The sequence below is a fragment of the Pezoporus wallicus genome, unplaced genomic scaffold, assembly GCF_028554395.1.
Source record: "Pezoporus wallicus isolate ANWC-B61680 ecotype Strahan unplaced genomic scaffold, APGP_CSIRO_Pwel_v1 contig_447, whole genome shotgun sequence".
NCBI lineage: Eukaryota > Metazoa > Chordata > Aves > Psittaciformes > Psittacidae > Pezoporus > Pezoporus wallicus.
The window spans coordinates 1,242,782-1,487,014 of NW_026636385.1; the positions used below are offsets into that span (position 1 = coordinate 1,242,782).

Sequence of the window (244,233 nt, forward strand, 5' to 3'; positions counted from 1 at the left end):
AGTTTTTGCTTCGTAAAACTCATATTCCTCGAAAGCTCTATCATGTCCCCCAGTACTATTGCACAGGCCTCCCAAGTACTGCAGTGTAATTCTCAGATAATCAATTAAATACGCACCTGAACCCCAATGCAGTCTTGCTTATGCCCCTAGCAATTAAAACAAAGGCAAAACTGCCTGTGAATTTTTGGATGAGTTAATATGAACAAGGATAAAAGTTGCACTTGCAATTGAAAAGAGCCAAAGACTGTGAAAACGGAAAATGAGCACTGTCCTGTTGAGGGAAATTGGTATGGCTGTCTGTTCAGTGCTTTGCTTGGCCTATTTTATTCCATTTTAACAAATCTGCAATAGTAACTTTGAAGTGGGTTGTAGTTTGAGTACAGCGTGTGCTGTGCTGTGTTTGTGATTTGTTATTAGTAAACAGTCCTGAATGCACTGTTTGCAGAGTCCAAGCCAAGTGTTCGCTTTCCATGCAGTTCAGTGTGGTGTGTACCCCACCTTCACTATTTGAGCTCTGATGAAGAGCACATAGACCCAAGTCCTCCTGGAGATAAAGTCTGTGTCCGTCTGCTTTAAAAATGAAAAAGGGAAACTTTAATGCAAGTAAAGGACCCCCATGTCCTGAGACACTGAATTGTTGGAGAACTCCCATTATTTAAATCTTTCCAAGCAGATTCATGTCTTGAGGGTGGATCTGAGACCCTTCTTCTGCTCTGACCAAGCCAGTTCCTGGGAGTTTGCCTGGGCTGGGACTCATGTGCTTCCAGGCCAGCGTCACCTCTTGCTGTACGTGACACCCGGGGGCACCCCTGACTTCCCCAATCCAAACAGGGGTGATGGGAGTCTCACAGAGCAGCTCTGGGCAGTGCCCAGGCACCATGTGGCTCTCTTCCCCTTTGCAGCCAGAGCAGGGGTGCCAGGCTGAGACACTGAGTGGGCAGCCAGGGTGGCTGGCACAGCCAGCACAAGTTGCTCCGTCACAGAGGGGGGAAAGAACAGGAAACAAGTGGTGACTCACAGTCCATGCTCTCCACACTCGGCTTTCGAGGCAGCAGAGCCCTGCACAGCCCCTTATTTGGGGCAGGCTGTTCAGGCACAGGCTAGTCCTTGGTGAAATTCTTTGCATCTGGTGTTGTTCATTTCCTTTCAGTTTTTATCTAGTCTTTCTGAGCTTCCTGTTAGCACCTAATGCCAGTCGGGACAGCAGAGTGCCTATTGCGTGCTCTGAGTTTGCTGTGCAGAAACCCAAAGGAGCTAAGGAGTGGTTACAGCAAGGGGCTGTGATTCAGCTAGCATGGGATTTGGTGCATCCTCCCTGCCTTTTCCATATTCTTGCTTTCCCAGGAGGTACAGTGCTGGAGATGAAGAAGAGCTGGGGCACTGAGGGACCTCAGTGAAGCCTATGTAATGGATCCTGTGTTTCTGACACAAAGGGGCATAGGAAGCAAGGAGCAAAAGCAAGAAAGACATGTAAAACACGGATTCTGGTTTTTCTTCTCACTTGCCTGCTCCTTTTATTATATCATACTGATATAACCATTCACTTGAATAATTTCAGCTTTTCTCAGGCTTGTGAACTTTTGTTTTTATAGGGTGAGTTTGTTTGCCAGGCAGGTTTTCCTCAAACTCTCCTGGTGCCAGTAATTAAGGGATTATCATAATTACCTCACTGGTGCAGATATTGAGCATTAGCACTTAGGCTCAGTGTGCCCACTTTGATTTCTCTACAGTGACGCTAGGTAGGCTGTGGCTGAACTCTGCTCTAAATGAGTACAGTGTCATTAATGACAGCACTCTTACAATGTGCACTTTTGTGCTTAAGAAGCTTTCTATACCTTAATCCAACCTGATGCAAGCTACACATGCAAATGTATCACAGGTACAATTTACTGCGTGGAATTAACAAAACATAAAAAGAGATTCGGACTGCACTGTGAAGTGTTTAATGAGCTGTGGGTCAGATCCTTGGAGCTGGCTCAACTCCACCGACTGCAAGTCAGGGCGTAATGCCTTCTTTTCCCTGTCCTGTGCCTGGCACTAGCCTGAACGCCCTGCTCCTCCCAGGCTTGAGATTTCTTCTCATTTACACTGGCCTTGAGGGGTCACAAGGAGTTGAAATGTATTGCAGACTCGTTGTGAGTCCCTTTTCTCCATGCAGCTGCAACAGGGATGGCATGGCATGCTGCATTTCGCCACGGTGCAGGTGCAGGGGAGGCCATAGCCAAAAGCACAAGCATCTGCCACCCTGAGTGGACACAGCACACCAGCAGATGTGCTCCTGTGTATCCTGAGCAGAGGCTTCACCTCAAACAGAGAGCTAGGAGGGAGCGAAGCGGCTCTGCTGACACTGCTGTGCTGTGGTTCAGCATATTCAGCACTCCCGCCTTTCCAGGCCTGTTCTCAGGAACTTCTGTGCCTTCCCACATCTGGCTCTTTCATGTTTGGCCTGAAATGGCCTTTCTGCTAATGGCAGCTTTTCCATGGCATGCAGGCTCCTGAGGTGAAGGTAACTTTATGTTTCCCTGAAAGGTGTGTGTGAGAAGCCATATCTTGGTTTGCATTTCATCTGCTGTACTTAAATGGGTGATAAAACGATTCAGGACCTGAATACTCTTCCACTGTGGTCAATACAAAGCTCTGACATTCTTGGGGACAAAGTCTGATCCTTAAGTTCTCTTGCAGATCATTTTTCATTCTGCACTTTGCCCTGCTCCCTTTCTAAACCAGCTATAAAAGCATTTATGCTGTGAGGCAAACTGTGCCTCATCTGCAATGGGAGAGATCCCATGCTCTATGTGTTTGCTCCTCACTCAAATGACCAGCTCAAAGAAACAACAATGCCTATAGAGAAATAATCTCTACCAGTTGTTTCTACAGCCTTTAATTTTTGTGTTCTTTCTGCCATAGAAGCTGTATGTTATGTATGCCATCTCCACTCGCTTCCTGTTCCTGGCCAGCTGTGGATTGATGATAGCATCTTCAAGTTGTTGGACTTCCTCTTCTTGTCTTTGATCTCTTTTGGTTTCAAAATGGCCCCCCACATTTACAGTTACCAACCAGAGCAGGCAGATAGCAGCAGCTGGTAGCAGGGCAGACAACGCTGAGTACGTTTCAAAAACAAGAAGAGATCTGCTCTTTAGGTTATACAAGATGATTTAGTGCTAAGATTTAGTGCAACTCAGTAATTTCTGAAATGTTTGGCAGTTAATATCTTAAATGTACTAATTCTTGTGATTTTCAAATTCACATTGCTTACAGTTTCACTTGGCTGTACATACAGAAAAAATGATAGCCAGTAGCACATATATGCATTCCAAAGGTAGCAACTTAAAGAGAATTTTATACTGCATGACCTTACTTTTCCTGCTTGCAACAGACTCCCTCCTATCAGACCATGAATTCCTTGCTCTGAATCAGTAGGCTGCAGAACAGAAAAGCAACACATTTTCTGTAGTTAACACCTGTGTTCAAAGCCAGGCAAAACCAAACCTAATGCAACCATCCAGTTCTTCAGAAGCAAAGCCACAGGTGATTTTGCTTCCTCTTCCTTTCCTTCTTCATTAAAATCTGGTTTCACAGGGCACAAAGCCTGACTGAGCTGCAGAGCAGAAGTTTTGAAGAACATCCTGGCTGGAGGCCACTTTATGTCTGTTTCAGGTTGATTTTGTTTTATGATAGAGAGGAAAATGTACCTCATTATATATTGGTGTTTCTTCCAATATGTATGAAAATTAAGAACAAGTCAAGAAATGCAGAATTTCTTCAGTCAGGTGCTACAGACTTCCCCAGCTGGGAGTACAGCCAGGGTTCAACATAGCTGGAGCATCCCTGTGTCAAGGTCATGAAGATAAGAGGCATTGATCAATTTGCTGTTAGTATGTACTATTATAAGGTGTTTCTGGAGCTGATTTTTATGTTAGTCATGCAATTCTGCTACTGCAGTTGTAATTCTACCTTGTAAGCATCAGAGTCTAAACCTGGGATGGTGGAAGCAATTTTTGCTTCTGAGATTTGTTCAGCCATTACCTTTTGCTGTGCGTTGCAAGTTCTCACCTTCCTCACTTCAGTCACAATCCCGGATTGCAAGCTGGTGTGCTTAAGTGTTTTATTGTAATAGTTTTATTTAAGGCTGTTACTATCTTCTCAGTGTTTCGTTGAGAAGGAAATTGTGTTTATCATTCAGGAACTGTGGCCATAACCAGGAGATCTGCATTCATTTCATGGTGTTTCTCCAGATTCTTTACCTTGGGCCTCAACCACGCAGGGTCTGAGTGTCTTGGGTTAAAGCCAGTTGGAGGTTGGTATGATCAGTATCATGGACTGTGGAGGACAGTATGGGGTTTATCTTCTCTAATCTATTATCTCTTCTTATCTCTTGCTTCATTTATAAAATATGGACTGTGTTGTAAAAGTTCCTTTCAGTGCAGCTTTAGGGTTGTTTGAGCAGCTTTGGTCCCCACCATCTTCTGTTGAAACCTTCATACATTCTGGGCTTGATCCAAAATCTGATCAGGACAAGTAAGGCCAAACTCAGGCTTTAGGGAGAGTTTATGCTATGCAAGAAGATGGCAAAAATATCCTCAGATTGCCTCAGAGCTAACCAGCAGCTGTAGTTGGACATCATGCCCCACTGTGCTTGCAGCATAACCAGGCTCCCAGGCTGAGGGTATGACATTTATCCTGTGCAACTCTCACCATCTTTTCTTTTTCGGCTCCAAGGGCCAGGAATGCAGATTTTAATCCCACACCACATTTTGTATCAGTAGGTTCCTCTTGTCTGATGCTGCCTTCTGACAAAAATAGCTCCTGCATCCATTTCAGCTGTTTCTGCAGAGCAGCCTACCCAGCAGGGAGGACTCTCAGACAGGCTGGTGTGTGTGGAGAGCCCACAGCACTCATCTGAAGCAAGATTGTCCACTTCAGTGCAGTGTACTACAATGGCACCCACTTCCCTGCCAAGCTGCCAAATGGTCTTTACCATGGTGGCCTCCATCCCTAGACCTTTGGTAGAGTCTGCACATCAGGACAGTATTCCAGGAGGCAAGAGGCAGCCTGAGTTGCTGTGCCCTGTAATGGCAGCGAGAAGATCAATGCGTATTGTTAGTGTGTGTGTTACAGCCATTATCTCATCTGTCTAGCCTTTAGTAAATACCCTGTGTGTTACACAGTCACTTGGCCTCCTGGCTTTACAGAATCCCCCAGCTGCCCAGCAAACCCCACAGCTGCCAGCTGGGAGTGGCCGGCAGCTGTCCATGAGTACATCTGGATTTTGTTTTTCAAAGGTTAATTCCACCCCACACCCCCAAACTCAGGACAGGGAGACGCCAAGCAAAGGGGAAGGAGGCAGTGGACAGAGAGCTCAGCCTTGTCTCATTGGGCTGATACATGCACTCCCTCTGCCCCACCTGATCTGCTGATGCAGAAATCAAATTGTCATTGGCAACAGCCCATGTTGGCCTGAAAACCACAGATTAGTTTCTGAGAAAGCCTGACGTAACTTTTCATTCGCATTACCAAGTCTAGAGGGAAGACACCCCCCATAACGCCTCTTCCCTCCCCTTGGTTCAAGGATTTCAGTTTCCATGTAGTAGGTGGTAATGGTGGATGTGATACACGTGCTTGAATGGACATGTTCATATGTGAGCCAGGGAAGAGCTGGTCTCCTCTCCAGGATGCTTCATCCTCATTTCTCTGTTAGATTGTGCATATGCATAGCACTGACTTTTCTGAGACACTGAAACAATGGGAGATGTAAAACCTCCCTCAGCTTGCATTTCAGCCCATGTGTACATTGGTTGCCACTGAATATTGCATCAGAAAAGTATTCAATGATAGGGAAATAAAGAATACCCTTTCTCTGATATGAGCAATGTATTCTCAAGAGATCCAATGTGCTACCTTTGCTTAAGCTAAACAGTGTCGTGTTATCAAAGGCTGAATACTGATTTTTGCCAAACTGGTTTCAGTCCAGCCTTTCTCTATTGGCTTCAGGGAATGCAATCTGGATTTGTCCCATTGACTGAGAGTTTCAAAGCAGCGATGGCTTCACACTTCCAAAGCTGTTACATTTAATCTCATCAATATCAGCTGAACACACAAGCGACGTAGGAACATGAAGAAACAGGGAAAGCCTGCCCTGAAAGCCCAGCAAGACCTACCCTTATCAGACCAGGACATATAAATCACTTTCTTTTCCAGCTCATTTAACCTTGGCTAGTGGCTTTATGCCTCAGTTTGCTCCATTTCCAAAAATGTGTCCAGTTCCTCTCTTGATGCATGGCTCTTTTCTATTGCTGACTCTGTCAACTGGGTAATATCTCAGCCCCTCCTAATTGTGTAATTCTGCCTCACTTAAAATATACTATTCCCCTTTTGCTTTCAAATTAGTTATCTCAGAACTGCCACTGGCACTGTGAGGTCCCTTTAGCTTTCTGGTCTCTGTGTGTCTTTCCTAGCAGAACTCTGACTTTTTACTAATTTATATCTCTTTCACACTCCCCAGCATCACATATGCAGCTGCTGTTAAAGTCCACAAGAAACAAATGCAAGAGAGAAGGAGAGACCCAGCTGCTCTTTTATGTGAAAAACTCAGAGCTCAGTTCAGTGAGTGGTGCCAGCACCAAAGGAAGCTGCAGAGATGACTATGGCTCAGCCGCACAGGTTGGTGCATGCTGTGGGTGTGAGCCACCCATGGGCTCCTGCAGCTCATACACCTGCTGTGGTGGAGGTTTGGGACTGAAATGTGGCAGAAGCTTTTACACTGCTGTCACATTCTTCCCAGCTCTGAGCTGGAGCTCAAAAGTGTCCAAACTACATTTTATGGAAGCAGCAGGAGGGTGAGTCAACGGAGAAAAGGGACTTCTGAGGCAGGCTGATGGCATTGACACTAACAACAGCTCCTTCGAGCTAGGCTGGTCTAGGGGTATGAATGTTTCACTATAAACTCTTAAAGAGAATAATTACCATTAAACCAGCCAGATTGTTGAAAATTAAATCCATGTGCTATGTATAGTGATGGTACCTCCAGAAGGAGATAACCTACGTCATGCTGAGCCTCAGGTCTGTTGAGAGTGGGACATGATGCTGCTGTATAGTCTCTGCATGTGCATGGGGGAGGGCAGAGCAATGCATTCCTCCTGGTGTTTTTCCTTGCATAGGAAGTGTGAGAAGATGCAATGATTAGTGCTAATGTGTTTTAAATGGAGCCCAATGTACCTTAGGTGATCAGTGCACATATTCCAGCACAGTGGGCTGTGTGGAGTAGATGGCATCATGTAGAGTGCAGTTATGCAGATCTGTAGTGTTTCCATAATGTATTGCTGTTCTAGAAGACATTGTATAAATCTCTGGGTTTGCTGAAAGAATGTCCATTTTTGCTGTCACTGCCAGCTTGCCAGGCTGTTCTCTTGTCTGCTCAAAGCTTGTTAGGGCTCTGGAGTGCTGTGCATGGAAATCTCTTGGTGAGATGTGTGTTGTGAATTACCGCCCTGACAACTATCAGAGGGGCCATGCTGAGGTATAGCATTAATATTTATATGGGAACAGATGTCTTGGCTATTAGCAAACCTTGTTGTATTAGATGTTGGGGGAAAAAGCTGGTTCTTGCCCCTAGGAACTCACAGTCTCTATAATGACTACTAAAAATATTTAATATAATTTTAAAACCATGAATGATTTAAAGGAATAGGTAGAATGAAAGTGTGGGTGGAGGGGAATGCTGTAATAACATTTTTCACAGAATCACAGAATGGTTGAGGCTGGAGGAAACCACTGGAGTTCATCTAGTCCAACCTCCCTGCTTAGGCAATGTCACCTACAGCACATTGATCAGGGCTGCGTCCAGCTGGCTCTTGCATATCTCTGGGGAAGGAGACTCCAATACTCAAGTCACCCTCACAGTAAAGAAGTTCTTCTTCGTGTTCAGGTTGAGCTTCCCGCGTTTTAGTTTGTGCCTGTTGCCTCTCATCCTATCTCCTGGCACCACCAGGAAGGGTCTGACCTCAACCTCTCGACACCCTCCTTTCAGATACATATTGTTCAGATCCCCCCAAGCCTTCTCTTCTTCAAGCTGAATAGGCCCAGCTCCCTCAGCCTTTACTCACAAGTGAGATGCTGCAGACCCTTAATCATTGTAGAAGCCCTTCAATGGACTTACTCCGGGAACTCCATGTCTCTCTTGTGCTGGGGTGCCAGAACTGCGTGAAACATTTCCAGCCAGTGGCTGATTTACATATTTGCATTAGCTGGGTTTTAAGTATTCTTTTTTATTCCAACATTTTACGCAGATAAATTTTAGCTGTGAAATAATCTTTTTTTGTTTATATGGTGATACAGAGGTTAAGTAAGAATCCTTAAAACATTTTCCTGCTCTGCAGAGGCACAGGGATGTAGCAACACCATATTTAAAAATATTCATTCCCCTTCCTGGCAATATTTCTAATTCCAGTGGAGCGTGACAACATCTTCTGCTTTGATAATGTCATGCACGAGTGTGCCTGCTGTTAGTTGCAGGACAATGACTTCACACCAGACACAAATGGGCAAGAACTGGCAAAGCCAAAATAAAACTCTGTTTATGTTGATAATAGCTTTCCTCTATGCTTTGCGTGCTCCTTCTAGTGGAAGAGCTCACTCCAGCCCCGGACCAGTTTGCAGCTGATCATCTGCTTGGGATGGTTTTGAAGTCATGATATACTGCAGGGTTAGAATACAAATGGATTCTCCCAGTGCCATTTGCAGAGGTGAGCAATTCCTGGCTTGGCAGAAGTTTTATGCTCCAGAAGTGCTGTGATGGCTCCTGTGCTGAGTCCTTGTGATGAGTATCCAAGGGTTAAGCTACGCATTTTTCTACATGCTCTCTTTTCTTTGTGTGTGCAGCAAGATGAAGCTTGCCTCACTATTTGCTTTTCTAAATTAAGGTATCTTATGGCAGGACACCACTCAGGAGCTCACAAGAACACCACTTGAAATGATACGCACCTACTGGCTGTGAGAAGCCACAGAGTGATGGGCGTTAAACATGCTCCCTGCAGATATGTGGAAGTGGTCTTTACACCTCAGTAGCAGCACAGGGGAATATGGAGGTGCTTACAAGAATTCTGCCCAGAGTTTATCAGTCTATGAGCAATAGACTTCAACTTCAGAGGCCAGACAAAAAATTAACTTTTTATAATGAGTATCCCTGGAGCATGTGGATGGGGAAAAAATTGCCCAGAGCTCATGAGACTCAATCCTTCACTCTGATTACTGGTGAAGAAAGTAAGAAAAATCATATCACCTTCCCTGACCTCCTCCCTTTCCACTGGGAATGAGGGGTGAGAGAAATAACAGCCTCCCTTTGATTCACCGGATTAGTCCATCTTCACCAGGAGATGGAAAGTGCTGTTCCAAAGCTTGTAGCCCTAGTAAGGAAACTTGGTATTTTTTCCCCAGGCAGAGCAGCAGTGGGCTCTGCATGTCAAAGTTGATGACAATCCAACAGAAAGCATAGAGAGCAGAGGCTTGACATTGCCATGGGTGCAAGAGCTGTTCTTTGAACCTGCTGCGCTGATGGGAACAGCTTTCTTGGAGAGGTGATTCATCACTGGGGAACTCCAGGATGAAGTATGGACACCGCCTTCCCAAAAGGGACAGCTGTGATCTCTTATACAGGCTCCTCCCCAACTGTCCTAGCTCTGAGAATGACTTGCTTCTTCTGGGAATGAGCCACGTGGGGCAGACCTCGGGAACTCATCTTCTCACTGTCAGTTCTGAATTAGTAAGACTGGGCCACTACATGTCGTGTACCCTCAGAACAGGGTCTTTGCCAATAAGGGCTTGCAGACAGTTTAATGGGTCTTTCTCAGGAGCCAAAAAGAAGGATTGCATGGGGATTTCTGGAAAAAGACTGCAGCTTTTGTCTTTTTCGCGCTTTGCAGAGATCAATGTACATTTAATCCACCTTACTCAGGAGTGTTACACACTTTGCAGCCTAACCTTGGTTACATAAGGTGACAGCATCAGAAAATTGCTCCACCACTTTTCATCAACAGTTCAGCTACAAATAAGCCAAAATTAATACTACTACTACTAATAATAATGTTGGGGAAATTCAAATAATCCACAGAGGTTTTTGGGGAGTATGGATGAACCTCAGAGAGGGGTACCAGCCCTGAACAGAGAACTGCAAAAATGAGGGTCAAAAAGAACTGGTGATGGTGAGGAAACTTGAGACACTACGTGTATCCTGGAACCAAAAAGTTTTGAGAGTCTGTAGCATGGAAGAGTTAACTTTCAAGTGATGGACCGTCCCAGTAGGTGACCTTGAGCTTTTGGCATCTTCTTCATCAGCTGTGGTGAAATTTGAAGAAAGGAGGAAAATTCAGGGTGGAAAATTCAGATGAATGCCTTGGAGAGTCATAGATCCAGCATGAAGAGGGTGAAGAGTATCTGGAGGGCATATAAATAAGAGATCAGAAAGAATAAGTCTTGAGAGAGCACAAGCATTAGGGGAAGCACAAGGACTGTTGAAGGATACAACCCAGGGCTTCTTACAGGGCTCTAAGTACATAAAAACATACTTGGCTCCAGAAATTTCTAATCTGGAGATGGCTGGCGGCTGGAAGAGCACTCAGGGGAAATATTGTATGTGCTCACCCTGCGCTCATACTTTTCCCCAGGCATTTTGCTTTTGCCCACTGTTGGAGACAGGAGCTAGAAAGACCTTTGGCCTGGCCCAGTGTCACTGCTCCTCTGTTCTTGTGCTCGTGTTGTGAAAGACTTTGAGCCCTTGCGGTCTTGCGCTCTTTAGCACAAGCTGCGGGACAAACCGCGCTTATCATCGGTCATTGCTGAGTCAGGCACAGAAGTGATCTTGCTGACATTCCTCACCGCTTTGAGCACGACATGCTGAACATATTGGGAGGGATGACTCTGTGTTTCCCAAAAACAGCTGGGCTCTTCCCCAGGACGACTCTTATGTAGGTACAGCAAACTGCTGCAAATTCCGGCGGCAGGGCTGCTCCAGCTCCAGGCTATGTAAGGGTGGCAGCAGCAGCTTTCCTACAACAGCTTCCTGTCGCTGTTTTGGTTTAGCGGCCAGGCTGTTGAGTTGCTGGGGCTGCCTGAGGAGCCTCTCCTGGGGCATTCCTCTCACCTCCGGCCTACTGTGGCCCACCAGCTTCCATGCTTGGGGCTGTTGCTCACAATGTGCTTGGGAAGCTGCATTTGTCCCCTGAGGGGGTGTAGGGGTTGGTGGCTCTGTCTCATCAGTGGGTGACAGGACAGCTGCCTTAGCCTCCTTTCTGGACCTTTTGGCTGCCTCACTACTCCCTCACTTCTTCGTCTTGATATTCCCAACTCTCTTGAGGTTGTCATCATCTCCCATGAGTAGTGCTGTCCTTTTTTGTCTATCAGAGCTGTCACTACCAGGAGGGGTATCCATTTTTCCAAGAATACTGTGGCACTTTAAAAAATGAGTATCTCCCAAGGAGGTGAAGATATTGTTATAATATCCTGATAGATGCACTCACCTTCTTTTTCCTTTCTCTGCTTTTCTTTGTTTATTCATTCACATGGTAAGAACGACAATATTTCTCTTTACTAACAGGTAGGAAGAAAGGGAATCTGCTTCTGCAATAAATTGGAGGACAATGAGGATCAGAGCAATGTTTATACACATACACAGTCATTTCTTGCTCAGTGTATGTATACATATGCACTTCAGCTATGTGTGTCAACAGTACATTTTTTCTAAGGTAAATGTTTTTCTCCACAAAGCCCAAATCCCACTTGGAGAGAAACAGCCTTGCCAATAACTGGATTCAATTTAGAAGAAACTAGGTGGAAATAATGATGAGGAAATGAGAAAAATAAGCTTTTGATGAAATAATTAATGACTAGTTGTGACACAATCTCACAGCAACAATCCAAGGCTCAGGGAGATCAGAGGAGACCATCTACTGCCAAACAATGCTTGCCATGCAAAGCCAAGTAGCCTCCTGTTTGCAATTTAAAATCATAACCATACACATGAACTGCAGTTAGGGGCGGTTTGTTTGTTTTAAGTTCTCTCCTAACAAAGTTACAGCACCCTCTTCACGTTGCATCTGAAAGGGGAATGGACCAGCGGGTTCCAAGCAGTTATGTAGCGTGTAAGACAGGTCCAGCTTTACAGCAGCTAAAGCCAGGAAATGAATGCTTCAACATGTGTGAATTATTCTACTGCCACCAAACTGAGCAGAGCTCTGCTTCTCACAGATCTGGTCCAAAAAACTGAATGCAGTGACTCTTAGCTGGGAATAGCTGGCAAATCTGAAGAGTCTACAAAAGGTGCAATGGAAAAGCAAAGCTTTTGTCAGCAGGCTTGTGTTTGCTGTCACCAAGTCCTCACCCCCATCAGCCATGTTTTTATGAACCCAAAAGTGGACAATGTTGAAAGACTCAAATTGAGCCTTCTGCTAAAATATTCTGGCCTTGGAGCTGACATTCCTGATGTTCACCAAGCAGAGGTGTGGATGGACCTGTGACAGTGGGTTGGTTCAGCTCAGGAGTCCCATTTGAAGGCAAATTCACCATCATGTCCACTCCCTCATTTCTGCTTGCACTGCAGCCTGGTGGCAGTTGTGCAAACTGGATCACTCTGCCTGAAAGCAAATGGGCAGAGATGCTCCAGAACTGCAACAGATGGGCTCTGACTGCCAGTGGGATTGTTCAGTCCATACAGCCAGGATACAGCTAGTCTGAAACCCTTGAAATCACTGCTAGACAGGCATAAGGATGGCCCCACCGTGTTTTTGCAAGGCATTAACTGTAAATGCTAGCAGAGCCACTGTGCTGCACTCTGCTCCTGAGTCAAAAACAGGCTGATTGCAGAGGTGCAGAGCCGCTGTCTCTCTGCTCAGCTCTGAGGCTAGCTCTTTCCACTGGCCTGCTCTGTGCATCCACCATCCCAAGCAGATTAGTGAGGGAAGGCATGATGGGACACAGTCCACTCCTAATCGCTTCCAGAAGTCCTGTTTCTAGCTTGGTCAAGGCACTGCTGAGTCATTTTCATGCAGAATGAGTTATGGCTGTGTTTAAAACCTCTTTATTACCCTTCAGTAATCCAGAGCTCAATCTTGCACTTTTAATGTTCCTCTTCTAAAGGGCAGATTTATATGTGAAACACTTTACACTTTGGTTTCCTCCTAAATAATAACTAACGTTGCTCTTCTGAGTGCTTTATGACATTAGCTAACTAGTCCTGACAACACCCTGGGTTTCCATATGCACAGCAGAAAGCTTGGATGAGATCCTTAAGTCTGGTGTTTTTAATTCTCCTGATTTTATTGTGAGTCTAGGGTGGGCTTTTTCTTCAAGCCTCTGCTCCTGGAGGCACACAATCACATGACTCTCTCACTTTTCTTTTTATTTTAACAGTAAATTTCTAATTCTTCAGTTTGCAGGAGAAAGCCTGACAATGTCATCCAAATGCACTGCAAGGCTCAGAAAACAGATGCCAAGCAACAGAAGCCAAACTGTGCAGCCATTTTTAAATCTCAGAAGTTTTAAGGCAATCTAAATATTCTCAGGGCCTTCACCCATGTTTTCTGAGTGTGGAGGGGCTTGGCAGTAAATAAAGCTTCACATTACAAAGAGGCTAAAGTAAATAAAGTCTTCAGGGATGCTAATATTCTCCATCTCCCCTTTCTTGCTTGTTTCTGATTCTCGTCCTGCACATGCTTTGCTTTCCACATTGTGAGTAGTCACGTTCCTCACAGTGGTAAAGAAAGCACACAAACAAATCTTTGTTGGAAGACAGCAAATTTTAAATCAAATCAAAATTTTACAAGTAAGATCAAGGTTTTAAACTCTTCTATCTGTTACTGTGTGCCTGTAGAGTGCGACGTGCAGCAGGCCAGGGCATACAATTTGTGACTGGCAAGGCTGTTGTAACACCAACCATTGCTGCTGCTGCTGCTACTACTAGTAATAAAACAGAACCGTTAATTGCAAAGTAGAATTTGTAATTGTGATCATCTGTTTAGAAAGGTGCAAGAAAGCATGCAGTAAGCTTTTCTTGCATTATGGCACTGCACACCAGCTATTTCCACATTGTAAAAGGAGCTGGACAACTAAAAGTGATCAACATATTGATTTTGTGTCAAAGATTCTGTGTTTCCTCAACCTCCTTATTGGTTTTGTACTGACTTATTTAATTTCTCCCATTACTTCTTTCTGACGCAGTCACTGATAAGAGACTGTAGGTGGCTGACCATGGGACAGGTTTGTCTCAATAGGTTTTCAGTGCTGTATAATACTTGCTGCTCTAAAAGTGCTATTCCTGTTTCATTTATACATTCTGCCTGGGAATCTAATACTATTTTAATTACTCTATGCATGTGTTTATTCTTTAGCTATTAGAAAATCTCTGTTAGACTTTAAAGTCCAGATCTTCCCTGAAGAAAATATTTCCCAGCCTGCTAGATCTTAGTGATAAAAGATCCTCTTGATATTTATTATAAAGCATACTTTTCTTTATTTTCTCTTATGGCTTCCAGACAAATATTTCTTTGGCTCCCTGCGCAAATCCCTTGTCCCTCTGAGTTGCCTCCCTCTCACTTCTGCCTAGCTGCACAGCAGCTTCCCCTCCTTTAAGCATTTTAATCATGCTTGCTGCTTTTTAAACCATTCTCCCTGTTTGCTCACATGTTTACATGCTGAGTAGAAAAAAAACAGCATTCCAGGTAGAATCAAAAGAAACAGTGGTTTCCATATTGCTGTGCAAAGTTAATGTATTACCGCACCTTCACACGTCATGCTGCCAGCAGAAGCCACAGAGGAGCTCTCCGTGCCAGCCACATGGAGCTCTGCCATAATCGGGCTGTTGTAAGAGCTGATGGGAGGGCCAATTGCTTGTTTCAAGTGTTGACCACAAACTCATTTAGACAGGTTTTGTCTAGGAATCCAGGGATTCCTGTATTGCAATCTTCCTGGGACCAATTCTTTGCCCATTTCCCTTAGAATAAATCTGCGTGAGCAGGGGTGTTTTAACTTTGCAAATCTTTATTTTTGTTTCATTTTGGAGTGTTCAAAGCCAGACAACCCTGGTTTGCTCTTTGACAAGAGCATATGTAAAACCTGTTTTACAAAACCAACACAGAGTGCTTCTGACAGTCTTCTTCAGAAATACTAACAGAGAGCAAAAATGTAAGAGAGCAACCACAGCAAAAGGGTACTTTTCCAAACACAGGAACAGAGGCATCCTGGAAAGAAAAGAGCCTTAGTATGTGAGTAAAAAAATTCTGAATGACTATAAAGTATCTGTACTGAAATTTTATACTGAGGAAAATAACCAACACTCCAGCTGATGTACTTGCTGCTATCAAACAAGTTAATTACTGTCAAGCACAATGAGAAGTACCAAGGGACCCTTCCCAGCAGGGAGGTGATTCCCTGATAGACCCTTTCCTCTCCACTTCCAACAGTAACAGCCCCCCTTTCAAGAGGGAAGGAGCTGCCATTGAGCTGACCTGTGGTGGTGGTGTGGCTATGTGGCACTGGTGTGACTTGGCAGTGCCTTTGCAAAGTCAGCTTCTGAGCAGGATGCAGTCTAACATGTTTCTTGGACAGCAAGAGGCAAGGAGGGAGTAAATTTATATAGGGATTTTTTCACATTAAATTAGGTAACTATAATCAGATGAGCGTATTTTTCCCATGCATTCTAACATAGAAGGAAAAATGGGATATTAAATCAAAAGGCTGTGGTTACATCATATGAGCTGATAAATTTATGAGCTGATAGGTACATGTTGGTAGGCCTCAGACGACTAATTGCTCATTTTCATATTTGTATGTTCAGTAAGGCATATGCAGACTGAAAGACTCGTGGATGGAAATACTCTTCTCCAGACCCAGACAAGGATTCAGTCTTTCAAGAAGAGAATACAAAGGGGAAGGCACAGCTGGACATGGAGCTGGTGTTTTGCTGCCTCTGTTTTAGCAGCTTCCTAAATTTAGGCCTCGGTTGCCTGTATAAAATGGGGGACAACGGCACGTCTGTAGCTTTTACAGGGTTTGTATAACTACATTAAGGACTATGAGATGCATAGGCAGTCTAGTAGTGGTTGGTATATACAAGGTAAACAGCCAACTCAATGGGGTAATCATTCCAGAAAATAACCTGCTGAATGGGAAATGGATACATGCAGTACTGATTCAACTGGCCGAGCTCCTCTGTGTCATTCCTTGATGGATTTACCATGCAATTGTGGTTTGTTTTCCCTTCTCCAGTCTTTCAGAAAGTTATTCCTGTTATGATGATTGAGCACACACCTTACAATACAGCAACTCAAGACAGTGGATTGAAAGATTTATGTCGCTGATTCTGCAACAAATGCGTCAAGTGCCAAATATGCTTCCAATAACTTCCTGTGTTATGCTGACATAGTTGGTCAAGGGTATCTTAATGAAAGACAAGGACATCTCAGAGTCATACCTGGGCATGAGTTTGATCCACTGTGTTTCAAGTACTCGTATTTACTGCAGGGGCAGTTTGTTTCACTTGCAGCCTTACTCCTCCAACAACTGTTGAAGCTGCTTAAACAAGCAGCACGCCAGTATTTGGACATTGACCGGCTTTTTACTTGTTTGTTTAGTGAAACTGCTGCATAACTGACCCAGCAGAGTCAGGAGTTATAAACAAACTTTGGCTGCAGAGTGTGTGTTTAGTTCAGCTTTCACCTTGACACAAAGCCTTTGCTTTCTGGAGGAGAGGAGACATTCTCCATAGTACATCAGCAGAGTGCATACCAACTCCCCTCCAGTAAAACACCATTAGAAAAAGCCAGAAAAAAAGCCCACCCAAAACCATGGTATGCAGGGCTGTTTTTTTTAATAGTGTGTGATTAACTTACAATCTATTTTTATGTTAATTCATCTCAGCATTAGGCTTCTTCATACCCCTGTGATGTATAAAGCTACTGTGAACAGATTGGCCTATGATCTCATTTATGTCACTGTAAATCCAAAGTAACTCACTTGAAAACTGCACTTACAGCAGGTCTTCATCAGTGTCCCTAATAATTAATTTGTCCTTTACACCTGAAAGTGAAAGTCATCTTATTTGTAAGGTGTTTTTGAGGTGGAATTATTTGCTAAGGCTGTAAATATTTAAATCCACCTAAATATTCTAGAATATAAACTCAGTTCTATTAATATTTTAATCTGAACACACAACACCTACCTTTGAAAATGTAATATACATTTTATAATCTCCAGTTTAAACTATTAAAAGCAAGCCAGCTGAAGTTGGACAAGAAAATAGTTATGCTACCAATTCTGTGGCAAATAAGTGACAACTATAACTGAAAGCCCCATCAACTGTACAAAGTTAGCAGTGCCCTTCAGAAATAAGTCTTTTGGGAACTTCTAGAGGCTTCTTGTGACTTAGAGGCGCTTTCAGAAGTGAGGTGTCTGCTTGGGCAAATAGACCTTTAAAATCTTCAAAACTATATGTTTGCACTAATAAATTCATTCAGAGGCATTTTTCCTAAAGGGCTTCCCTGCAGGGGAGCTGTTACACATGTTCTAGCCTGAAACTGAAGCTGGCCAGGGAATGGAAATTGTGTTTCACAGACGATTTTGAGATTTTGAAATTTGTTTTCCTTCCAATTCAGAACAAAACCTCAAAATGTTGAAATTCTCCACAAAGGAAAATTCCACAAAAAAATAAATAGTTTTGGCTTATTTAGATCATTACAACTATTAAAAATACATATACTATACAAAATCAAAAATCTGACTGTTTTGTTCCAAAAAATTGCTCGCATTTTTTCCTCATAAAAATCCAAACCTTAGTACCTTGGTAAAAATAATAGTTTCACAAAGCTTTTTGATTGTGACAGAATGACATTTTTGAAGGAAAGCTACTCCATTAAATAATATTCCATCTGAAGTTTATTAGAGTTTCTACTGCTGTGTTATCCAGACGTTTTGCTGTCATGCAAAAACTCTACAAATAGTCTAGCACCAGAACCATGCTCTATAATGCTGAAGCTCATGGGCTTCCTATTGCATGTTTGTGCCATGGCAAAACCTAGAGGTCCACACAGATGTCTCTTTTTCTCTGGTAAGGTGTGAGCAGGAAGAAAAGACCATTCTTTCTGATGAAACCTCTCAAGGTGTGAGAGAACTGGCGTCAAGTTGCTCTTGCTGCCACCAACCCCCCCTACACAAGAAATCATCTCCCTGGCAGGGGAGTAAGCAATTAAACCAGCCATCAGCATCGACACTGGCTACTTCTATTAAAAAGAAATGACCCACACAAGGAAATGTGCTCCTTCTCTGTCACTAATATGGCAAAGCCCATGGTGAGCAGACTCCGGGACACTTTAACAAATAACAATGTCAACAGCCTGTATCCCAGAGCTCAAAGGGACAGTGGTGATGTGCTTTCAATGCCTCTGCTGAATTCTGGAAGACTTGTACTGTTTCAAGGTTATCTTGCCTTACTTTTCATCCATGTCGACGTATGAGCTATTTGACACCATGAACAGATGGAGGATGTATTTATAACTGAAGACAACATGAACACGAGCTTTAGATAATAAGATAAACATCGGCCATACTGCATCAGTATGATGAATGCTTCAGTACAGCAGCAAGAAAGAGAGAAGCAATGAGGATTTCACTATATTCAGTGCAAAGGAAAATACCCATCTCTACTGGCTGCCCTCCCACCCTTAGGGGCCTGGAAAAAATGGATGGAACTAGAGGACTTTATGGGTGCTGCTGCCTTTTTGTGTCTGATAAGCAAAACATATTTGGTGTGTGTCACTGGCAATGACAGTGGCATCTGATGAGGTTATTGGATGACAAACCTTGTCACACAGGTCTAGTGAGATTCTTGCCCTGTGTGCTGTGCCCAGCGAGGAGGAGCAGTGAGGAGGAGCAGCAGCATTTGGGTCCCTATTGTATGTACTAGAAGCCAGCATGTTGTCTGCAAGTGGGACATTTGGGCTTGGAGTGTAACTCTGGAATATGTTTTCTTCCTTGGGATATTTCTGAACTGCAGTCAGCGTGCTCCCCACTAGAAAGTGCCATGAAGGAGCCACCCTTTCTTGTTGAAAACTTGGTAGAATGTCTGAACAATATTATGGTCACCAAACTATGTTCAAACTTGAGTGGTTTCATGTGGGATTGATTGCTTGAATATAAAGAACTGAATGCACTGAAGACCTCCCAGAGGTTGTGGAAAAGATCAAAGAAGGTCAGATAGAAGGCCAAGAGTAGCTTTAGTGAGAGCAATTGTAATTGCAGTATTTCAGTGGAAGGGCTCCTGCCAACTCTGAGCTGCGGCTGTGATCTTTCAATGGGTCCATGGAGATAGGCCTCGACAGGGCACGCGTTTGACAGCCACGTCTATCCACTCATGGAAACACTACAGTCCAGGCAGCTGCATGGCTTCATCTTCAGACAGAGCCAATAATCTAGTGTAAAAAGCTCAAAATGTTTCAGTCATCTGGGAAGGAAAAACTTCTCTTGAGAAATTTATAGATGAAATGTCTTCAGCAATTGTCAGAAACTCCACAAAAGCATCAGGAAAGAGGCACCAGTCCTCGTGGTAACACTGCTACTTTCCCATTCCCACAAAGACTGCATGTAACCACTGCAGAGCTGTTATCATCATGTTGGTCCCCCACACTATAGCCAGGAATTCACTCTATCACAAAGGGAAACCATTGCAGTTCAAAGCAAGCCCCCAGAAAGCAGAGCCTGCACAGGACCTCTCTTACCTTCGGAGCCTGCTAGAACCTAGCTGCGTGCTGCAGCTCTACAGCGCTGCTCAGCAGGTGTAGGTCCATTTGGGGAGCAGGCTCAGTGGAATTCTGGTAAAACATTTGCATTAATATGAGACAGGTTGCTAGAAAATAAAAGATAACATGAACTTATTTTCCATCAGCTAATTGTGTCCGCTGTTCTTTGCTGGTTTGCTGCCATCTTAAAGCATGTAGAACAGCCCTGCTCAGTGCTCAAGCAGTAAGTGTTGCTGTGTCTGGAACAAGGGTGGTTTCAGTGTTTCAGTGCAGAACTTCAGCATATGTCATGAAAGAAGAGCAAAACCTCAGCCCCTGCTGGGGGCACAGCCAGGACAAGCTTCCCTCTCTGCAGGGCTGCACAGTACCTGGCCAAGGGCTTAGACAAGATCCAGTAAGCTTTTACGAGGCTCTATCTGTGCAATGAGAGATGCGAGATAGAGCTTATTAGACAACAGAAGACGTTGCCATTAGGCACACAGAAGGCAAAGGATCAACTCCCACACTTTGGGCTTGGCCTCCATTTAAATGTTTGCATCCATCGCTACAATGGTCAGGAAGGAGAAAGGCAGCACACCTCTAAGCAGTGCAGCTAAGCTGGCAAGGGGCCCTGTGTAAACAGCCAAGCCTCCTTCGTGTTGTGCACCCCATTAGCAGACTGGGGACAGTAGCACAGGAATCCTCTCCAGCATGGCTTGCTGAGCCTGTCCTTTCCAGTTTGGCACCTTCAAGCTTGCCAGAGTGTCCCTAGCCAGAGCAAGGCAAGGAAGAGGGGCCATGCTGACAACTGGAGTGGCACTGGGCATCCTCATGAGAGACCTTCCCAGCATCTCTACTGCCTTTTCAGCAGCAACCTGTGAGGCTGCAAAGAGGAAAGGGCAAGGTGCAAAAGCAGAATCTTGCCAAACATCAGTTTTGATCAGCACCAGGTTCCCAAAGGTTTTTGGTGTCTTCCCATCTGTACGAAGGGTTCTGTGCCTGGGTCTGGATAGTTTAGGGCTGGTCTTCCCTGATGGGCTCTGGATGAATTATCATCTTCTATTACACGTATGAGGAACTCTCGAGATATGCCTAAACACAAGCCCTGTAATTATGGTGCGTGTGTTAGTAAATTAGAACAAACTGAGCCAAAGGGCCTTACCAGGGTATTAGATGACGCTGTGTTGCATGGTTGCTTTCTGCAGCTGCCTGGTTGGAGAGGACACTGCCACAAAGTGAACAGCTTGGGAGCATGCAGGGAAGGCAGCTGGCTGGTTGCTGTGCCTGCATCCCTGCCCAGAGTCCCTCAAGGTCCAGGGAGATAAAGGCTGGACGGGCTAAGGTTGTTTAAACATGCACACCCCTGACTGAATTCATGAACACATTTTAAAGCCTTTTATTTCCTCAAATAACAGTGTGTAGACACCTGTAAAAGGGCTGTACCTACTTGGCACTCACCAGCCTGCCGCGGCTCATTAAGGGCCTGCCTGGATCCTGGCAGAGGCCAGGGCTGGTGCTGAGCACTCCAGAAATTCCTCTTTAGTTCCAATTCTGTTTGTTCTATCATCTGTGCAGAGCAATCCATCTAAAAGCCGCCTTCTGAAGGGCCCCATATTAAAAAACACCAAACACTCCATGGTGCTAAGTGGTGACTCAAACCAGTGTTATTTTTCCCCCATGAGACTCTTAGGGAGGCTGGGGCAGTGTGGCTGGAGAGTCCCTGGGACCTGTGCTTGTGACTTTGAATAGCTTCGACCTTCTCAGCACAGGGCAGAGATGCCAGTACCTCCAAAGTGCTGAGGGAAAGTCCATTGTCAACAGAAGCCTTGAATTTGTCAGGGTTTTTTCTAATTATAATTTCATTCATTATTACTAATTTAGCAAATGAGTGCCATGATGAGCTTGATTAGGACTAGAATGGAAGGAAAGGTGTAAGATATTGAGGGGTCTGCTCCAGTTCAAGTGGGGCTGTGGAGCTGCTTTCCTGCAGGGAAAGAAGATGCAGTTCAGTGGCCCTCCTTGGGGCTGTCCAGGACGGGTGGACAGGATGCTTCTCCTGCTGCCTCTGCAGCAATCTCTGCAAATCCCCAAAGGCAGTGTAGTGCAGGCTGCCAGACCTTTGCTGCAAGCAGGGAGGTCATGGTGGATCAGTGTTTGTGTAGAGCATGTTGAAGAGGGCTAGCAGAGCCTGAGCCACAATCATGAAGCTTTTGGCCATGGTAAGACAAACCCTTTCAGAGACTCTCATGGCAGTTGTAGAGTCCCAGTGACATCTGTCATTCCCAGCTTCTATCTGCTGCCACTAAATCCCTGCACCCAGCTTTGTCTGTGCTCTGGACACAATGACTGGGATGTCCCCTAACTCCCAGGGTAGAAATTTAAGTACAATAAGCAACTTTGCATTGCCCTCTTCCCACTGTGGTGCTGCCTGATTTGAAGAGGGTGAAATCTCTGTGCAGGAGCTTGGACTCATCCTCTTCATAATTTGGCCATGGAAGCACTGTCCCTGCAGCTGTGGTGCTCTGGGCACCAAACAAAGGAGCTGAGCACAGAGTTGGCACCCTGGTCCTGCTGCCTGCAGGGTGACCATGGCCCGTCCAGAAGATACAGCTCCTCCAGTGCCACTGAACCAAGTGAACTCCCCTTGAGCAAAATATTCCTGTTTCCATCACAAAGTGTTATTGCAGCTCAGAGCTGTTCAGTCGATGCTGCATGTATCTCATGTACTGTTGCAAACTCCAGATAAACTAAGAAATTGCTAGCTGAAGTAGTGGTCCAGAGGAAGCAGCAATTATATATCTATTGTCTGATTGCTGCTTCTTTGCAACAGGGATGACCCCTTGACATTAGGCCTATGGAGTCTGCCTGTTAACAGTAGTTTTAAATGGTCAAGAGGTTACAGCAGTAAGGAATGTCAGTAAAAAAAAGTCTCTGTGGAGTTTAAACAACCAGTATTTTAGGCAGGGCTTGGTGGGTTACTGTCCCTGCACAAACAACTAGAATGTGAGAGTCTGGGCTGGGAAATACTTAAACTGTTTGGAAAAACTTGTTTTGTGCAGCTTGAGAGTGTCCCTGGAGGCTGTGGCCCAATGCCATGACTCCTGGTAAAGGCTGGGCTGCAGTAACAATGAAGCTTTTATGGGGAAGCTGGAGTACAATCAGAAACTTTTCAGTCCCGAGGGATTATGGGGAGGGGAGTTCCTGGGTTCAAGATGTCTGGCACATCATGCACATTTCCACCAGGATTTGGGGGTGTTCTATGGCATGCAAGGTATGCAAATTGCTAAATGTGTTTTCAATTCTGCTGTGTTGTGCTGTCTTTGTTGGGTGATCATTTTCTCTTCGATGTAGCCAGGAGACAAGATGGGTTCATAACATGAGAGGAAAGGGTACTTGTCTCACAAGCAGCACTGGCCTATGAAGTTCTTGTACTTTTGATTATCCAGCATGCTCCTGAGTGGCTGCAGATTATTCACTGATTGAACTTCCTCTAGTAAGAAGTGTCCTGAACTGAAAGGTATCTTTGATGGACCACTCCCTACCAAAGTGACCAGAAATATGCGGGTAGAAACTATCTCGTTCCTTGTTGCTATTATTTAACCTTAATCATTTGCATGCTGTCTATAGCAGATGTCAGCAAGAGGTCTAGCAAGTTATCAGTGTATCCACTCAGTCAGCATTATAGCATCAAATTCAGATCTTCTTCAAAGGCATCACACTGCTGCTAATTAATATGAGAACTTTATTGCAGGAGAGAAGGCATTTCGTTTAGACATAGACTGCCATTGCTAATGGTGTTAAGTTCTAGAAAAAAACAAGGCAGGATGGGCCCTACAAACAGATGGAGAAGATAAAGGGCGATTCCTGAGGATTGAACACACATTGCCACCATACATCTGTTCTGCCATCAGGTTTGGGAGCATTAAATCTCATCCAGTGCCCATTGATATCAGCAGAAAGATTTCTGCAGATTTCAGTAGGCTGTGGAAGGGACCATCCAGAGACTGAGGAGCAGCAACCCAATTATCTCCTTGCCAGACTGCAGCACAGGGTAATGACCATACCTTGCACCTCACACACAGGCCACACATGGCAGGGTAGCGTAGGGCTGGCCAAACGCTTGCTCACCAGGCAAGGGAAGCAGGCTTCAGAGCCCGGGAGTGGAGAGGCTGGAAGTAAATCTTTTCTCTTTAGATTACAGTAGTTATCGAGCTGAGGCTGCCCAACAATTGTAGGATTTGATGGGTTTTATCCCTGCTGCCGTTCCTTTCTCCGGGCTCTGAAGGAAGCAAACCACTGACAAGGGGTCTGCCTTGCTGATGGGATTCCACTGCCAGAACCCCATGTCCCCTGTTTTGTGCATCTTCCCAATTCATTTGCTGAGGTTTAACGTCAGGCCTGCCTCCAGTTTGGAAGCACTGAATGGCTCTTAATGACAGCAGCACAAACAAAAACCTATAAAGGCAGGATTTGTGATTTACAAGGGGTTAATTACCCCAACAAGCATGTTTATTAACTCCTCTAATAAATCTTTAAGGTGGAACAAGTACTAGCTTGACGAGATTCATCCTGTGCATATATATTTCTTGTAGCCATAGTTGCAAACCTCTGTGTGCAGGATAGAAAGACACAAAATATCTCCCATCACTTAGGCAATAACTCATGAGTTTTGTGCTTTTCGGCCTGCAATGGCATCAGCATTTACTTCAGTTCTAGTACAAAATAGATTTTATCATTACTTTTGTCAGCTTGGATTTTTTTTTTTTTTTTAAGGGAAATGCGTAGACCACAAATGCGTATTAACTACAGAAGTGTAATCTATTGCTCTGACACCTACTTGCCACAGGAGGAATATGAATATGAGGCCTATGTTTGTTTCTGCTAAACTAATAAGACCTGATTATTATATCCATGAGGTTCAAAACCTGCAGTGACAGATGCTGGTGCATGTCTAGGCCCTGCAGTGTGGAGCTGTGCTTCTGTGAGGGTCCTGCAAAGTCCATCATTTCCTTAAATACTACTAATGATGGCAAGCTGAAGACTGACACTACCAAATAAAGGGAATAGCTTGGATTCATCAACCCGATTTACAGAAGAGGAAACTGATGTAGAGAGGGGTTTCGTGGCTTTGGGAGACACTGTTTTAGGGGATGGACCACTTGAATGACTTTATGGGGACCAATATCGTTGAACACTTACCCAATTCAATTGCATTCTGATATACACAAGTTGCAAAACAGTTTTCTTCAGCTGTTGATTCTGCCTAGCTTTAGTCTTTTTTAACTAGCTTTTGTTTTCTAGGTTTCCAGTGGCCACATGTGTGGAGGGTTGTCTGCATTGCCCCTGATTTGCTGGAGAAGTATTTGCAATGGCTCAGCACTGTGCCATTCCTTAGCAATTTGTGTCCAACAGAACATTTTGTTACAATGCAGAAGATTTTGTCGCCTTCATTCGAAGGAAGTTATTTGTGTTAATGCTTAAAGTTAATGTGAGACAAGGCAAGCTCTTTACTTCAGAACACATGTTGTGCCATTGATGTACACAGTACAGTAAATATAACAGACAAAGAGTCCACTGTGGTATTTACACTCACCACAAATGCGCTTTCAAAATGGGATTATTTGCAATCTAATAAAATAATTTTTAATTTTATTGCTTTTAGGCAGAAACCCTGTGTGTTCAGTGAAATGTGCTCCTCAGCTTTTCTTACCATTTATCAATCCAACACATTCCTCCCCATTTTTTTTAATGCCTTCCATTAATAGTTAAGAAAAACCTAGGGAAAACAAACACTCTATTCCTGATTGTTTATTCACCAGTCTCTTAGGAACCATAATTACGTCTCCCAGGAATTGTGTGTTTTATCATACTGTATATCTTAAAGAGCCACTTTAGGTAAAATAACAAGGAGTGCCTTATGAAGGAAAATTGGATTCATTTTAAGACTTTTTTAACCCTCCAAAGAATGGCTCTTTGTTTACTTCTTTGGTGCATGTGGCAACTTGCCCAAGTAAATACTATGCTGCATAAATACCAGAGATTGGTATTTATGATATTACATAAACATACTCTAGATAATGACTCATTGTTGCAGTGAAGAACGCAAGCAATATACATTGCAGTCAGTGCATTATTTCTCATCACAGTATGAAGTGGCAATAAGGCGTTGTATTACAGAATGATACTGAGATTGGAGAAGGAAAGTCCTGCAGCGTTGTTTAGCACATCTGAGTTTACTAAACAAAACAGAAAATATCCAAAACAGGAATGTGATGAGGATAAGAAACACAGAAGGTTAGCCATCAGTACACAAGGCTGAGGAATCAGTGGCTGGGTGTATTCTGGGGTCGATTGGCAAAAGGTTTATCATTCTTTAAAGAAAACTCATCCAGTGCATTCCTCCTGCTGTTACAGCAAGGAGCTGAGCCCTCAGGGCTCATACTCCTGGCCTGCAGTGATACTCAGGTCCACTTATAGCAACAGGATATTGATACCAGTTTTTCACCCATGGAGCCATGCTTTCACGTGACTTTATTTCTCAGAGTCTTAATTTATCCAGTTTCATCAAACATTTACCTGCATTTCAGCAAAATCCAGTGTGTGCAAAGATTTCTGCGAACAGAAATGTCACCTTGCCATGCTTTGCATTACTGCCAAATGATGGCTCCCTTGCTGCATAGGGTTCATATCTGAGAAATCAGAATCCCAAAGGGCAGATATGTATGCCAGACCTTCTCTTTCAAAGCCAGAGGGGTATTAACAAACTTCATTTTTAAAATCAATGGTTGTAGTCTGTCTTATCCAAACAGCAAAAAATAAAATACACTCAAATTCTTAAAGGGCCACTGAACCATGACTTCAAAAAGGATTATGAAAATTGTCACACATAATAATGCACTAGCAGCCACAGCCCTTCAAGAGCAAGAGAGAAATCCCAAAGGCAATGCATGTCCAGAGAGTGGGTGGCTGATGTTCCTAAAGTGCAGAAGTTTGGGAGTGCTCTTTGCTGGGAGCACCCTCCTTCATGAGTGCAGGTTTGCATGTTGTGACAGAGGGGTGATTTCTTGTGTTTGCTGTGGTTTACCATCACCAGAAAGCATTTCCTGCCTAGGTGCGAAGAAAGGAATGATTGAGGAATACCCCTTCTTTGCTTCAGCTCTCTCACCTGAGAAGATAGCACTGAATGTTTCCAGCAGCCTTGCAGACTTAATGGGTTTATGGAAACCTCTGCACTGTGGCATGGTTAGTCGCTGTTTATTGTGGTTATAAACGGTACCCTATTCCTCGAAATTTACTAGTTCCTGAATTTACTTCTTCAGTCAAAACCCACCTTATGTAAGTAGAGCTGTGTTTTGATGTTATCCTGGGTGCCATGTGCTATTCCATCTTGTGTGCAAGGTCTTACTGGATGAATGGAACAATCACTGATTGTGCCATTCTGGATGACAGATTTATGCCTTGGCCACTTGCAAACAGCTGCCTCAAGTGCTGCAGGTCCAGGTAGAAAGCTACACCATCAAGGTTTGTCCATTTTTCCCATTTTCCCAGGAAAAACAGTGGGGGAGTAATGTGTAACAGCAGAGATGAGAGAACAAGAAATAAGGTCAAATTAAAAAATTAAATCAGAGTTCTACTTTTCATTTTTTTATTATTTAATCAGTGACAGTGCCCAAAGCTTCTGGTTCTATGATATTTGGTGTTCTTCAAACACATGCTGGAAATATCACTCCTTTATACAGATTTTGAAGCCAAGCCTCACTACCAGTTGTCTCAAAACACATACTGAAACCTGTCCCAGGCAGCTTAAACCTGATTTCTTCCCTCACATTATTTAAGGCCTGCTATTCTCTTTTCATAGAATCATAGAATAGTCAGGGTTGGAAAGGACCTTAAGATCATCCAGTTCCAACCCCCCTGCCACGGGCAGGGACACCTCACACTAAACCAGGTCACCCAAGGCTCTGTCCAACCTGGCCTTGAGCACCACCAGGGATGGAGCATTCACAACTTCTCTAGGCAACCCATTCCAGTGCCTCACCACCCTAACAGGAAAGAATTCCCTCCTTATATCCAATCTAAACTTCTCCTCTTTAAGTCTGAACCCATTACCCCTTGTCCTATCACTACAGTCCCTAATGAAGAGTCCCTCCCCAGCATCCTTATAGCCCCCCTTCAGATACTGGAAGGCTGCTATGAGGTCTCCACGCAGCCTTCTCTTCTCCAGGCTGAACAGCCCCAACTTTCTCAGCCTGTCTTCATACAGGAGGCGCTCCAGTCCCCTGATCATCCTCATGGCGTCCTCTGGACTTGTTCCAACAGTTCCATGTCCTTTTTATGTTGAGGACACCAGAACTGCACACAATACTCCAGGTGAGGTCTCACGAGAGCAGAGTAGAGGGGCAGGATCACCTCCTTTGACCTGCTGGTCACGCTCCTTTTGATGCAGCCCAGGATACAGTTGGCTTTATGGGCTGCGAGTGCAAACTGATCATCGACCAACACCCCAAGGTCCTTCTCCTCAGGGCTGCTCTGAATCTCTTCTCTGCCCAACCTGCAGCTGTGCCTGGGATTGCTCCAACCCAGGTGTAGGACCTTGCACTTGTCATGGTTAAACTTCATGAGATTGGCATCAGCCCAGCTCACAAGGGTGTCAAGGTCCCTCTGGATGGCATTCCTTCCCTCCAGCGTATCAACCGAACCACACAGCTTGGTGTCATCGGCAAACTTGCTGAGGGTGCACTCAGTCCCACTGTCCATGTTGCCGGGGAGCCTAGGGACGAGATGGCAGACTAAGGTCAGCACCAAAGCTTGATAGCAAGCACGTCTCATCCAAGCCCCACAGAACTCAGTGGGAAGACTTGGGTGGACAGCTGTGGTTTGACTCAAGCCCAGAGACACTAGAAAATAACAAAAGGGACAGAAGGAAATAGCTTGGTCAGCTTTGGGGGTTATTCCTCCTGTCTTTTAAAAGGAATAAATATATGGTTTTTGTTTTGAATTTCTCTGAGAAGTTGGTTGTGCTCCCAGTTAGCTGTGTCATAGCAAAGTGCCTGTGCAATGGGGGCAGAGAAATTCTGAGCTTACAGGTTTAAATATCCTTTATTCATTGCAAGGAACTGTGAGTCACCGATCTCTCTGACATGCTGGTGTACTCTGCATGAAAGCATTCAAACACTGCATAAGCATGAGGATCACACCGACAAAGAGTGACAGCACTGCTTAAGGAGTTAAGTTGGTTATTTATTCAATTCAATGTATGCGAATCAGTGCATTTTCCTGTGATCCAAAGTGGCTGCCAAAACTCTGATTAGTTTGTAGCTCTTACCCTGTCCTGTCTCATTCTTTTGTTTGACTGATAATTGCTTTGAAAATGGCAGCCCTCTGTAGCACCTCCCAAAGAAGAAAAAGGACAAAAGATTTCATTTCATTATTTCCACATGAGCAAACTGCACACCTGTCCATTTTGTACCTGTACTCATTATACCTGCAGAAATGCACAAGAAAAGTACTATTCTAGGCAACAGATACATATGCCGGCCTTGTCCACAGGCAGCACCTACAGATCAGGTTAGGGGATACACTTCTCAGAAGTTCACCTATCTAAACAAGGCAATTATGTTTTGGCTCCTTCCCCTAACTATTGCTGCACAAGTGAGTAGCCACGTGATTGCAGATGGTAGAGAAAGATGAGGCAAACTCAATGTATAAAATTTGTTGAAACAGCTTAGAAAAGGATCTTACAATTCAAAGATGGTATCACAGCCATTCCACTGGTGCTGCTTTCTTCTGCCACTCCCCACATATGCAAACAAAGCAAATTCTATTTCACTATTTCATCCACGGTTGTTTGTACAATGATTGGCATTTTTCAGATATCTTTTCTGTTATTATTTTTCAAAGACCTTTTTGTTGATCAGAAAGCAAAAAAGACAAATAAACCTGCAAACCAGACAATGTCAAGTGCTACTTAAAGTTGTCTGACAGGCAGGAAGTTGACATCCCGTTACCAAAGCAAGAGACTCATCTCTTTTTTTGGCCAGGTCAGTGTCTGAGTTTTTGGGGTCCTGAAAAACATAACCACTGGGCAAAAGGTATGTCTCCCCTGCATCCCAGCTATACTGAGGGGTAAGAATGGTTCAGAGCAAGGGTTTTCTATTCCATGGGTAAAGTTTATTTGTAAAATGTTTTAAGATTCTCAAATCAAAGGGATTAATGGACCATATCCACAAATATATTACATTAAGACACACAGCTATAGATGTATGTAGATAGGAAAAAAATGCAGAATTATTTAATTGAACTCTGTAGTTCTGCAATGTGTTAAACCCTATTAAAATTTGACATTATATTTTAATCCTACAGTGCAGTAAAGCACTGGTGAGGCATATTTTACCAGCACTGTAGTGTCGCCAGAGGAGCTGAGAATTAGACATAAAGTGATGGCTGCAAAGAAGTGCTGGTAAGTCAGGTGGCACTGAGATTGAACAGTGTGCACATACGGAAATGGGCCCAAACAGGATCCTTACCCAAACATATGGTAACTGAGTCCTTCTTACCTTCTGCCTCAAGAGTCAGAGGGCAGGAGCATCACCATTCCTGCCACCTACTGCCTGAGAGCAAGGAGGGGCAGGGATGGCATGGGTTGCCATTCAGGTTTTGTACTGGCATCACCCACTTGTCACCTCACCTATTTCAGCTGGGACAGGAGGCATTGAACCACAAGCACTTTCATGCCCAATGTACCCCTGCTCTAGTTGATCCCTCCATCCAGCAGTCCAGAGTGCCTCATCCCACTCAGCTCAGTGAGAACACTTGGTCTTGGCTTTGCACCTCTATGGTCTCTTGGCTCCTTTTCTTTCAGCCAGATGTCTTCTTGTATGTTGGGATCAAGGTGTGTTAAACTGACTGTAGGTGAAACAAAAGCGTGCAGGAGAAGCCACCTGAGAAAAGGCAGACTGATGAATATGTTGTCTGTTGTATGTGTATATGTATATATATATATATACCTTTTCCTGGCATTCCTTCTAACTGCTTGATTGTTGTAGGATTGTACTATTGAATTTCTAAACAGAAATATGTTGAACAAATGCTTTGTGCTTTTTCACCCAATGCTGCACAGCCTGTCCTTTCTGATGCAGATGCCCATGAAATGATTTATGTATGTTTTAGCATAAGACCACATAAAGGTGTAGGAGTGTATACTTTCCCACTCCACAGAAGCTTCTGTCACTTTGCACTGTTCAGGATTTGCCTCATCTCTACGATGCAGCACATCTGCCCAACTTCAACCTATGGTAAGAAATTTACTGGAGAGTATCTGAAGAAAAGCTTAGCACCAGTGCAAAAGGTACTCATTAGCTCTGTAAGAGATGTAGTGTCAAAGATGTCTGAGAGCTGTCACAGCTGAACAATAAACTACAACAATGGCTGAGATTGCCCCATAGTTGATACAATTCATATTACTGAAAATACCAGAACCTACAGCCTCTGAACAGCGGTACTCAGCAGTTAGATGCAATGCCACAAGTATTAGTGGGGTTAAGGATCACACATTTAGTGTAATTAGGTGTGTTATCCACAGAATATTTTCTTTTAAATCAATAGTATAGCAGAGTTTATCTTAGAAAAAAATGAAATAAATCTCAGTGTTCTTGTCAGATACCTCCAAGTGAATCGCTCATGATTCCTGCTCAGTGAGAACTCAACTGATTTTTTCCCATCTGCAAATGCTCTAAACTCAACCTGCGATCTGAAGAAAACAGGCAGTGTACTTTCTTCCATTTGCATCAGTGTGCTAATAAAGATTCTGCAATCGGATTTTATCTGACAAGATGATTAATTGCATTGCATTCAGGTCCATCTCCCATCCTTGCATTTGGCTCTCCATGTAGTAAAGGGGGTTTGTTCTCATTTGCAAAATAAAAAGCTTGGCTTTTGTCAAGCACACAGCTTTGACTTGAAGATGGGTCTGTTGATCAAGCTCCATTTTTACCACTTCACTCCTGTAACCCAAACTACCTTTTTTTTTTAAGAAAATTGAGATCAGGCTCATCAATCATGTGAGTCAGAAATATGTCAGAGACCAGAAGTGTGATAGCTGTTCTCCTGCAACCACAGGCATCCAGCGAGTATTATTTATGTACCATTGACAACGGGGCATGCTCAGACTTGAAGGGCTAGTGCTGACCTTCCCTTGCTAATCATTTATATACTCGTTTTGAGTGCTCCACCTTAAGGTTTCTCATGACTCACTTTCTCTCTGGAGTGAATAAATAAATCCTGAAGGACTCTGTACACTTCCAAGTGTGTAACCTGCCCCGGGAACTCACCTTGTTCTCAGAAACAGAAGTTCTCCAAGTAGTAGTGCTGTTTATTATGGTGTGACCTCAGAACCATAGCACTTAGATTGCTGAGAGGATAGTGGTGTTCAGGTTGTTTTGGGCCTCTCCTGCTGAATGTCAACCCAGCGCTCTCACAGGTACTATGAGGAAGGTATAAAGCTCCTCTGCTCTCCAGAAACAGAGAAGTTGAACATTTATAGTTCATCCTACAAACAGGAAAGCTCAAATGTTCAGATACATACCTTGACCATAGTCAAAAGCTTACTGAAGCAAAATGAAACCTGATCATATCTCATGTGAATGAGTATGTAATATACAACATATATAATACATGTAATATATACAGTATAATTATTTTACTGTATATTTTCAGTTCTACCTTAGACATAAATTATACGTTGCATGTGTATATATGTATATATACCAATATATAGGCATAGGTATGTATACTTATATATAATATATATACGTAATATATATAGGCATGTATATATACATGCATGTGTGTATACACACGTGTATAAACACACATGCACTTTTTAGACCATTTTTACTCCTTGTACATACCTCTGAAGGTGACCCACTGGATGAGCACTTGCAGACTTTTTATCTGAAAGGAACAGTAAATTGAGAAGACCTATTTCTGGGTTGTTCTGACCAAAAGACTTCAGGCTGGGTGCTCAGACACTGAGGTTGCTGCTGCTGCTAACTCTGATCCTCTCTGTACTGATCAGTTGATCTGCTAAGCAGGGGCTGCTAGTGCTGACATCCCCACTTTGCTTGCACTGCTTTTATGAAACATAAGCCGTAAATAGTTGCAAATGCTTTGAACATAGAGAGTGTGCAAAGGTTAATATTATGGGTAGTACAAATATTACGGAATATATCAATAATGGTAAAGCACCAGTATGGTCATTAATGAGACACACGACAGTTCACAAACAAGATGATAAGTCTGAGAAACTTAATGGAAGGAGAGGTGAGAGAAGACATACGTACAAGGAAATAGGTGCAAGGGTGCAAGGAAATACCATCTTGCCTTTGTCCTTTCCTTGTGTAGCTCTACCCCAAGAGACATTGCAGGGAAGCAGGGTGGGTGGGAAGGACCTCCCCACTGAAGGTTTGTGGGGAGCTCTGGAGACAGCTAGTCTGCCTGGGGGAGGGTTGGTTTGGCTGTGGGGTCAGAGGTGGAGGGAAGGGAAGAACATCTTTGGCTTAGTTCAGCAGAGGCTGGGGGGCTGGAGCTTAATTTTAGGGGCTTAGGATAGGCCAGAAAGGGTGGAGGGACACATCAAAATGTCGTTGGAAAGAAGGAGTGAGGCTTGATCTAACACGCTAAGAGCATTGCTGCCCTAATGGTCCCGGGTCAAGACACATCTAATGGGATGGAGCTTCACCACAGCAGTCACAGGGGAGCAATATTAGAAGTAGGGCACTATGGGTTTGTCCAGCATGAGGGAGTAACTTAAACTGCAGGGCTATGATGCAGAGAAGGATGTGGTTCTTTTAATTCCTTCCCCTTGTCCCATTGTTTCCTTCCCAAGCGCACACAGAATCTTCCTCTGCCCCTCCCTCCCGAGCTCAGCTTTTCTTCTCTCTGGCTTTTTGTCCTTTCCCCGCTGTGGAGCCAGGCTCACCATTATACGCCCAAGCCTAGTGCAATGAGGACTTGACCACAGTGGGTTAAATTTGCCTTCTTTTGGCTACTTCTCCCTATCTGGGACCCATATGTTGAGCAAAACAATTGTAAATGGCGTTAGTTATTACTTTGGCATGGGGCTACAGGAGGCAGGGCCAGGAACGGGTTCTTCAGAAAAGGTTGTATCTCGCAGCTGTGCCCATTAGCTATGCTGGGGGGACTCATTTTGTGAATTTACAGAGCCCAGTCCCAGCACAAAGCTCTACATGGGAGCCCAGGTTATGATTCTCCTCCCAATAAGACAGGAACATGCTAGGACGGTCTGGGAGTTGCAGGCACGTAGGCAGAACTGGCATGCACAGGACATAAGGGACATGACCTGTCCGGCCATTAGCTTTTAGAGCTAATGAGAATAAGGAGTCCCTGACTTCAGAGGACGCTTTATGTGTGTGTAAGAAACCCCAGCAAGGTCAGGGCTAGATTGCTTCACATCACCAAAACACAGATTCATACATTCCTCTTAGAGCAAGGCTTGTGCAACAAGAAGAAATGGAATAACTTAAAAGCTAGGAGCCAGAGCACGCTGCAATGTCACTGGAGAACATACCCCAGCAGCCCCACAGGAAGGTGAAGCTGAATCTGCTGTCAAATTAGTGAGGGATTTCTCTTTTTACACTGACATGACCTTGAAGCTTTCCTTTGCATGCTAAAGATGACACCTTTGACACCAAGTGCTGCAGTGCAGTAGAACTACGTCTTTTAATGGAAGTTCCCAGGCGACATGCCAGTACTCTGCAAACAGCTGAATTTATGGTCTTTCAGGTACAAACAGGCATGATTTGTGATCCAGAAGATATGGTTCTTTCCATTCATTCTCCCTGTCCCCTTCTAAGACTTCCAAAACACAACTGAATGTAATCTTCCCGGGCGGGTAAACAATATTCCTATTCTAAATTACTGGAATAACTTCACCAAAAATAAGCAAAATCTTCGCAAACTCAGGTTATTAATCACTCTGTGAAATACTAGACTAACTTCTTTGGTATAACTCAAGAAGCCCAGCAACTGTAAGGCTTATTCATATCTCTGCTGCCGAACCCTTGCTTTTTTGATACTGACTCCAACTTAAAACTTTGTAAACATTGAAGAGTTTGTAAACTTGGAAAAATCCCTTTCTATAGATTTTAAATACATTTTTTCATGCTGATCTTGCACCAAAACCAGGTCGTTTTCACACTGGAAAAGGACCTGATTCTAAGATCTTGCGAGGTGCAGAAAGAACACATCTCCCCAGACAGGTGCAGACAGCCCTGAACTTGCTTTGCTCACGCTCTGTGCTGTTTGGATGGGTGCCCTGTTACACAGCACAGCTCCTAAGCCTCCCCGTGCTCACTCAGTAAGACCAGGCAACTGGAGAACAAGGTTTCTCAGAAACCTCCTTTGGTCTGGGAGCGAAGAGCACGACTGCTCTGTGGCCCTGTGGTACAGGTGACAATACGTCTGTGCTCACACGTGCGAAGCCAGCTGCCATTTGGGTTACCATGCTAAAACCCAAAAGAATTAAAGGCATATCATATCCAGCAACAGCCCTGAGGTGTGCTGGGGCAGGTGTGCCAAATGCAGTGATTTATAATGAAGCAGCGATTTATAGCCCTGCTCTTTTCACTGTTTTCTGTTAGCTGGCTCAGAGAGAAGTATTTGTGGCATTCTCGTTGGGCCCAGAGTTTATGGCACTGTTTCCCAGGGACTGTAAACAGGAGAGCGCTTTTCATATGAGTTTGGAGACACTATTTAGGGTTTTCTCCTATAGTAATATATAAAACCTCGATGTACCAGGGAGGAAGATGCAGAAACTGCTGTATGCACAATAATACTTATGAAGCCTTGTGCTTAGCTATTTCTCTACCTGCCTGTTAATACACTGTAGAGTTTTGTTCACTTCCTCCACTCAAGGATCTTAAAAAACCTTGTAGACCAAGTAATGTTTTGATCAGATCTATCGATAAACCAACAAACTGAAAGACAAATAAGCAAACATGTTTTGGGGCACAAAGGTCTGTTTCCATCCTAAAGTAAGCTCCAACAGAAGAAGCAATTTTCAGTGGTAAATGGTTCCATTCAGTGGTTCTCCCAGGCTGCAGCCGGGCAGGCTGAAGCACAGAGAGGTGGGTTGGCTTTCTGAAGCTAGGTCCCAGTCTGGGAGATTAAGAAAGTCCTGATCCAGGGCTCCTTGTTTTTACTAAGCCCATGAAACCACATTTTCTCCTGCTGTGGCCAGTAGTGCCTCAGCAATATTTTTGGTTGCTCTCACATAAAGCCTTTTTCCCCTGGGATGTTAATGTTGGCATACAGGTGTTTTCTATCAACCTTGTCCAGAAAATTTAGGTTGTTCTGAGAAAGGAATTAAGGAAGGAAGATTTACTACAGTTTAAAAAAGCCAGCACTTCAACACACATCCCCAGAGGACTGCTTTGTGGTGTAGAGTATTGTTGCCTATCATTGCATTGGCAGTTCTTCCTTAGACAAAGCCTTTCCATGTTTCTTCCTAGGATATTAACATGTATTTAATCATCAGTTCAAACACGGAGCAAGATAAAACTTGCTTCTAAAAATGGGTTATGTGGAAGGGACCTTAAATTATTTATCTTGCACATTCACTGGGGTTTTGTGGAGCATTGGTAATTACATATGTTGTTAGGTTTGCTTCCTTCCCAGTAATAGGAATATAACTTGGAAATGTTTCACACTGGTCTTAGGAGAACAAGAACAGGATGTCTTGTTCCCTGTACAGGATTCATTCTCAATTTATGGCCATTTCCAGGTAACCTCTTCATCTGGCTGTTTGTCCTGCTGGCTCCCTGGCTGAAGATCATTAGAGACAGTCCTAAAGGTGAGTTACTGGAAGCAGACAACCCTTTTCCCAACTTGCTTAACTGGAGTACTGCCTGTGTCCTTGAAACACAAACCAAAATATCTCCAGTTTGCCATCCTTCTCCAAGGTCTCCAGAGCCACACCTGCGGTGGCCAGGGCTCTTGCTTGGTTGTACCAAGCTCATGAAAAGCCACCATGATTATCCTGCTGCACAGAGGCACCAGAAGTTGGCCATGAACATGAGCGACTGTCTCCATGAGCCCAGTAAGAAACGCAGGTGCATGCCTTGGTGACAGGCACACATCAGAGGTCTGCAGCCCCCTCCTAGCAGGGCATGGGCTGCCCTCTAAATCCATAGGACTCTTGCAATCCCAGCCAAGATGAGGCTTTAGAAGGGCAGATGTATTTTAGAAGTATGGGTTTTAAGTGATTGGTTATCCCAATCTTATTGACGGCTATGGACAGCCACACATGGCACTGCCACTGTCAAAAGCTCTCCCAGGCAGCTGAGCAGGGCTCCTCTGCCCAAGCTGGCACTGAAGCTGTGGAGTTGGTTGAGACCAACCTGTCATTTCAAGGGACATTTTCATTTCTAAGTGTCTTGCTGCGGCAGCGGTTGTTACTTGCCAAACAAGCTTTTTTTACGGCTTTCCTTTCGTTGCAGTTTAGTTGAAGTAATTGCGGAGCTAAGTGTCCAGCCGACTGCTGTGCAACAAAACCACAGACAGTGCTGCAAGGAGGCTGCCCTGTCCGCGCGGCTTCTCAACGCAGCCGGGCTGGCTCGCCCGCAGTCGGGGCTGGCTCGCCCGCAGCCCGGCTCGTCCCCATCCGCAGCCCCGCAGCTGCGGAGGCATCTGGGGTGCTTTGTGCCAACAGCGGCTGCCAAAGCCCTCGCAGCCCAGCGCTGTCCCGGTACAGAGGCGAGAGCGCTCGGGGCCGTGGTCTCGCAGCTCCGTGAGCACCCCGGCCTGGGCAGGCATCCCCTGGCCGCACGCCTGGGCTGCTGGCGGAGGTGACTCAGGGCAGAGAGCCCTGCGAGGGCCCTGGCACATGCCTGCACTGAACCACTGCCTACAGCCTCCTGCCTCTGCCCAGCTCGCCCTTCCTGCCGCCTTCCCCCCCGGGTCCTAACTCCCGACTTTGTTGCTCTATAAACATAATAATAATAATTATTCTCTCATTGGACACATAGCCATCTTCTTTGTTTGCAGGCTTAGATAACTATCATCCAAATCACGGAGTCTGATTCATGAGTCAGGATGATGGCAGCCCTCCAAAACTTACTTGCCCATGGAGAGTGTGTTTGTGTGAGAGACAGTTTCACTGTATGAAGAGTAAGAAACTGGAAGCCAAGTGAATTAAATACAAAGGAGATAATTACGTGTAATTCATTTACTGACTAATGATTGCACCTGGTACGGAGGTTTATGAATTCATTGGACTCTGCATAGGTTCTCAAAAAACAATCTCCCTGCTGCAAGATAAAACCAGGCTGACATTTCTTAACAGACCAGTGTTTACATTAGTGTTATTGTAAGATTCTGCCTTTTTGGCTCATTTCTTATTTTATCTCATGACCTTTCATTTTTCCTGGGTTCATTTGGTGTCTCTGACTACGACAGTTGCTCAGAGGTGGCTGAGGCTGGGTGTCACTGCAGCATGAAGCCATTGCTCTGCTCCCCAAAACCACACAGTACAATTAGACAGGCTACTTATCTCTCCTCTGCTGCAGCCAAACCTTGCCACAGAGACCATGCCTTTGGCAGAGGAGCAGCAGGTCAGGGCCCTCCTTCTCCTGGGATCACCAGCAAATCGGAGCTGTTTCATTGGTGTCACCCCATTGTCACCACAGTCTGATGCCATCAGCTCCTTCCAGGTGAACACCAGCAGACAGTACAAACCCCCACCTAATACCTGGGTTGATTTTGGGTTGAAGTCCCAAAGACAAAGCCCTTCAATGGGGTGAAGAAGCTTTTGCTAACCCAGTGAAGCCCAGCAGTGATGTCTCAGTGTCTCGGTCTCAGCCTCAAGATGGCAGCCGGGGGGACACTGCTCACACCTGGTGACCCAGGTGAGTTCCAGAGCAGAGGCCTGAGCCAGGGCAGGCCAAGCAACATGCCCGAGGCCTCGCTCAGTGCTGGCAGCTGCAGAGGTGCTACCCAAGGTGATGTTCTTACCCAGTGGTGGAAACACAAGAGCTCTTCCAGTTGTGCTCACTATGCGGTCACTGGGTGTAAGCTGCAGCCCCTCTGCCAGCCTGTTAATATGCTAAAGGGAGCCCCAGCTCGCCCTCCCCACCCACCCAAAACTACACTCAGTATAGTATGGCTCAGGTCCGTCGTGATGGTGGTTCATCACATCAGCAGACACTTGGCTATGTTCCCTGCTGAGGCTGTCTGGACCATGATACAACTGGGACCCATTTTTTTGCTAGTCAGTTTAAGCCCATGGTGCATCATTTTCTGTGAGATGCCCTTTAAGACTGACTTTTGGAAGGGCACAGGACAGGAATCACAGGGTAAAGGGAAGTTATTCAGCAATTTACATAAAGACTATTTAATAAATCATGAGATGATTACAATGAAGGAACAAGCTGATCACACTTTGATACATTTTCTAGCGTTATTTGCCACACCGAGTGTTCACCAAAGCGTAACATGGTGAAGCTGAGCTTACGGCTGCCAACAAACAAGCTATAGGGTCTGATGTAAGTCTCATTACTACAGGAGCACACACTTAGAGGTTGTGTCTCCTTGGTGCTGACCAGCTTCAGTGTGTGGTCCTGGGAGGGAGCGACCTGAACTTCCCTCAATCCCTGTGCATGGTGCCGGCCCTGTGGTGATTCTGCTTCCCCCCAGCCGGCAGCAGGGTCAGGAAAAAATCACAACAAAAGAAAGTAACCCTATGTTCTGCCATTTCTGATTGGAGCCATTTGTAATGAGAAAAGCCCAAACCAGCTCATCTTGTTCACGATGCTCCCATTGACTAAAGTGCAGTCAGCAGGCACTTTAATTCTCAACCTGTGCAATCCTTTTCTGATGAAGATCTGGCAAGCCAGAACAGATTGCAGTTCATGAGATACTTGCAGCCTGATAGTATTTTACCTGTAGGTGGATCCTCATTTTAGATAGTGGGAAGCAGCGCCACTGAGCCTGATTCACTGCTGTGCTACTCCAGCTTTTCAGCAGAAAAACACCACTGAATCATCAGCAGTTGAAATAATAAATGGTAAACTGGGAGAATTGTGTCAGTTTGGGGTGTCCACAAGGACATAACCAGCTCCTTCTGGCAGAACCATTGGCCTGTATGGATTCTTTTTAGTTCAAAATGTGTGAAAATTATGACAGTGTGTCCAGCTAAAATTTTACATGTCAAAACCCCCATTAGGATCTAATACAACAGCCAGAATGGGACTCCCTCGATATGTCAATGTGTTGACTTTTTAATTCAGAAAAGAGGATTTTGAGAAAAACTTCTTAAACAGATTCTGAAAGGATGCAATTTTTTGGTGCAGGTCATTTGTATGCACTGGATGGGCACCGTGTAGAGCTTAGAAATAGGCTAAGTTAAAACCCTAGTCCTGGTTTCATTCCAAATTATGAAAATACTCACTGAGCAATTGAACTGAGTAATTGTGATCTTTCTGCAAGTAGTACCCTGGGAAAGCCAACTAAAGGCAGTAAGCAAGGTTGCAATTAGTAGTTCTAATTATAAAGTGTATACATAAAACAATGTAACATCATAAATAAAGGCCAAATTCAAATGATGCAATAGGAACAGCAGAACATCATATGAAGATGGACAAATGATCCTGCAGGAGAAATACTTCTAAATTACCCACATTGTTCCAATAACAGAAACAAAAAACAGGTAAAATAATAGCAGTGCTTTGTTTTTATTGTCCGTAACTTTTACAGGAACCCTGCCACAGTGCCACCTGATGCTCATGCTGTTGTCAACCAGCATCTCTCCAGTGTCAGTGTCACGCTTAGGTAATGATATGGTCTAAACCCAAACTGGTGTGGGAGCCTGTGGATCCAATAGTGGGCTCTGATCATCTCTGTTATCCATCTTTATCAGGGGACCACTTCATGACTCACTTCCATGTCCATCACTGAAAGTAGCTACCAAATGTCACGGCTGGGTTTGGGTTTTTGAGCTCAGCCTGTATGCTTTCTAGGTAAGCCAGATTTGTGTCAAAGGCAGGCTACAGAGCTTGAACAAAGGACTAATTTAAGTACAAGGCAGGGGACAGTGCTCAATAGTCTGTGGCATATTTAGGTATGTGCACACCCCAAGCTCCGCCAAACTAAGACAATGCTTTCTGTACTACTTACATGGGATTTGAAACTCCAACCTTACAGAGCAGTATCACTGCAGTTCTGCTCCGACTGATGCATGTGCAGGATTGCACGCTGTGCTCCTTACAGAGCTGCTCAAAATAAAGTCCTGGATGCAACTAACGAAGGTGAAGAGACATAATACCTCAGGGAAATGTTTTTATTTATTCTCCTTGGGTGCATATATGGCAATCACCCATGCAGCGTGTTCCAGGATGTTGAAAACCATTTCATTATGTTCTATAAATAAAGGACTGATGTGGTTCAATTGTATCAATTATGCAACTCTTCTAAGTGGTGTAGTCAAGGGTAAGTGCAGGCAAAGGGCACTCCCTTTGTACCCACTGCTACTCTGGGCACTTCTAGTATTTACCTGCTCCTTCTATACCACAGACAGATGAATCTGCCCACTTTTATTTACCACTGTACCACTGACTCCTCTTTGGTCAAGAGCTTTTCCTATGCCCAGATGACACAACAAAATAGAAAATGGAAGTCAAGACACTGCTATATGTTAGTTTGTTGTGCAAGATATAAGTGTGGCTGTACAGTAATTTCGAGCAAAGCATTGGTTTTAAACAATGCTTAAACTGACACCATTATTATGCAATATAGTTAATTATGGCTAGAAGGGCATTTGAGGTTAGTTGGCGCTACCTTTGTCCATTTTATAATTATACCAAGAAAAGGATGACTAAGTTGTGCCTAAGCTAATTGTATCCATTTGGTTTTATCCCTCCTCTTCACCATTGTAAGTCATTTGCATTCTGAACTCTTAAGTTTTTTTTGAGGGGTTTGGCTGCATTTGTGCTGAATACAATGGAGCTCAGCGCTGACTGGGCAGCCTCAGGTAATATTGCAATAGTAGCATTAACAATAGTAATAACAATTACAGCTGGTCAAAGTGATAAGTGCAAAAAACAAGTCACTTTTTTACTGCGACAGTTACCTGCAAGAGATTTATCCTGATTTGCTCCTGCTTGCTGTGTTCTAGGATGTGTTTGTGCAGCTGGAAGATAAAGCTTCACAGTGTGATGTGCCATCCTCTTGATGTGCTGTGAGCACCTCCAGAGAGGTGCTGAGGACCAGCTACAGACTTATGCTGCACCAGCTCCTGCCGAAGTGCTGGTGGGTCTCAGTATTTGTGGGATGCACAACCCAGCTCAACTACCCAGCCCAATGGAGCTGGGCACCCCAAACAGCACCAGCAGTGGCACTTGGCAGGGCCAGGATAAAAAAATGAACCAACCAAATGAACAAAAAGCACCATCAAAACCTCCACCAAAATCCCAAAGGTAATGGATTTACCCTGGAAAAGAATTTGGTAACGTGGTCTTTTTTGGCTACGACAAAAGGCTACAGCCTTTGGTTGATGGCTAGAAAGTGGATTGAACTTATGTAAAACAGAACTGCCTGCAAGGGCTGAGTGCTGTAATTAACAGGCAGTTTTAGAAATTATTAGCTAATGCCATTTAATAGAAATACTGCCAACTACTGTTGTAAAAACTTGGTTTGTTCCTTTGGTGTTAATATAAAATGACTCAACACGGCTTCACTGGGAAGAGGTACCTGTGTCTCTACCTATTCTACTGCATATCACTACCTACATCTTTAGAGTGGTTTAATATAACAGTAGAGGTCTTGAAATTAAAATGTATTTCCCAAAATTAACCAGAGAGCCAACTGCTTCCTGAGCAGTCACAATATTGTTGATACAACCCAGCCTGTTTCTCGTCAAATGGCATTGCTGGCCCGGTCCCGCCCCCACCGCAGCTTTTGCCACTGCTGGTAGTTAAGGAGTAGGAAGTTTAAAGGTTTCTGTAACAGGCAAATACGTTTATGTGAGTCTGAACATTTCCCTTGCAGAGGTACAGTGTCATTCAGTGAATTAATCCACATTTTTGGTAACAAACTCTCTGAACCATACAGGAGCATACAGTTAGCTTAGAGCTAATGTGACCATGCTTTGGTCACTATGCTGCAATAGTGACCAAAAGGTTATTTCTCAAACCTTGTTCCCCAGAAGGTACTGGCTGAAAAGTTTCTGTTTGATTGCTAAAGAGTAGAAAGCAATAAATGACTATTGGCAAATCTTGGCTGAGGCATGATGTGGATGTTGTACACCTCATCCTAACACCCACCTTCACTTCAGGGAAAGGAGAAACCGGACCTGCAGACATGCTGATCATCACCTGGTTTGAGCATTCCCACTCACTTGTTTGGAAATGAACTCCAGAACCTCACTGCTTTCTATTTACTGCACCCAGACCACGTAGTGCTTCCGAAGAGTCATTAATTGCACCCCGATTACAGCATTTTATGATGTTTTTAATGTACAGATTAAAATGAAAAGGCAGTCCGTGTAGCAATTGCCTTTCCTGGTTCAAGAAGGGGAGATGGATCCTCTCTCTCTGTTCAGCTGGAAGTAGCACAAAGGTGAGGCACTGCTTGCATCTCAGACGGCTCACCAGCCACCCCAGTCACCTCAGCCCTGCTCCAGGGCTTGAGGTGACCTCAAGCACTCAGACAGTGCCAGGCACTTCAGAGAACTCGTAGGCAACACCTTCCAGACATGCCTGAAGTGAGAGAGACAGGGATGCTGACAGCACCCCATCCCAGTGGCTTTCTGCAGCACTGACCATGACAAGCTCTTGGAGAACCCTGTGAAACCCAGCACACTGTCTGATGCAGTTTACAGCCTCTCCTAAGCTGAAATGCTGGTAAGCATGTACGTAACCTGCCCCACAAAGACAATTATTTCCCTACCCAGACCCATGTACCCTTGTATCTGGAGAATTCTTGTCCACTGGCTAGAAACTGTGAAGGTGTGAATGCACCTTCTCTTTTGAAATGTTACTGCATCCTCCCACACCTCTGTCACCTTTGCTAACTCCAGTCAACCATCCCCTGGACCTACAACACCCACTCTGAACCCAACTCACTGATGAACATACATGAAACCAGACCTTGCTAAATAGACCAGAGTGCCTGTGACATTGCTGTTTTCATAAGGTCATTTGGATACTACATGCAACCCACAAATGAGAGCCCACTGGTTGGGTAAGGACTGTAGGGTTTAGCAATCACTCCATAGAACAGATTGCCCATCCCAGCACTCAGCATCTGAGATGCTCCAGAACCTCAGGATCAAGCCAAGTGGAGGCTACAGCTGGTTCTGATGATAAGATTTTTGTGAACATCCCCCTGTGGGGATGGGCTCTGCACAATATAAACAGGGAGCTGGCCCCAGAAGGGCTCTCATGGGCCTTTTTGCAGACTGTTACGGCTGGAGCTAGAGCCCCTCACCGTGCTCCTGCTGCGTGCCCTCCCCAGGAAAGCCCTACACCTTTGGCCTTACTTCCGTTAAATATCTTCCACTTCATACCAGCAACCTCCTGCAAACAGAAAGCTCAGTGTGGGACACTGGTGCAAGAGAGGTTTCAAAAGGTAAAGGGAGGAAAAGTTCCCTAGCACTAGTACCATAATGGCTCAGCACTGATGCCATAAATAAAAGGAATTGTGTTGGATGTTTTATTTTGCCTGTGTGGTAAACAGTACAGTTAGTCTGACAAACTCGTTTGTCAATTTTATTAGCTTTCTGATATAAAAATAAATAACCTTAAACAAAGAAGGTGTGGAGACCTGCCAAGCCAGCCTGGTTCAATAAGCACTGCACTGACAGGGCAATAATTTAATCCTACAGCTGAGGGAATAAAATGATAAGCTTTTCAGGAGGGAAAAGCCCCTCCAGAAGGAGCTGTGCTTTACACAGGAGGATTTAGAATCTAAGAATTAAAAGCAGACTCTTCCAAAATGAAACAAAAACCAAAAAATGCCATAAAATTTTTGCTACCAGAACTGCTTTTTAGTTTGACATGATGGCTGCATGCAAATAGCTGCTGAGAAATAGGAGTCTGGCAGCGTAATAGCAAGTAGGAGCATTTCTATAGTCATTAAAAAAAAACCTTTTACTAGGCTGAATATAAATCAGACATCAAGAAATCATGCTTTTACTTTGCAATTAGCCTCGTCAGTGAGTTCTAAGCTTACCGCTGAGATGCCACCATGGGAACTTCCAGTAAGGAGCAACTGATAATTACTACCAGGATGAGCTTAATCAAATACTTTCTGTCATGAAGCCAAGGAGAGACCCTCAGACCATCTACCAGAGGTGGGTGAGTGAGTAAGAGTGTTACTTTCTTGCTAGACTCCAATCAGGACACCACACCTTGTGATAGTATCTCTGTAATAAGCAAACAGCTTTAAATGATCTTGTGTCACTGCAGAAGAGCGACCCAGAAAGTCAGGTTTCATCAGTGCACAAGGGACTGCAGCATGCAGGTACTCACCCTTCCTGTGGAACCCTGGAAGCCTCAGCCTGCCATGAAGACGAATCTAAACTCTGAGACAGTGTCTTCATTACAGATGCATGTGGCTCCACAGCAGCGGGGTCACTACATTAATGGCCTATTTACTTTTATGTGCATCACTGTTAGAGATCTTTGAATGTGCTAGTGAGAACATTACAAATATACGTCCATTATAGAAATAAAATCATGTTAGTATGGGTACAATAGAAGATGATAGGATTATGGATGGTTCTTCTAATTAGCAAGACATGCCCAATGCTGCATACCCAAGTGTTCCTACAGAGTCATTATCTCCCACTGCTGCGCCTGCCTCTCTCTACAATCACAATTACACAGTTGGGTCCAGTCACAGGGATGTGTCCGCATGGCCAAGCCTCTCTGCTGTGAAGGCCGTGGTGACTCCCACAAGGCCCTGGGCAAGGCTGGCCCATGGCTGCATTGACCACCATTTACAGGAATGCTGTTTTCCACAGAAATGGAGTGGTTCAGGGATGGCACTGTTGCCTCCCCGGCAGGGAGCAAGTGCTGCAGCAGGAGGGAGCCCCAAACCAGACAGAGGCATGCCACCTCAGCAAGGCAGCATTTGTCCTGCTCTGGCTCCACAGAGAGACTTGGTGGCTTTCCAGCCATTTTGTTTCTTACTTTCTATGGCAGTACTTTGCACTGTACTGCAGACCCTACCAAACCAAAGTTACACCTCGTGAAACTCAACCATCTCCTGTGAATTCAACCTCCTCTAGGCCATTGTGTAAATGTGTATTTTGGCAAGTGCCTGGCCCTTCCTGTTGGCTGAACTACTCATGCTCTCTAGAAACGATCATACCTGTCCCTAGCAGGTGGCCATTACCCCTTCTTCTTGGTGGCGAGGCTGGGAAGACAGTGATTCCCAATAGAGGAGAAATAGGTGCGTCCTGGCTAGATTGTTTCTGAGTTTGACCAATCAGCTACTCTGTACCAAAAATTCCCTCAACCAACACTGCAGGCTTATGCTGAAGGTCTCACAAACTCAACACATGTAATCAACAGGCTTCTTCTGAAAGGCATTAGCCAAAGCATTAGCAAAGATGAAGATATCTCATGTAAGATACATTTTTCTGGGCACGTTACAGAGCAAGTCCACCCAGAAGCCATGCCCAGATACAAGGTTCCTCACAGCTGCCAGCATGGATCTACTACAGACAAATTGTACCTCATCATCATGCCTGTCATCTTCACTGGAATAACAGGCTGGCTGAATAAGGTAGGGGTAGTAGAAGTGGATGTCACTTACTTTGGTTTTAGCATGGCCTTTGACATTCTGTGCCATATGGACCAAACTGTGATGGTATTGCCTGACTGGATGGGCTACAGCCTGCAGAAGAAAGCTCACAGCTGGGCCATGAAGCTCAAAGGATAATAATGGTCAACAACTAGACATTTAATAGGCATGTCAATTAACAAATGGCATTCCTCAAGTGACAACGCGAGGGCCAGTCTTCACCAGCAACCTGGATGACAAAGCAGAATGGTTCCTCAGCAAGTCTGTGCATTAGATTGAACAGGATGCAGGTCATTATGCTGGATGACAAGGCAGCCATTCAGGTGGTCCTCAACAACGGGAAGACAAGCCTGAATTCAATCTTCTGAAATTCAGCAAGAACAAATGTGAAGTCTGCACCTGACAATGGAACATACCTGTGTGACAGCACAGGCTGGGAACCAAGGGGTTAGAAAGCAGCTTTGCTAAAAGAAGGACCTGGGGTCCTGGTGGGCAAAAACCTGATGACAAGTCAACAGCGTGCCTTTGCGGCAATGAGCTAATCACACTGGGGCTGTCTGGGCAAGAACAGACAAGGCTCTCCGCAGAGGTGCACAGCACAAGAGCAATGACCACAAGTTGTGTCAAGAGAAATTCCACTGGACATCACAGAAGAAATTTTTCAAGATAAGAGCAGGTAAACTGGAGCAGGAGTCCAGAGAGGTCTGTGAAATCCCCAGCCTTGGAGACTTCAAAAAGTTAATGGACAAAGCCCTGAGCAACCTAAGCTAATGCTGATGTTAGCCCCACTTTGAGGAGGCTGGACCGTAGCCCTCCAGATGTCGCTTCCGAATGATATTGTTTTGTGGGTTGTTGTGGTGGTGGAGTTTGTTTTCATAGCTGTTGACGAGGGAGACCTGGCTGGAGTTAATGATTCCTTGAAAAGAGTGGAAGCTGTTATTTCTGTAGCATCACCTGCCAATTATTTATTTATAGTATGAATGAATTCTGAGTACATCACAAGTCTAGACCATCAAGAGACTTCACGGGTTTTATGTTTAAGGACCGAAGAACTGAAATTACTCAGATCTTCAAATTAAGCAGAAAAAAAGGTCCTGCTCTTAACAGACAGGAGTCAAACTGGTAAAAAACCTCCTCATTCAGGGTTAGCATGAGAAAGACTATTTCCCAGCTTTGCGCAGTTCTCACATTCTAGTAATGGCGACTTCACATTTTGAGAGGCTTTCCAATGAGACCACTGTTTTGGTCTGAAATGTAAAAGCAACACCTGAGATTGACCCCAAACCCCAACCCCTGCTTCAGTATTTGCCTTCCACTATAATCTCTGGTTCATACAGAAAACCATGGTCCATTGCTATTCCCAGATCTACCCTGGCATAGGGGTATGAAGCAGCCTGTGTGTACTCAGCTATGCAGGAGACAGCCTCCCGGATCTGACACAGTGCTGGGGAGCACTCTACAGACCAGGACTGATGAAGAGTGTTTATGTGCGCAGGGCAACCCTACAGCACACATGGGTTCCTACAGTACATGTGCCCAAGTCCTGTCCAACACATTGTGCTGTGCAATATTTATGTGCAGCCATTTGTCCAGCAGCCCAGGCTGCCAAAAGTTCAGAGAAATAGCTAACTGCCATGAAAGAAAAAGAAGTTGCATTTGAATGCTGAGTCCCAGCAGGACCACACTGCAGGTGTGGGGCACAGGTCCATGAGACCATGCCTCCAAAGAGCACTGGCTCCAATGGCAGCTGCGTCAGCACAGCAGGAGAAGCAAAGGAGACATCACTCCCTGAGACAGGCTGGGCTATTATTACCTGCTCACCAGAGACCTGAGTCTCTGGAGAGTCACAGGTCATGGCCCCAAATGCACCCCTACCACCCCCAAAGCCCCAGACAACCCAGCCCTTCTGCAAGCTTCTTGTTGTCAGAACAAAAGAGAACACTCAGAAAAGGCACTAGGTTTGTCCCCTATCTCTACATCAGTTAGGTCCTGTGGTATCAACACAAAACCTGGGCCAAGAAGATGAAAATAAATAAATAAAAGTAAAAACCCAAACGTATTTGAAAGTGTGTTCAGAAACAAACAAGGAAAACCTCTAATCCAAACAAATCATAGTTGGATCTTGAGTGAGACTGTGTTTATGAAGGTTTAGCCAAAAAGCTTCCTTGGAGATAATTCTCCAGTCTTAACATAACACTACCAGCCTGGACAAGTGCAACTAGAAAACACCTCATTAAAATGCTGTTGTGGTATTTATTTATGGATAGTAATTTATATCACACCCACCACACACACCAATCTGGCAGCTATAAAGGGCAAATTGGACTCTTTTCCCACAGCACTCCCTGCACCAGTCCTACTCCCTGGTGCCCCCTGCTTCCCTACCAACACAACCGCTTCCCACTTAGGACAGCATGTGCTCAGCATGGCAGCTGCATTACTTTAGTAAGCCTCTCTTTGCCCACATTTATCCAGCCCTGCAGCACTCTCCAAACATGCAGGTGGGGTACCAAAGATGCAACAGCCCTATCGAGAGCCAGACCCACATCTGTGGTGCTCTGCAGTTAAATGTTGTTAGGTACAACCATCAGCCACTGCAGAGCTAATCCCTGGAGTGGACAGGCAGTTGGAGTCTGCATTTGCTGTAAAGTCCAAAACTCCAAGTGGCTTTGGAATCCACCAAGGATAACAGGAAAGAAGCTCATGTATGGGACACAGACACAGCGCAACAGCCAGAGTGATAAACACCTTATACGAAAGCATTGGCTGTGCCTTCAATGGGGGAAAAAAAAGATTTAAAAAAAAAAAGAGAGAGAAAATAAAAAGAAAAACAGACTGAAAAAAAAACCCAGAGAAGAGGTTAGATGAGGTAGCTGGCACTGCCGGGGGCAATCTGAAATCAGTTTACATTAGAGCAGGTTGCTCTCGATTTTGCTACAGCAGTTGTCACGCTTGGAAAGAATAACAAGCTATTCATGCAGCAGCCACCACTGTGCAGATCAGCACATGCAGCCTGTGGAAACAAACCCAAGGAAATGCAGTTCCTGGGATGGGACTTCTTTTTTAAAAAAGCACATAAAATGGTTATGTAAATAAGTTTCCAGTTCAGGAACCTGTGAGAACAATCGTTTCCCTGTAAGAGGCCTCTGTTAGTGGAGCACCTGATGTTTTACCCGAACTCTGCACTTTAGATTGAAATGCTGGCATTCCACTGCAGCTCCTAGGTCCTTCCCACTATCTGGCCCCTTCAATCTCCAACTTTTTTTAATACTTTCAAGCTCATCACCTATGTAGAGTTCCAGCTTCATGCATGCCCAGAACTGCCCAGCCCTGGCAGGGCCAAGAAGCTCAGCCCAATTCACACCTAAGTCTGATCAGGATCAAGAAACTGGGCGTTGCTTTGCCTAAATACCCTGAGGGCTTTGATCGGGGATTATATGTTACCTGGTGACTGTTTCATGTAAAATGCATAAACAGCCCTGGGAGCAGAGTCCAGAATCTCAAAATCCCATGTGAATTCTCAGACCAAGAGGTAGGACAGCCATGTTCCCCCACATGCACTTGCTTTCCAGCCCAATGACTCAACAGCACATTGCTGTAGAGCAGCAGATCTTCAGCAGAGAGCAGGCTAGGAGTGTCCAGCTCCCTGCCTTGGGGTTTGGATGCTCTGCTAGAGATGGCAGATGGGAACAAACAGCCTGAGAACAGTGACCTTGCTTGTCACTTCTTGGCTGCTGGTAAACTATGTTTCAGATTAGACATCTCTGCTGTGACAGAAAGGCTGGCTGTACTCACCTTCCAGAGGAGCTGCTGGGCTGTGTCACTGCAGCAGTAGCATTGAAGACCAAAAATTTCCCTATTACTCTCTCTGGCCACCATTCTCAATGTTTTTATCCTTGTGTGGAAGTGTCAGGCTTGCCTCAGGCACACTGCAGGGATTGTTGGCTTTAAAGTCAGAAGCGGGGCACTAGAAATCAAGAAACACAGTGTTTAACACTGAGACATCAAAGTATTCTTGGGTATAACATCAAAAGTTTGTAATTGCATTTGCAAATGCCACACCACCTAGTCGCTCAGGCTGGGCACTCAGATCTCGGTGCGTAACACGAGGAGTCTCATGAATTAGCATGTGCTAAGGGAAAATGTGTACTGCTGCTATAGCTACAGAGAACCAAAGTCTTTCCCTACCCAGCAGCATACCAACTCCCTCCCTGAGAATGCTCTCTCCCAGCACACATTGGTGCATTTGTCTCACCCATGACCATCTGCTCTTTCTTTCTTTCTTTGTTTCTTCTCAAAAAGAAGGAAAATCATACTTACCTCATTAAATAGCAAAATATTTTCTTGTATATGTTTGCATTATTATAGATATTAGAAAAATCTTTTCATGAGCAGAAGAATTATTTTACCATAAAAAACACACAAATGATGACATCTGTCTGAGAAAACATCCAACTGGACAAGCTTCCATTTGAACCAAACTTGTGACAGCTTGGTTTGGCTGTTTTGCATTTTTACTACACAAATTATATTTGCAATGGTATAAATCGATAATTCTGCCCTGGACCAAATACACAAAATGCTTTGGAAAATACCATACTTTGCTCATAAATGGAAAACAACAATGTTTTCCAAGTTTCACTTGCAGTAGCAATATTGCTATTGTGTCGCACATGTGTAGGCATTGGTCAAATTCTAAGGGCTGAAGGGGACAACAGACAAGGAACACTCCTAGCACCTGACCCCTAAAATAGCAAAGCCTTTGCATGGTGATCTTAGGCTACTCCTGAAGCATAGCTAGACACCCGGCATTTCTAAATGTCTGCAAATATGGCAGTTTATTAGCAAGACCTCTCTTTACAAGAAGGACTATGGGCTATACAAACTATACAGAAAGCAGTCAGAAGGTAAACAAGAGGGGCTCACCTCTGCCAGAGGCCAAGGTGAGCCAAATACAGTGTTTGGGAAAACATTAGAACTTTCTCTGAGGCTGATGAGCATCAGGTGCATTAAGCTCCAAGGTACAAGCTGAGGAAGTAAGTTACCATGCTATTTGCCATCAGTGAAGCTTGCTTCGTCCAGCAACAGCAGTGCAGAGCTCTGATTCACAGCAAGGCGTTAGTATCCCACCCTGTGCAAATCAATAACGGCTTCAAGGGAAAATTAACAGATGGTCAGGGGGAAAGCTCCAGAGGGGTTTTTCCCTCATCTCCTCTGTGATAATAGGCTACTTAGGATTTCTGAAACCATCTGCATATTTTCCCAGGCATCCTGGCTTCCACTTAGAACAGAGTATATGTCTCTACAGTGGTGTCTGCAGCACTGGGCTTGCTTTTCAGTAATTGTCTCTCATTTGTGTGCAAAAGACTGCACAATTCACTGTCATGGTGCAACTGAGAGGTGACATGGTGGTGAAGACTACTGCTCAGGCTTGGATTCAGGGAACACTTAATATCTTTCTACCTTACCCCAGTGCTTCAGGAGAGCCACCTGACATCCTGGTACTCCAGTTTTCACACTGCTGTAAGGGGAAGATGTAAATCCTCACCGGTCTTTAGAGTGCAGTGTATCAGTGCTGATGAAGACTCTTGCGATTCACTAGGTAGCTCGAACAACAGATATTACCCAGAACAAAGCACAAGACAAAATAGCATAACATCCAGGGAGAGAAGCAGAAAGCTCCACCACCCTGGGTGTATACTACTGTATACCCCACAGAAAGGCGGGGATGGGCAGGAAATGTGTATCTCATGAGTAACGAACACATGCATTTTCATGTGGCATCACCATTCTGCAAAGGCTGCCAGCTAGTAACGCTTGCTGCTCTCCCCACCACGACGTGTGAGGTATGGTGTGGCCATGTGCTCCTTCAGAGCAGCATGGAGGCATGGGATCTAGAGCTTTATGCTACCACTTTCTTAACTTTGTTTAAGCTACAAGACACTTGTCCAGATCCCCAGCTCAGACAGACTTGATAAAAGTGAGCATCAATTCCACTGTACTCCCTGCTGCCCACACCAGGTATTCCGGAATTAACATCCTGCACACACCAGAGCAGTTCAACAAGCAATGGGAACCTTTCTGCTTGCCAGCCACCCAGCTGCAGCCCGTCATGCAGGTACAGACACATAGGGTAGCACCAGCCATGCCTGCTCTTCCAGGACACTGTATGTCCTCCACTCCCCTCCTCCTCTTGCATCAGTAACAGAACAGTAAGGCAAACATGAGGGCTCTGGGGCATCCAAAATACCCCTCTCTGACAGCCACTGGTGCTGCCTTTCTGATGTGTGTGAGCACTCAGTTACATGTACAAAGACCCTACAACAGCTCCCACATGTATTCTTCCTTCTCTATTGTTTCCACACACCAGCATCTGCTGCTCAGCCTCACTGTCTTCTGCTTGATGCTAGAGGAGCAGCTCTGTAGAAAGCAATTCCTCCCCTTCCCTGCTTGTGTGGCCCTGCCTTGGATGGAGGCAGGACCTGGTGCCCTCTAGGACTACAGAGCTCAAGAATACTCTTTCCTAAGGTTATAGCACTTGAAAGATACTCTGAGCTCACAATAAATGTGACCTGCTCTACTGGGAAAATCTTTCCTCACCAACCTCTTTCCCTCCCCCTGGGTTAACAGGCAGTTGGGACTGCCAGAGCAGGGGCTGTTGATTTCTTAAAGGATCACTGCCTTTCAAAACTGTATTTCAGGAAGCTAGGAACTGTAGTTTGCAATCTGTTTGGGTTTTATTTCCAAAGGTGACCTCGTGCATAATGTGTGTGTATGTGCGCCCCTGCTACCTTCCTTCAAGCAATAAGTATACATAAGGCAAAACACTTCCACAAACCAACGTTGCAGATGCATGCCAACGGTGCCATGCTGTCTGTGCTTTGGCCATGCCTGATCCAGCACCATGTACATCACATTCCCTATTTTGAGGACTAGATGTGTGCCTCAGGCCAGTACAGTTGAAGGACATGAACACCAAGGGTTACAAATGAGAAGCTGTGGCTAGCTGGCAGCTGGCACAAGTATTGCTTTTTTGATAAGCACTTTAAGTGGCTCATTAATGGCAAAACCTTTTCTAGCGAATCCTACCCACAGCCAGTAGGTGAATCTCAATGGACAGACTCCAGCCCTTTTCCAGAACACTGCTTGGCAGCTGAAGACAAGTGCTGCTAGAAATTACTTTCTTTGTTTTCAAAAACAAAGACAGTGCAGGGGTCGCAATGCACATCTGCTCAGTCACTTGGAAGAAGGATGTTCTCCAGTACCCATGTTTGAATTTTAACTGTTGACTATGAGCCAGATTTGGAGATGACGTAGGTGGTTTTGTGAGTTACATCAGTAACTTAGTGGGGTGACTGTAAGCGGGCCAGCTACACCACAGCTGCTTAACTGGCACAATTCCACAGGGAAGATGCACAGGTCTGAGCTTAAAGGAGAATTTCCCAGGAGATAAATAATGTCCTATCTGACATTTCAACCTTGGTTACCTACAGTGTCCCAAGACAAACACTGACAGAAATATGGAATGTTTTTTTTTTGTTGTTGTTGCTGTTCCCCTGATACAAATCCTCTCCATAGGTTTGGAAATGTTGAAAATATTCTATGAGAATGTGGGTTATTTTTGAATTGGCATTTTAGTCCAGAACTGGACTGGAAATAATGGTGATGAAAGGAAAAACTAAGCCAGGCTGATCTGCTACAGTAAAGCAGTGTTATGCTTTAGATTACTTATTAACAAACAGCAAATGGGCCCCTGCCTTGACCTTTTTTCATTTGAGCAAATATACTCTTCCTGCCCCTTGTAAACAGCAGTTACTGGTAACTGAGTCACGTAACCCCTCACATCACTGGAGTTAAGTTTTTTTCATCTGTGGCAAGGATTTTAGTCAAATTGAATTTTGCCAGGCTCACTAAGGTTATTAGCAGTATTATTAGTCTTAATAATACCAACAGTAATAATACTACTTTGGATCACCATAAACCTGAAAACATCTAAGTACTTCACAAATATTAATTAACAAAACTCAATAGGAGGTCTGAGAAACCATTAGAAATTGTCAGCCTCACTTCAGAGCTGAAGAGCTGAAAACAGAGCCACAGCAAGCAGAAGTGGCTGTTTGCCTGATGAGTTTAAATTAATGGCTGTTCCTCTGGTGTCATGAAATGCCAGGTGCCCAGTGCCCCTGGCAACAATGCCAGGTTAAAAGCAGCAGCCCACAGCACATATCTGGAGCAGGTCAGTAGTAGGTTTGGAAACTGCAGTCAAAAGGATAAGTTATTCCACTGAAAAAGGGGCTTCCAGTAGCTATGCTGACTAGAATGGGACTACTGGATGTGCCCCATATGTCCTGTGCCTTGGGATCCAGGATCAATGGCTCCTTGGGGACTCTGGGAAACCCCACTGTTGCTGATCTTCAACGAAGCTGAAGAACAAGAACATGCCTAGAGCCTTCATATGTCCCAACAAACTATGGATACCAGCTCCTTTGTCAGCCTTTGTATTAAAACTTTATGAGTGGAGGAGGCAATCTCTGGAGAAGGCAAACACAAGGAACCCTCTGTAACAGCTGATGACTACTTTTCCTGCCTATATATTTCCCCGATTTCTCTTTACTGGTATTAAAAGCTCCAGCAATGGCCAAAACATGACAATAGCACCAAGCAGTTTGCAGTATTCATCTTGGTTGTAAGTTGATTTATCCTGCAAGTATCACCCAAGTCCATCAAGCACTCAATAAACAAGGTAAAAGTTTCATCTAGGTTCCCAGCCAGTGATGTCTAAGAGTCTTTGCAGCAATGGATAATTACTTGTATTAATTGCAGACTCTTCTAAGGTCCATTATGCCACAGCACAAAAATGATTGGACATATAAATTGCAGGGCTGACTTTATTTTTTTTCTTTGATTTGTTCAAAATACTTATCATTTGTAGGCACAGGAAGGACACAGAGAAAGTCAATCTGGATGTGCGGTTTGCAGTCAAGACGATGCAGTGCCAAAAGAAACAGCCTCACAATTGAGAGATCCAGGTGCAGTTTCTCACTCTGACAAGGCAGCTCATGTGATCTTGAGCATGTCATGAAACCTGTCTGTCTGTCCCCATTTGTAAAATAAGGATAATAGTAATTAGCTCATGTTAAAGCCTGAAAGATGTCAAAACAGGAAGAAAAAGGGAGTCTGTCTACACTGACTTTTCATCCATCAGTGTCTTCTAAGAGTTACAGAAAGCACTGTGACCAGAAGGAATCCATTTCCCTGTCTATGATACACTCATTGATTGGTCTTTGCTTGGTGGGCAACTTTTCACTGTGACTGTGCTCTGTGCCTAATGATGACATTCTCTTAGAATGTCTTCTCTTCTCTGGAAAGGTGGATGACAACCAGATGGTCCAAATTCACAGCTGGATTCACCCAATTTACTCCACTTAACTCCCTCAAGTTCTTTACAGAGCTTGATTAGACATTCTCCAATTTTGCAATGAATTTGAAGCACCTCATTTGTTGACAATAAATCCCAGTGTCTCACATGCTCCTTTACATCTCCTGTGATACACACTATAATTGCTCTTTACAAAAAGGACAAAAGCCCTATTGCTGAACTGTTGTGAGGTGTTGCTTTTGTGGGCACGGTAGAGTTCATTTTCCTCTGCTTCCCTTTGTCTCAGCAGCACAAGCAGCAGCTACTCCTCTGCAGAAACACATTAGTGTCATACAAGTTTTCAGTCATGTGATGCCTACTAACTTTAATGGAAGTCCCATAGCTGCCATCCCACACAGTGCTTTGAAGATTCGGGCTCTGTGTTTTATCCCAGATAGACAGCCTATAAAAGTCTCACAAACAATTCAGGCACAGTCTCTGACTCGGCCAGCTTTCACCACTGAAATTTTATCCTACAGCAGAACCAGCCCCAGGCTTACATTCGGGCAGGAATGGAAGTGATGCCACGTCTCTTTGGGAACCCTCTTAGCCAGCACACCCTAGAATATATACAACACAAGCGAAACAAGGCAGGGGTCCTCTGCACAGACCTCTGGTGTTGCACTCTCCAGGCGTAACATTTGGCCAACATCAAAGAGTGGTAGGAAGAATAAGAAACCCCCACATCAGCTTGGAGGGAGTTTTGGGGGTTTCTGTGGGGTAGGGCACATTCTGTCAAGGCACACACCCCTGGCCTGCATTTGTTCAGAGCACCATGGAATTATACAGTGCTTTCTGAAGAGCTTTAGTGGCTGTGATAGAAAAAACTAAAAACCAAACAAACATCAAGGGCAGGCTGAAGGGAAGGCTGCAGGAGTCTGCTGAGAGCCTAAGAGGACAGCTGTGCACAGGAGAACTTCCCATTCACAGGCTGGGGACAGCTGTGTGTAACCTCTGCCTGGCACGGGCACAGCCACCTCGGTCTGTGCAGATCCCCTTTCTCCTATCTCTGTCTCACCCAGCTATAAGCTCTGTGCTCTGCAGATACAGCAGCCTCTGCTGCTGGTCCTACTTCACTCACACAGCAGGGAGAGACAGACAATCCTACAAGCAGGGAATAGGACCACAGTGTGTGACTACACTGAGGAATTCAGTATCCTGATGTGCTGCTGAGGTCCCAGACTCATAGGCACATGGATCCAGAGCAGGTATCAAACAGCAGAATCATGTTACCACAGCTTGCTGCATCCCTCTTCCTCAGCACCATGCACCCATCAGCTGCCAAGAGCAGCTGACTGGTGGGGCAGGCCCACTCCCTGCAACCCAAATGTATAGGAGCTGTTCTGCACCTGCAGTGGTGCAATGGTGCAACAGCATATGTCCTTGCCTAACCCTTCTTTCCTTACCTTTATCTCAGACACCAGGCTTGTCAGTAGCTGTCTCCTTTATTGAAGAGCACACCCAGGTGTGCTGTCAGGTGAACAGGGACACAGGGAACTATGTCTCACCATCACCCTGTTCCCTGGCATTTGCACAGCTGCAGCAGAGAGCACACAATGGCCATCTGCGGGACTAACTCAGTGCCCAGTACCTCAGCCCTCTCCTTCTTTGTGCCTTCTCTGTGGAGGTCCCCCCCTAGTAGTGCGGAAAGAATCTGGAAAGCTCTGTGGCTCTTTGCTGTTTTCATGTCTGTTTACATGTATTACTCTCTGAATGGCCAGAGGTCTGTGGAACTGCTGATTCATAAACATCTTTGCCATCTGTGGCCTCTTCAAATGAGAGTTCACCCTGACCCAAGGATGATTTAGTTTTCTTGGCTGTTCATCTCAAACTGATTCTGTCTCCAGTCCTTCAGACTTCAAGGGATTTGGGCAAAAAAAAAAATAAATTATTGAATCTCTCATGAAGCTGTTAACTCTGAGCAGTGAAGCATTCAAGTCTGACAGAGAAGGGAAAGATGTCGAGAGTTAGTGCTGGGGGAGGACTTCAGACACAGCCATCTTCTTCAAACCTGCAAGTATCAGAATATTTGCAGAATCACAGTTTGGAGACCACTGAAGAACAAGCGAGAGCCTCTGACCCCTGAGCTGGGTCTGAACATGAACTGGAACCAGAGTTTCCAAATACTGCACACATCCATCTCAAACAGCCTACAGCCACCTTCTGTCCCATCTCCAGAAAAGCTTCATTTCCTCCTTCCTCACCCAGCCATCATCAGCACCTGTTTTTTGTAGATGTTATCAACTTAACTCTACTGTCTTTCCCTCCTTTCTTTTCTCACCATGCTCTAACAATCTGTTGCTGCCGATCTACTTTCCCATGAATGGTCATAGCCTCACCAAGCAGGGCAAAGCTGTGGTCAGTAAGATCTCCTGCCAGGGCATGTTATATGACATTATAGCGGCCAAGCAGCTGCCCCCACTCTCCCCCCAGCAGCTACATCTTCCTACTTGTGAAACCATCGCCTCAGAACCAGAAGAACTCGCTCCAGGGTAAGATGCCTGAATAGGGTGTCGTGGTTTAAACCCAGTCAGGTAACTCGTTCACTCACTCCCCTTCTTCTTTCCCTCCCCTTACTCCCGGAGGGACGGAGAGGAGAATCGAAAAGAATGCAACTCCCAGTGGTTGAGATAAAAACAGTTTAGTAACTAAGGTATAACACAAATCACCACTGCTACCACCAATGATAATAATGATAAAGGAAATAACAAGGGAAGAGAATACATCACCTCAGCACCAGCCAACCGATAACTTGCCCCCCTCAGCCTGACCAAGCTCTGACCGATACCTCCTCCAACCCTGCAGTCCTAGCCCTTCCGGGTAACTCTGTTACATCCTGGGCATGACGTGCTGTGGTATGGAATACCCCTTTGGCTAGCTTGGGTCAGGTGTCCTGTCTCTGCTTCCTCCCGGCTTCCCCTCCTCCCTGGCAGAGCATGAGGCTCACAAAGTCCTTGGCCAAACCAAAACATCATTGTTATCAGCTCTGTTCCCGAGCTGAAAGTCAAAATACTGCACTGCACCAGCTACCAAGGAGGAGAAAAATGACTGCTACTGCTGAATCCAGGACATAGGGATAGTTGGAATTGGCCCTAAAACTTACGAGAGCTGACACCAGAATCTGAAGAGGTGCTGCTGTGCTGCACCTCCCACTAATGTCACCAGCATGGAAGGTGCTTTGAATGCCTCAATATTAGGCCCAGTGTTATCACAGGACAAATGCTAACCATCATAATAAAATTTTGCAATAACCTCAGTTTAATTAATAGTAAGAAGAAAAAAGTCTCACCAGGCCAGATGGCAAACTCTTAGTTTCTCACACGACAAATGTCAAATTACAGTCTCCACAGAAGAACATCACTGAGCACTTTCAAGAAACCCTCAAATGTTTATTAAAGCAGCAGTAAAGATCCTGGCTGATCCACTAGGATTCATCCACATAAAGGAGATAAATGGAGAGTTGGGTTATAAGGAGTTACCGCCAATAAAGGACTTAAGAGAATAATACTGCACTCTAACTGAACTCAGGCACTGAAATCCAGAGTCACAGAGATCAATGTCCCTCAGCCACCTGCACCCTGCGGTCTGTCCTTGGTTTTACATCAGTTTTCTGCTTCTGTGCCTGCCCAGAACAGCATCTCCAAGGAGATGCACTTCACGCTGTCATCCACAGGCATCCAGAGACAAGGTGCCTTTTGTCTGAACACCCTAAGGCATGGGGTCTTGCAGCTCTGAGAACACCAAATGCAGCGTGAGGCTCCTCACACCATGAAGCTCTGATCACTCTAAAACAGAAGCTGCCCACCAACAGCAGGACAGGGAGAGCAAATTAGTGGAGGGTATAGTTTCCCTCTGAAGAGCTTCACCCGGAATAGCTGATGGTCGGCAGTTGGACAGTCTCATGGGAAGTGAGAGAGGAGCACTCTCAGATTGAGGAACGCATTGAACCCAGGTCTCCCACTTCCTCAGTGAATGCTCTAAAATAAAAGACAGTGACACAGAAGACAGACACCAGAAGGAAGGAGCAGTAGTCTCTTATTTCCAAGGCATGCTTCTCCCCAAGGTGGCACTGTCCTTGGGGAGAAGCATGCCATCAGAGCCCTTAAAGGACTTAAGCATGAAGTCCTGAGAGCAGTTTCTGTGCTCTAATGGGATGACATGGATGTGAGAGAGGAAGATGATTTCAGAAACACCTGTATTTTCACTCTGTCCTTTAGATATCAAACATGCTCTCTGGCAGAGAGATGTCTCAAATGTTGGGGTTAAGTCTGAATGTAGCCCTCGTGAATAGGGAGAATGAGGGGAAAGGAAGGGCAGTGCCACTGTACAGGATTGCTTCTCTGCTCCCTGGGAACACACACATCTGGGCTACAATCCCCCCAGCCTGTCCCAGCACCCTAGCTTACTGCCTCTTTCCTGTCCACAGGCTAGGAAAAGCCTTGGCACAACAGCACGGCTTTTGCTTCTAGGGTCTGACTCTTGAGGCTATAGACAGAGACACCTCCTGTCGGGATAGCTGTGCCCTCTGTTGAACCTCACACACCCCAAACCACAGTCAGTCAGCTAGGGGACTGAAGTGCCTGGCGGTCTAAGTTTTATAGGTCTTTTATAGACAAGCTAGTGGACATGTTCTATGGGGATTTGTTTCAACTCTCCTGTGTTTTTATCTTCTGATGGGACAACACACTTTGCTTTCCCCCCTTTTGCAGAAAATAGGAGAAAAGATGACTTGACATTTCATGGCCTTATGTGTTATCTTGCAATAATAGTAACAACAACAAAACCAACCAAGAAAAGTGCACAAGTTTCAAGCATTGGCTGGTAATTCCACACACAGTCTTGTTAGGCCTGTCATAAAAAAAGGCAACATGACACAATTTTTGCAAGCTGTTTCTCTTGGCAGATGGCATTTCCATTTTCAGTGTAACTCAAAAGGCTGAAGTGACTGACACCACTCTTAACTTTAGTTAAACCCTACCATAGCTGCTGCAGCCACTTCAGAGTTCTGCTTTCATGTTGGTGCTAGCACAGGGAGTTTCAGAAGAATTTTGGATTGGCTTGGATACAAGTCTAGCAGTGTGCTACAAATAGAAATAGCAGAAGAAGGTAGTAGAGTAAAAATATTTAGTGTTAGATCACGGGTAGAGAAGTAGCACAGACAGGAAGTCAATGAAAGGGATAGGCATGCTGTTGCCCTCTGCCACTTGCTACGATTCTGAATGCACCCCATTTCCAAACTCCTGATAAAACTCCCATTCACATTAACCTTGCCTTCCTCCCTCACACCAACACTTGTAGCCATTTGGATAAAAAGGCAGCCACACCAGGAAGGAAAATGGCTTCTTTTAAATCTGTCCTTCAAAGCTGCCCCATGCATTGCGTAATAGTTCACATGGTCACCACATCATAAAGTTTCATCTCATAACAGGTACAGTGTGACTGAACCCTGCACTTGAACCTTTCTGACCTTTGGGGACACATGTTTGTAGGCTGGGCTCAAACCATTCATATGGTGGCCCATACCTGAAAATCTGGGTGCCTGCAGCCAGGCTTTGGTGATGCACCTAATGGCCCAGCTTGTTTTCCAAGGTGCAGACCATGTCCAGTTCCTAGTCCTGTGGGATTTGTCAGTCACATTAAGGAATATGAATATGAATTTAGGAGCCTAACTTTTGGCACTTGGGGTGGAAAACTTTAGCCAATAAGACTGCACAATCCTATTACCATGACAGCTTGGGAATGTGAGAACTCAGCAGTTTGGAATAAGGCACCACATTAAAAATAGATTAAACTGAAAACAGCCCTTATGGCCTACGGCACCTAGGACAAGCGTCTGCCAGCTGAAATGCCTCGTAGGTAACTGTTTGCTAGTGAATCAGGTGCTGGCTGAAGGTGCCCACAGTTGCCTCCAGACACAGACACATTTTTTTTCCAGAGACACTGTATTATTTTTTTTTTTTTTGTACCATATAGAAACTCGGCTGCTCCAGCCCTAAGGGGATCCATGCAAACCTCCTGCTTACTCTGGTTCCCATGGCACTCATATCCACTAGTTTCACTTTGAATTTCAGCCTCACAGATCTCCAAACTCAGCCTGGAGTGATAAACTATGCCAAGCCTGAGCTCTAGCTATGGAGCAGGACTGATCCCCTTTCTTTTAACACTACTGTGTAAAACAGTGGAGGAACCAAGTTGCCCTACTGTGACACAGGAAAATATGATCTGCATCCAGTGCAAGGTGTTGGGAGGACTTACTTCCTGGTCCATTTGCAGCCTGAGGGCAAAACAAAGGCTGAGCTTGTTTCCCTAGTTGGCGTCTTCCTGCTAGCCAGGGACAAAAGTCACTTGTCCCTTTGGTTCTCTTAGATCTGTCCAGCAATGACCACAGAGATTTGCTGACCTGCTGGTGGGCACTTCTGACAGTTGATGGGGTTGCATTTCAGTGGCTCTGCATTTTCTTCTCTGATAGCTCCCAGAGGACAGCAATGTTTTTATGCTTATCATATGCTGTCATTTTGTATTACATCTTTTCTTTGGACGTAACTTCATAAATGACCAAAACAAAACATAATCCTAAACCCCAAAATCCAAACACCAAAGAAAGCTGAGGGGTGCTGCAGACATCACAAATGAGTTACTGCTCCTTCAGCTGCTGACACGGAGTCAAAAGAAGCCATAGCCCCCCCTGCTTTGTAAGAGTGATCTGCCATAGGGTGGTGGTTACTGGTCACTAACATTACTTCCCTGGATTTCTGCTCTTTTTCTTCTCCTGTTCCATGATGTGGTGAGGCCCATGATAGAGGCTTTTGCTGCTGTATCAGCATTTGTGGCATTAGAAAAACTTGTGACAATAGAGCAAAACTTTCGATTCCACAACTTGCTTGGATTGCTTAAAGACGAAAATGACCAAGAACAACCCCAGTGCATAACTGTCCTCTTCCTCCTCAATCAGTCCTCCCATGCCTGATTCATGCAGCAGTCACAGAGTGACAGCAAGTGTTAGTCTTGCATAAAGAACTGACAAATGATTTGCTCAATGCAGACTGGATGCATTCACACGTAATGGCTCAATGTGCTGGAATAATATTACAAGCACATTCTGTCCCATTTCATCTTCAGCTGAGTATAGTAACTCATTGAATATTGCAATACACTTGTCAGATTCAGAAACCTTTTTATTTTATTAGGTTTAATTCCCTGAATAACTCTGTTTTCCCCGCAGGATTGTTTGGGAATGTCTTACGCTAACAGAATCAAGAAAAAAATAGTATACACCAGGTATGTGAATGATTAATTATGCCCTGTGATAAAAACAATGCCAAGGCTTTGGGGGATTTCAGAGTAATTCTACTTCTGTTAATACAGGTTGTTTGAAGACGTCATTGACTAGATTCTGGTGGAATAAGCAAAACCAGGTAAATTATAGATAGGGATACACCTCTCCCAAGCCCTGGGTTTTTCAAAGACATCTGCTCCCCACACACAGTCGATATATTTTGAGATGCAGAAGGCACCTTTTTTCACACATGACTTTTAACATTTACACTGGGTTTATGATCCTGCAGTACCTCTGTGGCACAAGGCCACGGGTGCAAACGTGGGTGGAAAAGCTGTCAGCATAGCGGAAAAAATATTCTGCTGAAACTCAAAACTTGCAGAAACAGCTGAGTCACTCTTTCGCAGTTAAGGTAGTCTGGGCTTGTTACCCTTGTCTGTGCCTCTGGATGGTGCCTGGCACACACCCCCATCCTCTGACTGCCAGTGACTCCAGCACACCTCTAAGTAAGAACTGCCTGGGAAGTATCCGGCTGACTTTCCTCACACAGGTGCATTTTGTCACCCATGCACAGGAGTTGAATGGATGCTGACTGTCTGGGACATTCAAAGCCCCTGGGTACATACAGCAATGCAGGTAGATTCGCAGTGGCCAGTTCATGCACATCAGCTCTACTCTGGTGTGCAAGACAACACTCATCAATACTGCCAACTTGGAATCATAGAATCATAGAATAGTTAGAGTTGGAAAGGACCTTAAGATCAGCTAGTTCCAACCCAGGGACACATCACACTAGACCATGTCACCCAAGGCTCTCTCCCATCAGGCCTTGAACACTGCCAGGGATGGAAAATTTAACACATCTTTGGACAACCTGTTCTAATTTGATCACGGCTCTCAAGGCAAACCTCCTGAGGATTAATGTTTTTTTTTTAGAATTTCATTATGTTAATGCTTTTTAATAAAACATCTCAGCTCAAGTGTGCTAAAGGAGATAAAAAAACTGAAAAAACATCTCGTTGTTTATTGTTTTATTTTTTCCTTTTTGTCATCTTCCCCCCCCCCTTTTTTTTTTTCTTTTCCTTTTAAGTCTCCTGATTCTCCAGCCAGCATTACTGTTTTGGCTAGGAAGAGGGAGCTGCCTAGGAGCCATTTATTAGCACATAAAATTACTGAAATTGCAAAGGTCCAGAAGTCATAACTACCAACAGATTATAGACTCTGCTGGTGCAGTAACATATGAAATCTGTAAAGCTCATTTTTAAAGGAACTCTAGTACAGCCTATACATTTTGATCCCCAGAAAATATAATCTGGCTTGAAAATCTTTTGATCCTGTGACCTGCATTTTAACCAGAATGCAAGATTTCCCTGAAAACTTGTATTTGTGTTTCCAAGTCAAAAAAGTCTACACATAAACAGCCACTTAATTTGCATGTACAACAATGTGCCAGATTTCCAGCATGTAAGAATAATTTTCATAAGAACTGCAGCAACCATATATATTAATTAGCTGCACCATACATACACAACAAAGCAAGTGCTGTCAGTGGGATTTGCCTGTGAGGCAAATTTGCCACTGTAAAATGGCAATATCAGAAGGTAACTTTTGCATTTTAAGCCCCTTAACAACAAGCACACTCTGACAAATCTTCCATAAAAGCTTATTTCCCAGTTTTATATTACATGCTAGTGTGACAGTCGCTTGCTTGCACCCCTGTATTTCCTCCTCCAGTGGGAAGATATATTCCACAATGCACATCATAAAGCATGCCCAAGATGTACACATCCCCCAAGCTTGACTTGTTCCCTTACCCTCCTCTCCCATCACACTGGAATTATGGGTGGGACACTTGTGATGGAAGAAATGCAGGGAAGAATTCCCCTTTGTTTCAGAATTTTCCTGAAAATTTTCTTGTTCTCATATTTCACAAAGCCCAGCAGTCCTCCAGCAAGAGCACTTTGCTTTTCATGTGAAATTACTCTGACTGGGGCAAAATACACTTTTCTAAATAGTTTATGTTATATAGCATGAAGGCTAAAAAAAAATAAAGTAGCCTCAGCTACTTTCACTTTACGCAGTTACTTTACTCAGGCCTACATCCTGCCTGTCATTGCCAAGCGCACACACATACCCAAGTTTTGCCTGGATACCATCTCAAGTGCTTGGCCCTCTAAGGGCAAAAGTCAGACAATTTGTTCTCTCTTGGCCACTCTTTTCCTGGATTCCTCTCCTTGAACACTTGCTCTCAATCCAGTTAAATTTGATGAAAATTTTGCTACTAACAGAATCAAACTCTGAATATCCTCACTTCTACATCCTAACTGCAGCCTTTTTTATTCTCCCTTCTCTAACTTTCCCTCAGTATCACAGTTTCTTCCAAATGCATTCCTCCTAGTCTCCAACAGCCTTATTAATGCTTCTGCTCACTGATGGCTGCCCATAGCTGGCCTGCAATGACCTGTACTGTAGCACCATGCGGACAAAGGGAAACCTGCTTTCTTCACGTGTTTTACATGCACCATAGAACTGGAAATGGCATTGCCAAACTCATGGTAGAGCCTTGCTGTGCTCATTTACTCAGCCCTGTTTCCCCAGTTAGCAGAGTGCCTGAACAGTGAACAAGAAGAGCTCAGACACCAACTCAGCTTCTATCACCATTAACTGCATGATTTGCACAGGGAAGAGCTGCCACATCAGTGCCTGAACTTTCTCTCTACTAGCAGCATACCCAAGAAAGAACACAACTAGGTGTCCTTCCAGTCAACCAGTCCCCTCCAAGTCAACCAGTAATACTCAGTGAAACCAAAGAAGAGACACCTACAACCTGTACTGGGCATGGAGCAGCCATCTTGACAGTAGTACGTAAGCCTTCAAAAAACATTGCTCAGTTATAAGCACAAAATACAAGTACCAAAATTTGTACTATTCAGCTGAGCACTAAAATGTTTTCATTACTTGAAATCTCCTCTACTGAAAGGGGAAGCACAAATTTCACTTGATCAAATGAATACATTAGAACTCTCCCTCTCTCTGCCAGATGCTCATAAGCTCTTGCAGGGATAATCCAGGTCACTTTAACACTGAGGAATATATCCAGCTACTGAACAACAAGCACCAGTCAAGCTGAGAAACATCTGTCACTGTTTAAAATTCTAAGGAAATCTTCCATGTACACATTAGCAAATTACAGTTATATTACTGATAGTTAAAAAAAATCAGATTTCCTACACTACTTGGTAAGCAAATCACTAAATTACATGAACTAAATGAAAAATGTGAATTACATTCTTCACGTATTACCTAATGACATATATAGTGTTATGGGTCTTATGAAATTTCCACTTGGAATTTGCCTTAGTAAAGGCTGCCCTTTAAATTGGTTTTATCAACTCAGAATTCTTGATGTGATATTTGCAAATGTTATTGCTCACAATGCAAACATAAAGTGGCATACCTAGAGCTTTATTTATTTACATTACCAACATGTTCACTTGATGCTTTCATGTGGTAATCATATACTGACTTTTTCAAATAAATGTTGCCAATAGAGTTATTATATACATTCCTCACTTAGCAAGCCAAATAATAAAGTGCTATTCTTAAAACTACAGACTAGGGAATTGAATCCTAGTTTTATTGCAGTCAATAGCAACCCCCCTAGCCTCCAGAAACAACTGGAATAAGCTAATTCTGCAACCAATAATAAGATAGGTCAGGAAATTTTTGGTATGAAAACTCTGGCAATCCCATTCTTTTGGTATTTAACATGAGTTCCAGTAAACACAGGAGGGTTGCTGACTGGAATGAAGCAAGCAGCACTGGCACATAGCCTTCCAAATTTTATATTATTTTATGAGAAGTCTAAATGCTAATTTGCACAATTATGAATCAACAGCAGACACTCATTTCAGCCTGACTCCGTCATCAGGATTTTAACTGAACTGGTATGTCAATAAAAAGGTGAAAATAATTTAAAAAGTCAGTTAATATACATTCCCAGTCCACCGAACTGAACTTGGTTCCACCAGAGCAAATTAAATCCCAATGTATAAATGACAACAAAATGAAAGTAAAGCGTATATGTTACAGAGGTGACTATAAGCTTGTATATAATAGCTAGAATATGTGATACTTACTGACCAGCAGCAGGTCTGGCGTTCAGCCCTGATCTCACAGTTGCTGGTTCGGGTGTACTTAATGGTATTTGTTCACAGCATCTCCTCTCCCCAAAGGACTTCAATACAAATCACATGGTGGATCCAATACATATCAGCAGCCCCAGATTTATTTGGTTCTTGAGGCAAGTCTACAGCCAGATGCATTAGAAGCTGTGGAGAGAATACCCAGAGTGGGAAAACTGAGGTACAAAAGTTCCCTAGGATTCGAGAAAGTTCTGAAACCTTTTGAAATGTTACTCAGCCATGGCTTTGCTGACTCCAATGGGATCTTGCCATACAAAGTGGTGCAAATGCCTGCAGTGGGTTTAATTCCTAAATGTGGCTCTTTATTTTAAATGTAAAAAATTAGAAATCATAAAACCCTGCTCAGAAAAGGTGCTGTGCTAACCCCTCTCTACAGTCACATGCTACTGACTCTCAGTGAAGCTGCACTCAGAAAAGCGCCCATTGCTGCCTGCTACCAAGCATCCTCACATTTCAAAGGAAAAGTTCTCAATCTAATAAAGGAAGGACTAATGCCTAAAACGGGGGGAGGTCTTGATTCTGTCAACTAGGAACAGTTGCTGAAATACAAGCTGCCCTGAGCTGCACAGTAAATACAGCCAGTGCAGGCCAGAGCCAGCTTCCTCTGCATGGGCCCAATCCTGTTCCCACTAAAGTCAGTGGCAGAACTCCAAGCTGTTTAATGGGAACTGCAACAAGCTTTCTATCTACTTAATATAAATGAAGATACGCATCTCCTCTTTGACATATTTTGGGCTCAAAGCCATTGGCTGACACTTGTTTGGTTCTCTGCATGTATGTGACTCATGGGATAATATAATGCCTGATTCCCATTCTGCCAGACCTGTCTTTCTCCATGGTTAACTATTAATTTCAGAGGCAAGATGCAATACTGAAGTAAAATAGGATGCTGTTAAACTAAGAAAATTGCACTCTAATATTCAGAGTAAATGAATTGGATCCCCTTTTGTGAGGATTCCCTTCCAATTAAAAAGCTATACTCACAGAGTCCTTAAGACACCAGCCCATCGCTCCTCCATACAGACGGAGTTTGTGGAAGTCTCTAGCAAAGTACCTGGCAGGCAAGGTAACGTAAACATGCTGGCTTTACCCTGCCAGGATGGCTTGAGGAGAAACGTGATAATGGAAATGACATAAAACAGTCTGTGTTCCAAACACTTGATTGTTTCAGACTACCAACACAGAACTGGGTAACTGGATATACAGGTGTTCAATAAAGAATAAGTATACACTGATTTTCCAGCAAAGCTGTATTCAGGATAAGGGAAAACTTTCCCTATTTGAGTGCACAGCCTAAGTTTGAGATACTAAGTAGTACCATTAAAACAAATAAACAAAGCCAAACAAAACATAACCCGAAACACTAATAATATAATATGGGCTGAAAGGAATTATCGGAGCAGACTAATTCTTCTGAAGTTTCTTGTGATATGCTTATTATTACTAAGTGCTGTCTCGGCTTTAAAATGCAGTTACCTCAGAGGTAATACAACATTTTCAGATCAGTTTCATACCACCCTTTCAATCACATATTACATTTTCAATCAGTTTCATATCACACTGAAACATGGATATTTCCATGCAAGGTGTGTGTTTGTATGTGATTTCACTTTTAGAAACACAGATTTCATTACAGGGAAACAAAGAGATACCCAGAATCAGAGATGTCAAAGTATAAAACATTATATTTTACTTAATCTGTTATACCAAGAGAGGGCAGTGGGCCTGCCTTTACCCAGTTAGACATCTGCCATTCTTTTTACCATTGACTTGGGTCTGACCCAATTCAATCAGAAAATTCCAACCAGTAAGCACAAAGCACTGTGAAGCACCTGCTTTCTCCTAAAAAGAAAAATATCTTCCACTGCTCCCTTTCAGTGTGGAAATTCATGTGAAGCACTCCGAGACCTGTGCTGATCCTCCAAACCCCTGCAGCAGGTGGATGAGGCACAAAAGCTCCTTAGAGGCAAATAGCCTGTTGCAGTGGAAAAAAGAAAATTAAATCACAGAGAAATCTTGACATTCCTCCACCACCCCCAACCTGCTGCAGGACTGTGCTACGGTTGTGAGCAATCCCTCAACTCTGTACACAGTGCTGGCAGACAACTACTCCCTTCCTCCCCAACATGTGATTACTCGCTTGGCCTCTCAGTCACTGCCCACCTGCATGTCTCACCCCTCTGTGTCCCCAGCCTCATGTCTGGGGCTGGTGAGGGGTGGAGAAGGAAAGACTGCAGAGGCACACTTGTGCGGCAGGGCAGGCAGTGGCGGGCAGCATCGCAGCACTGCTGCGTGTAAAAGGAACAGGCTCGGTGGGAAACTCAAAAAGCCACCCCGCAGTCGTGCAGACAAATGCTGCTGAGTGTACACACACCCACAGCACCCCGCCCAGCTCTGGAGCTGCTCAAGCCTTTGCCTAAGCCAGAACAGCCTTGGTGCAGGCTGTGTGCGGGTGGAGAGATGAGTGGCAATGCCACGTGCAAGGCCAGCCCCCGCCCACAGTGCTGCCGCACTTACCTGCTGCATCCAGTATGCTGGAGCAGTGCAGACTGCCTGCCATCCACTTCTGCAGCAGTGTGGACTGGCAGCTGTTTTCACATGAACATGCTGGACAAGATGATTGATTCCCAGAGGTCCCTTCCAGCTCCATCTGTCCTGCAGTATTTGGAGTAGACAGTACATAAAAATCCTTTCCATTTAATGCATGCCTGAAAAAGGCATAGCATGGGGTAGCACATGAGACTGGAGTGCTGCAGTACTGCTCACACTGACCCTGGTGTTAAAGCAAACATCCCTGAACATGCTGCAGTAAGAACTGAGCAATGGGACTTGTTGAATGCTCAGCCATGTGCTGGGGTGAGGATTCAGACTGAGAGGAAGAAACAGTGCAAAGCTGCAGCTGTGGAAGGGTGGGAGGTGGGTGCCAAATCAAAACACAGGCTGCAAAGAGCACAAAGAGGCTGCAAAGAGCACTGTGCTATCAGAACTGTTCTGTCTAGGCCTTGGCTGTGGGCCTTGACAAAGGCTCAGCCTACAGTTAGGGTTAGGATTAGGGAATGCTGCTCATTTTGGCATTGGGTTTAAGGCAAGTGTTTCTAAGCACTCTTCTGCTATCAATAATTTACCCTTTGTAGTATTCCGGGGCATGCTGTGTTTATACCACTATTGAAACACCTTTGTGGCAGATAGGTGATCTTAATTTTGAATCACAGAATCCTTGATTCTTCTGCCACCAAAGACCTGTTTAATCCACGTTCATTTAAATTAATGGAAAAATCTGCTTTGTCCAAGGCCATAAATGATTTGCTGAAACCACACATACACGGTGAGTCATAGTTCAGAACATAACTCAAAACGACCAGGACTGTATTCCCATGCTCTAACCACTAGATTACAGTCCCTCCCACATATACCCTGCAATAATCTTTGCTCAAATGATAACAGCATTTCCCCACTTTACACGTTGGACAGCATTACTCAGTAAGGCACATCATACCCAAAGGGAGTAGAGCTCTGCAGGGCCAGGGGAGGAAGGAAGCAGAAGTAAAAGTCATTATTTTTGCCCAATACCACTGGAACTTAACTATTCCTGTGGAAAACTGCCAGAAATTTACACCTAAATGAAAAATAAAAGATTTTCATCCTGCTCCGCACATATCTTTTGACACCCGGACCAGCGAGTGCTCGCAGACCATCATGGTGGACTGCGGAAGGGCAGCCTTACCTTTCCTGCGCTCGGCACACCGGCATGAGCCCTTCGTCCAGAGGAGGCAGAGCCCCTCGGCACCCTCAGAGCCTCCCCCCATCGATGCAGTGCCTGTGCGGCTGCAAGCGCAGCGCACGCCCGGCTGCACCCGAGGCGCTTCAGGAGTCCCTGTGAGGACACGGCCCCATGGCCCGGCATCACCGGGCGGGCGGCGGCGAAGGCCAGGGCTGCCCCTTCGGAGTGCTCACGCGCCATGGCGGCCGCGGGGCTGTGCTCAGCTCTCCCGGGAGCAGTAAGAACACAGCCGCGGCTGCAGCTGAGGGGCCCGAGCGGCTTGTCTTCACACACCTGGGGCGCAGCCGCACAGGTAGCGCCCAGACCCGCAGAGCGGAGGCCGAGAGGTGACCGCGGTGTCCCCCGTCACCTCAGGGACCCTCGCCCGCCGCCGGGCCCGCGCAGGACGGGGCCGGAACCCGCAGAGCCCCCGGGTCCCATACAGCTCCGGGCGGTGTCTCAGGGCCCGACCCGGCCGCGGCGAAACTCCCCAGGAGAGGGGACGGCCCGGGCCCCGTCTCCCCGGGAAGGATCGGGAAGCGGCAGCGCTGCCGGGCGAGTGGAGCGGGGTCTCCCCGCGCCGTGCTCCGCGGCACTGCGTGACCCCCGCGGCCAGGACCCGGGCCGCCGGGAGCGTTTCTCCGGAGCCGCAGGATGGAGGAGCCCCCGGCCCAGCGAGGGGCGGTGTGAGGACGAGCGGAGGTGGATCTGTCCGGCTGTGCATCTGTCACCGCAAGCACCAGGGAAGCTGCCGTTCCCTTAAAGACAACCGTGTGTTTATTGCTGGGGGGGGGACGAAGAGAGAGAGATGCGCTCCAAAAAAGTCACTGCTGCTGGGCACGGAGAAGGGGATCTGGAGGAAGAGGGGGGCATCATGCTCCTGCTGCAGAGGAAGAACTGGAAACACACTGAGAGGCAGGTGGTTATGGTAGAATATATGCTGTTTATTTATGAACATAACCAGGACTTCTGACACACTTTATATGCAGCTCCCCCCCCCCCCCCCCAAATTAAAAACAACAAAACACCAATGTGTGTGCATATACATACATACCCATACACACACCACACACACCCCCCCAGCACTGCGCTTCTGCTGTCACACTTAGGAACAGCTTCACATCCCCATCGTGGTCTCTTCTCCCATCACAACTATTTCAACCGGACAAACTCCTGTGCAGCAATGACAGGAAGAATAATTCTGCATTGCTGCCAGCACTCCCACGAAAGGGGCCTGTTGGTTTGTTTGTCTTTCTCTCGCACTGGGAGAAACTCCAGAGTCCAAAGGTGCTGCAGCACCAGCGACAAGCCTCCTGGCCCCATTGTAGCCTCACGGCCTGCATCCCCCTAGGCACCCTGCCTTGGGGCCAGGAGGCAGCCGCCAGCCCAGGAAGGCGGCACACACTCACACTCACCCTCCCACACAAATAATAAAATAACATTGCAGCACAAGGGCATAGTCTCTGTCACCAGATAAGAAAGTCGTGTGATGGCAAAGATCTAAGTAATGCAATAAAAATAAAGTGTAGCTAGTATACACAGAAAGGCTTTCACATTACATGAGGCACAGCTTGGACAGACAGAGACTCAGAAAGGAGCTAAATGTCATGGAATAAAGCAAAATACACTTAAAAGTCCATAGTAAATACCCGCATCAATAGGTATTTATTCTTTGTGCTTCGCCACGTCGTGACATACAGTACAAGACACTCCTGCTCTTCCTTTCGATGGCAGGAGCCCAGCAGGCTGCTGCTGCATCAGTCCCAGGCCATCCATCAGTCCTGCAGCGGTGGTGGCCCCTGTCCCACTTCCAGCCAAGGCAGGGGACAGGGCTCAGTTGAAGCAGCCCGGCCAGGCTGGGGCAGTCCTGACAGTGCTCCTGCAGCTGCCCCACACCTCAGTGCTCCAAACGGGCATGCAGCGCTGAAGGTCTCTCAGCCCTCTTCTCGCTGGCCTCCCCACAGCCACCCCTGCCTGCTGCACTGCAGGCTAGCTCAGGGCACCCCACAAGCATCCCCAGGTGCCCTGTTCCTCAAGCCTGCATGTCCCTCACCCTTTTTCCTCGCACGCCGCCAGGCCGGTGGGGAATAGAAAGCCCCAAAGCTCCTGCAGCTAGCTTTTAAGGCACATCTGGATTCCTATGCGTGCTTTATTACTACTATTATGATTTACCCTGTAGACACGTGGGCTTCTTAATTCTTTCCTTCCCCTCCTCATTCTCCTTAGAAAACCCACCATGTTTTCAGCTTATTCATGTGTCATCCTTTAAGGCACAAACCTTTTAATACTACAGCTGCCTGGCTTCTCGTATTAGCTGTTAATTGTTAAAAAAAAACCCAAACACCAAACAAAACAAACCCAAAACAAAACAAAATCAGCCCTCCCCCCCCTCCCCTCAAGAAAATAATCTGAGATCGCTGCGCTCTGCTATGTATAGTATCTATAGGTGACTGAGGGCAGCGAGGGTCCCGGCGCTAGGCGCAGCTGCCCATGGCCTTCACCAGCGAGCTCTCGGGCAGCTGCCTGAAGATGCCCCGCAGAGTCTCCAGCTCCCGGGTGAGCTGCTCCACCCGCTTGCGCAGCCGCTCGTTGTCGGTGGTGAGCTCCAGCACCTTCTGCTGCGTCTCCACGTTGCGCTGCTTGGCCTTGTCGCGGCTCTTGCGCACCGCGATGTTGTTGCGCTCCCGGCGCACCCGGTACTCGTTGCTGTTCTTGTCCACTGTCTTTTTCGATTTGCTCCGGTGGTCCGCGGGCATCATCTTGAGGGCGCCGGCGGCAGGCAGGCCGCCGGGGGGGTGCGGGTGGTGCGGGTGGTGCGGGCTCGGCACGGGCGTGGGGGGCGGCGTGGGGTGCCCGGGCTGGAGGTGCATGGTGGTCTGAGCGCAGTGAGCTATCTGGTACTGCAGGTGGGACGGGTGCTGCTGCGGAGCGTGGTGGGGGTACAGGGCCGACAGGGCCGACGACTTGACCTCCTCCTCCTCGCGGGGCTCCTGCTTAATCACCAGCGGCCGCAAGCCGGGCGCGGCGATGCGCTCGTACAGGGGGTCGAGCTTGCCGTCCATGTAGCCGGCCACGCAGCCGAAGAGAGGCTGCTGGTGGTGCTGCTGCTGGTGCCCCGGCGCCGAGGAGGCGGCGCCGGCCCCATGCATGCTGTGGAAGTCGAAATCCCCGGCCAGGATGGCCTTGGCTTTCTCCTGCTGCTTGCTGTGCTGGAAGAGGTCGGCAAGGAACTCGTCGTTGAAGGCGGCGGGGTCGATGTAGGCGCTGATGTCGATGGAGTTCTCGTTCTCGCAGATGTCTCCGAGCTCCGCTCCGCCCGCAGCAGGTGCCGCCGCCGAGGGAGCCTCTCTGTAGCTGTAGGCGCTGCCGGGCAGGGGAGTCTGGAGCTGGTGGTGCTGGCCGCTGCTCATCGGGGGCCGGGAATCGACCTCGTAGAAGTTGGCTTGCTCCATGAAGCACCTACAATCTGCTGGGCATGGTGAAGGGCTCCTGCAATCCAGGTTTCGGACGGGGCGGCGGCAGCGGCGGCAACGGCGGCGGTTCTACCAACCCCGCGGCACCCCAGCGGCGAAAGGCACCGCGCTGCACGGTGCGTTCGTGCGGCGAACGGCACCGCTCTTGCCCAGCCCGGCGCTGCTCGGTACGGCGTGCCTGGAGCCCGTTTCCCGCCCCAGCCCGCCAGAGCCTTGCTGGCTTGCCTGCCCGCCTGCCCTGTTGCTAGTGGGTTGTCGCGGTCCTGCGTGCCGTATATATACACGCCCGGAGCAGGACCAGGGATCGCCCTCTAGTGTCCTGCTGGGAACCTCCTGCTGGGAACCTTTGACCACCGCGCTGCCGGGTCTTAGCGCCGCGGTCGGGCAGAGCCGCCCTCTGAGGAGAGCGGAGAGAGCCGCCCGCACCCCCGCTCCCTCCCCCGCTCTCCGCCGCCCCGAGCTTGGCGGTCGCTGCGCGCTGGGCTCCGCCTGCCGAGGAGGCTCCGCGCTGATAAGAGGCCCCGGGAAGCGTCGCGGGGACTTTGCGCCCTCCCTGCCCGGGTCCTCTCGGCGGGGCAGAGGGGCCGACGCCGCCGGGTACATTTCCACCGCCCGCCCCAGCGGCTCCCCCCCGCGCCGCGGAGGAAGTCTCGAAGTTCACCATCACCCGGCGGTCTTGCAAATACTTGGCCAGGCGGGAATTCTCTCCCCGCCGTGCTCCCCTGCGGGACCCCAGGCACCGTTCACCGGCGGCCGGCACCGCCGGCCCGGCTTCACCGGCGGGACCAGCGGGACTCGCCCGGTGACGACCCCGGCGGCGCTAGGACTCGTCCGGGGATAGCGCCCAGCGGGCCGGGGCGGAGGCCTCGGGGGGCAGCGGGGGCTCCCCAGCGCCGCTCCGCCCGGGGGAATCGTCCTCTCTGCGCCCGTTGTCGGGCGGCCGAGCCCGCAGGAGCTGCCATCCCCGGCCACCTGCAGGCCAGCGGCACCGGTGCCTCCGGCAGCCCCGTGTCTCTGGCCGCACGCAGGAGGGGTCGGGTGAAGGCGCGGAGCTCCCGCTCCTCCCGCCGCACGAACCCCGCAGGTAACCCTAACTACAGCTGTCCCCAAAGGCACGGGCAGCCGAGTCCCGTGGTGCGCTGCGCCCACCGACCCCCGCCAGCGTTTACCCGAGATAAAGCTGGCCCGGCAGCTGCGACACCCCCAGAGCGACAGCAGCCGCCACCGAGATGCGGCTCACCTTCCCAGGCTCCTTTTCCTGGCGGCTTCGGAGGAGGCGATCGGTTCACTCCTCTCCCGGGGCACCCCGGTGTAAAGCCGCGGCCTTGCTTGGAGCCCCCGTGTCAGCTTCAGCTCGGAGGGGTGAGGATGCACCTGATGTCCCCCCGCTGTGGTCCCTCGCAGTGTGCAGAGCAGATGTAGCTGTCCCCCTTCACTCATCCCCTCCGCGGGCATTCAGCTCTGCTACTCCAGAAGGTCCCTTTGAAAAGGGTGTAGAAAAAGGACAAGTCGAGGCCGTTGGAGCAGGTGCAGGTATTAGATTGCTACAGGAAGATTTGCAGAGAAAGCGATTCAAACATAGTGGTGGCTGGAGAAAAAGATAGTGAAAATTGCTGCAATTCTCATTTATAGATGTAGTAAAACAGAATCTTGGAACAGTAAATTCCTTGCTCAGAAAAGGTTTGACAGATTCCTTGCAATTAAAAATAATTGACAAACTCTAAAATAGGAAACAAAATTACAACATACCAGGAGCCCCGTTTTTGTATCACATAATGCACACAGGAACCTGTTTCATGAGCAAAAGCGAGACCGGGGGGGGGGGGGGGGGGGGGGTGTCAGTTCAGTTGGCTTTTGCACTCTTAGTGTTCTCTCAGGAGACTGGATTCTGTGATTACAGCAGGAAAAAATTGACAGGGTACAGAATATACTTTTCACCTTTTGATACCAACAGAAAAATAAAAATCAATCCTAAATTCTTTCTATACACAGTATCTACAAAAAAAATATGTGTTGGCTTCACTGCAGCAACAGTGCTGCACAAGGTGCCATCCCAGGAGCTGCAGCACTGTCTGGGCAACCCAAACACTAGGAAGAAGAACTCTGAGCAAAGTCATGATATGGAGGAAAAAGCCTCAAGTCTGTGACAGGAGTGAGTTCGGGGTGTTTCAGAGTGGAGAGTAAAGTGTCACTGACTACACCTGACTGTCCAAATTCTGATTGCTCTACTCAAGTGAACCCAGAAAAGGGGCAAACCCAGAGCTGGACTTTTTGCCTACTGGGAGGAATATCACCTGGAGTAGGAGCTGGTAAGCAGTTTATACTGGGAGCTTTCAGAAGGCCTTATCCAGCTCTCAAGTCAGCAGAACCAGGAACAGACTGCGGACATTTAAAATAAAAGGTCAGTGCTCCATGAAGCAGCAGAAGCGTATAACTAAGTTTGTCATTTAATAACGATACCTACACCTCTGTAGTCTTAAAACGCTCTCCCATTTTACAATCATTCTGAAATTAAGGCCTAACCACATATTAAAAGAAATTCAAAGTAAATCAGAAAGTTTAGGATCAGATTCCATTCCTAATTACTGTAATTAAAGAACAAGTCCCCACAATTTAAGGACTGGTTTGCTTGGTATCTTTTTCTTTTTACATAGACCCCTTTAATCTAAGTTAAGAACTTTTAAATAATCTCTTTTTACATGAAAACATAAATTCCTGTTCAAATTGTGTAAAATGAGGCTCCCAGACTTGGACAAATAAGACAATTCTTCATCTTTTTATTGTCCCTCCTTCTTTAAAGGCAAGTAAAATGTTTAGAACCTGATCATACCCCAGACAAGCTCAGATGAATATTTCACATTCAGTAACTGGTCCCAAATATTTCAACTTTAATGAAAAGAGAAAACTTCTGTTCTAATTGCTTCAGTTCCTTGTGTCAGGGAGTTAATATAACTAAAAGAGGAAGGATGTGTGTTGCATACTATGGATCCCTGAAGCAACAATGTCAACTCTTGAGGGTGCTATTCTTCCATCTCAAAGCAGATCTCGCTGCCTGGGTGCTAGGGAAGGGCAAAAGAAGTGCTCCACAATTCAAAACAGCACCAGAAGTCATTTATACAAAGTCGGCAGCCGTGGTTTCTGCTAGTAGGGAAGGAAACTGAACAGAAAAACGTAATAATGGAGGAATGTGAATATCCATCTGCTTTATGTAAGTGAATTTTGTGACTGCTGAGAGTTTCTAATTGCACCGAAGTCTCTTCATTTCAGCTGAACTTGGCTCCTGTGCTGTTCTCAGGCTTCTGACTCCCCTGGGCTGCAAAACAGGTTACCTGGCTACAGGATCCAGGCTGGTTTTATAGGCTGCGTGGGCAGTACAGCCCTCTGCTTTCTGATCCAACAGCTCGGAAGTATCGGCAGAACATGGCATGTGGCAGCCCCGTTAAGAATCAGAGTGCTATTACACATTTATTTTACTACCTTGTTAAATGAGAATATTTCATTGCTACTGACAAAACTCCAGAATGCCCCATCTGCATGCAAAACTTCTTGGGGTGAATGCCAGCATGGCCCAACCTCTCCTCTCTCCCACCTGTGGAACGGGTGTGGAGGAAAGGAGGCAGGGCAGGGATGGGCACTGTGAAGAAGGATAGTGCTGCTGTCCTGGCAGTGATAAAGGGATGTTATCCTCAGCTGGGTGTAGTGCTGTGCCACGAGTGCACCTGAGGAGTAGGCAGGGATGGAGCAGCTGTAGTTTTCTACGTGCATAAAGAGCTGGCAATCTACCATCTTCCTTGTTGTGGTGTAATGAAACGCAAACTTCTCCCCTCTCCTCTGTTTTCTGCCCCAGGGAGGGGAAATGTGATACTGCACATAAAAGCTGCCACACATTACAGTTTTCAAAGGAAAAAGCTTTATGTGCAAAGCCTTGGAGGCCAGTAGATCAGTATGCAGCATGGTGTGGCAAGCCAGCCAGGACCTTCCCTTCAGCTGGGAAAGGCAGCTCTCAACTGATTACCATTTTTTTATGTGTAGTTTGGTCCAACAATAGATGATTTAATTACTTATCATTACAGCTTTTTCTGTTGGAGAACCACTGTTACATCTCCAACGTGAACTAACTCAGATCCATGGTATCTTCCTCTTCCCTCTTAACATCATTCTTCTTGTCTTCAGGGTCTCTATAACCATGTCCTCAAACCTGGCTGTCCTTGTGTTCTATTGGCTCTTCTCCTGAGAGCACAGTCCTTTGCCATTGCCAAACTAGCTGACTGGGACAATCTTTTCACTTCCATATGCCTGCTTACTGCTCACCTCCATTCGAATGGTGCACATAACCCAATCTGTTTCCAGCTTGTCACCTATAATCATGTGCAATCAGTCTGTGAAATTGTAGGTGGTTTATCTGCTCACAATTTTTGCATGGTTAATGAGCCATTACATACATAGTACCTGTATTATAGTTAGCACCATATTTCACTGCTCATGTTCATGGTGCCCAGAATTTTCTAAATGCTTTTCAGATACAGGATTAAGTTCTGTTCCAAAGAACATACAGTTGAAATACCACAAAAAAAAACCAAAAGAATGTGATAGTATTGCACCTATATCACCTCCCACCATACACTGTTTTCTTCTCCAGTATTAGGCCATCATCTTTGTCTCAAGACTTCCCCAAATAATGTTTACAGTCCTCCTACTGGTATGCAACAGTTATCCCTTTGCTCACTATTTGGACTATCCATAAATCATCCATTCACTCTCTTGTATTTTACTTCAGACTGAACAATAACCTCCTTTTACACTTAAATTTCCTTTCTAATCTTCTGTCTACCTTACAAACTTCAGTGGTTTCTGTCATCATGAATAGCTCACAATCTTTAATTCATTCATGGTTACATCTCCCTGGGAAGTGGAACAATGTTGTTACTCTCTGTTTCACAGCAAGAGGGCTAGCAGATGGAATAACTTGCCAAGGCCACATAAGAAATAAGCAGCAAAGCTGAGAATTTAATCTCTCCTATGTCTTGAGCTAATATCACAACCAATGAGCATGCAAAAGTTTGACTACTGCTTCCCTACAAATGAAACACTTAATTTTTCATACACTTCCTTATTTTTTTTTATGGAAAAGTTATTTTTTATCTTGAAATAAATTTATTTCTGAAATGAACTGACACAAAATTGTCATTATTTTGTTTTTTATTTTTGCCATTATATCTTTGAGGGAATATATAGGAAATAAACCTTATTTTTTAAAAGGCCCTAGCCCTAGTCTATTGAATTGAAGACTCGCATTGATCTGAGGAGGAACTGATACAGACCCTTAGTTGGCATACAAATTATGCAGCAGAATAGCAATAGGGTAGCTATCATACTCCAAACTCAGTTCCCAACCATGTTTTTAGGGTCAGTGTTCTCAAAATGCTCTCCAAAGACTTTAACTCTTAGAATGTGGCTGGCTACTTTTCATGGCATCATCCAAGATGTAATAAAAAAAAAAAAAGAGATGAAGTCTCCTTGTAAATCCAGAAGACTGGAACAAAGCTGGCACCTGTGTTTGCACACAGGTGACACCAGCTGCAGGCCTTTAATTTAGATGCTGTCAAAATGCCTACATGAGCTATCCAGGGAACTTAGGCTCAATCCCAATGTCCTAAACTGCACTTAAGCCTAGATACTAACTAAAGGAGCAGCTATGACTGAACGCATATACTGCTAACTGTTCCAGAGCACAGCTATTGTGAACACTGCAGTGGAACACTGAATCACACAAGAGTACCCTTGTTTGTCTTTTATACAGGTGTTCTGATTTTGCATTAATCCTTTGAAAATAATCACATAGTCATCCTGAAAGATTATTCACACCTGTTTTTTCGATGCAAAAGGTAGTTTATTGGGCATAACTTTGGTGGTGTTTAAGAAGACCATGTATAGTCAATCCCCAATCATCCATTTTCAGTAGTTACATTTATACAGATGGGCTCATACATTTTGAGATGGCTACTTAAGTAATGGGGAGCCTTGTCACTGATTTAGATGTTATTCTTTGCTGACCTCACGAGAGTTTCAAAAAGAAGATGGTACTGCACGGCTCAGGCTTCATCACTCTAAGTAGTTCTTGTTTGCACTGTGGACATTATTCTGGGAGCATCTGCAAAAATAAAATGAAAAGATTTATATTATGGAAATACCAAATATGTTAGGCACTTCCCTGAGGTACAGAAAAAGACCCTTTGCTACACAAAGAATTTACTATCAGAACAAGATATGAAAAGTGAGAGTGATGGGAATAGAAAGGAAGAGGAAGACCAGCTTATAAAACAGTCATGACATTTCTTAATTATGTATTTTAGGACATGACACATCCTGTCACAAAATTTAGTCCATGGCATGGACTGAGTTCTATGTTCCCATACTCTCTAACTTTACTCTCCCTTAGGAGAGATTGTTACAAGGATCAAAATTAACTAAAGAGTAAAAATGTGGTAAAAAGACTAGATTCTGTAGTATGGATACTAAAGCCTCGTGCTGTCATTCTGCAGATGAACACATTGCTGAATCCATGGCAGACTTCACTGGGATGAGAACTGCATGAGGCCTCTCAGAGAACTCAAGGATCTGGTGGGCTTTTCACACTTCTCTTACATTGAAGCTATTGTGTGATTCACAAGACTGGCAATGGAATGGCCTCACTACCCAGTGGTTCTTAGTTTTTGATTCCCAGCCTGCAAATATTCGGTGCTCAAAGCATCTACGGAATTAAGAACTAAGACCTGGAAATATGAAGATAATACACCTTTGGTGCAAACCTTCTTTATTAATGTCATAAATCGTTTGACTTCAGTAGCAGAAAGGTTTGGGGCCACACTTGACTCATATTGTAAAATGTCAGGTTTTATAAGTATTGACTCTATACTAACAGAAAGCACTTTTACTGCTCAGTGTGGATGCTGTCTTGTATCTGAAAATCTGACCTCCCTGTTGAGCTAAACTCAGCTTTCTCTAATTATTCCACTGCCAGCCCAGGGATTACCGGTGTGAGTAATCTAAGCAGGAGTTGGCCTACTAAACGAAAAATGTCAAAGGCAGCAAGAGGGAAGGGAGTCACAAGGAAGCTCTGCAAAGTTCTTAGAGTCACTCAATGACATCACCAATGAATCCAAACTGTGATCAAAGCAACCACCAGCACTGGGTAACAACAGACACACAGAGGAAGGAAGCAAGTCAGAGGCAATCTCAGCTTGAGATGATCGCAGTTTCGTTATCAATTTCAAGCTAACAGTGATACTTCTGGCACCAGAATTTCTCTGACTCCCCTAAGAATAACCACTGCACAAAGATAAGAGGCAGTTTACACTTACAAGTTGGTGTACGGTGCTCAAGTTACCATCTACAGCATGTTGACCCTGGCACAGAGTGGTTTCACCTCAAGACTGACCATGCAGCAGGCTGATGGGGCAGCACCAGCTTTCCTGCAGCTACTGGCAGGTGATGTGAGATACAGCCCTCCATTCCCTGAAGAGATTCTGAAGGCCGCTTGAAAACATGCAGGGAAAAGGACCTGGCACACAGGTATTCTGCATTCTAAGCCTTCGTAGAAAGAGAAGTTGCACACAGACATTCAGCATGCTAATTGTGTTCATAAAAATAAGGAGACACTACTTAAATGTAAAATAAAACATAAAGAGACATAAAAATGGGACATTACAGCACTGAAGGAGTCCCACAAGACTTTCATACTTATTTAAACTGGAATATTATGCTCTAGGTAAAACAAGTCTTAAGTGCAGTAAGAGTTGATCACAAACTAGGTGAGTTTAACAATCAATAGGTTTTTCCTGAAGGAGTCACAATCCCATAAAGAAATCTAGAAACTAAGGCTGCGAGATTACAAGGACATTTCAAAGTTTTAGAGGAAAACAGCACTGGCTACCTACAAACCATTCCTTCTGCTTAGTTTTTAAAGGCAGTTGACAGCTGAGCTACAGAGTGCTTTAAATAAAAATGATAGGATTCATATGAATAAAACCAGGACACTTCTTTTAATGGAAGCCATCATCTTCTTCATTCATTTTATGGAAGCATAAAAATAATATTTCATTTGCAATAGTATTTCAGAAAGTAAAAAGCCAGTGAGTACTGGCTGTTTGCAGTATGTTTCGGTACCTAAATCCTCATAAAGCAATGCTGAAAAGGCACTGCCCTTCAGCTAAGAGGTGGCAACAACATCATGTGACTTACATGGCCATACAGTTAATACTGGAGTTAAGTATAAGCAAAGCTAATCATTCAGCAAGAGCCCAGGGCTCGGAGGTTTCCAATTCCAAACAAAAAGTCCTTGTAAACTATTTGTATTTCTAAGTAAAAAATGAACCAGTTATGAATTGGGCTCCCACACTGCAAAAATGTCTACTTTCTTTTCCCTTCTACTGCTGTAATTAAAGATAGGAAATGGGAATAAGTTTTTGGATTCTTAATTATTCACTTTGACGCACTCTTTCAGGCCCAAACAATTAAACTAGATGCTAAATGCATGCAAATTATATGTAATATATTAATATGAGCATAAATCCCACATTCCTTAACAAACCCCAACATTCTACTAATAGGGAATAGGAACAGTACAAACTTCTCACATTTATGACATAAATGTGGTAAGCGTATCATAAAATGAAATTTAACGTGACAAAGTAAAATTTAATTTTGAAAAAACAAACCCAAACCAACCACTCCTGTATTCTTTAAAAGCTGGCAAAAATTCTGGATTTTTGATTACATGAGTTACACCGTTCTAAAAAGAATTCATGCGACATGTTTTAGTGTGGGCTGCTACAGTGCTGGGGTTCACTTTACTAGAATATATTATTTTAAAAGGAAGATAATGATCTATATCCTGTATGCCACAGAACCCATAGCATGGGGAGGATGAATCCGTGCTGGTTGTCTGCAGTCTAGCACTCAGCTGCCAAAAGAGAAAGACAGAAAAGGGTAACCCAACACAGAACCCTGCTGCTCCCTATCAGAGAAGCAATTGCTGACAGTAACAGCAGCCAACACAGTTGGTATCCAGGTCTGGTTAGACAGTACTGTTGACAGTAGGTCAGTATCTTCCATTTAAAAAGGGGCTATTCCATGAATGTTCAGGGGCCTTTTAGAAAGGCTTAGTAGATGTAGTATTTCTACAACTAAGCGCAGAGCTTATGGATTCTTTACACTTAAGCCATCAAGAAATAATTTGCATCAATGGTAGGCGTTTATACCACATGGAAATTACTTTTCTCCTTTATTAATAAACTGAAATAAACATCATTTACCCAGCTCAGGATATCACTGATAAAGCTTGAGGCTCCAATTTCCTTCTCTGTTACAGAAATGCAAGACACTGTGAGTGTCCAAACTATAGCTGTCCTTTGTACATAGCTGTGCAAGCTCTGCAGCCAGTTCCACTGGATGTGCAAGAGTTGGTGCCTGTATGTTATGGAAGACAATCATAGAATCATAGAATAGTTAGAGTTGGAAAGGACCTTAAGATCATCTAGTTCCAACCCCCCAGCCATGGGCAGGGACACCTCACACTAAACCATATCACTCAAGGCCTCGTCCAACCTGGTCTTGAACACTGCCAGGGATGGAGCATTCACAGCCTCCCTGGGCAACTTATTCCAGTACCCTAAATGTCTGTGTCCCTATTATGATAAAAAGCTAAATGTTCAAACTGTGTGCAGGTAGAGCTCAGATCTTCTGACACATCAACTGCAAACTCTGCTTTCAGGAAGCCAGACTGCCCCAGTGACAATGCCCATTTATTTGAGTGGACTCCGAGCTATTCAGTCAAATCTCCCTTTGCAGCACTGAAATACTTTTGAGTCATTGGATCTACATGTTTTGGCCAGGGCTAAAAATGTCCATCTGGTGGTAAAGTATCAGAACATGTGACATGCATCAACTTTTAAGACCACTGAAAACCCAGAAGTCTATTTAAAAACACTCAGAAAGTTAAAGCACACACACTCTTTAGTTTTCCCATAGCTCAGCTACCAGTGCTGCTATAGCATCAAATATCTGAGAGCTGTCTGTGAACTCTCACCAAACCTATGGCCACAGATAGTGTGCCTTTGCAGGATGAAAACCAAAGACACGCAGACCGCTTCAGAATAATGCTGCAGAATGAATAAATGCCCCTACATTAAGACAGTGTTCACACAAATGAAATATTTCGTTATAAACTCCTTTGTGTTTAAGGTATCTGTGCCCAAGGTTTTCTAGCACATGCATTACACCCCTCAGTTTTGTCCCACCTGCTCAGTCCCTGAATGTCAAAGGGCTTTACACAAGAGGAAAAAGAGAACCCAAGGTGAAAGTACACACAATGTACCTCGAAGAAATTCATTTCCTGGTAAGCAAAGTCCTTTTCTCTAACTGCCAAACCGCATTTCCACCAGGACTGTGGGTGACTTCAAAGCAATGCCTGCACTCCCTGGAGGAGGGCCTCAAAAACCTGGACAAATGACTGTGACTTTCACCACATCCACTGTGTGTTTTGAAGGTTCCTACGATTGTGTACACCTTGGTAAAGTCCTGTTTGGAATGTGTAAGTTCAGCAAACACTGGGTATGCAGAGAAAGAGTCTTCTGGAAAGCTACCATGTCTCAGTCTCTGTCAAGTGGCTGCGGCACTACGTTCATTGCCAGTGCACATGCAGCACTGGAAGTATATGAGAGCATGTTCAATGTCTTTTGAAGTGTTCTGTGCTCCCATTGCCTTTTCCTTTGCATGTTACTCTTTTTCTGTCCCATATTTTGGCAGACAGGCTGTTCCCTTCTATCTTACCAGCATCCACTTTATTGTAACATTGCTGGATTCTCTCCTCAGGCAGAATTCCTGATAATTTCAGTTGGTGTCTTAATTGTGCAAGAACTTCTGACCAAGTAAGACATGCCTGATGCAGGAAACCCCCTCACGATGGTTAAGCAACTCAGAATGAGAAGTTTCCTCTCCATAGACATCTGCTGTGCTGGTTTTTAAGGCCAGTGAGGTGCAGAAACATGACCTCAAAGAACATGCTAGCAGTGGAGGAAGCATAAGACTTCTGACTATCAGAGGGAAACTGATCTAGTTACTTCTGAGAGAAAAGAAAATCAGATGAGCTCTTCTCCAGTGACACTCGTCCCAGAGACATGCTATGAAAGTGGCTTTTACTACAAATTTGTCTCTAGTGTTTATATTCAACAGAAACCTAACACCAGATTGTGTCTGGTAAGTTCACTATGACAGAAATATTCAAGTGCCTGCAACTGTAAAAGCTTATTTCTTCTCTGAGTCTGTAGGATATTGGAAGGTATGCAGAGCCAAAGAGCAGAGAGCTGTGCCCCACTGTGTCTTTGGAATTTGCTTCCATTTCAGGAGGCAGAAAAAGTAACAAGTTAACTCACCAAATCCTGAGGATCAGCTTTTTGGAAGGAGGATGGCTCTGTTGAGGTAAGTATTTCTTTTCTTCTGGGGACAAGAGAGAGATTCTATTTGCCTTATGAAAGTATCACTGTCACTGACTACTGAGCTGTAATTGCCAATGCACTTTCTCAAATTGTCCTCCCATTTATTTTGTGACATCCAGGCATAAATAACTCGTTTTCATTCTGTGAATAGAAATGAGGCAGAGGAAATAATCAGGTGGACTATGCCCTGCCAGGTGACAAGCTGTTTCTTTTTTCAAGTAGCTGTTCACTGAGCTTTTTATGGTATTTCACAGGCCATTTGGTTGCAAGGAATAATCAAGCCATGGATAAGGAAGAAATTTGTGTTCCCGTTCTCCCAGCACTATGAAACTGAAGAAGAAACAGGGCTATGCCTCTCTAATTTCACTGCTTTTCTGGAAGGGTATTTATTTTAGGCTTCTGTTCTGAAGAAGCAGTTTAAAGTCGGATAAAATTCATGCCTGAAACTATTTACTCTTCTTGATATCATATGAGTAAGGTACAGCTCTTCACTAGAGTATACCCCGTGACAAATAATGCCCTAGTAATTATGGGTGGGGATTTTCATGCGGTGACTGATGATGCCTTGGAAACGAGCCATGGCACTGTGCATTCAGAAGCTAAGCTATCTAAATCCCTGCAGACCTCATTTACGCTTTTGGGAATATAGGACAGGTGTGGCAGTTACTAAACCTGGATACTTGAGAATTCACCTCTTATTCCCAGGTGTGGGCCATTAATTCTCGCTCAGACTTGTTCATTTCTAACAAGTCTCTTTTGAACCAGATTTTATATGTGCACATACACACACGATACATAGCACTTTCCTTTCAATCCATTTATCTACATTGTTTTTACTCATCTGTAGCTGCGCAGCCTCACCTTACCTAACATTTCACATACACATGGCAGCAAACCCCAGTATTGATCAGTGGCAGCCTACAAAACCCTGTCACATTCTGTAGATACCAGAAGACCTGCAGTTTGCATTGTTTAGTACAATTACTGAAGAACTGCAGGTAAAACTCAAGCCAAGTCCCATTGAAATTCACAGCAATGGCTATACCAGTTTTCACTGGATCTCTATACGTCAGAGCAAAGCCCGAGAACACTCAAACACAGGCATAGGTTGAGAAAAAAACCTGTAAAATCCTGTTAAAAACCTGCAAAGGAACGTGGCACTCCTTCATTTTGTTGGATGCTCTTCCAGAAATCTGAACACTTTGGGGCAAAGTGACACACCTACAGCCTCCTCCCAGACCAGGCATTCTTCAGGGACACGCTTGATACTTTCAAACTCAAATACTTACAAGAAAGCTTCTAATTCCATATTCTGGTATTTCTATAGAAGGTCACATACAGTAACCCCAGCTGCTCTGTTCACTTTGAAAGGACTTGTGGCTACTGAATACTAATGTATACCCAGCCATCACTGTTTACTTAAAATACTTTGGGCATCTTCTAAGCAGGTCTCTGGAATACATGAAGTGAGGGAATGACACATGTTAAACCTTGAAAAAACACACATTGGTGTGACAGTAATTTTGTGTGCAGAGAATTGTCACAAGACAACTAAGGATTACCCAGGGTAATGAGATGGCCTTCTACCTTCAGATCCTTCAGAGGCTACTGCTGTAGTGGTACACTTTTAAGAGTAAATTACCATCTCTGAAATAAAACAGCAGCATTGGAGAACGTGAGCTGGTTTGGCATGAAGCACAAATACCTGACAGCATGAGGGATAAGCATAAGCTGGGTAAAGGTTTCACGAAAAAAGAGAATTTATCATTAACAAGTACTTTGTAACTATGAAAGAGAAGCCTCTGATATGTGACTGTTGAGGGACCCAGCCTACTAACCAGAATAACACGCGAAAATTGAGGCTTGCAAAAATGGGCACATCTTTTCTTATGCAGCTGGCTAGTTCCAAAAGTGCTAGCTAAAAGTTCCTGATTAAAAACTTCAGGTTCCTGACAATGGCATGAAACGAAAGTATGGAAATTAAGGGATTAAATCTCAGGAAAAAACTAATGCAGATTCTATTTATATGAAAGCATGACGTACCAATCCCCCACTTAAAACTGCAGAGGAGATGGGAACAGCTCTAGGTGGAGAGAAGTGTGGCATGGAACACCTAGAAAGATACAGCTTGAGTTTCTAGCAAAAGTGATCACTGATACATTAGTTTTCTCAGACACTGTAAGGTTCCTGTGTTAGCCTGATTCATTTTGCTACCACCTAATAACCCAGCGAAGATGTGTGGGAGGGAACTGCTGTCTTTTTTTGTGTCCTCCTCCATTCCCTTTATTCTGCTCATGTAATTGAGTTAATCTCTTTCCAGAAACCAGTATGAGTAACTAGATATCTGGATAACTCTAACTGATAGCTAAAAATAAGGTAAGTAGCTCCAGAAGATACAGAACTAGAAACTGGAAATACTTAGTTGTGAGACTTAATAGCTGCATAGAGAGAAAGAACAGACATTGGATTTTTCCTGTAAATGAACTCCAGGCAGTGCTACAATGAAATGGATGTTTGCTATTAGAGCAGAATGGGTTCTTTCTTTACTTTGGATTTTCTAGAACAAAAGCACTGTAACTTTCCAGGGCTATAGTGAGTCAGTGCTAGAAGTACGATCCTGAAATAGTAGTCACCAGTAAGCAATGTTTCCTCTCCTTTCTCTCCACCTATTCAAAAAGGCTACCTCTGACAAATCACCTATTATTAGACAAGTTTCTGTCATTTAAATTATTAAATTGGATTGAAAAAAAAACCTCAGAAATTTTGTGCTTAACAAGCGTAAGCTTTTTCAAACAGGCAGAGGGACGTATTCATAATGCTGCTTCTGATTTTTTTTTAAATATTGCCAGATTCCTGATAAATCAGCAATCCTGCTTTCTGAAGCTCTTATAACCTCAGCTCTGCAAAATTTAGATTTCTAACAATAGGATTTTGTCTTGGTGCAGGTCAGTCCTGCGAAAAGTAATTCTTGCAATACCAAAATGCAAGGGCTACTTAAAAAAGGGAGGTTTGCAGTAATAAGATTAGGGAAAACCTCTGTTACAGATTTTGTACTTCTGGGATATTCCTGAATGAATGTCACCTCTTTGGTAATCATAAGGAATGCAATCATACCCAGTGAGTTTTTTCTATCCAGTTTTGAACAAATATGGGTTGAAAGAAGAGTGGTAGCAGTTACCAAGAAAAGCATTTATTTTGTTATAATTCAATGCACTTGCCCTCAAATATATTACATACTACACCCTGGAATGGTACGTTTTTACCTAAGGGGCCTATTTATTTCCACTTGTAAAATATATATACATTTATTTTCTTCTCTGCTAAATCACTGGAAATGACCAACTTCTCATCTAGCAGAATTCAAAGGCATGGATGGAGACCAGAGGGAAAAAACTGCACAGTAGCATCATATGTGAAAAGTAAACTTCTAAGAGGAATGTGCAATTCTGAAGTAAAAAGATCCAGTGAAGGGTTATCTGTGAGGGAAATAGAGGAAAATAGCTGAATACTTAGAGAAAGTGCATTTTTTTTTAAAGTATAGGTTGTAGTCCAGGGTGTTTGTATGTTTTTTATTCTAGGACAAATAAATAATAGCCTATGAAGACAGAGCTAAGATGCATGAACAGACACAACAGAAGATTCAAAGAGCAACAAAATAATTCTCACACTAAGTGGAAGGCTGCAGAGAACTTAAATGTTTTTGTGTTAAGGGAACCTACTGAGTGTGCAATAAACAGGGGCATTTACCCTATAGGCTCCTCTCCCCTTTACACCTTCTGCCTCCAGTTCCCACAGTTTCTACATCTTCAATAGCATTTGTGCCTCTAACAATGATTTGCTGTAGATTACTTGAAGATGCTGAATACCCATGCAAGCTTTTTCAAGGGCTAAAGACTTTGAAGAATCATGAGACTGTATTATGTGCATAAAAATATGATACGGTATTATCTACAGTATTATCTACAGTCATAGAGGTAGACTGCTGCTCTAGCAATACATCCAGAATCACAGCAAAAAGGACTCCATCCCAACCTGTGACACCTGGCTCCAGAGCTCCTGCACAGCTCAGTAACTCACAAACAAGCAGGTAAAGGGTGTGTTTCAATGACACCTCTTGAGCAGCTCCCATACATTCATGTGGCTACTTCTTAGATTGCTTCCATCATATCCTGATTTTTTTTTTAGAGCACTTCATTCATTCATTAATCCTCATGAAAGAAAGCTGAAGAAAATAAAATGTAGACCAACTTATTCTCAGAGTCTGATCATATCCTGTTTTTACTGTAATGCTGTGGGAAAAAAAAAAAATCCTGCAAACACTAAAACACACTGTGTGATGGTTTTCCTGTAACAGGATACAATGCCAACTAAGCGCGGGAGCTCCTTACCTGTGCTGAATTATGTGTGAGCATTAACGTTTAGAATAATCAGACTCTGAGAATAAGTTGGTCTACATTTTATTTTCTTCAGCTTTCTTTCATGAGGATTAATGAATGAATGGTCATAAAGTGCTCTAAAATCCTAGGAAAGCACTCTAAGAGCACACACTTACTTAACTATTGTGAGCAAAGGATAATGGTTAATGCTTACCTGGAATTTTTCTCTACCTATAGATGGATGAGTCATTGTCACAGAAAATGTAACAGTTTCAACTGAGAAACAGAAAAATATTAGACTCTAAAGCAAATACTTGATGACTGACAAGGAAAAGTATCTTCATGGTAATGAGCTGAGCAAAACTCTTTGCCCAGGCTAATCCTCAGAAACACTTCTGCAAACCTGGTTTGTTTTCCACAAGGCTTTACAGGAACAATCCCCACCCCCTCTGCCCCAACATCACCCAGACATAAAAAAGGCAAATACAAGTAACTGTATCTGCATCACTGAGCTCTACAACGGCGTTTACAAATCTGAGTTTTCCCACTTTTGCAGACATGAAGTATTTCCCAGGCAGGTCTATGCGCTAAACTGGTGTAAGGGACAGATTGCAACTTTGTCTCTCTGCTTTTAAACAAAGACTGCTTTTTTTTTTCCCCTTCACACTACTGTTTTCACTGACTGCATGCCTGACCTTGTTCAAAACTGACCTTATAAACTGGCGATGCTGCAGATGCACACGCCTGTGTACAGAACTGCCTGTTTCCCATCTGAAGAGCTGTAAGCACATCCTGGACATACAGAGCTTGAGATATTAACATATGTATACGTGTACACACTGTGATTTTTTTTTTAGGCGGAATGAAAGTGTTGTAAACCAGAGCGTCTGAAAACATTAAGGGCCAAAACCCAATTCTTCTCTATAAAAAGTGAAGTATTTTACAATAACAAACACATACCAGCGAATCGGTGCATAATTTAATGACATTTAGCTCCATGATTTAGATGTTCCCCAGTCTGCCAGGGTTTAGCCTTTTCTTAATGTCTGAAAAGGAAAACTGAATGATAGTTTATGAAATCTAGGAATTTGCCACAATTTCTGCAGTGAACAGTTAGAAGTCTCATTTGGAGTCCTTAGAATTCCTTCCACCGTATCTCTCATCCACCCGCAGAGACAAACCACACAGCAGCTACACTGAGATGGAAATACTCAGCCAGGTGTTAATTAACAGCACAGGCCCAATTAACAGGTGCCAACGAGTACAGAAACACAACTCTGTTCTGGCCAATTCCGTGCCAGCTGCCGCCACGCATCACCCAGCTGGGGCCCGGCCTGGGGCACCCGCACGTGGGACGAGTCCCCCCAGTGCTGCCCTCGAGGGTAAGGGATCGGGAAACACAGGCTGCAGGCGCAGGGCAGCGGGGGGCCGTGGGGAGGTACCACCAGCCTCCTCCGCCAAGCCCCTCAACACCTCCTCCAGCGCCCTCCCCATGTCGGAGAGGGGAAGATGGCGCCCGCAGCGCCGCGGACGCCCGTGGCCCCTCAGCGCCTTTCCCTCCAGCGGGCGGCAGCGGGACGCGACTCCCGACGGGGCGGCGAGGGTGAGCCCTCTCCGTGCAGGGGTGCTGGGCCTGACTGGCAGCGCCGGCTGCCTATCGGTGCGGCTATTGCATCATCCCGGCGGCCGGCGCCGTGGCGATTGGCGAGGGGGCGGGCGGAGCGGGAGGTGTCGCCTGCGCCCCGTGCGGCGGGGGAGGAGGAGCAGGAGCAGCGCGGCCGGGGACGGGCGGCCCCCGGGGAGGGCGGCGGCGCCGCCGCCACGGGCCCGCGGGAGAGGGGAGGAGCGGGCCCGGTGCCTGCGGTGAGTCCGGCCCGGGGGAGCGGGGCCGGCCCGACGCGGCCCCAGGTGCGTTTGACAGCGGGGCCGCGCCGTCGTCGCAGCTGTTGCCGAGTGCGCCCGGCCTGGGGGAAGGTCAGCGAGTGGCCGCCGGTGCCGACAGAACGCCGCGTTGTAAGGACTGGGACGCTGTAAGGGCGCTCAGTGGAGTTCTGAATGCCTTGACAAATCGCTGTGGTTCCCAACAGATTTTTACAGGTCGAGGCACAACTTTCAAAGCAGATCTAGCACAACGCCTGGTGTCGGTCTTAGCTCTGACATCTGGTGGGAAATAGCAGTCATTAAAACAAGGCGGTACAACCCTCAGCGATAGTGGTTGTAATGCCTCTTCAGAAAGCATGCAAATCTGTAATTTTAAAAACTCCTGGATTTAAGACATTAGTTCATCTTTAGGAATAGCTGCCCTCATTACAACTCAGGATCACATCTATACCTCCTTGCCTCCTGGTACCTGGAATTGTTTGTGGTTCTGTCATCGATGCTGCCAACCTGCAATTAAAATGCATAGTTCAGATGTTCTGAGCACATTTTTTTAAGGATGTTGGAGTGTATTTTTCTTTTAAGCTGTATGGAGAAAAACTCCAAGAAAAATACGGGAAGGCGGCTTTGTCAGTTACGGCAGCAGATGGTAGATTTCAACTACCCAGTCTCAAAGTTGTGTAGCCTTCAGTATGCGAGAGTTACCATCAGCTCTTACTAACTTGCCCGTGAGAGTGGGCAGAAAACCACACAGGAGTGGGTCCATCCAGTGTTGAGCCAGTATGGCTGGAGCTTTGTGCTGTTCTTTGTACAGGGTTATCTGGATTTAAAGTTAGATCCTGCTGGAGTATTCCTGCTGGAGTGGGAGACAAAGGAGGCCATCTATTGCTGTGCAGATTGGGACTGATTTTGCATTAGACAAGGCATCTAAGTGACTGTGCAATAAATAAATCTGACTCAAGATCAGAATCAACACAGTCACATCTCAGAAAAGAAGCAGAGAGAAGCATTTTGTGTTTTCCTTTTCCTGCCAAGTAAAAAAAACCCAACCTGATCTAAGTTAACAGGTTTTGTTACTTAGATCTTTTGCTTTTAACCAAAATAAACAGAAGTTTTCTGTTTTTTTTTTTTTTTGTTGTTTGTTTTGTTTTGTTTTTTTTTTTTTGTGAAAGCAAAATAAAGGCCTTGATTTGCTTGGGAGATTCTGTGGTCACTGAGGAGTGCTGTCAGACAGTAAGAAACACTTACCTGCCTGAGAAAACACTTCTGAGTTACCAGCTATTATGTAGGCTGCAGTGGGTGGCCAGTTGGTGGCCCAAGGAGAAAACAAGGCAGTTCTAACTGGCCACTGGAAACACTACCATGTGCTGGGTGGAACCAGCCTGGGGCTGTTGCTGAGCTTTAGCTGATGAGCAGCTTTATGGGAACAAGATGCTGGGAGACTCAGTGGCTTTCCAAGCAGCTGCCTCCTGCTGTGCTGGGGCTGTTGTCCATTTACAGGAAACCAACCTGTGTGTGGGAGAGGAGCAGAGCAGCTGTGATAGTGTGATGGTGTCTGAGAAATGGAACTCTTGAGACCCATCTGCCTCCCTGCCCTCATGACACCTGTGTCCTTTACCCAACCCTTTGTGAGAACCCCCTTCATATGTCTTATACCTGCTGTTTTTAAATCTCCTTGAAGTATTCCTTGAAGGATGCCACATAGCACCTGCTGCTATCCAGGATATTCTTCCTTCTTGTCATTTTGTTGAAGAACTGACAGTTGATAATAGGGATCCAGCCTCCAAATAAGCAGGGGGAAAAAAACAGTTCCAGGCCTCAGCTGTTACCACTCCTGGGTTATCTGTGATACAGTGCAGTTAGTGCTGCTTGCTTTGCATAAATGTTAGTTGGAACAGGACAGGTATCCATGTGTCATCTCTCCCAGGTAAGAGTTCCGATTGTCAAGCTAGATAAGAGTGTGTCTCACTTATTAAATGGTTACTTGATACAATATGGATCAGGTCCAGTGGGAAAGAATCAAGGGACATCTGTTCTAGCGGGGCTGGAATGCTTGCTTGAGAGATGTGACACTGGTTCATCTTCTCTGCTCGTACCTGTGTACTGCCCAACTGAAATACTCCATTAAAATTTGATTTAATGGAACAAACAATTTCCCCTTTGAATTACAGGGGAATATGATAGAGATCTGAAGGGACCATTAAAGCAATATTAAAGATTTCAGTAGTGTAGAGAGAAACAGCACATGGAACCTAGCGATGTGAAGAAACTTCCGTTGTAGTATCTCATGAAGCACATGAAACAGATCATGAAAATGGTATGGGTTCCTTAGCTGGGCTGTCCAGATGAAGTTACCAAGCACTGTAATCTGTTGAAATGGAGAGGACAGGAGAGTATACTGTCACTTTGAGAATCAGATGCTAAAAATCAGTGGAAAAATTCAGCTGTCATAGGCAGTCTAACAGAGCTATCTATATACTCTCTGAGGACTACAGAAATCCTGTATTTAAAGCTGAGATAAAGCCAGTATATGCTTCAAGAAGAACATACACTTGCATTTTGACTAACAATATCTATGCAATCACCCATGCACAGCTACTACAACTGGCCTTGCCAGTCTGGTATATGCGCAGTGACATCTTGTTAGCTGTATATTCAGTTTAATTGCTGAATCAAATTGTTAATTTGATCAGAATCTAAGACTTTATGTAGTTTTCAAAAGTTGCTTTAAGAGTTGAAATCAGGAAAATACTAAATACAAAGGTTAGACAGGTATTTATATTTAGCTATGCAGATATCAAAAAGAGTTGATGGTCACTTTCTACTCTGAAATCCAAAAATGAAAAGATTTCCTGGTAGAAGCGATGTGGGCGTACTCATACATCACTTGTTCTAAGCGAGAAGACTTTGCAGTGAGAGAATGTTAGTTTTGAATAATATTCAAGCCAAACTTGCTAGGCTTTTCTGTGAATTTTACTGAATTACACAGCAGCTGCCTCTTGTTCTGGCTCCCTTAGTACAAACAAATTTGAAATTTATCTAGACAGAATTTTAACCTTTTTAATGCTACCGTAGGAGAAGGTAAACCAGCAGCTCGGACTGCTGAGAGAAACAAACAAGACCAGTAAACAGATGATGAACTTGAACCCGTGAGTTTAGAAAGACCAGTGACACACAGCAGTTTTCTTTACAAACACCTCACCACTTCAATTCATTAGGTAGACACAGGAGTGCAGTCATCTGTCTCTTGTGCTGTTACTGATGAAAGGCATAATCCCCGGATTGGATGCAGCTGTTAACATTGCTCACCACTAACTTCAACTGCCTGCTGTCCCAGCAGGTCCTCTTGAGGATGGGCAAGGAGGATGTTGAACACTAGTCATGTGATACTGCATGTGTGTGACAGAGCAGAGAGCTGCACTGCTGCAGTGGAATCCGATCTTGGAGTAGGATTGTTTCATACCAGTTAGATACTTTTCTTTAACATGATAAGAAATCAGCACTTGTTTGACTCATCACTGGAGCCATAGGTAGATAGATGTTTCAGGAATTTAGAAGAACCTTGTTGCCCTTCCCCTTTTCTCTCCCAGACTTCTCTCCTAGGCATTTAGGAGGTCATCCTGTGAGATGGGAAGTGAAGGGGAGCAGCTGTTGGCCTTGCCAGGGCCATGTCCTGGCAACAGCTGTGCTGGAGTCCTCCTTGTGCCACCAGTAGGGTCAGGAGCAGGCTGACTGCGGTAGCAGGAGAATGTGAGACAGGTGAGAGGGTGTCCCGCTTGTCAGGCCTGTTTGCTGGAAAGAAGAGTGAGCAAAAACTGGTGCAGGAGCTACAGCAGGGGAATATATTTTGTGGACAAGTCAGCTGCAGCTGCTGTCTTCCTATGGGTGGCAACAGTCCTCTGGCTTTGCAGTGTAGTGATTCTCACATTGCCATCACCCTATATTTCAGTGCCACTGGCTCGTTACAGTACTGTTAACAAGTTTAGCTTGTCTTACCTTGCTTGTGGTAAAGGGGATCCTTTAATGTCACTCAGTCACAGCCTTCACAGCACACTACCTTTTTGCATAGAGTGTTTTTTTCTACTTGGTTAAGATCTTAAAACAGTCATCGATGTGGACATCATCTTCAGGAGCAAGTGCTGTTAAGATGCTCGAGGGAAGGTGGACAGTCTGAGCACCCTCACTCCAGAGAAAAGAGACCAGGGAGGAATCTGTCTGTGTATACACCCAGAGGGATGGTCTGAAGAGGACAAAGATCAAGTAGTCCTGTTGGTCAAGAGTCAGGCTGTTAATAGGTTTAAACTGCAGAAGGAAAACTCCAGTCTGAAAATTAAGAAAATTATATAACTGGAGGAAAAGTTAGACAGTGGAACCTGTTGCCAAGACAGAGGTTGTGAAACTGGAGATATTCAAGGCTAGGCTAGACACCCATCCGTCAGGGATGGCTTTGGAATAACTGAGTAAAGCCAGTGAACAATACAAACAGCTTGACTAGATGACCCAGTAACAGTCCTTTCCAATCCAAATACATTCGAGAGGTTTCTGAAATGCAGTTGGCAGCTTGTCCACTTCCAGCACAGTTGTGATGTGTTATTCCCAGATGTACCATCAGTCCCTTATGCTAAAAGCTAGTGATGTATAAGGTTGTAGCTGAAGCCAGCACCTTTAAGAGCTTTTTTTTTGTTGTTGTTGTTCCTACTAGGTTCATCTTGCCCATAATCCATGTGAAGACCTGTTGGAAACACCTTCTAGAAACATAATCATATTCAGTCTCCTAATAATTCTGTTGTGTCCAAGAAGAGCCTGTCCAAATGAGCAAGACATCCCAACACAACACCAGTACAGATGCGAATGGAGTAAGCGTGATTCACACCCAAGCACACACCAGTGGTTTGCAGCAGGTTCCCCAGCTGGTGCCTGTTAGTCCTGGTGGTGGAGGTAAAGCTGTGCCTCCAAGCAAACAGGGAAAGAAAAATTCCTTTGTGGACAGGAACAGTGATGAGTATCGTAAGCGCAGAGAGCGAAACAACATGGCAGTGAAAAAGAGCCGGTTAAAAAGCAAGCAGAAAGCACAAGACACGCTGCAAAGGGTCAACCAGCTCAAAGAAGAAAATGAACGTTTAGAGGCAAAAATTAAGCTCCTGACCAAGGAGCTGAGCGTACTGAAAGACTTGTTCCTCGAGCACGCACACAGCCTTGCAGACAATGTGCAACCTGTTGGCACTGAAACCACCACAACAAATCCTGAAAACGATGGGCAGTAAACACTGTTGCAACATTATGAAATGAACTCTCGAGGTGCAGCTTGTCTGCAATGCCCATGCAGTAACCAGGCAAAAACTCCATTCTTTTACCTATCATTTTGTGGCGATTTTCTTCTTTTTAGGTTTAACACTGAAGGTTTGACACAATTAAACCAGAAACTGCTTATGGTATTCATTTTGAAGTAATTTTCTCCTCTAAAAGATGTATCTGATAAATGCAGATCTAAATTCATAGCCAACAAGGAGCTTAGTATTAGGGAAACAGCATTTTCACAGAAATGTTCACTTACCTTCTTATAGTTTGCATAATGGGAGGAATCCAGCAGGATGGTTCACTGTAGTATCAGGAACTCATAATTGGATAAAATGTCTTTTAAATACCTTTAAGTAAGTGTATTTAGGACCTTTGTTTTCCCCATTACATATTACAGAACTGCAAAGGCCGTGGAGGGTGTTTGGTTTCCTATGTGGTGGACAACTTTAAATCTGTAAAGCAAGTCCTATAAAGCACCACTTGGTCTTTCCTGCCCTCTTATAGTTAATGGGGAGGGTGTGTAGTAATAGTGAGCTGAGACGCTGATGTTTTCTAGAAAAATAGCACTATATTATGATGATATATACAGGCAGTTGGCTTCTAAATGGCAAGTGGGTCTGAAGCATCATGTATAAGAGGTAAAGCAGCAGTGTAACAAAGCCTAATTCTAAGCCTGTGTTCACATTGCTCACACACTGACTGGGGCCTTATGAGAACAAGATTCTGGTTTTCACAAAACGTCAAAATGCTACCAGAAAACTCTGCTCTGCAAAATTGCATTCTTGCTGGGGTGCAGGTATTGGGAAGAACAAAATGTGTGGCTTGGATAAGAAATGAAAGGGGTAAGATAGCATCTTTTCAGCCGGAATGGATCACTGCTTGTTGACATTCATCTCCACTTTCATAGCTGCTCAGATTTACAACTAAAATCTTGTATTTGGAGTGGTTTTAAAACTAAATGGCCCTAGTTTGAAGAACTGATTCAGTGGAATTCCTATAGCCATCATACAGTTGTGTGAAGGAGTATCTTCAGTCTTGTTTGATTTTCATAAAAGTTTTTCTATAGCAACTTTTTTAATGCTAGTGCTAGGTCTTTGCCATGATCCATAATGCAGTGGTATGTTCCATATTGAGGATCTGAAGAATACAGGTAAAGCAGGAACTTTGATGTAACCTTAATTTATTTTCATTTTAAAGTATTTCATTGATGGTATGGTTGTGTTACATTTAACCTGTGTGTCTGGCTAGTGGATTATTACACTGTCTTAATTTCCCTCCTACACTACCTTTTTCTAGAGATTATTTTGTAGGATGCTTGTTTGCCTTGTATCTGTACTTAGGAAGAGAATTTGGATATTATCTCCATAAAGATGCTGTTAGAAAACAAAACCTTGACAATTTTATTTTGAATTTAAACTTTTAATACATGTGGAAAACTTTTATGGATTGTTTGGTAGTCTTTTTACAAAGATACGTTTGTTTGTTTGTTTGTTTGTTGTTTCTAGCTGCAGCTTAAGTAGGTAGGGCTGAAATATCAGAAGCTAATAAAACCCTTTTGCTTCAAGTGCTAGCCTCATTTTTCCTGTCCCTTTTGTATTTTCCTCAAATGCAGAGGTGCCTACCTCAAGCAGCTATCATTGAGAAATCAGTGCAACAGACTCCCTTTCTGTCTTCCACACAGGTTTTTACTGAATGGAAAGAATCAAAACCTTACTACACTTTTGGCTGAATTCCTGATTTAAAAACAATGCTAACAACACACCAAAAAAACAAAACCAAAAGAAATTTAAGACTGAAAATGTACTGCAATTAAAAGGGGGAGGAACAGAACACCAAAAACTACAAGGAAAAAGATGATGTGAAAGCACCTTATTTTAACTGTCTGCCTACTCTGATGTAAAGGCCAGGAGCTTGTCAGTTGTCAGTTGTCAGCTCTGTGAATTGGGATTACATGGCCTTGTTGACTGGCTGGTGTTGGATCTTCCCCTAATAACCACAACAGGGACTCCAAATGATTTCTTAAATATATTTGAGTAGGAGTAATAATCTTTCTGATGCTCTGGTGGGTGCCTTCTCCACCTGTTACTCCTGACAGCTCTGATTCCACTTCCTTCTTGTCTAAAATAAAACCACTGAGTTAGTTGAAAAGTCATTTGTTTGCACAGTGGCATTTCTGGCTTGGCAGTCTCCACGCTTGCTTTGATTGCCTAGGGAAGCGTGTAGGCTGTGTGCCGCATATCACTTTAATATGTGAAGTCAGGAACCCAAGATTATAACAAATTATTACATTAAATCTATACTCAGAGTTTGGTTGGAAGGAAAATGTCAGTCTACTATTCTAAGCTCTGCCTGCCAAAAAGGAGAGATTTAGATTAGCTATTAGGAAGAAATTCCTTGCTATGAAGGTGGTAAAACACTGGCAGAAGTTGGCCAAAGAAGCTGTGGCTGCCCCATCCCTGGCAGTGTTCAAGGCCAGGTTGGGCACAGGCGCTTGGAGTAACCTGGTCTAGTGGAAGGTGTCACTGACTGTGGCAGGGGGTTGGAACTGCATGAGCTATAAGGTCCTTTCCAACCCAAACCAGTCTATGAGACCAGTCTGTCTCAGACCTCTGAGAGGCAAAGGCAGAGGTGAGGCTTTCCAGCTCTGCCCCAGGGTGGAGCAGCCCAGGCTGTGTGACAGCAAAATGCCACTGCAAAACACAGAACACCCATGGCAGGTGACTTGGATGACTCCTTCCTAAAAACAAGAAAATTGCATCTACACAAGAAAATTTCATAGTAGGCCTATAACAGGTTTTCCTTTTTGACACTTTGTCACATTTGTCTTAACAGCTATAGTCTGTGACAGAATACAGTGCTTGTCACTAGAAGAAGGAGCACAATACATTTTACCAGGCAACATTCCCATTTTTTTGCTACTCTAGACTCCACCAGCACTAGGAGGATCTACCACTTTAATTATACCCTGCAGATAAATCCCAAGTGCATCCAACCCCAGGGAGCTGACACAGTTTAAACAGACGGGTTCAGGAGCACTCAGCCCTTTCTAAACACAGCAACTTGCTCAACATAACACACTGTTATTCTGGTGCCACTTTGAGTCTGTTTGCACCAAGGGGAAAAGCATTTGGGAAAACATAGCTAACAAACAGCCTAAAATATCCTAATGTAGTCAAAAAGAAAGTTTGCCACAACCTGTATTTCTCCCCCCCCCCCCCCCCCCCCCCCATACAGTTAAAGTGTATTAAATACCACTTTGTCATTATTAAAAGGTTTAATTCCCTGCATCACAATCACACACACAATTTAGAAAAAAGTTCTAATTCACTTTTTTCTTAAGTGGATAAAAATTATCATAATTACAGAACAGACTTCTGGAAGGAAGGATGAAATTCATATTCACCAAGTTCACGGGCCTGATAATGAAGGAAAATGGGAGACAGTGCACCGTCCCAGCCCAAAACGCACCCATGTTTCAGGCAAGCAAACAACAGAGCAGCTGGTTGCGTGAGCAAGTGCTCTCCCCACAACTCACTCATGGCAGGGTTTGTTCACTGGTACATGTTGAAGCAGAACCAGTTCTGCCTCCTGCAGCATCCCAGATTGCTCGACCTGTTCTGCAACAGCAGAGGCCAATATTTGCCAAGATTAATCACAGGCAGGGAAAGGCCTATTAACTAGACTGGGGTTACAGCTTAGTTGAAACAATTCCAAAACTCCTTTTTTTTTTTTTTCTTTTAAATCTCTGAGGTGTTACTTGGAAATTGAACCCAAGCAACAGCAGGTTTCAGAGTGCCCAAAGCAGTGAGTGATCCCATGGGTGTGTTCAGAGCAGGAAAACACTTGGAAGAGGGCTGAGGCCACGAGCACTGTCTTGCACTGGAAAACGCTCCCCAGTTTTAGGGGCAGACAACTCTGAAGCAGTGCTAGTGTAGTTTCTACGTTTGTGAATCTGCAAAGCTATCAAAGCAAAGCCTGATGTCCTCTGCACAAGTACTACATTTCAGAGGCATGACACCTCATCACAGAAGGAAGCATTAGTGCAGTTGCAAATATGAGCTACAGATCCCACACCCTCCCCTTCTTGCCCCTTCTCCTTCACAATCAAGACCTCCTGCACTTACCTCTTACAAACCAGTGCCCAGCAACCTTTAAAAAAAATGTAAATGGACTCATTTGTTAATAAAGTGACATGTGAGCAACAGAACTGCAACACCGAGGTAATCAAGTCAACCTTCACAATGGGAAAACTCTCATCGGGCAAGTGGTATGACCCTGAAAGCCCCCGACATCCTGTTGTGATTTCAGTCCCCCCTTGCATGGCAGACAGACGTTCTGAAGCAGCTTTGCACTCAAACTGGGCAACAGAGCCTGAAGACCGGAGTCTGATGTGTTCATAAAGTGACCAAGATTATTTTTATGTAGTTACAGCAACTAGTGCTATTTTATGATGCAAGAAATGTATTTATTCTCCTGCAGGCTGATGAACACCTACAGTAAAGAAAGGTCCCTTTGGGTAATTTAAACCTTGCATGAATGGAAATTCAAGTTATGATCTTTATTACTATATTTGTGGTGTATCCAAATAAAGCTGACGTGATTTCATTGTGAGCCGGCTAACACTGGATAGTTAAAAATACCATTCTGCACAGCATATGCTGATGAATGACCATGAGCCCTGCAGCAAAGATTCTCCCTTCTTGTTATTTCTAAGGCTTGTCAATACCACAGCAATCAACATTTTTAAGGAACAAACAGATGGACAAATCTAATAAGCACTGGGCTGCGTGTTAAGGATCAGTACGCCCACTACCCAGAGCAGACAGATCTAGCTAACGACGGGTCAAAGTTTCCAGAGCACAAATTGGTAGAAAGGTCAGATAAAGAAGCAGGAACTGGAGCAGAAGAGCTTAATGATCACGAAGTTGTGAGCATAGATGATGCCAAGGGTAATTTTAATAAAAATTTGATTCTGTGTACTCCATTGACACTGAAACAAGATCTGTAAGAAAAATGTGTCATGTTCACTGAGAACAGCTGTTTTTTCTTCTATGATTTTCACAGTACCTGGGATGAAGTTCAAAAAAGGACTTAGATTGTTACAACTGCTGACAGCATTCAGATAATTAGAGTCCAAATCACCGAAATTCAGATTTAATCACAAGATATGGCTGAGCTGGGATCTGACAGAAATATAAGTCCCACTGTTAATGCAGTAGGGTTATTCAGGTGGTACTTGGCAATGTAAACTGCTGATGGGAAGCAGCAGTATTTTGAGTTACTTGGATATCAAGTGCTGAAGCCTTCTACCTTCATTTTTAATGAATGGATCATTCCAGCTAATAGCCTGCCTACCTCTCTTGCTATTAAGAATTTGGTGTGTTTTACTGTATATGCTGCAGCATTAAATCAGAATGATGAGTGATTAGCTTAGACAGTAACTATCATCCTCAAGTTTACTGCTTTTGGTTGGAGAGGCACTCAAATGACTTGGCACTGCTTTGGCCTTCTGCCATGAAAGCCTCTATTTCTTCAATAGTACGTGGGACACAGGTTAGCAGCTCCATTCCACTGGCTGTCACTGCAATGTCATCCTCGATCCGGACCTGTTACAGAGAACACACAGTTACCAAGGTGTTCCAGCTGGGGAAAAGAAGCAGATCAGGCACCAGTGAGAGCACAAGGCAAGTTTCAGCCAGTGGACGCAACAGCAGGCAGAGCAATACTGGAATTGTCCATCACCACCAGCACCTCTGGCACAGAGCATCCAATCCCCCTTGGGCCATCGGCTCCTGCCATCCTCCTGGAATCACACAAGCCCCATGGTGACCCCCAGCAGAGCACCCGCACCAGAGATGACAGCCCTGCAGGTGACTCAGGTGGTGCCTCTGCTATGTTGGGTGCACCAGGAACAGGCTGAGTGAGATGCTGCACCAGTGAGCTCATGGTGCCTAATTACACAGGGCCAGTAATTCCAACCCCCTGACACTGGGAGCAGCAAAAGGAACATTCTCCCCTAAACTTGCCTCCAACCTTGCTAGTGCATGGCTTGCAAGGGACAGGCTCAACAGCAGCACCTCCTGATGCCAAAGTGCCTGTTCTCGAAGCAGTCCTGCTGCTGAGCTGCGGTATGCGTTCTTTGCACTTTAACATCACATTCTCTTGTCTCTAAACACAATAAACTTTCAAAGAAGGAACTGCAACATGAAGTATCTTGCAGCTGATATTCGAAACACTGAATTCTGAGCTGACATAAAAGTCCTAAGCATGTCAGACATTCCTTTTAAAATACAATCACTACATTTGAACTCATGCAAGGAAAAAGCAGATCCTCTCAGCTTTCCAGCTCTTGTTCTGTTAAAATGAAAAGTATGCTCCATTTCTGTTTGACTCTAATCTCTTCTTACCAGTAAATATGCCTACACAGTCATTTCCCATTATCTTATCAGAAAAATGTTAGTAAGTCACTAAGCTGCAATAAAAGCAATTTTAGTAAGGTGTAAATCCAAGAGAACACAAACTCTGGGTACTCCCACCTTACAGTTGCTTTAATTGTTTCTGACCTCTTGACATTTTCAACTAAAAATAAAGCTGGTTAACATTTGTACTTCTGATTGCAAAATAATCCATTTGTTCAAACAAAATGAGTCATCCAGTCCTTATTAATCTGTTTAATGATGTCTTTGCCAGATTGTTTCTTTTACTTGGTATCAAGTTAAGGGTATTATAAAGCAGAATTAAATAAACAAACTCCACTGAGTTTGCATATTTGATTTGGACAGCTGTAAATTTGAAAGCTGCAAGGCTCTTTACACTTCGTGTGCCTGAAAGGCTGGTGCCTTGCTGCAGAAGAGGAAATCAGCAACACATTGTATGATTTTATGCACTTGAACAGATTTTACCAGGGTGCGTTTTTTCAGTCATTGCTTAATATTTGGCCAACTTAGGAAAAAATAACCTAAGGATTCAGCAAGATGGTCACATCGCATCTAAAAGTGAACTATGCTCTCTGCCTCACAACAGCCCCAGCATCTGGCCTGCCAGGTCTTGAGCCTAGGCACAGCCTGCCAAAAACCAGATGGTACGAGGCGAGCCCTGCAAAGTACCAGAATCCAGGGGACAGATCTGGTATCACGGTAAAAGCCAAAGCATTATGTTGGGAAGCATACCAGTGTAAACGGAGCTGGGCACCATGTTGATGTGGAAAGTAATAATGTTAGTGCAAATGTAAGTCTGAAAGCAGAGGGAAGGCCAGCCAGACCTAGAGCTGACTGCCTAAGGAGAGAGCCTCTTCCAAAGAACTGGCTTCACAAACCTTCACCTGCTTGAGCTCTACCTCTTTAGTGTATTTGCTAGAGAATTGCACAGTTCTATGAAAATAGAATTGCACAGTTTATCTGCTTACCAGGTAAGATTAGCAAAAGAATTAAAAAAATGTTGGTGTTTTCTAGTTCAGTGTTTCATGCCTTCACCGATACCTCAGCACTCTTTGAAAAGACTTGAAAGCACAGCAGATGAAAGCCAGACTAAAGGGGAGGAGGAAAAACAAGTGGGATGAGGTCTCTGTCACTGCTGCATGCTATTCAAATCACAAGAGAAAATCAGTAAGGAAAAGGTGGTGAAAAAATGGAGCTAGAATGATGAAAGAAGCCAGAGGAATGAAGATACAGTGAGGTGAGACAAGACTGACAAATAAAGGATAAAGAGACATGGGGCTGGCTGGAGAGTCCAGGAAGGGAGATCCTGGTGGAGGTGAGAAGCCAGACACCCTAATGAGGAAAGTGCAGGGGTGCTTGCGCCACCTAAGGCAGGGAACTGAGAATTATCAAATGGGAGATGATGGGGAAACCCATCAGTCTGGAGTGCCACACACAGCAACCCACTGTTTAGGAGAAATACTTTTACTAGGTTTTATAATCACAGTCATAGAATTATAGAATGGTTTGGGTTGGAAAGGACCTTAAAATCATATAGTTCCAACCCCCCTGCCATGGGCAGGGATGCTTCATCCTAGACTATGTTGCCCAAGGCTCTGTCCAACCTGGCCTTGAACACTGCCAGGGATGGAGCATTTATCACTTCCTCAGGCACCCTGTTCCAGTGCCTCACCACCCTCACAGTAAAGAACTTCTTCCTTATATCTAATCTAAACTTCCCTTGCTTCAGTTTAAACCCATTTCCCCTTGTCCTATTGCTACAGTCCGTAATGAAGAGTCCCTCTCTGGCATCCTTACAGGTCCCTTTCAGGTCTCTTAAGAGGTCTCCATGCAGTCTTCTCCAAATCAAGGTACAGATGGTGGATTGTTGTGAAAAGCAGGAGAGCCAGCACTGTTGCATCAGCCTGCTCACCATCAGCAACTCCAAATGGTCTGTGGGACATAGCCCCACTGCTCCCTTGGGGCCTCACTCATCATCATTCCTAGGAAAGCTCCAGCTCCTTCTCCATGATCTAACTATTTCTCTGCCTGGATGAATCTCACTTGAAATGGGTGCTTGCTATTATGGAGAATACAGACTTACCACTCTCAGTGGTATTTTTCCTGCACCTAAAATCAAAACAAATGCAAGAGGAACACAGGTTCTCAAGGGGAAGGAAATTTTTTCATTTGCTCTTTTCCTTCACACCCTCCATATTTAACCCTGAGCTTAAACTCAGCAGCAGCAAGAAGCAGCTTCAGAGGACCTGCAAAACCTTCCCTACAGGAGAGCCCAGCATTTGGTCTTGTCTTCTGTCCAAATGGACAAAAGATGCTGGATCTGCCTGGCAAGGCTCACTGGCTTGGGACTGCTTTTCCCAGTAGGGGACAGTGGTTATGAAACTTGCTCTCAGAGCTGTCCCTGTTTGCAGGCTCTTTATTCAATAGTGCTGCTTATTTCAGGGCTACAGAGCAGTTTGGAATCAGACACAGCTTAAACGAACAGAAAAACGAGGTGGGAGGGTTGCTGAACCCGCAGCTTTCAGGGTGCTCTGCAAATACCCCAAGCGAGGCTTTGCATTTTTGGTGTGAAATGGCATCCTTCAAAAAGCACTCCTGCAAAGGTGAAGTGGCCAGGACTGACAGGACTGTCTCTAAAATACCTTTTCTTATTAAGGGTAATGGCACGATCTGTCTAGATAGACCTGACTGCACAACTGCCTAATGCCAGGCACAAACCATCATGTGGCTCAACACAATGGACCCAATTCTATCCTAAAGCAGGGCTGTGTGGCCATAGCCTAGCACAGCACAGGAGTTAAAACACCAGGGCTGCTGTCAGCTATATATATAGCCTCGCACTTTGTCCTGACTTACTGATACAGTCATGCTCCCCAGAGCCTCCTGTGTTATCTTCCAAGAGAAGGGGGTTGTAGCACTCATTCATTTCTTCTGGATGATGATTTATATATAAAAGGTTTTTGAGAATCAAGAAACAATTTTGGCCAATTAAACAGTCCAGATTTGCAGATGACAGATCCCAGATGTGATTAAAAAAGACCACTGGTGGCATGTCTCCTTTTTTGTGAATCTATTGAGCATTTGTTTGATTATGACTGTGGAAAGCAGAAATACTATTGCTGCAAGATCTCAGACCAGGAGAATTGCCTGGGAAATGATGACAGGACATGGGCCACACATGCTACCCCACGAAGTAAATTAGTACACATGCTTTTTTCATCCAAAGGATCCACAGGTTTGGTTTTAAAGCTGGTATCCTAAAGAGGCAGATGCATGGAACCAAGAGGGCTTATTTCGACTCAGCCACTAACTCACCAATAATTTTTAATAGAGCAAACTTTGCATAAACAGAGCTTGACTTCTGTATTTCAGGGGGACAGTTAGCAACAGAGCTGCCTTTATGTCACACACAGGGACAGGCAGGTTCCTTGCAGGGTTGGAGAAGGTACTGCTACCATGTTACGCAAAGCGGCAACACCAAGATATTTTCTGTAGAGGCTAATAGGCTCTGTGCTACACAGTGACTCTATCTCATCCCATGCTGCTAGTCTTCCTCTTCTTATTCGCAAGCAAGTCCGCATGTCATGCACATTTTATTTTAAAGGTCCACATATAAACATTTTATAAAAGAGGACCAAGATTACTAGGGTGAGGCCATGCATTTTATTAGATCAACTGATATGTCTGGAAAAAGCAGCTTCAGGCACACAATCCCTTCATCCATGCTCAAAAAGAAGCGATAAACTACAAGCTAAATACAGGTTAGAAACAACTGCTCTTACTTTAACCTTATTATGTTAACTAGAAAACTTAAGAGAAAAGGGTTAAAGAAGGTTTATAAGCAACTAGTCGCTGGTTTTGGGTGGCCTGCAACTATCGCTGCTCTTACAAGGACTTTACAGAAAGATACATATTTTATAATGAAACGACTTTTCTATGAAAATTTCTCCAAAAATGCTGTGTAGCATTATTACTGATGCATAATATGAAATATTGAAAAAGATGAGCATAATGTTTATTGTGTAGTAAACTATTTAATTCCACAACACACATTCACAACAAACCCAGAAGCAGAGCTCAGACTTCTGAAAAATCAAAATCAGGACAGACACAACTGCAAGCCTCTGTGAACCAAAGGTAGCAGTAATTAAATACCCTGCTTTTTATTTGGTTTAACATTTGTTCCTGAGTACGTGAAATACTATTGTTTTGAAAAATATCATAATATTAGCAGATCTTCAAGGTCCTGTGCTTTGCAAATCTATTTAACTTTTAAATGAGAAAAATCTGCAAATAAAAGTAATGTATTTTAACGTTTAGCTGTCTTTCAGCATTTTCTGTACGTTACATAGAGTTTTCACATATTAAGTTTAGTGCCAGTTCTAACAAATCCTAGGGAAAAATAAAGCCTGAACAGAGACTGAATATTTAAGGTCAAAAAGAGATTGAATGGTTTTACTGGGTCTTTGAGAAAATATTCCATGAATCAGTAATCAGCTTATGAAGAATGGAAATGTCAAACCCTAAAGGACAACATTTGGAGTCAGTCTTTCCCCTTCCCTGAGGAATCGTCTGCTTTTCTGAGTCGTATGTGCAACTGTCTACACATACCTCTATTTGCACATCTATGTTTATTTATGAAAGCAGCGCGGGCGAAGTCCAGGCAGAGCAGAGATACCCTGGGACAGGCACTGCGCCAGCATCTGATGGCAGCCCTTGCCCCACAGAATTTCTGACCTCAGTAAACTGGACCTTAGTTTTGCAGATAGAGATCTGCAGTACATGTGACTGTGGCTTCCCAAAACTGGCCAAGGAAGCTTGTGCGGGACTGAACTCAATGGCTGTCAAGCGAAGACCTTAGGGCTTCAGACAGGGCAGCCCGTGCTCTCAGAAGCAGATCCCCTAACAAAATGTTTTCCCTCCCTCCTAAGGGATCTGTATTTGGCTCTTGTGCACTACAAGCCCAAATCACAAGGTCCCTCAGCAGCAGTTACAGATGTCTGTGTCACAGGGATAATGGAAGGACAAGCTGCTGATGGACACATTCTGAGCATGCACAGGAGCTGTGCCAGCACTGCCAGCACACACCTTGCATGCCAGCAGCAATATGGGACAGGTGAAGGAAAACCTTGTCTTTTCTTGCTCTTGCTGTTTTTACAATTTCTTTATGGTTAACACCAGGCAGCATGACTTACAATAAATGGCCACTGTCTTGCCCTTTTTGGCACAGCAAAAGACCTTCTCAATGCAGAGACTTGTCATAGTCAAGAAAATTATCCAAAGCTCCAAAAAGACATGAATTTGAGGTGAATTCATTAAAATCCACAAATCCCCTGTGTGGACAGTCTTGCTAAGAATTACAGGGGTATTACTCTGGTTAATGTAAGTTCATTTTTGAAGTGAATTAAACTAAACCAAATTAAAAACATTTTAATTAGTGCTGAGCTCTGCTGAGGGAAATGGACTACTTATTTCCTTTTGCAGAACACATTTTTCTTTTAAACTTCAAGGAAGACTGGACTGGCTGTAGTGAGCTCTTCAACTACAACTGACACCAAGAGTAACCCCTGCAGTATTCGTATTTGTCAGTGAAAATACTGAGCTTCACATGATCTTTTTTGATCATATAGAAAGTTTCCTGACATGCTTTTGAGAAAATACTTATTCTGCATAAACTAGAATGAACCAGCATGTAGATAACTGAGCATGCTACACAGCATGAATTGCATCTTTTATTTATGCAGAATCAAGTCAGAATTGTTAAGATGGAAAAAATAATTTTGATTGCATTATAATTCAGCTTCTGTGTAGAATCCAGAAATACTCAGATGTACTTCAGTCTCAGATTTTATTTCCATTCTTTTGCTGCACAAAAAAAAGTGACAACATCTGGCTCAGGGTATGTGTTTATTATTATTTTTTTCTCTCTAAATAAAATGTATTGTTCACAGGGGGATCAGAGATTTAGAATTTTGCTCAATCGTTTTTGGGCAGCTCCCCCTCTTAGCAAAGTTTGTTGGCTAGCTCTCCTTAGAAGTCATCATTACAGGAAGTTAAGCAAAAAAAAACAGGGAAGAAAGTTAGATTTGCTTGAAATCTCTGGAACAAAAGTGCCTGATCCAGCAAGTTATTACCAAGGTAGAGATCCTATGCTGTCACTCCTGTTCCACGCAAACACGTGCATGTCTGAAGCTCCAGAGCTGGAGTGGGCAATCATGGCAAGTCATGGAAAAATGCGGGCTTTGCTGAGCATTTCTAGAGAAAGCTCACCCGGAACCAATTCAACTGCTCAAAAACTCCCACAGAGTGTTTACAAGGAAAGCAAAGATAACCTGTTCTTGTTGCGGTGTCAAGCTACACAAGTGCATCACAGTGTTCCCTTAAAATATGATTCAAGCGTGCGGTGCCATATATGACGTGCTCAGTCAGAAAATGCACAGTTAGCTGCCTTTCATGCACCAGTCTTTCTGCTGGCTGACTGGCAAGTCTTGATAAAGAAACAACAGAGAGACAGATAATGTCGCAAACCTCAGCAGTGAATTACATACCAGGGAGGGTAAAGTCCCACGTCTCTCGATAAGGCTGTGCACACATCAGATAGGGAGCCTCCACAGATGGCTGCCCAGGAGCCCAGCTGGCTTACACCACTGGTGATGGCACACACAACTTTTCTGTCGGACTTGGTGATTCAAAGCCAGCTCAGACCAAAAGCATTACAGTAATTACCCTCTCATGGCTGGTATACAGTTATAAATTAGTCAATGGCAGCAGCAGACAATTACTAATGAATGATTTTTCATACCAGAGAATCACTGCCATTGCCAGTGATTGTTAGCTTTGTTGAGACTTGGCAGAAAAGTCATGAGGAGGACGGGGCACTGCAGCTGTCTGCTCTATCTTCTCTGTGCATGAATATGGAAGCCCGGAGAACAATACGGTACTCTTCAAATGCTTGCTCCACTAAAATGAAAATCCACTGGAAGCCACTGCAACTGCTAAACTCTTTGCGAGGGCAGTGACTTTGAATGGGACATGTGCCCTGGAGAGCATGGAGAAACAAGGCCCCTCTACTTGCACAGCAACTGCCGGTGTGGGAATGATCACCCACATCACAGCTACCTCCCAGGGCAGCCAACCTTCATGCTGCTAACCAAGCCTGCAACACTACACACCTGGAGCATGGGTGCTCAATGAAGACCACCAACCATTCCTTTGAAAAACAGGGTAGGCTTTACATGCATAAGATTCTGGCATTAACCCAGGAAGAGCAATTATTGCTATTTTTCTGTATTGCCTCCTTGACTTACACAGCATCAGGGTCTTCTTGCCCTCAGAGGGAGCACCAAACTGGACTGCTATAAAGGAAGCTAACTCTGGACCTCAGATCTCAGTCTCGTATTTCATAACATGTACATATTTCACACATTTGACAAAAAACCCACCTGGCAAATCAGTGTATAGTGCTGACAAGAGGGTATTTTGATCAATGGAAAAATATGGGTCTATTCCATATTTTTTATTAATTGGATATCACAAGTACAAAAACGCATTTAAAAATAACAACCCCTCCCATAGTTTGTCTGCAGGGTCAAATGGCCCAAGGTGCTTCTTCAGGAACAGCCCTATGTAAAATACATTACAACTTCCAAAAGATTTCTTCTCAAGTACATAATAAGGGTGAACAAACAGAAAACCAATTTCAGAAAAACATTTGGTTAACAATTACTCACCCCACCAAATCCTCTAAAACGCTGCAGGACATCGCTGTTGATGAAACAGGACTGTGCAGGATCACGGAGGGCTTGGTCCAAGAGGTGGTCTATGAAGTAGATGCCTGGCTCGATGGTCAGCACCATGCCCTGTTCCAGGCTGCGGGCGGTGCGCAGGCTCCTGAGCCCTGGCAGGTCAATGCGCTCCACACCCTGCGGAACAAACAGCGGTTCCAACAGACAGAAGGGCAATCTGTGGCTGACCTTTTATCAAGGCCCTCCTATGCTGACTGCTCCATCAGACTCCCAAAATACAAAAAATAATAGGGAAACAGAGGACCGAAACTGTGCTATGTCGTTACCTCTCATCAGTCCCTCACTCAGCATTCACATAGAGCAATGACCAGCTTTCAGTTCAACACCTAAACTCTTTTCTGCGCCACAGAAATCCTGGCTTTGGATATGCTTGGTATGGTTATTCTCTACCTTGGGAGAAGTACTTCGCCACGGAAAAAAGTAATTACTTGCACTATTTCTTTCTGTACCTTCCCTTGCAACGTACAATACTCTAAGCAACGTGCAAATCTTAAAATTCAGCCCCCTCCACGTCATGGCTGAAATAGCTGAACTATGCAGCAGAGAACAGTTTCTCCAAGGATATGCAAATGCTTATTCTCACTGAATGTTATTAAAATTACACATTTATGATCTTGATTCAGGAGCAATGAGTCTGCACATGACCTCATAAAAGTAGCCCATTTAAAACTAAACTTTTGTCATATTCAGACTTTCAGGCAACATGGTGCTGACTGATATTATTAAAAACTAAGTCAAAACAAGTCCTGACTAGTAAAACATGCTCTTCTTCCCAAAAGCTGGTAAAGTAAAATGATATATGGGGACGTGCTTAGTCAAGGAATTAGGAACACTGCAAAGACTAGTTCAGGATACTAATTTTCTTCCCCCAAATGTGCCAAGTATTGCAACATCGGAATAAATATATCTCAATCCCATTAGCTTTTTGAAAATTCTTTGCAACTGTAGCAAAATTTCATCAATAAAATCTCATGATGACCAGTAAATAGCTCACAGGCTCACTAGCTTGCAAATATGCACACATGCTTTGCTCACAACAACTTTTCCACTTCAGCCAGTAAGTCAGAGGTTAACAAGTCTGCAAGACCAAGGCATTATTCATCTGGTCTCCATGTAGCTTTCCCAAATCTTGCTTCTGGCCAAAGTCACGGTAATTTTCCTTGCCGGCTGAAGCTTTCAGCATCGCTTGCAGCATGTCTGGTATCACGAGAATGAAACCTCCCCTTCTCCAGGACAAGGCGCACTGCCAGCACTACCCTGTGTGCTGGGGCAGTATGTCCTGACACAGCTGTGCACCCAGGTTCCTGCCATAGCAATGCACGGGGCAGAGGGGAGGGAGGCAGAAGCATACCCTGCAGATAGCCACATTTTCATCTCACTGGATCATTCCCTCTTCAAAGCAGATACAGGCCCACAGTACTGTTTGCTTTTGAGCTCCACATTCACTTCAGGGAAAGCCTATTTCACAGAAATCCTGCTTGCAACAGACACTCAACAGTGTTAGCTTTATTCTCACTGATCACCCTAGTGATACTGGGGTTGCTTTTGCTTTTCTTTCTTCCTTTGCAGAGCTTATTCTGTTCCAACGCACAGCATTTTAGAGTAACCAAGATTTTTGGAGCTAACCAGCGAGGACATCAGCAGGTAGTTTTGCCCATTTTTCAGAGAAGCAGAGCATTTGCAGTTCTCAGTGCCCTCACAACCCTGCAAGTGTATCCTGACCATTTTCACTGTGTATTCAATGCATTTTATTTCATATGTTTAATTTCACAGAGCATTATATAAACACTAAAATAAAGCACAATTTTGTTTTACTAAGGCTAGGAAATAAGAATGCTCTGATATTAAGCAAGGCACTTTGCATTTATATTCTTATCAAAACCCAAAGAGAATCAATATATTTCTAAACTTGAAACAATAACTGCACTGAAATTGAGCCATTTTTCTTTCTGCTGCTGCCCCATGGGGTTTGGCATCTCACACATTCATTGTAATGTGTAAAGGAAATAAGGGCATCCAATCTTGTGGCTTAATCTCTCCATGAGCTGTAAACAATTAGATTAGTGTCTGGACCTTTTGGTGTCCTGCCAACTATCTATCGGCTGCTTTACAACAAACAACCCATATTTGGCTTTTAAGTACACTTCTCTTCAATTCTACTTCTAAATGCCTTTTCTGAGGCACTCAATCCAAGACAGATGCTAGAAAGATGAATGCACAGTGAGGAAAACAATGGCAAACATCCTCTGAAGGCAGCCCTGGCATGGCATCTGCATTTTTTCGCTTTTTCTTGAATAAAATGATGTTTAACATCCAGGTGTGACTACTGAGCCCCAATGCCCACTTTATTTACCTCTGTACAGCTGTTAAAGCAATAATAGGCATTTTGCCTGGATAGCTTACAGTCTGATTGTGCTTTCAGTACTGCCTCCAAAGAAGTCAACAGAAGTTCACAGCTCTGGACCAAGACCTGGGGATTCATGTTTGGAAACCTACAGCAGTGCAGGCTCCCTGAGACATCAGCATTCAGGGAGGGCCCCTGAGTCACCTGAATTCTACTGCTCACCCAAAGTAAAACTCTTAACTTCTCCAGAAGCAATTTACAAACTGATACTCCCCCCTACTTTATCTCAACTCTGGGTTCTGTTGGCTCCTGGTTTTATCTCCAGGTATTTGGATTTTGCAGGCACTGAAGTCACTGTGTAAATGGAAGCAGCAATGTCTCTTCCACAAAACCATCTCTAACAAGCCTTCGGTGAAAGGGTAATACTGCTCAGCTTTTCAAAAACGGTAAGCAGGACACCCATGGGTGGGCTTGCAGTGAGGAAGACCTACAGTCCCATTTAATAGAGGCTAGCAAGATGTTCACCAAGAGATGTGTGAAATGGATGGAGAGACAGGCTCTGGGCATTGCATGTATATGGCCATGCACACCCTGAGTGGAGGACAACCGCAGTCCAACTTACTGCAAGGCTGCAAGACAAAATGAGCTGGGACACTGAACAAGTAGAACAGGAAAGTGAGAAGGTGACCAAGCAGCAGAGCAGCACTGGATTAAAAAGAACATCAGACAATGGCTTCAATACCCCAAGTGACATGTGATCTCTGGGCACTCATGACCATCTCAGTAGCTACCATGGACATCAGGTCCATGAGCTGACAGTTCTCAGCTCTTAGTCCACTTTGACTGTTTAGGAAAACTAGGGCAAACTTCATGATTCTATTAATGACTGTAGCACCACAACCCCCAAACAGAAGATTACAGGTCTGAAACAAAGACACTGCCATTTTCTATCAAGTCAAACCTGGCAAAAGCCTGATGAGGAAACCTTGCACTTTCATCCATCAGTATGAATCTTCTGCCATTAATGAATTTTCTTCTTTGTAAGGAGGAAACCTTCCCACATATTGCACCTAAACAGTGAAAGCCTTGTTTTCAACAAAACCCATGATACCGCTCTGTAGTCAGATGAAATACAGAGTAAAAAGGTGAATGCTGGTGTAGCATCTGTGTGGATATCTGTTTCTATTACTGTTATATCCTCAAGGCTGGGACACAGAGCAGGACCCTGTTGCACTCGGTGCTGTTCAACTCTAAAGCATAAGCCAGTCATTTGCCTCAAAAAAGTGTAGAGAATAATCTAGAAAATACTAACTCCTAGGCATCTAAAAAGTGATTCCCAGTGATATTCTCAAAAAACTAGTTTTCGAAGACCTGTTTTCCTGTATATTGCAACAATAGACTCTATTTGAGATTGTTTTCTAAGACTGATTTTATTTGGAGGTTCTGCTCACATTTTAAAATGGAGACACTCCCCCGACAGTAAGCACAGATGCATGACACTGTCATTTGTGACTGTACTCCTGCCAAGAACATCAGATTCCAATTAAGGGTTCATGTAAGGTAACAAAAAACAGCATGTCTAGGCAATAAGGACTGTCAAGGGAACAAGAGAATTATTATGTAAACTGATTTCATTACTATGTAAGCAAAATAAAAGTTCAAATTAAGTGTGCAGTAATACAAAATATAGATCTATTTTTGGAATAAGAAAGGAATTAGAAAGTATGCAAATCTGACTAATCCCCAGAAAAGTGGCTGTGGAAGACCAGAAGTTGCAATATCCCCAGAATACCTCAGTATAAGGATGAATTACTGTCTGCTCCTAAGCAGCTCAATGGTTAATGGGGTATACGTTGCTTTTTTCATGGAAGAACTGCAATGTGTATCATGCTGGCTCTTGTCCCACAGATGCTGGCTACCAGGCAAAGTTAGAAGGAGAATAGCTCCAGGCCCACTCAGGTGAGCCTGATCTTGGGTCTGCCTTTGGATCAGGACAGAAGAAGACCACAGCTGATGTCTCTGTATTAGCTGCTTATCACCCACAGGGTCATGGCACTAGCTAGGGATGCACAGAGGTGCAAGGACACCCTCCTCTTGAAACCAGGGCTGCAGCAGTTAGTTGGCATCACCCAGAAGCTTCCTGCAGCCAGCAATGGCAGCAAAACATGGCCACAGCAGAGAACACCAAAGGCACTCTTAACTGCAATACTGAACCACAGTATAAGACTCATATAGACACAAACTATTTTTTGGTACTTTTTTTCCAGCTAAACCATCACAGAACTTTTTTGAGCCCGACAGAGTATCCCAGTTAGACTACATCCAATACAGCAGAGTCCTAACCATTTTACCAAGCTAAGTACAATCAAGTATTTAAATTAGTCAGAATACTAACATTATATTTAGATTATATGAACTGAACAGCAAAGTTAAGTCTCAGCTCTTTCGCTCTTCCCTATTCTCCCATTGTGTATACTCAATTTCTAATTAGCTCATTTGTAAAAATGGAGCCTTATGAAGCTAATAAAGTAAGTATTGAATTCCATTTCATTTGTCTCCTGGTCCCTTCTCTATAAGCCCTTGCTTCTCTTTCTGACTGTTACTAATGAAGATTAGTTTATTCAATCTATCCCACTTTCTCCCAGCTGCCTGAGCTGCCTATAGTCACCTGAAGGAACTGCTGTCAGTTCTGCCTTTAAAATCAGCAGCAGGTTACAGGAGAACACGCCCCAAGCATCACATACCACTTGTGGCATTTGCAAGTCAAAGCTTCCACTTCTGCAAGAGAATCTAATTACTAGCTGGAGGTTTTGGGACACAGCTCAAAGTTAATACTGGGGGAATGGAGGGCACATGATGTTTAACTGGCTATTCTATTTGAAAAAAAATTGTCTTTTCCTTCGTATTAGTTGTGGTATTTTAAAATACTTTAAGCTACTTCTTAAGTTTCCTGTTATTACAGGGAATGAGGAAAACCCACCTGCCACTTACTTGAGGCACTGCTGCCTGCTGAATCAGATAGAACTGAATTTCAGTGCATCACTACAGTGGGGTTCTGAGCATAACTTCCCATGTAATTTTTGCTTCCTGATCCTCAGATGTCACCAAGCTCCACTGCTATCATAATGGAAATAATAGAACATATGGATTCTGTATTTTTTTCTTAAAACCTAAGCATGAGGAAGAAAAAAAAAAAAGAGATAGCAAACAGTAAAACTGACCCAGTTGACAATTACAACATAAACCTGGAAGATGATGAGACTAGATTTCAATAGAGGATTCAAAAGAAATTAGATAAAGAATTATGAACGCTACCAGCAACACTATTTTAAAGTTAGACCAATGCCAAAGCACCATTTAAAATCTACTGGACAGGTTTTCTAGTGACACAATGAAATCGTACATAGCTAATGGTCTTAAAAAAAAATTTCCTTTTGATCTTTAGATACTAGTACTAGTGGAAATTGGGTTGCAAAACCCCTAATGTATACCTATGATACCTTTTTATATCTCATTTTACATGTAATTGAAAGCAGAACTATACTCTCTTGGTTTTTCTCTCCTACTGTGCCTAGAATGATCTGTTCAAAAAAGCAAGAGCTCTGTTAGCCTCTTTCAAAATTTCAGAAAGATCTGGACAATAAATATTCAGATAAAAACTCTCTTAGCACACAGTCTTTTGCAACAAGCTTCAACAAGTAAAAGAATCATAACCAAGTGTCTCCCTCACTAAAAATTAGCCAGAACTAATGAAACTCAAACTAAGCAACAAAAAAACCTAAGTCCACAACACTTTCTTTCTCAGAGTAGGAGGGAAACCTTGTGGTAAGACAGGGCATGGTCTGCACCATGGCACTGCACTGACACAGCACCTGAGCCTTCCCTCCTCTTCTGCCTCTGCTCAAGTCCTAAGTTTTCATGAACACCCAAAATCCAGCATCTATCCTTACAGGAAAAAGCTGCAGGGAACTGACTGCAACTTTGCTGAGCACATTTAAGATTCCAAAGCAGGGTAAGAATATCTATTAGCCTACCTCTGGGAGGGGTTTAAATCCCACAGAAGAATCTTACACTGCAAGAAACTCTCCTGTGTGATGTTTGACTGAACAGATAACAATAAGCAATATGGATTTCAGTGCTCCTCTGCATGGAAATGCTGTAGAATTTAAGGCCTTCAACAACTTTTTTCTTGCCTGCACTCTGCCTGCCTAGTGGCCCACACAACAGGGCTCTGCTATGCAAGAATTCAAAGAATCAAAAAGAAAGTGATTCAAGGGGACCCCACGAAGCAGAAGCAACAGCTTTTTTTCTCTTAAACTTTTCTCAAGGTATACAGTGGCCTACAAGAACAAAACCTAGAGCTAAAACTGGTGAAAGACCCATTTACTCTTTGCTCATAGAAACACCTACCATACAGGTTGTTTCATGTTTGCAGGTTCTGGGTACGCTGAGCTAGAGCAAGGCTTTGACCACGTGAAGCAATTTGCATCACTGGGGCTCTATGTAACAGCTGTAGGCTTCTTGGTAAATTCACCTCATCCTCTGCTTCTTGAAGGAAAAAACATTAATGCATCATTTGCAATGCTAACCACAAAAAAATGAAATCTTCTGCTTCAGCATAAAGTAGGATACATAAGGAAAATAACTTTTGCCAGAACAAGAAAGGGAACAAGATTATTCCTGTATTCTCTGGTAAGTTGGGTGACTTAAATCTCCAGTCATCTCGGATCTGGGAGCAAGCTTTCTGTTAAAGCCAGACACAGCCTGTATACCTCTCTGAGCAGCAGAGATATTCCCCAAGCATGCAGAGTAATGGAGGGACACAGGTAACTCCAGGATCAAAACAAACCTCTAACCTTCATTTGTTGATGCAGAATAGTGATGAAAGAATCAGCTTTTCACAAGAATAGAAAAATAAATTAAAACTTTAAGATAAATCATACAATTCCAAAAGACAAAACAAAATGAAACTCTTAATTCGTAAGATGTTAAAATCACAGTACTTATTAACCTAACTTAAATTAACTGGCTTATTATTATAGAAAGTCATCAAATGTACTTAGTGTTCTTTAGAGCCTTACAGTCAATTAATATAACATGAAATTGAATCAACTCAAGCATCTAGAGACACAGAACCTAGATTTAAATGAAAACTTCAGCCCCATCTACCTCAGGGTTTCAAAACTCAGGATCACCTGCCACGTTCTGCTCATTGCAACAGGCACAAGCCCTCATTTATATCCCATATCGAATTTACCTAGAAACAAATGAAAGAGTGTGGAAAAACCATCTCCATGATTAAATTCTAGAGCTGAAGCTAAGCCCAGTGGAGTTTTCACCCTTTGAAGCTAACTCTGTCTGACTAAGGGCCAGATTTTCTGAAGTGATTAGTACCACTGGGGCTGCATTTTCAGAACTGCTGAAGTTGTAGTTAGGCCCTCAAAAGAAGCAGACTGGTTTTCAAAGATGTGTTTGACACTCAGTTTCCCCACGAGAAATACCACAGTACACTGCAGGGGACTCAGTTCCCCAAGGAGCTCTTCACTGTTGAGTACTTCTGAAAATTAAGACATTTACTTATATGCTTCAATGGGAAGCACTGGTGGTTTCACTGTTTGAAACATCTTGACCTAAAATGAGGGTGCTAAGATGGATTTATTGCTGGCCAAACCCAGTTATTCTTTATCATGGCAAAAAGAAGGAAGGGAAATGTTATATTTTCTAACAGAGTTTTCTATCCTAGAGTTTCCTTTGCAGAAAATCTGCAAGCTTTTTACAATGTTTGTCAAAGAGGAAGAAAGTGCTTGTTCAATGTTGCATGTGAAAGCAGCTTACTGGAAAAGATGAAAACATATTCTTGCCAATTTTGAAAAAAGAAATCTTTGGCTACTAATGAATAACTAAGCTAAGCTAACAATGTCTGGAAATAGTTTTTTTGGAACACAAAAATCTTTGTGATGGATAAAAATTAGGAAATTAAATCTTATTGTATTATTCCAAATGTAACTGTTTACACTTGAGGGAAAATAATGGAATAATATCCACTTGGAAAGTTTTTATTTATAAAAAATCCTTTGTAATACTCCCAGAAATTCCCTCAGCCAAAAGCAATTAAGTTCCTTCTTAACCAGCTAGAAAAATAGAGCATGATACTACAGGCATGGACTCAGTGTACAATAAACACAAAAATGGCTTTATGAAATTCCTTGTGAAAATCTTGTTAGCTGCTAAACATTTAAAATGCACCAAAACCCCCTCCACAGCATACTACATGTCTTCAAAATGCCTTTTTTTCATAAAACAACAAGGCATAGATAAAAAGCCTTCTCCCATTTAAGAGATATGTATCACACAAGAGAGGTACTCAGTTGCTCATGTTTAGATTTACCTGGGGAAAACCACATCCCCTAAAGCCTTACACTGTCATCATGGCCTCACAGCCCTACAGCTCCCTCCTGTCACGGGCATGGACTGTGCCTCCCATTGCAGCTTCAAGCCTAGAGAAGCCTAAAGAAGTTCACCCCATAAATAGGCTTTTGACGTGGGTCTTCCACAATCAGATGCTCTGGCACTCAGGTACCTCACCTTAGTCAAATGACCCAATATAAAGAGCCTCATGCTTTGTGTCAAACAGAAGTCATGGGTCTAATGGAGGTCAATTAATGCTGCAGAGAGAGTTTAAAGGGATTGCTCTTCTGCAGAACATTACTTTTCGGCAGATACACTATTTTTCAAGCTAACCTGATTCTATACATCCAACTATGTGCACATTTATATGCAAATACAGGACTTTACCTATTTGTGAGCTCACACACAGGCTTCCCCCATATTCAGGAAATTTGTTTGTTAGGATTGGATTTTGAAAGTAAATCAGCTACGCGAACATTCTTAATGTAAGAATGCAGTTGCATGTCTACACAAACAAATAATTTTAATACTTGCAGGTATAAAATTCTCCGTATACATAGAGCTCTGGTATTTTTACACCCATTAGGCATGAAACTGAAGAGTAGAACTCATTTGACAATACAACCCCTGCATCCCTACAGGAATATATATCCTATATTTATAACAGGCTGCTCTTTCAAAACTGTGGATAGCTTGGTCTTTCAGAAAAATGACCCTTAAATTATATAATATACCAGAAAATTAACAGCTATAAATTTGCTCATACGTTAATAAAAAGTGTCAAAACCAGATTCTGTAACCCTTATGCCCCACTACTGAAATCTGCTCAGAGATCAAGGTATATAGGGTCCATTGTCCTATACTCCCCCAAAATCAGCTCCAAAATCTACCTCGAAATTAAAGAACTTGCTCTAACCTTCAAAGCACACAATATCTAAGTAAACCCCAAGCACTGTAGTTTTCACTCTTCATAATTCTTCTCACTTGTCCCTAAAATTTAGTTGTCTCTTTATCCTACCAAGTCTTGAATGCGTGCTCCAGTTTATATAGAATCATAGAATAATTAGGGTTGGTAAGGACCTTAAGATCATCAAGTTCCAAGCGAGACCTTGCACTAAAACCATGTCACCCAAGGCTCTTTCCAGCCCGGCCCTGAACATTGCCAGGGATGGAGCATTCACCACTTCCTTGGGCAACCCATTCCAGTGCCTCACCATCCCCACTGTGAAGAGCTGCTTCCTTGTATCTAATCTAAACTTCTCCTGTTTAAGTTTTAACCCATTACCCCTTGTCCTATCACTACAGTCCCTAATGAAGAGTCCCTCCCCAGCATCCTTACAAGCCCCCTTCAGGTACTGGAAGGCTACTATGAGGTCTCCACGCAGCCTTCTCTTCTCCAGCCTGAACAGCCCCAACTTTCTCAGCCTGTCTTCATACAGGAGGTGCTCCAGTCCCCTGATCATCCTCGTGGCCTCCTCTGGACTTGTTCCAACAGTTCCATGTCCTTTTTATGTTGAGGACACCAGAACTGCACACAATACTCCAGGTGAGATCTCACAAGAGCAGAGTAAAGGGGCAGGATCACCTCCTTCGACCTGCTGGTCACGCTCTTTTTGATGCAGCCCAGGATACAGTTGGCTTTCTGGGCTGTGAGTGCACACTGAAGCTGGCTCATGTTAAGCTCCTCATCAACCAACACCCCCAAGTCCTTCTCCTCAGGGCTGCTCTGAATCTCTTCTCTGCCCAACCTGCAGCTGTGCCTGGGATTGCTCCGACCCAGGTGTAGGACCTTGCACTTGGCATGGTTAAACTTCATGAGGTTGGCATCAGCCCAGCTCACAAGGGTGTCAAGGTCCCTCTGGATGGCATTCCTTCCCTCCAGCATATCAACCGAACCACACAGCTTGCCATCATCGGCAAACTTGCTGAGGGTGCACTCAATCCCACTGTCCATGTCAGCAATGAAGATGTTGAACAAGACCGGTCCCAACACCGATCCCTGAGGGACACCACTCATTACTGGTCTCCAGCCGGACATTGAGCCATTGACTACAACCCTTTGCGTGAGGCCATCCAGCCAGTTCTTTATCCACCGAGTGGTCCATCCATCAAATGGATGTCTCTCCAATTTAGAGACAAGGATGTAGTATGGGACAGTGTCAAACGCTTTGCACAAGTCCAGGTAGATGACATCAACTGCTCTACCCCTGTCCATCAGTTCTGTAGCCCCATCATAGAAGGCCACCAAATTGGTCAGGCAGGATTTCCCCTTAGTGAAGCCATGCTGGCTGTCACCAAGCACCTTGTTGTTTTTCATGTGCCTTAGCATTCCTTCCAGGAGAATCTACTCCAAGATTTTGCCAGGCATGGAGGTGAGACTGACTGGTTTTTAATTCCCTGGGTCATGCATTTTCCCCTTCTTGAAAATGGGGATTATATTTTCCTTTTTCCAGTCATTGGGAACTTCACCTGACTGCCATGATTTTTCAAATATGATGGACAGCGGCTTAGCAACTTCATTCGCCAGCTTCAAATTCAGACAGGTTATTCACAACAATCTAAGTGAAGGCATGCAACACATTAGGGTCCTGGATTTTTAAGTCTATGAACTCTGCAAGTAATCACATCCCTTGTACTTTGCTGAACGTCTCCATTTGTACACAGAGAGAATGCACCTGGGAGATAGAGAGGCAAACATCCACCCTTTCTGTATTAGCGAGTGAAGAAACTTTAAAATCAGAATAAGGCTGCTTTTGATTTTTGTTTCATTTGTACTACATGTAAGTTTATTAGCTGATGATAATACACTGCTATCACAGTACTGGTCACAGTAAGTACACTGTGAACACGAGTACCCTCAAATACTATGGACTGTTTGTTCCCTGCCTGCAAAATGAATCCAGCTGCAGCTTATGTATCCTGTTCATCCAATATGAGCAAGCTCCAAAACATGCTTAAACCACACCTAAAAAGTTCCTAGCTTCTTTTTCAGGTTCTTGTAAAAGAATATCTTACATAAGAGAGAAGACAAGTGATAAATTTCCCTACTGTATTATTAAAAAACCTTAAACAGCTACCCTCAAGTAACCAAAACATAACACACAGAAAATCCTTCTGAAATCTTTCAGAAGCTGCTGGAAGCTTCCTTCCTTTATTCAAACCTTAAGTTCAATTCCCCTTAGAGATTTTTTCAGCATCATTGCAAACATCTTCCTGTTCACAGGTTACAGAATTTTACCCATTCTGCTGTCAGACCACAGCCATGAGCCATTGTGTTAATTCAAGGAAAAAGGTAATCATCGTGTGTTTTCTGCAGAAACTCAGAATGCAAGAGCCTATACACTTTCACATATGCAAAGACTGTAAAACTTACTGGTTTCTCTTTCTATTCTCATTACAGGACAACACATCCACACTGGTGCCCATGCTGACACTGGAAATCAGATTTCAAGGAATATGAGCCAGCTTGTTTCCATATGACACAGTCAGTGAAATTTACTAGCCCAGGTGCAGCAGTGAGCTCCCACAGCTGCCTCACATCTGGAATGGAGCAAGTGAGTCTCCCCTATAAGACTATAAGTCTTAGGTGCTCTCTGTGACACCACACGTTATGCTTAAGTGATATATTCTACAGTGGAAACTCATGGAGGAACAACACAAGCTATATAGGAATTGAACAGATTAAGAATGCCAGAAGGACATAATTCTGACGTGGACTTCTCCACGTCAGAACTTTATGTTTTAATGAACCAACAGATTCTCTTAAAGAAAACTCCATGAAATACCACACTTAAATGCATATTTGCTCTACTTCTGAGAGGATGCAACAGGCTAATCATACGTAAACTAACAAAAACACTGGTAGAATTAAGAGTGGTTAATCTGTAAGGCAGTTGAGAATGGACTAACACTAACCTCTGGGTAGCCTCCAACATCATGCACATCGATTCCAAGTAGGTGTCCAAGTCCGTGTGGCATAAATATTGCACCCAGATGAACCTTCACCATGTCATCTACATTGCCTTTCAGAATGCCAATTTTAGTCAACTCCTCCAGATGGACTCTGTCAGCCAGACGGTGCATATCAGGCCAGGCGACCCCTGAGAGAGCAGAAACAAGCAGCTGAGTTAACTATTGCTGAAAGTTTTTAAAGACGACTATCCAAAAGCAGATGTAACACACGTACCCTTTGCTTATACAAAAAAAAAAAAAGGTGTAAAGAGCAACTATATTAGCACAAAAATACTTTAAACAAGTCAAAATCATCTTACCATGCATGTGAAGCACAGAAATCTACAAACGAGAGAAACAGCAGAACCTTATAAGCCAGATTCACATGAAAAAATAATAAGACACTGTATCTAATCATGCCTATGCAGATCCAAATGTATCAGTGAGTTTTCTAAAAGAATGTAAACTCAAAAATGTAGTTATTTAAAATGCAGAGCATAAAATATTACTATCCTATTATTTTCAATAATGATCATAACTATTTAGAACATTTGAGATGGACAGTACTTTTCTATGTACGTAGAAGATTTAAAACCTACATCTTCCTGGCAAAGACACTTTCCAGAAATTGATGATTCCCTTGTGTTAATGGGCTGTGTAGAACACAAGTCCTCTAATATACGTACTAGAAGAGCATTACAAAATACTTTTGGTTGACTAGAGACAGAGTGCCAGGATACATTAGATTTCTATTATTTTGGTATAGGATACAATCTTGTTTGACAAACTGCTTGGGGGAGGAGGGAGGAAGAAAGCAGCTCTTTTGTTACTAACACAGTACTGTCTTAATTAGTTCACTATGGCTTTGAGTCATCATCAACAGAGCAATTGCAGAGTCAAGACAACTAGGGCTAAGGTACAGTAGAAGAATATTTTCCTTGTTCAATTTTGGCATGATTAAACAAATAAAAAATGAGCAATTTTAAAGGCCAAAACCCCATCAAGTTCCATTTGCTTTAATCCTGTTAAAGATGCAGCTCTAGGGTCTTGTGAACATGAATGTCATTTCATAATTACATTAGCACTTTCTGCTGAAAGTACTGAGGCTTCAAAGACTGAAAGAAAATCATCCTATGGGAGTGCTTAAATAAAATTCAGTTGTCTTATATGGCTCTGATACAGAGATCGGAACCAAAGTGAAGAGCAGGGCACTGCTCCCTCTTGTACACCATCCACACAGAAACCGATGCACCTTGACGGTCCCATTAATGCTGTCTGGGAATCAGCTCAGCATGTAAGTTAGTTAATAGGCAGCCTCCTTTTCCCCATCAGATTACTCAGAGATCAAACTTTTCAGCCTGTTGCATGCATGCAGCTGAAGAAGCACCTTCCTGGCCCAAGCAAGAGCACAAGACAGAGGTGTGGATATGCTGGACAATATGCTGGACAAACAATATGCGGACAAACTCTTGGTTGTGGTTTCCTCAGACAGGCCAAAAGTGCCCATGTGAGTGACGCTCACCCACAAAATCCAGCTTTCCTGTTCAAAATGTGCTATTCTTGCGTTTTCCCTCCTTTGAAAAGGAATTTAGTCTTCCTTCAGTATGAAATAATACAACTATAACAAGTTGTTCTTTGACAACCATGTTCAACATAACTACATTTTAAAGGAATTTATCTTTTTATCTTTTTGAACATTGACTGCATTGCAATTTTGACTTCTCTAGATTCATCTATGCTTTAAAGTTATTTCACAATAGCCTCCAATCTACTGTGTGGAAACCTGAAATCATTACGATCTATCACATCAATATTGCAGATATCAAACTGGGAGTATTACTGAATCACAGTTGCTTTCCTGTTTACTTTGAGGTTGTGGGAATACAGAATTTCTGTGTGTAACTCCCAGTTCAGCTTCGGTACTTTGCAGTCAACATTAACTACTCTAAAAGCCTTCAATACTCTTTCTGGGGAGACTAGATGTTCTTTTGAAATCTCTCCCATTATTTCCTAACTGAGTATTACCACAAGTCTTCTATTTTCATCGCCATGACTGAAAAGCCATATGTAATTTCTGACCCTGGTCAACTGTTCGAAGCCTCATTGGCTCTTGATATAAATGAAGGTCAGAACTCTGTTGCTAGAAGACAAAACCACAACCATATCCTGGATGTTCTGAATCAGCTTAAGATGAGGTGCCTGAGAGAACTGAAGATGAGGTGCCTGTAGTCTGCAGCACAGCTCCCTTCTACAGCTGTGCTGGTACTATTTGTCTCAGTCCAAATACACTGACTCCACTTACAGAAACAGGGTGACCTGTATCAAACCAAGAGGTACAACTAACAAGAGATACAAGGATTAAACTGATCAGACATAAAACCACTAGAAAACACATAACCATTTGTCTGCAGAAGTTTAATAGAGGAAATGAATGACACTAATGCCCTAACTGAAAAGATTGCTGAGGCTGTAAACCGTAAGTATTTCTGGGCACTGAGCAAATTGATTAGAGACCCTTCTTCCATCACGTCTACTTTATTTGTCTCTCATTGAGAAAAAGCATGACTATTTCTCTGCTCCTCCTCCTGCCTGGAGTTCTGTGTTCTCCATCTGGTTTGGTTTTTGTTCATCTATTTCATTAGACACTGAGGACAACACAAGCCTCCACTGTGAAACAAACAATGAGGCTGGATGGAAAACCTGAAGCTTTGGACTCTCTCTTAGAACAAGGGCAGTGCTTCGGACAGAGCCCAGCAAAATGATCTGGACCACCCTCTTACCGTTTAGCCAGTGCCATCAGTTTTCCTAGAGATGGGAAGTACTTCAGCTGCAGCTTTTTCATGCATGCTGCAGAAAGCACTGGGTCAGGTCTACATGGAGGGAAATTAAGCTACTGATGGAGTAGTAAATAGTACAAATCTTGGTTTACAAGTAAATATGTGTTCAATTAATCTTAATTTAAAAATGCTTATAGATAGATTGCATTTTCTATTCTATGGTCTGGCTTCACGTTTTATGCTACTACAAATTCAGTGTGGTGGTATTTTCAACTATTAGCCACTCCCCTCCAAACCACCTAACCTACAAGCATTGTACAATACAACACAGACTATCACTAGTGTGCTAAGACAAAATATGAGGATATTTTTAAGCTCACTAGAGACAGTGAACTAAGTGAAGTGATCTTACTAGTCTTCGCTTAAACAATGGCAATATCCTTGCCTTGTTTGGTATGAGCTGATTCCCATCATGCTAGGAATAAACTTTAATAATAAGTTACAAACATCTTTCCCCCCTTTTTTTTTCTTAACAGAGAATTTGGCAAAGAAGGGAGACATAAATGCCAATCTTTAAACATTTCTTAGTACCCTTATAATCTTAAAAACATTAACATGAAGAGAAAGAACTACTTTACAGGGCAATTAATAGGGCAATTACTTAAAAGTACAGAATACAATCTACTGAAGAAAGGAAGCATTGTAATTCAAGAAAGATCTCCTAGTCCATGTTATACCTAAAGTGTATTGATATGTTGTACAGATTAAATATACAGTAAACAGAAATATGCAACTCTTCACATTTATTTTAAACCTAAAAGTGTATTAGTTTTATCTGGCTATTGGAATCTTTATAATACAATGGCCTGTGCAAACCCAGCTCTCTTGAACTGGCTGGCATGGCAACTACCATTTAGGTTAACCAGTAAGTAACTTGAAGAGCAAAAGGCCTCACATTCTGCTAATCTAATTTTCCTACGCACATACTGAATTCCAATAGTTGCAGAAAGCAGTGAAGGGAGGACAAATTAAATATCACAACTAACTTGTCTAGGAAAACCATGACCAGAATATTTTGGTACTCTCACATGACATACAATTTAACAGTCTGGATGTGCCAGAAGGATTTGCAGTGGGGGTATGTGAATCCCTGTGTTAAAACACAGAGATACCTATATCCTGTTCAGATGTGTGTGTGCGCATCTCTGTGTGGACAGCTTTAGCATGTTAAAACAAAGAAAACAGTAATAAAGAAGCCTCTGGGCAGGCAGACAGGGAACAATCTGCCCAAGAGGAGCATATGTGAAGAAAAAACTAATTATACAATGCTGAAGGAACAACATTTCATATAAAGAATCCTTAATTCACGGATGTTACTTGATGTTCAGGCACTTCAGTTTTTTGGATTAACGGTGGTCCAGTGGAGAGCTCTGTACCTCACCACAAGCTGAGGCAGCAGAAGTCAAACACCTTATTAGCATTCTTGTTGCGAGAAAAAGCAGTTAAAAACCAACTAAAATAACCCACAACAAACAACTTCCACAAGTGGCTCTAACATCAGTTTTGTGAGTTACTGCAACGGCTGACTGTTTTGCAACAGCAGCCTGCACTAATCTCCCACCACCAATCACTCACTAGGATGTTTTACTCCTGCATTATTCAGAACTACTATTTTTAAGCTTTGACGAAGTTTACCATAGTTGCAGACATGCTTTTTGTGTAAAAAGGTTAGTTCCATTATTATCTTTAAGCCAATTTATAAACCAATTATAGTCCACTGACAGATGAGGTTTATAAAGCTAGACTGGAGGGTCCTTGGACTTTGAAAGCTTGTATCAAAATGAGTCTGCACTCAGGAAAATCTGCTGATGATGTGTCTGCTCCATTCTTAATTCTTTGCCAAATGAGATACTGGGTAATAAGGTCACTGAACCAGCAACTGGCTCCCCAGGAAAGCTCAGTTACTAAGGTTCATTAGGCTGCAATTTGTTACCTGCCATGAAGCATGTGCTTGGGTAAGAGGCCAGGACAAAAAGCACCTTTTACAGCAACCAAAGCATTTGAAATCCCTTGAGATACAGAGTGAATGAACTACACAGCAATGACCAGACAGCAGATATATCCAGTAATGAAATGTGAGATCACAAATTATACAACATATAACTATGGAAGCTATTAGTTTTCAGATACCCTGCAAACAGTGTAGCAGAGGTTTACAGATGTATGAGGTACTGTATTTAAAAATGGCAAACTTAATACATTAAGTTTACTAAAAGTTTTTTTTAAATTTACTCCCATCAACCTAAATGTTATCTGATATTCTTAGATACTGTGACAGAAAAGAAAAAGATAAAGTGAATATTCTTTTACTTCCTTGAAAATGCTCCCTAATTATCCGTTTGCTAAACCACCAAATTTCAGCTCAAACACCATGGTTTAGGGACTCAGAAATATTATATGCAGATCTTTGCAACAATCTGCGGCCTTCTGGATCCCACTTTTGATAGGGAAGATTTTTGTTCCAAAAAGAGAAAAAGAAATGCATCAAGAAATCAAAAGCATCCCTACCTTTTAATGAATGTACTGTAACTTTTTAAACAGTATAATTAAGAAGATGAGTTATTATAACACATCACACTATAAACTGTTCCTCAGTTGCTGTTAACTCACTAGTGTTTTCACTCCAGTGATTATTTTCTGATGTTTTATTAGAAACTGTTCGAGAACATAAAGTAGAAACAGAATACAAAAGTAATTTAGAATTACTGTGCGTATTTAGCCACTTTGGTAGGAAAGTGCTCTGAAAAGGCCTAACAGGATTTTTTTTGGCCGCTACTTAGGGTACTTTGTGGTTGCAATGTGACAATGATTAAACCACAAATGATTTAGCAGGGTTTCTTTTGTTGCTGTAGGGTGGGATTTTTCTGCCAGTACAGATGTCACAATCTTACTAAAAAAATTGAGTATGGCAAGGTTGTAGTAACTTCTCCCCAAACTGTGCTAAGGTTAAGCTACATTTAATTTCTGAGTGTTCACAGACAAGGGCAAAAGGCCCATTTGTCCCCTGGCAGTGCCACTGAAAAGCAGACATAATATGCAGTCCTTGTCCAGCCAGCAACCCATTGGAACAGATTAAAATCTGCCAACACACAGGGACCATATCAGACATAAAACAATGGGTCCTTAAAAATTCCAATCAAACCCAGTTTAAAAAATAAACCAAAACATCATTTAAATACTAAAAATATAGGGTTTTTTTCCCCCTCTTCCCTCAGGTGCTAGAGAAGAACTTGTGGTATTTCTGATTATCACGCTTTCTTTTAGGCCCACTAGATGAAACACTCAGTTGTAGTTCAGTTTTCAAGCTTCATTTCTTGCAGCACAAGGTAAGACAACCGTACAACAGGGAAAGGAATCAGAAAGTGAGAAACCAAAATGCTGTACTAAACACTGACAATGTTTGGGCAACAGAGAAGCTGTTCAAAGCTTCATATAATGTGTAGGTAACTACTTGTAAGATTCACAGAGTCAGCATCAGATAGCTATAGAGATGCCCAATTTAGGGATGCAGTTTTAGGGTTCATTTTATAGTGGTGGCATAGCTGCAACTGGCTGTCATACAATGAGGACAGACTGTAAACTTTCCTGTCCTAAGAAGGTGACAGGAACTATACTGAATTTGCTGCTGTGTCACACCTGCAGATGCCTGTGGTACTGACCACAGGGATTACTAGACATTAGTCTGTTCTGTGCCATGAGTGCCACTGCCACAGCTCCAAACCAGGATGGACTCCTTCAAAAACCATCCTTCAGTTCCCAAAGAAGATGCACTTGCCTGACAGGGGTTAGAGTTCCCAAAGGGAAAAAGAGATGACTCCCCATCACCTCTGAAATTCAGACCTCTTTTTCAAAAGACTCAACAGCATTGTGTTATTCAGTTGCACACTGTAATACTTCTTTTGCATCAGTATGATGGAAGTTTTAAGTGGTAAACCCACCCTTCCCATTACAAACCCTGTACATGATCATATATAACACATCAGAGGCAACATCAAGATAATAGCCTGTCATGCCGAAAACTTAAAGAGAAGCAGTTTGAATATATGCAGACAGGGAGCAAGAGGAGGACTTTTTCCATGTCTGGAAAGATGCAGCACTGGGATTGAGGAGTGTTGGCAGACATCATGTATCTTTCTGCAAGTTCCTCCCAAACAGGTGTACATTGAAAAGGAAGAGGAAAAAGATGGGGAGAAGGAGGGAAGGGTGTGGAAGGAGTGATGGTGGTGTGGAAACTTACCAATCTTTGAAGCCTAGAAAAGACTGTTTAGATAAGATAGAGTGTCATCTATGTCCAGCAGGTTCGCACTCTTGACAGCGACAGCTGATGCAGTGTCAAGAACGAAAGACTCACGAACTTTGTACTTCAACTCAAATTACAATGTATAATGAGTGCATTTCCTGAATATTGAACTGGGAGAAAAGTAGTGCACATCAGAACACATAAAAGCAACTTATTTCCCTCAAAGTCACTACTAAAATCAGAATTGTACAATGTTAAAATATTACAACCTATAACAGTTAGGAAAAAAGAATTTAAAAAACCAAACAGCCTTAAATCAAAACCCATTCACTACAGAATGGCTAAAACCTGCAATCAATTTAGGCTCTAAGTTTGTGAAGACTTCTACATGTATTTGCTTTGTACAAGCAGCACCTTTGAAGAACCACTGAAAGTAGTAGAAAAATCCATGCAAGGCATTCAGCCTTGCTGAAAAGCTGCAGGTTTGCCTTGAACTGCAGAGGTTCCTACAGACAGGGCTGCTCAGAGACACCCACACAGACGGGACTTCAAGGCAGAAAGGCCCAACTGTTTTAAAGTGCCTGGTTTTGTACACTTGGAAATAACTCAGTGCTATTTTAGTCTTCGTAACGTTGCAGTGGTCACTGTATGCATGGGTCAGCTCCTGCACATTAGTCACCAGCAGGGAAGAGCAGCTCCCAGAAGGTTTGCAGTCAGACTCGCAGGCTGAAATCCTGCATTTCAACAGATTGCTGCTCGCACAGCAGGACTGCGGGATCTGCTGAATCTGACAGAAAAAAATGAAAAATGCTTTTTTTTTTTTTTTTTACCTCTTACCATAGGTTACTGCTATTCTGGGCAAGGATAAGTTACGTGTCCATCAATGTAATCTTCCAGTAATCAATGACGCTTGTTATTAAATAAAATCTTGCAAGAATCAAGACCGCAACAGTCACTGTTGTCTGCACATTGTAAGCACTGTCTGTGCAAACTGTGCATCCTTTAGTTCCTTCAGCTTTCTCTTCCTAACTGGTGGCTTATACTTTAACCATTTATATTGACACAAACAGAATTAACTTACCAAGGAAAGCTACACTACCTTTTCTGCGTCAATCTCAGAGTTAGCAGAATCACAGAATCATAGAATAATTAGGGTTGGAAAGGACCTCAAGATCATCCAGTTCCACCCCCCCTGCCATGGACAGGGACACCTCACACTAGTATTCAAACTTATTTACGAACATCAACGTTGGCAAGAGAAATACAGCCAACTCCACTCCAGAGAGAGAGAGAGTGGACTATCAATAGCTTTTTAAAACATACATTGACAAGATTTATTTTCCGATCTATCTTTAACATAATAACACATTCTTAACTGCAAGGGTGGGAAAAATAATACTGCAACGTCATTCAGCAGGATTTGTGGGTATCAAGTACTGGTTACAGCATGCCACAAAAGCATTTGGTCTTCAGACGAATTGGTATAAAACCTTCAACTCCTGTCATTAATGCTTTATTTCTAAGAAGAATTGCTTTGCTTCAGATATTACAGCTGATTAATAATGATCAGCAGCATTCTGCCTAAAATATGACAATCTGAATGGATGAAATATGAAAATAATTCATATAGGCATTTTGAAATTATACAAACTATAAAATAGATTGTGCTCCCACACCCTTTCCTGTTGTGCTATTGTCAAAAGGCCCAATTTATAGTCAAATTTCTTTCTAAAAAGCCACCAAAATTAGCTACTGTTTTTATACAGCACAACAGCAAGCTGGACCCCATGGTATTCTACTAAGTACAACTCTGGACTACATAAGACTTTAACAACTTGCACGCAAAAAACACCCACTGCATGTGAATGAGAACCTCGTACTTAACTTGCAAGGAATAAATATTAATAAGTTGCAATTATGTTCTTTAGGTACAATAAATTTTAATCCTAGATGAATACAGTGACAATTAGTCTATAGCTGTATTCAAAATAGAAGCAAACAAGAATCTAAATTCTAAAGACGTTACAGAGCTGTCACGGACAAAAAGTAGTAATCTGTGAAGCTGCAAATTTGGATTTTGCATATGTTCCCAAGCACAACTCTGTTCAACTTAGTAACAGAAGGAACTGCTGGTAATATCATCTGCTAGGTTAAATATCCTAGCTGTTAGTTTCCTATTAAACAGTTCTTTGATTATTTGGGTTATTCTAATCCCTGGTCTTAGTACTCTCCTACCTGAGCTAAATTCTCCACTGTTCTTTTAGAGACATACTATTAGAACTTAGAGCAGGGAATCAGACTGCCACTCTGAATTCAAATTACAGCATTTTATATTGAGCAAAATAGGTTATTTATGAAATCGGTATACTGAACCTACCTCCACCTAACAGTCTCACTGAAAGAATCATGCCTCAATATTTAGATACCAAAATGTTTTCCAGAGTATACACCATCCAAAGCTTACATTCTGCTGTACAAATATACAGACCATTCAACCACTGAAGTCCCAGGGCTTGTATCTACCTCCATGAGCTTTACTACTTGAATCCTTTAGCAGTAGATGAACACGGAGGAGATAAAACACTGCAAAATAAAGTGTCTGTTTTGGTTTGTCCTTCTAATTGACAACATTTCTTGAAAGGACGTACACAGGGAAACTAGTTAAGGTGGGCTCCTCTACTGCAGAGCGCTTAGGAAGCTACACAAATGAAAGAAAATTGAAGAAATCAGAAGAAAGGACAAAAAGCAGGCACACGCTTTCACACGGCAGCTCAACGCTTATGCAGTTACAGCTGACTGGAAGACAGAGATCAAGCCCAGATGGGATTAACTTTGTTTAGCTTCCCACATCTACAAATACACAAGGCTGTCTTTGGTCCTCTGCCACCGTGGGGAAACAAGAAAGACAAGTGGCCAACTCCAGGTGTGACTACAGCAGCAATTTAAATACTAACATGCTGAGTCTGGTTTAAGGTTGTATATGGCAGATGACACACCATCGAGTTGTCACGTTTCATTCTAGTGAACTCTGATGGTCATCTTCTCCAGGTCCTTAAAGGAAAGCCTAAGAGTTAGACCTACAGAAGGTTCTAATGCCTTTCTCTGAATCATTCTGCACCTCAAACAGTTTGGCCCTGAATCTACTGAATGTGAGAAAGAAATGATGGAGTGGAAGTGTTACAGCTAATTTGAGAGAATCAACTTCAGACACCTATTCTCAACTGCAAATCACAAGACTCATCCTAGTAAAACAGCGGGAGCAGAGACAGAGGAGGGACCATCAGCTACAGAGAACATTTCTTAATCAAAGCCTGACAGCTACTGGCCCTTGCTCACTGGCTGTTTGCTCCAAACCTCTCACCTCGGCCTCTTTACCTCAAACGACCTTAGTCTTTGGGAACTACTTACTTCTTTGCATTCATTCAGCACCTGCATCAAAATGGTACCCATTCCTGGCAGGCTTTAAGGGTTAGGTGATTTCTATGTGATTAATAAAAGGATGTTTCATTTGCTTGATATTTGCATTTACTTCTTTGACTGAAATGCTTTTGACTGTACTTGATTTTCAAATGTTTTGAAGTGTACTTGACTGTACTTTCTTGAAGATTATATGGCAATCTTGGCATCAATGAAATTTGCAATGGCTGATCTTTGTTCCTGGAAGAAAGGATTTAAGAGCTTAAAACCCCCATGTCTTTATGTGAAACTTGAGTTCTGGGAAAGCTAAAAACAGGCAGGAATCTTCCAGCCCAAATATGGAAAAACCTTCCATCTTTCATTATCAAAGATAGTCCTGGGATTGAGATTTCCTTCAAGATGTTCCTCAACAGCATGTATCCAGAAAGCAAATCCTGGAAGCCAGAGGCAACACAATGCTCACTCTCTTGGACAGTAAAATGAAAGACTTGAGGATACACACATACCGCTGAGCACGACCTCCAACTTGACAAATTTCAGGTACAAATCCTACAGGCAGACGCTATAGTGTCAGTGTCCTGAGGAGGAAAGCTTTCACACTGCACATAAAGTGACTTGGTGAACAACAACTGAGGAGGAAAGCTTTCACACTGCACATAAAGTGACTTGGTGAACAACAACTTCTGTGCATATTTGGAACCATTTTTTATTTTTCATTTTTATTGAAACAAACAAACATCAATCAGTAAATATTCCCAGCTGCACAGCTAATGTCTGAATGCAATTTCGGTTCAATGGGGACTTTGGATATACAAGCTTTTTAAATCATATAAATGTAGAGATAGGGAATTGCGTGGCTGCCAACCTTGCCTTACTCAACTGTTCCCTGGGAGCAGTTTGCTAGACAAAGAAATCTTTTTAAAAAAAAAACCTCTGGAATTTAGGACAATAGACCTCACTGATCGAGGTGTTTTAATCCTTTCTTTCTCTCCCCCCAGATACTAACATGTATAACTTAAGAGATTGAGAAAAGTATTTTGTATTCCTTTTTTTAAACATACACAGGTTTTGTAGTAGTAGTAGAAATGCTAAACACAAGTTCTCTTCCTTCCCCTTCTGCTGCAACTTCCCATTACTCTGCAGAGAAGACAGGGAGGAATGTTCAGAAGTTCCAGTGTGCAATTCCGAAGGGATGAAAATGGAAAGTATGTGATTGCTCCAATACTTAGCTCATTAATCTTAAAGACTGTTTATGATCTAGTGCATTAATCCCAAATAGCTTTAATTGCAGAGTTTGAAGATAACCATACTTCCTTTTAATTTCTTCTCAAAATAATAGCAGATTTAATATATTTGAGAAATTTCAATGTTTCTATAAATAGAAACTGTATGTAGAAACTTTATGTGTGTAGAAACCATACTGTCCTCATCAAGTAGGAACTGAATTTATGGAACTCTAATTATTAGTATCCTCTAAATGAGAGGATGGACATGGTATAAACACACAGTCATTGGCTTAAGACTAGAAAAGAAGCAACTCCACAGTAACTTTCAAAATACTATTTGACTTGTATGCATCAATGCTTTACTTGACAGTAAAACGTCCATACGAACAAAGTGATCCTCAAAGCCAGGTTAAGCATGAATGTGCTTTATACACAGGAAGTGAAGCACATTGCTGTCTGCTGGCTTGCAAAGTACCACCTGTCATGTTAAGAGCTAGAGGTGCGCATTCAGGCATTGACTGTCATCAACATCTCTTCTTACATCACTGATACTTTCATTTGCATGTTTCAGAACATATTAAGAGTCATGGAGTGATTTGAGTTAGGAGGGACGCCAGGAGGGTATCTGGTCCAAACCCTGTATCAGAGTAGGCTTACCTTCAGAGCTAATTCATCCTTCTTCAACAAGCTGTTTTCCAGAAGTTTCAGAGAAAGACTTTCCACAAAATCAATTATTTTACATATTTCTTCAAGCAGATTTATATTGATGACAAAGAGAAAACAACCCTGGTCTCCCACTTGTAATTTACAACAAACAATGGTCAATAAAGCTATTACACTGACACTGGATCTAACTTACATGACTGGTATAAAGAATGAGTGAGACAGGATTTGTGAGCACTGCACATGTGCGTTTTCAAGTTCTTCACATCTTTCCACTATCAACAGACATGCCAAACTTGCTCAAGAAGTGTCTAATATACCCTTGCAGTTCAGGCTTTCAATTGCTGTCATGACAGCTGTCCATTGGAGGTACTACAGGCATTGGAGTTGAGCCCTCACACCTGCTATTAACCATTACACTACACAGCCTTATACCTACTCATGTTGTAGGTATAAGGCACACAGTGCCTTTTTTTCCACCACAGTTTGCTTTTTTAAGCCTGGGCAATTACATGGGTGGGGAGAACTACACTAAAAGCAGTATTTTTATGGTTACAGCATCAAGGACTCCAGAGTTAGGCAATATCAACTGACACTGTCTGTGCAAACTTTGCTTGGACCCTTGGTGCTGACATGTTATCGTCCAGTCCTTTAGTTACATGACCATCCACCCCTTTGGATGGGGTGGCAGTAGCAGCACAGCCTTTCTGATGATGCTGCCTTTTTCAGTCCTTTACTTTTTAACACTTTTTTGAGATTTTCAATGAGACTTACCACAGAAGCAGACCCAGTGCTATGTTTTGCAATGTAGTACCTTAGCCCAGTGTAAAAGCTTCCATCAGACCAAGTAACGCTTCCTACCAAACACAAGATACAAATTCACAGGAAGCCCCAAGTGTATTTAGTTCTAGGGCTACTTATTTCCAGAAGACTAACTCCAAGGCAAGCACAGCTCCTGCTAGGCCACTGAAGATATCTGTTCCTTATGTAACTTGTCTTCCAAGAGGAAGAAAAACAAGAGACTTCACAAAAAAGCAAGCATCAGAAGTGCACCTGAATGTTGTGGCTGAAATTAGCAGGCATTCTTGCCTCAAACTCCGACCCCCAGCAGAATGCCAGGCAACTTGCTCCAAACAATTTTTAATTTTTATATATTTTACATTTGTTTATTAATAATTTTTTTTCATTTTACTGATGTCTGGCTTGACAATCTGGAACCTGCAGAAAAGCTGGGCACTCAACAGCTGCAACAGAGCTCAAAACAGCTGGGGTCTGAGCAAGAACAATGCTCAACTCCCTTAAAAAGAAAAACCAAAACCAACCTCCAGACTGATGAATTTCAATCTTGGAATCCAAAATGAGCAATAGCTTTTATACTAGCTTCTCCGGCTCATCTGCCACTGCTTGCAGAAAGTGAACTTCTGCACACTTCCACATCTCTAAGAGGAAGTGCAAGCCAACTTACTGCTGCCAGGTACCTGCATACTGTTATGATGAGCACTAACAAAAACTGGTGAGGATGTTAATAATTCTGGATTCAGAGCAGGTTTTGAACAGTAGGCAATAAACAGCACTGGGTCACACGTGGAACAAAAGGTTAAACCAAACTACTGAATAGCTGCTCATTAGCTCTTTCTGCCATATGCATCGCATGAAGATAGCAGAGAAAGAAACAATGGATGTACCTACAAGACGATTTTAATTCCGGTCATTCTTGGAGGTGAACCTCTTGGCTGTCCCCACTTATTGTGTTTTGGTTTACACAATGCAGTTTTGAAGTGCATGAGCTGAATTCTTCAGATGAAAGTAAACTAGGAGATATGCTCCAGCATTACACCTAATTTCCTTCCACCAATTTAGTAAATCTGATGAGATCATAAAACAATGCATAAATGAGACAAATTAGGACACTAACTTCTGAAATACCCCAAGTCTGGTATACTTGGTTTTGCAATTTCACTCTTTTTTCAGTTCTTTTTATGTAGAATATTATGTAAAGACAAATTGTTTCTCGTATCACTATTCTGAGTAAGAAGCAGATGATGCCTCAGCCACCAGAGTGAATGGAAATGTCATTATTCTGCACATTTGCCCCTATATTTCGTTTAGTGAAAGAGTAAATTTAATGCAAACGGACTTGATGCATTAAGAATATTCTCTAAGCAGAAATGCAGCGCTCCTCTCTGACATCTTGGATCACAAGCCTGACTTTGTAGGAAAAAGACAATTATCCCACTGCCACACAAAAATGCCTTTTTGACTCTTTCACTTCAGTGACAAGCTTCAGTGATGAGATCCATTTTCAGCAGTTTCAAAACTGCTGCTTATGCAAGACCGAGTATGTCTTTCTCCCCTTTAATTTTAAACAGATTTGGTTTGTGGCAGCACTTGTGACAACTGCATTGAATTTGGGCTACAATCAAATAGATAGCGTTTCTTAGCTTTCAGAATACATTATTTGGCTTGCAGAAAGCATTCTGTTCTTTCAGTTGGAAGGTAGGGAGACCCATGTATGTGATTTGAGCTGTTTGCATGTTTGGACCATGCACAGGACATAGTCGAATGAATGCTTTGCTACAATAAAATACAATGTTTTGGAGTATTTTCTAAATTATGACAACTGTTTGCATATAGAAGTATAAACAAAATGTATTAGGCAGAGGTCTATTACCTCTCCAAAAGTAACTTGACTTGGGAGTCAATTAGGTTCATATGAGAGCCAAACTGAAAAAAGAAACGCAAATCAATGAACTATACAAAACTATAATGTTTAAGGTTGCTAGCAAATGTGTGTCCTTCCATAAGCCCATTTATGTAACCCATTAACTCTCCCTAAAATATTGGCTCCCTATCTTGTCATAAGAAAGACTGGGAATTATTAACCTCCTGAAGACAACAGCTACATATCCCCTGTGACCCTGTGCCACAAGGCCTAATTACAGCCCCAGCTCTGCAGCTGGGGAGAAATACAATTTCCTACAGTTGCTGACACTGCTGCATACACTCCTTCTGTGTAGCCTGTGCCATGAATGGATAATGTTCTGTGAGCCAGTCACTTGACTGCCTTTGATCTTAAGAACCCAGGGAAACGGAAACAAACAAAAAATAGCAAAAAGAGCAAGGGCTCTGTAATTCAGAAATCTGACTAAAACATGACAGGGCTGGGGTTTACCTTTAGTGCCTGTAAACCCACTAGCTTTTCTGCCTCCTTCTTCAGAGACCTAATGTATTAACTTTCTGTCAGTCAGGGAGAGAAGAGACACCTGAGAGCTGAATTCACATCATCCCTTCCTGCTCTCCTCTGTGACTGTCCCAGGCTCCCGCAGGAGCAGATCCTTTTGCTTTAGTCAATGAGTTAACAAATTGGGTTTGTTCAATGAGAAGAAGGCAGCTGCTGCCTCTCCCACAGAAACAGCTTTCTCTGGGCAGCAGTAACAATACATTCAGCTTGCATCCACCCGTTTGAGGGGCTCTGGGGTTTCTCAGTGGCCTGAGAAGTATGTGACACAATCCATGCTATAAAGGTCAGTGTTTCTATTTCTTCTTTTCTACAGTGGAGTATTAGCCTTCCAGGAGATCCAATGCTCCTTTCAACTAGCACATGATATGGCAGTTTCTCTGTCTCAGTGTTCAATTAAAATACCTAGCCAAAATATTTTATTTAAAGGAATTCAGTGGAAGGTACAAAGAAGATACATTTCCTTAAAAGGATTTATGAAAGCACTTACCAGAAATGTCTTACCTCCTATGTCCCCTTTAGTAAGAAAAGGTGTGTGTGATTGGAAACTCGATAATTATTTAATATCCGATTTTAAAATTATTTAAAGTTGTGTATAAAAGAGGAACTCTTTATAATTCAAATTATTATTTCAGTTTGAATTGTCTTTAGAACATTTTAAATTGAGACAGTCAATGTTTTTTGACAACTACCTATTTTAAGTGTTACATGCCAATTTCAGTACTAGAGTCTTTGGCCTTTGGTATCTTTTTGAGAGATCATCAGAGGAAAATATAGTAACATTGTCAGATTTTTTGCATCATTGGCAGATGGACTGCTGCTGAAGAACTAGTGTACCAGCCATATGCACCTAAAGAGCAGACTTTTCCATGTGATGAAAAATTTTGCACATTGAAGGTGTCTACCCAGACCTGTAATTCAACAGGATGCGAAAGGTCTAGGTTGCATTTCAGTACACAGAAATACCAAGTGAAACAAATCAATGAACCAACCCACAGAACGTGTGTTTAACCTGTTTTCTGTAGCCAGAAAATTCATGATTACTAGTCTTATAAACAGCATAAATACATTTGCACCATTTTTCTAACCACGCAAGACAACTAAAGCACAGTGGGAACAAAAGTTCAGTCCCACCTTCTGTCAGACATCCAGAATGAATTCTCTGTGAATTTCAAATTCCCAAGGTTAGTAAAGGATCCTTACAACTGCTTTTCAGAAACGCTTAGCTCAGTATGTTCTTATTTTCTGACACTGTAAATAAAGTGCTAAGTAAACTGAGGAATTCTCTGCACCATCCTCAGTACAGCATCATATTAGCTCTCAAGTTCTAAAGACAGTCTGCAACTTATTAGCATGAAATACTGTCAAAACAGTTACATAGAATTAAAGGTGGCATTGAAACGTAAAGCAAACTATGAAGCAGAAAGGAACAAGATTCTTCAGGGGAGAAACAGCAGATGACAAAGAATGCACACTGTTATTAAAATGGCAAGATACCCAGTCTCATTTTGCAGATAAGCCTCAATTCTTATTGCTCCCTTCGAAACTGCTCGAACAAACGGTGCTTCTGCCAGCTTCTGTAACAGGAAAATTACGCATGTTCTGACTGGCAATCCAGAAAAACTATGCTAATGTGGTAAATTTAAAGGATAAGTGTGCTTTGTGCACTAAGTGTGTTTTTCTCAAAGCTGTTCTATTAGTAATACTTGGAAATGCTCAAGTACCTTCACCAGTGAAATACTCAAAATCACAGCAGCAGTTAGCTCAAAAAGCATTTGCTGGCTGCCCTGAAAGCAGAATCAGAGAAAAGTAAGATTTTCATCAAGCCAGGCAGTTGTTTCAACTATGAAAAATGTACACTTGATGAATTAGGTTGCCTGCAATTTAACAGCCTACAGAGAAATACCCAATAGTCAGTGCTTTCCAAAGCTTTTTAAGGCTAATTGAGTATCCTCCTCAAAGGACACACATTCCATCCTCTTTTTCAACAGAAGATTTCTGTTGAACTTACATGTAAAATACAGAAAATGCCTGAAACAAACTGAAGCCTGCCACAGATGTTCACTCAGACTCTGACTTCAGTCTTTGGCAAAAGCTTCCTGCAAACACACACCTGTGTAACTGTCACCACTAGTTCAAAGGAATTAAAAAAAAAAAAGCAGAATATTAAGATATTTTCTTAATCTTATTAATAATTGTTTATGTGGGATTTTTTTTAAATCATTTTATGGAAAATGTTGGGTGTTCTATTTCTATCCTCCATTAGGAGCTGTTTAAACATGTAAATTAATTTTGTCATCTTGCTCCTTTCCAGCACTTTCTAAAATCCAAACATAAGTGTCTCAACAGCCTGAATGCTTCTGTCAAACTTGTCAATCCCTGCTGATATGTACTGATCTTTTACCTGGCTTGACTGCTTTCATTACAGCCCGTGATGACTTCAGCACTGCCTCATAGATAGCCCTCTGGTCAGGAGTGAACTTTCCATTCGCAGGGAAGGTGCAGGTGATGTCAGAGCCGTAGCAGTAATACTCTCCTCCCATATCAAACAGGCTGAAAAGGAAACAGAGGAGGGGAAGAAATGAAAATTTAATGCCAGAGAAGAGTAGAACAGAAGATACTTCTCTTGCTGTGCACTTAAAAGCTACCTGCATTTTTGGAGTTGGCCACCACTTGAATGCTGTTCCTAAGTAAAATAAGAAAACAGTCCCTTGGAATCTGCCAGCAGAAGAGTATCTGCATCACCTATGGCTTAAGTGGGCACCCTTATGAGATGTGCTAGTCCTAGATGAAAACACTGAGAGATTGCATGAAGGAAGATAAGAGGTACGTGAGGAACCCATGCTCTTCAGTTCCAGGTCTCTTCTCAGAAGAAAACACACATTGTTTTTTTCTTTCCTGAGAAATGCTAGCACCACACAGAGGGTCTAACCTCAAAACTTAACAGAAAAATGTTAATTAAATTATGGCCTTTTGTATCTAAGTGTCAAAATGCATCTGATGGTTTAAATTAAAACATCCCCAGTAAAGGTTGACTGCCACTCCTCACAGTATAATCTTCCCTTTAAGACAAATTTGCCTAACAGGGATTAAAGAAACAAGGATTATGGGATAATCCAACCAGAAAAAAAACATTTAATACAGTTTCCTGCATCAGAAGAAAAAAAAAAAAATTAACTGCTTTCTTTTATGGGGACAAAAAAAAATGGTTTACCCCTTGAGAAGTGTATTTATTCTATACATGTATCAATGATCATCACTGATTGCTCAGCTGCCAAAAATCAATCTACAAAGAATAGCAAATGGGTCTCTACACCCTTGTGAGAACCCAGTTAGGCATCTGCAGTACTATGCTTCTTGAGACTACCTGATAAGGCACTGCACCGGTTTCAGTAGGATCACAAATCTGGAAAACAACCAAGTAACCATTTGGATCAAACAACAGGCCCCCTAGTTCATCATATATTTGATTACATGTAGGCATGTATTGTAAGACTTTGGTCTTGACACACAGCATTTGTGTGACCTCCTGATTTCTGAGGTAACAAATGAGAATTGAAATCTGCTAATTTAAGTTTTCTTCCAGTCACCTCGAACGACTGTATGAGATTCTTGTCATCACAAGAAATATAATTTTCCTTTACTATGTTTGAAAACCTTGGAGTCTTCTTCCTCTTGCTTCTGCTTCACAGCAGGCTCAGTCAGACAACACAAGCAGAAGGAAGGACACTCCACAGGGACACCCTCTCTGCCACTGAGTCCTAATTACAGCAATAATTAGGAAAACTGTGCAGCGTAGCTCTGTCACCAACCAGCACAGATGACTAAGTAAAGATAAGCATAAGCTACCATAAAAAGTGCTACAGCACTTGGCTGTAAATGTTCACCACTTCCAAAATAACTGCCACTGCAAGCAATGGACAATAAGTAAACAAAGGCAATCATGATAAAGCCAAGTAATATTCCAGCAGGGTTGGGGCTTTTCTTGCTGCGCAGCATACCGAGACACATATCAATGAAATTTACTCCAAGAAATTTTAAAATCCACCCTACAATTTCCTCCAAGAATAAATCTTCACACTGAGTGCAAGCCCTGCTGAAGTCACCACCAGCTTCCCCAAACTGGGCAAGGTTCACCTACAGAGAGACTTGCAGGACTGGAACTTCAGGAACAAACCCCATAGTTTACAGATGCGGAACTGCACAAGGCTTAAAGCTACAGGAGCAAACTCCTCAGGAGAATACCACAGAAAGAACTGCAAAGCTATTTATGAACACACAGAGCTAAACTGAACACTATATACATTCACAAAAATATGAAATTTGGGATGTTAAAACCAGAAAGTTGCCAATTGAAAAAAGGTACACAATAGACAATGTCAGGCTCAGAGGGTAAGAAACCCCCCCAGGATTCGACACCAACACAGCAACCGTAAGCCAGCCTAGCCAAACCTCAAAATCAGAAACCCTATCAACACTGCTTAAGTTTTGATTTTATGGTTAGATTCACTGCTAAAAATAACTAATGATACACAAAGAAAATCTAAGGATACAGAAAACCAGTTGCAGCAACTAAGAATCACACAAGAAGCTGCTACATTCTCTAACGTGCCAAGAAGATACAGATTTCAGACTAATTATAAATCTTTCAACCTATCCCAGACTGAATCCTTTCAAAATCACAAATCAAAGTTCATGTTGCTTTGTGGGATTCGCAGCACCTTTGTGGCCTAACTCTGTTGCATTTACAACTCTTAAGTGTCAGCTCAGTATGGTGACAGTAAAGCTGTGACCAAGAACGTCCAAACTCCCTGTCCGTATCTAGTGGGAGTTGCTACATTTTCTGTATTTTACCTGAAGAATAGTTATTCTGAATTTACCACAGGCAAAGCTGTGTCTTTAACCTTACAATTACCAGCATTTTCTCAAACTCATTCATCACTTGGTGGTTGTTAAATAGTTTTTTGAGTTACTGGAACACTGAGTAATGGAAAAAGAATATCACAAAGCTGATGGTACACCAAAACAAGTCTCAAACTAGGAAGCACCATTTGTTCAGGTTTCTTGGCTTCCAGACAAGAGAAGACATGAGGGAAGATGATCAAATTCCACCTTGGAGCACAATGTATCATCCAGCCTGTGTGCTTCAGTGAATAAGCATCCAAACCAAACTGTACATTTGGGAGATATTTTGGCTTGTATTGGGAATTCTCTTCCATTTAACTTCAGTTGGGAACATATCCATTAATTAAAATGTTGCCCAAGACATGGACATAGCCCAAATATTGTGGTTATCCTGAGAAAATAATGGGAGGCTGAGAAGATCCTAGTTTCATATCTTTGCTTGCCAGGCACAATAAGTGTTGAAGCACATTTAAGTCAAGTAAGATTCATGTGAGCTACTATCTTCTCCAGCTGACAAACTGGAAAATGTTTCTAAAAGCAGGTTCCTTAAAAAGAATACATTTATTTTACCCTGAAATTATATAGCAACTGCTAGTGAACTGCTAGTAAAAGAGATATTATAAATGTATTTTAGTATGTTCTCAATTGCGTGGACTAAATTACCTCCCTGATAATGAAGTCTTACAAAAGGTCTTGCACAGAAACAACTACTTAATGTTATTTGTATTGTTATCAAATGTAGCAGCAATCTAAACAAATAAAATTCACAAACGAAAATAGGCCTTACAGGCGTCTTGATCTATGGATTACCTTTTTAGAACTGCCTGATCTACAGCAGTATATGCAATAATATTGTCTCCGAACTCCATTGTATCTACCTTTCAAAGTGCTATACATCTAGCAGACTGTATACGTTGACTATTACAAAACTCAACTGTGAACTCAGTTTTCTATTGAATGAAGAAAAATTTCATTCCAGAACGTCCCTTTTCCCACTTCTTTTTCAGCAAGGATGTAACTGTTAATTGCCGATTTCAATGAATGCAGGGAAGATATGTCTGAGGTTTTCAGGTTTCTGAGGCATCTTGAAGGGGAAGGTACTCCTGGAGAAGGAGTATCGCTGGTAAGTGAGAGATGTGTGGTTGTACGCCAAAGTTCTCACTGATTTAGGGTGAAGCTGATGAAGGCTTTTATTGCACAGCTCAATCTCTTCTAAAACTTTCAGACAGAGAAGCTAATCTTGCTTTGCATTACTTTGTTGGGAGCAAAAGCAGCAAACACCTACCTGGCTCGCTCCTTTTCAGGGTGAAAAGTACATGATGTATATAGCAGATTTAACAGTAAGAAGATCTGAGCATCTCTAAAAATTCTGTATTACTGTTACAATTTGTTTTCTAGAATAAGTAAGAAGCTATACCACAAGTAAAAGATGCATAGCAAAAATATTCCAAAATCATCCTTGGAAGCATGGGCATAGCTCTCCTAAGGAAGGTCTCAGTTCTGTGCATATATACAATCTTTTCCTCCTGAACATATTGCAAAATACTGTAAACATTATTAACTAAAACTGAACAATGTGAAGTATGAGAAAAATCAGATAACCTGTCAGTTGCTCTGCTGAGAGGATGACTCACTTATGTATCATTAATACATTAGCCAAGAGCATCGAAAAAAGTTGCATTCTGCATCTGTTTTAGAAGTCACCTTCAAAAATTACTAAAAGCATTTCATTCCTTTCATGTAGAAAAAGTCTGACACCACAACTTAAAATAATTTTGTACATTAACTGGCATCAAATTGAAAAGAAGCAGAAACACATGTCACATGCCACAGCCTTGCAGAAAGCATCAGCTGGATGTGCCCTTATTACAGGAGTTTCTAGGCCTTTCTACATTCAACCAAAGAGGGCTTCTGCTCCCTGTGCAGGAACTGAGGAGGGGAGTCTGGAGAAAATATTTCAAATCCTGTTGATTTTCATAGAATCACAGAATCACAGACTGGTTAAGGCTGGAAGGACCTTAAAGCTCATCCAGTTCCAACCTCCCTGGCATGGGCAGGGGCATTAGACCAGGTTGCTCCAAGCCCTGTCCAGCCTGGCCTTGAACACTGCCAGTGATGAGGCAGCCACAGCTTCTCTGGGCAGCCTGTGCCAGTGCCTCACCAACCTCACAGGGAAGAATTTCTGCCTAATGTCTAATCTAAATCTCCACTCTACCCACTTAAATCCATTCCCCTTGTCCTATAATTTTAAAGCGAATTCAGTCTTCTAAGTTGCTACTGTAACTGATAACGCTACATGACATGATGTGCAAAAGCTCTTTTCCCTTCTTGAGCCTCTGAAAGAATACAGATGAGTAAGATGTCACTGTGTTACTTTCACAGAACATTGGTACCACAAAATACAAATTTATAGTCACATTTTTGGCTTTCAAGCCAAAATAGTACACATTTTGATACTGATTTTAGCTTTCTTAACCTCTGACTGTGAAGCATCACAACACACTTGGTATAACACTGTAGATTTGAAAACTGTGGACTATAAAAAGCCATGTTCTTTTCTTCATAAATTCACTGTATACCATTTTTTAAAAATAAAGCATCATCTTCCTCTAATAATGTTTTACTTTTATAGGCTTGCTGACACTTTTATTGTCAAATAATTTGAAACCGCCAGGCAATGAAGCAAATTATGGCCAATATCTCAATGGGAAGCATTATTTGGGATATCTGAGAGATGTGTATGAATGCTTATGATCCAATCATGAATCCAACACAAAGACAAGCTCTCACAGGCATTTCTCAGGAAGCCTACAGCTACTCCCACAAGCTAACACGTAAAGCTGTCACCTTCCTGCTCTATGTATCTGCTCAGACTGTACACTCAGAACTGGACCGCCTCACAATAAAACCCAATTATTCTTCTGCAGTTGTTGACGCCACAAAGCGACAACTGAGATGAAAGCCAGCTGGATTTCTTCCTGGTACAGCATACTGTGGTACAGGGTTGTATTGAGTGTCACCCATGTCCTCCCCAGCTCCTGTTCTCAGGACAAAATCTTTCCTTCCCCAGAGTGGGTCTGCAAGACCAGCATTTAGAAAACTGACATCACTGTATCTTACCATGCACTCCTTGTACCTCAGGTTAAAGGTGAACAGGTATGAATACTGATGCACTTAGAAATGTTTATTGAGGTTTTAGGGGTTTGAGGCATTATTACCCAAGCAGCCACAGAGATGAACTGGTGTCAGTCCAGTTCTAGGACAGCAGGAATAAAGGTACACACAACCTCTTACAGCAGTCAAGTAATCTCCAGCTTGAGATTTATTCTGTGTGATCTCACGATTCTCGGCTCTGAGTTCACAGAGGGTGCTCTGAGCTTTATACTTCATGCAGCAATTAAACCTTTCAGTATTCACACTCTAACAAAATCTGACCATTTGTTTTGTTAAACACATCTAAGTCAATTTCAAGGTTAAGGGAACTAGGTATCAGCATTTCTATGAGATACATAGTTGGAAATATGCCAAATGATTTGGAAATAGGCTGGTTTAATAGTAGACACAAGAATGAATTATAGTAAAGGATATCACAAGAAAGAAAATGGAGAGTGAAGTGACACACACTTTTTCATCCACTTGCATCCTGACTAGCCAAGAGCTATCAATTAGAAAAGCAACACTAAGCAAGATAACATTGCAAACCCCAACAGAGAAGTCGAATAGCGTAAAGTCCTACTATCCTCAGGAAAGTTTTTTTAAGAGGTATCTTGCTGTATCCAGCTTCCATCTGATACGGTACAGACACAGCTTGTGCTAGCTCTGTTTTGAAGACAGTTTTGGCTTGCTGATTTAAGGTCAGCTTTTTGTTGTCAGCACCCCTGTCATCAAAGAGTAAACTCTGGAAAACAGTAGAGAATATTTTTTGTATAGGAAATAGAATTCTGGGTACTCACAAGAAAACAGTAAGTTTTTGTTCAAGCCTTCTGTTCAAAAGAAGATCCTGTAGCCCACACAGGTAATGCAATCACAGACACACAAAATGGCTGCATGACTATTTTTCATCCAGCTGCAATTCACAAAACTGTGTGGCCCCATCTTTTTTGTGCTTGCCCTCATCCATGTCTTTTTATCACGTCTAAACTTCTCCATGCTTTCCCATCCTTGCTCTTCTGTACCCCTGTCTCACTTAAGGCTTTCCCAGACTATTAAAGATAATGGGAGGCTTGTCTCAACTTTCTCTCACAGAAGATGATAAGATATGCCATCGTGCTTTGCTCAGAGAGGAAGATGGTGGAAAAAAAAAGAAAAAAGATCAAATATCTGTCTTTATATAATTCTGATGGAGAGAGGATTGCATGCCTGTACCTCTACAATGCCAACTATAGGGATTTAAGTGGCTGTAAGAAGAACATACAAAAGTTTGAGCTGGCTGGACTTAAAAAAAAAAAAAAAAAAAAAGAGAAAGCAAATGAACAAAAGCCCCCAAAACTCCTGTTCTCCAGGTGTTTGTGCCCTGCACTGCTTAGGGTTTTTCTCACTGTAACAGACACAGAGGCACTGGCTCCCAGCAGCATGGCAGCAGCGGGATGCAGAGGTGAGCAGCAGCAGGAGGTATGCCCAGCCATCCCCACGGAGATGTCCCTCTGCTCTGCTGCTCCATCCACACTGCCCAGAAAAAAAGCTTTCCTCAACCAACAACAGCGAGTGAGAGTGTCCTCTCTCACAATGATTTGAGCCAAGCAGAAGACCTTCAGATGCACTAATCTCACAGGATATGAAATCTCAGTCTCCCTGAATTCACCGAATGAGCTGCACGCAAGAGCTGGTTCAGTAAACACCCACATATCCTAGTCAGATTTTATGCGCTATTTTCACACACAGGTTAAGGAGTCCCTTGCTTATAGTATTTACCTGTTGAAGAAATCTGAGACAACAGCCTGAAGCTTCTGCACTAAGTAAACCAATTTCCATGACCAAGCATAACCCCTTTTCCCCACTCATGCAGTTTGTATTAATGCCTTATTAAAAATGTTAGGTTTGCCCTAGCAAAGAGCAAAAAAAACTTTTGATTGGCTTGTTCACAGCCAAATTTACCCCTGAGCGCCATCTCCCAGTGTTTCTGCTAAGCAGAATAATACAGAAGTGCTGCATACAAGTAAAGAATTGGGAACACCAAGCCAGTATTGCTGGGTTAGGAGAAGGAGGCAGCAGCATGGATGCTTCACAAGATGCAGAAAGTAAAGCGCCAGCACTGGCTATGTAACACCTCTGCTAGTCCCATGCAGGCAATATGCCAGAGATCAGGAGTAGTCTCAGGTAAAGTTCTGACAGAAGGGTTACCTGTTTGACTTGTCTTTTTGCTGAATGGGTGATTTTTTCCTGGCTTTATTATCCTAATTATTATCCATTTTTTAATAAGCAACAGTAGTCTCTTTAGCAGAGACAATTCTTTGCTGAAAAGTCAATCCAAGAGAGATGGTGGCAAACCCCAACTTTTGGCGAGTTTCCATTCATTAGGAGACTCCCCATTGGAAAGGAAGTATCTGGGGCATTCACAGCTCCAGCTGACTTGCTCAAACAAGGAGCGAGGATGTCAGAGCTGCAGGGAACAGAAGGGAGCGTGCTAAGAAAAACCTGTACTGGCAGCTGAGGACTTCCCAATCAAACTGAGGGCAGCAAACCTCATTAGCTTCTCACCATCATGGGAGATAGCAGCGCAGGGTAACAGCAACACAGCTACATTTTCAAGTTACTAAAATTTTGCAGTTAACCAAAATATTCAATTTTTAGATGTCTACTGAGAAGTGAATTGTAGGAGTTCGGTACTTCTAATGTGGGCCGCCATTCCTAGGTGTTAACTCTCGGACTTAAGAGCCTTAGCTTTCAGCAGCTGTTTTTGGATACTCTGCCCTATGTTACCCAGCCTGGACAAACAACCAAATATCACAGGAGTAGGTCAAGTGTCAGACCTTACTTATTGATTTTCACTGTAAATACTGTCAAGTTTTATTATGTGTGTATGTGTGCACACACACATCTATGTAAAATAACCCCCAGTTTTTTCCATTATAAAATCTGGGGTAGCGTCCAATGGTACAGGTTCATTCATGTTTTTTAAATATCCTATAGTTCTTGGGGTTGTTCAAGCAACCTCCAAATTATCAGTTCTCAAATGGAATCCACCAGACAGGGTTTCAGAGTACTCTACAGAAGATGACAACTGAATGCAAAAAGCCAGACAAAACAGCTGATAGCTTTTCCACGGACAGGTCCAAATGTTCAAACCAAGTGCACAGTAATAAAGGCAGCAACCAGTATTTCAGAAAAGAAGGCTGCCCATTCCGTTGTCAAGTATGCTATTTTGCTAGTAAGAACATCTTTTTTTTTTCTATTCAGAAGAAACACCTACTCTTCATGGCAGCACCTCAGGCTGAAATTATAGTGCTGCAATGTACAACTGAAATCAGAAATATTCTTGCCTTAAAGACCTAAAATGGTTCAGCCTAGATGTGGAGCAGTATTACACTAGAAGGACTCCTCCTGAGGCTCCCACTTTGCAAGACTGTGCCTTCACCATTAACAAGTGGTTTTCTGAAGAGACACATGAGAAGACGCAACAGGAACTGGGAATTACATCTGGTTCGGGGGGATACACAAAGAGTGTGGTGTAAACTCACTGTACCTTCCCTATGCACCATACAGTAGTTTAAAAGCCAAGCAGACTCCCTCTGAAATTTTATTTTGACCTATACAGTTGAGTTCCTCACACCAAGAGCAAGGAGGAAGATTTTGCTACCAAAATCAGATAAACAACATACATCAAGAGTATTTCTATCATACTTCATGTGTATCTGTGTTAACAAAGACTACCATAAAAATTGGATTACACTGAATGGCATAAATTAGCAGTATTAAACCAACAGCCATTAAAAAAGTACTAGGTTTTTACCCTGCTTGTTTTCTTTAGAGATGAACCACCCTAGTCAAATCAGTCCAACAGCAGCTAAAGCAACTTCATGTTATTATTTTTTTAGACTACACTGGGAATGCTAGGCTGAAACTAAGGCAGATAAAACTCATTTACAGGTGACAATTAAAAAGATGTTTCATATATGCTATAGAAAGCATAAAATTAGGAGGCAAATCATAATACAGCACTTAAAGGAAAGCTAAAATTTGTTACAGCAAACACACTATTAATACTTAACAACCTCTGCATTGGTTAAAAGTCTTACACATTTCTGACACTAGGCAACCTCATAGCCTGAATTAACCAGTACCAACAGAAAATATTCAATTAGAGAAAAATTATTGCTAATTCTAGCAAATATATTTTTCTATTTTTAATCAAATTCAATTTTTCTAGATTAGCATAAAATTAATATAGTCTATTAACTACAACAAAAGGAAAAATATCTACACTTGATGAAAATAGTAAATATTAATCAAACCAGGGGAATCAAGCCAAAGGAATTATTTCAGAAATGGATAGCTGGTCAATTTTGCAATCAACCAGTAAGTAGTAGCAATGTACTTCGTATTATTATTAGAAACAAAACCATAACCAACAACAAGTTGTTTCAAAACTGCAGACTGAAAGGTTAAAGTTAACCATAATTTTTACATATTATTACTGCACTGAACTTCAAAATGCATAAAAAAATGCACGAGGCCAAATGAAAATACTAGTCTCAGCCACATAAATAGTTGAGCATTTACATCTGACACATTAATATCCTGGGATCTTAAAAGCAGTGCTTTCAAAAAGTAATAAATACAATATTTTGTTCTCTAGGATAAATTGTTTTAATAGCAGACAATGAAGTACTTCGGGTGGAAAAGGGAGCATTTCTATTATCTGATGCAAAAAGATTGGTCAGTTCCTGCTTTTTAATGCAACATTGCCCCCACCTGGACAAATGAATTTCCATTTAGAGGTTGGCATTCATATCATAAAACTTGATAAAACACAGTGTAAACGCCAAAACAGTTTGGAAAAGTCACAGCAACCTTTTATTACCGTTTGTAGTATACTTTTTTTCAAGCTCACCTAAGTCTTTTAGTTTTATTGAAAGTCTCTCAGTATTTTCCTGAAATAAATGACAACCACTCAGCAGTCATAAAAAGTCCATTTACATTACACACTTATTCATTCCTGAAAAAAAGACAATAGTGCATTTTCTAAAAAGAATACTGTATAATCAGATAAATATGTTGATGTAGTTTCAACTGCACTTGTGTATTGTGTATACATATAAAAGGTAAATGCACATTGCTTATACAGAAACCAACAAATTTTTGGATTGCAGAAAACCGTGCATTATACTTTTAGATCAAAGAAGTAAACTTAGAAAGGTAACTTCTTTTTCACCTAATAGAAGAATTAACCTTCATGAATAACCATGAAATCTGATCAGTTCTTGCAATAAGCAGCTTAGTTTTGCAATATTCTTCACCTTGAAATGAACAACAACTCCAGGAAGCCTGAAAACTGCCTTTTGTCTCTTTTGAGTAATTAAAAAATAAAATGCCCCAAACACAGCATTTTCCCTGTTTCATCCAGAACAACTTCTCACAACAACCTGTACCTGCAGTCAAAAAACGTCCCTATGATGAGCAAAGCTTCTGAAACGACAAGCACTTAGAAATTAAACAGGATCTTTTGACAGCACTAGAAGTTATAATAATAAATAAAAAAACTATTAAAAGGTACATATGAGTGCCAAATGGGAGGAAACAAACCCAAGTTCAGCACAACTTGAGTGGAATGCGTATTATACACATAAAGGCAGTGCTCCTGGAAGGTTGCTAAGCTTTTGCTCTGGGAAGTACAATCAAAACATGAGATAATGATAACCTCCTTCCAGAGAACAGAATAGGCTTTTTTAGTGCCCCCTGGTGTCAATCCTATTCTGATACCTTAGATTTCCATTAGGATATTAAGGAAAGAAATAGAAACAGAGTTTCTATTCCTGAGATAAGTAATTCTGATGAAGTCTTTCTGCAACACTGAACTGCCTTCCATATCCCCAACTCTATTATTTGATTAAGCAAATAACAATACCTGCTAACATAGCCAAGACATATTTAAAAAAATTAACAGATGCATTACGCTAACACATTTTATGACAGATGTGTTTGACTGTGACACTAACAAAATCTTCCCTATTGCTTATGTTCTGGTACCTGCATGAAATAAAACTATCTGCAGGTAAAACATGTTTTATTGTCATCATCAGAAGGCCATAGGAACAGCAGTGAGCTTTTGCAGCAGGAAACATCCCGCTTCACTAAGGATACTGAACTCTTCCCAGTGCTTTCATTGAGATCAGTAAGCTTAAATCTGAGAGTGTTAAAAGAAACAGTCATATAAAATAAAAGACAGCACCTGATGATCTAACACACTTCCATTTGAACTTCTAAAGTAAGTTTTAGTTTATAAATAACAGTCCCACTGTGAATACAAGGGTCATGGCCTCTCTGAGGTCTGCTGCACTTCACAAGCAGTTGATGCTGTACTTCCCTTATTTATGCTTTCACTGAGCCCTCTTAATAAATTACACTCTGGACATCATTCCAGGGAGGATTAGTATCCCCTGCTAATTGCTCACACAGCACTGGGCCCCAGACCAGCAAGCAGAAGTACCGAAGTGCGCATTTTTGCAGGGGTGTGCAGACCAGACAGCCTTGGGGCCCCACTGGCAAGTATGCTCCTACCAGGGACCTGCCCATGTGTGGGGAAAGGCAACCAGGACAGCCATACATTGGCAGACCTGTCTTAACATTGCGACACAAGTGAACATCTCAAATTGTCAAAAATACTGAGTGCTTCAGCAGAATAGGCAATTATTTTCAGTATTTTGCAAAGCCAGAATGAACCAACCAACCCTCCAAAATGTCATCAAGTGCTTAAAGGTCAGTGAACTTGCCAATAGAAGTTGCTTACTAAGTGCTGAATTTTCACTGAGACACATTTGCCAAGTACCACAAAAAGATCAAGACCTGTAACTCACGACACCTGCAGAAAGCCATCTCAGGTAATAGGCATATCTATTTCAGTGACATCTGGGGTCAGGCTTATTTTCTCACATTTCTATTATTTAAGTGCAAGCCTCATCACGAAGAATCAACCTTTATTTTAAGACTGCAGAAGTATTTTCTATTTGTCAGACATTGCAGGAGCCCTGCTGGTCAACTGCAATAAAGCAGTCAGTTCCAGATGTGCCTTCAGCATGCGGCACTGCCAAGAATCCACAAAGGCAGCCTGCATGAATCACTAGGCTGTAAATTGAATGCAATAAACTATCATTTTCCTAAATACCTTCCGAAAATCAAAATGTAAAGTATACACTTCAGGTTCAGCACCTCTGATGGCTCCTACAACAACCCACCAAAGCACAAAGGTGAGAGGGACATCTGCCTTGCCCCTGGATTCCTCTGCTGCACGCTGTGTATCTTGATGGCCAGTATTCTCCTTCCCTGTGACAACCATGGTGTGGCTCCACACTGCAGCAATGAGAGGGCAGGGGCAGAAGACGGAAGGACTCAAAGCAACTTGCTTCCTTCATTTCTTAGAAGGCAGATGCTGATTCGTTGAGACCAATGCTTTTTGAAGAAGCACACCGGCTTTGACTGAACTTTTCACAGATGCTATTTCCCACAGTCAGGTCATAACTTCCAGCCAAAGTCAGAGATCAGTTTGAGAGCTGAAACAAGAGGTTTCTGTCTCCCACAAGGGCACTCTAAACACTGAACCAATCTCCCTCCCTAGTACAGACAAAGGCAAAATAACTGCAAAAGGAGAGATGAGTCCCAGGGGTTCATTTGCTCTTGATTTATGCATAGTGGGGAGTAGGATCTTTGCTTCTTGAATTTATCTGCTTTGGGTTTTGTTTTGTTGGGTTTTTTAGTTCTTGAGTAGCAACTCTGAATTTCATTCTACTCCCCACCAAACTTTGAAAGACCTTTGGTTATCCAAATTGGACTGGGGAGTGGGGTGGGGTCAGAGGATGGCTCAGAAAAAGCCTGGAAAATTTGATGTGGTTATTTTCTGATGAAGAGACTCTTGTCCACATGGCAGGAGACTGCAAACCACAACGAGCACTTTTGCTTATGACTCCACTTTTCATATTACAAAATGTAGTTACAGCCTCACTACAGAAACAGCAGATGTCTTGGCCTACAATGAGCAATGCAATATCTTGAGAAACCTCGGTCTAGGACTCAGTTTCAATCCAAGCTGTCACAGGTTTAAGATGACAGAAGAAAATAAGTATCTTTACATTAGCCTGGACATACATCATCACTGCAGGCTGCGATTTGCAACATTCTGAGTAGAAGATTTTATTTAAAGTTAATACCGTGTGAAAGGGTCGAGTGCCTAGAATTTTGATTCATAAGGGTGGTCAGCCTACCCATTTATCTGCATGACCTTTTTGACCATGGAGACAAAAGACACTTGCTAAGGGAAAGGATTTGGTTTAGAACATATTGATCATACAATTTAAATGTTCACTGCATAGATGTTACAGTACATGACTTATCTATATAAAAAACTGACTTACTGCAATTTTACCTTTAATATCAGTATCAGTTAAGTGCATGTACCTCCTGAATACCCACACTTGCCTAAAAATACTCATTTCTTTCTATGTCAATAATAATGCTTTATATGAGTTAGCTATTTTTGTTTTAATATTTAATAGACTGTAAATTACAGTGCAGGTTAGCCAGTCTATATTAACAAGAAGAGGAAGAAATTTTCTTTATATTCCTTGCACCAAGATCCTTGCCTATACCTGTACAAAATGTGGATTACAATGCATTAGAGATGTAATTCTGTAGCAGTTTCTTACAGAAGCCATAAACCCCTTTCACGTCGATTAATTTTCAAAAATGATCATCATAAAACCAGGCTGTTCTAAACCTGCCACAGTTTTTGAAGGAGTAGTCAGAATAACACTCTTACAAAAAAATTAAATATGCAATAGCACAAGTATCTTTGCCTATCATCTCCTCTCAATACCACCAAATCCTTGTAACTTATATTTTGAAATTGCAAACAATGCATGCACTTGAGTGTTGCACAGAAGCAAAGCACTAGTCTTCCAAATATACTTTTTCTAATATTCAGGTGTTTTGTTATTTACTGACACTTACTGCACTGCACTGCTTCGTACATAAATAACCTCAGAAGCCCATTTCTGCAAAGTTCGTGATTGTTATTCATACCCACCAAATAATATTAAAAAATAAGACATGAAATTCTATGGAATAATTTAAGAAATACCAAGTACCCAGTCTTCCAATTCTATTCCATACAGGTATGGGAATTGTTAAATTAGATTTATACCAAAATACTGTCAGAAGCAGAAATAACCCTTAAAACACTTCTACCTTTTTTTTCACCAAAGTAAAGCCATTTTTTCCCTATGCTCAGGGCTTCCTAAGATTATCCAACAGAGGGCTCTCAGTAGCTATTAAAAAGCCCAGTTGAGAGCCAAATGCACAAACTCTAGCACATACACACAAATCAGCATACTGTTATTTTAATAACCTGTTCTGTATGCACATACATGTGGCACCTACGCCCAATTTAGAAATTTGTAAAAGCATACATTAAAACCACCCAGGTGGTGCCTTGTCAGAATTTGCATGCTGCTGAATTCAGAGTTTGCATGCTAGCTCAAGGTTTTTTAACGGTGGAAAATTAGTGTATTTTTAAGTTTTCTTTACACAAATGAAATTACATTTTCATATACTTTCTCTACTCTCGCTTGAGGAAAATACTAAGAAAACTGTGTGGAACAAAGTTTGCCTACTACATGAGTATCAGCCAGTGGGAACAGAAAGGGTGTGCTTATGCACATGGAGCATTTATTTGCAAAAGCCAATTTACATCTGACAAACTTCATCTCTTCAAGACAAAGATGCAACTGGACCATTTCAGCAGCAGGGTTAAAACTTGTTCTCTTTGTTGAGACGGTTACAAAGCAGGGTTGCAGTACAGTAGTTCTGAGATGCTTAAGTGATCAATGTACTTGGTAGATGATGCTTTTTTGACATTCAGATATCTGAGGCTAATAAAGCTGAAACATGTTTTAAAGATTTTGCCAATACAGCAGGAAATCTGAATTTGCAAGGAGTCTTGGCATATGCTGTCTGAGTTTAAGCAGGACTTCAGCCATCCACTAAACTGTCCTCAGAGATGGTAAGTAAAAGGGTCCTGTATATAACCTTCACCCTGATGTCTCCAAGCAATACTACCACCCTCACCATTTAAAGGCCTTAATTTTACATAAGGTACATGATAATGTACTGTGGCATGTCTTCTCTCAGTAACATATGATGAGATTTCCTGTGGGAACACACATTTTTTTTAAATTTAATCGAATGCTACAGCCAATATAGTACCATGTTGGTGTGCAATGCCTGATCAAAAAATCCTCACAGCACATTATCCGCTCAAACACAATGTGATCATAAGTCAAAGCTACTGTCCTGCAATAAATTAATGTTAGTATTTGATGGGTTTAGTGAACTATTCACCATAGATGGAGTTAATACATAAACTACTATATAAAAAGCTTTCAAAACATCTTTACAGTGTTAAAAAGAAATTACCTACCTGCAGTTCTGGAGATTCATTCTGCAGCACCTGCAGATATACCCAGAACACTGGCCAACAAGGCATATTTTTACACTTTAAGATTCAATTTGTTTTCCATAATAGCTTTGGAGCTTATCTATAATGGTACTAATTTGCTTTCCTCCATACATTTACATTCAACTGAAAATACATACCTGCACTCTTTAAGCATGTCCTATGAAAGTACTCTAATACATATCTTGCACCAAATGTCAGTAACTAACTCCTCCAAAGCTAGTTCTGCATTTTCATAAATGCGGGTTTTTTGACCAAAGTCTTTGGAGATGAAGTACAAAATGCATATTCTGCTACACTACACAATTAGGTTTGTCTCTCCATCAACAGCAATGTATTTGGTGTTTTCATTCACCCTGCTTTAATCTGCAGTGACACTGCAAAGCATGTGGACAGCTAAGTAGAGAAAAATTTATGGTATTTGCAACTGCATTATGGCAATGCTAAACTCTAAGCAAAACCTTTTTTGGCATAATACAGGACAAGAAGCACCCTGTCCTAACTTGACTGGGCTGACTTCAATTTCCACACACATTCAAGAGTCAACTTTGAGGCTGGGGAGTCTGCATGGACACAAGCATTTGGAAGATCTAATTTGTACTGCAATTTGATGCCAATTCTTGAAAAATAGCCAACACTCTCTTGACCCTCTACCCCACCATGACAGTTGAGGTTCCAGAGGATACTCAGACACCAACTTTTGCAACTCTCCATATACTTAGAATACAGCCATTTCTCAAACTAAATTCTAAGTGCCTTTCGCACAGCAGTCTTTGGAAACAATCTCTTTTCTATTTCAACTGGAGATGAAGGTATACAGGACCTTCGGAAAAAGCCAGACAACTCTAGCATGCAAAATGCAATTTTAAAGATTTAGACTTTCAGCATTACACAGACATCATTCTACTAATTAACTCCAAGAGTACATACAATGCGTGTATGGGAACAGCAGTAGTGTAACAAAAATATCAAACGAACTCTAACGTTTTACTTACCACAAGTCTCCATCTTCAATAGTCTTATCATTTGGGGCTCCAGCATGGCCGTAGTGCAAAACAGATGAGTTCTCCCCACTGATAAGCAAAAAGAAAATTCAAGACATTTAATGGGAGAAGAAACATTAACAAACACTGCATGAGAAGAAACACTGTAAACATGTGACACTGTAAACATCACTGTATTCATGTATTAAAGCGTGAAATTTTGCAGTGTGTGAGAACTGCCAGAGGTCCTGCCCTGGCACAGGCTGTAATAACATATCCTGCAGCTCGCTCAGCAGAAATGCGTATGGAGAGGGCATTTTGCTACTCTGGCTGCAAGATATGACCTTTCTGCAGAAGGAACTTGGCACAGTTCATAGAAATATTTCCCACATCCATGAGAGTGTTAAGGAAGCAATTATGCATGAGTAATTATTGAACTTACACCCATTTATTACCTTCTGGATTTTTTTAGATTACTAAGCGATATGTTTCCCTAATTTGAGGTTAAATATACTGAGGCATAAAAAATTAACTTCCACTGGAGTAAATCTGACATGCCTGAAGGCAGTCACTGGGACTGGAAAAATTCAGCTGTTCAAATAAACAGTTCCAGTTCACCTCTGGCACTCCTACATGTGACCTCTGCTGGAGTGGATACACTGCAAACTGCACAGAGAGCATTCGCAACATACAGAGCTGGCAGCAGTAAGAGGCACTCTATCCTTACCTCTTATTAAAAAACATATTACAAAGAAAAACTGAAACATTTCAAACTAAACTGCTGATTCACAGAAAAACATCTCCAGCAAAGGATGGACCCCTGTTCTGTGCTTCTGAAGCTCCATGGTCTATTCAGTGACTTGTATTTGGCCTTGACATCCTCTCCTGTTTACCGATATTCTCCCAGGCCCATCAAACATTAAAAGACTGATAAAGACCTATTTTTCTTTTCTATTCTCCTCACAAAGATGCTCTCTTTTTCTCTTCAGAAAGCTAGCAGGATTATATCACAAAAAACGCACGTGTTGATATAGGGCTACTGCGGCATCTCTCTGACCTCCCAGTTGACTTGCCAGTCTCTATTCTATCTTTCATCAAAACCCTATTGGTCATCCTGCTCAAATTTGTTTCTTTCAAGTTGTAATAGTGGAACAGTCTTATGTGAAAGGAATCTGAGGCTCAATTTCAATGAATCTTTTGTTATATCTGCAGTAAATGTGCCATCTGACATATTAGACTTTATATTCTCATATTAAGACTTCTGATACATGCAATTACAAAAACAGTAAACATGCACTGTATCCAAAAAGAGATTACAGTCAAGATACATTAAGTACTTGTGACCAATTAGATATTTAACAGATCACTGGTCATTCAGATATAATAACTCCATCAGCAATGATGATGGGGCAGAAAGCAGAGGCTGCTTTAAGTTTCTGATGGCTGGATCATGTTAGTATTTTGGAATCAGTAAGTTTTTATTGTTAAGTATTTTTTAGCATACAAGAATCGCTATGTTACAAGGAAGTGAAGGACAATGTTTCATGGGAATGATTCTATGATACAAAGGGTATTTCTTAAAATTATACTCCAAAGGGAAAAATTAAGTTGTTAAATCAAGAATTTAAAACCCCCAACAGAATTAAGGCTGCAACAAATTTGTTTTGTGATGCTGGTCCAATGGTTTATGCACAGTTTTGCAACTGGATACTAGCTGGCTGCTTTTGACTTCTTGGATTCCTGACTCGGTAACCTAGAGTCTTGTGCAGGTAACTAAAAACAGCACCATAAAGCTTGCACCCAAGAAGACATGATTTGAGCTTCCTTCTGAGATGTTGTGGCTCCTGCGCAGTGCTGGGATAGCTCCTTCTGGCCACAATCTCAGTTCTCCACAGTTAGGACACTTTCAAACTTAGTTTGCTCTGTCTGAAGAAAGAGATGTGTAATAGGGTGATGGACTGCAATCAAAAGAAAATGACCTCCTGTGCCAAGCAATATGTACAGCAGGCACCATGCTTACAGCCTCAACTGTCTCCTTTAATGTGAAGGGCACCTATCTGAGCTGGACTATCAGCATGACAAGAGGAGGCAGCATCATTTCCTGTCTGAAGAACTGTTTTCCAGCTGGAGGGCTATAATTTTGGGTGGACTGGCACTTCAAAGCAACTATAATGAGTTTGGTGCTGTGCATGACACCATCTGTGAGCCCACACGCTTGGTATTTAAGTTAAAATATAAAAATTATTAAAAAAAAAAAAAAAGCCAATACCTGTTAATGCACACACATGCTCACACAGCAGTGTGTCAGGATTTTAGCTGCTGATACTATTCCTTCTCTTCCTTTAAAAATGGCGATAAAGCAGGAGAAGCAAATAGCACATGCATATATTTATGATCAAATTTAAAAAAAATTCATGAAGCTTAAGGGCATGACTCCATGCTAATGTATTTGCAGATAGCTTGTTTACTTATATGCTGGCACCCTCGGTGCCATATACCATACTAGCTGCATAAAGAATTCATATATTCAAATATGAGCACCTCACAAATGCTTTTAACAACAGACATTACAAATACAAAGACGGGATACTTCTTTTGCGCATTTTAACGTAAAGGTTTTAGTTTACAAAATATTTCTGTAAGGTTCGGCACCAACTGTTACAGAAGATGCATGAAAAATCTGTTTTTCAGCACCGTTAGTGAAGCGTTAACAGCACACAATCTTTCTTGGCATTTGAGACTCTTTATCTGTCACGCACATCTTGGCTCTGTCGAGGAAACGGGATCATACCACAGAGAGCACAGTTGGTGCTGAAGACCAGACAGACACACCATATGCATTTCATCTTTTTCTGGCTGTTTGAAGTGACTGGGGTGAAGAGGTTTGGGTTTCACTCGGGACTGGCTCTGGGCAGGTCCCCTGGGCTGAACACCCATTAGCAACTGAAGCCCAGCAGACCTGCCCTGGAAAACTCTCTCAGCTGTTTTTTACCCAAAAGAAATTCAGTGTGTGCACTCCAGGACTGGTTCCTGGCTCTGAGCAAAGCCCTACAGCTGGGCATGAGTGGGAGACCTTGCCTCAGAAATGCACTCCTGACCCAAATTAAAACACTGATGTGGACACACCTCCAGCCTGTTCCTGCCAAGAGGTACAAGTCCAAACTTCCTCACAGGAAGCGTCTTTATCACCATCCTGAGATGCAGGCAGGAAAGATGCTTTAGGAGCAATGTTACAGAAGTGATGTGTACCCACAAGGCAAATGTTACACCTAGCCAGAAACTGTTCCTAATGATTCAGTAAAACTTTAAAGGTGGCTTCAAAACAATTTATACAAAACCCCCAGCCACAGGCAAAGCAAATGAGCCTTCCTGTAGAAGCTATTTCCTTTCTTCCCAAGGAGCAACAGTTGAAATGTCTGGCATCAGCACACCACAGTCAGGGTTTAAAATTATGCACTGTGGGGAGGCATGGATCACTGGCAGCTCCACTGCCTTCCTGGAGGTCAGCACCTCTGAAAACCACCACACGTTGGGTGTCCAATGTCTGCCTTCAGGCAGCCATCCTGAAAAATTCTTCAAGAGACTTCTGTGTTCTTATTCCTTTAATAATTTGTCTCTAACTGGTGCCAAAGATGTGTTTGTTACAGAAAGAACTGCGCAAAGTGGTGAAAAATCTGTAAATGAACACCACTGAGAGTGCAAACAGTAGGAAAAGATTCATATAGTAGGAAAGGAAAAAAAAAATCCCCAAAATACATTTTAGAGCAGAAAATATCCTCAAAACAAAGTATTAGGAAAAAGACAAAGAGGAAGAATGCAGGTAATATTTTAAGAACAGGAGTAAGCCAAGCATCAGTCATTACAAAGAGTGCAGCCACTAACTCTACATTAAGAACATCTAAAGAAAAAACAATAGATCATTAAATAAAACAGCATCTATTTCCATCATGATTTAAATAATAAAATCAATCCAGAGGAAAGCACTAACAGCCTTCTCTCCAATTTTCAATCTGAGAGATGAAATCTTTGAAAGTTGCACTGAAAAGAAAGAAAAACAGATTAAATAAGTACCCTAATCTTATCCAAAAAGCTTTACATATGGCAGTCCTCAGATAGAGGAGAGCATTTTACTGCACTACGCTATCCTTAATCACTGGAATCATCTGCTGAGAGCTGTCATCTGCCTGGAGACATCTGTCAAGATGATCTGAACCTAAGTCTAAGATTCCCCAGTATCAAATTGCAGCTGATCATGGCTTCTGCACTGGTTGCACAGATACTGACGCTTCCATCTCCACCTGAATCCAGCTGGAAACTCTGTGCCTGGTTAGCAGTGGGTACCATCCATTGCAGGGTCACCAGGATGCACTGTGCATGTAGTTCAACCTTTGCTTTCCTCTTTGTAAAAATGGCTACTTGATACACCAAGACACTGCAATGAAGAATTTGTTAGCATTTGATAACCACTCAGAAGTTAACACTTTGTTAATCGGTGCTAAATATATCCAAGTACATTTATAAAATACTATCATTCTCGTTTAATTGCACTTACGTGGCGTCTGTTTGCGCTTCAAACCACTGACAAGTTGACAACTGTTTGAAAGTATCACTAACTACAGGACTAACCTTGCTATGTAATGACTTGTAATACTAATATATATGTCCTATTATTCTCAACTGATTGGAGAGTGTATACATGCAAGTGAATCCATAAAGCATATCTGGTCACACAAAATATTCATTTACCATCTCGTGAAGAGTACTCAACACTGGACAGGAACAGCTGCAAAAGATGCACTCAACATGTGCAAAGTGATTTATTTCTATACCAAAATACAGTATTGACTACTCCTGATTTCCAGCTTAGTGAGCATCTTTTCTAAAATCTAAATAACAGACATGGTTTTTATTTAGAAGCATGATTCTTTTCTACAGAAATGACTATCAGGCCTGTAATCTAACAAGGAAAGATCCTGTCAAAATATCACAACTTTAAGTGTCAGGAAAACAACAAAACTCAGCATGAATAGAAGAAAATGTAACTATACAAAAATCCTAATTGCAATAGCTATCTTTAATTATCACATAGGTAAGTGTAATATTTACTGTGCATGACATTTTCATGATAAAAAAATGTCTATTATTTTTGTTGTTATGTTAATTGAATTCATCAAATAGATCTACATACATTCATTTTATTAGGACCAAGCTTAAAACTGTTACTATTATTCACTCTTACTTCATTGCTCATAGTCAGACTATAGCAATTTACAGACAAAGGCCTTTGTATTCTATCTCCTTATAATTTTTTTTTTTAATCAAGTTTGTCTGCACTTTTAATTGTAGTGGTAGCATACAATGCCAGCTCCCAACTGCAACAGTGAGTCACAATATTGTTCGGCTCTTGCATTTCAAGGGCAGTCCTTCTCCATGTATTAAATCCTCCAGCAGTTCTGAGGCAGCTCAAACACCACCCACACACCCTGCTAAGCCCCTCCAGCGTGGTGGGGCCAGACACCCATGAAGCTCCTGTGTTCACCCGCTTCTGAACTACTGTTGGGGCTTTTGTCTTCCTGGGTTACTAGAGTTATGTAACCAAGTCCTGGATTTTTCAATCCTGTGAAGAGTTTAGTCTGTCCCCATAGGGTCACAAGGATCCACCGTACCATTATAAGCATACAGTAGATGGTTCCATAGGTTTGTCAAAACCACTGGTGGCTAGCATCCAAAGCAGACCCTGCAGCACGCGTTCTAATTTACTACAAGTGAATATGAAATCTGTATGGCTGTGAAAAACCATATACAGAGACAACTTGATTTTACCATTACAGCCTGTGACAATACCACAGAGATGGAGTCTCATTTCAATGGGATGTTAATTCTCAAGTTATATGACGGTACTTAAAACAGGAAACTTTTCAGACAATTTAGATGCACAATTTGCCATAAAACTGCTCATGCTCCTACTGCAATTTTGCATACAAATTGGAAAATTGCATTTACGAATAAGCAATTGAGTAAACAGCAGAAAGAAGCAAAGATGCTAATTGTCCTTATTACCTCCAAAGCAATATAACACTACTGTCATTAATGTAAAATTTATTTTTTGTAAAAGTATGTGATTTCAGTGTAGGGCAAATGTTTGTGAGTAGCAGCAGATTTACAAGTGGAACATAGATACTGATATACACGCCTCATCTGTCACACATCTCTAATTAGATTAATGCCACTGACTAAATAAGATTAATATCTGAACAAAGCGCACAGCTGTTCTTCAACATGTATGCAATGCTATTCTCCAAAGTTCTGTAAATTAAAAATGTGCATTTCTACAACTGCAGGGAAAACTTTTATAATACCTTAACAAATACAATACCTCCGACACTAGCTGTTCAGCAAGAAAATTACACAGCAAAGAATTTAAAAATTCCAAAAAGATTAATCACATGCTCACCTGTAAGGCAAAGAATTTTGAGAAATATATTAAATACTTAAGGTATATTTCAAAGGGAGTACTTTTGAGCAACAGAGAACAGCTCTAAAGCCCTTCTCCATAACACTATTTAATAGAAAAGGCAATTGCAGCACAGACATGAGCATAACCATGATCTTGGCAATAGTAGCAGTCATTGTGGAATCTCTTGAGTATGGCAGAATCTGTAACCATGTTATTTCTTTAAGACACCTTTCTTTGGCTTTTCCAGAGGAAACAGTTCAAAACTCACTGTGGTGGCACTTGCAAACACATCATGGGCCTCAAAGGAACAATATTACAAATATCCAGTGTAAAACTGACCATAAAGACTACAATTCAGTGTAAACCATCCACTTACCTGCCACAGATGCAAGTGTAGGAAGTGTGGCGCATGCCACCTCGAGCATAGCAGTAGTGCTGGAATAGGCTGCAAAGAAAGAAAGGTGGTAATTAATAATATATTCAAAAACCCCATAGGACAGGGATCAAAACTAAGTCTTTTTTGAGTACAGCTGTGTCGGTCCAAATCCCTGGCTCCCCGATGAGGCTCTCTGCCTATTTCTGCTCATCTGAAGACTCAGATTCGCCCACATCTGCAGCTCAGCAGTCCTGCAGAGCATCATGCAATTTTCACACAACCCATTAAGCAACTCTGCAGCAGAGAAGAGCAGGTCAAGTGCAGCTTGGTAACTTCAAATGGAAAATTGCTTTCCTTAACAACACAACATAGCATTGTTGGTAAAAGGTAGCTCATCTGGCCACAGAGTGAAAGGAAGGGTAACAGGTAAATGCTGAAGCTGGCCAAACTCTCTGAAATGAGGTGGAGAAAACCACTGCAGCATTTTCAGGTATAAAATCACATCCATGATCCTTATTTTCAACCCTCCTGCCTTCAGTCTACAGTGTGCAAATTCAGCAAAAGTGAAGTCCAACCAACCCTTAACAAGGGAAGGAGTGCACCAGACAGGGAAAAGCTCTTCTTCAAAATTAATTCAACAGAAGCTTTCTCATTTTTACCACCTCACTGATACCTGCTGCTGAAAGCTGAAATAAAATATCCCTGAAGCCTGACCTACATCTGACTATGCTGTACACCCTCTTCTCCAGACAAGCCAGCAGAGCTCTCCCATTAAGTCAAGCCAGGCACTCTCTGCTAGCACCATGGTCCACCCTGGAATGGATGGTCTCATGTTTTTTTGTCTGTAGCACAACAGACTCAGAGAAAACATAAAACTATTCAATTTCAGATTGTGGTACCTTAATACCTCTGTGATCTCCCCTGCCAAAACATGGTGTTGTGGTTTAAGCCCAGCTGGTAACTCAGAACCACGCAGCTGCTCGCTCACTCACCCCCTTCTTCCTACCCTGCTCCTGGAGGGACAGGGAGGAGAACTGAAAGAACGCAACTCCCGTGGGTTGAGATAAGAACAGTCCAGTAACTAAGGTATAACACAAAACCACTGCTGCTACCACCAGTAATAAAAATGGTAATGGAAATAACAAGGGGAGAGAATACAAAACCTCACCACTTGTCAACCAATACCCAGCCTGACCCAAGCAGTGATCTAGCCCTTCCAGGTAACTGCTCCCAGGTTCTATACTGGGCATGACGTGCTGTGGTATGGAATACCCCTTTGGCTAGTTTGGGTCAGGTGTCCTGTCTCTGCTTCCTCCCGACTTCCCCTCCTCCCTGAGAGAGCATGAGACTCAGAAAGTCCTTGATCAGAGTAAACATTACTGAGCAACAACTAAAACCATCGGTGTTATCAGTGCTGTTTCCAGGCTGAAAGTCAAAACCACAGCACTGCATCAGCTACCAAGAAGGAGAAAAATGACTGCTACTGCTGAACCTAGGACACATGGGGAAAAAAATTACTGCACACTCAATCCCAACAGCAAGAAAATAATGTGATAACATTACTGAGCCCCATGCTCTCCAACAGTAGTCCTCTTGCACTGCCATCCTGCTGGAGGAGCTGTTTGGCTTTAAAAGCATTAAACCATTTTTATCTTCACTGTCAAAGTCCCCTTCATATGAGGGCAGATGTGCCCAAAGAACAATTAATACCGGATTAGGTGCTTTAAGAGCTGAGCACATATCATGGATCCTTTTATTCTTTTTGAAATATGCTCTAATTACAATCCAATTCCCTTTAATACTGAATGAATTTTGAAAACTCATTACTTGTAATACTGAAATAATTTCATTAACACAGAGTGATAATGGTGCTATTCAGAAGAATAGAGATGTTGTGATTTTGTCCTTCTACAGCAGCGATCCACAGAACACAATTCAAATACTTTGAAGGATATTAAAAACATTACATGCTTGTAAATCCAAACCAGATTTTAAAATTATACAAAATGACAGTATTTAAAGAGAGACAAAACAAAACATACAAATTAATCACAAAAGGAAAAAAGAAAATATAAATTTAGAGGCTTACTGGGGAGACTCAGTTTTCAAGATCTCTTTTCTGCTCAAAATGCTGTGGTTTTATGAGGTAATTCTGTATTGGCCCAAAACCAAGTAATGGCAAAAAGCAGGTCAAACAGCAGAAGAGCCAAAGAGTTTGCTCCTTTGATCCTGTGACCTATGAAACCTTTGACCCCCTTGACATCTGACCTATGACAAAAAAGTGATCTTTGATCCCTTTGACCTATTACCATTTGACTCCACAACCTCATAATCTTTGACCTCTGCCCCATGGCACTGGTGTACCTGCAAGTCAGGTGTTAACTTTTAAACGCATACAATGCTGTTGGAGCTGACACGGGCTCTGCATTGCTTTTGAAACTAACTTTTTACCACAGAGGAAATCCTGGGTTTGCTACTTATTCTTTTTGCAAAACAATCATGAGCTTCTTTAATTGATTGAAAACATGGAGATCGTTGGTAATTTTAAAAACCTCACTGCTTTTTTCCAATAACTTAAAAAAAATATCAGCCACCAACAATTCAAGTTATCCTCACCACTCGAGTCTTGACTATCTCAAGTATGGACTTGAGAGAGAAGAAAACTCTGCTTTCTTCATCATTGGAAGCAACAGAAAAAGTATATACTTGCTATTTTTAGAATCTTGTGGAGGATTGCGCACTTTTAAACAAAACTCCAGAATGCTTAAAAAAACCTCAATTTCAAAACAGCCTGAAAACCATTAAAGTAAAACCTGCTATGGATAAACTTTCTGACAAATTATAAGAACCACTCTGACAATGTTTGCATGTTATAAAATCACAGAATCATAGAATAGTTAGGGTTGGAAAGGACCTTAAGATCATCAAGTTCCAGCCCTTCTGTCATGGGCAGGGACACCTCACACTAAACCATATCACCCAAGGCTCTGTCCAAATTGGCCTTGAACACCACCAGGGATGGAGCATTCACAACTTCCCTGGGAAACCCATTCCAGTGCCTCACCACCCTAACAGGAAAGAATTTCCTCCTTATATCCAATCTAAACTTCCCCTCTTTAAGTTTTAACCTGTTACCACTTGTCCTATCACTACAGTCCCTAATGAAGAGTCCATCCCCAGCATCCCTATAGGCCCCCTTCAGGTACTGGAAGGCTGCTATGAGGTCTCCACGCAGCCTTCTCTTCTCCAGGCTGAACAGCCCCAACTTTCCCATCCTGTCTTTATATGGGAGGTGCTCCAGTCCCCTGATCATCCTTATGGCCTCCTCTGGACTTGTTCCAACAGTTCCATGTCCTTTTTATGTTGAGGACACCAGAACTGCACAGAGTACTCCAGGTGAGGTCTCACAAGAGCAGAGTAGAGGGGCAGGATCACCTCCTTCGACCTGCTGGTCACGATGTTTTATGATCATCTTTGGTCTTCCTATTGTTATCTAATGCACAGTACAACTACAATCAGCTCTGTACTACAAACGTTAACTGAACTAAATGAAGTAGTCTAGTGTCAACAGTTTTCCTAACTTAAGTGGATTTAAGGAATAAGGGCACTTAAAAGCAGGGGGGACAGAAACTATCTGTAATGATTTCCATCACACTTTTTGCTTATTTTCAGATATTCCTCAGGACTAGACTACAACATATACATACACACTTACCAGAGTGCGATTTTTATTTCCCAAAAGAGGTAAACAAGCAACCTCTAATTTGAATTCCTGTCATCAGTTCTTCCTGAGTTGTAACAAATATTTATGAGAAAACCACATTTTTTATTTCTCAGCTATTCACTTCCAAAACTGAGACACTTTTAGATCAAAAAGGTTCAATTTCTATATTAAATCTAATTCAGTATTTTGGCTTGCATCTTACAAAACAGGTAAAAACTGTAATTACAGAAAATATAGCAAGTTTGGAGAAAGAAAGATAGAGAAGGAATGAAACATTGCAAGAACATCTGACAGAAATTAAGAACTTAAGCCGAGTTCCTCTAACACTGACATTCCTCAGTGGCAACTTCTTCCTCTAACCAAGTCCCGCATCCATAGTAACTAAAGCAAAGTGCTGCAGAACAAGGTGTGCACATTGCTTTGCGAAGGAGGAACAATTACTCATTCCAAGATTTTCAATGAAGGAGGACCAAAACCACCAAATAACCCTGTTTGTTATTCCAGATATTAGAGCCATGTCAAGAACACCTGCTGGATACTAGTAGCTCAGGATCTAGATTTTTAGACTGTGTATCAGAGATCTGCTGTCATAGAATCATAGAATAGTTAGGGCTGGAAAGGACCTTAAGGTCATCTAGTTCCAACCCCCCCGCCATCGGCAGGGACACCTCACACTAAATCATATCACCCAAGGCCTCGTCCAACCTGGTCTTGAGCACGTCTTGCCAGTACATAAGAGTCAGGGATACTCATGGGTCAATATCTCATTAAGGTGATCATATTTAAAAACTGATAACTTAAAATACATTTATATTAAAAAATCCACACTGGATAACTAACTGTTTTCAGGATATTTCAGATCCATAATAATATCCTCAGTGTACCTTTGAGAAAGTTGCCTCCTAATAAAAAGAAACTCTTACACACTTCAAAACCAGTAATTCTTTGAACACAGCCCTTGAGATTTGCCTTGAAATGCAAGCAGGTGGTTTTGAACTATAAACTGGAAGCCACAGCAGCTTAAGGTAGTTCTGTATAGAACTTGGAGAAGTAGGTTTGGTGTTTTGGGTTTTTTTTTGCCGAGTTGTTTGTTTTGTTTTGAGTGAGTACAGTTGAAAGATGTAGGGGAATATCTATTAGTTATCTGTGCACTGAATTACTTTTGAATTACACCTAGAATGTGCCGTTACGTTTTTGTACAGTGTAAGTATCAAGCATAGCCATGAGACAGGTTGAATCCAGTGCTTTTATAAAGAATTCACAGAAGGCCAAATTTTCTAAAGATCATCTCTCTATATCAGGATGGAAAGCTACTGTTTTGATCATTTAGTCACCTAAATGTCTTGACATGAGAAAGCTATAAAGCCCAAGTAACGCAAAATTTTTAAGCCACAGTAAATGTAATTTGTACGTGATACCCTAGCCAGACAGCTTGTTCACTCACTCCCAGTGAGTGGTACCGGGCTGAGAGCAACCGAGGCCCCCGAACCCCCCCCCCCCCCCCCGGGCTCTCCCCTGCTCCCGGAGGGATGGGGAGGAGGATCGAAAGAGTGCAACTCCCACGGGTTGAGACAAGAACAGTCCAGCAACCAATGTACAACACAAATCACCACCGCTACCACCAACGACAACAATGATAAGAGAAAATAACAAGGGAAGAGAATACAATACCACCGGCCAAGAAACGAGTTCGACCCAGAAGCCCGTGTCCTTCCGGGTAACTCCCAGTTACCCCCCACCCCGGGCATGACGTGCTGTGGTATGGAATACCTCTTTGGCTAGCTTGGGTCAGGTGCCCCGTCTCTGCTTCCTCCTGGCTTCCCCTCCTCCCTGGCAGAGCATGAGCCTCACAAAGTCCTTGGTCAGGGTAAACATCACTTAGCAACAACCAAAAACATCGGTATCACCAGCACTGTTCCCAGGCTGGAAGTCAAACCACAGCACTGCACCAGCTGCCAAGGAGAAAAATGACTGCTACTGCTGAACCCAGGACAACTTAGTATCAAACTATGCTGGGAGAACCGTGCACATAGGAAAGAAGAGGTGTCAGTAACAGCCTATAATAAGAGCAGTGTTTCATTTAATTCCGCACCAGACACTGTGAGGTTTTTAAATACAGAGCATTTTTCTTTGTTAACCAATTTACTTTGGTAATGTAATCTATTTTCCATGGACAACTTGATGCTTTAAGGCTTAGTTTATCTAATCCTAGTCCATTTAGTTCACAACCAACACTGCAGTATTGCAAAACATGTCTGAGGTTGTTTTAACACAAAAAAAAAGTCAGTACTTCATTGCAAAAGATTAAAGAAGGGGAGTGGAGAAAAGCAGGAGAAATAATCCAGTTTACTATTAATGAACAAATGGTGGGTTACAAACATGCATCACAGGAAAATTGGAACTATGAACAAATGAGCAAAGGATTCTTCTACACCTTGGAGACAATGTAATTAGAGATTTATGAAAGCAATGTTATTATTTAAGTGGTTTACATGACCAGAAATTGTTTAGAAAAGAATTTATTGCTCCAAGAACAACAGGAAACAAAACCACTTCTGCACAATGAGTTCTTAAACCCATGTACACTACTTGTAATGAAAATGTTGCAATTCAAACCATCAGCTGGGTTATTTTGCACAATCATGGAGTAGGTCTGTTGAAGCTTACTATCAACCAGAGACACTGAATGCAGCTATACTTTGAAGCACCTCTATTTAAAATTCTCCTAATTTGTATCATGCACAAGCAGAAAAATGTGTTATTTTTTTTTAAAAAATGTTGATCCTTCTAAATTCCAACATTGAAATTCTGTTCTCTTGTGTGTGTGCCTGTGTGTTTTCTTAGTAACTAAGTTCTTTTTCTTTATATGAAGTAAACTCTAGATAATAATAGATCCATAGAAGATAAAAATGTTATTTTGAGTACAGCAGGGATAGAAGAACTGTAACTTTAGTAGCAGGTATGACACATGAAACTGGTAGTACATTAATGTAGTTACCTGTAGAACATCTATTATGAATAAAGAAAAGCTGTGTAGAAGCAGCATAGAAGTGAGTGGTCTCGCTTTTGTGAGACTGGTTGGTATTTCTAAATGCGCTAGTTCTCTGTACTAAAATGGATGTATCCAGAGCTCTGGGCAGGAACAGATGGCAAGATTACCCCCAAATACAGACACATTTTAAGAATGCAAAATGACACAGATCAGAAGGAATGCCATTCCTTCAGGAGGCAGTGTACCAAAGCAAACCATTTCACCAACCACTAATGCTACCTGGAAACCAGTCACCCATTAAACAGAAAGTCCATAAATAATACAGAACTCAGCACTGTCACATATGTCACATATGATTTGCAATGATTGAAGGTAACTGATAATCTTAGCTCAAGAAGAGAGTTTAGGTGAGGGGTAATTAGCATTTTAATTGTATAATTGGGAATTATAAATTATCTGTCTTGCATAAAGAATAACCAAAGAGATTATATGACATCAGCTGATACTTCATCTTTTTGGCTGAACTACATGGATTGGTCAATTTAGAGAACCTGGAGTTGCTTTTTTCTCTTACACACACACACACACACACATTTCCTTTTTGTTGATTAATTTGTCCTTTTATTGCCACAGTTAACCATTCCATGTGAAACAAGCTTTCCACCATCATTTTTCAAACCCCAAATTTTTGAATAATTTTTTGGTACAGGAAAAACATGACTCTACAGTACTGCAGCAGTTTAAGAATGCCTGTGGAATTACCTCCTTTTCTCCCTCCCAGACAGATTGATGTTAAGTTTTTTCTAACAGCTCTGTTCGAGTTTAAATCCATTTTTTTCCCCAGCATGCGGAAAGGGCAAGAGTTTTAGGAGATGCAGTTTAAAGAACTGTATATACCCACTCTCACTTGATGTGCCATTCATCTAATTCTAGGCTGGTGCGACATCTCTCTACCTTACTCTGAGAATTCATTTCACAGAAGTTCAGCTAACGCATTTCATTACCAACATCCAAGTGCAAACAACGATTCTGTAAGTCTATAACCTCATATTCACTGCTGCTGATTTTCCAGAAGCTTGGCAAGACAACTGAACAGGCATCCTAGATATAGGACAGCTGCCAGAGTGCTCTCTAAATACACCTTTCCAATAAGCCAATCTTTAAATTAACATTCCAGAAGCCTTCTAAGAAAGTCCTCAAGTATGGATGTCAAATCATTATTTTCCTGAAACTCCTTTAACTCTGTTCATCTATCATTTGTCAGAATTGACTCATTTGTGTAAAAAATGGTCAATTTATGGATTCAAATATTATGACTATGGAACTATTGAAATCCTTTATTGTTTCATAGCAATTAAGCTCATTAAGATATTCATAGTACAATATGCCTCTTCAAGATCTGCTAAGTTTGCCAAGGGGCTGTTACAAAGAATACAAAGAAGGGCTACCCAAAGGCCTGCATCAGAGATCCAGGGAGTCAAAGAACCATCATCAAGTAACTGACAGAAAAAGCATAAACAGTACACCATCACTTAGACTGCAGCTATGATTAGATCATTAATCACTGCAATTAGGTCATTGCAATGGTCTATGATCAGACCATTGCAAGCAATGGAATTGAATTGATTTGCATAACCACCCCTGCAGCTGAAAGAGGCAGCAGACCCTGAGTGCAGCTCTGGAGTCTGTAGCAGCAGCAAGTACAGCAGTCAGTCTCCAGCAGGTTGCATGAGGTTTAAGGTGGGAACTGCACTGTGCTACCATTACCTTCTTCATGCTCCTGGCCTGCCTGTCAGTCTGTAACCCCAGATCTGTATTTAGGTAGTTAACGCAGCAGCACGATCTCCTTGTGCGCTGGTCCCATACAGTCAAGTGGTAGCTGTAAAACCTTGAATCCAGGATTTATTTTCATCTACTTTCTACAGCAGAAGGATTTTTAAATGACTTTTCAATCTTCACCAAACATGTGAATGCAAAAACATTCCCACTGCCACACTAGAAAGCAACGACCATTAAGAGGGGTCTCCATTTTATTTCTTCACCAATTCTGAAGTCCATTTGCGTCACATCCATTACTAACAAGGCAGAACCAAGTTCTGTGCTGGCCAAAATTTCATACTTAATCTAATATTACACAGAGAGCTGGCATGAATTTTTCTTAGATTCATTGCTCCATTTCCAACTCCAATAATTCTAGATCTCAACTGGTGTATTTTAAATTAATTTTTTTTGTAGTTTAAACCTATTTATCAACAGCTAATTAATGAGGTCTAAATCCTTTGATGACAGAATGATTAAACTGCATTTTAACTAATCCATCCTTAATTAAAATGCTGCCAGCAAACCATTTCTAGATGTGTAAAAAGGACACATTTATAGATGCTCACTCTTTAACTATTATGTAAAGCCAATAATTAGAAGAACTCATGATTTCAATTATATTTTAATTACTGTTACATATAAAACATGCTTTAATGGATGTAATGCAATACATTTTCTTTCTTTACAACCCACTAATCATTCCTATTGGGGTGACAACCAAATAAAAGGAAGTTTAATATATGCACTAGTACGGGAATCTTGTTTTAGCTTAGAGCCAATTCTCTCTCGATTTCTTCTTTGCAGCAGAAAGGTACTTAATTATCTCCAAACCTAAAACATAAATGAATCCCTATAAATCCCTGTTAAAACTCTAAAGGGAGATTAGCAGTAACTGACCGTAATAAAGAGAAATGCTTTATCCTTATTATTATACTTGCATGTCTTCAAGTTTTTCCAATTGAAAATACAAGGCTAATAAAAATCCTGATAGAGTTAAGAAAAAATACAAGGTGACACCTGTACCAGTTTTCCTACTTCTCTCCTTTAATCTTAGGAAACAACATGAGCCAAGAGATGCTTTAGTTATTACAGTAGCCATCAATTTTCATTATGAAATTATGGAAGTTTAACTGTTCTTTACTATGGCTAAGTCAGTTCTTAATGCAAGTATGGAACAAATTATTTCTTTCTGAATCACAAAAAATACCTATAGTTGGTTATGAACACTCAATATCCTGCAGAAATCCAACCTTTAAAACTGCATGTTACTACTTTTCTGAGACAACCTAAAATGTGATAAATTAGTTATTAAACATGTTTCTAAACTCTGCATATTTCAAGCAGTTGTACAACACAATAAGCTCAGTCTTAGGGTTTTGCTGCTTTCAGTGATCTGAATTTGATACAAAGAAACTAATAAGCTTATAGGAGAAACCTGATTAATTTACTGATTAAATTGTACTTTACAAATGTTCAAAAAGGTGTATTGCGTTATTTCCACTGACTCATAAACATGAAATACAATTTTCATAAGCTGGTACCTCTTATTTGTATATATTAGTGAAATTCCTGATATTTTGGCTTATTTCAAGTTTTCTCTAAAAATATGTAGCATTTAACACACACTAATAGTTACGATGCTCTCACATCACAGGTGCCTATGATGAAGTCACTGAACGCACAGATACTGAAATGGCAATGTTCAAGGCCAGGTTGGACAGAGCCTTGGGTGACATGGTTTAGTGTGAGGTGTCCCTGCCCATGGCAGGCAGGTTGGAACCTGATGATCTTAAGGTCCTTTCCAATCCTAACTATTCGATGATTCTATGATTCTATGAAATATCCCCACAAGACTAAAGTTGCTGCACAGTTCAATTTACATAAATCCTCTCCTCTAATTTCCCTTTCTGTCTATTCCCGGATATAGGCAAGCTCTTGGGGGCAGGAAATTTATTTTCCCACCTTATAAAGTACACATTACTCATTTATATTTTGATTAAATAACAACAGCTTATTATAAGAAATAGAGGAACTGTATCTCATCGAGAGAGCATATATAGAAAGGTCATTTTGAATATTTAAGTATTCATACTTAACAGACGGCAAGAACAAATGCTGATGCTGCAATTTGCTTTATCAAAGCTTACTGAGAACACTCCTTACTTTTTAAAAGATTACCTGGAATAATAAAAAAAAAAAATAATTAAAAAACCCCAAATGTCTTATATTCATTACACATAGCACCCAATTGCTGTTCTACCATGTCAGGAGTCTCATAGTGCCAACATAAGTGACAAGCAGACGAATGAGACTATGTCCTCACATCACCTGTCCTTCCCAGCAGGTTACTGCTTTTACCGTCTCAGTGCCTGTAAGTATGAGGCCAAGGACAAACACATTTAAGGACTGCATGCACAGTAATTTTAAGTAAGAAAAAATGTTTGAGAGGACAAAACATGTTAGCTGTTAGAAGTGCTGCGGAAGAACAGTAATAAGGCGGATATAAGAAATAACATTATGATAGAAGCTAAACAGATATATATTAACAGCTTGTCTTACTTTCAGTTTAATTTACTTATTTATTTAAACGCTAACTATAGTAACCGCCTTTGTTTTACAATGGCACTTTGGCCAGTAAATGCTGTGATTTCTTTCTCTGTTTACAAAGATTTTCTACTAAAGCAAGGACACAGCACAGAAATGCCAGCTGCCTACCTGCTTTCATGCTGAGAGAACATAGTGTCACCGGAGCAATATGGAAATGGAGAGTTGACTAACATTTTCTCAGGGGGGATACTTTTTTGGAGGAGGTCACGCTTACTTCCCATGAGGCAGAGCCCTGCAACCATGCCTATATCTCCCACATGCTTTCTGGAATAATGCAGGGCATTACTGCTTCCACAGCAAAGAAATGCAGCTAAGTACAGAAAGCCTGGTTAAGTATTTCGGAATCATTTAGTTAACTTCAGAATACTATCTAAACTTTTCTCAAAATTGCATTTTCCCTGCCACAGAAGCCCACAGTGTGATGGTATGTTTGGCTGGGTCTGCTTCCATATACTGTATTGTCAAAAGAATGGAAGTTTTCCTGGCTTGTGCAGATAAATGACAGAGAAGAGATGTCCTTCTCTAATCTTTCTGACCATGTTTCAAGGGTCCTGGTCATATAAAATGAGTGAATGGCTGCCCAGAGGACTACACCATTTACCACAAATTACTGCTTTATGGAAGAATCAATTTTATAGTCTCCTGAATTTCAAACACTTGCCTCTTCAATCCAGTGGAATTACTCTTTTGAGAGCCAACCCTGAGATAGATGAGCCCAAGGATCTACTCTCGGGGCTATGAACTATCTGTTATAAAAATCTAGAGAGGGCTTATAAGTCTTTGAAAAAGACTCTGAGCAAAGAAAACATGTATCAACACTTTAACACTATATGGCTAAAAGTGTCCACAGATTAATCTGTTGAGTCTCCAACAATCTTCTGTCCCAACAGACCAGAAAGCTAAATTCAAGCCAATCCAATACAACATAACCAGAAAGCATATTCAAGAGACAGAAGAAGCTACATTCCGCTGCACGCTGCCCTGGAAACTCCAACATGAGTGGATTTCTGCTCATGCAGGGCAAATTTTGCAAACTGAACTCATGAGAGCAAAGCTTTATAAACATACTAACTTCAACTCCTAAGAACCCAATATGCAACTTTCAAAACAAATACCATTGCAAGACATGGGGAACAAAATGAAACGTGTTCAGCAGAGATGATTACAACAGCTCTGGAGCTCTTGCAGTCTCAAGAAGAAATCCGTAACACTTACCGCAGTTCCCTTAGTCCATGTGGCAGAGTACATACCATCATTCAGGTGAAAGTGAAGGGAAAATACACCCTCAACAGAACTTTCAACAATCCAAGCTGTCATGCAAGGCCTGACAAATCCACTTTCCTGCTCATAAGTGACACATAGAAAATTGCCCAGCTCAGTGCTCATCAGTTTCTCCAGATCTGCTGCTCTTGTTAGAAAGAATTAAAACCATACAGATTGTAAAGATGACATTAAACAAGTATAAATGAGCCTAAAATTCCACTGCATGCCCAGAACTCCGAGGATGTTTTGGTTACTCCACTCCTGGCATTGCTGAGTCTCCACTAGCAGCAAATAAAACAAGAATTCCAGTAGTGCACCAACAGTATATAATCTTTAGATCTGTCAAAAAATTAAATAAGTTTTGTCATGATGCTGCATGTATACACAGTGCTTGAAACTGCTCATGTCAATATGTAAAACTACATAACAAAGCCACATCTGTCAGGAGGCAGTCACGCTCTTACACAAAAGTCACATCATCTTTTCTCTCTATATGAAAGAATTGTTACCCACCAAACACAGCTCCTTCTCCCTGTAGGAAGATGATAGCAACCAGGAAAACATACAGAGGCAGGACTTGCAGGACAACAGCTCCCAGACTAACTCCACAAGGTGTTCTGCACTTCCTCCTGATGCAGATGAACAAGCAATCACATCCCCAAAGACAGTGGGAAAAGATGTACATAGTCCCACTGTCTTAAAGCATGTCCCAAAGTCTAATGCCACATCCAAGCACCAGTGGATCCATTCATAGAAATTCTCAACACTTATTTCTTGCCTTGAAAATCTGGGAATGTGAGTAGCTCCGACAGATAGTCCAGGATGCATGCTGAGAGAATCTAATGAGAATGAGAGAATCTGGGGGATGAGAGAATTCTGTGGGGAATATAAGAAGCGTTTTAAATACTTCTTGATTTAGCTGGCAATTACCTTTTCAGTAGCCTATTAGACCTTTCATCTCCCTCTGGAGGTGATTACACACAGAACAGGTAAACCTCTTTTGCTGGATTCAGTTAACTTACAAGATATAAACAGAAATACAGGCTTTATTTGCCATTTCTCACTGACAAAGCATGTATCAGATGAGATCAGTGCTGAAACCCCATAAACAGCCTACAGGAGCAGCCACTCCCACCATAGATTTGTCAGGTCTCTGCACAGAAGGCAAAAAGATCAGGCTCATGCCCCAAGCACCAGACAGAGGACCAAGACCAGGACACGCTCTTGAAGACCATGGCATATCAGGGAGCAGTTGAGGGCCAATGACTTCCATGAATTCAGGGTAAAGTTTAGGAAACATCAACCACTGGTTTGCTCAGACACGTGTTTTTACACTTAACTTGCCTGAGTCCTTACTTAGAAGAGTCTCTACCAAAATATGCTGGTTTTCCATTTAAGAAGTGTAGATTTTGCAAACAGGTAAAATTCACCATTTCCCTTGTTTACGGTTTATATTTTACCTATATATTTCAGTTTCTATTCAAGTTTGTCAGGCTTCACCACACAGCTACTAAACGTGGGTTTTTTTTTTTAAGCATCCAAGTAGCCCCCATGTACCTGTACATACTTTACAAGATTGCCTGTATTTCCCAAAATTACTGTTCTTGTGTAATTGAATATGTAGGCACTCATTTCTCAAGGAGAAAGTATTCCCTGCCATCACTCTCAAAATGGACCTGACATTAGAAGACATTAATTATGACTTTCTACTCAGACATCAGACACAGAATTATGATAGGTATTTTTAAAAACATTACTTTGGGCTATAGTCATTCCTCCTGAGGTATTTAAACCTTTGTTCTGATGCATATATAAATATCTCATTAGCTGTTTTTGAGTTTCCCTACACAGAAGGTATGTTCAGTTGTTTGCAAATTCGCACGTCTAAATTATTTCCAGATCACAAATCTAGCATTCTCCAGCCTTCATGTCAATTCTTTCGTCTTACAATTATGACCTCTATCTTGGCTATATCAAAAAAATCTTACATTATCAAGTTCAGCTGATCAAACGATCCAGATCTTACTGCTCAACCTTCCCGCCATCCTGCTGATCTACCAACTCCCAAAGGTCTAGAACTATATGATTTATTGGGATCTAAAAATTACTCACAGAATCACAGAATAGTTAGGGTTGGAAAGGACCTTAGGATCATCAAGTTCCAATCCCCCTGCCATGGGCAGGGACACCTCACACTAAACCGTATCACCCAAGCCTCTGTCCAACCTGGCCTGGAACACTGCCAGGGATGGAGCATTCACCACTTCCCTGGGCAACCCATTCCAGTGCCTCACCACACCCACTGTGAAGAGCTGCTTCCTTATATCCAATCTAAACTTCCCCTGTTTAAGTTTTAACCCATTACCCCTTGTCCTATCACTACAGTCTCTAATGAAGAGTTCCTCCCCAGCATCCCTATAGGCCCCCTTCAGATACTGGAAGGCTGCTATGAAGTCTCCACGCAGCCTTCTCTTCTCCAGGCTGAACAGCCCCAACTTTCTCAGCCTGTCTTCATACAGGAGGTGCTCCAGTCCCTGATCATCCTCGTGGCCTCCTCTGGACTTGTTCCAACAGTTTCATGTCCTTTTTATGTTGAGGACACCAGAACTGCACACAATACTCCAGGTGAGGTCTCACAAGAGCAGAGTAGAGGGGCAGGATCACCTCCTTCGACCTGCTGGTCAGGCTCCTTTTGATGCAGCCCAGGATATGGTTGGCTTTCTGGGCTGCGAGCACACACTGAAGCTGGCTTGTGTTAAGTTTCTCACCGATCAGCACCCCCAAGTCCTTCTCCTTAGGGCTGCTCTGAATCTCTTCTCCTGTAGCTGTGCCTGGGATTGCTTCAACCCAGGTGTAGGACCTTGCACTTGTCATGGTTACGAGAAACCAAACACCATCAGGTTTAATATCAACTCTTTTGTAACCCACTTGTGAAAAAAGAACAAGCACTAGAAGACGACTCATTCCTGACACCTACTTCTGTCAGTTAGCCAAGTTTTAATCCATTTAATGTGTACCTTATTAATATTGTATGTAACTAATGAGAATGTTGTGTGATAATAAGTCACATACAATACTGAAGGCTAAGTATATTACAGCCACAGAGATAACTTTATCAACTAACTGTAATCTAAAGTAAGAAATTAAATCCAGGTTTCTTTAATAAGATGTCCTTCACAATACCACATTAACTTTTCTTAATTAAATACTTGTCCTCCACTACTGGAACCTCATATTAACACTGTCACAGTTTACAAATACGCTTTCCTCAGCAGGAATTCAACTTGATGTGCCCCATAATCCCAGTCTTCACCTACTGGTGGTTCTCCTTACTCCTGCCCCAAGTCTAAACCAGAGCCAGATGATTTGCTAAAATTTAAGCCACATTTTAGATCTTCTATATTGCATACACATATTGATATTAAAATAGTTAGGAAACAGTAACAACAAAAAAAGGTCATCCACTTTCTTGTGAAACAAAGACCATTTTCTCATGAAATGTTGCACAGTTTCTCACTTCTAATGCAAATCCACTGAAAACCAAACAAGATCGGTCTACATCATGGATTAATTTAATGAAGTTAATAATTAGATGATTTTTATATTCAAGAACATAAATGCGATATACTAAAGCAATTGGTAGCTTTAACGCTAATTTTAATTCTTCATTTTTCAAGTATATTTTAAACTCTATTTTTTAGAGAACTGTTTACTTAAATACATACATCAGTTGGCTTACAATTCCACCAAACAAATTACTTTTTCCCTTCATTTCTGAGTTCAGTTACTTTTATTTGTCCCCAAGTATTCAGCAGCAACCAGTTACATCAATAAAAAAATGTCAATTTTCATCTGCCTCATGAGAGGCAACAGCTCCAGATAGATTTTCAGTCAGAAGACAGGGTGACTAGAACAGCTATTATTAACACCCATTAGACAGAGCGGCAGGACCAGAAGACAGCTCCCTAGATTAAGGCCGGATTAAGTGGATACTGTACGCAGACAAACCTCCAAGCGCTGTAAATAACTTTAAAACTCGACATTGTGGTTGAACTCTCTCTGCTGTCAGAACTGGTTAGGTCACATCACATGAGATGGTTTACAGCAAAGTGACAAGCACTTTGTTAAACAGCAAAATGTATATGGCTTATAATAAATTAAAATTACTTAATACAGGTACTTGAGCAGAGGTCTACAAGAAGGAATGAGGTAAAGGAGATTGTTTGACATAGAGCTAATCAGAAAATCACTATAGAAAAAGAGTACTAAATCACTGATTCGTACTTATCTGAAAAGATACAGTTGTCTTTAAAAATCCAGACTTTAAAAGCTTAAATTCTACTGAAAAGGCACTACGGAAGTGGGACTACAGCACTTTTCAAAACTGAAACCAAGGTCTTTCCTTATGTTAGCAGCAGCTCCATTGATAATCTAAGCTGAAAGGAACCCAATGCATTTTTCACTCTCTAGCCTTACTTTCAATCCCTGTTAGCTTGGATAACAAAAACAGATGAATCCATTTCACTTGCACCTTCTTGTACACCAGGTGAGCTTGCGAGCACTCAGCACAGTCCAAGCCTGCCTCTGCGAGAGCACAGATCCTCCAGGCTTCTTTAGGCAAGTGAATGTAATTATTACTATCAGTCTTCATTAGAAAAAATGGAAAATGAGAGTCTTAAGGATAACATTTAACAACTGTGGTGACTGTGGGAAGAACACAGATTTTTTTTATTTCTCTTTCTGAATTTATGGTAATTGCAACTGAAAACAGACATCTTTGTTAAAGCGCACACATTATGGAAATAAACTGCAGTTCTCCAAACTATTTCCTTTACTTTCCTACAAAATAATAATGCTATACAAGCTCTTAAATTGCTACAAGTCATCTTTTCCAAGTGTACTATCATTCAAATTTTCATCCTCTTGATCACAAAATGTACAAAGTTCACCCACAGCTAAAAAAAAAAGTGTCATTTTTTAATTTATACTGCTACTTTTAGAATGCATTTTATCATGTTTCTCTTGAGTGAGTTTTCTGCATACTCTTGTAAAACTCCTTTACAAATGCTCCAAGCTTCTGGGGGAGAATAAAGAAAGTTTCACCTATTTATTCCAGCTGCTTTCAGTAATCGCAACAATTACCACACTAGGGTGATCTGCAATTTAGCAGCTACCCAGGCTCATATTCCTACTCCATCATTCACCAGCAGCTTCATTTTGTTCTCCTTACATTCACTAACGGCGTTAAGAATCTTTTAAAAACAAGTCTACTGCTCCTTTAATTAGTAATTTCCTGAGTTGTTTCTGTTGGTTTTATTTCAACTCTTAATGACTAACAATAACAAAACACTTGTAACAAAAGCAAATCTGATTAGCTTAACAGAAAACTGGAATTCAACTTTCATATACCAAAAGAGCATGACTGCAGGAGCTCTAGCCTGTGTTTGAAAGGGAAGTGGGCCTTACAGGTGGCTTTTGGGGCATATTTGAGTACTATCACAGAGGAGCAAGAGATGCAGCTGAAGATGGCTGTTGTAGGTATCATACAAGGAGTCAGAGCTTCTGGCTGTCTCCACAGAGAAGAGAAATAATGAAAGGAAAGACATAAGATGGACAAGAGACTTGTATAGCATCTCCTGGCAGAGGTCAGTACAGAAACACATTTTTAACTTCTGGGCCAGAGCTTAGCCCCTAGATACACTGATTCTTGTCCCAGCTGGTCAAGCTGGCAGTGTCTCAGCTGACAATCTTCTTGACTTCTGTTATTAAATGACCATTTATTATCGTTCTAGTTTTCTATTCTGTTCTCATAGGAAAACTGTTGTGCAAGGCAAGTTCCTCAACCCCCATTAATGAATTACCTGTATTAACAGTATTAAAAAGCAAATATTTTCACACCACAGGATGTATAGGCTGTGCATTGTCACACTGGCATGCTTAGCAGTTCTTTTTGCAGTCGTACCCTTACAACAGAAAACTTTAGCCTCAGAGAAAATCATATATTTAGGCAAATATATAACTTGTTTGCTAAGGATGCTCACGTGCAACAATTTTTTTCCGGCTTCTCTACTTCACAGATCATTCTTTTGCCAAAATCCTTTCCCCATTATTTTTCATAGGTAATTTATTTATCAAACTCCTTTCACCCTTATTTTCTGAATTATCCTCTTTGCTCCACTACTGCCTATTACACTCTGTCTATTTTTTCTGTGCAAAATATCCCACAAGAGTGGGAACAATACTGTGAGACACCTCTCCTTGTTTTAGTATATTGCATGTGCCTGAAGAGAGGCTGAAGAAGACTGAAAAGATACAAACGAAGAGGGAGGGAAGAAGAAGAAATAAAAAAGGAGAAGGAAAGAAAAGTAAAAACTAAAATTAAAAATAGTAAATACCAGTTATCAGGCTGGTTATTCTGAAACAGCATGCTTCCACATATATTTCAGAAATGGCTGCCAGACAAGTATTCTTAAGCAATTTCAAAGAAACAACATATGAAAACAGAGATGTTAAAAATTAAGCTGGAAATTTGAACTGATGCTGTTATGTCTGGAAAGCAAGAGAAGCCATAGTTTCAAGCCATGATTCTTCATTGATACATGTGTATGGGAGATTCATCAAGGTTCTGCTCTCTGCTTCAAACTATGGGTCAACTGGAAAAACAGCTGTGGTTTGTACAGAATTTCCTGGTTATCTCTTCTCATACAGAAAAGAAGCAGCAAGTAGCATGCATGTGAAAAGTCGTATTTTGAATTTTGAGCAACGTACATTAGTGTGCAATAGGATTTAACATGTATTTTTAGAGGAATATCCTGCAAGAGATTTTGAAGTATTTGTTCAATGAAATGCCATTCCTATTAACAATCCTATTCTTCGGAAAAACACGCTGAACCATTCTTTCACAGCAAGAGATAGCATGCGAGTTACAAGACCAACTGTTTTTGCTGACATTTTTCATTAAAATTTTTTTTTTTTTACACGTGCCCCTCCCCAGTTCTTAACAGCTTTTTATTATTATAATTATTATTCTTTAAAATGTTCTTCAGCACAGATTGAAAGCTTTTGTTGTTTTCTCCTTCCTAGTAGCTGGTGCAATGCTGTGTTTTCAACTTCAGTCTGAGAACAACACTGATAACACACTAATGGTTTAGCTGTTGCTCAGTAATGTTTAATCCAACCAAGGACTTTCTGAGTATCATGCTCTGCCAGGGAGGACGGGCACAAGAAGCCGGGAGGAAGCAGAGACAGGACACCTGACCCAAACTACCCAAAGGGGTATTCCATACCACAGCACGTCATGCCCAGTATATAAACTAAGGGGAGTTACCCGGAAGGGCCAGATGGCAGCTCAGGTTGGGCTGGGTATCGCTAGGCAGGTGGTGAGCAACTGTTTTGTATGTCCTTTGTATTTACTGTGTTGGGGGTTGTTTTTTTTTGTTTGTGGGGTTTTGTTTAGTTAGTTTTGGTTTCGTTTTGTTTGGATTTTGGGTTTATTTTTCTCCTTTAATTTTGTATTCTCTCCCCTTGTTATTAACCTTATCACTAGTATTACTGGTGGTAGCATTAGTGGTTTGTGTTATACCACAGTTACTGGACTGTTCTTATCTCAGCCTGTGGGATTTACATTCTTTTGATTCTCCTCCGATCCCTCTGGTAGTGGGAAGGAGGGAAGAAAAACGGGGAGTGAGCAAGTGGCTGTATGGTTCTGAGTTATAGGCTGGGCTTAAACCACGTCAACACTCCAACCAGTGCTACCATACAGGGTTTATATCTCAGAGAGGAATACTTCGAGGGAGTTTAACAGATACTTCATTACAACAGTACAAATCAGCAAGACTAGTGGCTTTAAAAAAGTATTTTTGGTAGCAGTATGCTGTGTGAACATTACTTTTATCAAAGCCATGTTGCAACTCACTCCACAAATAAATAGCAACCTCATAAAATTGTCAAAATTGTATCCCTTAGGAACAACAAAAGTTTGATTCACATGCACTTTCTGCATTGTAAAATATTTCATATTTTGTTTCTCCTATGTAAAGCGTAATAGGCTACATAATATGATTTATACTTTGGGGATCCAAAGTATAACAGTACATCTATTAACTATGTAAAAGACAGCACACCAAATATTTCACAGTTTACACTCCAAGTTTCAAATATTCCTGATACTGAAATAACAAATGGGCGCAGGCAAGAAAACACTGGGGGGGGGGGGGGAAGAGAGGGAAAGAAAACCAAAACCACCACAACAAAACAATTGTCTGCTGACTACTGGCAGCCTAAATCATTGCAGAGTAAAGCAGAAGCCAGACTGGGGAAACATTAAGAGCTGAGAGACCAGAAAATATTAGCTTCTTACTGAGGTAGCAGCTTTCTAGTATTGGGGTGGGGAAACATTTTCATTCATTCCTATCCCACCATTAACACTGAAATTAATACTACTACGTGGACTGAGAAAAAAACTATTTTATTATGCCTAAAGCATATTTGATTAATTGAAAATATGAAGATGAAATAATGCTAGATAGATTGTTGCTATGAATGAAAACCTTAGTTCGCAAATTACTGGTTTTGGAAATGAAGATCACTTACGCAAGTTAGCAGTCACTTTTCAAAAAAATCCCTCAAATCCATGTTAAAAGAAGTCACACAACATAAGAGTTAAACTTACACTTCTGAACAATTAATTTTTCAGATGATGAAGACAGTTTTCTGGATTTTAATAGTAGATAAATTGTTCTGAGTAGTGGAAACAACTGCTATAATAAACACATTAAAACTTTAAGATCAGAAAGATCAGCTCTTCATTATGTCCAAGATTTACTGATGTACCAGAAAAAGCCTGTGCATGTGAACAGTAAACCCCTGGGTCCTCAAACAGTAGTATTGTCCCCCTGGCTATAAAAGTGACAAGCTACATCCACAGTTGCAGTACACCCAAACTCTGAAACAGATTAGATTTAAAATTGAGCAATGCACTGAGGCAGCTATTAGTCTTTCAACTCAAGTGTCAACTTCAAACAAATTAACAATCGAGCAGTCCCAAACAAACAGTGACTTGACAATTAAAACTGCATTTCTAAATCCAAATTCCAGAGTAACATTCCTGAGTAAATTTTCTGAACTGTAGTAATTTACTTTAGTAAAAAAATACTGCTGCATGCGATTCTCAAAGATTCTGCAAGATATCACATCCACTTCACCATCCAGTTCTTTAATGAAAGACACATACTGAAGATGAAAGAAAAAGAGATCAGAGCAGGAATTTGATATACAAGGGCTGGAAGTTACATCACACATGCACCTCTTGTCAAATTCCTCCAACTACACCTCTTTACACATAACCTATAGCTAAGATGAAACTGAATATTCTCCAAGAAGCAGCATGATATGAACCATATCTCAGCTTGAAGCTACAAAGGAATTGGCCAATAGTTGAGATTTTTACACACTATCAGCCATTTTCAGCACACACTGCTGGAATGAGAGAAGACAAGTAAGCAGACAGTAACAACTGATGGTATGGCCCTTCCCATTGCCTTAGAGGCTTTTTTTTTTTTTCTCTTTAAAGCTTTATGGATTGATTGTACAGCCATGCCATAAATCAAAAGAAAGAACTACTCATTACCTAATTAGCATTTCCTGGGCTCTTACAGTGAAGCTGTTTCTCTGCTGTTTGATCTCAAGGCCACCGGCAATGTCTACAAGCAAACTACCTATCATGGCAGCTGACACACGTTTTCCCGGATCCCTTTTCACCACCCAAATGAATTTCCACCTGCTTCCAGTTCTAAAAAAAAATTACGATGATAAATGATTCATAGATTCAAAACACAGGATGGAAAAGAGAAAAGCATATGTAAAACCAGTAAGGAGTGACTCAGAGTTGAAGAAAATGGAGCTCATGGTCTATTGGTATAGACCAGCATGCCCAGGTGTAATTGCCTATACAATGAAATATAAAGTAAACAATGCTTGCTCGCTCCCCCTCAAAAAAAGAAAAAAAAGAAAAAAAAAGAAAAAAAGAAGAAGATTTAAAACTACTGTTGCCACTCTAACAGCTATCTTCCAACTGGGAAATCTACATAAAAAGATATACACTTCTTGGTCATCCCTATCAGCTTCTGAATTACTCCTGCTTTATGAAAGATGGCATGGAAAGTTTTATTGTATGGGGGTTTTAACCTATGAAATACCAGGAAAGATCAAGCCACCTCTTTCCAGTGTTGCTGGAGGGCACTGCTCAAACAATCCACTACCTTTTTTCCACTCCTTCAGCAGGCAACAGCACTCAATCCTTCACTCAGGCTTTTCTAGATAAAAGCAAACACTTTAAGCCAAGTTTTCATCTCTGCCAGCTTTGAGAGGCCCTGTGCCTCTTGTTCTAGTACCAACAGTGCATATAATTACAACTGGCATGTCTCCACCAGCAACCTAGCTTCACTCCATCCAGATGTTGGGTAACAATGTGAGGCCACCACCAGACTGTCAAGATGAAGATGGTGCAGAGTGCTTCAGAGCACAGGAGCAGGACCTCGTACATGAACTTGGTCTCACTGGTCCCTACACACCAGCCCCACCAACCACGGCCAAGCAACCTGGTGTGATGCTGTAAAAGGCAACCTTTGTCTCACATTCAAAAGTAAAATATTTGAACAGTCTCTGCCTATACATACTTACACCCATTGATTTTTTCCAAGCTGTCTTGAAAGAAAGAAAGCAGCAGTTAAGGGGTTAAGGGAATAACCCAACTCTTTCTCTCTGCATCACCTCATCAAACAGGAGGGGAAAGTGAAGCAAGATAAAATGCGTAGCCTGGACCTTGAAGAAATGAATACACCTGGCAAACAGCAAATTTACATAAAAGTTACATAGAAGGATCATGCCCTCAGATGTAGATACAGACAGGGTGCCTGTAGAGATGAAAGCGGGATAATGTGCAGCAGATTACAGAACTCCATGTAAGATCTGGCCATTTACCTGAGTTCTGTAACATGGTACATAATCTCAGGGCAGTGCATTTTCACATAATATTTTGCAATAGACTTTTAATGTTTATCACCGTATTCTGGAATAAAGTTCTGAACTGCTGAAAGGCCTCACAAAATCTTTTATAATTACTTCTTCATACAATCATGCTAACTGAAGTATAAGTGAACCAAATCTTAATATAACTTTCCTCAAAAAAAAAAATTATCAAATTTCACTGGAATTCTACACAACAGCTAAAATGTATTACTTGTGTCTACCCATACAAATGGACCTGCATCATTCAGCATGAGCCCAACAGAAAAAACTTACTCATTTTTACTTGCACAGTCCTCTTTTGCTTTCTCAAACAGTAACTCTTCTCTTAATGTTGACTAAGACTATTTTGAGTATCATCAATATTTTAAATATAGAAAAGGACTGAACAATGTGATAAATACAAATCACTAGATGAAAAAAAATATATATATAAATTAAGTAGAAAGGAAGGTGACTCTTCCTGTCCTGGGGTTGGTAGATTTGGGATCTGTTTGTCTTTATGCCTCTCTGCAGTGTTGGGTGAAAGGTGCTTCTGCCCATCTTAGACTTCAACTTCAGAGACAGGTAGCATAACGTCCCTCTTTGCATGTCACAACTACTTTCACTTTGCAAAAGCCTTTGGACATACAATGCAAGTTCTATCCATTTTCTCACAGTTTTATCACAGTTAATGAGCAACCTGTACTCAGCACCAAAAAAGATACATGCGAAAATAGAGAAGGATGGGGGGCAGGGAATCTGCTAGATTTGGATCTCTTACTTTAAGTAACAGAAAAATATTATTTTAATTTCTGCTAGGAATGATGGACATGCTTTGATTGCTAAGACTTAAACACACACCAGAATTAAGGAAGTGAAAATGAACACGTTGCACCTCTTCAAAAGGCAGCTGATTCCCCTGAAGGCAAGCATCAGATCCTGCTACCCACTGCTTTCCACAGACCCATGGCTGGAAGATGAACATACTGCTCTTGTTCACCAAAACACTTCACTCATGTGCACACTGAATATCAGATGCTAACCCGTGTTCCTAAGCAACCCACACTTACTCGACATTCTCCCCCGTCTGCCACCAGTAGACAAGAGGTTTTAATCATCAATTCACACTGCACCCAATGTGTGAGAATTCAGTCATGAGCAGCTTAGGCACGGCACTGCATTAAGCAGCACCAGACAGTTTCAGCCCGTTTGGTCTTCACCAATGCACACAGGCTATAAGTAAAAGGCAGCACTGTTACCTCTGAGTTGCTTATGAAGACAAGATTTTACAAAAATCCTGGCTTAAATATAAATGCTTGCAAATACAAGCTAAAAATTTATATTCTTGCCAGCAGGTATGGAATCATTCTTTTAGAGATACTGAGGGTTAATTTTTTTTTTCTGATATTTATAATTTTCCATACTGGAAAAAAAAATCTCTGCAAAGAATAATTGCTCCCACAGGGACCAATCCATGGGTCACAGTTTTTTGCACTTGATGACAACAGAGCCTTGAATGAGATTTTCTATAAAACCTAGACTTCAGCTTGCAGCATAATCACAATGTTTGCCCTAGCTCTAGAAGCTGAACTAAAGCACTACTTCTACAGTGTAATTATTCTACATATGTTCCAAAAACCCATGGGGAAATTTTATTATTCAGAAGAATAAATAGGGTAAAAATAAATGGTTTTTAATTTTAGCCAATTTTTACACTCCTTATGAATTTTCATTTTTCTTGTGCAAGTTAAAGTCTATGGGAGAGAGGATTTGCCTTGAAGAAATAATTAAACTTTCATCTTCAGTTATGCTTCTTAGCAAATACACAGCCACCCACATAGCACATAAAAAACAAGCACTATTCAGTGACACAGAATGCCAACATAATCACCAAGGCTTCATAATCTTTCAGTTTCAAATAGGGCATTTGAAGTTTGAACTTCTGTTCAACACCACAGAGTAAGCAGAACTGCTAAGGGCATAGGTTAGAAGGAGGCTGGGGTCCCAATATGGAGCTTAATTTGCCCTCAGTACTTTTCTGAATACTTGAACTATTCATGGAGCATAATGTAGTAATTTGTCATACAGGATACGTAAACCTACTACCTTAAGGGTAAAGTTCGTAACACACAATTTATGATGACAAAGTCTGAGCCAGATTCAGACAGCTGCAGAAGACAGAATTTTTTGGGAAGGGAAACTGAGGAAGCAGGACTCCATCTGGCTCAGGAAGATGTAGGCACATTTTTTAACCAAGTCTACCTATCACACCTTCTCTAATTCCTGAGAAATCTTCATCATTCCTTTCTTAATGCAGGGCCCAAACAAATGACCACAACAGGTACTCTGTAGGCAGGTCACAAAATCTGCAAGTCCCCATTCGCAAACAAGCTGCACCCTGTTCAGAGGGTCCTGCTGACACAGCACATACCAATTCTGCAGCTCCTACTTCTTTTTCCCAGAGCTGAGGCTGGTGTTTAGCACCTGACCTGGCTGAAGAGCAGGGGAGAAAGATCAAACACCAACAGTGCAAATCAGAGGCTAATGCAGACTGATGGGCTGAAACACAAGAATGGCTGCATTTTCAATGCTTCTTCTAAACTGCACTAGGGACCTACAGAGCAGCCGTTTAGCAGTCTTCCTAAAGATGCCAAATCTAGCTCCAAGGCCTATCACAGGTGTTAAAATCACTACACTTACTCCAAGTGCTAGAATCAATATGAAAATTAAGCACAACGCAATACACAGAACTACCAGGAAGAACTTAAAACATCCATTCAGGAACTCTTCCAAACAGGGATCTCCTTGCCCCACCGGCCCCAAATAACTAATAGGCTCACCTGACCCAAACTAATTCTGGACCTTCTAGGAAGATCTTATGGACACAAGCCTCTCTGATTTGCAGCTGCAATAGAAACAGCATTGGCTTAGACTCTCCTGAATTAAATGGTTTATTGTTATATGATACCAACTTCCTTCACACAAAGACAGGATTCCTGATGAAAACCAGATGATTCCTCCCTCAACACAAACATCTCTGAAATCTCCCCAAATACTGCAGAACTGGGAAGACAACTGCTGAATGGTGTTGCCATTTCCAACCCAAATAACACAGTAGTCACAGACATGCTGTTGTTTTTCTCCAAACACACAATAAAGAAAAAAAAGTAACTTGGGATAGTTGACCCAAACCTAATGTATTACACCCGGTGTCAAACCTTCCATTACAGAGCAAATCTAGAGATTTTACAGGCATGATGCTATTAATAAATCATATCTAACATCTAAACTTCACCCAATCCTAATATCTGCAATGTTTAGCTACACTTTGCACCCAAACAACTTCACCCAATTTTTACAAATCATCTGCTCACCAGAGACATTAGAATGCCTGCCCACCTCTGGCATTCAGTGCTGGGCAAGGGGACATAGTAGGTCCATTTGGAAATAAGAAGGGGCAAAACTCCAGTCCAATACACCTGACAGATATGACAATTTACAAGAGGATTGTACTAAGTGGTAAGTGATGGCAACTGATAGGTGATGGCAACTGCAGCTTACACTACCAGATTAACTTGTGGAGCCTTCAAATACCATGTATTTTACTGGTTCTTTAAAATATGCAGGTTTCAGTAAGTGAATCAGAAGACACAGATTCAGTTGTCAGCAAAGGTCTTTGTATCCCTCACTTCCTAAGACTGCCTCAAGGCTCAACTTTATTTTAGCAGAAACATCACCTCTACTGTCTTAATATGATTCAGGTTCCTCCCAGTTCTAAGTTTCACTTCATTTTCCATCACTTCTGCCTGGCAATTCAGCTCTATTCTGCCCTGCTATAACAAGTCAGTTACACAGGCCTCCTCCAGCACTGCTCAGACAGCAGATATCCAGTAGTTAGGCATGAAGTCTTCAGTGCTAAGCAAACACCAGTACTCTTGCATCTCACACTACAGACAGCCACCTGCTGCTTTGTCCTTTCCTACCTTCATTGACTTCCCATGCATTTATTTTTTTCAATTGTTTGTAATCTCAGACCTTAGTAAGCATTATGTGACTTAAGCCTGCCATCTCTGAACAGCACTTAAAACCCCACAACCACACCTAGGTCAAAAAAATCACAACACTTGAGAGCAACACAGCATTCTGCAAATAAGACCAAGCTCATGTGCATAGAGAATAAAACTAGAAGAAACTATCACATACCACCCTGTAACTGTAATCCTGACCTTGTGTTATGCAATACTGCTAATAATGGGTGCACTAAAAAAACCCTAATACCTTCCAAAATAGCACACTTTTTTGCACAATTCTTCCCCTAGAGAGGTGATGCAACAACAGAAAGCCAAACAAAAATCAAACAAACTAAAAGAGAACCACCAGGATAGATGCTAGAAATGCTGCGTAATAAGCTGGGAGGCAGCACTTGCACACTGCAGTGATAAGGATGGCCTAAGAACCAATTTGGAAAAAAAATTATGCAAGTGGCATGTTGACAGGAAGGAACAGAATCTGCTCATTTTCTTTTCATCTGTGTAAAATAGTTCTGATTTGCAGATGGACACTTTGCAACACCATATTATTAATGGATAGTCTTGGTATCCTACCCATTTCCTTCAAGTTGGGCTTCCAGTCTCTGAGCATGACCACGTAGCAGCTGTGGTTATCCAAAGATGAGGGCCAAAGAACACAAAATTGTGATCTCTCTGTTTCAACAGTAATGAGCAAGAATTATTGAACTAAAGCTCACAATGCAGATAAAGCCTTGCATATAGTAAAATCTTTACATTTGACTTGTCTGAACAAGCATGAACAAAATCCACAGCAAATAATAATCAGTTCTGCCTGCTGTGTTTTACAATGAGTTCCATTTCACGTATCTTCCATCTTGGCTTGTCATTAGTAATGCTAATTAGTTCACTATCTCAATGCCACATTAGATTCAGTAAACCCTGACATCATTGCTAATTTGCGAAGGCCTGTTCTTTCCTTAATATAAATAATAGTAATAGCCACTCTATGAAACACCCACAGAAATTAACATTGCTTGTAATTTTCCATCAGATTCAAAATTAAAATAAAAATAGTGACTACTTTTTGATTTCCAAAACGATAATAAAATGGTAATTATGAATTATCATAGCACTAACTAGATTAATAACCCTGTAAGGACATACAATGGCACAGTATCTGAAATTAGGTTACATCTTGCTACACAAGCAAGCCAAGTTTTGTATGCATGCATGTTGCATACATCCTTCCACAGCTCGCTCTCTGAAGGGAACCATTTTCTACTACCAACATGGTAATTGTTCTTTGGTATCTGTGGGCTGATAGAAGGTTTTATTTTAAAGCTCTCACACAGTCCGATTCCACAATTTTTTAGAGGCAGATAAAACCCAATTATGTGGAACTTCAATCACAAGTCACAGAAGAGCCCTGTGCAATTAAACAGCACTCTCCTACACAAAGTGCTAATTAAAGTGACATCAAGGAGGCGAACCAAGCTGTCCTCTACTGAAAGAGAGAATGTATGAGCTTGCCTCAGGACCTCCTGCAGGGAGGGAACACTGCTAAGGTTAAGGTTACTGTGAAAATACTGTTTCAGATTTGCTCCCTCCCAGCAGTTAATGGACTCCACCAGCAACCACCATGACCGCTGAGACCAGCAGTTCAGGGTCTCAGAGGTTCTGGTCCCCCAATGCTCCCCTCCCCAGGAGACTTCTGCACCCCACGTTTCTCCTCTCAGCTGTGGAGAGCAGCTGGAAATGAGTGACTGGAAACAGATATGTGTTTGCCAGGGCTGGGACTGCTGGAACCTCATTTACCACAGAGGAGCTCTTCCCCTAAAGCAGATGAGGTGCTGAGACAGGAGGCTCCATGTGCAGGAAGCAATCCTCACCCCCACTTCTGCTAAGTCGAGTGCAGCATGGACGTATGCATTTGTGCCTTTGTGTGCTACAGAAGAGGAACAATGCTCAGGGGTTTTCTAAACCAATTCTTAAATTCAGATTTATTTTAAGACTATTTACAACCTTAATTCAGCTGGATGAGGAAATCAGCAGCAACAGGCTAATTTAAAATATCAAAGGACCAGCTGTACCTGAGGGAAGGTAGGCAGGAGGGGAAGGCTGCAGGAACCGTCCCTCTGAATCCAGTTGCTCTTCTCAGCAAAAATATTGTGTCTGACCCTCTGGGCACTGGACACCTGAGATAAAGCAGCTTGTTCAGACTAAGCAGTTAGCAGCTACCTGATCTGTGCTGTCAGAGCTGCACAGAGCTGCCCGCCTGCCCTGGGCTGCTGCAGGTCATTTCATGCTACTGTTTTTAGGAGGTTCTGTGTGACTGCCACGGAAACAATAAACAGAGGCTAAACGAAATTTATTGTTCAAACTCAATTAAAGCTCCACCGACATTAACTACAGACTCAGGATGACACATGAAATCATCACTACACTGCTGATTCTTAAACTTTATAGCCAATGATCTCAAATGTGCAATCCCTCACCTAAAAAGGGAGTGCTGTCAACCTGGAAGAGTTCCCCTGGTCAGTGTCCCGACCTGAGGGCACAGTCCCCAACGCAGACCACTGCTCTGAGGAGGAACTGCTCAAAACAGCTGCCCACACAGCTCCATTATACCACATTCAGGTCTGAGCTGTGTCCAAATATGGTTCCATTGGCTCAGAACCCCACATCCTGACCCCCACATCCTCCAAGCGCCACCAGGAGGACGGGACAAGAGCTGCACATGTGGGAGCTCGCCCAGGCTGTGGGGTGTACCGGCCGCAGGGACCCCGAGCTGCTCTCTCCCACCATGTGTTCCCCAGGCTTAGGTATGAAATCACTGGCTCAGCTACTCAGTGTCAGAGCAAGTCCATAATTGGGCCACGAAGATGATCAGCAGCAGCTCTGCTTTGGAGCCAGGCTGAGAGCTGAGTTTGTACAGCCTGGAGACGAGAAGGCTCCAGGAAGAACTTAGAGCAGCTTCCAGTGCCTAAAGAGGCCTGCGAGAAAGCTGGAGCAGGACTTTTGACAACAGCCTGTCGTGAATGGGGAATGGCTTTAACCTGAAAGAGGGGAGATTTACATTAGAAATAAGTTCTTCCCTGTGAGGATGCTGAGGCGGTGGCACAAGGTGCCCAGAGAAGCTGTGTCTGCCCCATCCCTGGCAGTGTTCAAGGCCAGGTTGGACAGGGCTTGGACCAACCTGGTCTAGTGGAAGGTGTCCCTGCCTGTGGCAGGGGTTTGGAACTGGATGAGCTTTAAGGGCCCTTCCAACTCAAACTAGTCTGTGATCCTGTGATTCTGCACTGGCCTCAGTACAATGTCTGTCAAACAGAAGCTCCTGGGCTGCTGTGCAGTGCAGACATTTTGCTAAAAAAACAGAAATTGCTGCTGATCTATTTTTTTCTTTCACTCTTCTACTAAAACTAGATATAAAGGCAAATTAATAATGGATACAGGATTGTCTTAGTACTAAAATACTGCCCAAACAGCAGTCAGAGACATACACCAGTCTTAACACAGAGGCATGAAGAAACAAAGGAAGAATGAGTGGATTTTTGTTTTAAACACACAGGGAAAGGCCTCCTTCCTCCTCTCTTTCACATGTTTTTCATGTATTTCAAAGTTTTAAACCCAGCCTATTGATAGCTGTAACATACAGTTAAAAACCCATCACCTCTACTTGTTAGGCAGCTTTGGGAAACAAGCAGTCAAGCCATTTTCAGGCTACGCAACACTACCAACCACCTGAAAAATAAAATTAAAGGAAAATCTCATTTCCGTAACTGAGCATCCTGACATGATTCATGGAGTGCTCATCTCTTGTTTAATGAAAATAAATCCTATACAGAAATACTAGTGAGGGTCATGGCACAATTCAATACCATTCCCATGTCAAAAAGCAACTGTGAAGAGTTCGCCCATGTATTTTTGTCTGCAATGGGCATTCTTGTTTACTACCCACACACACACTTATGTAAAGTACTTTAAAAGGCTACAGTTAAGCTGAAATGCTAAAAGCAAAAACTGAATCACAAAAAAAAAAAAAAAAAAAGCAGAGATTATTTCCTGCAAAAGTCAGTGTCTTTCTCAAGAACATTGAAAGAGCAAAATCTACCAGGAGATAGTAAGTGGCAAATACTGATCAGCTAAAATAATCAGCATTGCACGAAAGGGAAATAAAAAAAAAAGAATCTGGCTATTTTCTCTTTCCTAGTGAAATAACATATGTATTTTATTTTCAGTTTGTTCCAGTGGAGCTGAGGAGAGACAGATAAACGGAAGATGAGAGCCATAATCCATGAGACAACTCTCAGACTTCCACAGATAGTGAAATATAACATTGACAGATACGACAGGAACGCATTTCACAGTCTAAGCTCTGCTTTAGAATCAGGGACAGCACTAAAAAGAATAGGGATAAAGAACTCGTACCAGCCTCAGCTGGTAAGAGAGGCAAGGTGTAAAAATAGCCTGCAAGCATTGCAAACCAAGAAGAAAAAACCTATGTAGCTGCCTTCTTCCCATTTCATTCTTCACTTTGTTGCTGTTACAGCAGGGTGGAGTTTAAGTTTAGTATTAACTACTACAAAATCCCTACAATTATTTTATGGTTGTAAAGACCTAAAATATCCACTACACTACATAGAGATGGGGCACAAGTTCTTGACCTGGCTGGCATATGCTCTGAATAAACTCCAACTCTCCCCCTCTACAACCACATCTGGAGAACAAGATAGCACGAACACATACTGCCCTCCACCACTTGCACCAACCTTAGCACTGAAACATTTAAGTCACAAGAAGGAAATGCAGGCAAATCTCAGAGAGAGGAAAGCAGACATGCAAGCCAATAATAAAACCAACAATACTTAAGCAGTGCCCAAAAGTCTCAGAGCTCCTCTGTGCAGTTATGGCCAGATCCTTCTTGCTTTGCTGCTTTATTGATGGAAACAACATGCAAAGTTCTGTTACCCACCTCTGACACCTTTACACCAGCTAATTGCTCCTTTGGTTTAAAAAAGCCAGTCTACAGCATCCAAGTTTTTGGATCCTAGATACTAGAATCAGTTATGTGCATGGTAACACTATGGTGCTCTTGTGTTAGTAATCACAGAGGGTTCAGAGATAGTCAAATAATAGAGGGAGATCTTGGAAAAGAGGAGTGTTTAGGCCTGGCTTAGTGCTGCTCAGCTTCGTCAAGGCAATGATGACTATGTTATCATATAATGAATTCAGGACTGTGCACACACTCTATCACTGAGCCTTCAGTGCTATAAAGAACAGGGTAAAACCTCACAAAAACGGGCAATGCATATAATAGCTACAAGTCCAATACTCTTAATGTAGGAAGTTGCTCTTCTGTTGCCACAGCATACACTTTCGTGTCATTCCCCAAGTAAATCAACAATTCCAGATAGCCATCCTGATCTTAAAATTGTTTTCTTCAATAAAAAATGGAACAAATGAGAGAATGCACAATAGATTCAAAACTTCATTTTATAAATACTAAGAAGCAGTCTATAAACTGATAACACTCATCTAGAGATGGTATATCCAGCACTTTAGAGTATCCTGAAACAGATGACTGTAGGTCCTAATTAGGACTTTCAGTGTGTATATATATATATGTAGCTATATATACACACAAAATATTTTTGTTTATATATATATATACACACTTAAAACAACTTAGCTGAAATCAGATTTTTTTCACATACTTGTGCTAAAGAGATTTCCTTTATAATTTTGTTGCATTCCAACAATATATTAACTACAGAGCAGTTTCATAATTAAAAGCCTTTAATTAAAGAAGATTAATTAAACATGAGATAAGCACAAATACCAAACTGCTTCAGAGAAAATCCAGAATTTGACCTACCAAAATAACTTCATATGCAATTACACATGCTGTGAATTACTGTTTGTAGATAATTGCCTTGGCTGTCTCCTTAAAGTCAACCAACCACATATTAAAGTTAAATAACATCAAACTAAAAAAAGAACTCAGGGCTGACTGGACTTGCAGTTAAATGTGTTCATTTTTTATATATCTTAGCATTAACACATTACTGGTTCAAAATAATTTACCAGTGGACCTTAATCTTAAAGAACACTTCTAGCACATTTCTGAAGCTAGCTTTCAACCCTCAAAATAAATGATACTATCTTATCTAGAGATATCTCCATAGTTTACTTAATTTCTTTCAAATTACTTCTCAGAGAATAATCTCAATCCTAGAAATATAACTAGCTTTATGCATTGCTGACTCCTAGATACATTTCCTGGAGTACTTTTAACATATTCTTGCTGTATGTTACAGAAGTAAAATGACTCATTTTTTTTCTAGGAATGCTGCTTAATCAAATGAACAAAGAAAAGGCAACGCTTAGGTCCTACATGTAGTAATGGAAAATTTTAATTGCTTTGGAGATCTGTGGCATTATTCTTCCTAGCAGACAGGGTCAGCCTAGCTTTGTACCCAACTACACATGCTATACTCCACAATGTCAAAGAATGAAGTGAAGCAATATGAAAGGGGGGTTTATTGGCCACATTTCAAGAGGCATCTGTACTCATTTAAAAAATTCACAATTTCACAGCTGTAAGTGGGAACTGCAAATGCACCTGGGGAAAGGACCACACAATTCAGAAAGCTTCCACAAAGGGAGCAGAAGCCCTAGAAACATCAGAAAATTAAAAACTTCATTAACTTTTAATTGATCTTTTAAATACAAGTGTGAATACTTCAGATAAATCTCTACAGACTAAGAACTCTGATTTTCTGCACCCTTAGATTTCACCTGTACCAAAGCTGTCACACAGTTGACCAAAAACACCCACCATAAAACAAACAGAACACCTCAACCAAGCCTCCCAATTCCCCCAAACAACAAAAATCAACAAACCAAACTCTTACTATTTCAAAGAAAACTGATTTTTTTTGGATGCTACCTATTTTCAGGTCTTTGAAAGTTCCCTTCTTAGATGAGCTTGATCTGCATACAGAGTAGAGATTTCCTAGATTGCTTTCTAACTTCATTTATATGCATTTCTTGCCAGAAAGGTGTGGAAATTACAGGTTTACATTTTTAGGACCCGTTTCCCCTAATCAACAAGGGAACAGAAAGCAGAGCAGGGATGGATTCCACTAGCAACAGAAACTAAAGTTCTAATTATAGTCTCCAAGGCAGACGCTACAGAAGTAGTCTGCCAAGACCTCTTTCATTAATGAAATAACCTCAAACTCTTTCAGGAAGTGCAATCTATCAGGACATATGGAAGAACAGAAGGCAATTTTAAATAGGTCTAATAGACAGTTGCCTAATTATTTTTTTTTAATTGACTGACACAAATAAATCTTTTCGAAAGGTTGCCGTGCATGGACGAAGATAGCCAGGGAAGAATGAAAGTCCTGAAGAGAAAATAGTTATACAAAGACTTCCAAAAGAGCATATATGTATATATATATGTGTGTATATATATATGTACTTGCTGCATGACATTAAACCAAACTGCCAGAATCATGATATTTAAAAGCACCTGAGAACAAACTCTGCTATATGGAATTTTTTTATTACTATCACCTTCCAGAACCAAAAATTCACTATCAGCACATATAGCATGGGCAGTGTGTAAAATGAACACAAACACAAGGTTCACTAATAAAGGTAACAGGGGAATGCATACCACAATTTTTCCCCCATTACCTGGCAGTATATGAAGCTGCAGTTTGAAGCTCATTCAAATTATGGGCATGAGCCAATAGAGTCTGTAGAAATTTAAACTGCTTAAATGCAACACTGTTTTTTCCATATTACATATGTTGTAAGGGGCATCATTTCTTTTTTTGAGCTACCTTGAAATACCGATGACAAATACTGAGACCATTTTATTTTCCCCTCACTGGGTGCTGAACTAGCCTGCTTTCTAATGCTTGAAAAATTACTATCAAGAAACAACAGTAACTGAGAAATGGCTGCTGTTTTCTATTTCTTCATTAGGCAAACACTTTGCAAATTGAAAATACAGTACGCAAGCTAAAAACAAATGGCCTTGGTGATCAAAACTGTGCTTTATATGATAAGCTGCTGCTGATCTAGTGTAAATATTTATTTAAAAGAGGAGGCAATGTTTTCCTTGTATCTAGACACATCACTTAACATATCAGTTAAGAGCAGCCAGTCCTTCCTATATATGCATGTACAGCAAGTTTTCTTCAACAAAAGAGATACAAGCTCCATTCTTATTGACTTAACAGCTCTAGTTAACATCCACCACACTTGCGAGATGAGCTCCTTGTACAGGCTAAGTACAGGTAATGCTGACTTGTAATTGCAGGCAAAATGTAACTGCACACAGCCTTTTATAAGGTTCTTAAACACTCATATATGCAGTCTTCTAAGCAACGGGGCATTGTTTACCCATAAGGGCAATGTTTATCCATAAACTCCATTTTATTGGATGGCTTCAAACAATAACATTTATTTTGTAAAGCTTCTGTAAATTGCTCAAACTTAAAAAGAGAATTTTGCTACAATAAACCACGACCAGAAAATAATCAACCATCATCAAATACGTTTGAAACTGATGAAGTATCACCTCAAAATAATAAGATGATTGCAACTGTCTTCAAACAGTAATGAGCTCTCATTCTCAACTGAATCAATGCTACTACTTTGCCTCAGCTATTGCTTCTACCCCTACTACAGAGGGATTTTCTTCTTTTTATTACAAGTACCAAAAGAACTCTTACCTCTCCATCTCGTATTCTTTCATACCTGCTTTTACTGCCTTCATTACCTGTAAGATACATATTAACATGGGACATTCATAGCAGGAGGGAATATCATATTTATAAATTTATGACTTATGACTGAGTTATCTCCAGAGGAACCTATATTACAAAAATATAATCTGTATCGAATTTAAATTTACATCAGTAGCCACATTTTAAAACAACAGTAAAAATCAAACTCATTTTAATTTTTATAAATGCCTGCAGTCTCCAGCAAAAAAGCAAGTTCAATTACCAAACTACTATATCCTAATGAAGTGCAGCTCCTTGAAATACCAATGCTTAATTCTTAAAGCCCTGGTGAACTTGCCAGCAAAGTTCTTTTGTTTTACTTTTATGGAACGCCAGCAAAATGAAACTGTGAACTGGAATAAACTACAATAGGAGATACTCTTTCATACTTCGCAATCTGAACCAACAGAAAACTACTAGAGTTAACACTATTTCACAACCCTGATTTTTGTTCTTGGATTTGCTGAAAATGTGCACCAGTTTTATTCCTTTGCCTGTTTCTGTATTAAAAAAAAGTTCTAGGCAGCTACTTTATGAAGAAATTCTCTCAGACATGACAGGATTATTCCAGGATGATGAAGGACCAACCAGAAAGAATGCAAATAACTATTCTTAGACTTCACAATTTTAACTTTATATTCCCTTTAAAATATTTTTATACTTCATAGTTCAGAAATCTGAGGAGCAGAAGCAAAGACAACAGTTGAGTCAGTAACCTCATCAGTTACTTCTTCTTAAGCTCCCTCTGGTCAGTCAGAACTCATGCATAACAATATCGAGTATAGGATTAACATCCAAGTTAATTTTGTCATCAACACCAGTAGAGCAATATGACTCCGCTGGCATAGTGCTACATCCAACCTGGGTAGTCTTGCTGAGAGCATGGATTTGTCTTTGACACTCTGCTGGGTCAACACAACAGCATTGTGAAGCACTACACTGTTGGACATACCTACTTCTGAGGAACAACCTATGGAGCACTATCAAACACTGACAATCATTACAGACTGAACTGTAAGGGTCTGGAGAGAGCAACCTATGAAGTTAAACTTTTCAGTGCTGCACACGCTGACATGGGCCAGAAGAATAATCTTCTTGATGTCTTGGTTGGACAGATCTATTGGCTGGACAGAGCTTCAGGCAACATGGTCTAGTGTGAGCCATCTCTGCCCATGGCAGGGGGGTGGAACTAGACATTTTTAAGGTCCTTTCCAAACCTAATCATTCTATGATTCTGTGATTCTTCTTTCTCCATCACTATATTGATATTTGTCCACAGAGGAGAGATACATTGCAAGAAGGTCACCTTCTGCTGAGGCTCCAGCTTTTATCCAAAACCACACTTCATTTCTCAGATATCGCAAACGTACTAGTGAGTTCAAGGACAATGTAAGGTATATTACTGGGCTGTAACAGGAGGGATATTATCCTCTTATTTCTATCCAGCCTTTCCATTATTTTATTACTAAGTAATTCAGGGTTGCTGGGAACATTTCTGAGTACCACTGCTACAGGAAGAGCAAAAATTATTATCAGTAAAAGATCCATTACCTCTTTATGAGCTTCACTGGAGATTTTATTGGTGTAGCGCAGAACTTCCAACTCCATGTCTGTCTTAATCACACGACTTAAAGAAAAGTAGAACAGATATCAGGTTAGGTTGCAACTTCACAGCTCAAGGATTATGAAATAAAAACCCCTGAAAACAAAATGCATCACCTATGATAAAATTAGATCAAGTATACCTCAGGAGCGAAGAGCTTTTACAGTATTCATGACAGCTAAGTTTTGTTGTCATTGATTCAGCATTAGCAAAACAATCTTACAAAGGGAATTCACAAGCATTTCAAACATCAGAGGGCATTATTTTAATGCTAATAAACAAGTGGTCCAACCAACATTTTTCAACTCATTCTACATTACATTAGGAACAAAAGCAATGTATTTTTGATTTTGCCAAGGCTCAAACACCACTTCAAAAGGAACATTTCTACAAGCATACTTGATTTATTTTTTAAACAAAACTTGAAACTAATTTACATAATGAAATTCCCAGAGCTCCAGAATTTCTATTTAGCACAACCTCAACTCCCACCTAGTTGCAATACCTCAAAAAAGGGAGAGGAGAGAGGGGGGAGAAGGGTGGTGGTAATGAAAAAATGCTATTTCTGTTTGGTATTAAAAAACAACAAAACAAGAAATTCAGAAACTGCAGCAGCAGTAATTACAGACACAATGTCCATTCTTTTTCATATGCTTCTGGGGGAAAAAAAACAAGCCAACCCCCTAAAAATTCCATCTTGTTCTTCAGGCCTTATGAGATACTGAATTTGTGTCTATTTATGAGCCTTGATATTCTGTTCTGAACTCATCTCAAAAAATTTAACATTCTCTTATCTACTTGTATCGCTTTCTACCATGTATTTCAAATAAAAGCAGCTGTTTAGTGTGGCATGAACAGGGAAGCATAGTTCCATACCATCTATTAAAAATCACCTACTCTCTCCACTGCTACACATACTGATTTCCTAATATTTCTCATGCTCATCTCAAAGGCAGCCGTGAAGTACGTACTTAGCTGTTTACAAAGAACAAAACTACATCTATCGAATTGCATGAAAATATTTAAATTGTATTCTCCATCTCCACTCCAGAGCTTGCAGTAGTTACAAACTACCATAACTGTTATACTTTGAAACTGCCACCAAGACACCCCTTTGTCATTGTAACACGCTCCTACTCACACTGCTGCAGAAAACTATTTACTGTATTTCTGCTCCTGTAGTTTGTCTTAATGAATCCAGAAACAGGCTTCTCAGCCATCAGTGCCTCTGATGTGTGATAAGAACTTTTCCCACAGACAGGGAACACATCACTACGCGGCACAGCCAATCCCCTGCAAACACAACTTCCCTGGCAAGAGTAAAGGTACCTTTGTAAAAATACTAGTATCAATCAAAACGCTCTTACAAACAGAAATACAGTAGAGGGGAATGGATTGACATTCTTAGTCAATTGGAATATGACACAAACCAATCATTATGCATATTGAGAAGTACAAGGTTTTAAAATGAACACCAAGATGAAAAAATTGCACTGGGATGGTATAATCTGCTCACCAGGGGTGAGCAAAGAGACTTTTGCTTCTGCCTTTCAGCCAAGACATAAAGAATAGCACCTCAAATCTATTCATGTTAGAATGAGGTAGCAAAGGCTTATATATATTTATTTAATCCTGTTCTTTGGAAGATTGCATGTACAGGCAGGATAATTTAATACTCGTTTGACGTGCCTTTATATTACTTTCAATATATAGTACATATCCCTGATCTGCAAGTGCCTCAAAAATAGATTGTTTCAAAATTCAGTTGTCTGATCTCTTAACTGGGATCTGCTAGTAATACACAACAGCAAGTGCAAACAGTATTAGAATTTATTTTACTGGGGTAGGTCGTAAGGCTTCAGGGTCAAGTTATTTTAGATCATACCTTTTCGGTATCTTTTTGCATTTACAAATTCAGGCTCAGGCTCCGACTTTTTATGCAATGCACCACCTTCACTTATACAAGGTCAAGCACTAAAACATTTTACAGAAAATGTTTACTCATTCTGAGACCAATAAAACCCCCTACCCAACCATTAACATGGAAGAGAGGGAGGATGTATAATCAGGCAGGGAACACAATCAACTTCACACTCCACTGGATACCGAAAGGAAAACGTCACTGGGCTCCCATGTTGCCTGCCCTGATGCTGCTGACGGAATTAGCAACAGCAGACTTGAGTAGCAGAAGGGCATGCATTTCACCACCATCTCACTGCACAAAAAGCAACATTCTCCCAAGCCAAGTTCAAAGCATTGCTAGTCAAAGCACTCTGGTTAGCACTGCAGAGCAATCTTGAGGGTGACGAGTGGCCCACAGTTCTCATGATGTTTTTCCCCCACTTCCAAGATAAGGCTAGGAAGAAAGTCTCACCTTTGTTCATGAGTGACCTTCAATGTTCTATTAAAAATGGCTCTTGGAGCAGTTACTCTCAATGCATTCATTAATAGTTTGATGGGAACACACCATCTACAGGCTCCAGCTACTGAAACTGTGAAAATGCACAGATTCAGCATGTAATGCGGTTCTTGGATTAACAGGCAAGCCACTCAGTGCGATCTAGTTAAATTAGAAGCACAAGCCTCCTGCTGTCAGGACTGACCTGTAACTTTTAACTTCCCTCCCCCTGCATTTTACTAGTGTAAAATTTTTACTAGTGTAAATCCTTCTTTCTCATTCTATTCTTTTGCATACCTTTGTGATTTTATTTGCACTTGTCCATATGAGCAGGTGGTCTTTTCATGCATGTCAGTCATCCAACAAAAGAGAGGCATTTCAATACAAAGTACAATTTCAGTTCTGAAATTAAGTTTGGGCATTTTAAGCGGCTGGATACCAAATTTCATGCGCAATCTATTTTCCACTGATCAAGTGGTCAAAAGCATACAGATTCAAGACAATTATGAGGTTGAAATTTGTGTAACTCAACTCTATTGCCCTAAACCAGTGCTTCCCTTAAAGATAACACAACTGTTGGCTTCACTATGGTACACTCAGTCTTGATCATACTGCCAGAAGTATCTGTTCACAGTTACCAGCTCAGTGTTTATCAGATGTCTTCTTTTGTTGCTTTTCGTACATGTGTGCAACCTTAATGGCTGCTTTTTGTGCCATGCATGGAAAATATCTGGGTACATCCATTTTTCCTTATCCTTCTGGAAACATTATGCTTACAGACCACCTAGTAAATACAGATGCTACCCATGCAGACAGACTCCACAGTCCTGCCTTGTCTTCACCCCTTTTCACCCCTGCTGTTACCTTTCCACATTTTATTTATAGACATTTCTCTACCATAGTTGATATATTTATGCTCTTCAGCAAGTTTTAACTTGCTAACTGAATTAGCATTGAAGCCAGTAAACATAGTAATGCACACATGCAAAGGATAAGCATTGCAGTACAATTCTGAAAGCCAGCTGCATGAACACCGAAGTTCATCTTAAAACAGTTCAAAAAGATATTAGGGTTTACAACATAGATAAGAAAATCCTCTAAAACCACAAAGAGCATACACCCAACCTTAAGACATTAAGATACAGATTACTTTCCCAGAAGAAACAATATAGCTTTCCATCAAAGTAATGCAAAATACAGAATACATGAAATCTTCCACACAGAGCTACTGAATACCATTTTCATTGGAGTTATAGCAAAATAAAGTATATGCAAGCAGAAAACAATGTACGTTATCTTCTAACACTACCATAAGTATGGTAAATAGACACTGGTATCCTAAAGCAACAAAAGGGCATTTTTCTAAGTGCTTGTGTAAAAATACTTCCTTCTGACTACTAGGAAGATAATCCATGTAAGTTTTGACTTTGTCTTCTGTTAGATGACATTTTCTTTTCAAAATGCTGAAATCAATACTTAGAGTACACATTCAGTATCAGATCTGAAACAGGGACGCCAAAATTTACAATTTAAGTGTTTAAATGTGTTTGTAGACACATTCACCCAATTGAAAAAAAAACAAAAGTGAAAACACCCTATGCAAACTGCTGCAGTCTTGTCTAAGGTCAGATCCTTTTGGTTTGTATTTAAGTTTGATAGCAAGTGAGAAAATGTTGAGATCTTGAAAAAGGATGAGTAAGCAAGGGAGGCAACAGATCCTTAATCACAAACACTTTGCCCCTTGTCAGTACTGAACCATTTTCCCTGTATTTTATGAGAAGACTACAATACTAGAATAGCCTTCTGTAGCTCACAGTTCTCCCTGGCTGGTTCAGAAAGCTCAGCCATTTCACTTCTTGCTGGCAGCTTTGACAGCATGGTATAGATCGGAGTTTTACTGACAAGTACTGTGGTAAACCAGAGTAGTTCAGAGCTTGTTGAATTTGAAATTATATTCATTCATGCAAGCACATGCTTTAAATGAAGCAATTTTCTACTCTAGAATATAACCTCCAAAAATTAATCTTCCTAAAAGTAAAATATTCTTAATTCTAAAAATATTATTGCTTTCTAAAGAAAGTTTCCTGGTCAATAACTTTACATTCCAAGGAAATTTTCTACTTTAGGAAGTTTTAATACGCATAGCCTGTCATTCACAAAGTGATTTCACCAGACACTTAAATCCTAACAACCGTCCACAACATACTTCTGACTTAAAATGAAATCCACCAAACTCAATAAAACCTTTTAAAACACTTTCGAATGCACGTATGAACTTTGGCTCCACTTAGAATTCCCGTTCCTTGAAAGCAAAGTGGAGAGAAGGTACACACCGAGTATCTCTCCCCTGTGAGATCACAGGGAGAACAAAATCAGAATTCCAGCCTGGCACTTGCAATTCACAGAAAAGATTCTCTTCGCACCAAGATGAACAGCTCCAAGTGCTGCCTTTCTACAGCGTCAATGCTCCATCTGACTTAGGACAGATGCATGGACCTCATGTTTCTCCAACCCTGAGTTTCCTGAAGAAGATTTAACACCCGCATTAACGCAAAACACAGAGCAAAAAAGCTTATCAGGTGGCACCTTGGTAAGGTAGATGGAACTAGAATGAAAACTGACTTGGGAATCAGCTTGTGGCCCTAATCCAAAGGCTTCTGCAGCTAAAACTGTCACCTCTCTCCCCGTAGTGCTGTTGTACCTACAGATCAAAGTCTGGAAGTTAGACCAGGCCCTCTTCAGGTCACCTTTCTTGCCCCTTGTCATTTCCTGCTAACAAGAGTACAAAAAGGCAAACAAACAAGAGAAGCAGGAAAATGACACTGTCAGGTTAAAGATGAAGATGTAGCTCTCTCCTCTGCTTCTCAAACAGCTTGTCAGGTCACTAGGAGAATCCTCCTCTGGCTGCTGGGCACATGATGAGAACTGAAAGTTCCCAATGCCTTAAAAAACCCCACACCATCCCCTACACCAAACCAACAAACTACAGCTCAAGAGCACCCACCTCTGCAAGAAAATAAGACTTTATGAAGAGCTTCTAACCTGACTTATCCTTTCTGTTAGTTTTGTATACCACTGTAGCATGGCATCAGGGGTCTCAGAGCGTGTGTGAAAATTTCTAGATCTTCCCTATCAATATCTGTAATGACAGGAACTTGACTAATTAAACACTAATGATAATAAAAAGCCCAACAAAACCAAACCAAACCAAACCAAACCCAGTTTTGCCATGCTCCCCCTTTACCTAATTGTGTTTAATCTCTGCATCTGAAAAGCACATGCCTACACAGCAATTTCCAATCTTGTATTCTGTCTACATTACTCAGCACTTTGCACCTCAAAGGCTCTTGACTCTTAAATTCAGAAATCACTTCTATATGATAAATTCAGAAATCAATTCTGTACGATAACTTCTTTGTTTTGGAAAAGGAAGGTCAAAATTCTCGACAGACAGAACAGGCGTGATTTAAAAATTGGCACCCTGAGATTTCTGTGTTACAAAGCAGCACTGACTTTCCCCCTTCCACTCATCAACAGGATTTGCAAGCAATGAGTCCCACTACTACACATCTCCAGGCCCACCCAATGACTCTATAATGCAACTACGTCTAAGCAAAGTTTCCCCTCTTCCCACCTTCCTTTTACAACATTTTTGTGCCATGCCAAGCAATGACAAATGGCTGTAATAACAGAAATGTGACCTACTAAAAATTATACATATTCTGAAATCACATTGATGTTCAAAACAACATCTCCACAGTTTTTCAACTGGCAATTAGACATAAAGGAAGAGAGCAGACTGTTCTCAGCATATGTGCTGATAATAAACATTAAAAAGAATAATATGTAGTAACACATATTGCAATAAGCTACAACAGTGGTAGTCAAAGTGTATACTCTCATGTTTGTATTTTAAGATTTTGAGTTTATCTGTCTTAACTAAGGATTTGCTTCCTCATTTCTAGATTAATATACTGAAAAAGCTTAGATAAAAACCTAATTCATTAACAAAAATCCACTGTGTTGTTTCTTCAGTTAATTTCCTAAATGGAAAACTAGAAAGCCCTAGTTACAGAGCAATCCCGAGGACAAAGTCAACAATGTTGACCAGAACAGGAAAACTAGTGAAATGCAGTAGCTTTGTAAGCTACTACTATGCTTTGCCACACTCTCTAATTTTGTCTATTCTAGATAGGCTACAGCAGAATTCCCCTAGAAATATAGAGTATAGCTACATTAATAATAATTCAACTTAATTAATGCTTTTATAATAAACCCTAGAGAAGTAATAACACCTTATTAAATATGACCTGTTCAGACAGTTTTGATCGACCTTTGATTTTTGGTTCTAGAATATGAATTATGAATTATCCTCATTCTTTTCTTATTCATACAAATTCACATTTACACGAATGTGACTTAACTCTTAACACATCCTATAAAAATCTATATCCAGACACAATGCTTAAAGAATGATAAATAAATTCTTCACTTTTCAGTGTTTTTACCTGTTTTTACTTCCGTGCATTATTTCCATCCTACAGGGCGAAATCAACTTAAAAGTAAAACCTAGTAAAGTAGGAACTGCTCTCTGAAGCAACACAATCACAGAATAGTTAGGGTTGGAAAGGACCTTAAGATCATCCAGTTCCAACCCCCTGCCATGGGCAGGGACACCTCGCGCTAAAACATGTCACCCAAGGCTTTGTCCAACCTGGCCTTGAACACCGCCAGGGAGGAAGCATTCACCACTTTTTTGGGAAACCCATTCCAGTGCCTCATCACTTTTCAGTAAAGAACTTCTTCCTTTTGTCTAACCTGAACTTCCCCTGTTTCAGTTTGAAACAGTTATCCCTTGCCCTAACATAAGCATGTTCAACAATACTTAAAGATTTTATGCTACTCACCATTCTGCAATTTCAGGATGAAGGATTCTGTTGTTCACATTAAATCTATACAAAAAAAAGCAACACACAAATATTAAAAAAAAGCCACACAACAGCAGAGACTACATTTTTTTTTTTAACTGTATCTTCTCTGGGGACATGAAAACTTGCGAAAACAAATAATGTGTTGCAATTAATTATAGATCAGTTCAGATCCCAGTAAGCAGAATGCACACATTTGTCTTCACTGTGCAAGTGTTTAATTTTGAAATACATGAGACTAAACCACATATGTAATTGTAAGAATGTGGAGAAACCAGAAGAACAGTATGTTCAGGACACGTTCCTTGAACTTCTTTTGACAAAGATAAAATGTTATCACTTCACTGCTATGAGTGTGGGTTGAACCAGATCGCCCTCCAGAGGACCCTTCCGAAGTGTTCTGTGATTTTAACTTTGCCCCTTAAAAACCCGTCAGTGAAATTAAACACAGTGAACTGTTAATTTCATCCTTCATTTTATCCTTTCCCATTTTTCTGTGCACAGAATGCGGTATGTGATAAGCTTGCTTGGAGGACTATGAAAATAATCTCTCCTTGTCTTTTTTTACCTAGAGAAGAGCCAAAGCAAAAGTTTTCATTTCATTGTGGCCTCAAACCCTTAACTATTTTTCTGTTTACTTTCTGCATTAGCAATTCATGTATTGCTGGAACTAGTTTGAGGCTCTCTACACAATAACATTACAGTGGCCAACAGAGTAAGAAGCTGAGTAATTAAGAGGAACATAAATAGATTTCCAAGCATTGTCCAAGGGTTCTTTTTTTGCTTACAATTTAAATGCCCAAGGGGTGTTCTGCATCAAAGATATTTTTGTCTGACTGCTGGCTCCTCAGTTATGGCATTTAAGAGAATTAAGATGCTCCAAGGCTCCTAACAGATCTTTAGAAGAATGTTATAAGGCAATAATTCATTTTCCCAAATTTTTGAAGGAAAAATTAATCTATTTCAGGTTATTAACCTTTCTTCACACTTCAGAAGGGACCAACAAAAGCACAGATCCAATTAAAAAAAATTTATTTAGAAGTCACTCCTAATTGTACCAGGGTCTTCCTGCATACTCAGATAGCAGGAAAAAAAACAACCCTGTGTTTTTCTTTTTCAAAAACACATGCTCATAAACTCATAAAATCCTAACAAGGTAAAGGTTAATAGCTTTGTGTCACTACTCCAGGGTATAAAACAACAACTTATCTCAACATTCAACAAGGACAAGCTGTATGGTACTCAGTATTATGGGTATTAATTAGAAACCACTGGAAAAGCAACACAATACAAAAAGCCACAAGTCACAGAACAATGCATCATTACAGAATAAAATTAGTCACTTGGAAACAAGAAAGTCTCATAAAACCAGGGGAAAAAGCATTTTTTCAATTTAATCACCACCATCCCAACGACTATTACCTACGTACAATAATGCAGAAATAATTCTGGGATGGAAGAGCCCATTAAACGCAAAGTTATACAGAAGAAAATATAACAATGATAGACTGTAATCAATCTATACAAATCCTAAAAAAAAAACCAAAAGCCTGAGCTCCTTGTTTGGCTGGAAAACATATCAACTGACACCACCATAGAAAAACAAGACACAGAAGAATTAAGCTGGAGCTGCAACGATGCAAGGACATTCAATAATTGTCATCAGTATGTCAGACAGAAAACAGATCAATGAAGGCAAGCGTATGGAGACACTGCAGCACTGCAGAAAGCTCCAACAGCAGCTCCATGCAAATATGAGAAGTATAAACTATGGTTATTAGGAAGCAACAGAAGAAAATAAAGGGCAGGGAAGAGCAAGTAAAGAAGGCAGCTGACTGAGGCTCTGAAAATTCATGTCCCTCAAGAACCTGACACACTCATTTTAACCACAAGCACAAACAGATGAAACCAAAAGCAAGTCAAATGAACAAACACAAACCTCACAACAGAAGACTGTCTCTCATCTGAGCATTAAATAAATACAAACAAAAAGGAAAAACCTATACACCAGTGTAGACTTGTAATAGGTCGAACAATGCTCTTATACAAAGGAAATTTCAGTCGAGATGTACCATATCTGCTGCAGCCCCTGGATTTTTCCTCTCCTGGCCTTAAATGCTCTTCTTGAGCTGTCTTTGTGCTGCCAGAAATGCAAGTTTTAGTTAATGGCTGGAACCCTCTACTATGTGGCAGCTCCTTAAAATTACAGATGCTGTCAATTATGGAAGTGAATTAAACACACAGAAAGGGGGCAGGATTTGAACAAGAGTGTGTAGGGTAGGGGTAAAGAGGCAGGAGGTTATCAGTCACACACGCAGTTTTATCTCTCACCTGAAAGACAGACTTTCTGATATGATGGCAAGTAGAAAACAAGACTTTAGATCTCTGGGACACAGCATCAATTCAGACTTAGAAGAGAACCTCATCTATTTTATGTAGCTTTTTCAGATAAGCCAACAATTAAGGACTGAGTTGTCTCAACCTTGCTTAGCTCGTGATAGCTGTGGGTCCTGTCCGAGTGGCCACAGGGCAACCTGTTTATTACTGCCAGACTTCTAAAACTGACTCAAATTATGCTTCATTTCGGTTACCAACAAGGCAGCTAAACAAAATACACCCTTAAAGTTACTGGTTAAATATCAAGCTCAAGGGGAAGAGCTTGTCATCACCAACACAAGTACACAATGGTGTTCAATTCACACAATTTGTGCGCAAAGTCCTGTATAAAATCACCCTACCATGTCCTTCTAGCAGAGTTTTCATCCTGCTAGACAATCATCAACTTACTTTTCAAAAACATGTACTGCCCTAGGGTTAAGGGGATCGTGGGGAGCAATCCAATTCTACATTTTTCCGCAATGTGCAAATAGACAACACTTAGATGATGAGACATGTGGTCTTGGGGAAGTAAACAAATTGACATTTTGCTACAGCTGCAACCTGTAACGTATTAATGCTCCCATCTAATCAGCACAGAACTAAGAAATGCGACACTGAAAAGCATGTCCAAATTGATTTTATACTCAGTTGTCCTTTTCGCTGCAAGACAATTTCATTAGTTAAAAAAAAAGTTACAAATCTACACCTCCTGTATAATAAAAGTGCACAAAGAGACCCTATTTTATGAGTTTAATGAATATATTCGTGTGTATATCCTGAGAAAATTCTAAACATACTCATACACAATATTAGAATTTTCTACTCTTCTCAACATGAGTCTTTCTCCTAACAATGGACCTCACTACACAATAGGAAAGAGGGTTTTTAGATGGTTTTCACTGTCAGACTCAAGAAGTACAATTCTGAGGGAAAGGAATTCACTGAAAAATTGTAAGCATTTAGGTACAATTGCTTACACTATCCATCATTTCCATCAATTGATTCTGAGGATGAAAAACAAACAAATAAAACCAGAACAAAATCAAGCAACACAGCAAGCAAAGACTTATTCAACAGTGGTTTAAAGTATATGACATATTTACAAGTGCTACATAACTGGCACAAGACTGGATTTAGAAAATTCCTGCTCATTTTCCAGTCTGAAAAATGGGTCCATGAATTAGAAAAACCAAAAACCCACCACCGACAGAACTAGCCTTTATTAGCAAACAGAAGTACTTGTCTAGAAAAAAATGCATTGGCACTACTTTAGAAATCTGCCTTCTACACTTTTAGCCACCTGAAGCAAATGGCAGGAAGTCACTTCTGTGGGATTTGTAACAGCTGCAAACAAAGCTGACCTGAGGGGAGCTACCAGGAACAGCATTAGCAATGGTCCAGCTATCCCGTCGGAAGTCCCTGTCCCAGGCTGCTCCCTTCACGAAACAACGGGATTACCCACTGCTGAGCAGGACAACTTCCCAAGCACCACCATTCTCCATTTTTACAGACAGCAGCAACATACAAGCTTTTTTCTGTACAAGATACTTTGCTGGCAGAGGGTAGATTTACATTAAACATTAGGGATAAGTTCTTCCCAGTGAGGATGCTGAGGAGCTGGCACAGGTTGCCCAGAGAAGCTGTACTGCCCAATCCCTGGCAGTGTTCAAGGCCGGGCTGGACGGGGCTTGGAGCAACCTGGTCTAGTGTAAGGTGTCCCTCCCCGTGGAAGGGGGTTGGAACTGTATGAGCTTGAAGGTCCCTTCCAACCCAAACCAGTCTGTGATTCTATATGAAAGAACTATACATAAACTGATGGAAAATATGATGAATTTCAGCATTATGGGCTTTATAATCAGCCTAAAATCAAGTTTGAACGCTGCTACCAGCGCAAATATAACTCGGGGTTAATCTTCAGGGTGATCAAAGAAATAACCCATTACCACAGTAGTCATTTTGTCTCAAATGGCTACTTATTACAGTGGAAAAATTAATCAAATACTTTAGGTAATTATGTTCCAGAAGAAGTTCAAGAGGTTTAAAAAGCAAGGCAGGGAATCAAAATCATTAGAGGAAGAAAAAGGCAACTTGTGACAGAAGCAGATGAACAGCCTGCAAAGGGAGCAAGATCCAGCTTTTTCTAGAAATGATACATTATTTCTCCTATTATCCATCACAAACAGAACAACCCAAAGAGAAAAACACACCAGGGCAAGTCAGTCTAGGAGAAAATAGACAAATGGGAGCAGGAGAAACAGAAAAGGGCCCTAGCAAGCAAATACATCTTGGCCAAGTAGCCAGAAAGTGGAAACAAACAAAAACCACAGGAATAAGATACAGCATCATAGCTAGGGCAGAGGACAGAGAGAGCTGACAACTCACAGGCACAGACAGATGGGAGGGAGTGCAGTTTGAAGGAGTCCATTGCTTGATACAAACTCCATGGGTTTAGCCCTCTCAGAAGAAACAAGTACATCCAAAATACACAGAAACAGGCCAGGTTGGATGGGGCTTTGAACAACCTGGCCCAGTGGAAGGCAGGGGGGTGGAACTGCCTTTAAGGCCGCTTCCAACCCAAACCATTATGTGATTCTAGGAAATATAAAGGAAGCATTTGACATATGAGAGGTGGAGAACCACGAAAGCAGGAATGCTGAAATTGGTTTGAGTCTGCTTCGAAAACATACAAAATGAACTGGTTTATATACGCAGTTACAAAAATCTGTGGAGAGCAGAGTTTAAAAGGGAGCTCTCCCCCTCCCTTATGCCCTCAATGAGCGATGTTCACTCTCCGCATGCTGCCGCTGGCGTGCAGGCCAAGCACGCTCTCACCAGAGACATGACAGCCCCGGAGAAGACAGAAGCAGGAGTCAGGGAGATCCAGGGAAGGCTGGAGTGACAAGTGGTTTGAGGGCACAGTATCTGTCAGAAGAGGGGATTGGATCTTCAGCACATTCAACAACAAAATCAATGCTTGCTCTTCCACACCGAGAGCGTGGGAAGGGAACACACCAACCAGATCTGTCAAAAGCAGCAAGATGAACAACTTGGTGCCAAGGGGCGGAGAGGGATAAGCATTAACCCAGGTCTCAAAAGAGACTAACTAAACTACTAAACAGCTGGAAATCACCTGTAAAGAAGGGAGAAACCCTTCTCCTGGAGCACAGCAACAGCATGTTTACCACAAACTGTGAACCCACAATAAAATATTATTAATCCCTTTAAGAGTTGCAGGAGACATGCTATTAAAATCTCAGATCAAGTGCTAAATGGAGTGGCTTCCTAACTTAATGTTGACTTGTAATAGCATGTGTTACTAATTAAACTCTAGTATTTAGTGAAATTCAGGTGAGAAAGGAGCTTTTTGGTATTTCAAACAGATCTTTGTACATCATTCCCATAAAGAATTAGTGCTGGAGATAATAACTGTTTATATTTCATGTGGAGATGTTTCAGATAAAACCGGAAGTATCGCTCCACACAGATTTTGGAGTTCACCTGCACCTGGAGAGTGTAAGATAAATGAGTATGCACTTGGTCAAAGCAACAGAACATCATACTGTTGTATGTTCATTTAAAACTGCTTGCTTTATTTTGGAATAGTTTATATTTAACTCACCGAGCAGCAGAAGATGCCTAGAAGTCTGAAACCTTGGTGCCCAATATCCCTGACAGACTCATTATGTTTCCATTTAGGTTGTAGAGAACAGTAGGGGAGAACAAAGTAATTATGGAATCAGATTCCAGATTTCAGTTCACCTGACAGAGAGAAAAGATGATCCCAGCAGAAAGCACACTCTTGAACTATACAAACCAGTGCTCAGACTTGCAGCAAATACTGTGCATTACAATCTTCACTGCAGAATTAATATGCTCTCAACAGAAGCAAATGGAGAAAAATGTAGCAGGGTGACAGGGAGTCAAGTATTAAAAAAAAAAAGACCACCTACTCAACATCTCAGAATAAGTGGGGTTTTTGAACAGGCTTTTTAATGGGGGGAGTGTTTCTTTCTTGCCATACACTTGAACAAAAAATTGAAAATTATCTCATTTGGGGATATTAGAACAGAATTTCATTCAAAATTGAGGCCATCACCTTCACATCCCAGAGCAGGCTGTGATGCACTGTTACTTACTGCCTTTTCAAAACACTGCAAGCAGGAAAACATTTTTACTCCACTCGCAGCCAAACTCCATATAAAGACAACATCAAGGGACACTAAAGGATCACATCTAGGCAGAAAAGTGATCTTTAATTTTTCACCTGTAATGCGACAACTTTTCAGAAGATTGTGCTTACCAGAATCACTAATACCTACCTTAATAATGTACAAGGAAGTCAGTAAGAGAAAGAAGCTCCTCTTAAAGACTAATTTTCCTGAAATCTGAAACCCAAATATTCCAATCCCAGTTGTGGAAATAGAGGCAAAGGGATGTTTTTTTTCTGGATTTAGATACTTAAAGCAAAAACAAATGAAGAGAAACATTGGACAAAGTCAGATATAAAAAAGATTTAAGAAAAAAATACAACACAAAACCAAGCCAAAATCCACTGTATTTCAAGTCATTAGAAACCTGTGAAACATTTTATTCCCAAAGAAGTATTAATATATTTCATCTGCCATTCAACATCCTGTCACTAGGCAAAACATCATTTAACATGAAGTATAAAACGATTTAACATAACCGCGCAACAACTAATGGATAAAAAAGTCTTGTCACTTACTGGCTGATTCCTTCAAAAGAAGCTTCTTTGGTGACATTTCCGCTATCAGTATTAACACCACGCTGGGAGGGAAAAGATGAAAAGGACCATGATTCTGAGCTGAACACAACCATTTAAAACAACATCATGGGCAGAACCTGACTGCAGTGAGTCTTTAGGAAAAATTATATGTAAGTTTACTTGAATGACTATAATTGAAACCCCAGACTCTCATAGGATACCAACACAGAACTTAGGTTAGGATGTGCTGCTTAGGAGTACGGCAGGCTTTGATTTCTAATTCACTTACGTCTTGAGAGGGAGTTAGGAGACCTGTATAGTAACAACGGGCAAGAGAGTAACAAATGGACAAATTTTTTTCTAAAGTAATTTCATTTAAAAATAAATTATTATGCCCTGCCTTGGCAATGCTTATTATTTAAATTTGCATGCCGTTCACCTACAGCTTTCCATTCAAGCAAGTAGCATAAGCAAGAGTACTTTGGCTGCTACACAGCAGACGAACACTGTGCCTGGAAAACCCTGTGGAGCAGCATTACAGCTCCATATCTGGAAAGAGACCACAGTAAAGAGGACCAAGTGTTCTGTCAGGCAGAAAAAAAAGAGCTCTTCCCTTCTCTGCACACTTCTTCAGTGGGAGGAATTTGGAAGAATCACAGTTCCTTCCTCTCAGCCAAAAATCAGGTTAAAATTCTTCACACAACAGGATGCTCATGAAGTGACAGCTACTAAAGAACTTGATGCGCAGAAATGCACATGAAGAAGTACAAGGTGATCAAATATTCCCTTTCCCACTCATTTCTCTTAAAGAACATGAAAGAAAATGGTAAGGTCATCTTTTATATGCCTATGTATACAAATGTAAGTGGAAGAAAGATTGAAAACTTTTTAGGGCCTCTGCTCGTAATGGATGAAGAAATCAGATCTCATGCTATGTGACTGCTTTAAGGAGGGATTTTTTGTCGGGTCATTGATAAATCCAGGAGGTGCCACTGCACTTGCTGTAAGGGAAAGCTCAGTCAGCAAATTATTTCATACAGTTTACAAAACATCTGTCAAGGAAAGCAGCTGGGAGAGAGGTGATGGGGAAGAAGAAACTTGCAGGCTTTAAACCCACTCATTCATCCTCCTACCAGAGAAACAAGCAAGCACCACTCAAAATACTTGGCAGGCATTTGGTATCACCCCCTCCTTCCAGCAGCTGCTCTTACCAACTTCATGCAGGAAAAGCATACCCTGAATCCTTATGGGGATCCCACAGAAAGGCCCTAACATGCTCATGACATGACCAGAACAGCATAAAACATAAAAGGAGTTTGCAGTCATTGTACACAGGCTGGAGGATAGCATCGGCGATGATAGATAGGCTTGTCATGTTTTACCAGAAAACAAATAAAGCTTTTGGCAGCAAGAATATAGACTGGAAGGCCCAAGGTTACAAATCTCGAGATCATGGAGGAGCCAGAAGTCTAGATGACTATACACAGGTGGCCTCAAATTTGGCAAAGATGGGGAGGAAAACATTTTGAATAACAGTTCAAAGAAGTGCTGAATAATCTGATCTCCTCATTCAAAAACATGAATAGTTATTATTCAGAATATTACTCACCAAAGTAAGAAGCACAGAAGGGTTCTTCGAAGCCAAAACACTGGATATCTAAAAAGAAATTTTATATTGCGATTAATTTATTTTTTTTCTTCCTCAGAATCGCGCTGATAACACTTTCATGAACATGTGCTGTATACAAAGTAAACAAGCTGCAAAGACAAAAACGCACCTCTGGTATTTTTCAGATATTGAAGTATTACCTGAGACATGCAACATGTCAGCAGATCACAAAACATTTAGACAGAAAGGCAGTGCCTAAATTGATGGTGTCCTTTGAACATATAAATACCAACTAGAACTTAAAATTAAGTCTACTGTCATCACTCGGACAACAGAGGAAATATGAGCCAAAAAGCTGTAAAGTCACACAGAAATAGTAAGAAACAAGGTACTATATCCTCAATATAGTACTACCGATAAAACACACATGCATTAATATTAGTATGCTACAATGTGCTAAATACTTACTAATGAGTGTTTACTGTTACTCTCACTGGTCATCTTTTGCTAATAGTTCTATCAGGCTCCTTCAGTATCTTTCAAACATTTACAAACTAAGAACAAGATCACTGGGCTTGTACAGAAGTAGGCTCTCAGAGCAGCTGCAGAAAGGTGGACACCGAATTACACATTTCTTCAGGCAATGAACAGATGACATCATTCCATGGTGCACAGTCCATGGAATTTTAAAACAGCTTAATAGCATACTAATAATATTAACGAAAGAAAACATGTGGCAGTGAGGTTCAAAAACACCAATTCTACTTTTTTCTTTTCCTCCCCATGAAGTATCAGGATTACACACTTACACGAGTTGGTCATTTGTTGACATAAAACTCTCCTGTAAATAAGGCCCCCAGCGTCCTAATGGTAGAAACCCAACTCCTTAGCAAACTGGGCAAAAGTTATAGGAAGCTGAACAGCTTCTGAATTCAGTACATGCAGTTCAGGTGGAAAGCAGCCTTTATTCTCGGACAGTTTACTGGTCCCCACAGAGGTTTTTAAGCAGTAAGCAAGTAGATAACAGAACTGCAGTATAGGCATCAGTTGACAAAAAGTGACCCAAAACAACCAAGGTGACCCAAAATAAAAGTGATTTTTAAAAATAAATCATGTATTTTCCACTTGCAATTTTCAGCGTCTGACAGATAAGCATTGGAGCGCCTGCGTTGTACATGACACACACGTCAAAAAGCAATGTCTCCACAGCTTCCTTCACCCCAGGCTACTGAAATACGGGATCAAACTTCACTTCATAGCTGGACTCATTATGAAAATGAAATTAAACATCCTTGCAGCTGACAAGAGCAGAATTTTTGGTCTGGTGTGTCAGAGTCAGTGCTCTGCAGGGACAGAAGTATCAGTGTCTTCCTTTTCAACCTGCTCTCTATGAAAATCACCCACAGAGTTTAGCAGGAAAACTGTCCTCACCCTGCTGTGCTTTCCTACCAAAGAAAAGACAACTGGACAGGTGGGTAAGTATACAAACATCTGCTCAGAAATGAAACGAGAAACCTACCTAAGCAGGTCACACTTGTATTTTAAAAAATGAACATATTTGCTTATTCAAATATTAGACTGATTCAACATAAACTAAGAGTAAGGCAGACAGCCTTTCTTCACAGCTCTTTGGAGTCATAAAATAAATGTCAGCTCCTAAGTCAGAGCTAGGACATGCAATGTCGCTGACAGCAATCTTGTCAAATCTCTAAGGCATTGCAAAAAATGTATTTAGCAACATGTTTCTGTTGGGTAAATTTGCAGACTGACAGGTCTCACAATGCAAAAAACATGAGACCATTTTTTGATTAAGACTTTAGTGTTCAGCTCAAAACGGCAGTCTTTAAAGAAAAGGAAAAATAATAAATGACAAGTGCTTTAATAGAATGAAGGACCATTTCCAGTAACTTAGAGGGGGGAAAGTCCCACCAAATCAGGAGATATCCAGCAAACAGAGTACTAAAATTAAGCAATCATTGCCATGTATTGATTTTCTATTCACAGAAAAATATTCAGACACACAGAGAACTCACCTCATTCACATAGTGGACTTCATCCACAGCGTATTTTTTCTTGAAGAATTCAGGGGGATGAATCCTTTGGAAAACAACAAAAAAGAAATGTTTGGGATTAGCTTTATTGTTTGTTGTAGTTTAACTGTTACATTTAATAAGGCCACAGACAAAGAAATAATATCCTCTACTATCACAACAGAATCAGATATGAGGAATGTTTTAATAATATTATCCTTGACCCCATTTCTCAAAATAGGAGATTACACAGGAAGTTGCCACGGCTACAAAAATCAGTGTGCTTTAATCCAGTCCATGGATACTTAGATTTCATGGTCTCCTCTGGAATTAAAGGGCTTTTTTTTCCCCCCATTCATTCTACACAAGCCAATTTTTTTAAAGATTTTTGCTATTTATACACAACTTTCCAACTCACCAGACACTGGAAGGATGTGGGATAGTAAAAGAGTGGTGTTATATTCAAAGAATGAATGAAACACAAATTTTGTACCTGATTTTCTCTGATTACAATCCTTACCCATCCCCTGCAACTGAAACAAACGCATTCAACGTAATTGTGAAATTGTAATCTCAAGAGAAAAAAATTAAAAAAACCCACTCAGCTTACATCATTCCACAGAGTAACGAAAACAGAAGAAAAATGTGGCTGGAAGAGCTGGAATTTGGAGGATCCCCTGCATTTTGCTTCCTGAGTCACAGCAGGAGAGCAAAAGATGTGTGCACAGGACCAAACCTTCAGCTTTTTAAACTACAAGAACCCAAGACCAACTGGAGAAAGAATAAACTAAGCTGGAGAGTGAAGAAAATTTCTAACCCTTGCAGTGAGGAAGAGTAGAAGTCATGAGACAATGAGCTCAGCATCTTTAGAAGGCTCCATAACAAAGACCTGTGCCATTGCTGCCTGCAGTACCTGGTGGCCAGAGGTCTGATTTACATCATTTTTTCAATCTTGTGCACCCATTTTTTATTTTACATTCCTTTATACTCCAAACAGCACTGGGCTGAGGCATGAACAACAACTTGGAAGCACTTATGGTGCTCTCAAGCAGTAAATTACAGATTTTTTTTTTTTAGAACTTATTTATCTGTGAGAGTACTACTCAAAAGTAACACAAGAATACCTCATAGTATGTTCCCTTTTGCAAGGCTCCTTTTGTGGACTCTTCCCATCAGTGTTGGAGATTTCAAAGCAATTATCATTTATCTTCTCTCCCTGGCTGATTTCACATATAATTTAAAAAAAAAATCACTATATCCTCTTATCTTTCTATACCTTGTATTTTACAGTTCCCTTATGTCCAACTTTTGCATAATCTGTTTCTCCTACAGGCATCGTTTCCTCTCCTTCATTCCTCATACACTGAAGTGCTTTAATATTCCAGAAATATTAAGAACAGATTTAGCATTTTCCATTTTTGTTCCCTTTTACAGTTTCAGCTAATTCATCTGGTATCAGAAGAATCCCTACTGTAAAATCAGCTAATTTATGGGCAAGAGTAATTTATGGTAACATACGCTCTTCAGAGCAATACCTCCAAAACACCATTTGCAATTAACTGCATTGTTTGAATTGAGGAACTGCTTCTTGTAAATATTTCTTAGAAGTATGCACAAAAATGTGCTGGATTTTATTCACTTCATTTAATGCAGTTGAAGTAGGAGTAGTTCTCATTTTCCAAAAGGCCGATAAGAAAACTGTTTTTTCACAAGCTATTTTTCAACTTTTTGTTTTGGTTAGTTGCTTTCCTACCATTGTGTGGTCTACAGCACACTGATGACGATTTAATTCTCTGGTTAGGGTTTAATATTAATCCATTATTAATTCCACTCTGGATGTAATCCCTCCAACACCTCTTATGTATACAATCACTCTTTTGAGGAACAAAAGTAGCTCATCATCCTTTCAAGGCTGTGGATTTTTTCTCTACTTCGAGAGAAAGAAAATAGCAGTTTCCCACAATCCTCCATCCTCTCTCTCTGTTGTTAAACTAGGTCATCTTCCAGGTTCTTTTGACTCTACCAGACCTAGTGACAAGCCGTCACATTTCCCAGATGTACACCTGCTTGCTGGTCTTGTTCTTCCTACCTTGCTCAGAAGTCAGCAAGACTTTTAGTACGAAGTACAGCACAAGACTTCTCAGCTCCTCTCTGAAGCACTGAGAGCTTTGCCTCGCTTCTTCAGGCACTCTGCACCTCTGACTATACAGTAAAATCAGTTCACATACACTTCCAACAAACTACTATCCCCTACCCATCCCACAGGAGCCACAATACTGCAGTGCTGAAGCTACCCCTCCCAGTGGGAAGATTTCTGCAGAGATCTACTCTATTGCAGAACAATACAGGTAAACAGAAAAAGTGCGCATAGAAGCCTACACTAGATTGGAAAAATTCTGTGCTGCACAGACCAAAAAGTAGCGTAGAGGCAAAACAGAAGCTCAGGGAGAAAGAGGAGAAAAGATGATTCTCACTGACACTTTTCCATATTCTCTCCAGTCTCTTACTTTTTTTCCTCAGTTTAGCAGGGATCTATGAGAGGTTATTATGTGCCAACACCATAGGTACTGTAAAAAAGTCCCAGTGCAGAGTTCCTTAGCAGATACAGGGCTCAGTATTCATTTTTACTTAATTTAGATGTAAAAGAGGCTGAGGTCTAGCACTGACCATCACTGCCACAAGAATGGTACCTTTCACACTCACTGGCATCATGAAAATTATATTCAGTTATACTAATTTCAAGTACATCTGATACTTCACAGAGATAAGGAGTGCTTCTCCCTACAAATGACTCTCAGACAGGCAGGATAAGTTAATTGGTTACATTTTTTTGTAATTTTGGCTTTGTCTTTTGTAATGCTGCTATGGGCTGCCAGTTTCAAAATTCTGATTAATCACTGCAGAGACTACAAACAAAAAAAACCCAGTGCAAGTCATAAATTAATTAGAAGGATTACCCAAGTGGAAGATATGATCCCAGATATTGCTGCATCATGTTATTCCTTACCTATCAAAAAAAAACCAAAACCACTTTTGTAAACAGATGTGAACAGAAACAATGGCATCATTTTTGCAGGTTTTGGGGTGGATGTGTAAAAACTTTAGATTCCCTGGCAACACGTATTAGCAAAAACCTAAAGAGAATAATGCACTGCCATCCTAAAAAGCTCAATATCCTTCCCCTGTAATTTTATATTCCCGTCAAGCAAATAGCAGGGTTTGTTAGAAATGTCAACAGTATCATGCCCAAGTATATATGCTCAAGAGGCTAGGCAAAAATCTGGCACCTCATAGTTTATGGCCATTAGAAAGAAGACAAGAGAGTACAGAACTTCTATTTATTTACAATACAGTCCTCATTTTTTCCACCAAAGGATCCCTTAAACAAGAGAGTGTCTCTAGTTCACCACTTAAAACACATCACAATTTCCAGTCCAATGAAAAAGTTTGAAGTTATTTTGGGTTAAACATTAAAGCTGTTAACATTCTGCTGATGCTTCCTACATAACTCTTTCCTCTTCCATTTTCTTTTAAGCAATCTAGTTCACCTACTTCGTTTCTTACTCTCAAGATCTTCACAGCAACTGGGAAACACTGAAGACAGTGTAAAGATGTGAGGCTACATTTTAAAGAGAAGATCTGAATTCTGATGCGCAGTCTCATTTTAACAGCTTAGGTTTTATTAAAGCACCAAATATTGAAGATCCAACTTTCAATCATAGCAAGTGACAACTTTATTATAAACAAAATTCTACTAAGGTAGCAATGGGAAAAAGAGGAGGAGGAGCTGGAGCAGTACTTCTACTACAAAAATACAGTATGAAACATTAAGGCAGACAGTAAAATAAGACACCAAGTTAGCTGCACCTCATTTCTCTTACATATCAATCAAACAGGAAAACCACCAGTGCAGTATTAAAAACTAGTAACCAGGAGTCCCAGTTAGTCGATCAGCTTACTGAAATCTTCCAAGTTTATTCTGAAATTTTCCATTTGGTTTCACTAAATTTACAATGGTATATGATGGCATTTTTAAAAAACAAGATGCTTCACCAAAACATAACCTCATCACATCAGCAACAATTTTGACAGACCACAGTATTACGACTGGCTCCACTTAAGGGTTAATCCTTCTACCATGAATGTAATACTGACTCCTTTGTTTATCCATCAGTAAGATGAACAGCTCTGATAGCCTACCTGTAAGTACACAAAGAAAACCCTATTTTTAAGCTTTTATATAGTTAGACAACCTCAGTTTCTTTCCAATATTTTATTAACCATGTTGTGTTTCCACTTGAAACCCAATAAAAACTTGGTTTCATAGTCTAAAACCATTTAAAACCTGTTGTTCATTACACTGCACAAGAATTCATAACAGCAAACCTTAAGAGATTTGTACAAATTTGACATTGCCGTAAGAATTCCATTAAGCAACATTTCTTTGTATTCTAAAGGACTCTGGAGCAATAGCCTCATAATACCAACACGATAAAAGAGTGTTCTAGTTTTCAGAACTGCATTCAGAAGAGAAGTACAAATGAAATGGATCTAAATCACAAGCGCCAAAGAAATGCCAACTGCTAATATATTTGCAACCTAATTGCTGATATACATTCACAGGTATATGTTGTTTTCATTTGCATCTAAACGTTCTTCCAGACAACCTCTAATATATGTAATAACTTATTCCTACCAGTCACTTTGTACTTGCATTTCTAAATGCTTCTAGGACAGATATTCAGTTTTTAGCTTTTACAGCAGATCAGCTTTAAAATGAAATTCAGTTGTCCTGAAGTAGTCCAATTTAGCTTTTCTTCAGCATTTCAGTTGGAGTTTGTCATTCAAGATTACTTGTTTTACTGCATAGCCTAGAATGTAAAACTATTCCTGTTGGAAGAAAATACTCTTAATGATATGTTCATTACAAAAATTTGAGAAATTCTAGTTAGAATTAATTTCAAAACATATAAAAGAAAGCAATAGGTGTATCCTAACATAAGCTCTGATGCGAGGTAACCATTCTCCAGCCAAAGGAAATACTAAGTTAATAACACAGCACAGACATTAGAATAGGCACTATGATCACAAATGCTATCAGTGAATAGACATTAGGGACAAATAATGAGGATCACCTGCAATTCCTAAGCACTGAATCTGACTTTAGCCAAAAAACAACAGTATTAACTTTTTTTTTTTAAGTATTACTAGGAACCTCTAAATGAAAGTCAACACCATTTTGATGATCTCTTATTCGCATGTCAGGGAGGAAGACATTAAGTACTGACACAAAGCAAGACATGCCATACTAAAAACTATATCCTGCAATTAAAATACAGATGCACAAGTCTTGTCCACTACTTACTATCTTTCAGATCCACAGCTCCTGACAGTTACCAGAAAGTGATGTTCTCAGGAGCAGTAACTATAGACAAGAATTAACAAAGCTGGAACAAACAGGCAAATATCAAAGACACAAACCATGAGAAAATCTAAAGCAAAAAGGTTTCTACACAATAATGTTCAGGGTACAGTGCTTTCTTAAAAGGTCCTAAGAGTATTATTGCCTAAAGTGCATGAGAAACTGTTCAAGCTCATAGCACAAAATCAGAAGAGGTAGATGAGGTAGATTCTTCATGCAGCAAGACAGAACACCAAAACCTAGCAAACTACACATTAAAGCTTCCTCCTTTACATGGATGTAGCCATATTGCTTCCTCCGTTCCAGCCTTTCACATTCAGAGGAACAGACATAAAACACCACTTTATGGCAAATTCACTTTGTTTTGAGCAAATAGTCTCTACTAAGCAAAGTAAATGCCTACATTAGCCTGCACATAGTGCCTGAACTTGGCACCGCAGCATGCCTGTATTTCCAGACAGCAAATCCCTGCGTGAATTACATCGCATTTATCTTCACTTGTATGAGGGGAAACACATGTATAAGGATTAAACTGAACAAACACAGTCTTCAACAACTGAAGTTCTACACAGTCAACAAGTCATTTCTCAGGACTTGCTTAAAACAGTGAAAGTTTCAGTGAGACTGCATACAAACAATAAGAACCCTGGCAAAAATTAAAGCATTAGAAATACAACAGCAAAGCACAAAGAGCTGAAGAAGGAAAAGGGGATACTAAAGCTGTTTTTTAACGCTGTCAGAGATTCACCAATAAACTCCCTCCTCATTACAATGCATCAAGTTAACATATGGCAAAGCATTAACCAAACAAGACGGTGTCAAGAACTGGTAGGAAGAACACCACAGGGGGCTTTAAAAGATACCCACAGATGTTCCTGACTTTGTCCAAAAAAATGCAATCCCCTATATACCCAAAAGGAATTTCACTATCTCAAATAAGAAGATTAAAAGGCATCAAGCTAGAGTTAAAGCAAAAAAATTCTAATGGTATCACAGGCAGTCTCCAGCAATGCTTTGACTACCTTAACACCATTCTCTTTCCACATTTGCACAGATTCCTGGTTTATCCTTTGAAGGACAGAAATACCTGCATACACAGAAATTCAGACTCCCTGATCCTTTTATCAGTCCAGAGCAAGATGGATTTTGAGAAAATAACAGAATTTAAAAGAAACCGAAGATTAAGACTCAAGCTGATATGACTTGAAGAGGTAACCAGGGCTGTAACTGAAGCCATATTTAGCAGAGGGATGAAACAGTAGAGTCCACATGCATGATGCTGGACACAGGATGCTGGGTGCATGATACCAGACTTCCCAGTGCCTCTACACACAGGCTATACAGAAGCAGAATAACGATGAACAACATACAGACTACCGGACTTACGAAAACAGAAATAATGTATTGAGGAGACTGGCATGGTTCTTGTGAATAAAAGACAAGCTCTGAACTACCATTTCAACTATTTCAAATATTCAGTCTCACTCCTCCTGCTCAGCTATTCCCACTGCAGGCATTCCCAAAAGATGAAAAGTTCTTTAGGCTTTCTATAAATTCCACCTCAAGAGGCAATGCCTCAATTAGACATTTAAGAGATACTACCAAGAGCTACCTAAAATCACAGAACACTTGCTATTGGTAACCTTTGCTTTATTTCTCTTTGCAAATAACACTTTTTCTTGGAGATAAGGGCTCTATAAAGCTACAGAAAAAAAAAAAATGTAACAAAGGAAATGTTTATACACTGAAATCCCTGAAAAATTTCTTGTAGTGTAAGACTGCTGACAAATGCTCATTAGAAAACTCTCTTCCCAAAAAAAAAGGGCACAAGATGAATTATAATGATTAAAAGTTTAATTTCTAGGTCACTATATAACATTCAAACTTTGGTCTCAATTCATGCTTCCTAACTGAAAAAGTTACATACTGAATCTGTCAATAGCAGATGTTCTGCTTTTACTTTGAAAAAATTCTTATACTGGGGGAAAACAAGCAATATTTTATGTCCCACACACAAAAGTACTACAGCAAGCTCTGGAATGTGTGCGGCATGTCCCACACCTTCCATATTAATTGGTAATAGCATCAAAGAAAGCTATACTGTTGTTTACAGCACCATTACGATGACCTGTACAGCTTTAAGAAGGGGATGATAATAATCCCATCCTACAACTTGTAAAGAAAACTAAACAATAAATTAACTTGCCACAACAACACACTGGGCAGAAAGAAAAAGCATAACCTACCCATGCAAACAGTGCTGGACCCACCATGGCACTTTGCTCTGTAACACAAGAAGTATTCGGCATGCCCCAGGACTTGGGCTGAGGCCATGCTCTGACACCCAGAGCTCCAGCAGGTACACAGGCAAATAGGTGCACAGCAAGTAAAACACAATCTGCCCAGTTTTCACTCACATTTAGCTTTCAAGAAGCATTAATATTGACTGCACTTTTCCCTATCCTATTTTAACCAAACAACTGGGGTTTTTTTTCCCTCTTCGTATGTTTCTGAACTGAAAAAGCACCCAGAGAGTCCTTCCTGAACATACAGACAGCCCAGGCTGCAGGGAATGAAAAACCTAAAGAAAATGGTTAATATCAAGAGCTGAAAACATAGAATTCTAGAAGTGCAAGAGAGGCACACTGTCGGTATTTCACTTGGGAGTTTTCTCACTAAAGTGCCTTCACAAATCCAGGCTGACAAGCTGAGAGCTCTGCACTCAAGCTGGGCAGCTGCACAGCAGAAGGCAGTGTGGAGATGCAGAGCTTTGTTGGAGCACTGCTGGAAAATCGCTGTGGGCATTTCTTTTGCTGCAGCCTACCTTCCTAACAACAGCAGCTGAGTCCTTGGAGGAAAATCATGTGGCACACCTGATCAAAAGAAAACTTGGATTCTCTGGTAAATCAAAATGTTATTGGGAGTTTATAGCACTGAAGTTGATGTTCCTGCTAGCACATTAAACAAAGTATAAAATAAGAAATGCCTGGTGGGGGTTATCACCATTCCCTGTCATACCACAGGAATCAGACATGCGCAGGCAAGACTTAAACTTTCTCATGCTGTGGTTTGAAGCCACATCAAGATGTTAAAAAACCTCTAATGCAGCACTGTCAAGCAGATTTACTTAGTGCTGGTTTCATTTCTCAGGACACCCAAATCAAAAAGAAGAGGAAACAGAAGCACTTTCATACCTAGCAAACCACCAACTTGTGCATCCAGTTAAAGGTGTATGCTGGCAGAGACTGCAAATCAATGGACTGGTATAAATTACTATTATTGTTTAAAACATTCTCAACAAGAAATACAAGGAAACCTAAGCACCTGGAAAGCAAAGATTTATAAAAATAATTGCTAAAAGTAAAACTCGTAGAAACAATACACATTCATCCTGGAGCAGCAAAGCTCATTCACAGTTAGAATACTGAGACAATGACTAAACTAAGACAAATGACTAATCATTTGAGAAGTCGGAGCATTGAAGCAGCACCATTTAGAGAAAACCAACCATGTGTACAGTGGCAAGTGCAATCCAGACACTAATTATTCTGTAAAAGTAATTTTTACCCATAGAGAAATTAGGTAATAAATGAATGGGAGACAGAAATGGAAATCACTGTACTACAGAGAACTGGAATCATGGAAAATAAGCAGCACAGACAACTAGACAAGTAAGTCTAGTCAATCAAAAGCAACCAGCTTTATTGTAGAGTTTCAAAAGGACTGGATGAAGGGTGAAGTAACCGATATACTATCTGAATAATAGTAAAACATTTGATAAAAATCTCTCTCAAGACTGTTACTTTCCAAAATCAACTGAAATTTGCCTGGACAGGAACACTACAATGTGACCTGAAACCCAATTACTAGTCATAATAAAAAAGTGAAAAGCCTGAAGCAGAAAATAAAAATAAATAAAGAGATAAAAAGATGAGCTTTTCAAGGGCTGGGAAACCCTCCAACCACCACACTGAAAAGTGCTGTATCCATTTAGACTGATGCTCTCAGAAGTTAAAGTGATAAACAGCAATGGACTGAAGTCTTGACTAGTGGGGTACTGCAAAGACTGCAATTAGTTCTGATGCTATTCACAACCAGAAACAGGACATGAATATGTTCATGAGATCCACAGATGGCATTTGCCGGTAGCAACAAACTTTGCAGATAAATTGCAATTGCCAGTTGGTACATGTTGTGGTTTAACTCCAGCCAGCAACTAAGCACCATGCTGCCACTCACTCACACCCCTCTACCCTGAACCCCAGTGGGATGGGGAGAAGAATCAGAACAAAGGCAAAGCCCATGGGCTGAGATAAGAACAGATTAATAATTGAAATAAAGTAAAAAATGACAATGATAATAATAATAATAGAAAATAAAAAGAGAGGTATAAAACTCAAGAGAGACAAGAGATGCACAACACAACTGCTCACCACTAACTCAGCCAATCACAGATCAGTGACTTTTGGACAACTCCCCCACTTTCTATACTAGGCATGACTTCCTGTGGTATGGATTATCCCTTTGGCTAGTTCAGGTCAGGTGTCCTGGTCATGCCTTTCATCACTGCAAAGCCTGGGACACAGAAAAGTCCTTGATTTAGCTTAAACACTATGGAGCAACACCTAAAACATAAGTGTGTTTGTTATCAACATAATTCTCAGACTAAAGCCAAAACACAGCACTGCACTAGAAATGATAGACATGGAAAAAGAAAACATCAAATGTGTTTCATTTTAGAGAAAAAAATGACGAGAAAAAATATAAGGGGATGGCATGACGTATCAGTTCAGATGGTAAAACCAAAGACTATCTGAATACACAGGTCCATGCAATGGAGAAGAGGAACTGTATGCACCACATCAATAAAACTCATTTAGAAATATCACATACTTCTGCAACTTTTCCAAAGGCAGTGAAACTTCTCAGCTTTGCTGAAGTCAGTCAAGTTTAATCACCAAAAACCAAAGGTTAATTTTGGTTGCAACCTACTTATAAAATTATGACAATGCTTAAGAATCTCCCTCATCAGGTCATTGAGAAAACATTAACATTTGCAAAGGATTTCATTGCGCTTTATTACAGCTCCAAAGTGCCACACCAAGGTTCAACTTTGCAAATACAAATAGTTTCCAATCAAATAAGTGGAAAAAAAACATTACTTACAGTGGATGCAATGCTAGATTAATGTTGTTATACTTACTAATCAGCCATCAGGGCTTCAAAGAAAACACAGGAAATTGCACATAAATATTGCTCTGTCCCATTTAATATGTATTTCTAAAGTTAAAGCATGAAAGCGTTAAATATTTTTGTTTTCCATCAAAACCACTCTTTATGTGGCAAGGCAATTAAGTTATTTTGGCATCCGCTCCACACAAAGCAGCTGCTGTACAGTATGTTTTACTTTATAAAATATCTTTAATCAGCACACTGACTAGTTCTGCCATTTAGAATTAAGGAGGTAAATGGCAGGTGCAGCATTAATTAGTGAAATTGAAGTCTCTGTGTAAGACATGTACTCATACCAACTCAGTGCTTCTGAGGAATAGAAATGATTGCTAACAGCTTTGCACCACAAAATTGACTAGGTAAGAACATGCCAAAAAAAAGAGAGGCATTTACAGTTACGTTTCTGAAGCTTTACAATCTTGTATTACCAGATTCATTTCCCAAACTCTTCCTCCAGGAACAGGAATAGAAAAATACTTCAGGAGGCCAAGAGTAAGCTATCCTGTGAGAGTCTTTGTTTCTGCCTTACAATCAACAGGAGCAGGGAGCAGAGGTAAAGGTTAAGATATAGGCAAAGTTAGCTGAAAAGATTTTCCCAACCAGCAACTAAGAAATGGGCTAGACCAACATTTGCAGAAATGCCCACACTCACAATTTAAAAACAGAGAGACTGTTTTTGCAATCCCCTCCCAACACTTAGGTAGGACTCAAAGTCCTACAATTACCCTCCTAACAATTCTGCGATTGCCATAATAAAAGGTTGTGGGAATGGTTCTGAGAATGTCCACAGTCTTTGACTAAAATTAAATCTCTCCTTCCTTTTAAAATTGCAGAGGATATTTTGGCTTTAAGGATTTCTGAAAGGTAGCCTTCCAGCTATTTACAAATCTTTAGAGGACCCACATTCAGCAAGAAGTCAGACAAGATAAATAATACTTCTGAAGATGTGATAGTCATCCTCAACACCAACAGTACATAGTGCTGGGTCCCTGCAGGCTCTTTGCATACCACAGCCAAGGGTGGTGAGTTCATCTGGTTCAGCAGAACCTCAGTTCATAAAAACAAGGGCAGTTAGTGAGACTAAAATAATTACAGTGTACATGGTGTGTGTTATTTGTAAACTAATATTCTACTCATCTCCAAGCACACATTCTCAGACACTTCACTGCTTTTGGCCAAACTAAAACTACAATTTGAATGAAGCCAAGAAGCCCCACTTTTACCTTACTTCAAGGCAAAAAAATTAACTCTTCTGACTGCCACATTCCTAAGCTACTTTTTGAAAACAACGCAAAATAAGTGTCCTTCAAAAGTGGAAGCACATCAAACAATACATTTAGTAATACAGTAGCAGTAACATAGCAGCAAAAAGCCTTCTGCATTAATTTTAAGAAAATTATGCATTTCTGCCTACAGTCACATAGCAGATTCCCACATCTGTCTTGAATAGAAAGCAATATAAACACTAAGCAAAGCAACTGCACCCTGTGCTATGAACTAGAAGACCAGCTGTAGACCTCTGCAAAATACCAACCTCACAAATACTGTACAAGGAATTGAATTGATTTGTGCTTCATTGATGCTAAATGAATGTTTCTTCAGCGGGCAGGCAGTGCCTTCCACACGCATAGAAACAAGCACTTCCAATGCAAAATATAGTAGATGAACAGCAGCTGAAGGAAGCAAACTTATTTGTGTTTTTCTTTCAGTGCTAATTTTGACTTAAAACTGAGTCTTCCGGGAAGGAACACAATCCCTAGCTGTGCACAGTACCTCCTGCCAACCAACTTATGAAGCAGAACCTCTATTGACTCACAAATGAGTCGTTCATCCATCCTCCTTCTGACAAGCAGAAAAAGTACATGACCATGGCTGACAGAAAACAAAGATTCAAACAGAGAAACTCAGAAGGGTAAGGAGGAGAATTTAGAAAACAAGGATGCTGTGATAAAGACAATTTGTTATACTCTGTAAGAAGACACAACAACAATAAACTCTTAGCCAGAGCTGCAAGTCTTTAAACGGACCACTAACGAGTGCTGCACAAACAAATCAAAAAAGCTACCATTTCTAAACAAAACAACATTTTTTTTTGAAAATGCAAAATAAGACGGTGGAATTCCAGTAATATTTTTACGCTTTTTCAGATTAGGCACAATCAGTTTAGGTTTGAAAGAACTAGTTTAAACAGAGGAGAACTTGGGAGGAAAAAGCTTTGCCTATAAATGGGAACAAGCACCAGACTTTAGAGAGTACATGTTGGGATTAAACAGAACCTACCCTCCCAGACAGGTGCAGCTCTCAGCTGAAATATTTCAGACAGCGGTATTCACATTTTTATGCTATCACAAACAATTTCAGTTCCCAGGCAGGTCTAAGACTGTGATAGTCATATAAACTCTCTGAGAAGACAGCAGCCATGCCCTACCATATGGTCTGGAACAGTTCAGCATATGGGATTGGTTTTGATTGTTTTCTTTTTCCCAAAATTAGCATAAAAATATAAGTGATATCTTCAATTAGAAGCGAGGCAACCTGAGCTCAAAATATTAAATTAGAAGTAATCCAATGTTCTGAGACAATGTAAACAATAAAAAAAAATTATACTTTGTTACAGGGCATAAATACAATTAAGACTGAGACAAGAAATGAACACACAAATAAACCAATTCTTCCACTTTTATGGCACTGAACAATATTTACTACCAATGTGGATAGAGAGACAGTTATGGCACACTCACAAAAAAGTATTAAAATCACATTCACTAGTCCGTCAGTTCACATATAAAAAAAAGTATTGAAGAGGCTAAACTACCTTCTGCCATTCAAAAAGTCTCATTAGCTAAAGTAACTGCAAACTAGTAAAGCAACTTGAAAAGCCTGCTTTTCTATTTAACTTGTTTGGTCTTAACACAAGACTTGTACTTTTTGTTAAGGTCCAGCTTCCTTTGATGGATAGCATGAGATGCATGAGTTCCAATTCTAAAGGTATTCTCTACCAAATGATAGTGGATCATTTGACACCATATGATCAATACCAATTGATCATGTTTTGTACCACTGCATTGTGTATCACTACAATTCACACTAAATGATTTGGTGGAATCTGATTAAAATGAGATTGCATTCCAGCTCTACGGTTACATTATATGAAGTATCCAGACATATCGGAACACAGTTAAAAGGTATGTCTTACTTTCCCATCCAAACGGCATAGCTTTCAGGGAGTTGCGGAATAAAAAGCATGGATCTTCCAGTATCAACATCTACTGTTCCAAAGCAGCCTGCTTCAGTTACTCCAAAAGTCCAGTGAAAGTAAGATTCCTAAGTTAACACAAAATATATTCTTAGAAGAAAACCCTTCTACCAGCTCTAAAAATACACTACAGTACCTACTAATTTGTACTTCCACATATCTGAGAGATCTCTCTGGCTTTTGAAGAGGGGAAAGTGGTTTAGCTCCAAAACTTTTCACAGTGAAATAACAATCACAATATTACAATAATACAAATCCTTTGGTTGGCAACTAGAAAGGATCTGAGATTAATAAGCTACTATAAGAAATGAAAAGGCCAACTCAGTGCAACAAACATACAGCACACCATAAAATACATTCTTTCAATGTAGAATTAGTGAATGTAGGATCAGGAAGAAACACCACATGCAACAAGGCAAAAGCAGATTGCACAGCCATTGAGCTGTGATGTCAAGTGCTGAAGTGAAGACCCCACCTCCCCAGAGAACAGGAACCTGCACTAGAAACGATTTTTAAGAACAAGCAAGCAAACAACCAAACACTAACAATACAGAGATTAATTTTGGTAAGGACAGACATATGCTATGATACTCTGAAAGATGCATCTCCTCTAAAAACAGACCAGTAACTACATTAAGATATATGCTATCTAGATTAAAATTTGTTGGGTTTGTTTCCTCATAACATACAACAGCTCACTGAAATTCACAAAACAAAGTAGTGTAGCAGCCATGCAAAGTATGTGGTATGCATAATTAGGGTTCTGCTACACCAGCTTCCCTAAAGACTATGAATGCATTTGGCATGACATTAACAAGTTATTGAGTCCTGTTTGTGACAGAACACATGGATACTTAAGGAGTCATCTAATTTGAGAAGACACATGCTGTGAATTCTAAGATACATCCAGTTTTGTGGAATATACTATTTATAAAAACTTGAAATATGCTTTTCTATGAATTAATTCAGTTTAGCTTCACTGTAACATGTTTCACTACAGAAAGAAAGTTATTTTTTTGGCTCACAGACAAGACTAAAAAAACCTAAGAAATATGCCATTGCTGTCTTTAACATGACATTAAACACTGATAGGCAGTAGGGCCTTGAACAGGTTTGAGCCTACATATTAAAGCACTGAAAAATAGAGTAACTGGAAGTTGAAGAGGCAATGTAATAAAGAAGCCAATTTCTTTAAGTGAAGCAAGGCAAAGTGCATGACAGATAAAAGGAAAATAATTAAAAATTGTTTAAAAATTCATGCAGTTGAAGAAAGTTTCTTAATTTGGAGTTCAGATTCAGCTCTTACCTGACGAAATACGATACCAGTATCAGTACAGTATCTCTGGGTTTCTTCTCCACCCTGTAGCAGAACAATTGAATTCTTCTCAACATCCTTATTCAGTCTCAGGCGATCACACAGCCGTCTTCTATTCAAGGCAAAGAGCGCAACAGGCACTTTCAGTGTCTCATTCCCCAGCCAAAAAGACGGTCTAGAAAAGATTTAACAGATAAATAATGGAAGACAAAGTCAGAGGTTAGCACAATTCAGACTCGGTGTCTGTTACTTCAGACTAGAACAGAAAGGAAGTTCAGTTCAACTCTAGAAACAAGATGCTAATCGCTCAAGGGGAAGAGATGCTGCACAGGAGCATCACTCAAGCAACAATCAAACAATGCTCATACCAGTACCAAAGGAAAATGAGAGCAACAGAAGACAGGGCTGGCTGAAGCTGTGGCCCACAGCACGTCACTCGTTACATCCCTGTAGGTAAAACAACGCAAAAAGTAGATGCAGAAAGCAACAGCCTGGGTCAGCTGAGTAAAGGCAGAACAGGAGAGAAGAAAATGAGTACTGAGTTACTGAAAACAGAAGGGAACGATTACATTAAGCTGGGCAAACTTCAGCAAGTCCTTTCGGGAAATGTTCAGTAGCTGAAACAGGGACTGGAGATAAAAGATGATGGATAGCAGATGCAGGACAACAGCATTTCCCATACTCGCACAGTGTCTGCAAACTTCTTGTCTATACACGTGTTCATTCTCGCATGCATACAAGCAGCTTCAGCAAGTGACTGAACTCATACAAACATGGCACAAGGAGCAGATCCTGGGTACCAGTGACCTCCTACATCACCACCTGCCCCTAAAGCAGCCTGGAAAGTACTCAATAGAGCTTCAACTGTTTAAAAGTAGAGAGCTGTCTTTTAAATTAAACTGGTTATTAAGTAATTTAAGGTGTTTACGGTACTACAAGACTATATTGCTGATTTGTTCACATTTCTTATAGGTCCATACCTGCACTTTTTGGAGCTTTACCTGTAGAAGCATAATAGCTTGTTGTAGGATTTTTCTTTTTCTATTTTTTTAATCAGATGGGGAGAGAACATTCCACTTTTTTAATGTTTAATATAGCAAAGCCGTGCTATACTATTGATGAATAGTGTTTTATCAATAAAATCCTATGATTTAATTTCAGTTTGTCCCTCCACCTCAGCTTCTCTCAGCTTATTGAACACTAACTCGGTGGATGGTTATTTTCTATCCAATATGCTTCTAGAGAAGACAGAAAGGTGCAGTACTATGTTAAGATGACAAGAAATCAACTACCAAGAGACTTAACCTTAGAGAAACAAAGTTCCACATCTTAGTTATTACATAGTTTACATAGGCAATCTGAAAAGTAACCTTCGATTTACAGCTGCATTAAAGTAATCTCTTGAAAGACTTTATCAGCATCAGAAATTAAAACCCTATCATTTCTTGCTGCAGAGACAGCACAAAAAGCTAATAAAATATTTTATTTTACTTGTTTATATCTACTTGATATAACAGCGTAAGTAATTTTAGAAGCTGGAAGATTGCTCTTGCTAATCCAATTTTCAAACTATCTGCCTAGGAGTTCAGCTGATGGTGCACAAAACCCCAGTGTGTTTATTTTTATTACTTCACACACACACCTGATAACTCAGCACCATGGCAGGTGATCATTACAAGGGCTGCAGACTACCTATTGCAGCACATCAGCATAGTGTGGAAGTTCAGCAAAAGCTTTCATTTTGGAGTACCTGTGCCTATAAGAAGAGTGAAGCAAGTTCTTACTATCCTAACAAAAGCTGCTGGATGTTTTAAATCAGATAGCAAACCTTAAAATAAGTATGGGCAAGGCTTTTTGGGTGCAAAGCTTTGGGTGGTTTAGCAACCCAGCAATGCACAAGAGGCTGAAAACACAAGCAAGATCCCCCCCCCCCCCCAAAGTAACTCCATGCAGGGGCCTAGAAATCACATGCTCACCTTATTACAAGTATAAAAGGGAAGAAAGAACATCTTCAGATACCCTTATGCCATAGGTTGCTCTCAGATCTTTGTATCTGCTGATAAAAAATACCCAAACCCAAAAAAGGCAGAGGTTGTAGCACAACCTGTCATATTTTGATTTAAAGGAAGCAAAAAAAGGTCATTTTCGTTGTAATTTTACCTGCTTCACAAGTTTGGGGTTTTTTTTGCTGTTACTCTGATCTCCCTTCTTCTCCAGGCCTATTCCTACACCCTGGAGCTCATAGGAAGCTGCTACAAAGGCACATTCTTATCCCCATTATGTTTACTATTAATGTTTTCATTGCACTTAAAACCTTTTGACAACCAAAATGAGACTCAAGAAGAAATAACAATGTCAAGCAGCAATTCCTACTAATAGTCCCACTGCTCCAGTTACTGCCTTTTACTGGGATCTCAACACTGGAGCTGAAATGCATCCCAGTGCAAAATGACAGTTCTGCACATTTTATCTAAGCCCATGGCAAAACTGTGCTCTTCCTTAAATACAAAAGATACTACTTTCCCTGCCTGAATTTGATGCCACAGTCTCATCAACAGCAGAATTTGGGCCCATATAGCTGGTTTAGACTTGCAGGTTTTTCACAGGTATGGCCTCGGCCTCTATTTTAAGGCTACTGTAACAGTCACAGGAGTTGAACATGCTGGAGCCCACAGCAAGGGCTGCAGGACACAGGAGGGTTGAGTGTTGCTGCAAATACCACTCAGTTCTTCAGGTTCTTCACTGAGCACTCATATTAATTCATGCCTTGCACAGTACAAGCTTGCCAGGCAACAGACCTAGTTTCACAACTGCGATTCTGCAGAGAAAACCAGCTAGGTTTCAGAAAGGATCCAACTCAGAGCTGTTTGCTTCCCCCACAGCCATTGTTCACTCTTTCCTCCTGCAAGCCACTGAGACACCAAACTAACAGCACCCTCACAGATGGACTAGCAGCACAGCAAGACACCCACAGTGCTGCATTGCCTGCAGAGACTGGGTCACTCCACACACTGGGTCACTCCACACAGCACAAGCTTTCCACAACTTATGCTCTTTTCAGAGACTATCACTGACAGGAATTTTAAGTCTTACAAAAAAAAAAAAAAAGTACAGCTTTCTATTGCAAATAATGATTTAGGAAGAAAAACTCTCCTACTCAAGATCACAAGAAACGTCTTCACGCACAGGACTGTCTGTGTAACCATCACTCTGCCACAATCATTGCTCTAAGAAATACATGGCAGGTCAGTAGGTTATGACTGGCCTGGTCTTTTTTCCACATTCCTTCCAGCTCTATTACAAAACCCTGTGGCTATGCGATACTGTCTATGCCACAATTATTATTTAGCACTTTTTCAGTTTCAAATAAAAGAAGTCACTGTTATGCCACCTGTAGTAAATTGAGTGGGTATATGTATGTAAGTGCTTCACGTGTATATCACCCCTGCAAATACAAATGCAATTACAGTGTAACCAGCATAAGACTGTTATATACCACCTAGCAATACCACCACAGAGTTCTTTCTAGGGAGAGAATGACGACCTTTCAATGCTGATCCATGATCTCTAATCACTCAGTTTATACTGAGACACAAGACACACTAATACAGAATTTGATTAGTACAATACATTGGATTGTCCTTCAAGGTCTGTTTCTTCTATTTGTGAAAGGTCTCTGATGTGTCCACCCATAAACTGAAATCAAAACTCTCATGTGGAATTTGATAACGAAGCATATTTAATGCAAACATGCACCACTGCTTTGTGGTGCATGTCTCTTTGAAGCTATGCAAATAAGCATTCGTCAGTGTCAGAAATGGCTACTCGCAAAAGGACAGGACAACTGAAGTTCAGCTTCCTCATTTTCTCTAGTCTGGTATGAGAATTCAGCCACTGCTCAGTCTGGTAAAGGCATGGTATGAGAATTCAGCCACTGCTCAGTCTGGTAAAGGCCTCCTACATTAGCTGAGAGTTTCCCTCCTGTCTGTCATACACAATCTTTATGATCACTTAGGGCCAAGCCCACACAAGAGAACTTTCATTATACTGGAAGTGAATTGTAGCGAGGAACATTAAACTAGATCTGCTTCTTTAAAGGCTATTTTTCTGTTGCCTGGATCTGTTAATTTTCAATGCTTATTTATAAGTTCTATATTTTCAGAGAGCTTACACTTTGCTACTGTATGATCCATCTAACATTTTGGATTTGCTTTGATAAGCCACCAGAACACACCGATAACCAAAAATCCTACTTTATTTCTGGGGTTTTCCCACCATTTTTCAGCTAACCTTTTGTAGTCATAGGGTTTTTTTTTTTCAGAAGAAAATTCATGGACTACCACTGCTGTTCCACTGAGGTCATGCAAAGAACCATATTTCAATGAGGATGATAAACCACTGAAACTAGTTTTCAAGAAGTCATAATTTGTTTTGTTGACTGGGCCTTATTTATCTGTTTTGAACAACTGAGTTGTCAACATCAGCCTGAAGATTAGCCAATATTTAATGCTACTTCCACATCAAATATATGAAGTGCAGAAGGCCTATGCTAACATCAGCACAAGCAGACAAATGACACAAGGGAAACAACTACTGCTTTTTAAAGCATAAACTGGATGTCTTCTTCATGGCAAACACAGTGCTCCTTGTAAAAAAGTTAACCTGGAGTCCCAGCCCCATTTGATGTCCCACCTCCCCAGCCCAAACTTGCTCTCAGCAGGGCCAGAGGATGCAGGAGCATCTCTGCACAGGGGCTCAGCACTGGGAAACCCAGGGCAGGAGAGAGGACCTCAAAGGGGAGCAACCTCCATCCACAGATTAAAGTCAGAACCAAGTCACAGTGTGACCTGTTAGGCCCACCTGTGAAAAGTCCCCCCTCATTCCGATTAATTTTTAATACCACCTTCTTAAATCACTCAAAAAATAGCTGAGTTTAGCTACGAATGTGGTAAAGACTCCGCGTTAAGTAATCCACACCCATTTTTCTGCATGACTTCCCCAACCTAACCCAGTTTAGAGGATAACCCGCGGTTCGGGGTATGCCTTGCCAAACCGCTCCGGCGACCAGGTTGCCCGCGGGACCCTGAACCGCTCTCTCGCCGTCCCGCTCAAAAGCTGGGTCCTCTTCAGGAGCCCCTGCTCCAGCGCAGACATCCGGCCTACTCCGCAGGCTGCACCGGCACCCCCGACCCACCCGGGCCCCTCAGAGAGACCCGCCGGCCTCGCACAGCCAGGTCGCTGCGCAGCGCCCGCGGCTGGGAGCCGGGGGCCGGGGCGCAGAGCCCGTGAAGAGCGAGGGACGCCGGCGGCATCGGCCCAGGAGCTCTGCTTACCCCGCCGCCGCCATGTTGCCTCCCCGGACTTCGCCTGTCACGTGATGGCGGGGCCGCCTCAGCGGGAACGGGGGGTGGGGCGAGGGCAGTGGCGGGCGCTGGTCGCGTCAGGGCGGCGGGCAGGGTCCGGGGTGTGAGCGCTGGCTGCTGAGGGGTGGTGTGCATCGGCACGCTGCGCCGCCGAGCAGGTGTGTTTGTGACCATCACCGCGGGTGTCGGCTCCTGGTACGAGACACAGCCCTGAAGGCCAGAACGTGTGTAATGTACATACAGTCTTAAACAGGGATTGGTGCATTCTACAACGGGGCTCCTTGAAATAGTTGCTTAAAATATCCATTTATCATGCCGTGCTGCAATAATCCTTGTAAGAGATGCTTTTCTCTTGCATTTTGAAATGGAGAAGGTGTTTAACAGCAGCCTCCTTTCACAGTGCGCTGCACCCAGCACCAGTCCTCACAGTCGCCCACTGTTGAATTCTGTGCTTACTCACTCACACAGATCTGTTAAGAAGGTGAGTTGTTCTTGCCTAAAAATTATAAGGTACCTGAATAAACCAGCAATTCCTAGGCCAGGGTTCATGTGGCCAGTAACCACCATGCAGCAGCAAGAGAAAATATCCAGAAGCATGGAATACTGGATAAAGAATCACAAGGTGGTTTGGGTTAGAAGGGACCTTAAAGCTCATCCAGTTCCAACCCCCTACCACAGCCATGGACACGTTCCACTAGGCCAGGTTGATCCAAGCCCCATCCAACCTGGCCTTGAACACTCCAGGAATGGGGCAGCCACAGCTTCTCTGGGCACCTTGTGCCAGCGCCTGAGCACCCTCACAAGGAAGATTTTTCTTAAAAAAAAAACAAACAAAACAAACACCCCAAACAACCTAATATAAACCCATTTCCCCTTGTCCTGTCACTACATGTCCTTGTAAAAAGTCCCTCTCCAGATTACTTGCAGGCCCCAATACAAGGGAATAAGAGAGGGGAGCTCTGAGCTGTGACCTGAAACGCACTGTTTTGCTGCCTCAATAAAACAATGATAACTACTGCTGAGCTGTGAGCTAATTGCAGG

At 41.7% G+C, this 244,233-nt stretch overlaps 3 protein-coding genes and 1 long non-coding RNA gene across 5 annotated transcripts; 2 read left to right on the forward strand and 2 right to left on the reverse strand.

Annotated features, from left to right (window-relative positions):
- The first annotated feature begins 11,604 nt into the window (after positions 1-11,604).
- On the forward strand, positions 11,605-13,651 carry LOC130594354 (uncharacterized). Its single transcript, XR_008971065.1, has 2 exons — positions 11,605-11,735; positions 13,425-13,651. It is a non-coding gene; the product is annotated as an uncharacterized LOC130594354 (long non-coding RNA).
- A 59,217-nt stretch (positions 13,652-72,868) lies between these two features.
- On the reverse strand, positions 72,869-75,075 carry CEBPA (CCAAT enhancer binding protein alpha). The gene has a single exon (XM_057400178.1). It carries the CDS (start codon positions 74,683-74,685, stop codon positions 73,708-73,710), a length of 978 nt encoding a protein of 325 aa, XP_057256161.1. The 5' UTR covers positions 74,686-75,075; the 3' UTR covers positions 72,869-73,707.
- Positions 75,076-96,347: 21,272 nt separating this feature from the next.
- On the forward strand, positions 96,348-99,317 carry CEBPG (CCAAT enhancer binding protein gamma). The gene has a single exon (XM_057400179.1). It carries the CDS (start codon positions 97,267-97,269, stop codon positions 97,717-97,719), a length of 453 nt encoding a protein of 150 aa, XP_057256162.1. The 5' UTR covers positions 96,348-97,266; the 3' UTR covers positions 97,720-99,317.
- A 3,374-nt stretch (positions 99,318-102,691) lies between these two features.
- PEPD (peptidase D) lies at positions 102,692-243,202 on the reverse strand. Of its 2 annotated transcripts, XM_057400176.1 has the most exons (15): positions 243,163-243,202; positions 237,821-238,004; positions 236,455-236,582; positions 222,608-222,671; positions 220,575-220,622; positions 218,966-219,027; positions 211,840-211,884; positions 204,483-204,558; positions 202,878-202,924; positions 166,704-166,772; positions 159,883-159,960; positions 142,724-142,872; positions 124,663-124,847; positions 111,921-112,112; positions 102,692-103,359 (listed from the first exon to the last, which is right to left on the reverse strand). In XM_057400176.1, the coding sequence occupies exons 1-15, from the start codon at positions 243,174-243,176 to the stop codon at positions 103,210-103,212; spliced, it is 1,491 nt and encodes a 496-aa protein (XP_057256159.1). In that variant the 5' UTR covers positions 243,177-243,202; the 3' UTR covers positions 102,692-103,209. The 2 variants fall into 2 exon arrangements, with proteins under 2 accessions (XP_057256159.1, XP_057256160.1); XM_057400177.1 differs by lacking the exon at positions 211,840-211,884.
- Positions 243,203-244,233: the final 1,031 nt, after the last annotated feature.

Excerpts from the sequence above, each read along its gene's own strand:
- CEBPA (XM_057400178.1), bottom strand. The coding sequence starts at position 74,685 with ATGGAGCAAGCCAACTTCTACGAGGTCGATTCCCGGCCCCCGATGAGC.
- CEBPG (XM_057400179.1), top strand. The coding sequence starts at position 97,267 with ATGAGCAAGACATCCCAACACAACACCAGTACAGATGCGAATGGAGTA.
- PEPD (XM_057400176.1), bottom strand. Across the intron at positions 124,848-142,723 it reads AATGAAAGCAGTCAAGCCAG|GGGTCGCCTGGCCTGATATG; the intron begins GTAAAAGATCAG and ends CTGCTCTCTCAG. Across the intron at positions 103,360-111,920 it reads GTTTTAGAGGATTTGGTGGG|GTCCGGATCGAGGATGACAT; the intron begins GTGAGTAATTGT and ends TCTCTGTAACAG.